The sequence below is a fragment of the Calonectris borealis genome, chromosome 7, assembly GCF_964195595.1.
Source record: "Calonectris borealis chromosome 7, bCalBor7.hap1.2, whole genome shotgun sequence".
In the NCBI taxonomy this organism is placed as follows: domain Eukaryota; kingdom Metazoa; phylum Chordata; class Aves; order Procellariiformes; family Procellariidae; genus Calonectris; species Calonectris borealis.
This window is the reverse complement of record NC_134318.1, coordinates 19,705,585-19,931,089: the sequence shown is the minus strand read 5'-3', so window position 1 is coordinate 19,931,089 and position 225,505 is coordinate 19,705,585. Positions and strand designations below refer to the sequence as shown.

General features: G+C 40.9%; 5 protein-coding genes and 3 long non-coding RNA genes across 25 annotated transcripts; 4 read left to right on the top strand and 4 right to left on the bottom strand.

Annotated features, from left to right (window-relative positions):
- The first annotated feature begins 380 nt into the window (after positions 1–380).
- KAT6B (lysine acetyltransferase 6B) lies at positions 381–119,623 on the top strand. Of its 12 annotated transcripts, none has more exons than XM_075154427.1 (17): positions 381–443; positions 8,059–8,950; positions 61,573–61,681; positions 67,944–68,059; positions 68,225–68,306; positions 69,316–69,448; positions 73,174–74,105; positions 75,026–75,147; positions 76,731–76,846; positions 78,913–79,054; positions 82,148–82,309; positions 84,749–84,842; positions 107,902–108,133; positions 110,302–110,461; positions 111,076–111,342; positions 112,597–112,906; positions 114,840–119,623. In XM_075154427.1, exons 2-17 carry the CDS (start codon positions 8,330–8,332, stop codon positions 117,323–117,325), a joined length of 6,084 nt encoding a protein of 2,027 aa, XP_075010528.1. In that variant the 5' UTR covers positions 381–443; positions 8,059–8,329; the 3' UTR covers positions 117,326–119,623. The 12 variants fall into 12 exon arrangements, with proteins under 12 accessions (XP_075010528.1, XP_075010533.1, XP_075010531.1 ...); XM_075154432.1 differs by having other exon boundaries at positions 414–602; positions 73,174–73,229; XM_075154430.1 differs by having other exon boundaries at positions 414–602; positions 73,174–73,556.
- Positions 119,624–121,839: 2,216 nt separating this feature from the next.
- LOC142084188 (uncharacterized) lies at positions 121,840–159,896 on the top strand. Of its 7 annotated transcripts, none has more exons than XR_012674282.1 (6): positions 121,840–128,606; positions 129,797–135,613; positions 140,576–140,805; positions 147,384–152,674; positions 154,873–155,097; positions 155,624–159,896. It is a non-coding gene; the product is annotated as an uncharacterized LOC142084188 (long non-coding RNA). The 7 variants fall into 7 exon arrangements; XR_012674278.1 differs by having other exon boundaries at positions 121,840–135,275; positions 135,376–135,613; XR_012674281.1 differs by having other exon boundaries at positions 121,840–135,613; positions 147,384–148,603; positions 152,144–152,674.
- Positions 124,514–140,666, bottom strand: DUSP29 (dual specificity phosphatase 29). Its single transcript, XM_075154436.1, has 3 exons — positions 140,422–140,666; positions 129,809–130,029; positions 124,514–124,761 (listed from the first exon to the last, which is right to left on the bottom strand). The coding sequence occupies exons 1-3, from the start codon at positions 140,604–140,606 to the stop codon at positions 124,514–124,516; spliced, it is 654 nt and encodes a 217-aa protein (XP_075010537.1). The 5' UTR covers positions 140,607–140,666.
- An 8,708-nt stretch (positions 159,897–168,604) lies between the features above and the next one.
- LOC142084187 (dual specificity protein phosphatase 13B-like) lies at positions 168,605–178,029 on the bottom strand. The gene is made up of 3 exons (XM_075154437.1): positions 177,799–178,029; positions 176,874–177,094; positions 168,605–169,028 (listed from the first exon to the last, which is right to left on the bottom strand). Exons 1-3 carry the CDS (start codon positions 177,987–177,989, stop codon positions 168,814–168,816), a joined length of 627 nt encoding a protein of 208 aa, XP_075010538.1. The 5' UTR covers positions 177,990–178,029; the 3' UTR covers positions 168,605–168,813.
- An 823-nt stretch (positions 178,030–178,852) lies between these two features.
- Positions 178,853–195,303, top strand: LOC142084184 (uncharacterized). The gene is made up of 3 exons (XR_012674275.1): positions 178,853–178,866; positions 179,601–179,897; positions 195,252–195,303. It is a non-coding gene; the product is annotated as an uncharacterized LOC142084184 (long non-coding RNA).
- Positions 195,304–195,478: 175 nt separating this feature from the next.
- LOC142084183 (dual specificity protein phosphatase 13B-like) lies at positions 195,479–198,393 on the bottom strand. The gene is made up of 3 exons (XM_075154422.1): positions 198,233–198,393; positions 196,876–197,096; positions 195,479–195,705 (listed from the first exon to the last, which is right to left on the bottom strand). Exons 1-3 carry the CDS (start codon positions 198,391–198,393, stop codon positions 195,479–195,481), a joined length of 609 nt encoding a protein of 202 aa, XP_075010523.1.
- Positions 198,394–210,514: 12,121 nt separating this feature from the next.
- On the top strand, positions 210,515–216,139 carry LOC142084587 (uncharacterized). Its single transcript, XR_012674396.1, has 4 exons — positions 210,515–210,558; positions 212,822–213,028; positions 213,432–213,560; positions 215,907–216,139. It is a non-coding gene; the product is annotated as an uncharacterized LOC142084587 (long non-coding RNA).
- A 4,299-nt stretch (positions 216,140–220,438) lies between these two features.
- Positions 220,439–222,602, bottom strand: DUSP13A (dual specificity phosphatase 13A). The gene is made up of 3 exons (XM_075155434.1): positions 222,442–222,602; positions 221,924–222,141; positions 220,439–220,799 (listed from the first exon to the last, which is right to left on the bottom strand). Exons 1-3 carry the CDS (start codon positions 222,600–222,602, stop codon positions 220,600–220,602), a joined length of 579 nt encoding a protein of 192 aa, XP_075011535.1. The 3' UTR covers positions 220,439–220,599.
- Between the last annotated feature and the right edge of the window lie 2,903 nt (positions 222,603–225,505).

Sequence of the window (225,505 nt, the reverse complement as noted above, 5' to 3'; positions counted from 1 at the left end):
CCACATCGGACGAAAACCCCAACCCAAACCCTGAGGACGGCGTGAGGGCCCCCCGGGAGGTGGCGGTGATCACTTCCCCTCAGGCCGCCTTCCCGCCCAACGCGCCCCGCAAGGGCCACCCGCGCGCCCCGTCCCTCAGCCCCAAACCGCCGCCGCGCTCGCGGCCTGCCGCCACCGCCGCGGGGATGCGCCTCCCCCCAAACTTTATTGCCTTTTTTCCCCTTTTTCTCCCCCCCCCCTTTTTTTTTTTTTTTTTTTTAGGGAAAAAGGTGGGGGGAGCTCAATTTCCCACTTGCCAACAGCAGATAAAAAAGTGGGGAGGGACCTCTTCTGTCACAGCCTATGTAGATTAACCTTTCAATTAGCTGTTATCAGGTCCTGTGTCTTAGCACCAGTCCTCGCAATCTGCGTCCGCTCGGCATCGGGAAGGCTGGAGGTCTGGGGTGGGCTTCTGTTTTAATTTCTAAATTAATGATAATTGTTCGTGTGGTTCCCCTCCCCCGCCGTGAGCTGAACGCTTGTGTCTGATCTGCCCGTCCACCTTTTAGTATTTTGGAGTGAGAAGAGGAGCCCCGCGGAGGAGGAGGAGGAGGGGAGACAAGGTATTCTCTCTGTATTCATCTTCTTTTTTCCCCTCTGCGAAGGGGCTTAGAGAAGGTAACTGGTGCAATCAATCCGCTGGCTGGGGATTCCCTCCACCCCCTCCCCGGCTCGTCTGGCTCTCCTGGCTGGGTCTCTTCAGTGTGTATGTGTTTGGGGAAGGGGGTGGGGGGAGGCTGTGTTGTTGTTGTGTTCCTGGCTCTGGTTGCAGCCAGGAGAGAGAGCGAGCGAGAGAGCGAGCGAGCGAGAGACAGAGAAGGAGAGCGAGCGAGCGAGCGAGAGAGGAGCCGCGATCGCGTTTCAGGGGCAGCACATTCCGCAGGAACCGCTGCTGCAGAAACACACACAGGCAGAGAAAGGAGGTCATTGCAAGCAGAGGGGGGAAACCTGCATCGGAGGTTAGATTCCCAGGAGTTTATGTGGGGGATAATAGGGAGCATGCGATGGGTTTTGTTTTGCATCGGGTGACAGGCAGCAATTTGCCATAATAACCCCCCTTCCCTCCCCTCTCTCAGTGCAGGGGGCTTGTCACTAGGCTGGGTACTTTTTTTTTCTTTTGCATTGGAGGCTGATGCACGTGTTTGCAGACACTTGTGCTTGGTAAATGCATTGCAATGCTCTGCGTTTTGCACGGGAGGGGGAGCAGCAGCAGGAGGTGATGGCTGGGTTGGATGGGGTGGGGAGAGGGGGAATGGAGTGGCGGAGGGAGGCAGGGGATGGCTGAGGTTTTTGTGTTGCATGCTCCCACCCTGTCTTTCTGAGGCGGCAATTGTTCCTTCGCAGACGGGGTGACAGAGAAGTCCCTGTGCTTCGCATGGCGAAACTTGCAGGGACCTGCATGTGGCTGTAGAGCTAGGAGTCATTGTCGCCGTCCCCGTCCCCCCCCCCCCCACCTTCGCGGCGCGGGGCGTGTGTGTGCGCGCGATAAGCGGCTGCCAGCGCCCGGCACCTCGGGAGGGTTGTGCTGGGAGCGTGCTGCTCCATCTCGCCCGCCCGGGCGAGTGGCAGGATCCGAGGCACGCGCGTGACGCTCAATATTTAAGGCTGCCTATTAGTGTGTGTCGCGCGCCCGCCCGCCCTGCCGGGCTGGTTCAGGCGGCCGCCGCCGGTGTCTCTTGCTAGCGATCACCCTCTCGAACAAACTTCAGGAGCGGGTGGGGCGGCAGCGGGTGGGGGAGGGTAGTGAGGCCGGGGGTGGGTGGGGGGACCAGACGGACGGCAGTGGTAGCCAACGGGAGGGCGGGCTTGCGAGAACTCTCGCCTCCGCTTGCGGCGGGTGACCAATCGCTGGCGTTCGAGGCCCAGCAATGAGGCGGGCTGGGCTGTGGCGGGCGGGCGGGCCGTGCGGGTGTGTGGCGGTGGTGGCAGCCAATGGCGGCTTGCAGCCCCGCCCTTTCTCACAGGTAGGTGGGCCTGCGCGTGGAGGGAAGGGGCGTGCCTCGTGATTGACACGCCCTGCCTTCCAATGGGAGAGACAGGCTGGTTGCTGGGCGGGACAGGGCCGGTGTGTGCGGTTGATGGACACGGGCCCGCGGCCTGTGAGCGAGGAGCGGCGTGCGCAGGACGGCCCAATGGCGGGCGCCGGTGGGCGGGGCGTGGGGTAGGTAAGGTTTTAATGAGACTCCATTGGGCTGTAATCAGTGTCATGTCGGATTCACGTTAAGTACAACAGGGCGAAACAAAATGGCGGCGTAGGTGAGGCGAGGCGAGGCGAGCCGCGGCGGTAGGGGGAGTCGCGGCGGCCGCCGGCAGGGGGGCAGCGCAGCAGCGGGGGCAGCCGCCTCGGCGCAGTCTGGCAGCGGGAGCAGGGGAAGAGTCGGCAGCAGGGGGAGCCGCTGCGGCGCCTGGAGGAGGCTCCTCCCCCCGCGGCCCCGGTCCCGCGGAGGTGAGTGGTACCAGGGAGGGGGGGCCCTCTCAACCTGCCACCCGCGGGCGCAGCGGGGGGCCCGCGCGGCCGCCGCCCTCGGCACCACCCGCCTGCCGCCCCCGTGGGGTGGGTGCAGGTGCATGGCGTCGCCGTCCTCTCGCGGCTGCCCTGTCCTGCGGGGTCGCCGTGCCCCGGGGAGCAGAGCCTGCGGGCTTGGGGTTTCTGCCTTTGAAATGAAAAATCCCGGAGCAAGGCTTGGAGGGTTCAAAAGCCAGCCCTGGCTCGGCCCCTGTCAAATGCAACAATGCCTTGGCGCTAGGCACTAGGCGTTGCAAATCATGGCTTGGGTACACTGCAAAAATTTTAAGTAAGTTGGGGAGGGGAATAGTCAAGCCTCTAAAGCCACATTTCGGAAGTGATGTTCACACGGTATTTTCTTTGCCCAGACCTCACCTTTAGCATTCTGTCACTGAGCATTGAAAATAACCTGCTCTGCAAAAAGCAAACGGATATCCCTTCTGTTGAAAATCAGTATCCCAAGAAGAAATGTTTTCAGTGAAACCCTCTTCACAGGTTAACAGTTGGCAGTGACTATTGCCTTCCCATGCTCCCTGATGTTCTCTAGTACCATATTTTAAAGTGTTCAGAACTTCCATGTAAGAGGATGGGAAGGGTGAATTTGGGTGATTTTGCTGGTGTCATGTTGTGCTGATGCTGTTTCCTCTGGTAGTGCTTGCTGCTGTCATGTTGTGAACTGCTTTTTAGCATATGATCTTAAACTAGCTTGTGGGGCATCGCAGAGTGCAAACACTTCATCAGTTTGATTCACGTGTACCACTCTTACTCCCCACACCCCTAAGTCTTTTGGTGTAGTTTTGAAGTTACTATAATGTCTCCTCATGTGTCTGTTCAAAGCATGTGCAAGTGTCATTGCCCTTCCTTGTTACAATTGAAAACTGTATGTTGTATAAAGAATAATACAATAGCTGGCTTCATGATCTGAGTAATTTTAAGAGTGTCATGTGTGCTGGGAGTCCTTGCCAGGGTCTGCTTTCTCTCTGTCTCTTTGTAGGTACATGTATTTTGCAATGGGGAGGCAAGTATCTTGCCTCTTTTGCATCATTAATTGAGATGAGGGTGGAATACAGAGTTGAATAACTGCAGAATTCTAAGTAATGGCTTGGAGGAAAGAAAAATGGCAAGAAGCTTACTGAATGCAATGGCAGACTTTTCTTCCTCCTCCTCCTCCTCTGCTGCAATCCTTACCTGACCCTGATGCTGCAGCAGAGAGCTGGCCTGCTGCTGCTTCTCCTGAGTGTGTGCAGAGCAGGTAGGAGGGAGCAGAATGAAATTGTGCTTCACAGGTCACCGGCAGGTTGCACAAGTTGCTGTGATCTCTCTTCCCCACCCCACTCCCTTTTCTGTTTATTTTTTTGCTAGCTGTGTTAACCTCAGTTTTTAAAAGTTTAACTGCATTTACATTTAAGACAGCCAAGGCAAATTTTTTTATGAATTTCTTCAAAAGAAGACTTTAGATTGTCTTTTGTGAAATGGTTTTGGATACTTGTGTAATAACTTTTAGTTTTGTTTCTTCAGCGGGGCGGGGAAGCATAGCTAAATTTTTTTTCTTTTTTTTTTAATTTAGTCTTTCTGACTACACAGCTTGTTTTCACAATCTGGATCACTGGGAAATAATTCCAGATACTAGTTCAGTCTAAAAAAGACCTTATTACAGGATTATAGGATTACTGATGACACCTGAGATTGACATGTTCAGTCAGTGCATTCTTTAATTAGAATCAGCTGTACAATAGGTGTGTGCTTTATAAAGGACATATTTGCATTCATTCTAAATCCCAAGCTGCAATTTTGCAACTTCTTTGTATTTATCTGATAATTTATGACTTAGGTGAAGGGACAGGCCTTGACTAGAGATGGCTTTTCATGTTTCAAAGGTAATGTATTGTACTTAACTCTCCGAATGCTTACGCTCTGCAGCACTTCAGTAGCAGATTTGTTAACAGACTTGGTCAGTAATACAGTGCAATAAAACTTTCTCAAATGTTCTTATTTTCAAAATAAGATATCATAGAGCTTAGAAGCTGAAATGTGACATATGACATAGAAAGAGCTTAATGACTGTTGCCATAAAACTTGGAAGTGGTCTTGTGCATTTAACGGTCTGGAAAATCTAATCTGTGATTGGATGGGTACTGCTGAGGGTTTCATTAAAAGTTATTTGATGCCAAGGGGAGGAAAATTAATAAACAGACATGAGTGCCTGCCGCTAATTTATAATCACTCTTAAAAATTGTTATTTCCTCAAAATCTGTTTGGGTAAGCATCACACTTTTTATATTAAATGATATATGACCACCTTTTTGTGGTTTTGGTGAAATTACGTTCTAAACTTAGAAACCTGAATGTCATTTTGAACTTCTGTGTGTCCTCTTATGTTTAATCTAGAAAGTTTGTTTCTAAAGCAGCTTGTTTTGTCTTTATCCAGTCGCTCAGCATGTATATGTATATATCTCTGTATTGCCAGTCTTGGATCAACTTGATTTATGTGTGTCAACTTGATTTATGAAAGACCGCTTTAACTTACAGCTCCAGGATCACTGAGCTGAATTATATTACTGGTAAAGATGTTTGTTATTAAGAGGTTATTCTGAATCTGACGTATGGTAGACCTTGTCATATCAGTTGTGGAGGTCAGGGTGCTACACTTCAAGCACGTATGCAGTCAAAGTGGCAGAATAACAGAAAATCTAGGTTGTGGTAAAACAGTTCCAAAATTGGATCGGATGAGCTTTGCATGGTTTCCTAAAGCAGAATGAACTTAGATTCTGTTGGAAGGTGTGAATTTAAGATGTCTTGATTTTCTTCTTGAAATATTCTGCCCTGTGTGTTGGAAACTCTATGCTCCTGCTGATACACTCAACTAGTGTTGATTTAGTAGGCGCTAGTATGCAGGAGGTTGTATTACACGTAGGGAGTTTTAAATAAATAAGTAAAAACGTAGTTCTGAATTGATATTGCTGTGAAATTCCTGTACCAAGCAGCAGACTTTACATGAAGATACAGGTTTATGCTCACCTTTTGCCACAGTCACAGGCCAGTAAAAATTCCTGTAACCCACAAGTGAGAGCATTTATTCTGAAATGTTCATTGGTGTCCAGGTGCTTAGAACAGACCCTGCACTGTGTGTTCTGGAATTTAATGGAAGTGATGTGGTTGCTTGTATGAAATTTAATGCAACATACTGCAGTAGGTTTAAAAATGAGGCAAGTACGTCTGACTCAGCAAATGCAGTGTTCAGCATTTAATTAAGTACTGACTATCTTCCTGAAGACTCATAGTAGAACAGCCTAAGTAAGTAACTTTTAAACTTAAAAGCAGCTTTCTAGGAATCTGGGTCTTTATATGTGGCTATAGAGAACTTCAAATCTATAGGCAAAACGTATAAAATAGTCTCAATGTGAGTGACCCTCCACTATATATAGAGTTCTGCTTTGTTGTATTATTGTATTTTTAGTGTCAGAATTGTGAGAGAATTTGTAGGATTCATAATACCATGGAAACTTTTTTCCTTCCCTGTATTTGTCTGCATTTTGCAGCTACAGTGTTATTTTGGAATTATCTGAAAACAGTGAATATAAACAATGCTGTTAGGGAAAGAATGGCTTTTGCTAGCTGGATTAAATTAAAATGTCTGTTTACAGTACAAGTTATTGTTTTATTACAAATACTTGAAATAAACAGAACTGTTATCAAACATAATTTGCATGAGTACAGACTGGAAGCAAGAAACAGGATCCAGTCTATGTAGATCAATAGGGTTCAGTATGAGAGCCAATTAAACATTCAGGCCCTGCATTTATATCAGGAATGTGTCTTTTCATTCTGGCAGTTAGTTCAACTTTCATATTTATAAATCTGAAAATGCTTAAGCTTCAATCAAACCTAAAGAATGACAAATTCATGAAATGAACTGATTAATATTTCTACTATTTGGGTATAGAAGAATTTTATATTCACCAATAACCAGCTGATCTTTTGTTACTAATCCTGTTGTGTAGGTGTAATAATATGTGAAACATGATCTGGAGTTTATATTTAAAGAGATTTTTGAGGGGGTAGAAGGAGGACAAGATATGGGACCAAAAGTGTTTTTGTACTCATTCTCTTCACAGTTGCAGAGGAATCTTTTTAAACAAGTTGAAAATAATTTAGATTACTGCATCAATTCAGGTTTTTTTCCTATTTATAATTCACTCAAGTTTTAAACATTATTGAAATGCAGGATGACTTGAATAAATGAATAAAAATGAGGTCCAAGACTTGTGTAATCATAGATATTACTGTTAGTTATAAGCTGCTTGACATAGCTTTGTACATGTAGTTTCAGATTAACTCAGTTTTAGATTTTGCTGTGAAACTGGTAGAACTTTACAAGACAACCCATTTATTTGAGAATGAAGATTTTCTTCTTCTGTTTTTTATTTATTTATTCTCCTTTGACTTGAAGTAATTATACAATTCTGTTAATGTCTTCAAAAGTTCTCCCTCACATTTCATGTCAGAAAAAACTAATACCTCAAATATATTAATTTATTCATTAGGTGACTATGGTCTCAATTTAATTTGTGTGGCTTTTTTCTTTTTTTTTTTTTTTTGTTTCATATATTGTCCTGCAGAATTAATAAACTCATGACCAAGATGTTCTTTCAGGTTTCTTATATAAGCTTTTGTAGCCACTTAATTATCTATTGGACTGATATATTCCATAATAAGTAAAGAAAATTGTTTGTTAAACTGTGAGTCACTGAAACATATTTTGTCAGTGCGACCTCTTTATATGTCTTCATGCTGACAGCATATTTATGTGAAAATGCCTCCTGTTACTTCATTTTCGTTTTTATTTCTAAGAGTTTGTATCAAAAATGCATGCCTCTCTACTGCACACCTCAGAATGAGAAAGCCTTTGTGATTCCCTTCTGTATTGTAGGGTACCTAGGTATTAATGAATGATGTAATACTAGTAACTAAGTTCTGATATTTTGCTTTTGATTTTTCTGAGTTGTATAATCAACATATGGCATGGCACTGACAGACAGCGTACTATAAGAAATGGCAGTGGTTAATAATTTGACTTTCATTGGTTGAGGATTGTTGTTGGGTTTTGTGTTGGTTGGTTTGTTTTTTTTTTTTTTTAGTGCATGTATAATACATGCAGATGGTAATTCTCTTATACCAGTGGATCTAGAAAGGATTTGTAGGCAGTTTGTTTTAGAGCATATTTTCAGATCTCTGGCTGAATGGAAACTGTCCAACAAGTCAGTAGTAGGTTAAGTGTTGGGGTGATAGAATTTAAGAAAACTAAATCCACTGAGTGTTGAGAAGTGGAAGGATTTTATGATGACTTGTTTGGTGTGGGGTGGGAATTGGCAAACATTTAATATAATCTCGCAAAGATTTTTGCATACTGCAGCATCTACAGTATGAATGCATGTCTGAATGAATTCTGTTTCTTTTTACTACTTCAGCATTAACTGTATTCTCTCTCTGCCTCTTCTTTTTTCTTTTTAAAGGTTGCAACAAACTTTCGTGTAAGGATGTGCCAGTATCATCACGAATTAATTCTTTCTACCTTTCCATAACGGTAAAGTAATTGGAAGTTTCAGTCAGCAGATACTTCCCTTTTCCGACTCCTCAGGATGGATATTTTTGAGATGCATCCAAGCAGTGTGTGGAATCCTTTGAGTTGTGTTTGAGGTGTGAACAACCTCTGAAAGATCTGCTAAAAGGATAAGGAGGAACCTCTATGGGTAACCCTTGGCTGGAAACAATTACTGTTCAACCATGGTAAAACTTGCCAACCCTCTTTATACGGAGTGGATTCTTGAAGCTATACAAAAAGTTAAAAAGCAAAAGCAAAGGCCTTCTGAAGAGAGAATATGTCACGCTGTTTGTGCTTCCCATGGATTAGATAAAAAGACTGTTTCGGAACAGTTGGAACTTAGTGTTCAAGATGGTTCTATTCTTAAAGTTACCAACAAAGGCCTTGCATCTTACAAGGACCCAGATAATCCTGGACGGTTTTCATCTGTTAAACCTGGCACTATTCCTAAATCTGTTAAGGGATCTAGAGGAGCTTGTAATGAGCTTCGTAATGTGGATTGGAATAAACTCTTGAGAAGAGCAATTGAAGGGCTTCAAGAACCAAATGGCTCCTCCCTGAAAAACATAGAGAAGTATTTGAGAAGTCAAAATGACCTAGCAAATATTTTCAACAATCCTGCCTTTCAGCAGAGGTTGCGTCTGGGGGCCAAACGTGCTGTGAACAATGGGAGACTATTGAAGGATGGACCTCAGTATAGAGTGAATTATGGCAGTTTGGAAAGCAAAGGAGCTCCAAAATACTCCAGCACTTTCCCAGCTTCTCTTCCACCTGTCAGCCTTCTACCCCATGAAAAAGACCAGGTAAGTCTGAAAAATGAGAGCAAATGTAGTATGCAGAAATGATTCTTGTTCTTTGTTTGTTTACCTAATGCAAAAGTAATGATTCTTCTTGTTCTTTATTTACCTGTTTAAATGTATATAAGTGAGGATGCATGTCAAAGATCTATGCAGAATCAGTTCTGGTAAAGGAATTTTACTTAGCTCCCTATGTCCTGTCGTTCTGTGTTGGATAGTTTGCTCTTTGGATTTTCAGTAGATAAACAGAGCAGCAGGGAAGAGTACAGCTGTATGCTTTCTTGTAGGTGTGAGATTGTTCTGTCTTGCCTGGCAGACTGGTGTTGCTGAAATCTGCAATGTGATTTGGTTGTGGCCTTTTACTTTCATTTTACTCCAGGATGTACTAATTTTCTTGTCGTTTGAACGCCACCTGAAATACTACCGGTAGAACTCTTGATATTTAAGACTGTTAGAATTATTATCTGTAAAGATACTTGTATGTAGGTACTTAGCTTTAAAACTACAGTTAATAGGAACTGGAGTTAATGTAGATATTCTAGGAATATAAGTGAAGGTGTCAGAGTGACAAATTGAGCTAAACTGCAGAATCCTCCTATTTCAGTTTTGTTGGACTTCCTACGTGGGTTTACTATTTTTTGCTATTACTTGGGCCTTGTTTTCAGGTTAATGATTCACAGGGTTGAAGCCTTGAGGGAGAAGGGGGTGTCAATTAGTGTATTGTTTATGAAAGGATAGTGTGAAAGACATGTCTGTAGGCATTCTTTGATCATTCCCCACTTAGTATGGTGAAGTGTGTTTTAAATTTTCAGTGTTCTTGGGAAAAAAAGCTACCTGTTCTACCTGAATTGGGTTATTTAGGATCTTTGTAAGATGGTGGTTTGGTGGTTTGTTTTTGTTTTGGTTTGGTTTTTTTTCCACTTAGTGGCAAAGTTTGGTGGCAGTTCTTTTTGACATAGAATAACCCAGACAACTTGGCCATTATAGAGGTGCTATTAGTGTCTCCTTCTAGAAACTGCATGATGGTTTGCACTCACCTTTTTTCCTTCAGCTGATTGTAACGTGCTGGAGGGTGCAGAGTAGAAAGTGCTTATGTTAGAAATATTTAGTGAAGTCTACAAGAACAGTTGTTTGTGGAACTGTCAGAGGTGACACTAAAAATGTTGGTAGCTGTAGGTTGATTTATGTAAGCTTCTCTAAATATATGTTAAATATTGTTTTTATATGTGGATATCTATCTATTTCTGTCAAATCGGACTTCTTGGGTATTTGAAGGATGCATGGAGCTTCACGCTCAATAATCAGAATGGAAATTCAGAAGTGTCGCTTACTGTGTGATTACTGCTGTAGCCATACACTATAAAGATTTAATTACTTGTAGTGATAAAGCTGTCTGTTTAAGTACTTTCAGAGAATCTTCTGTAATTCTGATACTCTAGTGGCATGAAAAAATTGAAGGCTGGAGCACTGAGCAACCAAAATAGGTTAATACTATGATGCTTCACATGAATTCTGTGGAAACAAAAATCTCCCTTGTTAGGCTACCTACTGGGACTGGCATCCATTGCAAGGAATGTTAGTTGGGTCATGGTGCTGAAAAAGCCGTTACTGCCATACTAAAATACTGGTATAATGATAAATCCGTCTTTTAGAAGTTAGCCAAACAAATCTGTTCTCTAGCAAGTGCTTTGGCAAGAAATAAGCTTTCATTTGGGTGCTTCAAAATTAGCAGTGTGATTTGCGTCTTTAAAAACTATTCGGTGTACACTTTTTCCTGACAGAAATAGTTTTGTTGTGAGGTTGGCGAATCAGTAGTTGCATGTCAGTGTAGTGCACTGCTTAGTTGTGCTAGTTGGGGCACAGGTTACTGGGCAAATATATACAGATTTGGTTTAAATGGTCTTCAAGCTGTATGGCTTTGAATACACTTAAAGGACAGTTCTGAAAGTAACTGTAAATAGGTGTCTCTATTATTGGGATGTGACTGGATGTTCATTTGAAATTGATGGTAATTAATGAATACGCAGAACGACACTGCAAGAAAATTGTTAGGCTATTTTTATTGGAAGTATTTAAGTGGCAGTATGGGGCATGTCAAGATTATTTATTGAATTTTATACAATAAAATGTAGCCAACTGGCATGTCTCAGGAATGGTCTTTGAAGAGATTGGTGTATTTTAAAGTTTCTTTGGCTGTTTATATAGCTAGCACAAGTAAGAGCTGCTTTTTTGTTTGGGTGGCTCTTTTTGTTTGTTTGGGGTTTTTTGTTTTTAAATACTAGAGGTGGAGTTCAAGTATCTCTTCTGTTGACTTTTTGAGGAGAAGAAAGAACAGGAGGATGTGCAGAAATCTGTTTAGACGACTGGAAATTTGAGTGATTTTGACTTTTCTAATGCATAATTAACATCTCATCAGGATGAGACAGTTAAAAGATTTAGCGCATTAGAAGTGCATCAGAACGCTCTGTTTGGCAATCTGAACTTTCACACTTATAGTACAAGTGCAGACTCTGAACCTTTCTTCTTGAGTGAGTAAAAGGTGATCAGAAGAGATATAGTACTGCCTCTGTGTGTGTGTGTCGGGGGGGGGGGAGTTTGTGTGTTTCTGTGTTTTGGTGTGGTGGGGTTTTTTTTGGTTTTTTCCTTCTCCACCCTTTACTCTCCCCTCCCCCCACCAAAGGCAACAGGGCATCTAGTGCACTGAGAAGATAGATGCTATTGCAATGCAGTGCCAGTGAAGTTAGTTTTACAGACCTGGAGCCTGGACTATGTTACAGGGGTGTTGAATGTTTTGCATTCGATGAAATACTCAGGTGGAACAGGGAGTGCTAAATTTTCCTCTTGGTTATGGTGATATGGAGCTGCTTTTCTTGTCTTCCTATTAACTGGGTGATCCAATGCAACTAGATATAGTCGTCTTGTTTCATTAGATGTAGACATAGCTGCAGTTAGTTACAGCAATATAGCTTATATTGCCATGTTTCCTCCTGTTATCCATAGGCCTGGAAGGAAGCATTTGTGTAAAAATGGTATGTTTCCTTCAAATCCTGACTCTTCTGGATTTGGGCAAAGGTGTGTCAACTCCGAGTTACAGGAAGAGGAAGTATGCAGTGCAGCTGTTAAAATCTTCTCTTCCTCCACCCCTTCCCATTCCCTGGTGTGTGTGTGTAGGGTTGCTTTATCACTTCTGTATGAAGAGATGCAAGCACAAGGCTCATAGGAAGGACCGATTCCATTGGAAGGTCAGGTAGCTGTCATCAGCTATATGGTGTCTAGGCTGTACATCATATAAAGTGTAATGAGTGGTATAAATTATATTTCAAAAGGACACCCCAGTTGTCCTAAATATTCTGGTGGTTGCATTAAGGTAGATGCTTACTTGATGTGGACAGTAACTTGAATCAGTGGAAAGTCTAGAGACAAGAGGGAAAAGGCAGAGCAAGCAAAGAAATCTCAGCCAACAGTCTCTTGTTACCTACCCACAGGAAGGCAGGTAACTACCTTCAAATGGTGGCTGTTTTAAAGCGTTAAATTGGTGTGTTAAAGGACCAGCCTCCAGCCAGAGGTGGAGCCGCCTTAACAATGAAGGGAACTGAAGACAGTGCTGTCCTTTAGGATGAAGACTTGTAATGTTTTTTCTTTCCTGCAAATAAAAACCAACCCACCCCACCCCCCCAAGCAAGCAGAAAAAGAAGGAAATTTGTTGCTCAGTTTTGATCTTGTGCACTTCACTATATTGCAGTGCATAGTTAGTTTTGATAATTTAACTACTCTTATGTGTTCTTCCTTATGTTCAGAGTATCTCGCATAGATATCTCCTCTCTTGCGCTTCACACCTTCTCTCACCCAGCATCTTCTGAAAAGGGCTGTATGAGTGTGTTAATCAAAACGCAGTGTAAAAACTGGTAATGGAGTAGGAAAGGGTGTGAACAGAGAGGAAAATCAACCTGAACACGTTGAGTGACGCGTAGCTTTTCGATAAGCCTTTGATGCACTAAAACACACTTCTGGAAATGCAGCAGTATTTAAAAGTCATGGTTAGTGTTTAAATGGGTGTTTAATTTAGCTTTAATGGTGTCAGTTGTAGAATGGCAATATCGGTGGTGTTTTCTGTGCACAGGCGTGTGCTATGTTGTTCCTTGTTTTCCTTGTCACTTGGACAAGCACTAGGAAGGTTCTGCAGTTTGGGAACTGAACAAAACTTACTAGGTCTTAGGAGTTAGCCATCTCCTGAACACAAATGCCATGTGACTATAAACCTGAAGAAACAGATGTTTGTAGGCTGTAGACAGCTCTTTATTTCCTTATTTTTAAACATAATTTAAAAGGATAAATCTAGCTTTAAAAGTGAAGAGGCAATGTCCATTTTAACATTTTCAGAGGACTGTGGGAATGTGTAGTATATCTCAGTGGTTACATCTTTGCTGTTCAGAATAATTACTGCTTAAAATATACTTCGAAAGATGCAGTGCAAATGGAGATGACTTGATCCATACAGCATTTTCTTGGTCCTCCTGAACACTCTCTTGAACAGCTCAGCAACTGTATTAATAGTTGTTTCCGTCTGATTCTTGGGATGAAAATTTTTATTAATCCCCCTTTCACTTTCAGTTTGTCTTTCTAAGCTGACTTTTATGCAAAACCAAACTTGTTTTATTAATTTTTCATACTCCGAACTCCTATCTAATTTTGTTTTCACCGGCCTATGTACATTTAGCTTTTCAAAGTGTAACTTGGCATGCGTTGAATTTCAGTTTTCTGGTATGTAGCTTGTGCCAGTGCAGACACTGGGTGTTCCTCCTTATGTCTTTCAGGCAAAGGGCCAATCTATAGAGAAGTGCTTTTTTGGCATCCAGGCTCCTCCCTGCTCAGTTTTTCAGCTTCCTGCCTTCCTGTGGGTAGGTAACAAGAGACTGTTGGCTGAGATTTCTTTGCTTGCTCTGCCTTTTCCCTCTGGCCTCTAGACTTTCCACTGAGCAGAAATAGAAAAGTTAGGCAGAAAGGAAGTGCTACGCAATGTATCTTACCGATTCATACGGGGATATTCATAATACCTAACTTTGGAGCTGGCTTTACGTGGAGTCTGTGCTCCTGAGGGTGAGTCTGAGCACCAAATGCAGTGATAGGTAAGTTTCTGTAAGAGGGTGTCTGCAGTGCTACACTTAAAGAGACTGTAGACAGGTGTATGAAAAAAGAAAAATGAAACCTAGGCTTGAACTTTGTCAATCCATAAAGTACTATTGTCTTTAGAGACAACCTGTGTTTCTGCCCTTGTAACATCTTCATGGTGACAAAAGACTGAGGAATGTTAGCGTTACTGACAAACACTAACTCTCGTGTTTGTGCTTCTCATTATCTCAATTCACAAGGTGCTTTTATTTCTTGGAAGGGTGGCCTGCACCTCAGTGCATGTAGCTTTTGTCCTTGAAGTTCTGGGATGATTGCTAGTGCTGCTGCTCTCTCTCATTTCTCTGCTGTCCCTGTAGCTTCTGAAATGCTAAAAGTACCAACTCAAGCATAAACCAAGTGAACATTTACAAATTGTTCCTATTCACTCTTGAGATACTGGAGCTTACCAGAAATTGAAGAATGGCTTACCCCATCTTCTGAGCATTTAAAACTGAAGTGGAAAAAAACTCTTGTCATCCCATATCGTGAAGAAGCAGCTCATACCACTGTAGATAGGTATATTTGGCTTTTGGGGCTTTTTTGTATTTTACGATTCAGCACATTTGGATCAAACCAAGAAGCATGCTTGGAAAAGTTTTCTTGAATTGTATGGTGGGAGGGAAATTAAAAACTGCTATTTCCTGAGTCAGATTGGTCTGCTCCTTCATAAGGCGGGGCAGGGGACAAGGTTGCGTTCCAGTTTATGATGTCGGTGACTTAGTTTCTGCAAACAGGTCATTGGTCTGCAGTTTTCTGTAGCACCATCAAGGAAGATCCTACTCATCCTTTTTTCCCCAAGCTGGATATTTTGGAACATAGTTCTGCATGATGTGCTCCTTGTTTACTGCAAGGAGTGATTCCAAACTTTATACTGCAAGCTGTTTAATCCTAACGCTTGCTAAAATTTGATTCTCTTAGTAGTTTCTTTTCAAAATTATTTGGTGTGATGTACTGCAGTGAGTCCTGTATTGAAACTGACAGCAATGAGTTAAAGAAATCCTGTGTAGCTCCAGCAGTTCTGTTTGTGTTTGTTCATCTATGCTATTTTCTGTGAACTCTACTGTCTTAACTGGGAGTGACATTTGATTCCTAAACTAGGTTTTAGTCTTTGCATTTTTCCTCCAAGTTTAATTTTTCTTTAACTGCTCAATACACGGATATCTCCTTTGTCAAGAGTCCTTCTAGAATATAGAAATACCAGAAGTCTGCCTTAGATATAAGGAGAACTATCTTGCATGTTTTCCTAGTGCTATATCCTTACCTAAGTGTCTTTCCTCTTCTATGTTCAATAATAGTGATAGTCTTGACTCTTGGGTGTTTTTTCTGTGGCGGTTGAAATGTGATAACAATTCCATGTTGTCTCTTGTTGTTGCAGGAACTTTGTTATAAAACAGGTGATGAAAAACCTTGGTAACTTACAGTTGAGGTTGTCTGCTATTTTTTGACAGATCATTTGTTTCTCAAGAAAGATCCCCAGTTGTAGATCAACTGCAAATAAACCGTAGTTTTCCAATTTGGTGCTTGGAAATGGCAAAAGACTGTCACTTTTGAAAAAATTTCAAGCTAGCATTGAGAAAAGAATTACTCAATTGGTGTAAAAGTTGTCTTTACAACTTTGAATCCATTTATGTCCTATTAGCATAGTCTTTCAAAGGACAACACTATTCTCTATATTCAGGACTATATTTGCCAGGGTATAAGGACAGACTCATAGTTCCTATGATTGTGAGGGCCTGTTTCAAGTCAGGACACTAGGACTTTCTGGAACCAAACGTAGGGAGTTGCCGTTGTGTACTGGAACAACACTATTGGGGCTCAGATTGTGGCTGTAGAATTTTGAGAATGATGCACATCAAATCAAGCACCACTTAGCTGACAGATCCACTGTGGTCCTTTGTGGTTACCTGATAAGAGACAAACCAACTTTTAAACTAGTATGATTTCCTTTTATTGCAAAGTCGCTTGTGTATGTTTGTTGTTGTTGTTTTTCCCTGTCTGCTTATATTCCTCCTCATTGAGGGAAATTATAACTGGTGTCACTTAGATTTTTGGGCTGTTTTTTTTTTTTTTCCCCCCCTCCCCTCGAGGTTCTTGCAGAAGAGCTTAAAGTTTCGAATTTGCAGGCACAGGCAGCTGCCTTACAGTATGAATGGTATGAACTATTAAAGGATGTCTGTGTAGGCAGCTCCAGGGCTGCTGCATTTAGTTCTAGGTTTGTGCAGATTATTGTGACTTCAGGTTGTACTGTAGAGAACACGTTACGTAACGAAAAAGTCCTTGGGGGGAGGGAAACTGCAGACTTGTAAATTGTCAACTCTTGCGTCTTGAGTCTGCAGTAATAGATACACATGTGCAGGAATTTCTCAAGCGTTTTTGCTCTAGGGCGGCAGGGTCCCATTTATCTCCCCTTGTGGTTGTGGTGGTACAGCCCATCGCTTACCAACTAATGCAGTACTAGGTGGAGTAGGCTTGAGACTTCTGTTTTTAATTACAAGCAGGACTCTGGCACAGGAGAAAAGCTGTGTATGATCTCAGCGAAGTTGTCTGGGAGGCATGGCTGATGTTTCCTCATCTAGGAAGAATCCTTAATAGAAGTGGGGGCTAGCATAAGCTGTGATAAATTTGCCACACATTTTCCACGTGCTCTCCAGTGTTTAATTTCATCACCAGTGGTGTTTTGAAGTTGGCTTCAATTTCGCAGCTCTGTTTTTTCCAAAATGGTGAAAATGACTGACTGTAGTTTTAAGAATTAATTTTTATTTAATGTCCATGTATCCATGGCAACATTAACTAGCAGTGTTTGCATTTGGCTCGATAAGAAACAAATGTCAGTGGCACCTGTGTTTCAAACATTGAGTACACATAGTTCTTAACTAACGAATAAATAGATACAAGTAACAGTTGAAAGGAGTATAGTCAAGATAATTTTATCATAGATGTATAGAATTTTTTTGTCTTTGTGTGGGACTATTGTGTTAAAGCACCTCTTTCAGCACTATATTGGATGATTATAGTAAAGATGGAGACTGCTATTTCTTGGGTGGCAAAAGGATGAGAGGTAGCTGACACAAGTTGCAACAAGGGAAATTCCAGATAGATGAAGGAGAAAATCCTTTATAGTGAGGATGGAGAGACATGGAACAGAGGCTCAGAGTGGCTGTGGAATCTCCATGCTCAGAGGTGGTCAGAGCTTGGCTAGGCAAGGTCCTGAGCAACCTGAGGGAACATTTGAGTCTGGTCTTGTTTTGAGTGGTAGGTTGGGGTATATGCTCCAGAGGTCTCTCCCAGCCTAGAGTATTCTATTTCAACTTGAATTGAAAGTTTGTCTGCTTCTTCTAATTGTTGGCTAATAAACCAGAAAGTATAGTTACTTTATGCAAGACTATGATGATAAAGATTTGGAGATAGCTGTGTCAAATAGCCAAAGCGTATGCTAAAGAAGTTTTAAGAGGGATGGAAGCTTTACCTGGGAAAACCATTCACAGTGTGTTTATTTTTGTTTTTTGGTTTTTTTTTTTAATGTTTCTTTCATAAGTACATTTTGTGTGTGTTGCTTTAAGAATAGTGAACATCCTGATTCCTGCTTTCTTGGGACTCCCTGAAATCTGGAAAAACAAGAATTTAGCTTTTAGCTTTATATACCAGACCCAGGAGGCTGGGTCTGAAGCCTGCTAGGCTTCATTTAAGTTCTGCCATTATGTTGTGTGGATACCTTATCTGATGCTGCTTGGAGAATTGTTGTCCTTTATATTGATTTGTAAGAATGTGAGTAATGCCTAACTTGCAAGTACTGCGAAATTCTCTAAAGTGCTTAGAATTAATGGATAGTGAGCAGTAGTTAGCAAAGGAGTTATACAAAAATACAGTTAAGGGGTGATGAAAAAGGCAGTGTTTGAGCCTAAAAAAATTCTCAAGACCAAAGTAATCTCCATTATAATCACTGAACTTAATAGTAATTAGTTAACAATTTGTATGCGTATAAAGGCTGCTGTATCCCTCCCTCCTGTTCCAAATTTAAAAGATACTCAGCTTTCATTTCCTACTTTGTTTTTTCTCTTTTGTTCTCTGAATACTAGTATACCTTCTGTAGGAGTCAGATTAACAAGAATATGTTAGTACTCCTGCAAGTTATCAGTCAGTTTATAAATATACACATGGAGGTTTATGTAATAAACAATGGGGCTATATATAATAATGGTATTTTTTGATCTGAATATTCTTGCTCTGCCTTGAACTGTCCAGCTCTCTTCCCTTCTCTCTTTATCCAGTTGTGAAAAGTGAATGTGACTGAAAACTTGTTAATGCTGTTTTGCAAATATTAATGCTGCTTTAATATTGGAAAATTATATAGTAAACCAATTTCTACTTATTTTGACGTTTGGCATGCATTTTGCTGATTTAGCAAAGCAAGCTTTCATTCAGGTGTTTCAGATGCTACAGATATTTTCTGAAGGTCTAAAAATTATAGATAAATCAGTCAAGAAATGACTAGAGAAAACCACTCACAGGGCAGATTGTCAAGTTAGATAGCAGCACGTGCTATGTGCATACAGAGTGATCCGTTACTGTGCTTGTATATGCATATGTTTACCTACACGAAAAAGTATTGGAGCTCACACTGTCTTAGAAACCAGTGACTTCTTGTTCTGTGGCCATTTTAAAGAATTCCTCTTATTGGGTCACTTGACATGCTTGTCTGCGATACTCTTGAGGAAGGAAATTATTGGTACTTATGTCTTTTAACGGTTCTAAATGTTCTTAAAACAAATTTTAAACTACTACATTTGTAAAGGTGACAGCTTCCATTGTAGTCAAGCAATTCCTCCTCTTTACATCTATGCATTTAACTTTACTCTCTTGTGATTAAAAGTCGAAGATATTTTACCCTGGATAAAACATGGAATGCGGTAGCTGTTTAAAAAAAAAATTAAAAAAAGATCCTGGCTTTAGCTAATCTTTCTGCTTTACATTCTTTGAAAACTATTTAAGAACTAGGAATCTGAAAACATGAGTTCTGTTCTGGGTTTTGCCACTTGGAATTTATGTGGTGATGGGCAGTTGTTTTCACTTTATGCATTTGTGCACTCTGTTTAAAAGCTAGTGAGTAGCTGCTCATCTTGCAGGCATGTTTTCAGCTTTTCAGTGGAGAGTTTCAGAAGTCTTTTCAGATCTGAACATGAGATGGAAGGTAGGAGTCTTTTTGTTTGGAATAATAAACCACTGGAGGAATCTTCCCCTGTGTTCCCAACTTCCTATACCGCTCTGAATTCAAGATGGTGCCTCAATTCTGCCTGTGAATTTGAGGAAATAATTGTGGCTGCTATTTAGCCCAGGATTGACAGATTTTATTTTATGTCTCCTAGAAGATACTAGTGGTGGGAGAGGGATGTACTGGAATTTTGTTTGGTACCTCTCTTTTATCATTGATATCTCTGCCTTCTTAAGTAATATTTTCAACATGTTTATTAGGCACTTTCAGCCTGTTATGGAAAAGGTATTGATAATTTTCAGAGTTAGACTAGAAATAAAACTAATTTATCTGTTTTTATGTTAATAAACCTGCTGGAGTTGACTTTATTTGAGAAGATGACTTTGATAGGTGGCAGCTCTATTCTGCCTAAGAAAACAAACAAAGAAACAAAAAGCTGGATGTTCAGGCTTCATCGTGTGAACTTGCCATATTGAATTTTCTGTATGTAGTTTTAAACAGAACTGCCCATAATCTGCTAACATAAAACTGAATCTTAATGATTTTTATTGTTTCTTTCTCAATATTGTGTTTGGATGTATTTTGAAGAGACCTCTGGAAGATTTGATTTCTAGAGAAGAGCTACTAATATAGCTGAGGACAAGCTTTTTCCCTTTCCTGATCTCTGCCTGGTGGTAAAATTCTAATTTGCTTGATATTTTGCTATTACAAGTGAGTTTTGCTAAAACAAGTGAATTTCAAATTTTCTGAGAAGTTTTATATGGAATTTACTTTTAAAGCTTGATGCCTTAACATTGTATTTTAACTTAATTAATACAGAAATACCTTAGTGTTCTTAATTGGAGAAGAGAACAAAAGTAACTTTCTCACCTCTGCGTAGCAGGGAAGGGAATCCTAAAATAGTTTTAGTAGCTAAAATGGTTTTACCTTGAATGTCTTACTTTGCTTTTCCTCTCAAAAATGTTAAACTTAGTTTTCAGCAGACTTTTGTCTTACCTTTCAATTTCTGACAACAACCTTAAGAGCAAATTTTTCCCTCTCCCCACAACACATGCATTTTGTTTACTTCACTGTTACTGATACCATTGCGAGGCCAGCAGCTTTAAATAAGGTTAGCTTTTGTCTTTTATGTGCACAACTATAATGACTCCCATTGTTACTGCTTTCTTAAGCCATGACAACTTGACTTTTTTTTCCTTTTTTTAAGTATGTATTTAATAGATTTTACCAATTAGAGTAGACATCTGTTTGGAGATCAGTAGCAATCAAAATCACTTACGAAGAAATTGTTGGCTCATGATGCATCTAAAATATTTCTGGAAGTTCAGCTTCTTTTTAGCTGTTGCTAAGAGATAAATTTTCATTGACATGAGGGATGTGAGGACATGTCAGCATGCTACCAGTTGTTTTATAGGCAGTTAGCTCTGCCGCCTTGCAGATGGTTGGAAAAAACTCTTGGTAGTGGGTAAATGTGTGCTGATTATCTCATTGAATTAAGGTAACCTTTTGTTGTTCATTGAATTCTGCAGACCAGGCATTGAGCAGCTGCTCTACTGTTGAATTCTAGATTTAGTGAATACAAAGATTATGCTAAAGGGTATTTAGTCCTGTTCCAGGTACTGAGCATTGGACCACTGTAAGAATTTTTTTGTTTAATACTACCTTCAGTGTGTTAGTAATCAGGGCAATCCAATAAGACAGTATCGGCAACATTTTGACTAAACTGTATTTTCCAACTTTGTCGTCACCACATGCTCATTGATATTTTAAAACTTTGGAAGTACGTCAGAAAGAGAGATTGCAAAGAGCCGTTGTTTTTTCCTCCCTCCTACTTCTCTCCCTCTGCCTTTCTTAAAGTGGTGCAAAGGGAAGTAACTCTTGTTTCTGCCTGCTTTTTGTATTACTAGTTTTGGGTTGCATTTTGTTTTGAAGTGGGTTGTGTGTCGTCCGTCCGTGTGTCGTGCCTCCCCCCCGAAGTTTGATTTGATACTAGCTCATGTGGCAAATACCACTTAAAACTGGTTCATACTTTATTGATGAGACTTGCCTCAAAAACAGTTTAAGCAATCTCATGATTATAAAGTTCATAAATACATCTGTTTGTTTATTTTGGATTACACTTGTGAGTGTGCACCTCATCTACTGGGGAGTGTATTTAAAGGTGATAGTTCACTGTCATGTTAAAACTTGCTTGTAAACTTGTTTCCCCACCATTTTGAAAACAAATTAGTAGGCAGAATTAGGTTTTCAATTGGGTTGCTTTAATAAAGACTGGTTTCAAGTTTTAAATAAAATACTTCATTTCTAGAACAATTTTGGAAAGGGATTGGGGAAGGAATTGGAGCATTTCCCAGGTAAAGCTTAAATTTTTGGATTGCAGGAAGCGAAAACACTTCTGGATTGTTAAACAGTGTTTACAGACTTGCAAAAAACAGTTAAGGTCTTCAGATCAGTGTAGTTTTGTCCAAGAAAATTCTATTTTGTAAGGATCTGAAAGGTGGTTTTTTTTAGAATAATTCTATTGCGTCAGAAATACAATGGATAAAATATAACTAGAATAAGGTATTGTTATAGCAACTACATATAAAGGGGTATACTTGTATACTGTGCTGTATAGGAGGGGGTAATATACTCTCTTCTGTAACATAGTAATGGATTGAGGACTTAAGGGATCTTCTAGAGAGCCACTTTCTCAAGGCATTATGGTCCTCTCAGTGATATTTAGAAATTAGAAGTAACTGTGTTTGGTATTACGGTACCTCTTTTCCAGGGTAAGAGGTAAAGAGAAGAGGGCTAAGAGTTTTAAGGGTCTATGTTTAAGGGCCACTGTCTAATGCACCTTATAGGAGAAGGTGTTTCTGAGATCCAGTTCAGGTTCATCTTCCCTGCCCTGCTTAAGTGTAACTTCGACTTCATTCTTGAAGGTGTTGGGGGGGGAGATATTTTTAATTTTTTATCAAGTATATAATGTTTTAATGGGTTCTTATGTTTCCTCCCAATCTTCAACCCAAATCATATGTACTGATTACACTTATACCAGTAAATAGTTGCCCATCTTCCATGCAGTTTCAAGAAGTATTGTTGGGCTGTTTCTGTTGAAACTACATTGTTCAAAAACCAGAAAGTCTATCTTGATGTCAGGATTATCATGAAAAAGCTGATTAAAAATCAGTATTTGAAGTACAGAATTTAGAAATGAATCTATTTTTAAGTTTGAATGGATTTTAATTGTTGTATAAAACTATAGTAAGACGGGCATATGATATTCTGAAGAAATCTTTCCAGGAAGCCTGGGAGCTGAAATGTTTTCCCTGCTGTAAAAATACCCCAGTCAAATGATACGTCTTTGAAATTCTGGAAAAAAGGAAGCAGCTTCATATTTGTTTGATTACCCCCAATATAGTTTTGCCCTAATAATCAAATTGGTTTCCATTTCTGAATACAGTGTTAACACTTAGGTGGAATACATTCCATCATAAATGTTTGAAATAGCTTCTCAGACTGAAGAAATCACTCTTCTCTTGTACCTAGTGGAATTTTTTTATAGATTTTTTTTTTTTCCCCCTCCCCTTCTAGTTCACTGAAATGCTGACATCTAATTCCAGTACATTTGCAAGAATTCCTCTCCACTTCTGTTAAGTATCTAACAGGTTTCTTTTGTGACCTGGTTCACGTTTTGAAAGTTAATCTTCTTCATAGGGTATAAAAATATGAGAGAATGTCATAGAGAAATAGCTTTAAAAAATGGTCTGCTTAGCATCTGTGCGATTGCCCCAACGTTAAAACTAACTATTGCATAATAGTATATACAAAAATCAAGTCTTTCATCTCTTAGCAACCTTTCATAGAATATATTGGGTGACTTAGGTAAACTGATTATTAATTCTTTCTTCAGGCAAACCAGACCAAAATGTAATAGCTAATGCAGTGGTATCTTTCTGTGTATCTACTTATGTGAGGTACTGTGGTCTCATTGGAGACAAGGATGAAGATAAGCAGGCTGCATGATAACTTCAAAATTACCAGCTTCTAGTATCAGAGTTCAAAATGACAGCTTATGGCACAGCCTTGGTTACAGCACTATGCAAAAATAGCGTAGATAAGTGTTGCGCATACTTGTTACAACTTGAAGTGTGATCTAGCAGTCCCATTCGCCTCAGGTCTTTAAGTTCTGTAGTAAAGGTTCTTGCTTTCGGGTAGCTTTTTAATAAAATACTGGAAAAATGCTGTAGTTGCAGAAAAAAATCCTGACTTCTTAACATCAAATTTAAACAGTTTTCTTGGAAGGAGTTTTACCAGGAGGAGGTACTACAGGGAATATTGTGTATTACCTTATTATATCACTCTTTATTGAAAACAGGCTGTTAGACTATAAAGCCAGTGAGAGAGGGTAGTTAAATTCTTAACTGGGGCTGATATTAGCAGTGGTACAATGACAAATGTTTTGATACAAGCACAACAGCAACAGGGAAGCATGACTTAGAACTTCATTTCAAACTAAGATGGCAGCTATTGCTTGTAAAGAGCTATCTCAACAGCTGTACACTGTTGATATGTTGACTTTTATATAGAAGTAAAAATACCAGTTTTGCTAAGAATTTTTAAAGTAGTACTACAGGAAAGTAATGTTTATATTTTATTTGCAGTTTTAACTCATTTGTATTCACAAAACAGTAAATACTTAGTCTACAAAAATATTTTTCTTAGTAGGTCTATTAAATTGCACCACAGGTCTATTTGATACAGCTTATACTTGCTGTCAGCACCTATTCCCTCTGTGGTTATTACCAGAGAAGACAGGTTTGGTGTTTATGCTGTATGCCTGGCTTTCTGTTTCCTAGGTGTGGGGTTCCAAGTACTTTTCAGGCTTTTCTAAGAGCAGCATAATCTAGAACAGATAACCCACCTGGTGAAAACAATAGCAAAACATGGGGGGTTTTTGTTTGTTTGTTTCTGTTTTTAAAAAATGCTTTTTATGCTGACTTAGTAGAAGTGCATTTTTTGAGATTGATGTTTGTTGTTTAGCCTCATCAGTGTAAAGCTTGAGGGAAAAGCTATAGTAAATACTTGATTAGCAGCTTCCAGGGAGGTACTAAGAAGTGTCCTTTTACGAAGATGGTAGGCAGTAACGTATAAGTTATATAAAACCTGTTCACACTACGTACAATTTAGCTAAATTTTTTGCCCAAATTACCAGTTTGTATTCTGACTCTATACTTCTGAGGTGCTATCAGCATCAGTGAAAACAGTATACTGTGGTTTTTTGTTACTGTTGTAGTCATTTTGAATGCTTCTCCAGAGTGCTAATTAGGAAGTCACTAATACAAATAGCAGAAGTGATAGACGGGGCCCAAATACTGTGTCGAGACGGACAGATTTCATTCTTTCTCTGCTAAATTTGTGGCTACTTCAGAAACTTCAAGCTGAGCAGTGTTCATTTCTTTGTACAGCCATTCCTGAACTTTTCCCATGAGGGCTCCTTAACTGATAAGATCTTAACATGGGTTTTGTGGTTTCAGTGCTCATAATTAGGGGAAGGAAAAAGCAAACTATGGTGTGAATTTACCATTGTGGTATAGGACACAGTATAGTTCATGCTGTTTCCTGTCATATCATAGTCTTTATTAGATTCTTTTGCAAAGTTAAATATTTTAAATATTTAGCTTAAAATAATTTGGGGAAATGGGAAACATATATGGTAAGAGTTGGACTGTTCATCTGCTGAAGGAGGAAAAAAATCTTTCTTTCTTACCTTTCTGTTTCACTGGCACTAGCTTCTCCCACCCACCTCCCTGCCTTCCACCATCAGTTCACACAGCTTAAAAAAATAGCTGGCTTGAGGCCCTGACTACAATGTATGTATTTCTTGACTAGAAAATGCAGGCTTAAGGCAGTGCTTAAGTTTCCAAAGCCTTGGGAAGGGACTGACGAGTCCTGTCTATGGTATGTTGTGCTGCAGGGTCTGCAGTGGTAGTAGCACAGGTGAAGCTTTAGAATAGGGCTATGTCGTGTGTTATCTCAAGAGCTCAAGCTTTTATAGCTGGATTAAAATAATCTTTCTTTGATTGTGAGTTATAACACTGGATTAAATTGTGACTAAATTAAATAGATAATCCATTAGAGTAGAATCAAAAGACCAAATGAATGCATTTTTTGGAGCCTAATGCTTAATTATTCTGACTTGGGAGAAGATTCTGTCTTGAGAGGTGTCATACAGATGTTTTATGAGAGGATGGAAAGGCCTATAATCTCCTAGATTATAGGAGAGCTGTTCTGAAAACAAATAAAAAAAGATGTAATTTTGTTAATACAACATTACTCAGAATTGAGTAGCCTGATCTATCCCTGCAGAAGCACTTCTGTAGTACTGTAGTTTTTTCTGTTTAACGTCTGAAATAATTTACCTGATTTAAGAAGATCCGAACTCTTCTCCAGGATATAACAAGTTATAAAGTAATGTTTCCTTATAGAGGACCAACCTATTATCCTCTATTATCCTCAACTTTATCTGTATATGATCTTAACTCATGTATGCTGGTAACTAACTCGGAATTCATTTGTGGTCACTGATCACAGGAGGTGACTAGCCTCAGTAGCTGCCTTATCCATGTCTAAAGAATACATTTCTCTTAAGGTTGTCTTGTTTAAATTTGTGTCTCAAACACAAATATTCAAATCTTTTTTAATGGAGTGCTAAAAACTTCCTGGTTTTTGCCTTAACGTTTTACCACAAAGGTCAGTTTCTTCCTCAAAAGTTAGAGTATACTGAAATTGTAATGCCATACAATTAAAATACTATTCTTTTGTTGTAAGGCTTTGCTGTGGGTTTGCTTTTGTATTTGGAGTGGATTAACACAAATATGTGTCATCATTGATAAATTGATAAATGATAAAATCATTTATGTTAAATCATAAAACATTGGGCCGGAAGAAAAGGATGCTGTGCTACACAGCTCAGTTATACTGCTATGCCGTTATATCATGTGGAATTGGGTGAAGTGTTTGCCTTGATTTTGAAGACTTCCTGAATTTGGTCAGTACAGATTTTTATGTGCAAGATACATAGTGACCTTAAGTATTGCCATTCTTTTATGGGGTGAAAGCCTGAAGTATCTTTAATGGTGTAAAACAGGAATGCCAAATCAAAACTTAAGTGCAGTGTACAGGTTTTGAGGTGAAATCTGCCCTCCTTCTCTCTTTTCCCTTTTCCCATGGGTTATATAGCTTCATTTGCTATATATATTTAATTTGTTGCTTCAGACAATGCAACATACCAGCAGATGCTCGAGACAACTTTTTAACTGTCACCAGTACTGATGGGCACCTACCTGTGAAAATTTCTGGAGACATTTGGCTAGTGTGTTATCCTTGATAAAATACGTTCTCTCTGGAGGAGAATGTCCTGAGTGCTAGCAGGTTTTTCTGTGCTGGCTGTCAGGGTTGACAAGTGACACATGTTAAAAGTGCAACAACTAAAAGGCAAAGTCTTTTGCCTTCTAACAGGAAGTAGCTTTGTTGCTCTTGTATTTTTTTGTTGTTTTTGTTGTTCCTAGTAGTACAAAATAAAATACTTTAAATTATCTGAAATTCCAAGCCATCATGAATATACCTGATGTGAAAACAGTATTAACAAAACCCTAAAAGTCCATAACAAAAAGCTGTATTATGCAGTTAACAGATGTTTTCCTTTAAATTCCAAGCAAGATGCAAAGAAACCATAAAAGGACTGTTATTTATTTCATGCTATAAAATAAAGAGAAGAAGTGAGGGGGGAAAAATACTACCTTCCTGTGAAAGTTGTCTTCTGTGTGTATGCATGGCAGTATACAAATTGTTAGATTTCGAAAAGCATGCTTTCCTTATTGCTTTTTGCTTTGTAGGAATAAAGGGTACTGTACAGTACAGTTGCAGGCTGTTGAATCCTGTCTTTCTTTTCTACCACTGCTTTCTCCTTTGATTCATTGAAGACTCTTCATGACATCTGTTGAGGGCCAATAAGAAAGGGCTTTATAGGCTTTCAAACCTTTTATGCTAAACAAGATACAGGTATTTTCTCAGATCTTCTTGTTCTTGGAGATAAAGATTTTGCAGGAGTAGATGAAAACATCTTAGGATTTCTCATAGCTATTTGAAACTACATACTTACTGAATTGTCCGTTGTCTTCCATGTCTTCATTACAGGGGGTTGCCATTTCAAGCTCTTTGGGTAGAAAAAATTCTAAGAACATGCATTCGAGGTTTTCCCAGAAGGATTTAGGAGGATTGGTCACTAATTGAGATTTGAGTCAGCTAGGACACTTCCTGCTCTCTTTTAGTCCAGGAGGATATCTGGCATGGCTGGACCTGCAGAACTTCTGTCTGCATGTCTCATTCACTGCTGTAGTCAGAAGTAAACGTATTAATTTCTAGTACTGGAGGTAAATTAATCTTGAACTGCTTTTGAGTCTCTAAGTAATGAGTCTAATCTATTGCAGTAAAAGCTCTACCAGTCAATGAGTGTGGTACTTTTAAGTAATTCTGTGGTTTAAATCTAATTACTATACAGTGCTTTTTAAATCAAACTTTTGCTGGCTGCAGGGCAAAGCATCTTAAGCCTTGTCTAACTTAAACTGTACATTATGTGGAATTATTTTAAGAGTGATAACTATGATCCTGTCTTGTGCAATGTGTTCTGTATTTACAATAGAAGAATTGCAGCTGTTGAAGTTGGTCAATTATATAGGAAATAATGGGATCAACTGTACTGAGATGCCAGAAGATAATTGAGTGTGTAAATGAGAGCCAGACTCATTAGTCTGTGACATCATACAGTGAATGCAAGGTTTTAATGATAAACTAGGTACTAATTATGAAGCTTTTTCTGTGCTACAAATGAGCTAATTTATAAACTGCCAGCACCTGAAGAAGGAAGTCTCTTAGGGCCAAAGGCTTGTGTATTATAACATATTTATTGGTTTGATAAAAGCGGTATTGCATTATCTGTCCAATTTAACCAGGAAGATTTTTCTTATAATTTAACTGTAAATCTCAAGAGGAGAAAACTGTAGGAGTGTGATTTTACATTCTAATGCTGCTTAGCAGTAGCGATTCAGGAATTGACGCAAATAACTGTTTTAAACAGCTTCCAAGGAAGAGATTTTTTTTCTTCTGAGAAGTGATTTCTGTGTGCCTTGGGGTACTCTATTTTTACACATATCATGTATTCATACACAAATGTGTGTGTGTGTGTGTGTATATATATATATAAAAAAGTGTTTTATTTGCATCACCCTCATTTATGCAGAGATATACCAACCTTGTTGTCTTGTGAAGACTGACAGATTTTGATTTTTAAAAACACAAAAATAGGGTGCAAGATTCAGTGAGGATGGAAGCGAAAAACTGAAGACTACAGAGAATGAAAGAAAGGTGAAAGAAGAAAATACTCTGTGTTCTCTTAACTTTGTAATGGTGACGTTTATCATTGAGAGCAGCTTCCTTTCTGCTGGTAGTGGCAGCCATTCAGCAGTGTTGATGTCTTTTCAAGTTAGTTGAGTAACTTGGTGATAGCTGCAGCCAGCTGCAGATGCTTGGGCCAAAGGATGCAGGGTTGCTGTAACAAATGGCATGGCACCATATCCCACTGCAGTAAACCAGGCTTTTATTACTGACGTGTTGTTTGATGGCCTTCTGAAATCACTAGCAAAATTGTCCTGGAACCTGTAGTGTCAGTGTGTTCCTCAACTGTGAGATAATTTTATGAGAAAGTTATGTGAGGGGTGGGAGAAACTCAGTAGGACAGCCATTCAGGTGATTATGCATTCTTCTTTTTGTCATAAGAATTTAAGGAATGGTCTTCGCACTGTCACACTTCCTTAGTGCTTGTTTATGGAATAAGTGGTGGTCACCTGACCGTGACTTAAATAACCCTGCTATGATGTCTTTTTGGAGGTGGGCAAAGATTTCTAGGTACTTGAATCCCAATTCAGAACTCGGAGCCACAAAAGTATACCAGACTAAGCCTTATGGAGGGTTAAAGGGTTATCAGGAAGACAAAGTAGTTATATCCTTCCCTCTTTCTTTTGGTCTAGTATTCATAATTTTTGAAGTTACATGTTTACCTGGACCACCTTAAGTATTCTGCTGGTTAAAGTGATAGAGAATTAGCTGATGCTCTGTGCACGTTCTCTGAGAACTTTCAGAGTTGTCATTGTCTCAGTACCTACTTCTGATGCTTCACTGAAATCTTTAGATAACATGTGAAGATCATAAGTAACCAGCCCTGATCATGAGCTTACCAACTGCTGCTTTTCCTTCAGCTTCAAATTTATTTTTTGCGATAAAGCTTTGCATTTGCTGAATTTTCCCTATTGAAAAATTAAGCCTTGAGATATTTTTATATTCCGTGCAGAGCTGGTCCTTGGTTTTCTGGTCCACCGTAAGGACCTTAAATTCCAAACTTAATCTGCTGCCAGAAGACTTTCTCCTGCCATCGTGCCTTGTTGACAGCTAGCCTTCATCGTGTGTCTTCTGTGTGCCATGTTCATAAGAATCAGAGCTCTACATTCCCCGTAGTTAGTGCTGTTGATGCTGACATGGAGGCATGGAGGAGCCAATGACCTTTTTGTTCTAGTTAGTACTGCAAGAGGGGAGTAAGGCTGGAAGGTGGTGTCTCTGCCTTCAGGCTGTAGAGAAGCAGTTTGCTGTTGTGTAGACTGCTTTTCAAACTGTTCCTGATGAAAACCGTGCTGTAAAGCTGCAAGGATCAGGATGTACTTTTGAGGAAATTCTGCCCACTGGCATGTTTTCTCTGTTACTTGTGGTGTCCTATATTTTCTCATGCAGAGTAGTTTCATTGCCTGCATGTAGTAGTAACTGGGATTGGTTTGAAAGTAGCATGACTAAATAGCTTTAGATGGTAGTAGTTGTTTGTTTTGAAGAATGGGAAAACCTTTTCATAAGGGTGAGTGGGGATTTTCGCTTTTTTTAATTGCTAAGAATACTGTTGTATTTCATGCTAGGTTATCCCCCTCTTCATGTGACTGCTATTTACAACTAAGTTGTGGTGTAGGTATTGTAATTTCAGGCCTCACTATGAGATACAGTATATGCATGTTTCCCTTTCCAAAAGAGAGGACGTGAAGGCATAAACTATGTGTGGTGAAAGCAGGGAGTATGGGACAGGACACAGCATTGTCTTGGGAAGATAAAAACTTAACTTGTGAACTCCACCTCTTGAAATCACATCAAAGATTTATCCTATCTGAAGTAGATGATGTGTGTGCACTTTGAGAAAATATAAATCTTCACTGGATATATTAGTTTACTCATATCATCTAGGATTTTGCTCGAGTACCTACATGAGAGCAAGCAGTCCCTTTGAATAAAGTGTACTGCCTGTCTTGTCTCTTAAACTAAAACAGAGTAGAAACGTAAATGTATGTGGAAGTGATTAACACTATGCTCTTGAGTTACTGCACATGTTTTTAAGCACATTTTTAGTGTAACTATCTCTGTTTTCCAGAGGTTTTCATACGGCATTTTGCAGGCATCAGGGCTCGTGATAACATACAGTGACCATTGTGCCCTGTCCTGGAAGAGATTGGGGTAAAGACTTCAAGCTGGAGTCATGCCCAGACTGCTGAATTGTTCAGTGTGTCCTGACAGCTACATAGGGAGCTGTGATTGCTGCCACCTTTTCCAGAGTTGCTGCTGCTTTTGAATTCATGTAGAGAGGAGTGTTGGTATAGTTCTCTTAGCTGGATCTGTCACTTTTGTGCAGTCAAGTGACTCTGCTCAAGTTTCCCCAGCCCATGGATGTGATGTCTCCCAATCTGGCTTTGCACAAGCCACCTGTTGCTGCTGTTGATTTCCAGGCCAATTAAGTCTGAGTGCCACAATACTAAGCCACATATGTGTTAATAGAATTAAACACAACTCTTAAAACAGGAAGCTGGGAGGTTGTCATAATAGCCCGGGCTTCAAGACACTTTATTTTGGTGGTCTTCCTGCTATTTGTCAATGTGAGTTTCTGTGGTCAGTAAGAAAAGAGTATCTCTGTGCCTCAAGAAAATGTATTGAAAGCAAATAGATCACTAATGTTGGCTTTTGCTCGGATCAAATGTAAATGCCTTTATTGTATTATGTATCAATGGTCTTGGTTGGTTTGGGTTACTTTATAATGCACAATTGTTTTAAAGGAAATGAATCATTTTTGACTTTGTTCAATACACCAAGCTTAATGAAAGGCAATTCGAACTGGATCAGTTTAATGAGGCCTGTTTCTATCAAATTTACTGTGTTAAACCCAACTACAAATAAAGTGAATTAAAGACCAAATTATTTCAGTATAGATGTGCATTGAGCCAGAGTGTTGTAATGATTAATTTCCTCAAGTGTTTAATTCCCAGTAGGTTTTTGTGTCAACAGCCAAAAAGGAATTTATTGACTTTACATTAAGCATAGTTTGGTCTAGTTGATTATATTATTCAAGTGTAAATTAGTGGGTGGTAGAAGACTGTGTTGTATGGGAATTTTATTTTGTCTTAAGCAAATTGTCTCATGCCTTATTAACTACCAGTGCTTAAAATGTATAGTTCTGACTCTTGGAATAGATGCTAGGGCATTCAGAAGTGTTTTTAGTGGGTTTCTTCTATTCATTATGTAAGAACATCTGTATTCAAGCAGTGTTTTCCCCCTCCCCTGCCCTAAGAGAGTGCTTTTAAGACTGCATAGTAAGTTTGAATGTTCTGTGGCAAATTCACTAGTTGTTTTTTTTAATTTATTTTACTTTACAAGTGATAAGATGTTTAGGTTCAATTTCAGTGTATAAAATTTACAGACCACTTTCTCATCTGGGATAAGCGTAGTTTAGACACAAAACACTTCCCATTGCTTCCCTTCCAAGTCCTGTCTTGTACATCTGTTGCTCTGAATAGATGAGTTTCATTTGTCTCTGTGCATTTTATGGATTGCAGTCAGGAAACATGATTTGACTAATGTCTCCTGTCTCATGCAAAGATAATGCTAGAGGAGTATCTATTTTTTTGGTTGTGTTTTAAAGGGCAGCAGATGCTATGTGGAGTAGTTAATACAGTGTATTTATCATGGTCAAAGAAGTTGTATCCTCAAATGCATTCCCTTCTCCCCTACCCTAATATGGCATCAAAGTATCAGTAGAAATGATAGGTGTTGAAATAGATGAACCTGATAGACCTTTTTATGTTTCAATTAAAAATTGTGCTGTGCAGATTTTTTAAAAAAGCAGTTTTTTTAACATGACAGCCCTCCAGTTTGAAAAATAATTACTGTTGGATCAAACTTTCTGTTCCATGTCTGCTATCAAGTTATCTATCAAAGAAAATGAGATGAGTGATTAAAAGGTTCAGATCAAAGGCAACTGATTTAGCTTCACTGGAGGCTCCTATCTTTTAACTTAAAATGTACCTGTGTCTAACTGATTACCTCTCACATTTATAAAGAAATATTGACATCCTGCTAAAGTATGCAATGACCTCACTTCTAGCTGAGTTGTGTAGGTTTCACTGCAGGCACTCTGAAAGCATTGATATTCCTGTAACCTTTTGAGGCAAGATATGTGTTTAGTGTATTAATGAGCTGGTTGAAGTGATGTACAGTAATTTCATCCTTGGGTAAAAACAGATGTGAAAGATTCCGTTTTAATATTTAATCAAGCTCAAAGCCTCTGTTGGCTTGTTTAAGTTGACCTGACAGCATTATACCTGGAAACACTTTGAATTAAACCCTGAGTGCTTGACCTTGTTCAAACAGTTGTAATTTAATAAGGCTGCTGTCTTTGTGGAGATAGCGTGGCTAATGGGCAAATCCTTTCTTGGCCAGGATTGCTTTTTATTGCAGTGGAAAAACTTCCTATCTGCTCTTAAAAAGATTTTAATCAGATGAAGTAATAAAAATGAAATAAATAGCAAAAGAAGTTTTGTATGATAGTTGCTTGTCCTACATTATAGTTAAAGAAGGGATTCCAGAAGATACCTACTGTCTTCAAATGTCTTCCAGCATTCTGTCATGACAGGTCCCTAGCAATTGCTATACTGTAGCTCTTCTTTTGCCGGAACTTTTCTTAAGGTTAGGAAGCTATTTCTCAAGTGGTATATGTTGATTTGGCCTTAGTGAAGTCAGTAGAGCTTGTATCAATTTAAGGCAAATGGAATGCTTAATTGTTTTTCCTGCTTGTGCCTGCAAAAATATTTCTAAACTTTAGCATGTTTCTCAAAACAATGGGACCCAGAAACAAGTGCTTAAATGTTTGTGAACAAGTGTCACTATATTAGCTAAGTTTTTGTGAAAAGAGGTGGCAATGGAGTAGAAGAAAGATAACCAGTGAGCATCAAGGTAGGTTTCGTCATGGGATCTGGGGTCTAAATGAAACAGTCTGAAGCAGTCTGTGTAATATTGAGAGAGACGTCATGAGACAGAAGAGTTGTTCTCACTCATTAAATTTAGTCACCAAGCTGGGAATGAAATGAGAGGTAGAAAATTTGTCCATCTTATTCTGCTAAATATGATTTGCATATACTAAAAACTTGGTCGTTTTTTCTGGTCTCAATTTTCCAAAGGAATTGGACCTATATGTCAGTTCAAATTCTACAGCAACATTTAGGTCAAACATGAAGTACTCCGCAGTGTGCATGTACGTGGATTTTTGCCTGCCCCTATTTTCTGCTTTGCTTACACTTCCACAGAGTTTTGCTTGTTTATTTTTAAGGTATACCTAATAATGTTCTCAAATCACGTTTTAAAAAAAAAAAAAATCTGTCTATGGGCAGTCTGAGTAAAACTGGAGAGAGATCATAGGTATAGGTTGAGTATTACCTAGAGAAGACTTAAGGTTTGGATAGAGAAGAAAGGAGACAAATGACAAGGAACGGCCAGTTAACAAGAAAAATGAAAGTAGTACAGAAATTTAGATGGTTACATCATCAGGATCCATATCTCTCTAATACTGTGTGTATATTCAAAGGCTTAATAAAATTGTCAGACACTTAAAGATTGACTGGGCAGAACTGTGCTGCTGTTAAAATTTGCAATCAGATCTGCTGTTTGACAGTTTATTTGACTGTCTTGCTTCCCTAGATGAAGCATGTGTTTTAGTAATTCCAGAGGCTATGTTGTTTAAATAACAATAGTAAAATCAGCATTAATTTGAAATCATTTTCATTCTGAAATATAGCAACACTTAATTATGCTACAGTGTTGTTATAAAACATCATATGGTTGTTGCTAAAGAGTATTAATACAGTTTGAAAGTACATACTGGCAAAGACTGCATATACTCACAGAAAGCTACCACATGTTGTAACAAACATGCCTCACAATGCCAAACAAAATAGTCATTCATTAAAACTCCTTTTTCGCACTCTAGCAAAATGTGACTTTTATTCTCAAGTTCAGTAGGATAATTCAAGTTTTAATGTAATGGAATTTACATTGATGTAGGACATTACATTACAGCTTTCTTCGTATTCCTAGGATGCAGTTGATAAACATGATACATATGGATGCATGCATTCAACACTTTGGTTCTAGAATCAAGCAATGGATCAGGGTAAGCTTGACCATTGTAAAGAATTACGCTAATACTGACTGCCCCAGAGTGGATCCAGCACATTGTGATTTCTTCAATCATCAGCTTTTTTCAAAGGCATTAAAAGGAAATAGCTGTTCAGAGTTCTGCTAAACCTCACTGAAGCATAGCTAGTTGTGGGTGGTCTTTGACTTATGTGGGTGAAGAAAGGAAAACAAATTCTAAACTAAGTGTTCTTTCATCTAATAGTTAGTTACTTTATTCACACCTTGTGTTTAGGGATTTTAACTGCTTCTGTGGTTTGAGAGCTTGATAATGATTAGTCAGTCTTGAGTTGGCTTCTCTGATCTGTTGTCACTGTTGTTTTGTGCAGTAGCCTGCTTCTAAAGCTTGCATTTCTACTAAAACTCTAGCATCAGTGTAAGGACATCAGTGATAGGAAGAGGCTGTCAACTCTGCGTTAGTATTGGGAACCTTTTGCAAGACTTCAGCTTCCGTTTCAGTCTGTGTTTTTGTGGATCTTCTGCAGATTCTGCTTTGGCTGTTGAAATGTTAGCCGACAGCATTTTGGCAGTTTATTGTTGTTTGGTTTTACCCCAGAAGGCTGATGACATAATGCTTTTCATCTCCAGTTCAGGCCCTTTATTATGGGAGGTTATCTTGGCTACTTGCAGGCTTATGTAAATGACAGGGAGTCTCCGTCCAGTTCTTCATGAACAGGTGTCCATTTTGGACTTAATCAGGGTAATTTCGTGGTCTTGCAAGTTTTAGCAGAGAGTCTGGGCTATTGATTTCCTGTAGCATAGGAAATATGTGAAGTTGTTGCCCTTTAACACAGTCATCGCTGTTTTGATTTCTTAGAATGTGTCTGAAGCCATCTGATAAACACATTTGAGGAAACTTCATGTGCTGTACTTGTTTTACATGCTAAAAATATGTAGTCCTTTTCCCAGGGTTGTTACAGTGTGATACCATAGCAAGCTGGCAGGTTTCTTCTGTTGTCTCATTTTCTTGGTAGGACCTGGGGCCTTGCAGGTGGCTGCCTGTTAATTGCTGCTTGACTCATGGGGACAGGTGTGGCTGCTTCTTAGACCCAAGATGTAGAGGTAGGATGTGCTTTTGGCAGAGGTATTCTGTAGCAATTCATTTTGCTAATAGAAGGAGAGAGGCTTGAATTTAGGCTTACTTGATTTTGCATGTGATTGAATCACTACCCCACTTTGCCCAATCCCAAACCAGAACAGGCTAGTCTGAAGATCTAATTTATCTTTTTTAAATGAATGTCCTATGAGTTTTCAGACTACTTGTTACTAGTTATTTTTTTGAATATAACAAAAGGGGGAACACAGGCTTCATTCTCTCAAAACAGTTCATGAAGATGTGACACTGTTCAAGGTATTAAATGTTTCCTTGGAAGTTAAGTGTGTGGGCAGATTGGGTTCCTATGAAATTCCAAGAAGCTTCCAGGCCACATCTTTACATGCCTTTGTAGTATATGAATGCTGCTATTAGCAAGAATGTTCACTATATACTTCCTTTATCCTGTGGTTATTAAAAGCTAGATAAACTACATTTAAAAATTGACAGCTTGCTAATTCTGTGTGTAGCTGGGCCTGAGGAGAAAGTGTCCAAGTTTTGACTTGTGAAAGGTTGTTTTAATATGCAGCCCAGAAAAACTAGGCGGGGGGGGGGGAGAAAAGCGCAATTGCAGTGTTGTAGCAGATAGACAGGTTTTGTCTGGATGGGAAGTCTCTAGTTTCTATGCATCTTTCAACAGTGCTAGTTTCTTCTGAAATATGTCCATCTTGGTTATATACTGCTGGAACCAGTAGAGATGCTTAAGGTGAGGCTGGCCCTACATACAGAAGAAGAAAAAGTATCAGAGCTAAACTTTCTGTGAAAGGAAAAATGGTACATTTGGCAAGGTTACCTGCTTGCTGGCTTACTTTCTGCTTTCCTACATTTAAAAAAAAAAAAAAAAAAAGGTTGCAGTTGCAACTGCAGTCAATGTCAGTCAGATGTACTTTGCCCATCTTCCCTCAGTAAAGTTTAACTTAATGGCCAATTTCAAACAATTAGCTTGTACTCAACCAAAAATGACAAGTAGGTTTTATGGAAATTGAGTGGCAAGGAGAGATCCCTTTGGAAGCATTATTGCTGAAGGAAGAGGAGGGACAGCTCTATCTACATCTTTGTTAGTATTTCGGGTAATAGCAGAAGTGGTAGTCAGCTAAACAATTCATATATGATACTGGATTAGATGTGGCATATGTTTCTTCTCAGTAAGCTGGAGGCCCAAGGTAGATAGAGAGGAGGAGGAGGAATATTGTGGATGTGAGTGTGAGCATGAGGCGTATAGTTTGAGAATTTGGAGATGAGGAGGTAGTGAAGGAAATACAAGATAGGTAATCCAGTCAGAAGCCAGATTTCACTAGATGTGGTGTTCTGGGAAGTGAGCTGTTCATAAAGATCCAAGACTCTACGTTAAGCTAACTTTGTTATTATGAAACTAAATACTTTCAAAATCTCATGGGTTTAAGGGATATTTCATAGCCTAAAATAAAATGGGAAATCTGTGAGCGTTGTTTTTCTTCATTTATAGCAAGAGATGCAGATTTCGTCATCTTGTTTAAACAAAGGAGCTGCATATTCTGTCCCTTAGCATAGGCTGTGCAATTAGCCTGCTAGGATAGTCACACATAGTAAGGAAAAATACTTTAATTTCTTTGGTGTGATGTCTCTGCCATTTCTGTCCTCTTCTTTCCCATCTTGTTCCCATTACACAAAATTGGTTTCAAGAAACACACTTTTCCGTTTGTGTACCTTAATGGAAGATGCAATAAAGTTAGGAATTGCTTCATTGTATTTAATAAGATGATCCAGGAGTCAAATGTAAGCTCTTCTTTTTTTTTTTTTTTTTTTTTTGTGCTACAGACAGACTGAATACGAAATAGACAGCCCAGTGAGTGGATTTTGCTTTGGCACTTATTCTTAAGAGATTACCCCTGGTATCTCTTGTATATACAACTCCCCCCCCATCCTCTTAGAACTTGTGTAATATAAGTACAAAACATGATTCTTGTCTGAAAAGTATCAGTGATATTTTTGATTTGCAGAGCTCTCCAGAAGTTGGAGAGTTGTAAAAAGAGCGGTATGCTTTCCAGTGGTTGGGATTAAAAATTTGAAAACTTACTTATGTAGTACTGATTAGAGAAATGCATTTGCATTATTTTGTTGTAAATGTCTCCATTTGCTTTGCCTTCCTGAAAAATAAATACATGCATATGTAATTAAACCAGGAATCAGACTAGGTTAGTTTCCTCAGTAGGAGGGGCAAATAATTTTTACAACTTGTTTGTCATGACTACAGCTTTATTTTCTGAAGGTGCAAACAATTAACAGTGTTGATTTAGTTGTATACTTGGTATCAATACCCTGCCCTGTGCCTACAGAGTGATCAGTGTCACATTGAGTGCTGCATGGTAGGATCTATCTAACGTGGTTCTGTAACACCAAGCCCAAGGGGGACTAGCAGCGTGAGCAGCAGTTTGCTTTTGACAGCAAAATGTCCTTGTTGCTATTGATTGGGTTGTTCAGTGAAGTGAAAAAACATTGATCCAGCTTTAAACTGGTAGTTATATGATAATCCTGGAGATGAATGAGTATCAAGTGAAGTATTGCTGGGGGGAGGTGGCATGGGGGGAATCCGATACTGGTTTTTTGTGCATCAAAGGCTAATAATGCTTTAAAAATCATGTTTTATTATATAGATCTGCACTAAATTAATGCAACTAATAAATATGAAACAGATCTTTCTGTACAACAGATGTAAATAGTGGTAAAAGGACATATGTCTTATCCCTCTAATTCCCAAAATAGTTGTTCCCTTGTCTCTTTAGTGTGGGGCACTGTAAGTAATGCTGGTATCTTCACTGGTGATGGAGGGTGGGGGGTTACTCTGCCAGTATTTTCGTGTCTGATTGGTGGTTATGTTTGGTACTGAGCTGCTAGCTGCTCTGAAACAACATATATTTATATACGTTTTGCAGCCACTGTCAGTTAATTAACGTTTAATTCCCATCTCTCTGTCCCCATCTCATCCCCCTGTTACATCTAAAGCTATCTGAATCATATTACTTTTTCTTTGTAAAGCTAACTTTTTTTTTCTTGAAATTAAGACTCTTGTGATATTGGGAGGTGGAATATTAATGTTGAGCTGACTCTTCCAACACTTGATCTCCTGATTCTCAGGTATTACCAGGCTGAAACAGATGAATGAGATAGCATTGCTGGTGTTGATGTTTCTGGGGTTTGAGTCTGCTTTGACTTTTGCACTCTGATCTTTTTCTTTGGGGTGGATGCTTCTTACACAGCTACTTAAGGAATGGGACAGGCATCTTGAATATGGGATGGGAGGACCCTCTTCCCCAGTCAGTATTTGATAAATGTCAGTTAAGGCGAGGACTAAATGCCACTGTTTTATTGCTTAGCCTATGTTTTGGCAGCAGTAGTGGTGAATGGCTGCACCTCTACGTTCCTGGCTACCTGAGTGTTGCTGGTGCTAGTTCAACCTGGGATCCAACATGATTTAGCTTTATGAGGGGTGACAGCATCTCAAAAGGTTGTGCTTGCAACACTATGCTCTTGATTCCTTGTTACCACTACACTTCACCAGTTTATACGGTTGTGGTACTAGGGGTAGGATTAAGGGGCTTTCTTTTTCTTGCACTGTGTACTTATTTCTACCTCCGTAAAGCTACAGTCGCACGCACTTCTATAAAGACAGCATGGAGAGACCCTATGTGGAGATCTTAATTTCTTTGTTCAATGTGGTCCACAGAGCCTTCTCCAAATAAATGCACCAACTGTAATTTACACTAATAAATCATATTGGCAGAACAGACTGCAGGTCAGACTTTCAGAAGAAATGCTGAAATCCATCCTCCTTCCCTGTCTACTTTTGCCTTTCCCATCCCCCTAAAAGATTCGTCTCTGAAGTGCTTGAAGTGTCTATGTGCATGAGCTTTAGAGATAGTGAAGTAATTTTGAAGAAAACTTATTTATAATCTGCTGGTTTAAAAAAAAAGAAAAAAAAAACACAAACAAAAAAACCCCACCTCACACAGTATATTCTTCAAACAAATAAGTCAGTCAGTGGTGGGATATTTTTTGTTGTTGTTGATTTGGGGATGGGGATTGCTTCAAGATATAACAAGTCTGAACTCTCTCCTATAAGAATGTTGCAGTTTTGGATTTTCAGCACTGTAACTTACTTTGGGCAGGTCATGTTAGTTAGAGATAAATCTACACAACTGCTGAAGAATCCTTTATCCTAACTTGTATCTGGTTTCTTCAAAAATTCAAATAGCTATCAGGAGATCTGATAGCTATTACAGTGCAACTGAAGAAAAGCTATCACAGTGCTCAATGCACAAGCTAAAAGTTGAGGAAGAGGTTATTGATCTGAGCAGTTGAAAGTGGTTTGATTATGGTCTACATTTTATTTCAATGGCTTATTTGGAAAGCAGATGATTTTGACAATATATGCAGGAGCACATATTACAGAAAGCAGTTACTCTTCTCTGATAAATCTGGCAAAACTGGGGAAAAACTGGAGTCGCACTAGATTTTAATGTAGTAAAACTGAGTGGAAACCGAAACCTACCAGGCTCCTCTTACGGATAGAAAGGGGGGGGATGGAGGAAGAGGGGAGACCACAAACTGCAGCGTGCAAAATTGTAGTCCAGTAGGCTAGTGAAGCAGATGCTGGTCATACCTGTTTCTGTTGTCAGCTGGAGAAGGGGATTTGAATTTCATCAGCTGGACCATGCCAGGAACTGCATCAACTTCATCGCTTTCCAGAATTTAGCAGTAGCAGACAGGAGCACTGACCTGATTAGTTGCATAAGATGATTGTGTTCTGTATCTGCATATCATTGCTCTTTTTACCCTACTGAACATAGCTACCAGTAGGGATGAACAGACCAAAGAAATTGCTCAGCTATCTATTGCATTTCCTAATAGGATTATAATTTCAATGCTTTAATTTAAACTTTTAAAAATTCTCATTTACAAAAGAGAGGAACTTGGTTTTGACAGTGAAGTAAAATTGGGGGGAGAAATAGGTCTAGAAAAGAGCTGATTGAAAGTAGTATTGTCTAATATACTGTGCATTTATTGGGGTTCTTAGAGCATTTTTTCATGAAAAGCTGCTTTACAGTTACTCTTGCATTCGATTTTAGACACTTGATTATAAGTATGAAAGGTCATAGGTTTTACTGCAGTACGTATTAACTTAGTCCCATATTTTCACATTGGATATTATCTGTTTCTTTGTGTCATACAAAGATTATTTATCTGTTTACAAAAATATCCCCTCCCAATAGTCATATGATTTTATATTAAAAACATACTTTTACTATTAGTCTTGCATTGCTTCCTGACCAATAGGCCTTTTAGGTATAATAAGTAATAAAGAAACAAAAGGCAATGATAGCTAATTAGTGATAACACCCATTTTACTTCTTTAAATATGTTTACCTCTTCCAGGAAGGCACTGTCATAACTACAGGTAAGACCTTTTCCAAATAGGGATGTTCTTTATAAGCCTAAGCATTGAACGTGGCTCATACTATCACTTCTGCTTTTTGTGTGTGTGTGTGCTTGTAAGTGAGGGGATCACATGTTATTTTAAGAGTTTCTTCACTTTAAACTGTTACTTAAAGATGCATCCAAGAGACACATCTTGTCGTTTTATTAGTGGCTTGTTTTGAGAGAGTTGTGTTTGTGTTAAGCTTAATCCTCCGTACTTTTGGAATACGCTTTAGTAGCTTCGTACAGAAACTAATGGTACTCAGCTTTGAAGAGATGAAAGTGATTTCCTGTTCTGTATTATTCCTGTTCTACAGTACATTCTCTCACGGTTTCCTCTTGGTGTGTTTCTCTACTGCTCCTCTGACTTAACTCAGATCTAGCAGTCTGCCAGGAAAGTTAATGTTGACAGTGAAACTACCCCCTGTCCTGATTTTGGCGGGGGAGTGAGCGAGCGGCTGTGTGGTGTTTGGCTGCCTGCTGGGTTAAACCACAAGACTCCCCGCTCCTCCCCCCAACATTCATTATCCTCGAATTTACTACTAAAACATCATCGTTTGCTGATCTTGTCTTATATTTACCCTTCAGTCTTGCTTTATACACTTCTTGGGATCAGATTATTATGTACTTAATTGAGAAGCTAGAAGTGGCAAATCAGTTTAAGTGCTTGGCTGTAGTTGTTGTTCTCAGTACCAAAATTGTGATTATATTGGAACAGAACATGGTTGCATCAGTTGCCTCCTTATTTGTCTTACATGCAGAATTTAAGTGTATGCACCTGTGTACACATTTCCCCTCTCCCCCCTGCCTCCCTGCTAATCTGGATATAAACCAGTTCTGTTGCCCATGTTGTGTATTTTCTTGCTCCAACACAATTTATTGTATGTAGTTGGGGAACTTAATTACATTAGATCAATTTGGTGTAAGTTAAGCCTGCACATTCACAGAACTTGTTCAACTGTTCTATTTCTAGCATCGTTAAGTATTGTAACTTTTGATTTGTGATTAGATTACTAGTGCTTAGACAGCAGTGATAAGTTTGCAGCTCTGGCATGCTGTTCCTTTTGCAGAGCTACAAGGAGGAACTATTGAGAAAGATGTAGGCTTAAAAAGTGTTCAGGAGGCAAAACAATATACAAAAGACTTCAGTTCTCTCCTTTAAACTCCTTTTTATGGTTTTCCTTCTTAGAGGGGAGATGGGTAGAGCATTTAGAAGGAAATACTGATGCACTTAAAACATAATGTAAATGTATAGACAAAACCTTTTTTATAATCTGAATTTTGGAGGAGGCCCTTTCATGCAATGGGGAGGTCTATGTTAGAGCTGCATGCTGTTTTAAAAAACAGTTTCAGTGGCAAGTGTATTTTCAAAAACATGTCTAATGGGCTTAAGACTATTGTACATGTTTTTTTTGCTATGCAGAAATGCTCTTTCTAGCGTTAGTTACTTCACTTGCTGAAGTAGCATAAGCTAAACTTGAGTACTCCTGTCCATATAAACTATGTATGCTGAGGTGATGTGTCACTGTAGGTGACAAATGCTGGATGATTTTTGGGCCCAGGAACCTATTTTGGGGACACTGAGAAATTCCTTTCCCCCCCGCCACAGTCAAAACTGAAATTTGGGGGTTCTGGTGTCCTCCCACCCTGCAATCTCATGACCAAATATTCTTATTGATTTTTCTTTATGGACTACACAGTCCATATAATTTCTATGTTTACCTAATAGGCACCTATTCTTACAAATAAGTGAAAGGTTTAGGTTGTCAGATGATCACTCTTCAAGTTGAAATAAAATGAAGTCATCTCCCTTAATTCTTCCTGGTATATCTGAATGAGTGGAAGGGTCAGTTTAAGAAAGGTGTTACATTTTTTTTGCTGTAAAACAAGGTGGGATAGTCTAAAACTATGAATAACTTATTAGTTTGTGGGTATGTTGTCTTAAGAATAGAATTGCTTTAGAATTGCTTTAAAATACTACACAGATGTCTAGGGCAAATAGTGAAGTTTCTTCAGAGAAATTATGCTTGCTTTGATCTCTGAGCAGATCGAATACAGATGAATGCATGTTCACTAACTCTGCTAAATTAGAGCATTGAATGAAGACTGACAATCACTTCTAAACTGTTCTATATTGCAAGTGTCCCAGAAACTCTTCACTTTAACAGTTATTGCACAGTTTCCTCACTTTTGTCTCCTGTGTACTTGGGGGTTTGGGGTGGAGAGGAGGTTCCCTCTGTCGCTAAACTTATAACCCTGAAGCTGAAAAGTTCTGGGTATAACCTCTGCTGAGAATGAATGAATATTAATTTTTTATGTTACTTTCCCAGGCCTGACACCTTTTAACAAAATCTGTGCTGTAGGCTTCTCTCCCTCTGTTTCTCATATATCATTTGGGGGATGCGCGTCTCTGCCAACCATGACGCATTGACTATCTGTGCCTGCAGAACTATAGTCCAACTGCATATTCATTCCCAGTCCAAGGGATAGGGGTCAGAGCTCCTAGGTGCTGGATTCTCTCTGGTGGTATTTAAGTATTGCTAGAAGAGAAAAGAACAGTCCTTAAGTTCTATAAGCAGTGCTCTCTTCTAGTCTTTTTTTTTTAAAAAAAAAAAACAGTGATACTATAATGAGCTATCCAAAGACAGTGTGAAGGGAGTCAAATTACAGGTCCAAACCAGAAGCTGAATCTCTTAATTGAATTAGTATTCTAGCAGCTGTTTCTAGCTTAATTCAGATGCTTTCAATAAAATGGGACTCTGAGAAAGCTGTAAAAATGCCCTAGTACATTGTTTGGTATTGTAGTGGAAATACAGTTAAGTTGGGGAATGGGGGATTAACTAGTGCAGTAATAAATTTATGCCCCTGTATAAACAAAAGTTGCAAGTATGGCTGTGACATCTGACATGCAACTCTGTCAGGTGGTACCATTGTGATCTGTGTGCTGGTAGGTTGTATATGATTCTTATTTTTTGTTTAAATTCAGAGATTTCAAGCTTTTAGAAAACGTAATTGTGATAGTAGAAGGGTTTACTCCTGAAAAGGTCAGGACGCTGCCGAGAGAGATTGTTGAACCTCCATTCTTGGCAGGACTCCATGGTATTGGTTTGCCGTGTTTCCCTGTTGTCTGTCTGGACATCAATTTATTTTTTACTATGAATTTGTCTCCTTCTCTGGACATGCCATAGAAGTTCTTTGTACTTCCTTACAGAGATGATTCAATAGAGACATTTGGGGAAAAGACAGTGAACTTAAGAGATAATGGTTTCAGGAGGCTGTATAGATTTGTACGGGGAATACCTTTTGCGTAAGCTGATGGCGTCAGTATTCTGTTCTACTTCAACTCCACCTTTCCCCTCCAAGCAGATGTTGTAGAGGACCCTATGTCAGCAGATTCTGCAAATTCTGATGAGGAGGGCAGACGTCTTAAGTGAAGGTCTTGATTCTTTCTAGAAAGCAGTGCTAGAGTAGTGATTATACTGTGTGATTTGCTATGATTATGGGCAGGAGAACAGCATTTTTCTCCCAGGAAACAGAAGTCTTAGAATGTAGAAGACGACTCTTGCAATATGCCAGCAATATCTCTTGCAATATCTCCAGCAATGTGCGCTCACAGCCCAGAAGGCCAACCGTATCCTGGGCCTCATCAAAGGAAGCGTGGCCAGCAGGTCGAGGGAGGTGATTCTGCCCCTCTGCTCTGGTGAGACCCCACCTGGAGTGCTGCGTCCAGCTCTGGAGCCCTCAGTACAGGAAAGACATGGACCTGTTAGAGTGGGTCCAGAGGGGGGCCACGAAAATTATCAGAGGGACGGAACGCCTCTCCTATGAAGAAAGGCTGAGAGAGCTGGGGTTATTCAGGCTGGAGAAGAGAAGGCTTCGGGGAGACCTTATTGCAGCCTATCAGTACTTAAAGGGGGCTTATAAGAAAGATGGGGACAAACTTGTTAGCAGGGCCTGTTGCGGTAGGACAAGGGGGAATGGTTTTAAACTACAAGGGGGTAGATTTAGACTAGATATAAGGAAGAAATTTTTTACAATGAGGGTGGTGAAACACTGGCAGAGGTTGCCCAGAGAGGTGGTGGATGCCCCATCCCTGGAAACATTCAAGGTCAGGTTGGATGGGGCTCTGAGCAACCTGATCTAGTTGAAGATGTCCCTGCTCTTTGTAGGGGGATTGGACTAGATGACCTTTAAAGGTCCCTTCCAACCCAAACTATTCTATCATTCTATGAGTATCTTTCTTCTCCTGCAGTTGTAATGGAGAACATGACAAGATGCAAAAAAAGTAACAAATATGAATTTGCCAGATGTACCAACTTTTCTACTTCCTTTTGTACCTGTGGGTATTATCTGTAGTTGTTGTGAAGGAGTAGATGGTGTTTTCTTTCTGTGATGTGTGGTTTTTTTGTTTTGGTTTCGTTTTGTTTGTTGTTGTTGTTTTTTTTTAATCACTATTTATGTATTTTTATTTTGAAGAGATGTAGATCTTAAAGCAGAAATTTTTGCATTTTTAGTTTAAATTTAAATTTTCCAGACATAAAATATTTTTGCGTTTAAAATTGAGTATTTAGGAAAACATACCTAGTTGTATCCATTCTTCCTTTTCCCTATCATCCCTAAGACAACATTTCATATTGTGAATGCATGAAAGACCTCATAACTAATGTTGATGTTTTGGAGTTGTTACAGTGCAACTTCTTTCCCCTGAGCTTCTGGGAGAGAGAAGATGTTAGGAAACATGGCAAATTTGGCTTACAGCTGCTGTTTTCTCTACTGGTGGCTTCTGGTATGGAGATGTTCTTTGCCTTATTTTTAATGTGGCAAGGGGTATGGGGTATAATATGTAACGAAGTTACTAGTTCTCATCAGTCTTTTCCAGCACCCTTTGAACAATAAACTTTACTTCAGTGGATAACTGTCAAACTTACAATTGTGCTCATATGAATACAAAATCATGAAATTGCAATGATATAATTAAAAGGTATATAAATCTGCAGGTTGTGTGGGCCGTTACTGATACGGGATTTAAAGAGAGACCTTTTGAGAGCCTTTTCTTCTAGCAGTAGAAATTCCAGACTCTTTCAGGGTGAAGTGAGTTTTGTTGGTGTCTGGGGGAATAAGTTTTCTTACTCTGTTATAACTGGGAGGGGGGGACTGTTGTCCCCACTATGAAAGCGGACGCTAGAGATACTGTAGTCATGGTGTTCTTCCTGAGTGCATTTTAACTGTATTTTTATTGACTCATTGATGGACAGGAAGAGGAGGGAAGAGAAGAGAGTTTGTTTAGCAGTCAATAGCAGCAGAACTACAATCCATGAATTTCCCCAGCAGAAGGAAAGGGGTTGCTGCTCTTTTCTTAGCAGAGAAATTGCTAAGAAACCTCCGTTACCATGAGCTCAATAATTTTGCCAAACAGCAGCAGTGATAACTATTACCTTACGGATATCTTACAAGTGCAAATTTTTTTCAGGTATAATGAAACTTTAAAAGCATTTAAGAGGAATAGACTGTGTAAGCCAATGTCAGAAGCCACTCACGACTTGACTTGTCTTTCAAGGAAAATCCCCTTCAGAATGCGTTACTTTGCTCCTTAGTATGCACTTAATGGTCTTTCTAAACAAACTTGGTCTAGATTAACTGAAATCTGTACTGAGTGGCCAGTAACATTTCAAGTGTTCTGTTTGTAAAGAAAATAGTATTTGTTATGATGCAAAAGTACTTGTCCTTTCTGCCTGCTGTCAACTCACTTGTGAACAAATTGTGGAATTCCTGCTACAATGCATCGGAACCTGGCAGATGTTGCGTGCAGCCTTCAAGTCTCCCAGCCAGCACCAAAGAATGGTGCTGTTCTCTCTGTGTAATCGAAGATACTGAATATAAGAGTAGTAAAAATATAACACCTTTACAGATGTCCTAAATGATTGAAAACATGCCCTCTTCCACTACCCCCCTCTTCCCTTTTTAAGGGAAGAAGGCAACTGGTCACTGTATAAATGTATGTATTAATACATAGCTGTTTCTTAGATATACATTGTGGGGGTTTTGCGTGTCATAGAGCAGAGTTGCACGTTTGCATGTCTGTGTTGTCACTTAGGTAATTAGGTAGCTGTTGTAAACCCTTGGAGGAGTTGAAATTAACGCTTCTGGAATATCAGTTTGATTCTTGCCTTCCCCCCCCTACCCCCAATCAACTTTTCTGCCTGCCTTCATAGTCGTTATTTTATCAGTTAGAGTGCCTTGGCCATTTGGGGTTTGAATGCATTATCAGAGGGGCCTACAAGGGGGATTAAAAATATGTTACCAGGAAAAATTGATTTTTGGCTTTCTTTATATCTGGCTTTCTTTGTATATGTTGTTAACATATAATTTGAATTAATCACATACTAATTTATTGGCAGGTTGGACATGTAAATCTGAGACTGTTTTGCTGAAATATAAAAGTGTGCTTGATCTGAGTACTACTAGATCTATCTCAAATGAGAAATAAACCCACTGTTATTAGAAGGAGATTCCTGATCTCAGATAAGTGTCACAGAATAAGTTGCATGATTTAAGTTTGTGTTTCTGAAGTTCTGTCAAACATCATTTCAAGAAATAGTCTGTCATTTTTTAAAAAATGAGGAAGATTAGAGTGAAAAGTTATTTTCCATTGCTGAGTTCACTTGATTCATGTGTTTTGGCTTTTAAGCTTTGCTATGTTTTGAGTAATAAAATTATACAGGGATTTTTGTGCGATATTAGTACTTTCCCCTTCCTTTCCCCCCTCTTTTTCTTTCTCTCGCCATGTTTTGTCACTGTCATCTCTCTTCAAGTGTAGATTTATTTCTCATACAAATTGTTGTTTTCTTTGGAAGGAGCTACAAGCAAGTCTGTGTGAAATTATGTAATGTCTGAAAAGTTATGTTCATGATTAATTAGCCTATCACGAAACTATCTTGCTGTGTGTGGAATAACTAGATCATACTTTTTATTTATTTATTTGGCAGTGGTAGAAGGCACTCTGCTCAGATCAAGTAATTTCAGAGTGCTTTATATTAACTGTTATATACATTACCTGATGACAATTGGAACATGAAATGTATGGTGTTTTTATTGGTCAATTAATGTGAACCTCGCATTTGGGTTCAAATAAACTTTAAAGGAAATTAGCTTGGGCTGCAAGGATGTCTTATTTCCCAAACAGTAAAATTTGTAGTTGTTTACTTAAAGCTGAGCACTCTTTAAATGGCATATTCAAAGAAAATTTTGCAAGAATTTAAAAAGTGGGGGAACGATATGTTATATCTGAACTGCATTGACATCAGTGGCACAGCTCTCAGACAGCAGTGGACTGAAGATCTCAACCAGAATTTTAAGTCTGGAGAGGACTTTCTGTACAATTTATACTGCAGGGTTTTTTTGTTTTGGTTTTTTTTTTGTTTGTTTTCAAGAAATCTATCCAGTACAGTTAAATTATGTTCCAAAAATTCCAAGAGGTAGATGTTGAATCTTTCAGATGTTGACTTGGTTAGCAAGGCTGCTTGTTAGTAATGAAGGCTTTTAGGTTATATGGTAACCATCAAAGGAGAGAGAAAGAGAAAGGGCCTCTTCTGTGGGTTGGGTTATATAGAATTCTTTATAGGCTATTATTGAAGTGATCTGTGTTTAGGCAAGTAGTTTTCAACACCTTTTCTACACTCTTTAAAAATTCTGATTTGCATCACTTTAATATTTCACTAATGCTTGCTTTTTGCAAGACTGAGGGAGATACTGTGCTCACCCTAAATGTAATTACTCATTTAAATTAGCTTTGCTGTTAAAAAACACCACATATAATTTTTTGTTTTCACTAAATTGATGGCATTCTTTCTTATGCTATAAGCATAGATGCTTAGTTGCAAGCATCTTAAATAAATACTGGAGTGTTAAGCCACCAAAGGACAAGAGCTGTAAATAATTCTTCGATTTAGACTGCTAAGAAATAGCAGTATAGCCAATCTCCTTACTCGTGCCTTAGGATCCACTGCCTACTTGCTACTTCTGACTGGTTAAGGGAGATACTTTTCTCACACTAGCCTATAAGGGAGCCTAAAATACGTAGAGTCTGTAGGGATCAGAATTGCAGGCTTCCTTCCAAGAGATCAAGGTCAGAATTTTGTTGTATTTATCTGCTAGTGCTAAGCAGCTGAACAGTGAGTACACAAAGTGAAAAATTGACCTACTTGTTTACTTGTCCCTTGGTCTTACAGGTTCATCCAGTCCTAAAGACTGTTCAGTGAGTTATACAGGGTAGGTCTTGTCATGCTGCTTCTCTGTTTCCATTGGAATATCACATTTTCTCTTGTATGTGAAGGAAGAAGCAAAAATCTCTGCAAAGAAAATTTCTCATGAAGTGGATTCCTGCAGTATGTCTTACATGAGTTTATCAGTCTGTCTTGTCCCAACCATGCTCTGCACTCATTTGGAATTAGATCAAAGAAAGTGTTTTTATGGTTGCACTGCACGAGAAAACTCGCAGTGGAAATAGTTTGAGTATTACAGGTAAGACTTTTGTTTTAATGGGCAGTGGCCCTTAACTGTGGATGATGTTGTAGGTACAGGTTATTTCATTACTTAGTTCTGTTACTGAATGGAAGCGAACAGGAATAGCTTCCTGTTACATTAAATAATCCTGTGAGTGTTGGAGGGAGGTTGATGCTAGAAGACTTCAATTTCAAACTTGGGCATGGTCCAATAGTATTGTTAGATTGATTTGCTAAGTGGTGATTTTTTAATACATTTTTTCCTTCAATTACACCTTTTTGCTGGAGTGGAAGTTTCTTACCATCTTCTGCCTCTTTTTTGAGGCACAGCATAAGCACCTTGAAGCACTGTTTAAAAATCCCTCACAAAATTACAGTAAACAAGCTGCTGGCTGAATGAACTTCGCTATGACCCTTCTCCTATCCTTTTTATCTGTTGTGCAAATTCTGATGCTAGGACTCGTGCACTTTCCCTGAGTAGTATGGCAATTTAATATTATTGGTAGGACAGAGAATGGCCTCTTGGACTTCATGGGTTTTGTTTGATACTACAGATGTTGAAATAATGTAGAAGATAGATTAAAACCAGGGTTTGAGAGCCTGACTAGATTTGTTTCCAGAAGCCATGCAATACAAATTGCTGCAATAATTTCCACACACACACACCCCCCCACACACAGACACCCCGGTTTAAATGTAATAGTTGAAGGCAAATCTCAAGCCCATTTCCTTCAAGAGACTTTCTTTTAACTTTTATTTAATAGGCCTACTTGGAAACCTTTCTAAGAAAAGCTGGTCTTCTGTGAAATATTTACTTGTTTTTGTTCTGAGCTGTTTGAGCTCTGGTTTACATAGCATGGCTAGTTAACAGTGCTTTATTATATGCTAATGGACATAATTTTGCTGTATTTGTAAAATGAACTACAGTGATCTGGGTTTTTAATTATAAAATCACATTGTGATGGGGGGGCAATTTCTTCACAATATGTCAACATTGAACATTACCTATACATATAAAGAAGCAGTGACTAATAGAACAGTCTGTTTCTTTTTTTTTTGAAATGCCAGCCTCTTAGGTAAGCCCTCGGGGTATAGGGCTGCTTTGCCTATTCACCTTTATTATCCCTCTGCCGTGGATTTCAGCACTTGATTAAGTGAAAAACTGCTATTCTCCTAGGTCTCGTGTACAATATGCTGTATGTTCTTTACGGATCTGGCAGATTTTCAGTGGCGTTGTGTCTTGAGTGATGGCTTGTAAAGGTAAATGCCTGCAAGTGATTTCAGTGTCTTGGCTGTTGAATAAACTGCTTTTCTTCTCTCAAAAAGAAAGTTCAGTTCCTGTTGGGGGGGAGGGGGAGGGAGTGGTGGAAAATGAAGCTGTTAGCATTTAATCAGCTATTTGTCCAACTTTTTCCCTTTTCAGAAAGGAGACCAGGAATGACTTTATTTTAAAATAAATAAATAAATGAAAAATAGATTTTTTTTTTTTTTTTTTTTTGGTTAATTGTTATTTGTATTGCTCTGTGGCTCACCTGGTAAAGTAGTATCTTGTGCCAGTGTTTTTACCAAATAAAAACCAGTGACTCAGCAACAGAAAGGTCAATGGCCTAGCTGCTGTCACTTGTTGCCCATAGGAATATAGGTGTTCAGCTATGTTAGTTCTTTACTTTTTGGACTTCAGTAAGAAAAGTGACTGTGTTATTTACAGTGACATTATTTGTATTACATCTGCTCTTAAGATAATTGTTCAAACAGAAAGGATATCAAGTTACATTCATGTGTTAAAACTAAATCCTTTAAAAAAACAAAACAAAACAAAAAAAAAACCCAACCCCCCAAAAAAAACAAACAAAAACCAAAAAAAGACCCCAAAACCAAACCAAAACAAAAAAACCCAAACCAAAGCAACAGAACCAAAACATAGCTCTCTATTTAAAGCTTCCATTTCATAATCACATCAGTGGAAGAAATCTAAAGAAATAGAAGAAATAGTTCTCTTGCAATCCCGTATCAGATTCTCGAATTTGCAGCCTTAATCATTTTGCCTTGGTCCTAATATTTTCCCTGTTAGATATGTGAGGCAACTAGGCAGGATATTTCTTGACTTTGTGTAGAAATTCAGCTGCTTCATCTTGAAGTAGAACGGGGCTCTGCTGCTTTTATTTAAAGTTGCATTTCAAACACTGGTCCAGTGTCATAAAGCCCTACTTCTGTATTTAGTATAGCGCTACTCAAATCTACATAGTGCTGACAGTAAACTTGCCCCAAAGAGTAAACTAAATAAAATGTGCATATGATCAATTTAATATGCAATTAAACATTTTCCCTGAGCAATTAGCATCAAGACAACTAATAATTATCCTGTGCCACACTGCAAACATATTATACACATTTATGTAGGATGACTTTGGTGATAAGTTATGAATAAGAATATGCATATATACAAACATCTGAGTAAACATAGTATTATGGCAATGAAGTGTGTACTTTTCATACTGGAGTTTATTTAATCTGCTTAAAAACAATATTTTTCCCTGAAGAATGTAAAAATTCACAGACCGTGATCCCATGGGCATGTCAATTGCATCACCGCTTACCTGCTTGTGATTACATGTGTCACCTGCTTCATCCTAGTTGCATTGCAGTAACAGCTAGAATTTGGACTTAAGAAATGCAATCCCATTCAAACAACTGTATATACATGTGACAAAAAACAATGGATTCCATGCCAAAAAGTTTGGATATTTCCTAAGCATATGAAGAAACTGAGATCTATGAAGAAAATGTGAAAATAAGAAGCAAGTGATGAGCCGGAGTGTAGAAAGCTAGATACTTATGTAATTAAGTTTACTTCTGAATGAATACCTAAAAGTGTACTTAAAGGTGAGCTGCTTGGAAGGATTACATACTAATGATGTGGAAGATGTGTGGTTTTTTTAACTACATGTTGTCAAACACAACGGACGGCATTGTGGTTGATGGTATAGAAGATGAGGTTGTGATGGGGATGGTAAGGATAGGTAATTGTTTTAAAGCTTAAGTGCATTGTTTTTGTGACAGAGTGCATGGCGAGTAACAGAAATGTATGATGCTCTTAAGACATCTAGATGTATTTAAATGATTGAGTTTTGAGGGAGGTGTAAAGAGTGAAAACTTATTACTTTGGAAAAAGAAGAATTTGAGCTACATAAAAAGCAAAGGTATCACTTGGAAGATAACCTCATACTTCGACTAATGATTGCTATGTAATACAACTTCGGGTATAATCTGGTTGGTTGGATCTGCAGTAGTGATTTTACTTTGGTCTGTGGGAGTCAACAGACTGCTTCAGAGAGGGAATGAAGAAAAGCAAGCCTGTTGTTGGTGGATAGCCTTCTTCATCAGTCAACAAGCATCACTACAGCTGAGGGAACTGAATAGACAAAAAGCTAACCTGCACCTTCATACTAAGGCACACAAAGTGATGTGGGGAGCTGTGTTCAAGTGGGACACAATGTGTCCAGCGAGGTAGATGATATATTTTCCCGTAGTGCTAGTTAAAATACTCTGGGAGAGAAATTTCTAACATACAAGTTTGCATTGTAGGCTTGGCCATATTTTTGAGAGTGGGAAGGAAGAAGAGGCAAGTTTTTTGGTTTTACCTTTCTTGGCTTTAAAAAAAAAAAAAGTCGTTTTAAGGATATCTCGTGGAATTACTAGCTGAAGAACAATGAAAAAGCTAGGATTAACACTATGCTCTGCACACATCATTTCAGTTTAGGTTTGCAAGGGAACCGGTGTGCTCAGGTGAATAGAGTTCTTAAGCCTGTTTAAGGAACCGTAGTTTTCTTATGGGCTGAAGAGGGAGAGTGCTCCCCCTCCTGCTGTTAACTGGAGAAATATGTCAATTTGGACGCACTTTCAGGAGTTTCCCAACTCGTCAGCAGTGCAAGATGAAAACCGGAAATCTCACTTCCAAGATGACAATTCAAGAACATTATATGAGAGACGGTCTTTAGATGTGTGCACTCACAATCTTCACCAGTCATCTGCTGATTGCTCTGTGTGTGCACACAAAGTGGAGGTCATGGACCTGCAAGAATCTGGTATCGCTATTGCAGTTAGATGCTTTTGGGGTGTGTGAATGCAGGAGGACAAGAAGGATTTTAAACTTCTCAGTTTTGGATAATTTACGTACCTCTGACAGCTACGTTGTATATCATAATTCCCATACAGACATACCTTTAGAAAGTACAGGAGGGGGATGTGAGTAGAGAAAGCCACTGTATAGTAAGGAAATCGGCATTTTATAGAGCAAAGGAGAACACGAATCTGTATTCTAGCAGTGAAGACACTCTTCTGCGGGAGGAGGAGAAGCTTCAGACTATAGTTCTTCCTCAACACACACAGTTTATGTAATTTATTGCCTTAAAGGTGTGATTAAAAAAATTTGGCACCCTGAACTGTCCTCTTTTCTTTAAACTGCCCCTGTGCTGGCTTTTGCTTTGTGCTCTCTGAATGTATAGATGGTATGTTAAGGCTTATAGCAGGTCTAATGTTTTCACACTTCTGCAATAATAGCCTGTCAGCATGTTTTTACCATCATTTGAGTTAGTGTGTACTTTTTACCGTGTGATACCTGTGTGGGATTGTAGAGCTGACATGGGATCTGCTGGACAGTTGTCATTAAGAAGTTGTTTTAAAAAATAAAGTTTAGCTTACCTTACAATAACTAGTTCCTGAAACGTGATGGATTTTTTTTCAGATGTGGAAAGTAAACTCAATTTTTTTTACCCACAAAATTGATGCAGTAAGGGGATTGTAGCTGAAAGTACTCATAATACCTTGCCTTGCCTGTGACCAAGAGCAACTGCTTCAGTAGTTGAGACTAGAAATCAGTACCTGTGGCTCATTCAGTTTTTGTTTTTCAATATTAATTTTTAAAAAACAGTTTTTAGAGATGCTTATTGGTGGTATTTCTTGCTCAAAGACTTCTTTGTTTCAAACTGTGATGTGATGGTCAAAAAAAAAAAAAAAAGGGCAGATAGCCCATGAAGGTGCTTTGTGAAAATGTAGGTATTCTGAGAAAAGCAAACTTGCTGCTTTTGTCCTTCCTAAGGCTGTAAATAGTTAAGTAATTGAAGTAGGGTAAAGATTGGGACCAGAACAGTGGATCCCTAATGAAGGTCGTGGTAGTTTCAATTTTCAATAAAATTTGCCTCTCTATCCTGTTAACCCTGAAATTACTTACATGCTGTTTCTATTCATAGGATAATAGAGATCTAGTATTTGTGTATCACACATAAGGAAGGATGTGTCTTCCAGCAGGTTGTCAGATGATGTTGAGGTGTTTCTGAAAAGGCAGTGAGAGACAGTTGCAGATGGGAACAGTTGAGGCTTTTGGTTTACTGTTCAAACTTAAATTTCTTGGGAGTGTGTGTGAAACTTTTCATTTCTTTTAATGTGTGTACAACATTTAATGAGACTGGCACTTAACCATAATTGTGTGTACACAGCTAATGCCTAACCGTTTTCAGACAATCTGTTTAAAGCCTCAGAGTGCTATAGCAATGCAAATAGTAATCTCCTTGCTTTCAGTGGGATTTATAGTTGTGGGTAAAACTTTGCATACTCAAAAATAAGACTTTTCAGGATTTAACAGTGTGACTTTTTGGGGGGTGGGATGCTAGAACATTCTAAATGTTTTAAGAATTTCATGGGAATTGTACATGTAGTCAGATGAGCATGTCAATTCCACAAGTACAGAAACTACAGTAGGAAAAAAATTTGTTATTTTGGGCCAGAGTTTTGAGACAAATTCTGGCATAAGGTAGCAGAAGTGCAGCTGAATTTTTACCAAGGATTCATTTTATGCAGTGGCAAAGCCTGTTAGTTTCTCAGAATAGATAGCTGTGATTCATTAAAACAAGTAAATAAAATCATTTACTGGTTGCATAAATGACTTCTAAGTCTTTGCTTAAATATGGAAACTGCACTAGTTTAACTAAATGCTAACACCATGTTGTTATTTCTAAATTAGTATGATTTTTGTGTGGACCAATCTCAGGATTTGCAATATATGTGAATACTGTGAGAAAGCAGTAAGGATAGTGGGTCCTTAATGTTTCAGAACTTGTAAACTGTGCTAAGTAGTTGAAACTTACGTTTCTTTTTTTTTTTTTTTTTTTTTTTAAATGAATTACAAAACACTTCCTGAAGTCATCAGGACGAGTATTTTTCGTTATTTTTAGTCTTTATCTGTAGCACAAATTTACTAAGCATGTTTTTTCTTGCTGTTTTCTGAAGTGACTGAAATGACAAAGCTATAATAAAATTTAGTGTACACACATTCATATAATTTTTAGTGAAAATGGTCTAAAGTGTTAGGATAATCACAAACAATTATTGTCTAAAATGGGTTTATAAATATTAAGAAATTACATTTTGGGAGTGTGCTTATTCTAAAATAAAAATTGGAGTGTGGGGGAGGAACCTGAACCTTTTAAAATAAGGTTGCTGTAGCATCCAAAGCTCCACTGACATCTTCAGTGCTCTAATTGAGTCCTTGCCAGTCTGTGGACACAGGGCTAGCATCCTTCTTAGGCCTGAAAACCTCACAGTATTCCTTGGGTAGCCCATGTTTTTTTCTAATTACTGCAGTAACCAAATCTGGAAACATGAATCTCTGCTCTTTAATTCCCTGTTCTTTCCAAATGTTAAAGTTCGATGATATTTTAAATTCTTTATGGTGAATGATGTCGCTCATGCATTTTCTCTTTTCCTTTGTTATATGGGTGGTTGCTCTTCCTTCCTTTTTCTACCCTGTATCAAATGCATGCAAGAGGATGAGCTGTGATGCTATCCTTCCTACCTCATCTGCTGCACCAACTTGCAGTCTCCCCTTGTCCCCTCCACCGCCCCTCCCTCCCCGCCCCGATCCCCATGATTTGTTCTGCTATTCATGCATTCCTGCTTTGCATGGTGGAGTAACAGCTCAGAAATCTTCCTTCTCCCATCACTCAAGCTGAGGATATGTAGGCACACTGAGGTGAAATCATTAATGGGTTTGCATTGCCCTCCTGACGAAAGGCAGTCGCTTTCAAACTTGACTATCTGATGGTCTTCAATCTTTCTCTCTAGATACTTAATGGCGGGCACTTGAATATGATACTTGTTCTGATAATTTTGGTTTGTTTGTGGGGTCTTTTATGCAGCACAAAAAAAATCATAGTGTACATGGTATACCAAATTTTTGTTGGGAGTAACTGAGCTGCAGACCTTACTACTTACTTCATCTTTTTAGTGCCCTTTTTAGGAAGGTGGTGCATTTATGAGATCAGAACAAGGGTTTATCTAATGCCTAAAGCAGAGACACTGACTGGGGCCTGCTAAATAGTCTGCGATACTCTTTTTAGTAAGCCAGTCTCTTGAAAACGCACCTGCATAGCTTTTGTGGTTCACACAGCTTTTATGACAGTGTTCTGATCAGCTGAAGCGGTGGTCATTCGTAAGAATAATTTTGCCTCTGCATTTTTGTCTGAAGGGAAGGGGGGAGAATCTTCCTGCTGTGAATGTTAAAAATAATGCCTGGTTTAACGTTTGTACTATATGTGTAGCAGGATTAAATAGGTATCTTCTACCGAACTCTAATAATACATTTGTCAATGTAAAGTAATACAATCTGTTTAAAACTCATGTATGTTTGAGAAATTTATATACTGCATTTTACAACATAATCCTTTCTTTCCTACTTACTGTAGGAAACTAAGAAGGTAAACTTGGGCAGATGATCACGTGTGCATCATGAGGGTTTCTGAGCCAAAATTACTGATGACAGTAAAAATATCGTGGTATGGTACTTGGTTTTAACACTATTTAGAGGATTGATGGTTGCATGTATGGTGTTTTAAAGGATTGATTGACTATGGTAGTTGGATGTATGATGCTTAAATAAGTATTATTCAATTTCTAATTGAAAAGTAAAGTAAAAAACGACCTGTTTACAGGTGCTGAGTCGATGATCTGTTGTTGCTTTATGGTATATAATATATTAAAAAAAAAAAAGAAAAAGAAAAAAAATCCTATTGCTTTGACTGCTTTTTGTGAAGCTTCAGTTTCAAACGCAACTGCATGTTGGCATAACGTATGAATTTTCTGCAAATTTGCCCCTACTGCAATTGGAAATACAGTTTTTTGAACAGGGCAGCCTTTTAAATTTGGGTGTGCAATTTCTAGTGACCTAGAAAACTAACTCCTTTTGAAAGTTGTAGTTTATCTTGTTTCCAAAATTAAAGGAATGAAAAATTCTTCTCGGCCTATTAGCTCTGTTGAAGAAATAATAGTATGTTACTGGAGAGGCGTTATTCAGACCTATCTTCAGTGACAGAGCAGACACCATACTCTTAAAGTTTTTGTAACACAATTATTAATGTGGTTCTTAAATATTAGATGAAAAAGTTTTTTTCCTTTTAAACTGAGGTTGAATAACAAGAAAAATATTACTGGTTCATCTCGTATAAAATATTGCAGTGTTGAATAACTGGCCATACTAGTTCCTGTAGCAGATGAAATGGAATTAACCTTCCTGGTAACTACTCATTGTTTTTCAGAAGGTAATGATACTCGATTGCTGTATTGTAAAAGAGAAACTAGTGATTAAGAAAAGAGATACAGGTAGGAGAGGCATTTCTGTTTGGATTATATTCTGACCCAGTCAAAAAAACAACCCCTCCTCCCCCCTCCCTTCGCCCCCCAAAAAACCAATCCAAAACAAACAAACAAAAAACAAAAACCCCCAAACAAACAAACAAACAAAAACCAACCAAACAAACAAACCATAACCAAAACCCACTTAGTTTATCCTAATTGAGACAGTTGTGAGCCAGAAATAATACTGCCAGTATGAATATAGTTTTGCTTTGACTGTGCAAGCTAAAGCAGTATGAAACTAGGTTTTGTTTACTGTGCTGACAAAATGTGTGTATTTTTAACTTTCACTAGCTCAGAGATCAGACCCAGTAATACAGTTATTAATGTAAACGGCTTCAAAATATATACTGGAGCGTGTAAGTTTCTTGAAAACTTGTGTGTGAAATGATAGGACTTGCAAGCTCTCTATTATTAGGTTTGGTATGGGAACATCAGTCTCTGTAGCCCTGAACTGCCAACAACCTTTGTCCTTTATTTTACCTTCAGTTAAAAACAAAAAAAAAAGAGAGGGGGTGAAATAGGAAAGTAAATGAATGTTGGCTAATGGCCATGTCTTTTCCTAGAGCAAGAAAAAAAATCTTGGCAAGATAAATGAGATTGTGGATGTGGATTTGAATGATATGTGATGTTTTGTAAATTATTTATCAGAGCGAGCCTTTCTGAAATGGCTAAAGTACTGTTATATCAAAGGGAAGGAGAATGGTATGGTGGCCAAGAGGAGATTTTTACTGGATTCCACTAGAAGAATAATCTTTCTTTTAAAATTATCTGTATTAAACTTTAAGTAGCAGTTAAGAAATGTCCACAAGATGCTGCAAGTGAACAGTTGTGTTTGGATAGCTCTGGACTATTTTTCTGCTGCTGATTTATTGGTGTAGTTTATGTGTTTTTTTGTTAATATCATTTTGCTCCAAATACAAGTCTGTTTAAAAGTATAATGATGGGACAGATCTGTTGAATTATGATATCTTACTGACAAGAATAGTAACTAACTCATTTTCTTTTATTTGTATATGCATTGTTTTTAACTTGCAAGTGAAAAATTCTGCAGGTAATTAGTATATCCTTTCCCACCTGTAGAATTACTGATCTCATTCAATGCCATCCTGCCAAAACTGACAAAGAATATCAGTAATTTTTTTTTTTAATTTTTTGAAGCATGACTAAATTGGAAATCTGCCAGTTTTATAACTTCAACAATTATTTTTGTCCAGGTGGCAATTTAATATTTCAGCTATCCATATAATCAATAATGGAGGTCTTAGTAAGACTAAGGACTGCAGACGATGTTTGTTCCTATTAGTTATAAGAAGGTAATAACTGCATTTCCCTTTTGTAGTTTATGGAAGAGAACAGATATCCCCATACTTATGAAAAGTCTTTGGCCGGGGTCATCTTTTATGTATATTCTTTGGGGTATACAAGTATGTCAATATTCTGATAATTGGATTGTGAAGAGATGAACAGTGAACAGGCCTTCTGAGGACTAAGCTTTCAGAAAAAGTACTATGCCTCAGGGTGTGTTTATATGGAAGTTTATGTGGTTGTAGGCTAGGGTAAGGATATGTGTGCTCCTCTGGCTGGGTAGGACAACTTTACCTTGCTGGTATCAGTATTTGGAGTCTGCTGCTTGATTTGGGATGATCATAAAGCTCACTACTATAAACCTACTTTCAGTATTTCTGTATTATGTTGTGTTGAGGTATAAGGGCATATCTACACGGAACTGATGCCTTCTCAAGAATACCCCTGAAAATAAGCATTCCCCACTTCCCAGAACTGTAATGGAATACAGATTCATAGGTCAAGTGAAGATGATCTGTCAGCTTTCGAAGTATTGTGGTACAGAGTGGAAATGTAACAATTGAAGATGAAAACAACAAATAATTACTGTTATATATAAAACTAACAGTATTACTTAGCTAAATCTGGAAACTATGAATTTGCAAAAGAAACTATTTTAATTTTTGAGTTGTTGTGATACTAGCTGCTAGAAGCCAGTCTGGGAAGGTATTCTTGTTTGAGTATCCCACTTGAGAAATAGTTGCACATCATTTTATTTGTTATAGATCTGTTTACAGATACTTCTGTGTAGGCATTAATACATTAATATTTTGGATGATGCAGGTAAGTAGTTTCATTAAAGCTCTAAAATTTACTGCAGAAACTCTTTGGGGGTATTTAATCTCTGATAGTTTGTCACACAGATTAGGAAGATCGGGAAGTAAATTTGTATCAATTCTTAAGACACTATCTGAAAAGGTCTGTGTATTGCTTCCAGACATTGAAAGATTTGCATGTTTTCGTTTTCATTTTATTCCTGTTGTGTATCATAGCTGAGAGGACTCCTCAGACTGGAATGGATAACTGTTGATCTGTTGAATCCAGTGTTTTTACCTGAAAATGGTAGTTTCAGAGGGAGGTGTGAGTTGTATTGGATGGAAGAATAATAAAGTATGTCTTAAATTTGAGAGTTTCTGTAAAAGTTCCTGTTTTTCTTGTGGAAAGGAACTATATTAATCTGTAATAAAGGTCAGTTTGCATCTTAATCTTTTAGCACTATTACATCTGAAGACCAAGGGATTGTGTTCTGGAGTTGAAATTTTATGTTTAAGAATAGAGTCCTAAGTTCTAATTTTTCCTCATTTTTGTTAACACTAGTCTTGTATTGGAGAAGTTTACATGGATTAGTACAAGGTTGTTTATTATGGGCCAACTTAACATTTATGAAGTATGTTAAGATAACAAACTTTATTATTCTGAAGTTAGTAAAATGGACATTTGTATGGACGTGGTATAACAAAATGTCAGGTAAAAGTGAAAGAAAAAAAAGATCACTGAGGCTTTTTGTTTGGTGGGGTTTTTTGGGGGGGTGTGTGTTGGTTTTTTTTGCTAGCTAACTCTGTCTATTTATTTTTAAATCTAGCCACGAGCTGATCCCATCCCGATATGTAGCTTTTGTTTGGGAACGAAAGAATCAAATCGTGAAAAAAAACCAGAAGAGCTATTGTCTTGTGCAGACTGTGGCAGCAGTGGTAAGTTGGCTGAATTTACAAATACTAGAAATGTTTGCTTAAGTCTGTTTTTAAGGTATTAAAAGTATTTCAAACTTCTAAATTCATCCTCTCTTTGGACATAGATTGAGAACCGAAACAAAGCAGGGAATGGAAGAGACTTTTTTTTAAACTAAAATTTTGTCATCTGGATGACTACAAATGCGATGTGTGAAATTCATCTTTATGCCAAAAATATAGCTCTGCTGAGTAAATTAATAGGGAAATCACACTTGTAGAATACAGGAATTTTGTTATTGTTTGGGATCTATGTTTGATCTGAAAACTCAGTTTTGCATTGTGACATCAAATGATGATCAAGAATTTTGCTTACTCAGATTTGCAACATTTCAGAAGCTGAGGAATAATCATAATAATAAAGACTGTGTAGCAGTCTTTGCTGTTGCATGTCTTGTGTATCCAATTCATTTTTTAATAAAATTCTTTCGTTACTCAAGTGGGAATTTGAATAATATTTCAGATAACATACTAAAGCTGTTAGGCACCTGTTACTTGTCAGGCACAAGATAGTGGCTCTCTACTGATCATATGTACCTTGCTCCTGTGTGTTGCAGCAGCTCTTGCAGACTCCATGTAGCTGTTCTGAATGCAGGTGCTTCCCTTAAAGTGAGCAACTAGGTTAACTTTGAAAATTAAATACTGTAGTACACTGCTGCTTTGTGCAGTGCTTGTGCATGGATGATACCAAATGTGTTTTTGACCTAGGTTATTCCTGATTCTCAGAGGGATTTGGCTAAGAAACTTGGGCAAATCTCTTTAACAACACTATGCCATAAAGCTTTTTCTGGTGCCACTGTAGATTTCTGGATGTGAAAATCCTCTGACCAGTTTAGCTATTCTGAAAAAATCCCCTGTGGAAAATAGCTTTGTGCTGGAAGACGAGTTATTTGGCCCGTATAGTTTGTCAGTTGAGTGGACTGCTTCTGTTTAGCTGTGCCAGTAGAAAAACTTTTTGCTCCTATAAGCTTACAGCTGCATTGGGAAGTACTTTTGGTAAAGCTTTGCAATGCAGACCATCCTATCCCAGCTGAAAGACAAAATAACAGTGCTGCTTAAAGTCACAGGCTGCAACATCCAACTGCTTGGAGCTACCCCTTTGTGCTGGCACCTGGTTGCATATAAATTGGATTGAGGAACAAATGTAGTTGAAAGACAAGTTTGATCAGTTCCCCAGTCTAGTTCACTGCAGAGCCATACCAACTTCTGTGCCAGAATGAAGAATAGGGAAGTGCTGGGGAGGGAAATGAGTGGAGAAGTGGTCTGCATAAGCCAGCACTGCTTTTGAGAAGGCTGGAAGTGAAAAATATTGTTTTGGTGTCTTTGAATTCAGAGTCCGTATGTACCATCATTTTGTAGGTGTGCTGAAGACAGTCTATCTTGGGTACTGTGATAGCTACGTAAGTACTTAAGTAAAAACAAAACAGTGTGGATCAAAAACGTGTTTTCAGTTAATCAGGATATGCTTTTGATTATGTGCTTCTGAATCTGTCACCCCAGAGAGATTCTTTGTATTTTAGACAGTGTATTTTTTAGTATATTTAGGCAAATGAATAAACCATGAAGTAAGAAAGTGGCTTTTTCCCCCCGTATGCAAAACCAAACCCCATAAATTTTAAACTGTCTTCCTTTAGTGGTTTACAGGTTTCCTGTGCTTTCAAATCTGTATTCTAATATTTGGAAATTTAATAGGATTTGTGTTTGGTTAGACTCTGGTACGCAGAGTTTACATTAATCAGGTGAGCTTAGATATCAGCTACACTTCTGTTGTGTAATAATCCCCTGGTAGGTCTAAGACGCTTTAGAATTGAAAGTCTTGACTTTCATGGATCAGCTTCCATTTGAATTAACACTGATACATTCTCTCTGCCTCATTAAGACTAAATTATCGTTAATTAGTTCCTCAGATGTGTTAGATATGAAGAATGAAATGGTGAGACTGCCAATCAGATTGCTGGATGGTTAAACTTTAGCTACTGATGCCTAACTAAAATAGAAGCCAATCTCAGTGCATTTTATAAATAACAAAACTTCACTCAAGTGGAGGTTTATTGTAATTGGATTTGTAATTCTGCACATTGCAGTGTATCTCAAAGCTGGTCTTGCTGTCTAACAAACATAAAAGAAATTGCATGTTGCGCACAGCGAGCAAATTGTTCAGTTGATCAGAGATTAAATTGCAGTGCCCACTACTGGCATGTCTGCTTTCCTTTATGTTTTTGTGTCAGTTGCTGGTGTTTCTTCAGGTAATGCTTCTGCATTCTGAAAGCAGAAACTGTCTGGATATCTGCACATTTCATTGATATTACTCTTATTTTGTGGTATTCGGGCAGTGGAAACGAAATGCACTGCTATGTCATTTTGCACAGGGCATTGTCTAAAGGATTAAGATGAGGCATATCAGATGTGAGAAAACAAATCCTATTACAAAAGCAACCATTTCTTCTCTCCCCCCCGCCCCTGCTTTTTTCTCTATCTTTTGATTTTGGAAAATCAATAGACTTGAGAACTGGAATCAACTCTACTTCTGTTTTCCCAATTGAGAGGTGCGGAAGCAATTAAAGAGCTGCTGCTGACAGATTTTAAAAGAAAGAGGAGGAAAAAAATGTTGAGTTACTGGGGAACTATAATAAATATTTTTAAAAAGGGGGCAAAAGTAGCTAAAAGTAGAATGCCTATGGGTACTGTCCTTTCAAACAAATAGTGTGTTAGGCTGAGAAGGCAAGACGGTTACCGATCAAAGATGGGTAGGGTAGGCTGGAGAGCAGAACAACAAAGACATCAGAGTCAGGTCAAGAGGAATAGGAACAAAAAATATTTGGAAAGGACTGTGCAGAGATTGCTTTATAAAGGAGATTTAGGGTACACTTTAAGAATAAGGGAATATGGGAATTGTCTTAATTATTGCCGTCTGTGGGAGGATGTTGGCTAGTTGGATAAGATGAATTGCTAAGAAACCTGCAGGTGGAAAAACCTACTACATGCCCAAGATAGGTGCACTGATCCTCTCTGCTCATAGCTAAAGTCACCCTAAATAATAATGCTTTCTACCTAAAAGGTTATCAAACACAAGGGGTTTTTATGTGAAATATCTTATACATTAGTTCCCAATACTTGTATCAAAGTTAAAAATAACTGGAGATATTAGCGTATCTAATTTAGCACTGTACATAATTGTTGTTACTGATATAATGCTTGGTTTTTGTTTTGTCAAATCCTTTGAAAAATAAACAAGGCCCAAATTTGCAACAAGGAAACAAAAGTGGGCAGGTTAAAGGAGTTGCCTTCAGTCACAAAGGAGTGAGACATTCTGTTTTAACTTCCTGATCTCACCTATTTCTGCCACATCAACGAATCGCAAATCTTAACCTTTTCTAACTGGGAGGGATAAGAACGGATTTTAAAGCATTTAATTATTAATGGCTTTATTTTAAAGTAAGCCTATGTATATTCCTGGTGGAACTTGCCAGCTTTCAAAGGTCTAAATTTCCAGTAATCGGTTAAACTTGTGTGCTACATGAAAATATTGATGCTGCTGAGGTTAAAGAAAGTCAAGTGATTGAACCAAGAGAAATTACCATCTGAAACACTTTAAACTAGAGATTGATCAAGTTTTGAAAACCTCTTGGCAAATGTATCAGCTTCTGGATATGGAGAAGATAGTATGTTCTCGATTTTAGTTTAGATCAGTTAGAGATGAAATACTGTGAATTTTGAAGCCAGAAACATGCTTTCCCTCTTCAACTCCTTCAAATTTAAAGAAACTAGCTGTAAAATCACTGAAGGTCACAGTGACTCCATTTAACTGACTACAGAAATTTGTTAGACTACAAAAAGTAGTTAAACAGAGTCCCTTTTAAAAGTGAAACCTGTGTTGATTACCACTTCGTGTCTGGTAGGCATTACCCTCTACTTGTTATTGTTATATTTGTACTATGTCAATTTGTGTCCAAAATGAAGAGTGTAAGTATTACCAGCTATTAAAGTACAATACCATATGATATTTTGAAATCTGAAAATTTCTGTGCCGTCTCTGCTAGTGCATACCTAGGAAAGACAGTAGAAGAACATGGCAAATGCATAGTGATGATTCCGATTTGTACTCTTCCAGCCTCTAGTTATTTGTGGCTCAAGGACTTGGAGTTGCAGGCAAAATCTTCATATTTAATACCAATGTTTTTTTTTTCTTGAATTTCTGTCTGATAGTAAAATCTAACACTTAAGGATATTAACAAATGTATTAAGCTGTGTAATTGCTTGAATGAGAAATGTTATGTTGGTAGATAACAGAGAAATGAATTAACCCTGTTACACCTAATCTGTGCATAGTTACCAACCGGTGAGAATGGATGTTCCTTATGTTTATACTTCTCAGTTATTTACTTAAGGCAAAGTTAAAATCAACAATTTAAACCACAACTTACTTGCTCCTTGAAGTAAATCACTTCTGTGCATGGTAGATCACTGGAATTAAATGTACTTATATAGAGGTAATTGGTTTATGATTACTCTTTAATGTGTTAATATAGTTGTTAAGTCATAGTTGATGAAATAAGACTTTCTTTGATATTGATTATTAATATCAGCCACTCTAGGGAGCTTTTTTCTTACTTCTTAGCAGATTTTTTTAAATGAAGCATTTGTTAAGGTTTATTGAAGGGAACAGCGTAGCATCGAACTCAACTATGCAGTTACAGAGTATATTTGTGACTTTCAAGAAAAATAGTCACTTTAAGTGCATACTTGGTTTTAACCACAAAAATTTGTTAATGTCTCTTAAACTGTATGCCAAGAATCAAATGGCAATACTTTTTCAATGTCTTTGTTTTTGAAGCTACTCTTTGAATTTATTATTGATTGTTCTTTACTAATAGATTATATTCCTGCATTTTATTTTGAGAATATGCTATATTTACACAATTTAAATTGTCTTTTAAAGTTTAACAAAAAGTGGATTAAGCCTTGGGTGCATACAATAAAAGGAAATAAAATCTGAAATTTGCACTTATTAAAGTGGCTTTTGCATTCCATCAGTCATCTTTGCCATTCATGCCTCAGTCCATTAGAAGATGAAAATAGCAAATGCTTATGGATTAGCCTGTATTCTTGTTTGTGGTGGTTTAGCTCAGTCTTGGACTGAGAAACAGCAGATGGAGAAAGTCTGAATCACCATGACTAGACCATTACCTGGAAGAAAGCACGTATCCCGACTCTGACAGTGAGAAGAAAGCATCCTTCATGTGCATCACATCACTGCAGCCAACTATAAGTGCAGCATGGCATCAGGGATTCTTATCTCTCTGACAACTTGTGGGTTATGTTCTTGATAATCTCTGAATATAATACTGGCAAAAAGTGTTTCCCTGGGAAGGCTTATCCCTTCGTATTTAGCAGTGCTTTTATCCTTCCTGGATTAAGGGTAGGCTCCATTGAGGTTGTTGAAGATATGAAAAATCACTGCCAGTATTGCCTAAAGTGTTGTATGTGTTGAGTTATCTGGTATCTCGTATTAATTGGAAAAGCCATGTAGGCCTTCTAGGCTACCATGAAAAGAGGATGGTCCCACCAGGGAATAAAATACAGTTTCATGGGAGGTGGTAGTTCAGCTGCTCTCCCCCCCGCCCCCCCCTTCCCCCCCGTTTTAAATCTTCCTTTGCAGTAAGCTTTTCTTGTGCCAATTGCCTGCTTCTTTTTTTCCCCCCTTCTTACTGCTGTGAAGTTGTTCTTTGTATATAATTAAGTAATAATTTAGAATGAAAAATGCATATAGTTTGACTATTAAGTTTCCCTGGTAGATACTTAGTATATTTAGAAAAATAACTAATACAGTTTTATGTAAAGATTTCTTCTGTTTATGTTGCACTGCTATAAAAGGGGAGTGGGGTCAGGTTTGTAAAAATATATTTTTCAGAACCAATGGCAGTTTAATATGCTGCGGAAATAACCTAGTGAAAATAAAAATTCAATTTCATTTCCTTGTGTAGACCATTTATAGGTGTCAGTTACAGTATACAGTAGAAGTCAACTTTCTACCTCTCTTCATAAGTGAGTTTTATGGAAGTTATTCTGTATCTTTGTATGAAGGAGATGAGTTAAGTAATGTGTTGCAAAGTTCTGAAAAGCTGGTGCTTGCAGGGTTCTGGTAGTGCTGGCTACATCCTGTTGAACTTAAGAAACAATCTTACCAATTTTAAATCTCAAGCTTTAAATGTTTTGGTTTTTTTAGGACATCCATCATGTTTGAAATTCTGTCCTGAGTTAACAACAAATGTGAAGGCTTTAAGATGGCAGTGTATTGAATGCAAGACATGCAGTGCATGTAGGATCCAAGGCAAAAATGCAGTAAGTTACTGTTGAGTATTATCTGACTTTTCTTTGTTTACTGTAGCTCTATACTTAGCACATGTGCAAATACAAATCACTGATGTACCACTTCAAGCAATGCTGTATTAAGGTTTTTTTTTCCTCTTCCTCTTCCTCCCCTCCCCCCCCACCGCCCCCCTTCAGGATAACATGCTTTTTTGCGACTCCTGTGATAGAGGGTTCCACATGGAGTGCTGCGACCCACCACTTTCCCGAATGCCAAAAGGTGATAATAAAAATCCTTTCAAGGAAAATACTTTCATTCACAGTCTTTTCTCATATTAAGTGACCAAAAGGTCTTGAGCATGCTAAATATTTTTGCATTGGTAAACAGTATGATTTCAATGATGTCAAAGCCAGTACTTTATTTTTCTTTACTTGCGAATTTTTTTTCTCAGGAAAATACTAAAGGTCTGTGGTCAGTTGACCAGATGAATTCACTGTGTATTGAGTTGTTGGCCAATTTATTGAAGTTTTACAAAGGCTGTTAAAATGTTTGGACTATATACACTGACAAAGAAGTCCTTTAGAGCAAGTGAAAGAGCCTGCTTCTTCATGCCTTTTGTAAGAGTAATTTAAAAACACACAAACAAATAAAACACCTGTGTCTTGAGGTTCTCTAATCTCTAGATTTCTGATATATAGCACCTCTCACTTGTGCTCTCACATCTTTATGGGTTTCCCTATTTAACCTTAAAGTCACGCTAAAAACTTTTTCCAGCTTCCCCCAGCCCTCCTCCTCAAATCCCCAGCCGTATCTATAATAAATAAGTGTTCAGACATGGTCATCTAACATTAAAAGAATGCCAAATTGAAGTTGTTGTATATTAAAACAAACATAGCTAGGTGTGATCTGGTATTTTCTTTAGTGCACTCTAGCCTAGATTGCTTTGTAACGCACATGTAATTTTTTCCCCATCTTAATTGTGTCTGAAAAAAGATCTAGGTAGTATAAGGAGGGACAAGCTAGAACAGAAATTCTTCTAAGAACCCATTTGCTCACAATCTTTTCTGTGATCCTTGTTGCCTTTTTTTCCCCTTTTCATGAGCACTTTGCTTTCAAAAATTTCAAAGTATGGGTAGAAGTGGATCACTTTTCTCTGTCCACTTCCCCTTCCCTATGTCCTGTTCATAACATAATTTGTTGACCTTTTGTACTTGGCATGTATCTTGTTAGACACCTGCAGTACAGATTAAATAAACTGTGTACAATTAAAATTTTTTCCTTTATGTAGGGATGTGGATTTGCCAGGTCTGTAGACCAAAGAAGAAAGGGAGAAAGCTACTTCATGAGAAAGCTGCCCAAATAAGGCGACGATATGCAAAACCTATTGGACGACCGAAAAATAAACTAAAGCAACGAATGTTGTAGGTTTCTCTTGAATTTTTTTTTTAATGTTGCTGAGAATGTAGTCAGATAAAAGTTGACGCAGGTTCAATTACAGTTTTTTTTAACTGTATTTCAAGTTGGGGAAAGTAGCTGACGAATATTCTAGTATATGCCTTGCAACCCAATGGCCAATAACGTCTTAATTATAGTGGGTGCTTTTTGTGTCATGTCAGAAGGTGATGAAAAAAAAAAATTCCTGTAACTTACTTTTCTAGAACCTGTAATTTTTTAACAAAACTTGTACCTGTAGCAGATACAAATAGAAGTCTGTGTGATAACATATGCCACAGTTGTCTTTTAAGTGTAACTTCAAATAATTGAAGTACATACAGAATCTATACGAAGTGGATAATAGTTACTTATATCCAACTTCAGGAGACTATTCTGCTCCAACACCTGTTCAAAAGTTGTACAAAGATGACTTTATTAGTTAACATCAGCTCACAAAACCCATTCCAAAAAGCAAACTATGCAAGTACTACGGAAGTTCTGGTTTCAGTGGTACTCTGGAAGAAATTAGTGCTTGAATTCTGCTGTTAAGCTGCCACTGGTTACTAGGGAAAGAGGTTGCAATTCCTCTTGCTTCTCAGGAATGTGTTTATCTAAGACAAGAGAGCGCTGTAATTCTTTTGGCATCTGTCTTTCCAGGGAACACTGTAGTTGGACATCTTGAGGCTTGGTTGGAGGATTGTTTAAGTAGCATTCAAATGCTGAGTTGACATTACACTGAGTGTTAAACAGGAACAGATTCTGTGTTAACTCCAGTAGCATGTTGCCCTCCATCACACGTTCCTATCCACATATGCCTTTCTTCTCCTCCTATTTAACTATCTGTTTGGCCATGTCAACTCAGCAGCTGAAAAGCTTCCCGGCTCTATCTACTACTTTTTCTGTCATGTGGCTGTTACCCAACCATTTTTCTCTATAGTCTAAACACCTGTCTGGTATTCTCCAGAGTTGCACAGTAGCTGCTATAAAACTTTGCATTTTGCAAAATAAGGATTTCCGGAGTCAATGGAGCCAACATAGAAATAGAAGGGGGAAAAAAAAAATATACTCATATTACTCGAGTACAGCACACTAGTCAAGTTGGTATACTTGGTACTGTGCAGCTTGCTATATTCTTTTTCCCCCTCTTTCTCTGCCAAGATCCTTTGTCTTGCCTTTTTGGTCCGTATCCTAAAGTTCAGTGTATGTTGCTCTAGGAAAGTAGTACAGGACAAAGATGAAGTGTGGTGCTACATGAAAGTAAAAGATGTAGTTGTAGTAGCTCATGAGAGCATGCTGTTAAAGGAAGACTGGGTGAAACATTCTTTTACTTCCCCGTTCTCCTCCTAACTAAATAACTTAGGAATTTGAAGGTCATTGAAATAGCCATACAACTTTCAGTGTTTTAACTGAAATTCTTATATATCATTATGTATGCATAATAAAAATATTCCCTCCTTCTCTAGCTACACCTCTGGCTCTAGCTACACCTCTGGTTTTACCCCTTTGAAAACTCCTAAGCCTTCAACTGGAGCTTAGGGTTGTAATATAGTAATGCCATCTTATTTCTCTAAAAACATGTCCCTGATTTGGGTTCCCACAGTGGTTTTGGTAGGAATGTCTCTCTGACACTACCTACACATTTGGTAGGAATGTCCTCTCTTTGGTAGGAATGTCTCTTCTGCTTTTCCTCCTTCCTCATACATGTAAAAGAAAGGCTGGAAAGGTTGGGAGGATTTTACTGTTACATTTTGCTAATGGGATTCTGAGCTACAACTTTTAAAATAAATGTTGTGCTAAAGGATGCAGAAGTTCTCTTAGCATTGGGTGATGATTATGAATATTTTTATAAAGATTTTCTTTTCTGTGTAGCTTGTGAGCCACATGAGCATGTCAGAGTAGTACTTGGCGGGGGTTCTTTGTGTAATAAGTATTTGCAATACTGTGGGCACATTTCTATTACTTCAATGTCTAATATACATAAACCAAAGTAATCTTGTTTTGGAAAAATAGTGGTTAGGAGGTGGGATAAGAGAAAGAGACTATTCCTCATGGAATCGTATTTAAAAGTAATCGTGGGGTACAGAAGGCAACAGTGTCATACATAAAAGTGTGTGGTCACATGAAATACAGGAAGGTTAGCTAATGCCACTTAGTTCTTTTTGTGTAGTACAAAGAAAACCTGTCCAGTAGTACTGGAATAATTTTTTGCCTGTTGACCATCTGTAGGAAGCCCTTCACAGGCAAATTACTGTGTAGGATTAACTAAAACCAGGTGTGTGTTGGCCTCTGGCACTGATGGTAATTACTACATCTGGTAGTGAGAATAGGTCTTGTGATGGACATAAGCTTATAGCACCAAAGGATTCAAAAGACTTAGAAGTTTCTGGTTTTGTTGCCTCTTAGGAGCTAACCAGATTTAAGGATGTGTGAGTGGAAAAGGGGCTAGTTCTTAAACTGGTGGGCCCTTGGAGTTCAGTAAACCAGATGGTAGCCCCAAGCTGTTCAATCTCTAATTAGAAGTAACCTGTTGGAATTAATTACTTCAGCATCTCAATTAAGAAGGCAAAATGTGTGGAAGAAAATTTTCCGCTGCAGAGTAAATAAGCTAACTTCAAAGAGCAGGACGGAAAAGGGAATAGAAGCATTTGATGCAACTATATAGCTTTGTTTGGATTTGCAATTTGATCATGCCTTCTGATACCTATTTCTTTTACTGCAAATATTTTTAAACATTCTTTTTCTATATACTTACAATATACTGCTCTTCAGCGTGTCCTTCAATGTTGTTCCTCTCTTCAGTCATTAGTGTCCGGCTAAACCTGTACTTCTGCTGTCACAAAAGTTGGCTTTCAGCATACTGTCCTGGTTCCATACCCTTTTTCTTCCTAGCATTTAAATAATGTTCACCACTCTTCCTTCTCAACACCTTCCATTTTAGGCCTGATTGGTTTATGGCTTTTCTACAAACACCACTTGGTCTTACAGTTTTGCTCTTTCCTTTCCTTTGCTTTTTTTGTTTTTGCTATTGTTCCAATTTAACAAGAAAACAGAGTCTGTTTCTTTGGTTTTGTTGTAATGCTCTTCGTAAGCTACCTCATTTTGCTTTTAGGTCTTTGGTGGTAATTTTTACTAGTAGTGTTGACATACATAATCCAACAAGAGTGTGGAAAAAATAGCAGTTTCTTGAAAACTGACTGTATTGCTTTAAAGGACTAATAGACTTTCTCTACAGTTTTAAGCAAATGTAGTCTGAAGTTAAGTGTCTTGACATGCAGTAATTTATTAACACTGAACATGTGCCTCTCATTTGTGTGTACAATAAACTCTATGATGATGGAGCAGTTATTGTACTCAGACACAGTGCGCTCATGTTTCTCTCCAACGAAGCATACTTCTGCCATGCCTAAAAGTTGGTGGGGAGGCTGTATACTTGGGAGATCTTGCTATCCCAGCTGCTTCTATTTATATGTACTGTGGACTATCTTTTAAAGAAAGGCCGGGGGCAGGGACACAACAAAAAAGAAAAAAGAAAAAGGGAAAACAGAATAGTTGGATGTTATGTCATAGTGTGAAATGTATTTCCAAACTGTATGTGTCTTTAAATTTCTTGAAATAAGTACAGGGGCATAAGTAACTTGTATAAACTGTAGTACTATTTGGCAGTAGTTACAGATTTTTAATGCTGATTTTTATTTTCCAAATTTTTGCATAGGTCTGTAACCAGTGATGAAGGATCCGTGAATGCATTCACAGGAAGGGGGTCACCTGGTAGGGGTCAAAAGACTAAAGTCTGTACCACACCTTCATCTGGTCATGCTGCATCTGTGAAGGATTCAAGCAGCAGATTGCCTGTTACAGACCCCACTCGGCCTGGTGCCACCACCAAAATCACCACCACCTCCACCTACATATCTGCCTCTACACTTAAAGTTAACAAGAAAACCAAAGGGCTCATTGATGGCCTTACTAAGTTCTTTACACCATCACCTGATGGTCGCAGATCACGAGGTGAAATAATAGACTTTTCAAAGCACTATCGTCCAAGGAAAAAGGTCTCTCAGAAACAGTCATGCACTTCTCTTGTGTTGGCTACAGGTACCACACAAAAGCTAAAATCTCCACCTTCTTCACTTCTACCCCCAACCCCCATCTCTGTTCAGAGCCCCAGTTCACAAAAATCCAGCACTTCCACTTCTTCTAACTCTCCCCAAAGTTCTTCCAGTCAGTCAAGCATACCCTCCTTTAGTAGTCTTCCTAATAACAGTCAGCTAAAGGGACTCTTTGATGGACTCTCTCATATCTATACCACTCAGGGACGGTCTCGAAAAAAGGGACACCCAAGCTATGCACCACCCAAGCGTTTGCGTCGTAAACCAGAGTTATCTTCCACATCAAAATCTAATAGCCATTTCTGTGGAAAGAAAGAGGTTAGGAGTAGGTTTATTTCTCATGCCTGTACCTCTGGATGGGGTGTGTCTAGAGGACATGCTTTTAAAGCAATTGCTCACCTCAAGAGAACAACTTTCCTTAAAAAGCACAGGATTCTAGGCAGATTAAAGTATAAAGTGACCCCTCAGATGGGGACCCCCTCACCAGGGAAGGGGAGCTTGGCAGACGGAAGGATTAAACCTGATCAGGATGATGGTAAGCAAAGGTCAAAGCGCCAACCAAACCTGCGTCCCGTCCAAAACCAAAATTCTTATATTGTCACATAGGTCTTAGCTATTTCTCTTGTTCTTACTTCACTTTCATACAAAAGCAACGAAACTTTGGCCTTTTATCTAATGCTGACTAAATCTCCAAAATGTTTTTTCTGACTAATACCACACCACCTTTTTATTATTTTTTGCATCTGTAGTGACACTAGGAGCCCCAAATGCCTTCATAATGTTGCTTATGGCTTGTAGTACCGCATGAGTAGCCACTTTTCATGCTACTTCCTTGTTCTTCCCCTGCCCTTTCTCTGGCAGTAGTGCTGTCATCATGATTGTGTGCTGTCAGTGCTTATAATGGTGGGCATTTCAATTCATTTCCCTCTGCTCCATTGCTTTTTCATGAACAACTCCATCTTGCTACAGTCTCCACAACACTTGATCTGTACTGCTGTGAACTACCTTTTTTATAATTACTTTTATTTAAGAAAGAATATATTTATAATGTTTGAATGTAGATTTAGCTTAGCATTGGTCTCCAACTTTTAAGGGCAACTTTTTTTCTCTTATTTTTATTTTTACCTTGTAGAGTATACTAGAATTATCAGGTGGCATAGTGCTAGTGATAGAATATACTCCATTTCATGAGGCTCAAAACTAGTTTAGTAGAACTGGACTGTAAAGGCTTATACAGACAGACAACCAAGTACCAAAAATAGCTCATGCAACAGCAAAATACCAAACAAGAGGCGAGGAAAGTTTCATTTCTGTTACTTAGTAATCCCAAATTTAGTTAAAATGGGGAATCATAACAGCCATAGTTGCTACAATCTTATTTAGGAGTATCACTTTGGTAAGGCATGTGTAATCTTCATGTCTGTGAATAAACTTTCTGCTGGTTTTAAATAACAGATACTGAAATCAAACTAAGCATCAAACAAGAAAATACAGATGTATTTCTGGTGGGAAGCAAGGACACTGTTACACAGGAGGATTTGGAAGTATTTAAGCAGGCTCGAGAACTTTCCCTGGAGGTATGAATCATATTGCATAAAATGTAGTTATTTCTGTAAATAAAAACTCAGTTCATTTTCATATGTCTATTCATCTTCATTTTTAATATATTCTTTTTGATCTAATGTGTCATGCTTGCTGTGAATTTAATTTGGGAGACACTGTATATACAGTTACATTCTCCTGGATAGGAGACAAGGCATCACACTGGAATGGGTTAGGTGATAAGTGACACTTGGGATAGATTTTGAAAGATATACTTGAGCATTTTGGACACAGGACTACCACTGATTAAGCATAGAGATTAAGCATAGCTGACATCCTGGTCAGGACTGAGTGGATGTTGGTGAGTAAGAATGTGCCTGATGATTTTCCTCTGTGGATAAAGCAGCCACTGTTAAAAGTTAAGTCTGTCCCAGCAAATACTGTTTGGTAGGAAACTGGGTTTAGTGAGTTCATAACTTCATTTTACCCAATGATTTAACACACTTTGAGTTTAAATATTATAAACTTTTTCTAGCAGTGAAAATATTTGAGGTGAATCTGACTAAAACTGTTTATACCAGCTGGTGTTAATGCTCTTCTTTAAGGTATCTGGTGGTAATCTAAAGCTTGTGGAGACTGAGCTGCTGCCTTTTTTTTTTTTTTTTTTTTTTTGCCAAGGAAGCTGGACATGGCAGCTGAATCTTCCTATAGTAAAACAGACTTTTACTTTTCTGTGCTTTTCTTTTTATAAAATTGCATCATAAATGAGTGTGTCTCATATTTTTTTCAGTAATGGAAGTCACTTTATTTTTTTCAGGTTTAGTGTACAGGAGCTGACATTACCTGCTATGGGTCAATTCGGTGACCTTTTTATAGTCTTAATTCAGAGTGTGTAAACCAATAAACTCAAACCAAGTTTAAAGATTCAACTTCATTATTAGTTTGTACTTCCATTTGCTCGTGGAAATGGTTCCCACCTCCTCCTTTCTCTGTCTTTCATATACAGTCCAAAAATGTTAGGTGGTAAGATTTCTAAAATTCGTGGCATTGAAATTAATTTTTTTTTCTCCACGTTTCTTCCTTTTTTGTATTTTGTCAGCGCTTTAGAGTCTAGCAGTCGTTTTCTGATCAGCTCAACTTCAGTATGATAGCTGAGATTAGTGTGTGTTAGTATACTGTTGACTGTTATGAGGTAAATTCCAAGGACTCTAGAAGGGTTCTGCTGATGCCTTCTCCCTCATTGTTTTGACAAAAGGACAGCTTTGAGTTTGAACCAGAACTGTAGAGAAGTCCTCGCACTCGATGCTGCAGGAGAAAAGAACTGTGGCAGTTGTGCCTCTTATTTGGCTGTGCCATGCACCATCTATTTGTATGCACTTACTTGTAAGCACTACTCGCTTAACTTCCTGTTTAGTTGTTTGGCACCTTGAAAGAAATTTTCACTGTTTATATTTGGCTGTTTGCAAACTCTGTCCTCTGTCCGGGTTGAAAGAACTTAAGCAACTGATTTGAATACTTCAGGTTTCTCACACTTTCACTGGGTGAAACTGATGATATAAAGCTAACTTTCCTTTTACTTTTTCTGTAACTAACATTTTGCTTTTATTGCACCTGACAGAAAATTGGGTGTAAAAACACTGGTGAAACAAGTGGGCGATATCCTTCAGTGATTGAGTTTGGAAAATATGAGATCCAGACCTGGTACTCTTCACCCTACCCACAGGAATATGCAAGGTAGCGAGTTGTCAAGATTGCCAAACATTGTTGGAATTTTTACTAACGTGATAATTGTAATCTATTTTCTTACTCTTTTGTAATTGTTTATAATTTACAACTTTTAAAAGTAAGTGAGAACAAGGATTTGTCTTGTCACTTTTTTTTTTTACTAGTTCTAATCAAAGATGCATTAAAAAGACTGATTTTCCTAGTCCTGAGTAAACATAATCTTGCAGTGTGTATTGGTGTGGTTTTGTTTGCAGGTTTTTGGTTTGGTTTGGTTTTTTGTTTGGTATGTTGTTTTTGGTTTGGTTTTGTTTTCGTTTTTTAAATCGTTGCAACCAAGTACGTCCAACTTCTGGCCATTTAGAACAATTAATCTTGTTTGTCATCCAGAATTTGTTAACCTTCTTTTTCTAGGGACCAGGGAGAAGTCTGAACATGCTAGATAAATAAAGTCAAAGTGACCAAGTTGTGGCAACAGCGTCTCATTTCTGGCCTTCTTTGCCAGGGCGCACTTCAGAGTCAGGCAGAGAGAATGACCTACGATGTGTGCTCAGCAGATATCTGCTGATTTTTGCATGTGCTGAAAACAATGTTTTATGAATCCATTGGATCTGTGGCACACACAGAGATTTTCAGAACTGTATGTTTATCAAGCTCTACTAGTATAGCAAGCAACCAAGTTATGTGTTCTGTTCCAAAATGCCTTTGCATAACGTTATTGTTAACTGTCCTTTCTCTCCATCCCTCTCATTCCTAGATATTGTCATCTTTGCAGGTGGGAATGAGGGATATATCGTGAATTGGTAATACAAAAATCAAGGGCAAAAAAAGTGTAGAGAGCATTTCTGTTTCCTCTTATTACCACTGCTTTTATAGTGTTAGTATTTTATTTCAGTTACTTTTTTATTTCCTCAATTTATATCATATTGTGAAAGAGAGTTACCTGTTCCGTCAAGTAAATTAATCCCACAGAGAGGCATAATGATGGATAATTATTAGTATGGGGCAACAGTGGGATGGCATCTGTAGGACGCGGTGTGGTTCTCGGCTCTCAATGCAGTGGGATTACATCATGGAACAAACAGTTCAAACTACTTTCTTAGTTGTTGATAAACTTTCTTAGAATGCTGGAGTAGTGTAAACCATGGCTATGATCCCAACATGATCCCAGGATGTGCCAGTAGCTTCAGAGCAGATAAAGATTGTCCTCTGCTCTAAAATTTTGTAGACCAATTAATTTCTGCAGCAGTCTTCACTGCTTCAGTAATTTAAAAATGAAGGTAAATATCCATAAAATTTACTGGAAGGAGCAGTTTTTGGTATGTAGAACACTTGTCAGCATTGTCTTACATGGGGCATGTGGGTTACTTGTATGTAGCCTGAACTGAATCCTTCCTGGAGGAGTACAATCATCTGTGTTGCCTGTGTTGTGGAGGTGTGTGGAAGGGAGACTTTTTACTTGTACGCAAACTGTTTGGATGGGCTTCTGTGTTCAAGTAAAGTGGTAGTTTAGGTGGGGGTGAGGGGGTACAATCCTACTACAGTTTGCTGTCTCACCCAAGTATTTCAGACAGTCGAAAGAAAAATAATCTCCTAGCCTTCCCCACATATAAAATAAGGAAAATTAAAGGGAAGGAGATTCTCTGTATTCTGCTGTGTGCCTCCTTTGTCTTTATTGGAAGAAGAGGGGTGAAATTTGAGGTGTGACTCCCACGTGCCTATTTTGATAGAGACCACAGCAAAGCTTACGTGGAATGTGGGAAGGGGGAAGTAACTGGGATCTACCGGAGGCTGGACCACAAAACAGCTGACCAGAGTCCAACTCTATTGAATTAGATTCATTGTGATTGATTGAATCTGATCTTTTCTTACCTTCCTTTTCTAATGGCTTATGTGTATGTTTAATCATTTACTCTGATGTGATTTTTTTTATTTTATTTTTTTATTTTTAAACTTAAGCAGCATTTACTCATGGTACTTTATATTTAAATGTGGAGGGCCTTTCACTTTGTGGTAACTTTTTTTTTACAGAATTTAACAAATTTTTTGCATAAAATATCTTTCTAATTTTCATACAGATTACCAAAGCTTTACCTGTGTGAATTCTGTCTTAAATACATGAAAAGTAAAAACATTTTGTTAAGGCATTCAAAGAAATGTGGGTGGTTTCATCCTCCAGCCAATGAAATCTACAGAAGAAATGACCTTTCAGTATTTGAGGTAGGTATATCACAATCTAAATTTCTGAAAGTAACTGGTCTGTAGACATTATGGGCCAGTTGTAGAACTAGTGAAAACTTTAACATACTTAAATACTTCCTTGGGAATTCTTATATTGCAAAACCAAGTCCATCTTCCCTGTCCTGTTCCACCCTTCCACATTCTTTCACAATTCTTACTTTCTTTACTTGTACTTCATGCATTACCCAGCCTCTTAAGATACTTTTATAGCATGCATCTTAGATGGAGACTGCAATGGAAGCTCTTTGACTGGATTGTCTTTCCCTTGTCAGCAAAAGTACCTCTTGCACCCATTCATTTCTGGCTATTTGAGTATCTTGGGTGTAGGGAGAATATTATCATAATGTAGATGCTTCCAATGTATAACAGCAAGCAAAGCAGTTTCTTGTGTATTGTTCTAAAAATACAAATGTAGCTAGTAAGTGCTTTTGCCTTTGTTTTGGGTGTTTGAGAAGCTTGCCCTGAAACATCCTGGTTGGGTGACGGAGGTTCAGTCCCACTTTGGCCAGAACACACAGCCTTTAATTTAGAAAGTCCAGGTTTGAGCTTGGGGATATGTATTCTTTTATAATCTAAATTATTCTCTTGGGAGATGACGTCTGTTAAAGTTTGGGGTTTTAAGGATGTCCTGGACAATAGAATTCTGTGTTTCAAATAGCGTGCCTGCTGTTACTAAAGCTATTCATTAACCTCCATACTCCTATGTCTCAAAAGTTGTTACCGATTGCATTAACAGAAAAGACTGCTGGGGTTACTAGGATTTCTTTTGAGGCTGTTTATCAACAGCAGTATTTAGATGTGTATATTGATAACTTCTTTTTAATTGCAGGTATCATAGATTCTACTTAAAACTTATGTTTTCATATTGTATAAATGTCTGTCATGCTTGGTCATTGCCATTATCTGTTCAAACAATGGTAGATGCAGTCTTGAAGTCCTTACTTAAATTATAATAAGATCTTAATATTTGGTTCACTTGTTTGTTTTTGGCTGTTAAAAAAAATGGCTATCTGCATCAAGATTGTTTTCTTCCTGACTTGGGCAGTTTTTATAAATATTGTAGATCTGCCAGCAAAAGACTTAAGCTGTAAACAGACTTAACTCTTTTCCTATCAGGAGACAAAATTGTCCCTGTCAGTCCACAATAACTTACATTTTCTCTATTACCAGGTGTTAAGAGCTGTGCAGCATACAATAGGCAAATCCTGCTTTCCAGTTTATTTTCATTATTCACGTGTTGGTGGTAGCTAAAAACTTCTTAAAAAAATAGAGTAAAATACATCTGAGAAGAGGGGTGGGGATGGGTGGGGGATCGACACAAAAAACACATGGAAGACAAGGTGCATGTGAAAGCAACATCCCAACTCTTTCTCCACTGCTTTTATTCCCTTTCTCTATTTTAAGTGCTTCAATAAGCACGTATGTTAAGACTTCTGAAATAGTGGGGTTTTTATTTCAAAGGTTAATGTCAGTTGTTACTCTGATAACTGTAGAAACTTACTCATCAGTTGATGTCCTTCCTCACAGATATTTTCAGGAATTCTGTGCACCCATTTTCTCTTGGACAGAATGAAGGTTTTGTGGGTTCCTTCATGCTTTTTGTTTTTGAGAGAAATAAAATGAGTTTGGCATTTAAGATTTATGTATCTCTGCCCATAGTGTGACTTTGACAGATTTGAGAGAAGACTTTGACATAGTTTAGTACTATGCTGTATGCAAGAAACTTTAGACAGGTGCTTGCATTTGAAGTTGCAGTCCCTCTTTTTTTTTTATTTCCTCGCATTTAAAACTGATGAACAAGCTGTGTTTGCCTGGAATTTAAGGACTTTTTTTACATTTCTGCACAAGTATTCTTGCTGAAAAAGATAGTTTACATAATTTGGTTTTCAGGCTTATGGCTTACCCAGTGATGATTTCTACTTGGTTAATGTTTGCATTTGATTTGCACACTTGCTAATGAGTGTGAAAAGGAATAAAAAGCATCTGGACAAATGGAGTGAGTTGTATGAGAGCTTAATGTGTTTGATAGGTTCTCGAGTGCTGTATGCAAGTTTATTCTGATGCCTTTAGGAGCAGTAGCTGTCCATTAAATGTTTTTTGTTTAATCCAGATAATGCAACTATACTACCAAAGTCACCTTGAAATTCCTAAATATATCCAAAAGGTTGGGTTTTATTCAGATTTGTAATTAGGATTCTTACTAAAACCAAATTAGGGTAGAACATAGCTTCTTTTTCAGCACGGTGTGCATACATTTGGCTGTCTCTGTGAATGAAATACAGCTAGTGATTTTATCAAAGAACATCAGTACAAGCAAACCTTTCCATTAAGAACATTATTTCAAAAATGCTGTTGCCTTTGACTGAGCCGTCCCTTTCAGGTGGTAACTAATTGATCTAGGAAATCTGCATCTGTGTCTGGCTTTTCTGTAGCTGTCTGAGTCACAGCTTGACTCTTTACACTCATAACATACCTGGACTAATTGTAGTACTTAGCCTGAAAATTTACTTCTCTTGCTCAGTAGCATTTTAGTCTAGCATAGAAGTTTTGTCTTGTCTAATTTATCTAAAACATTGCTCTGATTGATATGTAATTGGCAACTCATTCATTGGCCTTACACCTTAAGGATTGAATGCAATACACTTCATTGGGGCTTTTTAGTTTGGTTTTTTGTTTGTTTTTTTTTTTTTTTTTATTGTTGTACACCACTGCCTTGTAGCAAATTTAATGTAGTTTTAACTAGTACGTTTTTGTTGTCTGCCAGTCATTCGTTTTCATTCCAGGAATGAAGTGAAAGAGGTGAGTCTCACTTGAACAATTAAAAGGTGAAGTTACTTCGTTTAATAAATCTGGATCCTCAGAGGATACTTACAAATGCAAAGTAATTAGTACTAACTGGAGAATTCTTATTTAACAAGAAGCTGGGGCATTTCTCTTCTGAACCTTAATGTGTTTTTTTTCTGTAACACCATCTTGTTCATGTTTCCTTCTAGGATATGATTGATTCAAGAAGTTCTTTTGTCCTAACATGTTGATGGCATTGGAAATAACTGCATCTGTCTTGCTTTCTAGGTTGATGGAAATGTGAGCAAAATTTATTGTCAGAATCTTTGTTTGTTAGCTAAGCTCTTTCTGGACCACAAAACCTTGTATTATGATGTTGAACCATTCCTCTTCTATGTCCTTACAAAAAATGATGAGAAAGGCTGCCATTTAGTTGGATATTTCTCTAAGGTAAAAAAAAAAAAGTGGTCTTTTTTTTTTTTTGAACATTTGTAATTTCCCGCTTTCCTTAATGTTTATGCCAACAGCAAAGAAAAAGAATTCAGAAGCTTGAAGTCTTCTCTGTAAATCTCAAATATAATGTGCATTGTCTCAAGTACACTTGTACTTTCTTGTCTCAGAGACTGATGCAAATTGGAAATTGTATGTGCATTCAGCCACATGCATTGGGGTTTTTTTGTTGGTTTGGTTGTGAGGTTTTTTGTTTTATGTTTTGTTTTTTCTAGAATGTGTTGTGGTTTCAGTTAAAAATGAAATCTTTCTTCTCCCCCTACCATTTTCGCAATAGTATACCAAGTCTAACTTCTAAAAGTGCTAGGTATTTGAAACGTTGATGTGTTTTCATGGTTTTACTGCTAACAGTTCAAGCTGGCTATTTAGACATAAATGGCTAGCTGTGTTCATCTCTTGTGTACAGTCTGATCTAATGCAGTTACTCATTGCACTGAGTATAAGAATGCAGTGTCTAACGTTATGGTAGATGCCTTCTTTAGAGTGGATGTCTTTATTGGTTGTGGTTTTTTCTTTGAATTTTAAGGGCTGCTATAGACAAAGATAATAATACTGATGTGGACTGTCTTGACAAAAATAATGGTGAAGTATAATTAGATGTGTCTGCAACAGGAAAAGCTTCCATTAGTCAATTTGTCCATAAGAAATGTGTTGACTTGGTATAATTACTCAGAAATTCAGTACTTCTTGCCCTTAGTATCACCACATCCCTCAGTATATAATTTTCTTTCTTTAAGAAGTGATTTGTATGAAGATATTATTTTAAAGGAGTCTAAAAATCATGTCAGAGTACTTGCATATTATAGCGATCTCTTGGGTGTCTGACCAGTTCTTCCGAGATGCGGGCCTTTCTGGGATTAAAGGAACAGTGAGATGTGTAGGCACAATTTGCACTGTCTCTTATGTCAGTCAGAAGTTCTTGTGGCATACAAACATGTCAACTCTGATATAGGCAAGTATTTTCTAGTAAATTTATATAAGGTACTGCAGGTGTTAAGATGAGTCTCTCTTGACGTTTGTCCCTTCTTTCAGCAAGGCTGCATTTTCTTCCCCCGCTTCACCCCTGTTGCTTTTGGCCAGTCTGTTTGTCACATCTGATGATCACGAATGTTTTAGCTGCCAAAACTTAGGAAAAAAACCTTCATCTCAAATTCCAAATTATTTACTGAATTGCATGTGTGTAATCCCACCCTTCTCCCCCACCCTCTCCCCTTTTTTTTTTTAAAAAAAAAAAAAAAAAGCTCTGACTTTTCTTCCCTGATTACAAATACGTTGCCAGGATGTGAACTTCATACTGCCAAGTGGCAGTCTTGGGAGTTTGGGAAGCCTGTACAGAGAAAATACTTCACCATACCGTAGGAACTAAGAAACCTGGCAAAATATGGCGTGGGTATTTGCTCTCACAGCTGAAGAAGCGTATGGAAACAAACATACTGGCATGGCATCCTGTCAGTGTCGTCAGTGGTCTGGTGTTATCTTATGTGTGGAGGCTGAAGTGATAGGTGGTGTCTTAAACTATCCATGTGCTTGCCACAACTTCTTGTCAGTTATACTGACCTGTATATTATTGGTTGATTTATTTGGTCTCTCTCAAAACTACCTAGTGCTGATTTTGGCGGGGTTTTTTTGTGTGTAATCTTTTAAAGGTAACAAGGCTTCAAAGCTCTTCCTTTTATCAATAAATCTGAAGGAACCTATAACCTTACATTGTTAGAACAGCTTCCTAGTTTAAATTCTTCCTTCTGTTGTCTTAAACAATCAATGTAATATTTGCCTCCATTGACTGTATGTTATATGACTTCATTCTGTCTGAAAGAGCTCTGGCTTCTGAGCATTCTGCCTTAATTTGGATTCAGGTGAGAAGCATTCAGCTTTGAAAAAGCCTTCAAGTAAGACTTCTTAGTTCTATGGGGTTCCTCCTCTCCACCCCAACCCCATATTCATTCAGAGAGAGAAGACAAAATAAAGATAGAAACCAGCAGGCACTTAGTGTAGCAATTGCACAAATTACAACTTCACCATGTGTATGGATATTATTTTCCACTTTTATATCCTTGACAGAATTGTCAGTGAAGCATGAAAATATTTCCCTCTTCCTCCTGTCCTCCTCCTTTACAGCACTTAAACTTCATTATGCTGTTTAGACAATGTATTTAATTTCAAGATGCTGAGTAGTTAACTAATAAAAAAATATTTTGAAGGGTATGTTTGATACTTCCTTCTTATAATTAAATACTAAAGTGGAATTATTTGACTTTGGTACTGACCCCATGCATCTGTTCACCTTATTGGGATATTTTACAAGGACAGTGGCAGGTGCAGGCAATTGCCCACTTCAGCAGTGCTTTGACATACTTGATCTGTTTCTCCTTCCCACAGGAAAAGCTTTGCCAGCAAAAGTACAATGTCTCCTGCATAATGATCATGCCCCAATACCAAAGGCAAGGATTTGGAAGGTTTCTCATTGATTTCAGTAAGTGAAGTGTTTTATTTACACTTGTGATCCAGGGAGCTGATGGCTGTTATAAGAAACTGTAACATACGAAACTTTATTTAACTTGCTTTGTGTTTTTTTATCAATAGATAATGGGATTTCTGTTTATATTTACATAGGATAGAAAAGCTCCCTGAAGTGAAAAACTTACTGCTGCTCTGTTATTGTACTCGAGGAAATTGAGAATGAATCTCTCAGCAGTAATATTAGCTCACAAAGCTATTACCCTGAATGAATTGTCTAAATTGCTTTCCATTTTGCCTTGCTCATTAGTATAAGAAGAGGTAATTATTTGTGATTAAAGCTAAGAAGGTGTTAGTCCAAGGCATTCTCTACATTCTAATATTTCTAACTTACATCTTCTTTTAGCTAAAGAACTGTTTTAGCCGAAGAATTGCTGCATAGAAGGAATGTATTTTGTTTTTTGTCTTAAAGTTCATCACTGCCTTAGTGGAAATTGTTACAAAAAAAAAGCGTAGGTGCTCATGGCTGTATATGTACTTGCTGCTTTATTTTGCTGAGTTGTCTGACCTGTTAGAAAGCTTCAGGCACACTTGTTTAAATATAGATCTGTTATTCCCCAAGTCTTTAAGCTGCAATGAAACTCCAAAGAAAATCATCTAAAGAAACTTCTCGGCTAAGTGTCCTCAATACTACTGAATCCAACTTCTACTGTAATTTAGAGGGAGAATGATAAGGGATTAGTGTATATTGTATGTGGTTAGTTCTCATTATTACTTATGTTTTTTAAAGCACTGTAGAATTACATGACAATAGAGATAGCTAAGATAATAGGATTCATGCCCTGAAGGTGTATGCAAGAACATTAAAATGCAAATAAAAATACATTGCAGTATAACAGCAGGACAAAGACAATAATTTGTAATTGTAGAGTTTTCAAGTTCTGTGTCTTGTAGTGTTCTACCTAGCATGACTAAACTAGAGTTCATAAATACACTTAGTATATCTCATCATTGTATGGCTTGATAAAAAGTCTTCACTATACCCCTGTGAGTTAGGTAAGGATGGTTCTGGACCACTTAATCCACCATTGAAATGTAGCCATCACTGCAGCGGAACACAACAGCTGTTCCATTGTGTGCCTTCTGCAACCTTTTAGGAAAGGCAATGAGAAGTACCGCATATTTCTGGAACTGCAATGTGAACTTTAAGCTTACATAGGTAGAAATTGGCCCTATTTTAGGTTTAGGATCTTTTCTTGCAAAAGGAGTTGGGGAGCTCTTTCTGGGCACAACTGGTAAGTACTTCTAGGCTTTTTCCTTGTTTTTTACTCTGTGGTGTCTTTCAAAAAAGGCACCCTCAACAAACATTACTCTGGTTGAGTTTGCAATAGTTATGTCTACAAAACTGATGGCGCAGCTATGAAACCTGTGGATTCCACAGAAGGTCGGGGTATGACTATGCTGTGTCTCTCTGGATCTGTGCTCTGTCTCTCTGTTACTGTGCCACGTCTACTTAATCTGGAAAAATCTGTAGGGCGTTCTGTCCCTCTTACCCTTCTGGAAAAATCTGGAAGCACATCGGGTTGTTTGAATCATTAGGATTTCTGTGATGACTTGCAACATGACCTAATGGTATCCTTAGCTTGAAGCTTATCTGGTGCTATTCTTATGCCTCTCCTCTTTGCAGACGTGTTCATATCACAGGTACAGGCTGCAGCTGTATACATGCTGGGCGTAGTCCAGAGACTAGCTGTAGCTTCTGCTGTAGCTAACAGACTGCCCACTTTGTGAGCACGCAGTCAGTCCTTCAGTACCTTTCCACAGTGTTTTCCCTTTGTTTTCTGGACAGAGGTTCCTGTAACTAACTGGGAATCAGACTGTCTCAGTTTCCAACAGCATGAAGAACCAAGAGGTAACTGAGAAAGTCTGGCTCTGTAGTGAGAGTGAGGTGCAGACTAAATGAAAGGTAGTAAGAGAACTGCTTGTGGCTACCTTTCCCTAGGCAGGAAAGGAAAGTAAAACGTCGAGGCTTGTTTTCCTAGGTTGTATTTATGTCCTTTTGCAGGATGGAGGCTGACTTGCCATTAAATGGGGCAGTCATAGCCTCATCTGGATTAGTGAGTCCAAAATCTGTCTTCACACAAAAAAACCTCAAAACCAATTATTTACTTTTTTCCTTGGAATTATATTTGTGTTTCTACCTCCTATATTGTAATTGATTGACTACCACCTTCTTTGTACTTTCACCCTTTCTGTTCACTTGTGGTGTCCTGAGAATAACTTGCTCCAGCTGGCCTGAGAAGATGGGATATAGCAAAATCCGAGTTACTATTCTAAATTTGAACAGAGCAAGTTTGTAACAGTTTAAAACATTTTTTTGCCAGTAACATTATCTAGATTGTCATGTTCTCATAAAGTTTATTGGAAGATAAATTTTATGCTCTAAACGCTAAGCCTTCATTTGTCATGCGGGTAACGCATCTAACCTGCTCTATTTTGAATTCTGTGAAGCAGTCACTGGTACTTGTCTTTTTTATAAAAGTAACCAGAACAGTTTTTAGACTAAAATAATAAAAATGTAACTGAGCAAGTAATTTTCAGAAAATGATAGTTACAAACCACAGAAGGGTAGGTCTCAAGAACTGTGTGCAAGCAGTTGACTGCTCATGTTACTTTGTATATATCTCGATACTTGACAGTTAGGCTGGAAAGAATGCAGCCTTAAGCCACTACACAACTTCTGCGTTGTCAGCAGTCTGGTGAAAATGTAGTTTGTGGTACAGAATTTGCTTCTTTTTCGGTAAGTTCAATGCATTTGTTTGTTCAGATTGTGATGCATTCTTTTGTCTTCAACTAATTTAATCTTTACAGATGAGTCTATGTGGTCATCCTATAACTTGCAAGGGAAAATAAATTATTTTATTTTGCTAAAAAAAAAATAGGTATTTGTTGTCTGACCATTGATTTCCCCCCCTCCCCCACCCAACTTAACTTTTTGCTAATTACATTTAAACTTGGCTGTATTTCAAATAGAAACTGATATAATACTGCTATTTCTTACTCTGTAGACACCAGCGTAAAGCTTTGCGTAAGGTCTATCTGCCTATCTCTTCAGGAATCTATAATCTCACATGTGGAAGGAGGATTTTTAGGAAGAGTACTTTAGCTTTTGTGAGAAGAAAGCATGCTGTAAAATGCTTGAGTTCTCTAGCTTGATCGTCTTCAGCAACAAGTAGTGTAGTTTTCTGTATGTCATTGGTCATTTAAATAGAAATGTTGTTTTTAAAAACACAGTATATGCGTCTGTATCTGTTCTGAGTTTTAAAGCCTGGTAAGATTTTTTTTTTGTAGGGAAGTTATGGGTTTTGACTGTGACAGAAACTTGTTGGGCTGTTGGAAATAGAAAAAACTTTAGTTCTAAACATTTATCAAATGATGCAACTGTTGATTTGAAAAATTGTAGACTTGATACTGCTTCATTTTGCTTAATTCACTTTACTGTAAGATAAAAACAGTTTAACCTGGTTTGTTTTCTAGAAGCATGTCATACTGAAGACGAAATGGTTTACATGAAGTCTTCGTTTTTGTTTACACTGAGTATGCTTTATTAAATATTATTTTATAACAGTCTGATTTTTAGGGAACCTAATTTTTACTTGGAGTGTATCTAAATGTACAAAAGCAGTTCCTGAAAATGAATAAGGGTCTTAATTTGCTTGTTATATTTATACCTTCCTGCCTTTTACAGGACTGATAATTCTTGCCAAACTTCTTGGGTTTGGGCTTTTTGTTTTGTTTTCATTTCCTTGTTCTTCTTGTATTCTGTGAGGTTGACTGGATTGTGATTGCAGGATTGTACCTGAGGGAGAATAATTAACTTATGCATGAATCTTTCGTATTTGCTGCAAATTAAATTTCGGGCAAGTAGACTCCAGAAATAAACGAGCGTGCAGGTTTTTATTGTATAAGATCCCATTCTGTATTTGTTTCACTTCATGTCCATATATGAGTCCATTTACGGTGATACACAGCTATCATTCCTGTCACAAGGGTTATATATACTTGCATTTGAGCAAGTCTTTATATGTCCTTTGTCAGTTCAGCCTGCATTGCTGTTGTGGTTTTGACAGTACAAGCACTGTAGCTACAGTGTTGTAGCTGTCCTCTCCGTGCAGTCCAATGTCTTTTTTAAACTTTAGCAGCTTCTCCATACAAGAAGTTTTTTTTTTACTTTCTTGATTTGATCTCTCACAAAACCTAGAATCTTCATATGCTTTCTGTTTCTATTCATTAAGCTGCAATGCCAAAAAATATTAGTATTTCTTTATTTGGCATATCTAACATACAGAGTTCAATATTACTAGAATGGAATACGGCAATATTTCGTATTTATTTTCTGTAAGTTTAAAGCAATCTTTTGATTCACACTTCCTCACAAAGCTCATCTCATCAGAGTCCCATATTTCTACTTACTTGATTGCAAATTCCATGCTGGAGGCCCAGCAGCAATTGGAGGAAAAAAATGCATGTGACAATATAGGATAAACTTTCCAACTGTGCTGGCTAGTATGTTGATGGTTCATTTGCGTCACAGTTACAACTGGGTTCAATGCTGAGGAGCGAAGTCCTTGGTAGCCTTTTGTTGTTTATCTTGAGGGTGTTTCTGGTCCAATTGATTGTAACAGTTTCTTCCTCCCCTTCAGAATTCTTTCTTTTCATTTGGTTATCTGTTCATTGTGAAATGATTATTCTTGCCTGAGAGAGGAAACCTGTTTTAATGATGCTGGGATTCTATTTGGGCTGAACATATGTTCTTTGTTTTGTTTTGGGTGTGTGGGGTTTTTTTTTATTTCACTTGTCTGTATGTTTGGGAAAGTTGGTGCTGACTTTTTGACCTTTTGTATCATTTATTGCAACTTTTAATTGTTTTTTTTTTCCCATTAGCTTGAACTAACCCCTGATTCCCTTCTGGGATGTGTAGCTCAGTTTTTTTTGTGAGGAGACCATGATAGGGAAAGACAATTCAAGCCTGGCAGTGGAAGAAACACACAATTTATATTACTTGAGGAGTTGTATTCTGGTGTAGGAGAAGTGGCTCTGTTAAATGTCCTTGTTTGCTCATTTCCCCAAATCTGATAACTGTTTCTTAGTCAAGTATTTTTCTTCTTGTTCCATTCAAACAGGTGAGTAAATCTTCAAGTCCTGATTTGCAGAAGCAGCAGAGTAGCAGCAGTAGCAGCACTTGTGCAACAGCTAATGTATAACACCAGGGAAGGCAAGTTTCCAAGGGATGAGAGGAACAAAAGATTGGGTCTACAAGTAAAGGGAAAATAAACTGTTAATGAAAAGTTATGTCTTTCCTCCTACATACTTTTAATGAGTAAGCATCAGAGCAATTGGTAAAGGAGGTCAGTACCATTACCGATACTTATAAATTGGTAACTGAGAGAGAGAGATCCACTTTTTTGCACAAAGTCAGTTAGGTTAGTGGCAACATTCAGTAGCCTACATTGCTTCTCAATAGGAAATGAATCAGCAAAGGCCTGTGAACAAGATTTGGTGGGGTCGAGTGTTCATTTGCCATTTACAGCTTTGAAGAGCTTGACTGAAGATCTGGAACTACAGCCTGTTCTTTGATCTCAGTTCTAGTCCTGTCTTCTCCTCCACTGCAAATTCCTACAATCACTTGTCCGCATGCAACCATTTAGGGGCTTTTGTGCACAAAAGCTGAATCAGTGAAATATTCTGGGCTAAAAGTGGATGGGGAGTAACGACAGATGTCCTCGAAAGTGTTTGTTAAACCCAGGTCACGTAATGATCTTGTATGCACTTTCATTGAGAAGTAAGGAATGGTGATGGAGCAATGAATAGGCAAAAGAAGGACGAATATCTTTGTAGAGTGCATTCTTGAATTCTTTCCAGTTTGCACTTGCTTCAGAAGATCTGCGTCTCTCTGTGCAAATGTGGAAGATCTTCATTGCTTAGGGCTCAGCCATGCAGAAGCGGTAAGAATTGTGGATTAAGTCCAGAGAATTACCTTAGGCACAAAAGCTGTCCCACAAGCATCGACACACATGTAATATAAACCTGTATTGACAGTGGGTTTATTTCTTATTGCCAGCAGTTTTGAGACAGTTTTGAAACAAGCTGAAAAAACTGCATTGATGAAACGTAGGATAGTCTTCAGGCACAGTTTAAGGAGATTGTGAAGAGTATGAGATTTCCTTCTGGTCTTCAGTGCAATTTTGTTCTCCCTACAAGCTTGGTAAAGAGGCGGTCTAGCCTGTAAAAGCAGTTTTTCTGTGAAAGGGAAGAGGTTTGGTTTCTCCTAAGCTTGAACAAAAACATGAATATTGTTCAAAAATAAAACTGCTAATTTCTGAATATGCTCAATTCAAACAGCATTTTCTCTTCTAGGATCAACTAGTGATTTCAAACTTCCTCATGGCTCCAATACTTAAAAAACTCTGTCTTCTGATGCAGACAAAAGGTTATTTTTGATTGAAAATAAGACTTTCTTTTAGACAACTTTGGGCCTAGTTTTCTCATGTCCATTTCTATGTCTTGGGTTTTTGCAGTGTCTTCGGAAGGAGTCAGGGTTGAGCTTTCCATGGCTAGTTGCAGTTTGGACAGCGAACTCTTCTCCTAGTTCCATTTTCCATACTGGCTTTGTGGTGCTTGGTATATTAAGAAGGTTTGGAAATTTTGCTGTGCCAAAAGAGTGATTTCATAACACTCTTATCTCTGTTCCTGCTATAGTGTTTCTAGGCTTTCTGCTTTAACAGCAAATTAGGTTACTCCTCTGTGGAAACCTGAAAAGCAATGATTTTTTTGTGAAGCACCAAGTTTGTGCAGTCATCCAAAAAAATCAAGCTGAACAAAACTTGAAACTAGTAATGGACTAACACGTGGCCTGTCATTTAGGGCAACATATGGCTGATGGATGATACTAGCATTTGAGAAAACGTCATCCCTGTTTTGAAGATGAGTAACTTTTTTTTAAATACAATAAATGTGTTGGAATTAAGTGGTGGAATAGAGTAAAAATGCTGCCTGAGGTTTTTACAGTGGCTCTGAGAAAGTTTTATATCAAAAAGGAAGAGCCTTGGAAAAGGTGATAAATTTTCTTTGCTGAAGGGCTTTCATTTTTTGGTAGGAAGCTGGAATGAGGCAAATGAGCAGAGCCATTACAGTATGGAAATGGTGTTGTTTCTTCTTTTAAGATTACTTGAACACAAACAATGACAGTCTATTAACAGAAGCACTAAAAGGGCAAAAGAGGGAAGAAGTAATGAAAAGGCATATAATTTCCTTCTTAACTATGGTGAATTCACGTAATTTCCTTGCTGTGTAGCCTTAACTTGTGTTGTTTTACGTAGCTGCATAAACTTGCCTTGTGGTAACAGGTTGAGGGGGGTAGCTGATTTAAAACTCTGTATTCAGCTGGAAACAAGACACACACCTTGAACTGAGAAAACTTGTGCTCTTTATACTAATTCATAAATTAACTTCTGGAAAACAAAGCAGACTGGAAAAAAAAAAGGTAAAGGTGGATGCTGTAATGGAGCAAATCTGTTAGGAGAGATCGGATGAAGTGTGTTCACATGTATGGCATGTAAGTTCTGGTATGCTTATGGAACTGCTGGGAACCCTTTCTGATACCTGCCTGCTGTTTAGAGCTAGACCCAAGCTGCAGTGGGCTGAAAGTGGTTGGATCTACTTCTTTGGTATCTGTTTATAGAGAATTGATAGTCTAAATCCCTTTAATCTGGTCATGGGAAATAATGCATTGGCCAGAAAGTAATATTTTGGAAAAACTACTTCAAGAAAATCAGAAGGAATGGAGTTTTTTAATGTATAATTACTTTAATCAAATATGGATGTGAAGTAGAAATAACTTTGAAAAAGAGGGTGGCTGTGGAATGATGAACTCTTTCTGTAAACATCCTCATACTGTTCTTTTCCAAAGTCTGGTGTGAAGATGTTTTACAGTTTGCTGTAACAAATACTGAAATATAGCAGAGAGATGATCTAGGAATAAACACACTTTTAAAAAAAGTTGTTTACAGTTATACTTTGCTAAGTAAACAGAATTGAGATGGGGATGAAGTGGGACCACGTATTTTTTTAAGATAAAATTTATTTCAACCAAGAGCATTTCAGCATTCCCTTTCTCACGTTACAATCCCGAAAGAACTGCTTTGTTACTGCTGAGGGTGTGGCGAACAACAGAAGGTGAGAATGAGAGGCTGAGGTGGAGAGGAACAGGATTTTTTTTAATAGGCTTTATTGGAAAAATATATTCTCAAATTATACTTATGAAGTCAACACCGCAGATTTAAGGATCTGGCTAAACCAGGCCTGTGTTATTTATTACCTGTGGTGGCCTGTATTGAATCATTCTGGTTATTTTTTTACTACTGACTGACTTACTTGTGTACCCCAATACAGAACACTGCGTCCATCTTCTAGTCATTTTTGTTGGAATGTTTACGGATGTATTGTGTCCAAATGAAAGGCTGAATTACCTTCCTTTTTTTCTTCTTTTTCTTTAAGAGGGAGTTGAAAGTGTCTGTCTATGGGAGCTGTGAATTTGTGAGGGAACCTGAATGCTGCTGCTTATTTTATGTTCTTTTCTTGATGATTGATTATGTTGCTGACCTGAAGGCATGGGTTTGGCCTCTCCTAAGTAACTAATAAGGAACATTCTGTCAAGCTGAGATTTAGATGAGGGGGGAATAAAGATGGATTTTGAATCAAGCTTTGTTGACTTAAGATTATTCCAAGAAAATCGGCCTCTTGGGATTTCTTGGCATTGCTTTTATATAGCTTCAAGACACTGTGCATTTATCAGAACTGCAAAAGAGATCAGGCATGTCACTTCAGATACAGAAGCTAAGACTTTTAACTGAAGAGCATCTTCATTTCACATAGCATTGAAAACAGCTAAAAGGCAAGGCCAAACATGGTAACAATAAAAACAAATGTTTGTTGGACAAAGCTGGCTTTGTAGGGAATTAGTGAACAGGAGAAGCCATCTGCCAAAGACTGGTTGCTGAAAACAGATTTTAATTAAGTAGTGCACCTTTAATGATCAAGAATTTCTACTTTTGACTGCAGAGTGTAGTTATATTGCAGCAAGTCAGTGGACAAAGTGCGTATTTTGTAGCCTGTCGCCCTGTTGTTGAGGCACAGTGAGACATCTCACCTCAATGAGATCACTTTGTGGCTTTCTTAATGGATATTTTCTTTTCCAGTGCCATCACTTTTATCAGGCAGTTCTGCCTTCTTGTAAAGAAATTCTTTTTTTTTTTTTTTTTTGCTTGTTTACTGCTGTAACAGTAAGTATTTAGCAGATTGCCATGTTTTTTGAAGTGTGCTGTAATAGATGGATTTTTGTGTTCAGTGCTTGGTAGATAATGTAAGCTTTTTTTATCACGCAGTTTCTGTATCTGCTGGCTAACTAGGTATCACCATGAGATTCCCTAATAAGCTCCTTCATCTGTTGGTTCTTCTAAATCTTACTTGGTTAATTCCTTGTTCTACAGCATGCTTTAGTAGAGAAATGGACAGCAATGACGTTTTGCTGCTCATGTAAGTCAAAATGTAGTTTGGATCTTCTGTTGTGTCTTACGAAGTATGTGTGACCACTTACCTGAGCAAATACAGTATTTGCAGTGATTTCCTAGATGTACCTTTTGACTTCTCAGTACTGACTCCCCATTTTGCTTTTGTTCACATTCTTTAGTACTACTAAGCTAGCTTTTGTAGGTATGAATAAACAATGATAGGAAAAGCTCTTGGGGTCTGGAGCTTTGTTATCTACTCTAAAACTGTTAAAACCATCCCTGATACAGTTTTGGTCCAGGGCATCTGTCACTTCCCAAGTGTGATAACAATTTTCCTGAGCCATAAATCTGGGAGAATTATGTTAACAGCCAGGTTAACACTCCAGCTGAGAGTCAGAGCTTAATGGTATGGATGCCATCTGTCTGTGCTGGTTGGCCTCAGTGTCTTGTAAAGGTTCTGGGCATATTCAGTCTACTTGTTATATTAGGCATAGCCACCTAGGTCCATCTTCCTGTCTTGTCAGTTGAGTCTTGTAGGAGTACGTAGAGCCTATAGGAGAGCAAACAGGTGGTGTTTTCTAATGAGCACGTTTGATATATTTTTAACAATGGTATTCATGTGCACTCAGAAGGTAATGGCAGTTCTTAAAGGAAATTCATTCAACAGTTACAGTTCTATAAACAATGTACTGTTTAGTGTCACTTATTTAATAATTCAAAAATGTAAATTTAAATAATAACTTAAAACATTGCTTTTAAAAACGAGATCAATGCAGCCTTGTTAATGATCTTCTGAACTACTTAACCTACTGACAAATTTATTCATCCGATTGGTAGTCAGGACTGATGCCCTCTGTGCACGCCAGTCTTGCTTTTTAAGGGTACTTCAATTCCTTTTCTCTTGCTTATGCTTTCACTCCACTTACAAGTAGTCCACTTTGTACACAGAACCTCCACTCAAGGGGTTTACTGGCAACTGGCACAGGTAAAATAAGTGTTAGCCAATTAATTCACTCAAAGGGTACCTTTTGTTGGTCTGACTGTAATGCAGTCATCTTTACCTTTCTTTCCCTTCATGAAGGGCATTTGTTTAGCCCTAACCTCTTCTGTGAAGCTTTCTATAAAGGAACTAAAGGTTTTGGGCCCCCTGTGTTGAGTTTACTTGAGGATGTGGAGAGGAATGAGAGCTGGCATTATTTCTTGTAACAATAATGAAAGAATCTTTGGCTTACTCTGTTCATCACGAAGAAAGCTTTTCTTTAACCAGACGAAGAAAAGAGAACGTGGCAGGTTGTTCACTGATCTAAGCATCTAAGTTACAGATAGTCTGTCTTTTTTTTTATAGTGTTTGTGTGGATCTTGGCATTGGGGTCCTTTGAAGTTGTCTCAAAAGTGCTTTCAAAGAGGGTACTAACACCTATTTAAAGTCCTCTATCTTTGACCTTCCTCCCGTTGACATAGATAAGAACAGTTCAGAGGCACACAGAATAGTTACGGAAAAAATGGTAACATGAATTACAGTTTTAGGAATCGTAAGTCTTAATAAGCTCACACTTTCACCTTGCCTATTTCTGCCTTCCATTCATGGTGATACCTCAGAACTTGGAATGCTGAGCTGACCTAACTGCATTGAGCTGTGCTGTCTGAATACTCAGCTGTTTTGATTTTTCTGACTACCTTTTTTGAACCTGTGTCTTCACAACTTGTTCATATAATTTCAAAACTATTTGATCTTTTATAAGACAAAAGGAAGTCTCTTAGGATAATTTGAAATGCTGGTTTGAGGGAAATCTTCACTTTAGATACTGGTGTATTATAAAAACAGTTACTAGCACTTGCTATTCTTTCAGATCTCCGGTTTGATACAGAACACTGCATGAAAACTTAATGAGTTCTTCCTTTCCATAGTAAGGGACTTATTTTACTTGGTTATGTTTCAAACAAAATAAGGTTTAATGGAAAAGTGCTTGATTCCATCTGCCCAAGGTAATTCATTTGTTGGGGCTGGCCTTTAAAGAGACTGAGAAGAACTCAGAACATGCAAGGGCAAATAGTTCTCTGGTTGCTTCTTTTGTTCTGGATATATTCTCATGAATACGTTTTCTTCTGACACAAATATTAACAAAATGTATATAGGAGTTGAACATTGCTGATTACATAAGGGCAATCTTTCGAGCACAAACTATTGCTTACAACTTTCAGAAAGGCTCTATTTTATGACTAGGGGCCTCTGAGAAGCAGATCACAAGCTGTTTCCAACTTCTGGCAGTAGTTTGATTTTGTTGCGGCTCTCTTGTCTGCTCAGGGTTTTCAGCAGTGCATTGGCATCTTTAAAGTGTGTATCTGGAAAGCTTTCATAAGTAACTTGATTCTGTCTTCTGTATGAGAGTTACTTCAGTGGTGTTGGTATACCTTTGCTGGTTTTGGAAGCGTATGTGAACGTTTATATGTGTGATTGTGATGTGCATGCATAACTATGAACCTGAGATTGACAAGTTTGTTATACAATGCATGAGGAAAAGCTATTATACTTATAAATCAGACTGAAGTCCAGAATGCTAGCATAGCATTAATTTCTCATTTTGCTGATGTAGTGTGTATGTTTCTAAATGGACTTCTGCTGTGAAGGCTACATTCAGTCTAAAATTGGGGAAAGATCTAAAAGACTAAAATATGCTCTTACGATCCAAGCAACCTGCTCCTATTTGACTCCCATTTTCATGACATCAGTACACTGTTCATATCCCTTTGCTACTCTCCAGCAGCTCTGGTCAGTGGTGATGTTTTTGATCTGACTTCACTGGCAGATAGGCTAGATCAGTGGACTTCCTTGCTGACTGCTTAAGTGCATAACATGGTGAGGTGAATACCCGATATGATCCAAATGCTTAATTGCATGTATTGTTGCTCTAACTTGCAGTGCAGTTAATCTGTACAGCTGGTGCAGAGGTGCACCATGCATTTGAGGTCCAAATGTTCCTGTTTATTATGTAATTGCTCTGAACCAAGCGATTTGTTGAAATACCCGTGACTTTGTCATCTGTTATTTAAACAGCTGCGAGTATATATAGTTTAGAGGACATATTCATACTAGATATAATACTTCCTGATAGGAAAATAGTGTTTAAAATGGGCAGAAATGCATCTACAATGTTAATATAAAAACCACAAAAGTGTTGAAACTTCCCCAACCTTTGTCTGGATACAAGATCATAGAAGCGCTCTCCAAGATGAATCCTAAATAATAGGATAATATATTTGCCTCTTGATGAAGTTTCTTGTAATTGTTTATCTTAACACTTTATGGAGACCCATTCTTGTTTAAAGTATAGAAAAACGTACAAATGCAGTGACCTTTGCAGTAAACTCAGTACACTGTAAGATGTGATAGAGTATTTGTATTAGTTTTGTGTACTGAGCAATATTCAGACTAAATGGTCAGAAATGGAACAAGATACTGCATTTTAGAACTGTGTGATAGTGGCTGAAGAGAAGTAAGTTTGTGTACAATTAATTTGGTCCCCAATTCAGCACGAGCATTTTGGAGCACAGCATAGAAGGAGGGAGCATGTTGATGGATCCTTAGTTCAGAAGGTGATTGAACTATGTTTGGGAACCAAAAGACAGCAGGTGAAGTTGCTTGACAAGTAGGAAGTCTTGAAGTGAGATGGAGTAGGCTTGTGTCGTGGTTTAACCTGGCAGCAGCCAAATACCACGCAGCCGCTCGCTCACCCCCCCGCCGGGTGGGATGGGGAAGAGAATCAGAAGGGTAAAAGTGAGAAAACTCGTGGGTTGAGATAAAGACAGTTTAATAGGGAAAGCAAAAGCCGTGCACACAAGCAAAGCAAAACAAGGAATTCATTCACCACTTCCCATCGGCAGGCAGGTGTTCAGCCATCGCCAGGAAAGCAGGGCTCCATCATGCGTAACGGTTACTTGGGAAGACACACGCCATCACTCTGAACGCCCCCCCTCCTTCTTCTTCACCCAGCCTTATATGCTGAGCATGACGTCGTATGGTATGGAATAGCCCATTGGCCAGCTGGGCCAGCCGCCCTGGCCACGCTCCCTCCCAGCCCCCTGCACACCTGGCAGGGCATGGGAAGATGAAAAGTCCTTGACTAGCATAAACAATACCTAGCAACAACCAAAACATCAGCGTGTCATCAACATTATTCTCACACTACATCCAAAACACAGCACTATACCAGTTAATAGGAAGAAAATCAACTCCATCCCAGCCAAAACCAGGACAGCTTGTGTCCAGCTTCTTATTTAACAAACACGTGGATAGCGCTAATGACCAAGATGTGCAAACCTGGCAGTTTAATGGAACAGTTGGCCCAGAATGGGGTGTTCTGAGGGTCCGGAGAGCTGTTTGGAGTTGACACAACCATGATTGTGATGTGTCACAGGCACAGTTGGAATGACCACACTGGCACATCAGAAACTAACTTGGACAGAACTTCTAGGGGAATAAATAGCCATCCAGATCATGGGCTTCTTGGAGAGTGGGGTTTGCAAAAGACAATGTGATTGGGTTGGGCAGGGGAAGGGGCCCTCTCGCAGTGCATTTGAGATCCCATTATTCCAATTTTTTAAGTCCTGAAAACAAAAAGGAGGAATTGGAAGACATACAGCTCTCTGTCATAGAGCTGTAACCTCATTGGAGTCACAGAGATGCAGTAGGGTAGCTCAGAAGACTGGACTGCTGCAATAGATGGATAACAGTCTCTTCAGGAAGGACAGACAGGGAAGCCAAGGAGGGGAGGTTGTGTTTTATACAAAGGAATGACTTGGAAGCCTGGAGCTCTGCTACGGGATGGGTGATAGGCCTGTGAAGTCCGTATGCCTCAGAATCAGAGGATAGGGCAGCAATTATGAATACTGTGGTAGGCATTTGTTATAGGCAGCCTGATCGAAAAAGGAAGAGGATGTATCTTCCAAGCAACTGGATGACATCTGTTAGTGGAAGGCCTTTGTTCTCAAGAACTACTTGAAACACTCTGCTGGAAGGGCAACACAGCAGGATACAAGCAATCCAGCAGGTTTCTGCAGGGTGTTTGGGACAATATTTTGAAACAGATTTTGGAAGGATCAGCTAGGGCAAATGCTTCTGCTGGATCTGCTGCTCACAAATACAGAGGAATTGATCAGGGAAGTAATAGTCAGTGGCAGCCCAGGCTGTAGTGGATGTGAGATAGTAGGATTTCAAATCCTGAGGGAAGTGAGGAGGGCAACTAGCAGCCTAAGGCCCAGAATTTTAGCTTGTTTAGAGAACTGGTAAGTAAGAGGCTGTAAGAGGCTGCTGTGAAGGGTAAAGGAGCACAGGACGCGTTGATCTCCAGGAACAGTTCCCTCAAACTGCAAAAATGACTCATTCTAATGTTCATGAAAACAGCAGGCATGACAGTAAGTCTGCTAGGCTGCAGGAAGAGCTCCTGACTTGAGCAAAAACGAAGCCTACAAAAGGTACTGGTGTCAATTACATGTGCAGGAATGGAATTAAGCCAAAGCTTGGTTGGAGTTGAAACTGAGGGATGTGGAGAGCAACAGGAGAGCTCTTACAAGTGTATGGACAGCCAAAGGAAGAGTAAGCAGAACATGGCCCTGCTGCTGAATGGAGTAGGCATTGTGTGACAATATGGGGGTGCAGTGGGGATCTCAGAAGGGGTCTGAGGTACTCAGTACTTTCTTTGCCTTGGCTTTCACTGACAGGGCCTGTTCTCAGGTGTGGCAGAATTTAAGGAGCAGAGAAGGATGCCATTCATGGTAGAGGAAGATCAAGTTACAGAGTACTTAAGTGAAATGGATGTATACAGACTCATAGGACCAGGTGAGATTCACCCAAGGGAACTGGCTGGCATGATTGTGAAACCTCTCCCTATCATCTTTGAATAGTCATGGCAATTGGAGAACATCCTCAGTAACTGAAAGGTGGGAAATGTTACGTGCATCTTCAAAAAAGACAAGGAAGAGTGGACAACTACAGCAATGAGTGAAATAAATGGATTTGCATCATCATGATATGACTAAGATGATAGAGCATTTTACTTGGTATAAGTCACATAACAAATGCTAAGGTGCTTCTGGATCTGTATAAATTCTGTCTACAGGTATTTCTACATACGCTGTCTTCTGAAACTTCTGCTGTTAGCATTAGATTAGCTCATGGTAGGAGAACTTACTTTGGAAGTAAACTTTAGGAAGGTTGGAAGTGAAGTGCTGTCAGCAGGCTGTCATTTAAGTGCTGTGTTGCATAGGTGCATTTTGAACTGGACTTGATGATGTACTCAACACTGGCAGCTTTCTTCAAGCCTATTTATAGGATCAGTGATATATTACTATTGTTAGTATAGCTGAACAGGTTCAGAAAGATTAAATGGAGTTTAGTTGTGCATTGACAGCAATTGTGTGTAACTGTTCGAATTAATTTGATTGAGGTGGCCTTAGTGCACAACTGGAGAGCAAGGATGTCCCTTAGAATGGCAGCAGTGCTTCTGTCATTGTTGTCTGTCTTGTCCTTGATTCACAGGCAGTTAAACCATTTACAACTCAACTGCTGAATACCAGTACATACAGATGACGTCTCATAGGCAAACTGAAACTGGTGACAGTTTACCTTATTATGACATGCTGTATGTTGTAGCAGCTCAGTAGCTGTTTCGTGATGCTGTGAGAGCTGACAACCTGACAGTTGTTCTAAGCTATGTCATTCCTGTTTGAGTTGAAGCCTGTTTTTAAAATGGGCTTTCTATGCAGGCAAGGCTTGAGCAAGTTTGGAACCATTTTAAGTTTGCTTTTGTGTTTTACTGTGAGGTGAATTACAGTGGCAAGGTTAATAGATTTGGAATAGCGGAAGCCAAGGTTAATAGATTTGAATTTGGTTGTTCGTTTATTCCCCACCCTGATTCTCAGTCATTATGTATTACAAGAATACCATCTCACTTTCTGGGTTTAAAAATGATTGGAAGATTATTCAGATGAGATAATATAGTGTCGTCTGCTTTGTGGCTATTTTAATACATAAGCAATAAATTAATGCTTTTGCAATGATACTTCTCTTAAATTTTGATCCTTTGTACTTTAAGAGGTGGAGAGACTTTTTCTTCCATGTAAACGAAGTAAAGATTTACAATAGAAATTTTCCTCTTTGAAGCAAGGTACCATGATGATGATCAAGCAATTTTACTAGGAAGCACGGAAGGTGATAGCTTAAAAAGCACGAAAGGAAGCTGTCTTGATGAAACCCTGCTGAACAGAATAAAGATTTCCTATTTGCCTAGTCCACTGCTGTTCAAAGTCCAATAGGTTATAGTGGCAGGGTTACTGCTGAAAGACTCTGAGGAGTTACTCTAATCTAGGGACCTCTGCTATGTTGCATTTTCTGTATACTGTTCTCATGGTCTGTAAGAGTTGCTGCTATTCAAGAGCTTTGTGTGTTATGTTTATTAATAATTCTGTGAATGTGGAGGGATGAAACAGGATGTAAAAACTTCTCTGTAATGAGTGTTTGCAGTGAAGCAAAGCTCTGCTTCTTTTCTTGCATTAAACTACCACCAGTTTACCATGGTTCTGTTTTTGAAAGAAACACTGCATTTGACTGCAGCTTTTCTTTAAGGTAAAGGCCAATCTAATCTGCAGATGATTAAAAAAAAGTGAAGATCTAAGTTTGAATCTGAGTGAAGAGTTGTGTTCTCTGGAACAGCTAGGATGATCTGAGATGAGGACTCTGGAATACTGTGGTAGTACACATCCTAATTTTAAGATGTTTGTCTTTTTGGTTTTTTTTGTAAACTGAGTTCTGCCTCAGTTACAAGAACATAACAGACTATCTTCACTAGTGTTTGTAACTTTTTTATTCAGAGAGATTAATATTATTGATTTCCTAGAAAGTGATATTGAACATGACTTCTTAAATAAGATCAGAACTGTGTTTTATCTCCAGTGCGTTATGTGATTGATACATAAAACTGTTTCCTAGATCAGACTTTCAGATACATTTCTTTTACGTTTTTCAGTGTTTTTCCAGTATTATTTCCAGCTTTTTGTACCAAACAAAAAATCTATCCTAGCTGAAATGTAGGACTCATGAATCCCTACCCTCAGGGTCCACTTTGAAGACTCTGTTTTAATTTTTAACCTGTGTAAGTGAAAAACAAGTACGTGGATTTGTTGCTAGTAGCATAGGAGAAAGGAACTGCGATTTTTAAGTACCTGTCCAGGTACAGAATCAGATTTGGTACTCTATTTGCCACTCAGGCACGTTATTGCTGATTATATCTGTTTCTGCTGAAGACAATGCAATGCATGCAATGCAATGAGGTGAAAGATATTTTCAGAACAATAGTTAAACGTCATACATGATGTCCTCGCAAGAGTGAAGTGACTCTCTTTGTGGCACTGTTCTCAAAGAACCTGCCTACCTGTAAGCAGTGAAGTTCAAGGGGTGGAGGAATTGTGTTAGATCAGCACAGTGTCCATTGCATATGGCACAGTGTCTATTGCGTGTGATGAGGTTGATCTGTCAGATGCTCCGTTAAGGGAGCATGTGGATAGTAGAACACAGGAAATTATATTATAGATACTGGTGGTGGCATCTTCTGGAGTAGATTACGTCGAGACTGCCTTAGGATGCTCTTGGTGGATTGTATTCTGGCTATGCTGAATTTTCAATACAGTGTACAATCGTATTGCCCATTGGAGATTGCGAGAGACGTTGTGACACTTTCTTAAAAAGAGGACTAATATACTTACTTTACAAGCCAAATACAGCCCTCTATTTCACCTTCTTAGAACCTCTGCTACAATTATTTATTTTCCAAAGTGTGGATGCTAACCAACCAACTGTTGCTTATTCTTAAGCTAAACAAAGTAATCTTTGTATTTAATATAAAATACAGCATTTCTAGGATTGTTCCAGGATATAAAGTTTTTTAAAAAAAGAAAAAGTAAATATAATTACATCAAAAATACTTGTTCAAAACCTTCATATTAGCTAAGTTCTCTTGCTTCTCAGATGAATAGGAAACCACTAATGAAGTGTTCATTCAATCCTGTGCAATACACATACTACAGTTTAACCACTTCTGTGTGTAACTGAGCCACAGTGCGGCCATGCTCTCGTGCAGGCACACAAACGTGTAATTCAAACACCTACATCCAGGTCGCAAATGCGCTGGAGGGAAGGGAGGACAAGACTGGGGTTTTCAGTTTTGTGGTTTACTTGAATCAAGTTAAATTACTTAGCTTAATTGAAAACCTAATGGCTTTATGATGATTGTGGTCAGTCTTAAATGCACCCAAAGAAACTGAACTTTTTTAGCTAGATCTCTTTTCTTTGACCATTCATCAGAAATGAAATGATAAATTGATTTGTTGCTGTGGAATATAAAGCATGTATAGAGAGCACACAGATTGCAGGAGAGTCCTTAAAGAGTATCTTCAAACTTCATTTGACTTCCTTCTGTCAATTGTAGTTTGTTCACTTGGTCTTTCTCAGTATACCAGTTCAATTGTTTACTGTCTTTGTTTGCTGCTTCTTCCTATGCCACTGGCCTCTATGTAATCTGCATCTCTGTTGTCTTACACCTTTGAGGGCTAGCCTGCCTTTGCTACCATGTTAAAAGCAAAGGGACAGGTCTGAATTTCTTCAACAGATAATAAAATTCAATTCAGCTGTCTCAAGCTAAATCGTATCTGCCTTATTTAAAACTCCGGAGTGATTTATGCTTAATATTAGAAAGCTAAGGCAGTGAAGTTTGGAAGTGTGTATGACAGGGAAAGAAGGATGTCTTTGGAGGTAAAAGAGACTTAGTAACGCAATAGCTGCTTTTAGCAGTTTGTAACTTGAAATATGCATAAAACTGCTTTCATACCATAGGACTGAAAGGGGACTGGTATGACCCCGATTTTTAGAAGACTTTCAGGAGAGAGGTAGGGAGATACAAGTCAGTTCACCTCACGTCAGTTCCAGGCATATTAGTGGACATGACAGTCAAGACTAGTAGTAGTGAACACATAAAGTAAATGCAGTGCATGGAAGAGGAAGGTGGACTCTGTGCTGCTTGCAAAAGACAGTGATGCTTAACAAATCTTACCAAATTCTTAGAAAATGCCAAAAAGTGTGGGGATGATACACATGTGGCGAGTTCCATTTGTTTGGACAGAGCCAACTAATTCTGTTCGCATGTGAATTTCACAAGATGGTTTTAGTCTGTCCCTTGGATTTTTCTGTTGGCCGTTTTCAGAACAGGGTACTATCAAGCTGGATCTCTGATCTCATGCTGTTTAATTTGTTTTAAGAGACAGAACTGAGCATAACAAAATCAGTAGTTAACTAACTGAAAGTTTCTGGAGACTGACACGGATGTATTAAAGTTATTGTTTTCACATAAGTGCATTGTGGACTCTGCTGTAGCTATTTCAGGAGTGTTACATACTAGGAATGTTGCAGATTGAAATTACAAGATACTGCTCAAGTTAATCTCTTTAAATGTATGTTTTACTGTCTGATTATCTCCTAAATTTGTGTTGAAGGCATAAAATACATGTATCTTATACTAACTTTCCCTTTCTCAGATTGGATTTCTTCTAATTTTTTTAAACCTTGAATAAGATAAAACCTTAGTGGTTCTGGGGAGATTTGCATGACAAAAATCAAAGGCTGTGAATCGCATGTGGCATGTTGCCTCACTATGAAGGCCGGAGATAAGGCAAGAAATAAAAATCATTAATGGTATTTTGGCTGTTTAATTTTGTGATACTATCACTCATATGCCCAGAAGATAAGATGGACAACTCTTCGTTCTTCTAGATCAGGTCTTATATTTCGTTGTGGGTTTTTTTTTTTGTGTAACATACAGTCTGACTTGTTTACTCTTGTGGGGTGGGTGGGGAGCAGCTATATTTTGTCCTCTGAATGTTGCTCTTACTCTCATATCAGGGGTTACAGTTTAAGAAAGTTCTTTCACGTTTCCACTTTAAGGCTATTCATTATTAAGATTAGGTAGCAGAATGACACTGGGAGTATCTGTTTAACAGGGGCATATTGTACTCATTTCAGATGCTTCAGGATAGATACACGAGCTACCAAGATCAGTGTTTTTTATTTACCTGCAACTTAGATCAATTATTTGGCGTCTCTTTGGTAAGTTTAATTTAATAGATGTCATTCAAATCACAGAATCTGTTAAGAGAAACTTTCCATTCAGTGCTCGCTACGTGTAACTGAGACTGTTACTTCTGATTTATATTTTTGATCCTATAGAACGGGAGCATCTTGGATAAGCATAGGTTATATTTTAGAATGGTAGGAGAAGAATACTGACAGATGTTATTGCCATGCAGGTGAAGTTTCACTGCTTTAATGTAGAGTAAAAATATGTGAAAATGGCCACTAAGAGCTAGTCTCAAAGTCCCCAGCCATTGGAAGGATCCGACAAGCAAGGATATAGTAGTAAAACTCTAAAGCTATTTGTGGTTGCCTAACTAATGATTCCAAACTCTTGACAGTGGTTTCTTATTAAGCTTCATAAGATGTTTACCAAGAAAGTATAGTTACAGCCCTGTATGTATGAGGAAAATGGAAGTGGAGGAAGAAAATTCTTGTCAAAGTAACTTTAAAGTATAGGAAAATACAAGACTGAAATCCAGGTCTTGCAAACAGCCTGCGAACACTTTCTGTTAGTGGCCAAGTTTTCTTGAATGTGAAGTTGGTAGGCTAAACTGTGAAGTTACTTGAAACAACTGTAAGTTCTCCTCGTGGATTTATTTTAAAAATCTAGGTTATTCTCCCTCTCTTTTCCTGTGTTGATACTTCTATCACTACTTGTACTGTTGCAGTTTTGCATGTTTTTCTATAGGCAATGACGTCTTAGAATAAAACTTTTCTGTATATGTTGTAAACAAGCTGGTCCAAAATTCTTTCTTGGTACAAGTGAAGCTTTGTCTAAAATTATGCAGAATAGGCTATACGCTATACGTTTCATTTTGTGCAGTTGGAAGTAAAACAACAATTCTTTACCTTCAAACTATTCAGGTGCAGTCTGGTTTTGAATGTGAAGTTTGGCTTTTCTTGTCAACAACAGTTACATGTAGTACTAAGATGTATCATCTAATTATAAAAAAATTTAATATGCTGCAACTTCAAATGTTAAAACACCTTCCTTTTCTTTGGTTTTAAGGTAGTGTTTCTTCTGTAAAACAGAAAAACTTACTTGCTGAGTTTCCAGTGGTACCATGCAGATGCAGGCAGGCTTATGTAGGCGTCTGTGCTACGTAGAAGTAGGCCGATGTGGGATGGTATTCCTCCTGAAGCTCTGGCATTTTATCATAAATCATGCTAATAGATATGAAGGGTACACTACTTATTTCAGTATCTATGTTGTTATTGATCACTTGGAATGTAGTAGGATGTCTGCTTTTCTGTGTAAACATTTTTATGCAAACTAGAGGCTAGAGTATGATGACCAGTGCATATGTATTTTCCAAATTCTGTTGTGGAAGACAAAAGAACCATATATGCTGGTGGATTCCAAATGACTTTGAGTAATGTAATTCTATGAGCATGATGTCCATGCTTATGGTGGAATAAGCATTTTGTAAGCCTGGTGCTTAAGACCCGTGTTTTGGTAGTGTTTGTAAAGGCACAGTGCAGAATATGTATCATGGAGGGATGAATTACCGTGAAAGGATACATTTTATTAATTGTGTTATTTTTTTCTTTCTCCTGAATTAGTTTTAATGGTGGCAAATACCAGACTACTTCTGTTATCTCCAAGCAGGTGTGTTCTACTTTAAATTGTAAAAGCTTCCTAAAGCTGAAGAGAGTTAAAAAGGACTTACAACATACATAGAGTATAAAATGAAGGTGGTGTATTGTATAATAGCTGATCGATTACTGTCTTGAAGACTGCAAACTGGAATTATGTGAATGTTCTTAAATGTGAATTAAGGGAAATTATTTTTTAATTATTTCTCCTAAGTAATTCTCCTAGTAATTCAACTTGTGAATTATATGTCACCTCTGAAATACAACTGTTTAATCAAAAACTTATGGCTTCTTGAAGAAAACTGACTTAACTGATATTACCCATGATGCTTCCTCTTGAGATTCTTCTGAAAATTCTTGGCTTCAGTGATGTAACTCAGGTGTAAGTTTCTCAAAAGGCCAGATAGTAAATAAGATCATGTATGACAAGACCTGTTCTGAAACGTGTTGGCTTTTTCTTTCTTCCTTGCCTTATGATTAGAAGGTGGGGTTTGGTTAATGTTTGATTCTGATAACGTAAGATCTGAGTCTTTTACAAGGATTTAATCTTTTTCTATGTTACTATAATGATGAAAACCAATCTCTGTTGTGGATAGGATTTCTTTAATTGCAAGACTTACCAATAACGTAATCAGTCATGCTGATCTTTCTATTAATACCAACTTTCTTAAGGGGTAGTTAAAATTCTTTAGTTTTGTTATCTCAATAAGATATTCTTTTTCTTTTTCTTCTAGGCTATTTACTTTCTAGAAGAGAGGGCCAAGCAGGATCCCCTGAAAAGCCATTGTCTGATCTGGGTCGTCTCTCATACTTGGCTTATTGGAAAAGTGTCATATTAGAATACCTTAACTGTCACCATGAAAAACAAATCAGCATCAAAGGAATGAGTCGAGCTACTGGAATGTGTCCACATGATATTGCCACAACCCTGCAGCAACATAGCATGATAGATAAAAGAGAAGATAGGTCAGTGAATCTTGTAAAAAATTTTAAAAAATACTGAGACAAAACATTCACTTTCTCTACTTACAAAACAGTTGTTTTGTAAAAATGTCTGTGTAAAAATTTGAAAAATGTCTGTGTAAAAATTCCGACCTTGAAATGAATGATAACCATCTTTTGCTGAAGAAGTCAGTACAGCCGGGTCTTGTTAATGGGGTCTTACATGAAGAATTTTTCTCCCTAAACAAATGGTGGTTATTTGGATCCTCTTTCATGTTAATGGTTATTAGAACAGTGTGGCCAGCTTGAAACATTTTCAGTGAAGAATTTTGTTTCATTCAATATCATCTTCCGTAAGTACAATTCCTGACTCTTGCTTTGCAAATATCTTGCTTTGAATACCAGCGAGGGAAAAATTGGGGTTTGTGAGTGGCAGTCTCTCTCTCCACACCCCCTTTTTCAATCATTATTGAATTCACACAAGCCGTGGGATCAGATCAGATCTACATGAAGTCCTCCTGCCCAAGGTACTGGGAATGCAAATGACTTTTTAAAGTTTCTATTTAATGTTACAATCAATGTTGAAACTTAGTGTACTGAAAAGGTGAGTTCCTGTTTTGTGAATATCTCCTTTCTTAATGATCTTGATTGATATTTTAGATTTTAAGTGGGTTGTTTTTGTTGTTTGGGCTTTTATTTCCATAAAATGCCTTAAATGACTTTCATTGGTATTTGTGTTTCTGAAGAGCTGCTTGTTTCTTTCTGGATATTCCAATCATAGTATCTTTATAATTACGAAAAACTGCCTTACAAACAGTGGGTTGCCAAAAAATAAAATTAAGATCAGGAATAGCTCAGCTGCAGTAACTTCTATGTGCACCAGCAGTAGTATTCAAAACTATTAAGTTTTGAACTAGTAAGAATGCAAGCCTTCAGAAAGGAGATTGGCTTACAGGATGGTGTTCTGAGAGTAGTAAGAGGTGTGCTGTCATTGCATTAAAACCTTAACTTTCTGGCGTGCTTATTTATGGACACCCTGATGGGACAAGTGCATTTTAAGGGAGAATCAAATATGTTTTCATTACTTACATGCAGCTTCTGCCCTGTCACAAATTATTATAGGCCCTGAATACTGACACCCAGTTAGAAAAGAACGTTTTTTCATCTATAGAATTCAAAATATTTTATGAACAAGGTCAGTTAGTCTTTTTTTCATAGGTAGTAAAACTTAGACAGGGACATGAACTGACCTGGCTAAAGGTATCCAGAAGGTCAGTGGCTGAGCCAGGAAAAGAAATCACATCTTTGAAATTCCTGCGAGATACTTACCTTGGGAATTGGGTATGGCTTCTTATGATTTCCTACATTTTGTTAATTTCTCTTACATGTAGTGATGTAGAAGTTTGTCACAATTCTGTGAAAAGGGTTCACCTGCATCCAATTCTTTGTTTTAAAGCATTCTCTCAGTGAAAAGCAATGTTGTCACTTAACCTACCTGATTTTTACAGCATTTGAAATCCTTGCTAAAAAAACCAACGTATCTTTTGTTGTTTAAAATTGTATAGTACTTTGTAACAGGGGACTTTGGTGGGAGTTGTGCTAGTATATTAGCATACTGTGCTGTTATGTTAGTCTTTACCTACTTTTGATATGGTACTTCATTTCATAGTAATTAGAAAGTTGTTTTCTACTGCATTAGCATAGGACTAAGATACATTTTTATGCTTCATTAGAAAACCTATGTTTCTAACTTGCTTTCTTGTCCAGTTAGCTGCCATCTTCAGTTGTAATATTAACGATATTCTCACTCTTTACTTGATGGTGTTTTTTGTTTATGCTTGTATGTCATATTAAAATTGGTAATTGTTCTGGCAGTGACTGAAGTGCCAACACTAAACCTCTTGAATGGATTTAGAGTAGTCAACTATAAAACCTTTACTTTCCTCTCCGTTCGCCCTAGTGATATTTAGTATTAAGCTTTCACTTCATAAACTTGTTTCCTCACTTCCTCTTAGTAAACAGTCAGTAATATAAGCATGTTATCTATGTGTATCAGCTGATATTTTTAGTTTGATGTATCCATTTATTTACCCATCTATTTTCACAAGTTATTGTGCAAAAGGATTTAAACTGTAGGAAGGTTGTTTTAGGTGATCACTTTATAAAATAAATTACTGTTTATTGGATTGTAGATTTGTAATTATTAGAAGGGAAAAGCTGATTTCAAGTCATATGGAGAAACTGAAAGCGAATCCACGCATCAATGAAGTAGATCCTGAAAGCTTGAGATGGACTCCTTTGTTAGTTTCTAATGCTGCAGTTTCTGAAGAAGAGAGAGAAGCTGAAAAGGAGGTAATAGCTGAAACTTTTTATTCTGAATTTCCCTTTCTTTGGATTTCATCACTTGGAATATTCAACATTAGGCTGTCTTAAATAGAGCAGTTCTAACTTTGACCACTGCTTAATGATAGAGGATACTGATGATAATGCACAATTTTTGAAAGCTGTGCAGCAAGACATGGTAACTTTGGGGGGACGAATATGAAAACTTAAAACATGAATCCCTTGTCATGAAACTGTATTTATCACTCTTGAGGTAGTCGAAGAGCATGTAATCAGATCAAATTTGGTGCAGAGCTCAGGGGCTGCAGTGTCAATCGATTCTTTGTGTTACGAACTTGCTCAAAGTGATCCATGTCAGTGGGCATGTAATGTAGTGCTAAAGGACTTAAATCAATTCGCTGCATCATTAATAGTGCTAAATATCCCATGAAATGCAATCTTCTTTGGTTTGTTATCCTAACTGTTGTAAAGGAGCTACTAGATGATTCAGCTGAAATGTTGTTGCTAGGTTAGCTAGCAGTGCTAATCAGGGTTGACTTATTGTAACTCTTTAGCTGAACGTAAAGGATATGGCTAAGTAAATGCTGTTTCAGTGACCCGTTATTTTAACCTCAACCCTTCAGGCTGAGCGTCTGATGGAACAAGCTAGCTGCTGGGAAAAGGAAGAGCAAGAAATATTCTCCACGAGAACTAATAGTAGGCAATCACCTGCAAAAGTACAATCTAAAAATAAATATTTGCGATCTCCAGAAAGTGTGGCAGTGGTGGGGGAGCGAGGGCAATCCACAGAGCAATCTAAGGAAAGCAGCGAGGAGGATGGCGGGGATGAGAATCAGCAAAGTTCGCCTCCCCGGCTGACAAAGCCACAGTCGCTGGCCATAAAAAGAAAGGTGTGTTACTTCAGTGGTTTGGTTTAAAGTCATTCGTCTCTGATTTCAATCTATTCGTTATCATCGAAATAACAAGCTGGTTTTTTATGAACATTTATTAGACTGTTTTAATCCTTTCTATATTGTCTGGACACTGAACGACTCTTGTCTTCTGTTTTTTCCTCTCCATCCAATTTTTTATCTTTTGGATTTTTCACAGAAGTGGAAAATACTAGTGACACAAAAAATCAGAATTTCCTGTTAATTTTTAAACTAGTGATTGCCCTCTGCTGTTTGGCATTGGTATCGGTTCCATATTTTAATGGTTCTTCCTTTTTTTCGTTTTAAGATGGAGTCCAACTTGTGGGGTTTGTCTTTTTATTGTTTTTAATATAGGAACTCCTTAAAGGGGAATACTGTTTTGCAAAAGCAAATGCCATTAAAACAAAAGGGTTTTTTTACCCATACTCTTCTAATTTCCAAGAGATTTAAATGTTAAATTGTGGTTACTGTAGTGTTTACATAATTCTTAATTTTGTTGAAAAATCAACTATTTGAATGGTTTAAATTAGCAAACCAAGCATCCCAAAGTTTTAAAAGCACTCACCTTAGCGTATGTATTTAGGTGTCTCTGGTGAGAATTAGGTAATTGGAGTGTCCCTTTGTTTATACTTTAGATGAGCAAACTTAAAAGTAACTATAGATCTGTAAGAATGCATAATAATAGAAATATAAACGGTTGAACAGTTTTTTCTTCATAGCAGCCAACTGTAGGATTCTTTTAGTGTATTGTTGACACCCACGTGAAGCTTGAGGTGCACTTCCGTTGCTGTTACCTATTTTTCTATATACATACTTATTTCTAAAATAGCAGAAACCAGAAATGTAGAAGAATAAACTTTGATACTTGTGAATGTTGTTGGGGAATTATAAATCTACAGAGGAAAAATATGTAAGTACAACTTATGTAATATTGCTATGAATATTATTTGACAGAAGAAGGTAAAAGTCACTACAATATGAAGAAAATTCTAGTCTTAATTTTCGCCTACAGAAAGGTTTGTGTGCATGTATAGATACATATCTATTTTAACTATGTAGACATTTTACTTTTAGATTCTGTCTACATTTGAATTTGATGCAAAGTAAGGTGTTTTTTTTTTATAATGAGTAAATAGATTATTGTAAACTCACTTTACAAATATTTATTTATGTACAGAGTCAGCTAACAAACAGGAATGTAGGAAGAGTTATATTTGTGGAATTATTTTTCAGAGACCTTTCATACTGAAAAAGAAAAGGGGCCGTAAACGCAGAAGGATTAATAGCAGTGTTACAACAGAGACAATTTCGGAAACAACAGAGGTGTTGAATGAGCCATTTGATAACTCAGATGAAGAGCGTCCCATGCCGCAGCTGGAACCTACCTGTGAGATGGATGGGGAAGATGATGACTTGAAGCCTGTGATTAGAAAAGCTTTTGAGTATCAACCTGGGCAGCAGAAACAGGAGAAGGAGGAGAAGGAAGAGCAGAACAAGGAGGAGAAAGACATTCGTTGTTACAAGAGTGATGACAATTGTACAAGTAAGCTGAAAATGTTCTTACATTTTCACAAAATTAATTTGTCAGGTGGCCTTCAAAGGAAGTGTTTCTTTTTGTGATAAATCTGGAAATCTTTAACAAGATGTATTTAGCCATTTTGGTCTTACAATCTTACGATCTTAATGCTTTCTGCTTAGAGGTGCTACTGGAGCCATTAATCTCACGTAGTTTATTAGAATTCAGTGGTGGCTTCAGATTTTTTTTTGTTTGTTTCTATTGTGTTTACTACTTTTGTTATTCCTGACCCATTAATATTATAATCTGATTTTTGCATTCAGAAAACAAATGTTTTCCAGTCTGAAGCACTGCAGTCCTTGTCATAATGCCAAAAACAACTTTTATGTCCCTGCAACAGGGCATTTCGTACTCAACAGAGCAGGGGTATCACTGGAATATTGTCTATTTTTTTTTTGTATCCTTGGAAAAGGATACAAGCAGAAAGTAAGATTTGATTTACACAAATATCTCTTCTATTCAGCATTGTTAGCAAGTCAGTGAAATGTTTTTTTGTTTCTGGGGCACAGTATGTCCTCAGCACTGCAGTCCCTATTTTTTTTCCCCACAGAAGAGAGGGATAGTTTTAATTGTGTTCTTTCAAAGCTGCTTATCTAGTTTGACTTCAAGGATATTTCCTGGCAGAAAAGCTAATGGATGGATAGCGAAACTGCTAATGAGCTATTCTGAACATACACTCATCCCTTGACCTCGTGGCTCTCAAATTATGCTTATAAGTTTTAATTCCAAAATGAATGCCTAGATTCTCAGGTCTATATATTTTCACTAAGAAGCCAGTGGGTACTATTTTAGTGTTTTCATAATTGCATGGGAAGTTTAATCTTTGCGATCATCAGTAGAGGGATCATGCACGGATTTCTATCTTAAACAGCTTTTCTGCGACTAGAGCAACTATGCTTACGAATGTTGGTGCTGTTACAAACCAGTGTACAGGTACATTAGAATATTAGCGCTTTTCCTGCTTCTCAACAGAAATGAATTAAACTAATAGTAGCAAATTCAGAGTGTTCTAGCTATGTCCCAGTGGTCAGGTTTGCACTGTTTTAACTAGACTGGTATTGTGTATTTGTCCATGGACCATGTCATCACATTAATTGACTATAGGAGTGTTGTAACACTACAGCGAGAGGCAGAACTTGGCGAAGGAGTATCGCTGAAGCCGTTACACTTCCAAGTGCAGCATGTTATATCCTGAGAATTGTCCCTTTTTTTGGTGTATACGTAAGTGGTATCTGGGGAGAGAGAAGAGCAGAGAAGTGAATGTGTTTGGGTAGTTTTTTATAGTCAATGGATTAATTTAGTGTTCTGACACACTCTGTTTCATTTCAGTTTTCTTTTGGCTTTTGTCATTTATTGTGAGCTGTGACATGATATGCTGCCCATGAGAAGATACTAGAATGAACCACCTTTTTTTGGTGGTTGGTACTAAAGCATGATTATATGCTTACTATGGCTTGTCCTCCAGAATAATCAAACAGGAAACTCCAGTTTCTCGTGTTATTACTGTCAAAAAAGATGAATATGCATTAGATCAATGTCTATATAAAGTGATGGCATACCTCTATTCTAAAAGCAAAGGTTGATAATCAAATATTTGGACAATATTTTTGCTTTAGTTTACATGTCTTTACTGTGATTTAAATCTCTGGAATTCTTCTAGTGTATAAATGGTGTTTCTGATGGTCACTGTTAAAAGGCCACCAAACAAAAAGAACTTACATATCTCTGTTTGAGCTGTAGATACTATGTCGTTCTGTTGTGGTTTGAGATCTGTTTATAACTCTTGTTCCAGAGTCTCTTAATACATTTTGAGTTTATAAATTACTTTTGGGATTATGTTTGAAAATAGATTAATTTGTGCAAGCTAAGACTTTTCTTTTGTCTCTGTTGCCTCCCAAAGATAATACAGAGGATGTAGCTGTATTGGAAGAAAGCACTAAAGACAATCTTGAACCTTTAAAGAGTAAGCAGGGTTGGCCCAAAGGAGTTAAGCGCGGTCCATCTAAATGGAGGCAAAGCAAAGAAAGAAAACCTGGCTTTAAGCTTAATTTATACACTCCACCGGAGACTCCTATGGAGCCTGACTATCAGGTGCTGGTGGAAGAACAAAAGGAAGTAGCTGAAGACAAGCCCTGCTCAGTTCCTGCTGTTACGGAGGAAGCGATTAAAGAGCCTGTTGAAGTATTACCACCACCAGATGATGAGGTAAAAGAGGTAGAACCTGAACCTCTGCATCCACCCAGTAAACCCTTTGAAAAACAAGAAAATGATATGATGAAAGCTGGGGAAGAAGAAAGGAATGTAGAAGAAGGTGGAATGGATTCAAAAGATCAAGAAAAAGAGAAAGCAGAAGAGGTGTTTCTGCAAAAAGAGGAGTCCGTGCATTTGGATGATCAGGAGGAGGAGGAGGAGGAGGATGAAGAACCTTCTCACAATGAGGATCATGATGCAGATGATGAAGATGATAGCCACATGGGTTCAACAGAAGTGGAGAAAGAGGAATTGCCTGGTGAAGCTTTCAAAGAAATGCTGGAAACACAGCAATCTTTTTTAGACGTAAATGTTCAAACTGGTAATTCAAATCAAGAGGACTTAATGAATTGTGGTGTTGACCTTGCAGCTGATGAGTGTGAAAGTGACCAGAAAGAACTTGCTACAGATTCAGACCCGGTGCCTGAATCTGATGATGATCATACAGATAATAACCAGGACCAAAAAGCTGGTGCAGAATTACATTCCGATTTCAAGGGAGAGAGTACTGAGACCATGGAGATTGATTCAGAGACGGTTCAAGCAGTACAGTCTCTAACCCAAGAAGCAAGTGAACATGAAGATACGTTTCAGGACTGTGCAGAAACTCAAGAGGCCTGTAGAAGTTTGCAAAACTATGCCCATAATGACCAAAGTCCCCAAATGACCACACTGGATGATTGTCAGCAGTCTGACCACAGTAGCCCGGTTTCGTCTGTGCACTCTCATCCCAGCCAGTCAGTTCGTTCTGTTAATAGTCCAAATGTTGCTCCTTTAGAGAACAGCTATGCCCAGATCAGCCCAGATCAAAGTGCCATTTCTGTGCCGTCTCTACAGAACATGGAGACCAGCCCAATGATGGATGTTCCCTCAGTTTCTGATCATTCGCAGCAAGTTGTGGATAGTGGGTTTAGTGACTTAGGGAGCATTGAGAGCACAACAGAAAACTATGAAAACCCAAGCAGTTACGATTCTACAATGGGTAGTAGTATCTGTGGAAACAACTCTTCGCAAAACAGTTGCTCGTACAGTAGCCTTACATCTAGTAACCTAACACAGAGTAGCTGTGCAGTGACACAGCAGATGTCTAACATTAATGGAAGCTGCAGTATGATGCAACAAACAAACATCAATTCTCCTCCCACTTGTAATGTAAAATCTCCCCAAGGCTGTGTTGTTGAAAGGCCTCCAAGCAGCAACCAACAGTTATCCCAGTGCAGCATGGCTGCTAATTTTACACCACCTATGCAGTTAACTGAAATCCCAGAGACTGGCAATGCCAACATTGGATTATATGAAAGAATGGGGCAGAGTGAATTTGGAGCGGGGCATTACTCACAGCCATCTGCCACCTTCAGCCTTGCCAAACTGCAACAGTTAACTAACACGCTTATGGATCATTCTTTGCCTTACAGCCATTCAGCTGCTGTAACTTCCTATGCAAACAGTGCCTCTTTGTCCACCCCCTTAAGTAATACAGGGCTTGTTCAGCTTTCTCAGTCTCCACATGCTGTTCCTGGAGGACCCCAAGCACAAGCTACAATGACCCCTCCCCCCAACCTTACTCCTCCTCCCATGAATTTGCCACCTCCCCTTTTGCAGCGTAATATGACTTCATCGAATATTGGAATATCCCACACCCAAAGACTGCAGACTCAGATGGCCAGCAAAGGTCACGTTTCTGTAAGAACCAAATCCACTCCTCTGCCACCTGCTGCTGCAGCCCATCAGCCACAAATTTATGGGCGTGCTTCACAGACTGTGGCCATGCAAGGGCCTGCGCGGACCTTAACAATGCAGCGTGGTATGAACATGAGTGTAAATTTGATGCCAGCCCCAGCTTATAATGTCAATTCAGTGAACATGAATATGAATACCCTTAATGCTATGAATGGTTATAGTATGTCCCAGCCGATGATGAATAGTGGATATCACAGTAATCATGGGTATATGAATCAAACACCCCAGTACCCTATGCAGATGCAGATGGGGATGATGGGAACTCAGCCATATGCACAGCAACCAATGCAGACAGCACCCCACAGTAACATGATGTACACTCCTCCAGGGCATCATGGCTACATGAATACAGGCATGTCTAAACAGTCTCTTAATGGATCCTACATGAGAAGGTAGGCCCTTTGCAGAGACAGACTACCAAACTGGCATATTGGATTGATCTGCACAAATATCTTTTGGAGAGTACGATTTCAAAACCAGCAATTGGTGTGAATGCAAAAACATTTGTTGGCACCATTTAAAAGCTGTATGCAGCAGAAAGCCTTATACAAGTTTTTCTTTTTTCTTTATTTCTTGTTTTGTTTTTTGTTCCATTTTGGTTTTTTTAAACTTTGTGGGATTTAACTTTTCTTCTCTTTTCTTTGGGGGGAATTAGATGGTTTTCCATTTTTTGTTTATTTCATTGAGCTTGAAGTTCTCTGGAAAGGAAGAACTCTTTCTATGAACTGCAATTACACAGCAGCTGATGGTTCAGAGCCATTTTATGTGCCTGCTCCCATTTAAAATGTGGATAAATAGACTCCAAAACTATCACAGAGTACTGGATCGTGAGCTTTTTCTCTCCTTTCCCCACATGTAAATGCCTTTTAGCAGTTCTTTTACTGTATTATTTTGTTTCTGAAGGTGACACTTCCGCATGCCGCTAATGTCTTTGTTAGTGACAGTGCATTTTGTAGTACTGTACAAGTGTTGTGCTTAACAGTAAGCCATTTCTTAATTTTTTTGCCTTGATTAGGTTACCCTAGTTTGAGGGGTAAAAAAAAAACAGAACTATATTTTTGTTAATTATAAAACTTGTAAAAAATAATAAAAAAAAAGCTGCAAAAGCTATTCACATTTTGGTTAGTTCAAAGGGTTTTATTGCTGTATGTTTAGTGTAAAGTTGAGACTCTCTTCCATTTTTGTGACCAGTTTCTTTGGGGCTGGGGTAGGAAAAAAGGCAGCTTTCTGTTTTATAAATACTGTTATGTTTTTTTGTTGATTGAAACATCTCAGTGTTTATTTGTCAAGTTTTGAAACATTTTCATATATGTCCAAATACTTGGCAGGATTTAAAAAAAAAAAGTAGTGAATTTGGTGTAAAGTTGCTATTTTATGGAAATGCCTCTAACTTTACATTTTCATTCCATCTGTAGATTTTTCTATCTTTATAAAATATTGGAGTTATTTTTTAAGGGAAAAAATAGAGCAGTAGCGTGTGAATAGCTCAAACTAAGCTTACAGATCGCATGTAAAAAGGCAAAAGTTATTTGTGTCTGTTTATATTGCTTCCTTTTTTGTAGCCTTTGTACCTGTACAGAGTGACTGTAAGGGCCGAACAGAAGAGGCTTGATACATGTAAAAATAGGACCCTGTGACACTCTTGTATTTATCTGTTATCTTTTTAGTCAGTCACTTAAAAAAAAAAAAAAAAAAAAAAAAAACAAAACAAACAAACAAAACAAAAAAACAAAACCCAACAACAAAAAAAATCCACAAAAAAACCACCCAAGAAACAAAAATAAAAACTGCAAAAAAACAACCCCCCCAAGCTGTACATTTTAACATAAAATAAATTATGATGAGCCATTTTTAGCCTCTTGTGTCTTGTCATAGTTTGATGTTGCATGGGAATTACCTCCTGAAACAGTGTTTGTTACAGTGCTCTCACATGCTTGATCTAAAGCCCATTAAAGTTGATGGGGTTTGGATTAGGCTGTTAGAGCCTAAGTGTAGGTTACTCATCATAATTGCATACACCTTGTGAAAATAAAGAGTATCTAAGATTATTTTTTTTAATAATCTTAATAAAATATTGAATAAATATGTATTTAATACATTACAAGTTTGTCAATATTTAATGTATGAAACTTCTTTCCTATAGAAAGTGTTAATATATATGTAAAAGGGTATATGATAGTAACAGACATGATGTTTGGACTGTATCTTAATGATAGAATTGTAATCTCTTCCTTTGTCATTGTTGCTGGGTTACAAGACGATGCAAATCTTGTGTTGAACCTCTGAGTTCTGTGTATATGCATGTATATGTGCGCACACAAACACATACACACATATAAACACTTCTAGCAATAGAAGGTCTGTAAAAATCAAGAAGGCTGTCTCTACATGGAGCTTGTGAGCGGACCAAGTTTAAATTGGGTGCGTGTGAATCTGCACCAGAAGAAAAATCCTTGTAAGAATTTTTCAAAATGCTTCTAATGTGAATGTTACCACTCAATCCCCCTTCTAGCCCACTGACACTGCAGGAGGGTTGCTAGCTAAGGTGAAAGGATCGGTCATCTTGACTGAAAACTCTGTATGTCCCCATTCCAGTATATAAAGCAGCTTTATAGGTGATATTTTATACGCTCAAAAGTCAGAGAAATATGTATTTCTTTAAATAAAACCCTTCAAGTGTGTGGTATAGCCAAATCAAGAAATTGATACTACAGATTTATGCGCATAACCTGTTCAATTTTAATACGATGGGGCAGCAGTCTAAAATAATGGATCTGAATGGGAGCTAAAATTGCTGGTCAAATGGTATTCAGAGTGACTTGTATTTTAGGAGTTCAGAATGCTTGATAAGGAGAGCACAATGCAACAAAGATCTCTGTTCATGCACTTACACTGTCAGATTTGCTTTTTGAAGGCAGAGAGTATTCACAGTATTTAAATTACATGTGTGTTTGTCTTCACGAAGTCACTGTCACCTTTTTTTATGCTTAGGAAAAGGGAAGGTGAACTCAAGACAGTTAAAGTGCAGCCTTCGAGTGTGTATAATTAGGGCCTTGTATCTTTGTTGAATAATTGCATCTCAGAGTAGCACTATGTTTTGTGATTTTTCATTTGTATGTTTTTACGGTGAGTGAAAAAGGCACCTGGGTCTTTATCCACTGCTGTTTAGTTTCAGGTTTCCAAGCCTGTAATACACAGGCAAATCAGACCTTCTTGCCATTTCAGTATGTGCTAACCTGAAACAGAGCATCCTGACTCCAGCATATTGCTAAAATTCTGTATTTGCAATACGTAGATTAAAACTTGGGTGGAAAATTATGTACTGTGTATGCACAATAGGCAAGTTTCCAATATTATTTTTTTATTTCAGGACTGAATTCCTTTCAGGAGGACAAATGGCTATCCTACATTTTTTTCCCATAGTGACTATTCAACTGTGAATTGCATTACTGCACTAAAATTTCCGTTTTATAAGAAAGCTGTCTTTTCCTTGACAGACCTACCTATGTATTGTGTGCCCATTGCAGTGTCAGTTTTGACTGTGCTCTAGCACTATCCCAGCTGAGAATTAGCTCTTTCTTTTAGTATCTCACAGAGTTGCAATAGATGATTCTTGTGAAATGCAGCTGGTTTCCCTGCCCATGCAATCTTAGTCTTTGGTTTGACAAATAGGATACTTCATACCACTAGTGATTTGCAAGAAGGAAATAAACTTGCTTCATTCTGCATGTACATTGCTTGCAGACCTGCCTTGTAGGTGAAGTCAGTGCTGCTAACGCTTGTTATTTAGCTAGTTAGCAATTTGCAAGGATTGCCTACTTTGTGGAAGCTACATGTTCCAGAACTTTTGCTTTTTCTGATTTATTCTAATTGATTCTGGGAGAATGGTAGGGAAAAAAGCTGGGAAGTAAATAAGAAGTACGTTTACTTCAGAATTGCTTAATTAACATAGCTGTACCAGCAGAGTGCTTCAGGCAAGACCTGGTTCTAAGGGAAGATACTTGTCTTTGGAGCAGAACCTACTTCATCTGCAGCTGCCGAATCACAGTACTCCTGAAAGCTGCACTCTAGCCCTTTAGCAAAGACAGGAATGGTAAGTGTTGTTGCACTCTGGCTGCCTGATCTCCTAGCAGTAGACAAAATGTAACCAATTTTTGACTAACTTGGTAAGAAGCTGTGCCGTGCCATACACGCAGAAACAGAGGACTTCTAAACGTACAAAACTTCCATGTTAGATCACTGTCTATGTGGTTTAGTTTTATAAGCTGTTTAATTTGTCCATCAGGCAGGCTAGTTGATGGGAACAAACTCCATTTATATACAGTGTGGTAAATAGAAAGAATGGGCCTGGCAATTATCTGTAGTGCTGAGGGTGATCCTATTGCAGCCTGTTCTGTAGAGACTGACACCTACAGGAGCAAGCAAACTGACCAATGTAGTAAAGAGCTTTGACTGTTTTTCTTCCTCTTCCCTTTACTTTTAATACTTCTCTGTATTAAAACTGTGTCTTTCCAGCATTGTTTATGACGTGTATAGTAATACAGGTCAGCTCTTCCATAGTGAAGCTCTGGGATATGCATTGGTCATAAGTTGTTGTTTTGATCTTTGTGGAGTAGGGAGGGAGTTTGCAAGAAGATATAAGGTAGGATTACAGTTTTGGCTTTATCATAACTTCAGTTGAGTAATTTAAATTCTTGGTAGTTTTTTTCGCCATCTAGTAAATAAGAACAAATAAGCTTCATTAAGCCATGTTTAAGGGCTTCGAGTAGTATGTGTAGAAACATTGGAATATGGGGTTCTGTTGATTTACTTCTTGAGAAATCAGTTTTGTGCTATTTTTCATCTCCATGCAAGAATAGCAGCTCCTAATTTCTGAGTAGCTTGAAATCCTGTCTTTTGGAAGTTGTCAATTTCCTAATCTGCTATGCAGGACAAAATGAATGGGAACTACTTAAGAGTTCTAGTATTTTGCTTTCTGTCAGTAGTTGGGAGGCTGCTGTTTGAAAGTCAGTCTCCACCAAAAGCAGCTGGGCCTCAAGAAATTAAAATTTTTCCTGTGTATTTGCACAAGTCTTAGACTGCAAAAGAAATACCTATCTCCAGGCCCCAGAAAACCATGTTCGAATACAATTCTGCATGTAAATCAGCTACAGATCCTCTTCCAGTTACAGCAGCCATCAAACTATCATGCAGGATACAAGAAAGAAAAGAACCTGTAACTTGACTGAGGGAAATCTTGGTAGATAATTGTTGTATTTTAGTAGATCATTTGGTACAGCATTCCTGTCTGTAAAGTTAATGCTAAGAAACACACTGCTGCCATGGAGGTGAGAAAGTTCAGCTTTCTCCATCAGGGTAAATGAAAGAGCAGGACCATGTGCCCGAAAGGCAGGTTTGTCAGACACAAGGCTGGGAGAGCTGTTGCATGTCTGGGTTGTGAATTAAGTTGCAGTAGACGGTGAGGTGCTCTGAAAAGGTGCATTTGAAGGTCTATGGAAGTAGATGGAAAGAGTTGAGGGACCCCTTCCAAGAATTTTTTGACTCTTTAAACCCCCATTGTGACTGCTCATTTATTTTTGTAGTGTCAAGTGGCTTCCTTTGAGTTTCCTTCTATTTGTTTTTTTCTAATCCAGATGTAGGGATACTTAATTTGCTGTAAGTGCCAGAGTTTGTGTATCTCTATCATGAATATTGTTCACATCATGACATCTAATTTGTTTTTTAACAGTAGTCTAGTTGTGTTTATTGTGTTCTGCTGTGTCTGAGAATTTGAAGATAAGGTCTTTATTATACAGATAAATACGAATGAGAAGTCAAAAGCATTGCATTATGGGTGCCTGCAGCCTTGGCTACAGTTACTGTTTGGAGATGAATGATTTACTGGGTTTTGGGCCCCCAAAAGAAGTGAAGGAATAGGAAAGCCTTCACACTAGAGATGCTAAGCATGTAAAGAACTGTTAACATCTGCAAAAAATGGTTTAAAGTTGTGCTCAACTCTGGTTTGTAGTGTATACTCATAGTTCTCAGTGGCACATTTCTGCCCTGTGTTCTTTTTTTTAAAGTATCCAGGACTTCTGCAGTCCGTACTGCACCAAAGTTACAAAATCTTTGTCAGCTAGTAAAGACCAAAAGAACTCTCCTGTGCTCTCGGGGGCTAGGTCATTCCTCTCAGGCACTGAAGCAGCAAATAGCTCTTACCTGATTAAGTTGAATTAGGCAAAATTCCAGTAGAGATGGTGATGACTTTACCTTTTTGCAGATGAAAAAAGATAAACGTGGCTTAATTGTGATCCTCCTTTACAGTATATTTTAAGACTATCAAATACTGCTGAGGTGGCAAAACTCTCATTGTGTCAAAACACAGTTACTGATAATTTGTATCAAATAGAGTAAATTGAGTAAGTTTAGGCAGAAAAATAGATCCAGTGTCCCCATTTGTGTATTTGGACTGCTTCTGTCAACAAATACAATTATTAGCAACTGTATTGGAGCACAATAATGTATTAAGGTGACTAAAGCTGAGATAGAAGGAAACATTTGGTAGTGGTAAACATAAACAGTGGTGTCTGGAAGTACAGCAGCAACTTTCTACTGGTTAGGTCAGTGTGAGATATTTTTTAAAGGCTTCACCTGTGTCTCTTGCCTTTTTAATCAAAACTAAAATCTCATTAAAACTGGTTATAAGCCATGATTATTTTGGGAGTTACTAGGGCTGCACAAGTTCAGACATCCTATTTTTCTAGCTGTTAGTTTTTCCAAGTGCAGGAAAACAAGTCACAACACATAATTTTTCTCAAGTCTTTTTTTTTGTGGACTAATAAATTGACTTGGATGCTGTATGTGTAGGACTTTTTTAAATTCAGGCAGTTAAAGCATTTAGGAAAAACAAGTTAAAACTGAAACTGCTAAAATGTCATGTGTATGTATGTCCTTGAATTGTTGTTGATTGTATCTGCTTATGCATCGGACCTTCTCAAGGGTCTTGCATTGTTTCTAGTTTGCATAGTCTGCTGCAAAGTCCATTGTGAAGACTGGGTAGTTGATCCTCATCTGGAGGCTCTCTAAACACTGCGCTCCCCTAGATTATTACTGTGAAAGAAGAAAGGAGATGCCAGGAAACAGCAAAAAAAGGCAAACTCCTGTGAAATCCTTCAGAACTCTGGGACTAAACAATTCATCTGTGCTGCTACCGTCTTGGTATTTTTCCTGCAAAATTTCTTCAGGAATGCCTAGCTCCACCCTTTTAAAGGCCATGTGCTTGCGGTAGGATCAGGATTTTGGGGGTACTTGGCTAGAAGAGGGTTTTCTTTAAGTTGTGCCTGCTTTTGTGCTGTAAAAGCTTTTTTACAGAGGATAAAATTTATTTGTTCATGTCACAAAGAATTCTGCTAAGGCCAGAACATTCCAAGAAGATGGGTTTTAAATTTGGCTTCCCTTCTTTCTCATCTTGACAGCATTTGAAATGACTTTGTTTTTCCTTCTAAATAACAAATGCTCCTTGCGATTATGTAATTAACTACACCTTCCCCTCCCCTCTTTTTATGGAGTTTCTTTTCCAGTAGCACAACCCTGCCAGGAACAATACTAGATGGTGGTGCTGTTCTTGTCCTCATGAGATGGTAGGCTGTTTTTGGTGTTCCTCCTCTGCAGTGCCAACGCTATGTCCAGTTCTCTCAGCTGCTTCAAGAAGCCCCGGTTTGGCAAGATGCATCGGTGTCTTGATACTTGCTCAATGGCATCCACCACTGTCATGTTCTTGTAAATCATCAGGTAAGCCAAGACCAATGTGGCTGACCGGCTGCGACCCATAGCACAGTGAACCAGAACCTTGTCTGTGGAAAGAGAGAGAGAGATGATGCAAAGATGACACTGGGTAATTTCTTTTTTTGACAGTGAAGGTGTCTATGGTGCCCCTGCTCTGTACCCTTACCAGCACTTTTGTAAGGCCCATCTTTTTACAGGTGGGGAAACTGAGGCTGTAAATCTTACTGTAGTAGCCGAACGCCATCTACATTTGACATTACCCATTTAATCCTAAATCAGGTATCTCTGAATTTATTTGTGAACAAAGGTTGCAGAGAAGGCCTGGGGGCTGCAGCCTTGCATTGAGTAACATAGCAAGCCCCACTGCAGCCTAATCTTGCATGCCTCACAAGCAGCGTGTATGTAATTCTGTGGGTATAATGACCAAAGCGTAAGGCTATAGGAGGGTTTGGTATACTATCGAACCATCATTCCATGAGGAAAAGTGGGATGCACGGAGGTGCCTTTCTCAGTTTTACCAGCTAGGCACAAAAGCTAACCAAATATGATTATTTTTTGTTGTTCTGACAAAGATGTCCTTCAAGATCTGGAGTGCATCATTTTATGCCTGAATACTTCATTTGTAAAATATAGCTAACAAGACTTTTTTAAGGCTCAGTTTTTGAGGGCAGAGGATTAAGAAGGGGCATAGAAGTTAATAGGCATATAACCAGGGGGATATAACCTCTTAAACTGCAGAAAGGCTTCTTTAGAAATCTCTGGCTAGTCACCCTTACGCTATCATGTTGAATGAAAGTAACATTTGCCCACCACCACCTCCTGTCTGCTTTGTAGGATCATCTCCTACAGGCGGTAGTGGCCTGTCTCGTATACTGTGAGTGCAGATTCCCTGCTAATAGTTTTCATCTCTGAATAAATGTGCCTCAGGATTTAGCTTTGTGACGTTGCTTCGTTTAACTTTGGACTTCCAGAGGCAGAAAGTCCTTGGCTTCAGGTACTAGGAAGGATGTAAGCCAAAGTGGAAATTTCCCTGTTTGCTGTGTCTGGGGGAGGCAGAGGAAGAGAACAGTAAGTGGGTTCAGGTCTGATTGACAGGTTTTGAAACACTTCAAAAGATTTCCAAAAATGATTCAAAGCCCTTGAGGGGGTCTCACAAAGCGTTGAACTGCTGAAGGAAGTAGATTTGGAGCACTCTTTCTAACACCCTGCTAAGCTGAATTGCCACAGGAAAAAAAAAAATCCTGTCAGGGCCAACAATAGTTTATCTCTGTTAGCTATGCCTAGTGAGAAGTGTTGGGTGCAAAACCACGACTCCTGCTGATTAACTCCTTTGCTTCCAGGCACAAGAGGATGTCTTGGCACAAGTAGCATTGCTGTGTAATAGATGCATCAAGAATTGCCAACACTAGAGGATTAATGGTTACAGTCTGCATCCTAATCCCAGCAGATAGTCTTAGAGGCATCTTGGCAAAATTCCAGTCTCTCTGATAACTAGAAGTGCCTCTTCCTCTCCTGGAAAATGATAATCCCTTCTATTATTACTGCAAATATTTGAAATGGATGAAAACTCTCATTTGTTCAGCCCTTCATGCTTCTCTTCAGAGCTTCCCACCTTGTAAATGGGTTGCTGTTGAGGTGATAAAATACATGATAGGACAAGGAAGGCTTTGCTTTGTGTGGGTGGCAAATGCAGGGGGATCTAGGAGAAAATGTACAGTTTTATATTGTGTTAACAAAAGCAAAATATGGCTGTACAATTTTCTGAAATGCCTCCTGGTTGTAGGAAAATGAAGTCTGTCCTTTCCTGTGTGTGAATATTCAAGATCTGACTGCCTGTTACAGCAAAATGCAGGGCCACGTCCCTTCTGTACTATTTTGTAGTCTCTTCAGTTCTGACGTAAGGACCAATCTGAACCCTCTTTCCCCAAGAGGGAGTCTGCTCTTGCAGTCTTTGATTCTGACCACTTATATTCTTCAAGGTGTGGCTGAATATAAAATATCAGTGCACAGAGACAGAGGTCTGCTGAGTGGTGACAGGTTCCTGAAGTATTTTGGTCACTTAACTTGAGTTTGTGTTTCTTGAAAATCTGTCTAGATTCTGCACTCCCTTTCCAGAGTCAGATGAAGTGATGAATGTTGAGGTATCTTTGGTCAAGTGCCTTGGGTCTTTGTCTCATATGTTTCTTCTCACATTGCTTTTATCATCTCAGTCTTTAGTGTGTTTTTTCCCATGACATCTTCACATGAAAAAAAAATGCTATTCCCCTCTACTTTACATTCTAAGGAACTAAGACACCAAGGGAATGAGTACTAGATCTGTAGCACAGAAGGGAACTTAAAAACCTCTTAAAATCATGTCTTCCTTTCAGGTTAATCAGGCCTCGCTGGTATAAAGTTTAAGCTGTCCTATGGTCTGAATTGCATGTTTTGGGAAATCTTTATGCACAGCTGAATGATAGTATGCATAACTGTGAAGAGTTCGAGTTTCCCTCTAAAACTTACTCTTATGACTGACCTGCTTTCACTATTCTTAAGTCCATCTGCCCATGCTTAAAGTCTGCAAATACTGCTCTGATCGGGGAGTTTCTTCACCATCACGATGATTTTGAAGGTTAAGTCAGATTTACTGCATTAGGGCTGTGTTTTGACAGCATCCAAATGGCCAAGCTTTCTGGCCTGTGGCAGAAAGAGAGAGGCTTTTTCATTTGCCCGACAACTTGTTTCAACAACATTGACTATTGAGCAGCTTCCCAGCAAAACGCATTGTATGAAGACATCTCTTCAATGAATTTGATCATTTGGCTGGCTGAAGGTCACACCACAAACAATGTGATACAACCAAAGCAAATTCATTAGTACATACATTCTGGTCGCAGAAGTTGAAACTTCTTTCCTTTTTCCCCTTTTCCCTCTCTTTGCATTTGCAAAGTAGCAAATGAGTGTAATGGTGTTACTGATCAGAAGTATTTAGCACCATGTACTGAAGTCCCATGTTATTACCACTGGAGGTAGGTACTTAATTACTTACTATAAAATCCAGTTTAGGAATCTGGATGCTATTTGTCAGTCAGGAAGATGCACACAAATAGTCCTTTCATTAGGCACTTGAAGTACATAGAACCTTTCTACACTAGATGTGCATTCACAAATAATGCATTTATGTTGTTGGAGGACAGCACTAGTTACTTGCCTCTAGTCTTTTCTCCTGTAAGCATAAGAGACATCAGTCTACTCTTTAGTCTAGCTTCTGGAGTCATTCTGTTGTTCTGTAAATGTGTTTTGGAAAGCTATTGTCATGCATCCAACCTCAGTCTCGTGGGCCATGCATATGTGCCTTTATGCATATCTTTGGCTGGGACAGGAGATATATATTTAGTGTACTTTTCCCTCATGAGAAAGTAAAGAGCTTGCTCTTTTTCTTCATGAGTGTTATAGGAATTCTTTATTTTATTGGTCTCCATCAGGAAAGATCCTGGCTGTCTTATTTAAAAACCATGCGAATGTGGCAGGCAGTGCACGGCTACAGAAATGATGGCAGTTGGTAGCATCTATTTAAGTGCACATTTGTTTTGTTTTGTAGAAGTTCATCCAGTCACTCTTTGATTTGGTCTTGTGTTTCAGTGCTGGACTGGTGCTTGATGCTGTCTCAGAACTTCTTGGACTTTGATGTGGTTTTGAAACACTAAGGTTGATACTCCCTCCCCCCCATCCTTCCCTGCCTCAATATTTGTTGGGATGCAAGTTTTTTTCCTAGCCTTTGCTGCTTCCCTTGTGCTTGTTTCTTTACCTCTGTGCAGCAGACAAAGGTGTTAACAGGAACAGGAGGGTGATGGGAGTGAGGAAGTCTGCATTTCTTACTTCAGCTACTCCAGTCTGATTCTGACCTCTGGCCTCCAGCCATGGGTAGACACAGGTGCGTGGTAGTTATCCGCTCCTTCCCAAAGGCTGTGCTTCAGACATACTTTTTTGAAATACCAGGTACCTTTCTTCACAAGCAAGTAAGCTCCTGAAGCAGTTTCTCCTGCTATTAGGACTTTGATTTTTAAAACTGAACTGCCTTCAAGACTTTCTCCTGAACAAGGGAAGGGACTGTTGCTGTAGACTGTACTTGCTGAAAGGTAAAGTTGTAAAGACCTGGCTGGCTATTGGGGGCAAGCTAGGTGGTAGCTGGCTACAGCTGAGCTAAACAGCCAAGAAGGGAAGCTGACACGAGGCTAGAAACTTGATATGTGACCCTCTGATATTAAGGTCTTTGTAGGTCAGCAGGAAAGTCTTAAGTTTCTCAGCTGGTTTCTAGTAAAATATCCTGTAGAGATTTTTTTTTTAAAAAAAAAAAAAAAAAAACCAAACGTGGGGGAAAGGAGTGGGAGTAATATTGAAAGCCAGTGTGAGGCCTAGGCTGTAGCACTTCACATCAGTGGAAAGCTTTCTGATAGAACACTGCTGGAGGTCAGCAAATAATGAATTGTAGTAATCAAGCTGAGAAATCACAAAGGCTTTAATGAAATGTTTCTAGATCTCTGCCGTCAGAGTTGTTTCGGTCCCCTGCTGCTTGGAAGATGGCAGAGAGATAAATCTGTTACAGCTTGGCCAGGTAGGAAGGTGGTTTTTATATTTGTAGAGTGAATCTAATGCTGCAGAGCATGAAGCTGTGGAGTGACAGCCTGGAATCTCTGCAGGGCACTCATGTTCCACTCCCACCGCTATGCAACCAATATTCATTAAACCTTTCTTAATTGGGACTAATTTGAGGAAAAGACAGCTAATTCATGGAACCTATGCAGTCTCTGACCGTCTCTGGTGTGTTTATGAAGGAGTCAAAACAACAACAAAAAACCTCTGTCAGACAGGAAACCTTAATGCAAGCTGTGATGTGGACTTTGATCAAAGTGCTTGGTAAGGGGCTCTTGGGCTGGTACTAGCTTTGCAGTGAGAAAGGTCCTAGTTACATCACTACCTTCTCTTAAACTAGTTCCCTGCTACTAGTTTTATATTCTCTGTTAAACTATATTGGACTTGTTTCATTCCTACAAGGTGGAATGCTGTGGAACTATGCTTATAATCAGCTGGAGTAAATACTGCACTGTTTTTAACCATTTTCAGCACCCTCCTTACTTCTTTCATCCTGAAGCGCATTATCAATGAATTTAGAAGCTGAATAAAAGAACTGGCTGAGCTTGAAAGTGGGGAGATCATCTGCTTCCACTCCATGGTACTCCACAGTCATGTTGTGATAATATTCTGGTCCTGTGTCCACGTTCCGCTGACCATGGGCCGCATTGAGGATGTGGGTGAAGCCTGCCTTCTCAAGACTGTAGCGATCTAACGCAGTTTTCCTGTTAAAACAAGAGTTGTCGTGTAAGTGAAGAAGCTTCTTACCCAGCAAGCCAGAAAAAAAAAAAAAATCTTTTATTTGGTATGTTCTAAATGTTAATGAAACTGATAATGCTTCAAAAAATGCATCATTTACCATTGTAAAGATCTTAAGATACTGTCATTCAGAGTGAATGATCTTTCTGGAGTTCATAACTATCTCTCCCAGGTCCTTAGAGCACCTTAAAAATGAATTTATTTTCCTGGCACCTTTGTAATGTAGGCAATACTGGCTTCTATCCATCTTGTACAAGAAGAAACTTGAGATAAAGAAAGAAATAGGTCATAAAAGCAAATCAGTGGCAGAACTTGAAATAGGACCCATGAATGCTGCTTTCCCCTTCTGTCCCATCAATTGATATTGCAGAACTAATAAAAGAGTCGGTGATATCAGAGTAGTAAGATCATCTGGGATTCAAAAAGAAGCTCTTCATCCCTAAAAGAAGTTACTGAGTTTTTTCTCCATTTCTATTTTAAAAAATAAAAATAATTTTAAAAATCACCCTTCTGTGGTCACAACTCCCTGTCAGGTTTCCTTTTACTGTCATGTTTGGTTAAACATGAGGTCTAAAGCAAAAAAAAAACCCTAGGTATGGAAATTGGATATTAGCCTTCAGTGAAAGCTGAAAGTCATATATTTAGGCCAATATTCTAATTTATTCTTGTGCTTTCTTCCCTTGGACAAGGCAAGTCAGATAGGAAAGGAAATCCTAGATTTTTGTGTGCCCAATACCCACTCTAAGTGCTTGCCAGCAGCCTGAAATTCCCTAAAAAGTGCAGAGTTTGTGGACAGGCGTGTAAAAACTTTTTTGTTCCATTACAGAAAGCGTTTAATTTTGGAAAGTTTTGTTCTGGAAAAGCTGTCAAGTTTCATTAGTGCCTAGAAAGACTACTGAGCTTTTTACAAAAAATTGCATAGGCTTTATTCTGTTAATATATTTTCACATAACTACTGCTGCCATAAATGAATTAGTGCATGATGTGAAACAGCTTTTTCCAACCAAAAGTACCTCTCTCCATGAATGTTTCCTGAATATTTCAATGTGTAAATGCAGCTGCTGTCACACAGGACATTGTGGTGGGCTACCTGTTGTGCTTCGTAATTCTAGTGGTGACAGCTCAGAATGGCTTGAAGTTGACTCCACCTTCCCAGCCTCTGCGAAAGTCAAAATCCCCCTTTGAGCAGTCAAGAACCTAGTGATTAGAGCATTTAACTGGGATATGGATACTGAAGGTCTTACCTATGCTCTTTCTGATTTAAATTAAGCTCATGATAATTTGCTGTTCTGAGTAGACCTTTCTCCCTGCAGAAATTCCTTTCTGGTCATGAATGATAATGTCTTGACCCTACTGGCATTTTTGCTATGAAATAATATTGTAAGTCCCCTATGCGATGATTTAAAAAATAAATAAAAACTCCAGTTAGTGATGCCTGCCTAAGCTCAGTAGGCTCTGGAGGACAGAGAAGCAGCAGCATCTTGTGCTAGTGTGGTGACTTGCCACCTTCACCTCAGGTTAAATAATGCTCACTCCTTCCCTTTGTATTCTTGTTGCAGTGATTGACCTTGAAAGATATTTCTCTTCCTCCTTTTAGAAGACTTGTGCCTTAGGATTCTCTTCAGGTGGATATGCTCTGTACGCTTTGCCAGCAAAGGCACTTCAGTTCTGGACTATTAAGGATGGCCAGTACTTAAAAAACAGATTAAATGTCCTGGCCTAAGAGTAAAAGTATATAAAAAGAATAATTACTTCTCTTGGTTTTGATGTGTTTGAGGTGAACTATAGATTCAAATTAAGTCTTATTTTGTTTTGCCTCCGTGATGGTGGGATAGAGAAAATAAGTATTCCGTTCACCAGACTTGATCCAAAGCATGTATCCAACAAACCATGAAAGACTGATGGTTTCAGGTCAGAGATCTGTGCTCAGCTAGAACTCCTGCAAGTGGAGACCTACGTGCTGAATAGCAAGTAGGACTACAGTGTAGTTAGGGTCAGTGGAAAAAAAAAGTTTTTGATGGACTGCAGATACTACCAAACTTTGGTTTCTGCAAGCACTGCTCAGGCTAATAAATAGCATGTGAATTAAATGATGAAATTGTTCCTAGCAAGGACAATGTCAAACAATGGGTCGCATGACAATTATTAACATTTGACACTTACATTCATCTGAAATCCAATTTTCCTGTTTTCTTGATTAGGTTCTCAGGAGATTGCCTTTTGACACAGTGGGTGCATCTGATGCATTTGTTTCTGATGGTCGCACTTAGTCTTGTTCTATGTCTTAGGATCTAATTTTTAAGTGTTCAGTGGCCCCAGTGTTTCAGTAGGTATTCAGAAAGAAGGGATACTGTCTTTCACTAACTGTGTAAGCAGTCGGCTCAGTCTGGCCAAGCTCCTGGGGAGTTCTCTCTCCACCTCCCAGTCTTGCTTGTAGCTGCATACTGTGAATTTGGGGCCCAGGATGGAATTAATCCTTCTTTTTATTTAATCAATTAAAGGCAAGGCAGTTAGGTGTTAATTTTGCATCACAATTTGCATTAGCGTTGTCTGGCCCTCAGCTTGTTGGAGTTTGGGAATATGCACATTGTTACTCTGTTAGCTCGCTCTTGTTTCCCATGGCTTGGGCTGGAGAGGGAATAAGAAGCAGCAATGGATCAACCTTGAATGCTGTTGCAATAAGCCCATCGTAAATGCTTAGATGTAACTAAACCATCTTCTGTGAAATCTCTTATTTTTAAAGTAAATTATAAGTGTACCAAGGAAATACTTAGACGGTTATCTACTCCACTGTTTTTGGCACTGAAGAATTTGTACTGTTTTCCTCAATGCTTGGAATAGGCTGATTTTAAAACGTTACCTGCTTTTTAATGACACTTGATATGTAAACTGATTCGGCGATATCCTTTTGGACTGAATGTAACCTTGCCCGATATAGTATTTTTCTTTATAATATGGATGCACACTTTCTTCTTTCTACTGATGTTGCTAATCTAGAAAACTTCCAGAAAATGAATGCTCAGTGTTGAGCACTCAAATCTGTTAAGATCTCCACATTTTCACTGGAATAGATACTCAAACTGTGCTGTGTGTAGGTGTTGTAGAACCTGTTAGTTGAACCAAGACCTAAAACATTTGCCCTGGCTAAGTGGAGCACGATCAACGTAGATCCTGTGGGTATGTGGCTTGTGCATCTGCAGGCTGAGCGTGTGATCTGTAAAGAGGATGTCAGGTACCTTTCTTCCAGCAGATACCCTGGACAATATTATGTATGGAAAACTTTTCCTAAGGTTTCTAATACATAATGTTGTGTAGAGATCTGAGGAAACAGGTATTGTGCAGTACAAAATAGGGTTCAGTGGACTGCAAGAAGTGCCTGCCTTGGGCTTTAGAATCTGCATCTTCTGAAGAAAGCTGAAATGACACTCTTTTTCAAGAGCAAGAGTGCTTGGTTTCAGACTTGATATGGAGATTAGGAAGCACTTATGCTCTTTCTCCTTTCTCTTTATCCCCCCTAGTCTTGCACTTGATAATTATGTTTTCATAAAAGATATCTTTACTGTTCTTTCAAAAATTTTCCTCATTTTTTTTTCTTGCAAAACCTTTCCCCAAAAGCTAGGCAGATAGCCCAGTTGGACCACCACTTGTCATACTGACCCGGGTTTGTCTGCTTTTTCACTCCCATCAGCCGTCTTTTTACTTCACCCATTGATCAGAAATACTATTGGGCAGGGATGGCCTGTGCTGAGACTCTGACACTGCCATAACATAGGCAGTTAAACTTGAGGTCATGCTGGGTCTGCAGCATGTTGATTGCCAGTTAACACAGAGCAAGAAACAGGCTGTTAAGCACTCGTATAGGGGGACCCATATGCTTGTAAATGGAAATGTTACTGCGCCCCTTGGCGTGTTTGCCTGGACTGGCTTTAGCCATCAGTGAACTCTGGCTCTGTGTGAAGGACTGGCTTGCTTTCCAACCTCAGCTGAATCTGTAGAGGTGGAAACATCATTGTGGTGGAAGCGTCCCTCATTATCTGTTTACTCTAATCAGAGCCTAAATTTTTGTGTTTCATCATGCATGATACTCCTGGTTTTGTCCCAAGGGGGAATGCTTTTGGTCTTCCTTGCAGTTTTTACCATGCCTGAGGTATCAGTATTTTAGATGAAAGGAAGGAATAAATCAAGCATAAATATCTGCAAATATCCAATTGGTTGAGGTGACTAATAGCATAGGATCATTCAGGGGTATATGAATCATATATCTTATTGGAGGAGTTATAACTCTTATTTCTAATTCACTTTCAGCTAGAAATGGCACAGATTTTTTTTCCCTTGCAATTGGCTCACTACCAGAGTTTAATAGTCAAGCTAACAATATTCGTCTTTTTCCCTCTTTTCATGTTGCTGTTTCCTAATAAATTGCAATTAATATTTCCATTTTTGTGATTATGGTTGAATTTTAAGTAGCCATTGCAAAGAATAGTTTGCTACAAATACCAGTGTAGGTGAAGCCATAAGCATTTGACTACTCTTGCAATTGTTTTCATTTTTTATATCTCCACCATCTGTGCTATTAGCACTTGATTTCCTTTTACAGGGTGCAGCTGTGGTCTCCAGTGTCTGCCTTGAATGTGTTCCTATGCAGAGAAGGTGAAATGTAGTACTGGGAGATAACAGTGAAAATTTCAGTATAATTCAGCTTAGGAAGAGATGAACTGGGCACATTGGTCCCATGTAAAAATATCATCAGCTCTTCAGTTCAGAGCACATAAACATATGCTAAAAGTTAAGCATACCCCAAAGTCCTTCTCTCTATAGCAAAGCATGTTAAGCAAAAGCTCCGTGCTTTGCTGAATCAGACCCTGCATTTACTGTAGGACAGATGGACTCATAAACGTGTTTTTAAAGTTCTGAGGCAAGGGGGAGTACTTTGATATGGGAATGCCACCTAAATGGTGAAAATTGGAGATAAAATCACTTTCACATAGGGATATATTGATAATAACAGACTATCACCAAGAGGGAGAACTGACCTAAACAAAAATGTCATCCTTTTTTAGATGGTTCCCAAAAGACTGTTTACATCTCTTAGGTTGTGCGAGGGCAAGTAAAGGGCTTGTCCAAGACTTTAACTGTGCCTGCTGTCAGTTTTAAAGCTAAGGATTAAAAGCAAGTGCTGTAGCAAACTCTGCCTTCTTCTGGAAGCAACAATGTAAGTAGTTATAACGTGAAAGAAAATACTTCCTTTCAAGTTGCCGTCTTCAGTGTACCAAATCCCTTCTCTCTCTTTTCAAAAATACCGTCATAACAAGCTTTAGTCCCAGCTGCTTTCATCAGGAAGAGCCCAAACCAATGGAGTTGGAAGAGAGGGGAAAAAAAACTTGCAGGCACTGCAGCCAGCACCTCCACATCAAGTATTAAGTATATTAAAAGCAGCTAACAAAGGGAAGAGAAGGCATCTCATGATGAAAACCCAAGTGCATCTAAAGAAAGGGAAGTAATCCTCCAAAGCGCCTTGTGAGGGTGTGGGCAGAGCAGCTCTCTCCACAGGTAAGTCAACACCTTATAGCTGGTACTGGTCAACCAGACAACTGGTATGCTTATAAGCTCCAAGTAGAGCCAAGTCTCCTAAGCTTCATGTGGGGGTTGAGCAATGCAAACATAGAATCATAGAATCATTAAGGTTGGAAAGACCTCTAAGATCATTGAGTCCAACCATCAACCCAACACCACCATGCCCCCTAAACCACGTCCCTAAGCGCCACATCTACACGTCTTTTAAATACTTCCAGGGATGGTGACTCCACCACTTCCCTGGGCAGCCTGTTCCAAGGCCTGACCACTCTTTCAGTAAAGAAATTTCTCCTAATGTCCAATCTAAACCTCCTTTGGTGCAGCTTGAGGCCATTTCCTCTTGTCCTATCGCTGGTTACTTGGGAGAAGAGACCAACACCCACCTCACTACAACCTCCTTTCAGGTAGTTGTAGAGCGCGATAAGATCTACATGATACACGTTTCAGAATAGACTGTTTCAGTATGTACATGTTTCAGTATAGACTGTATATCACAGATTGACGTGACCCAGATTGACAAAACACAAGGACATCTGAGGCAACATGATACTAGAAGAGGAATCGTCTCTCTCAAACTTTTCCATTTTCTTAAATGCTGAAGGAAAGCTCGATGCAGGATGATAACTTACCAGATGGTCAGTGTCAGAAAGAAGCTTCTTGAATATAGGCAATACTGACACTTTCTTAAGAAAATCTGGCAGTTCTCCCTCCTGAGGAGAGATGTTGAGAATTTCCAATAATACTGACCCAATTTCCTTTGATAACTCCAGCACTGAGGGAATCTAGAGACTGTGTAGCATTGTATCCCCTTTTCCTTCTGAGGGTTTGCTCCATTTCTGTGGATACCTCCTGTTCAGTGTGAATTAGAAGAATTTTTAGGTACCACTGAAAATACTGAACCAGGATCTTCATAATATGTGGTAGAAAAAAATTTAGTAGTCCATTTTCCTCTAGCCCAAAACAGTGGATGTTGTTTTTGTAAGTGATACAACCTAGATATGGGAAATACCTCTCTTAAATACAGCAAAGGCACCGAACACATGTGATGTAGTCAGTCAGTTCCTGTTCTTGACTTCAGTCACTCACCAAGTGTTAGAAATCACCTATAGACAGAGATGTTGTTGTGTGGGGAAGTGTTACTTGTCTTGGAAACGGTTGCTGCTTTAAGAGGTTTATGGTCCAGTGTTACAGATCTGATTTTCTGGATTGTTAAACTGCTGTTACAATTGGCAGATTCTCATACTAACAGAGGTGAAACTATGTCCTCAGGAGTGTTGTTATAATCTAAATCTGCGTACACTCCTATTTTTGTATGATTAATACTGGTGTAGATCCTAGGAGTTCATAACGCTAAACAGTGGGAGGTAACGATTTGCTACCCTGAGTGAGTCCCATCTGTTTTCTTCTAGATTAGTATAAATTGTCTTTCTATGTAGTCACTTGGAAAAAGCCATACTGTATTGTTTTTCTGGAGAAAGGTAAGAGAAGAGAATGAGTTTTAGCTAAGCATATATTTAAAGTTTAGTTATGTATTTTAATTATCATATATTCCAATCTGTAGGTTTGAGTTACTCGTGTGTTTTGTTGAACCTTACCTGTGTAAGTTCTCAAGACCATAAGCCCTGGGGCTCTACTGGGACAAACCCAGACCATAGTTTTCTTGAAGTGCAAGCTCAGTTCAGCGCATATCCAGAAAAATATTTTTCATATTTAACCTGAAAGGAAATAGACTCCAGAAGACTTCTCTTCCTCTGGGAGTAGTTTGAGAACACTGAAAGACCTGAAATTGTGATCAGGCCTTAAATCCTAGTAAGAGCTAGAGGATGGTTAAGAGAAAAACACAATCTTGGGAGGCCTTTGTCGTCAGCTAAAATAAATTCTTTGAAATTCAGAAATGTGGAACCATGAACGCCATCTCAGGTAATAAGGCGATCACTGAAGAGCTGCAAGAAGGAACTACAAGGTACACAACTGGCAGAGGTTTTCCATGTGATTGCGGTGAACCAAGCAGGCTTGGGATTAGCCAGTAGAACTGCCCATGCAAGTAACCTAGTGAAAGAAAGGAGCAAGACAAAGCTTTCTATGCCTTTAGAAGGCTTCTGGATGTAAGGAGGATACATGCAAGCACTAATCCTGGTAGCAGATGAATCAAAATCTTGGCAAAGCATGTTTTATTCCTATCACTGGGCTGTCTCCTACAAGTTCCAGTGTCTGGTCTTTCAAAGTCCTTGGAACTTGCTGGAGGAAAATTTCAATTGGAGCTGAACACAGCATGTTATATTTTGAGGCTTTGATTATTCAGGGCCTGACAGGCTCATGGAGATTTCATTGCCTCTGGGCAACATCTGCAGCGAAGCCTTGTAACAAAAGAATTGAGTGGCCTCACAGGGCTCCTTGATAGCCTGTATTGCATTAGAAGGAAGACGTGGTTACGTAGTCAGGGTAATTAATTAGCATTTCCATAAGCAGTCACAAGTCCTGTTAACCTTGTAAATGCAGGAGGCAGGAATGAAGCACAGATGTGAAGGCTGTGAAGATAAACTCTGCATGTGTGTGTTCACTTGATTTTGTTGATGAGCTCCACTAAATTCTTTCAAGATCAACCTTAATTTAGCATGGCTAAGGATGCAAATACACCCAACATCTGTTCACGTCTCCATGGCAGCTCTTTGGCGACCAGTGCTACAGGAAGATCTTAAAATAAAACAATACAAAAACCCCTGCTACACTGAAGGGGGAAGCTGTTGGTCAGAAGTAAGACATGGAGCTGACTGAGGAAAGATATACAGAGGTCCCTGGACTTTGCCTGCTTCAAATCAAATTTTAATTCTGGTAATGAAAGCTGCATCTTGCCTGCAGACCAGTTCTCTTCTCAGATTTTCTGCTACCAGATGTCAAGTTTGCCCTTATCCGGCTGACAATAGTCATTCTCTCGTAGGGAGCCTCATTTTCTGGTGAAGTTTTACTTCTGTTCACCCCCATTTGCTCCCCACTTCTTTTTCCTTCTCCGTTGGCTTTCTCCTTCTTTTGTCCCGGTCATGTGGGGGACTTGTTTCCCCTTGAAGCACCATCGCTTTTCCTCCCGACTTAAGACCCATCCCCTGCAGAAATAAAAAACTGCCCAGCTTAAGTGGGTGTAGCTCTAAGTACCTCTCAAGAAGCTTCTTTTTCTGTTCCTCTGGTTAGTTTGTACAGAGTGCAGGTGTGTATTGTATTTGGAGTCGTGCCTCCTAGCATTTATTAAATACAAGGTGTAACAAGCCACTGCGATGGGAACGATGACATGAAAGAGTCAGTGGCTGGTGTCCTGGGCTTAGAGACTGACTGTCCAAAGACCTGTTGTCTCGTTAGATTCCTTTGCTCAGAGGGCAGAGCTGTAGCTTCATCACAGAGATAAAAGGGAAATTATTCTAATGGCTTCATTTGGAATAATTCTGCTGGTAATTTTGAACAAGGAAGTAGGGAATAGATGCCAGAAGAGGCTGTTCTTCACACTGAATCTTGAGTTAGAAATATCTAACGAGGGGCAGGGTAGGATGGGGAGAGGACAACTCAGCCCCCTTTTCCTTTGTTCGTGAGTCGTTTGGCCAGGCTCTTCCCAGGGGTTAAAATATGTTCGGGTTTTTCTTCCTGTCTCTAAAAGTGGGAGCCCCAGCTTGGTTAAAGCCCAGAACTCTTGTGTGTCTTTCTGTTGCCTCTGGCGCCACAGAAGTAATTGGTCGATGATATTAGGAGTCTTGTAACTTTCAAGGCTGTATATCTTTCCTCTTTTATAAGCTGGCAACAGATGAATTTTAGGACCTTTTAAAAAAATTATTGCGAACTTTGGAGCCAGTGGGGCTCCTGCTTGTGCCTTACAGTGATGATGTAAAAGAAATGTCATGTTAGCACAGGGTGTAAAGGAAAATGGGAAGGGGACCAATAGCGCTGAAGGGGTAAGAAAAGCTCTCCTGCTCTGCTCAGGGTTTGGGTTGGGGGATTTTCTGATGGCATGTCTCCCTGCTGCAGCAGTCATCTCTGTTTGTCAGAATAGGCTGTTTCTAGCTTAGTCCTGTGCTCAGCAGAGCTAAGTCTGTTTTGTGGGTTTGGTTTTTTTCCAAATCATACTTGGTGTGATCAGTGAGACACATCTCTGCAGCTTTGCCTTCCACAGGGTTCTATTTGTTTTAATCTCTTGAGCAATTCGGAAATGCAGGGTACTCCATGTACACAAGCACAGGCTTGGAAATGCAGAAATACCACTGTGGGTTGAGCTGTCTCTTCAGTCACTTTTCAAGAATTACATTTTAGGCTTAAACCAACCTAAGGCGTGGTCCTACACATCAAGGCCATGCTCTTCTGTCACTGTAACTGTGGCAGGACTTTCACTCAGAGATAAATGACAAATTACTCCTTGAAATGAGACATTTAAAAATAGATCATGACTAGCTTCAAGCTCTGCAGCCTACACTGGTGCCACAACTGCTCCTGTTACTCAGTCTTTAACAGTAGACCCTGCCGCACTTACCCAGCGCTTTCTTGAAGCAGCAGCAACCAACACTGAGTGCCTGTATCTGTAAGGGCCATGGCAGGCTCCGGTTGCTCTATTGAACTCTGGCATCTGTCAGTAGCTCATCAAATCACATCATCACCGCTAAATACTAGCAAATGGGTAGGAGGAGGAAAGAAACACCCTGGTCTGTTGGTGAGCTGTACTTGGTACAGCTTAGTCATCTCCTATGTAGAAGAGATGTACTATGTACACTTACTCATCTGCTACGTAGAGGTACTATGTATACACTTACTCATCTCCTATGTAGAGGTTGGGCCAGACTTCATTGACATGAGTGTACTTCGGGCATCCTTTCCAGAAGAGTCGCTCCAATTCAAATGCATCTGGGGTACGGTAATCCTCATCAGGATCTACTTTGATTGCTGTGTATGCATTTTTCTTCCCAGCATTCAAACCTGCTGATGACATCTTGTTCATGGAGTAGTGCGCTCAGATGTGCAAGAAACTGGAATGCAACCAAAACAGAATGTTAAGCACAAAGCAAGCGAGTTCTGCTCCAGTTGTGGGATGCTGGGAGCAGCACTGAGCAGGTGTGATTGGGCATGGTGCGAGATGGATGGACCTGCTCTGTGGCAGACGCAGATTTGCACCTGGATTTCTGCCTCCCCTGAACTAGGTAAGGAATACTTTGTTGGATGAGCTCACCAGCAACAGGAACAAAAGCCAAAGTTTGTGATCACCGAAGTTTGGTCTCCACTGGAAATTTGTTTCCTAAAAATCCACTGGTAAGAATTTGGTAGGTCTAGCAGCCTGATCCAAGGGATCTAGAGCACCTAGGGGAACTGGATGGGGAAAAATTAAGATAAATTTGTTTCTTTGTCATTAATTGCAAATCTCCTAAAGGCTTCTCCTTTATGTGATTTTCAGCAACTAGGGGAGATTAAATGTGTCCATTCAGGTGAATGCTGGGTGTACCTGTTCTACTCTTCCAAGATCTTAATGCAGCCCTGCACGCTGAACCTCCTAGGCTGTTTCCAGGAATGGGACTTAGAATCATAGAATCATAGAATCATACAGGTTGGAAAAGACCTCTAAGATCATCATGTCCAACCGTCAACCCAACACACCATGTCCACTAAACCATGTCCCTAAGGGCCTCATCTACACGTCTTTTAAATACTTCCAGGGATGGTGACTCTACCACTTCCCTGGGCAGCCTGTTCCAAAGCCTGACCACTCTTTCAGTAAAGAAATTTCTCCTAATGTCCAATCTAAACCTCCCTTGGCACAACTTGAGGCCATTTCCTCTCGTCCTATCGCTAGTTACTTGGGAGAAGAGACCAACACCCACCTCGCTACAACCTCCTTTCAGGTAGTTGTAGAGCGCGATGAGGTCTCCCCTCAGCCTCCTCTTCTCCAGACTAAACAGTCCCAGTTCCCTCAGCCGCTCCTCATAAGTCTTATGCTCCAGGCCCTTCACCAGCTTCGTTGCCCTCCTCTGGACACGCTCCAGCACCTCCATGTCCTTCTTGTAGTGAGGGGCCCAAAAGTGAACACAGTATTCGAGGTGCGGCCTCACCAGTGCCGAGTACAGGGGCACGATCACCTCCCTGCTCCTGCTGGCCACACTGTTTCTGATACAGGCCAGGATGCCGTTGGCCTTCTTGGCCACCTGGGCACACTGCCGGCTCATGTTCAGCTGGCTGTCAACCAGCACCCCCAGGTCCTTTTCCTCCGGGCAGCTTTCCAGCCACTCTTCCCCAAGCCTGTAGCGTTGCCTGGGGTTGCTGTGGCCGAAGTGCAGGACCCGGCACTTGGCCTTGTTGAACCTCATACAGTTGGCCTCAGCCCATCGACCCAGCCTGTCCAGGTCCCTCTGCAGAGCCTTCCTACCCTCCAGCAGATCAACACTCCTGCCCAACTTGGTGTCGTCTGCAAACTTACTGAGGGACTTTGCCTTTTTGCAGCACCACTGGCTGACTGACAAAATATTTTTTTAGCCAGGATGGGCTCAAGGACTTCCTTCTTTTCAGGTTCACTCTTTTTTTTTTTTTTTAACCTATATGCATACATGCCAAGTGGGTAGGAAGAAGCACTGATGAACATATAGTATAGAAGGGAGCAATGTTACCTGTAGCGAAAATCAGAGTATCATTAATGTTGCCAAAAACAACACCCTTTGCCTGGCCATGTTGTCAGACCTGTCGCTCTGAACTGACAACCTTAATGTCCTGTGTGTTTGAGCTATCTGCTAGCATCAAATCCTTTGGTGTTAGCTTTACACATCTCCTGAAGCTCCAGATTCTCTCCTGCTTGCTGTGATTTCCTCAGCTGCTGTCCTGATTTAGACTTTCCCCTGTAACATTTGCCTCCCTCAGCTGTGGAGTCAACATTAGAGCCCAGTTAAGTGGCCTCCCTCCTCCCCCTCTTCCCCACCAAGGCTATGCCTTACCTAGGAGCTGGGCACTGACCTCATGAGCAGCAGGAGCTCAGAGGGCAGCCTAAAGTTTTCACAGAGCTGGTGAGTAAAGTTAAAGGCCAGAGACTAACTTGAGTCTCAACGCCTCCCTCGTCCATTCTTTTATGAAGACACTGCCTTAGGACATAGCGGGTAACTACACGTTTGCAAGAACATTCTTGTCTCTTGGACAGGTGGGTTTTCTGCATCCATTTTTAACTTTCCCAATCCCCTGCAGCTGAAGTATCTCAGGTAAAAGCCCAGTGAAATATGTGTGATACAGAAACCCTTGCACCAGCAGCAACTGTACCAGCTGCTGCAGGTGCAGTACAGCTGCAAGAGTGCAATGCTGTGCTCCTTAGCTCAGGTGTGGCACTGCACTGTCCTGCCAGAGAAGTTAGTTGGTATCCCCATGCATACAGCAGGGTACCTTTAGGTCAAGGGTTTTGCAGATTATTTTTTAATTTTTTGATTACTTGAAGAAAATTTTGCAGGGGGAGAGCTAAGTTACAGTACATCCATGTATTCTCAGTAAAGAAGAAACGAGAGAGTGATTGTCAAGTGATAAAGGTGTACATGAGAGCTTTTAAGTCCAAATTAACAGCACTGGAAACTCTGCACACTACCAGACAAATACTTATGTCATAGATCCAGGCACAATGTCGGATAAAGATTATTGTGGGGGACATGTGTGTTGTAATGTCTCCTTTGGTATTCTTCTGTGGATTTGCACATTTCTGAAGGCAAAGCACATTTTGTTCTGCAAGTTGTGAGCAGGAAGTTAAACTGCTCATGCAGCTGATCTTTATGCTACAGCAAACCTCTAGGAACTAGAATCTGGGGCTGGCCACATGCCTGATCTCCTATTTACCCTGTTGCCAGTTGTCACATGTTCCCCTCTTGTCCTCTGAAAACAGGTTTCCCTTTTTTCCATGTTGCCAGCCTTCTGCTGCAGATTTTGTCTGCTCCATCTCCCTGTGGGTCTGTCTTGTTTCTCCTGTGGGACTGCCTGATGTCTCAGGGCAGTGGTTGCTCCTGTCTCTCATCCCCTTGAAGGGAGAAGTTGAACCTTGCAGTTCTGCAGGAGACTCATAGCAAGAAGGGGTGGAGTTGGGCTTGATCTTATGAAGTGTGCGAGTACAGCCTGCCAAAAATCCACCTTTTTTGCCAGGAACAAACCCTGTAGTGGCTTCCACAAATTTTTTTATGTTGGCCTGGTGACGTTTGTATCCTTTTAATTACAAAAATCTGGCTAGTGGCTTTGTGCAGCTGTTGTAGAGCTCTCCTGCAAGCAGGATGACCATTTTTCACTGACATCCCGTGTACCCATGGGGTTTGTTTCCTCAGTTTGGGCTCTTTTGTGCCTGTCATGTTCTGTTTTTCCACAAAACTTGAAAAAGCGAAATGATTCCTGTTTTCCTGCTCCAAAGCTAGGCAAGATTATGGAGTCGGTTTTTGTTTGGCATGTGTACACCTTTGTTCAAAAATTGGCTTGCTTTCACTGGCAAGGAGATCTATCTTTCAGCCAAGCTCCCTAAAACATGATGATGCTGTTTAGCTAAGTGGTCCTCTGTTGAGGTTTGTAAAGGGCTCTGAGAATTCCAGCTTCTAGCAAATTTACCTTGGGTTTGGTCTTGCATGCCTCTGAGTAGCACCAAGTCCCGTCTCTGTGCCCCCAGTAGCCATTCCCCAGGAGAGCCTTTTTCCTTCCCATGCCCGAATTATGCTAATTCTACATGCAGACTCAACAGCGTAGATAATGTTAGACTGTCAGAGATACATATCTAATACAGTCTGACTTTGGGAGTGAATAGGCTGTTATCTAGAACTTGATAAGAACTGCTATTTGTCTAGTAAGGACAAATCTTAACTGAGAGCCTGTTGCCTTGATGCTGAAGGACTGACTGTGCTTTTATTCACGGCCCCATAAAATGGGAGGGGAGGAAACAGAGAAAGCGGTGTAATCAGTAATCACACTTGGTGGCCACAGCGCATTGATTTGTTACACCAATAGTCCTGCTAGTAGGCTGCAGACCTCAAAACAGGACAATTACATCTGCAAATGATCGTTTGTGGTACTGTAACACCGTCTCAGTTTGAAGCTTGGTTAGCACTCTGAAAGTTAGACCTCTGCTGAGAAATACTCGTTTCTGTCTGTCCTGGGAAGCCATATGCTCCCTGAACTTTCAAGTAAGCTATGTTCTTTTATGCCTTGCCAATGTTATCTGTTGTGGGGATTTTTAAATTGAATGAGAGCACAGGAAAGCATCAGTTGAAATTCCTCTAAAAAAATATGTATTTCAGATTTGTCTCTAGACTAAGTAAGAAGTAACAGAGTTTAACTAAGAGGAGGGGAAGGGGGGAAAAAGGGGCAGGTTTGCTACTGGAGCTCTGGAATTAATTGCCGTGAAGCATTTGGCTGGGGGGAGGAGGAGTGAAAGACTTGTCTCTCCAGGAACAAAAGATGTCTAACCTCATCTCTTACGGACTGTTCTGTGTACACCAAATGGAGCTGAGGGAAGATGAAGACCGTTCCCTAGGCCTGCCCTCTTAGATTAAAAAGTGAAAAGTGGATTGGATTTTTTTTTTTGGTGGTTGTTCTTAATGCTGTTGTGGATATAAGGATGACTATATAAGGATGACTGTCTAGCACAAGCCCAGGCACTGAAAGCTCAGATTTCTTTTGCAGACCTCTGGGGAGGGGAGACCGTCCCTTGCAGGGTGTTCACCCAGTGCAGTCGGATGGCAGACAGATTGCCATCTGTTACCCCTGCACAGACTCGTTGCAGCGGTCTCCCACCCCTTGCCCTGCTTCGTTTGGGCTAAAATGCTTTGCCTTATAGACTAGTTAGTGCAGGCCAAATGATGTACCAGTGCAGCTTTCCTGTAGCAGCTTGGCAGCCACTTCATGGCACCGCACTGTGCTGGGGACACACAGCCTTGGATGTGAAAGCTCTCTGGAGTAGGGACGGTCCTTGTGCCCTTTGCGTAAGGGACTCCGTACCCTGCTTGCTCCTGGAAGTGCTGCTCCAGCACAGGACAGCCTTTCCTATTTCATGGAGGAGGGATGAAGAGGAGAGTCAGCTAGCGGGAACTGCTGTTGTGCCAGAGAGGTTCTTCTCGGCAGAAAGGTTTGAGCCCAACTTTGGGGCATAGTGAGGAACGGAGCCCTGCCTCTGGGGCCAGGAATTCCCTTCCAGCGAGGCAGGGCAATCTGCGGCTCGTCCCACTTTTCCCCCCGTGCCCAAGCCACGGCTCCTCTCTTGCCCTGCGCTGCGCTATGCCGAGGCCAGGCCGTGTGAGCTGCTGAGACCTTCCAGTTCCCCCTCTGCGCCCACCCTGCAGTGGCTGGCCAGCGGCCGAGTGCCGGGTCCTCCTCAGTGGGACCAGGGTCCAATGCTCAAGCCTGTGAAATTTTGTCTGCCAAGCCTGACATCCTGCGGGTTCTGCTTCTCAATCCAGCATGTGACTATAACTCTGAACTGCCAGTGCTCACCAATTATGCTGTCATGGACTTAAGTGTATTATCAGAACAAGGATGATAAAAATTCAGTCATCTGCATTTTTATGCCCTGATCTTTCTCTTCATAAATAAGACCAAAGTGCATGTTATCTAATGAATTTTATTTGTTAATCACTTGGATGGCTGGAATATTTCTCCTCCTTGGGTTATATGTGTATAAATGAAAATATTGTTAGCGATTTCACAAAATGGTAATTCAGAATAATGGAGAGTTAATCCTCTTTTCATTAGCAAGCCACTTCAGGACATACACTGTGGCAAATTACACTGCATTTTAAGTCGTTCTCGAGTGCTGTGCACTAGGAAAAAACATTAAACTATTTTTGCATTGCTAGAAGTAATTGTGTGGCTAATTTGGATAAGCAGCATGCATTAGGCACAGCGAAGGAATCTCTTCTTTATGTTCACTATCCACTCTACAGCTGCCAAATGGAATTTCTTATAGAGCTCTTTAGTTTTTCATTTTGTTTTTAACAAAACAGGGAGGGAGGAAAGAAACCGCGAGGGGAAAAAAAGGAAAATCTGCTATCTGCTGTTTAATTCAGAGAGTGAACACAGTCTAGTCGCTGGAGCAGTGATATCGCAGTGAAAGATTTCCTTTCTGCACCTTGTTCCGAGTCCCTTGAACTACTCCAACTAACCCAAAATTTCCAGGAGACCTCTGGGAAGAACTTAGTGGCCCATTTTCAAATTTGTTCAACTGGAGGGATGTGCCTCCCCCACCCCAAAATTTGTAGGGCGTTAGTTAATGCTTTTGGAAATGTCAGTCATGAGCTCTACAGTTTAGTAATCCCACAGATGTGGGGGAAAAAAATGAGGTTCATATTTAGAGGTGAACGTCAGAGCTTCAGTGGTGGTGTGTACATTTCTAATGCTGGTTTTCCAGATGTGGTGGAAGTTTCTGAGTACTTTGAGACTGAAAGCTATAAGTCATTATCTACATAACAAAATACTATGTTTCTTAATATTTTTGGCTCAACGTGCTGTGCAAGCCTTAGTACTGTGTATAAAGATGCCAAACAATTTGGCAAGATTTATGCCTGGGAGTTAAGATCCAAGTCAGCTGTAGAGATTTAAAAAAAAAAAAAAAAAAGCAGACATGAACAGAAAAGGATTGCATTTGCCTTTGTCCTTGCAAGGACCTATGTACCCTCTCCCATTCTTTTCTGCACCCCTCCCTGACCCAGGAGGGTTCCTCCACCGCTGCGGTTGCCCCAAGCGTATGTACTCTGGCTGCTGATTTGTAGCTGTGTTTGTGTGCCTGAAGTTATAGATCCCCAATAAGGTCAGAGCCCAGTGGTGTTGGTGTGCTCTACAAACATGCAACGAGAGAAGCTAAGCAAACAAGAGGTGGGAAGAAAAATGGAGACAGAAGGCAATTGTCCTCGCTCTTTCCTTCAGAAGGAACAACGGTAATCCTGTTAGCTGTTCTGTCCTGCCTGACACCGTGCACAGGGCTTCCTTGCCTTAATGCCCGCTTCAGTCCATATTTATGTAGCAGAATAGTTTAAATTCTTTACCACCCATATTTCCTGCTCTTGGGAGTTCTCCCAGCCCATATGACATCGATCACCAGTGCTCGTGGGGCTTTTTGATGCTGGATTTATTAAATTTAATTTGGTGTACACAAGTGTACCGGCCTTGGTTTTGTACTCAGAGAGTTGTCTAAAAGCTACTTCTTCCTGAAAATACCAACCAATTGCAAATTCTTCTGGTTTAGCTGGGAATGAAAGGTTTTCAGCATCCAGCAAACACCTAAATATATAACCTATTTGTAAATGTGGAGGCAGATTTTGATCTTATTCCTGTTTTGATGCTTTCAGATTTTGCTTCCTACCTCATTCCTCATGACAGCTCTGAAAAAGGAGTGAAGCTGTGATATCTTAAGGTTTTTTGTTTTTTTGTTTTTTTTTCAAGATGCCGAGGGAGGGAAAGAAAATAACCAAAACAGACTATCTATCTGTCAGCTCTGGGCCTTTCATAAGCAGGCTACAGAAGTAATGACATTTCCAGTGGACCTTATGCCCACACCAATGCAGTAGGAGATAAACACGGTGCCCTTGAAATTAGTCAGTGGTTTGGCCCTCAAGTCTGGGGACTGAATTTATCTACTGCCATGAACACTGAATTTGAAAGAACAACAATAAAATGGAAAAAAACCTCTGTAATTATGATTAAGAAATCATTTTTGTGCATGAAGTGCTTGTTACTGAGAAATTATTCCCGTTTTCTTTTCTGATGTTGTATGGAGAGCTGACTTACTTGAATGTTTTTATTTATCAGGTGGAATTCAACGCAACTGAAATCAGAGGACATCTGTCTTCCAGGGGGTCCAAACCTGAGACCTTCTTGGCTTCCAGACAACTGCAAAAATAATGCTTTTATTTTTATTTACTTATTTCTTTCAGTTTAATAGCTACCTTAGATAAAACCTTCATGGAGAGACGGCGTCTGTAACAAGTGTATACATGAGAGGGAAGTACCTGAGAGAAGGTGAGAATGGAGAATACCAGTTCTCCTACACTTTCAAAAAAATGTGCAAAAGGCTTGAATCCAGTTTAGTTACCTGTCTCCGGGTAAGCACTCTCTTGGTGCTGAAGGCAGACAAAAATCAGATCTAATGACTGAGGGTCTTCAGAAATAGTGAGGGAGGATCTATTGAGCAAGTTCCTGAATTCTTAAGAAATGTTTTGTTCTTCCATTTCCATCCAGCATGCCAGGTACATACCTCCCTTCAGGGTGAAAAAGTACTTACCCTTTTTGAGTATGACTAAGCAGAGGGATGTTTTATAAACTGGAAAGTTCTCCCTGCAGAAGCCAAGGCACATGCTGTCTGGAGCACAGTGTTTGCACTTGGGAGGAGAGTAAACAGTGCTTTGGTTTCTAAGCTTTTTATGACTCGGAGTACATCAGTTGAGCTGAGAGCTGGTTAGCTGCAGTAACAAAAGCTTGCTTTGTTGGATGATTTAACTAAATGAATTTAAAATGGTGCTCCCTGATATGCCATCCCCATGACATTTTGCTCAGTCTCCAAATGCTGGCAATAACCATGAAGAGCTATGTGCTTTCCTGTGTAACCTGGCGCGTGCTGCGCCCCAGGGTACTGCAATGAAGTACAGTGCTGCAAAGGTTCCTCAGGTGGTTTGTTTCCCTAACGCTAGACCAAAAAAACTAATTTTGTACAAATATTTCTTGGGAGGGAGGCAGACTGAGTCCTTCAAAAAATCTTTTTCTAAAAGACACCTAAAAGAATTAAGCAAAGTGTTGTACATCCAAAACTGGAAATCTCCGGGGTATCTGCAGTATACTTAAGTGAATAATAACACAATCCTGTGTTCCCTATTCCTGTCATACTCTTCACCAAAAACTGTCGTTTACTTTAGTTCCTTTATTTTACCCCTCCATTCTTATGCTTGAAGCGTTCAGGGACTGTCATCCAATGCATTCATCTTTAAACAGTTTAAAACCAGAAGAGTCATAGCCTCTGTACAATTATTTTCCAGACCCTCCTGCTGTGAATATTCAAAACTAACCAGCTATTTCAATGAATTTCTAAGCCACTGATGACTTCTTAAAAACTTATTTTTGCCCTCATTCTTTATTGTTGACCGAACTGGTTAATTTAAAACAGATTAAGATGAGATTTCATTAAATATTATGAGAGTGCCCAAAGAAACTTAAAACACAACATCATCTGAGAGAATTGTAATTCAATTGAAAAAGTTAGATTTGACTGGAGGGTGGAGCAATTATCGAAGAATAAGCAAAGTATTCTGGGATGGATGTTACAAAAGCTTGAAAAGTTGCATTTTTATTCCTAACTTTTAAATTGAAATTATCTCTAAGATAAATACAGTTTTGGCACCTCATTTCCTATTTTATAAAGTCATTTCTGTAACATGACCAATTTGTTTTTTAAAAAACTATAAATTATACTTTCAAAACCTCTTTGACTCTGCAATAGTTTTAAGCTTTTTTTTTCTCTGCAACAAGCTTATGAAGTTATCAGTTACCGTAGAAAGTTCACCAGCTCTCAGTCCTCTCCCTGGTTTACTAAACTACGATGTAAAACGAAGAAAAGGAGCACAAGAAGTACAGCAGAAAATGTATATTGCTTAACCTTACCTGTAAGCTTAGGTGGGTGCTCTAGGTAGCTGGGTCCTGTGAAGTGCAGGAGAACGACAAAAGAAATCTTACCAACTTTGCAACTAGAGTCTATTTTTAGAGGAGGATTTGCTGACTCTGACCTTGAGTGCTACCCACTCCAAAGGACGATCTTTACATCTGCTGGTAAAACTATTCCCTGATGTGACCTGAAACATTAAACCTGGCAATTTAGCTATCTAGCCTCAGTATGACTAAGATAATGCGATGCCTGCGTGTCGACTATAATAAAAAAAAAATCATCTTTTATCTTCTTATCCCCTTGTCAGGCCTGATGCTATGTGGGTTAGGAGCATTGCACTGCTGTTTTCTGTCATGCTGTGCACAAATGATTTGGCACTGGCACAATGCGCAACGGGGAGAGGTGGCATCCTGACAAGATCCTCATCTCTTGCGTGGGCACCACCAGAAATCCACCTTCCCCTACATACTGTCTGGTTTTTCTCCAGCGCTGCCGCTCTCAGTATCCATCTGACTTCTGAAATGCCTTTTTCTGCTGAGAAAGTGTTGTGGTGCTCAGCCCTGCTCAGCTCTGGTGACACGGGCACAGCTTGCCAAAAAGAGGCAAAAGGTTTTCCAACCTTTGAAAAACTCCCTACTTTCCTAAAAAGTTTTCCTGAAAAGCTCCATGCCTTCCTATTGCAGAAAGTCTAAAACTTTCTGTAGTAAGCCACAGCCAGGGTCATCAAAGATCAAATCTGGGTTCCCCGGTGTCAGAGCCACACCTCTTCCACTCCTGCACTTCGTCCGCTGCGAGAGCGGTGACCTTCATGGCCCACAGGGCTGTCTGCTAGAGAGATCAGTGATCATGTGTGAGGAGCTGGTACACAATATCCTCTCCCCAAGCATTTGTTCTGCAGCAAACCGTTCCTCAGTGTTGCCAACTCAGACAACTTCATTAGGAGTAATGAGATTTCAGTGCTGCTGGAGCCGGGGTTGCAATGACATAAGAAACTCCAGCTGTCACGTGAGTATTGATATTTCTCAGGGGAAATTCCTCAGATCCATTGCCTTCTGCCTGGGAGTTGGGGTAAGGAGGCAAAGAGACCAGTCAGCACAAGCACGTGATACTGGGAAGTAGCCCACTGGTCTCTGCACCTGCTTTTTGGGGCCTCCCAGCCCCTTCTGTTGAGATGACCATCTTGGAGGTGATCTCTCTGGGCAGACCTGTATGCGCTGCTTGCCTATCTTTCTGGCTCACAGCGCTCCCTACTCTTACCCCAGTGCATGCAAAAAGCAGCCAGTTGTTGATATATACCCACTGTGGAACTTTTTTCGTCTCTTGCAAGAAGAGAAACAGTCTTCTGTGACTGCAAATGCCTGTGCCTGACTAAAGTTTCAGGTTGCCCAAGTGTTTTTTCCAACGTATCCACGTCCCACGGTAGATGCCATTAATTTGCAATGGACACAAGTTCCTGACTATGTCAGTTATTTTTAATATTACTTCAAATCCTTCCAATCACCTTTGTCATCCCCTGTCTGTTTAAAAGAAATAAGTTCATCCCAGAAGGACCGGGACCAGAGTTGGTCATGGCCCGTGGCTAATACTGCAGTACAGATGTGAAGTAATAACAAACAGTTTCAGTTCAAGTTCTGGGCATTGGATCTGCTGCTGCTTCATGCTAACAGCATCACTCTAGCCAAGTTTCTGTATTAGCAGCCAAGCTCCTCCCTGCCAATTATTCAGATAGTCGCTCTTAAAATGAGAAAGAGCTTAGATGTTAGAAACCTGCTGTGCCTTCTACGTTACCTTGGAAGGTTGTTGTGCAAATTAATTCTATACTGGTAACAGAGAAACTTTGTGGAGGAGGAGATACAGACCCCATATAACAGAAACTAGCAGCGGTTGGTTTATTTTTATCCCTGCAGGCGACCCAGCATGGGGGAATATGGGTAAGACGATACAGCAGACCGGCAGTGCTGGCGAGAGGAGGCTGTGTAAGGTGTGCGATGGAAGGTTTGTGCGCCCCGGGTGGCACGGCGCGGGGATGGGCAGTGGTCTGTTGCTTCTCTTGGGCTGTCGCTCCCCAAGGTTGTCTTTCTGATGTCAGATCGATGGCATGACAATGTTTTGTGGTATTGTTTTTTCAGGCTGGCATTCTGAGTTCCGGGAATATTAAGCTGAAACAGAAGTATTTGTTTGTCTGCCTGGCTGTCAAAACAATACGAGCCCTTGTGCCCCTCTCTCCGTAGGGTCCCAAGAACGTGTAGGGAGGGATTGTTCACCTCCTGGAAAAACGTTCTATTTTTGGGACCAGTTGTGTGTGTTTCCATTAGTTTTGCTTTTGTTAAGTAAAAAATACTAGCTCCTGAGATGTTCGGAGAGTGGCCAATGACTTAGAGTGTTTTGGAGCCTGGACACATGGGAAACACAGCAGGAAGGCTCTTATTTTGGACGAGGTAAGCACCTGCCCTCTGGAAAGTTGAATAGTTGCCTTGGGCTCCTAAAAGCAGATGTTTGCCATGTTATTGGTCATTTCTGAAAATCTTGGCTAAGCTTATGATGGTGCTTTGAACATGCAGATCACTCCCCCTTCCTGGAGCCTTGCATGCATTCAGCCTGCTCTTGTTCAGCCTGCAGGTCCCTGCTGTCGGTGGTTGCCTCTTCCATGTGGTCACCCATGGCCCCACGTGCCTGTCCTAGCAAAGCAACTGCACCAGCCCCAGAACATGAGCCTGGGCAAAATTCATTATCCCTGTATTTTTCATGTGTATTCTGAAAGTGTCAAAGGGCCAACCGAGAACGCCAGGCACTGTTCAGATACATGATAAAAGGCAATTCCTAGCCTTGGGAGCTGGTGTTCCAGATAGAAGAGGTAAAGGCTTAGGTGGGAAGAAGGATGACAGCCAAGCAGAATAGGCAAGATTGTGGCTAAAAAAATGCCACCAACCAGCTTCATAGGTGGGAGTTTCTGCGGCACAGAGCATGGAGCTGTTGGAAGGCTGAGAGCTCAAGTCCCATTCAGGGGGGAGGGGGTGGGAAGTGGAAAAAAATGAAAGTTTTTTTTTTAGGGGGAAAAAAAAAAATTCTTAGAAGGACTGAATTTCTTCCACAAACACTGGGTAAAGAAAAGGAGAAGGGAGAGAAATGATAGATTTCTGGCCAGACCACACTAGAGGTACAGTTGGAAAAATCTGACACACTGTTTTCTAAGGCTTGAAATTTTTATGTTAGTTTAAAATAAAAGCTTTGAGTAAAGTTCTGCTTTAGAAGACTTCCCTCCCCCATTCCAACCTGGTGGACTGGAAGATTTCCTCTTTGCTACAAAATATGGTATTATTTGGAAAAGCTGGGTTTTTAACAATTGCATGGGAAGAATAAGTATATAATTATATAAGATTGTCCTAATGGACATTTGCAGCTGTACTGAGATGCTAACAACATGCAGAAACCATTATGTTTCCAGTTGTTTGGCAAAAGTTAAGAAACCTTATATATATATTTTAAAGTTAACCGTAAAGTAAATCCAGATGGTTCTCTCTTGCATAGACAAGCAGTCTTCAAACTAGACATATAGCTGTAGCCTGGCTAGAACTTGTTTTGATTACTGCAGATAGAGAGAAATGTTTTAAATGACTGTGCACCCTCCTCACAAAATGCTACGTGCCCTTGATTCTTGCTGAAGTCAACTGGCATTTAAGCAGCACTACATAAAACTTGTTTGACAATACCTTGTGTGCATGAGTATCTAGCTGGGTATTACTTATTTAATTTCTCTTTATACTGAAGTTTTGCTTAATGGCCCCCATCAGGGGTTGGGGCTCTGCTGAGGCAGGGTTGCAGACCCATAAAGCAAAAAGGAGAGTTGCTGCCCTATGTAACCTACTGTTTGAGCTTGAGTTTGTTCTTCTCTCTTCATCTCCTAATTAAGGATTACCAGAAAGTATTGGTGGTATGCTTATTTTTGATTGATGTATTCAGAGTTTTATTTGATTCTTTAATAAGCATTGTCTGTTGCGTTCATTACTGTATTTCAGCTAGATGTCAGTTGTGCTAGCTTCTATCAGCAGGGGAATCAGAATTATGTTGACTCGTGAGACCATTCTGCAAATCAAATCAAAGGGGCAGCCTTGCTTCACAGGGCAAGGATTTCAGCGTCTGAATGTTTTAAGTCAACACATTAGGAGCATTTCTGAAATTCTGAAAATAGGGGGAACTGAAAGGTCCATCAGAAATGATAGACTCATGGTACGTTACTTTTTCTGTTGTTTTTTTTAGTCAATAAGCAAGTGTTCTTGGAGATAACAGTTGATGTCGTTTGTCCAAGTAGTATAACAGGTAGAAATGCTGTTTTATGAGCTTCTTAAGCAGTATTGTCAGGAGGGTAACTTGGATTTGACTTGGTAGGAGTCAAATTTACTGGCTGGTGCGTCTCTTGCTGTGTCTCTGACAGGGCTAATAGCCCAGCAGTAGTGGCTGTGTTTATAAGACAGTATTTGAGGCTAGGGACAAAGCAAGCTCCTGGGGGCTAGGAAGGAAGGAAGGACCCCAGTCCTGAGCGAGGTTCCCTGGCCTTCCCTGGGCTTGTGGGGGGAGGCTGGGGCTGGGGCTCTGAAAGGAGTTTTGTTCCCTGTTCTGTTTTTTCTCTTGCTGTCAGCAGAAAAAATGTTCTGGGAGATTTGTGTTCAAGTGGAGTATAGATCCCAAGGCACAGTAATGTGGAAAATACGGGATGAGGGCTTTCTTGTAACCTCCCCTTACCGAAGAATGCTGGGAACAGGAAGGCCTGGGCCCCCCCCTGCTTCTCAGTCGGTGCTAAGAGGAAGCCCTGCGAGAAGAGAACCTACCAGAGAAATCCAATGGACAGAAATCCAATTAACCAGTGAGTACATTGTCCTGTGCTGTGCAGGGCATCCTGACATGCTCCTGAGGTCCAAAAATTGGGCATCTCCAATCGTTCATAGCATTTAAGCTGCCCTACAAGGAAAATGGCATTGCCAAAATTCAAGGTGTTTTTGTCCCTACCATGCCACAGTATCACACACAGGACTGCACTTAAATTCTCTTGATGACAGGTTGGGAAACTGCCACAGTCTATTTCTACTCTTATTGTTCATTGGGATAAGAAGGTTTTTTTTCTTCTCTTTCTCTATATCCTTAATAACATGTTGCTGCAGAGATTCCAGAAACGTGTGGTTCAACCTATTCCCTAAGCATAGCGTGTTTTAAAAAAATAAACAAAAATAATAGACACTTGGTATGTAACTCTGATGAGAAAGTTTTGTCCAGACATGCTGAGAGCAGGTTTCAGGTCAGAGGAATCTCATGGTATACTGAGTGCCAAATCTAGACTTAAATAGGGCTGAGAGCCAGAAATTGGATTGATGTTTGCTGTCCTCTTGGTACAGGCTTCTGGCTTGCTGGCAGTGCAGATGGAGAAACACCAGAGTTGCCGTGCTGGTGCCGTTAGTCCGGTGTCTGTACCGCTGACTGTGGTCAGTAACAAACGCCTTAAAGGAAAGTACATGGAATCCATGCTCCCCATTTATGGCATAAATTTTCTGCCCCACAGAAAATCTGTTTAATCTCCCCACTCCACCTCCTTAATAAAGCTTGGCTGGAAGCCTGAAGCATGAAGTTTTACAGCTTTTCCAAAACTATTTCTTTTCTTCCAATGTAAATTGTCTCTGGTGGTGGTTTTTCTTATTTATGTGACTATCCGATATTCTCTTTAACTCTTCTATGCTCTTTGCCTCCGAGTGTTCTGATAATGAGTTCAACAGACTAAATAATGATAACAACTATAACTTATAACATTAACTGGTTTGAAATATGTCCCCTTTTCATTTTTCCCGAGCCAGCTTGGGGGAAGTTTCCCAACCACTGCTCAGGTGCAGCTGTTCTGCCGCACTCGGAACATCTGGTCCTGTGGTACCATATGGCTATGACCTACCGTCCTCCTAGAAGTAATCAAGTACACTTCATGTCATAAAACCCCACAACAGCAAAACAAAATGCCTCATAATCCACCAGGAATGCTCCACGCCACCTCAGGGCAAGTGCCTTTTAATGGCTTTTTGCTCCGAGTTTGATCAGGTTCCAGACTCTTTTAAGCTGAGAACACCATAAATGTTGGAAATGAGGTACTCCATTTCAGGAAAAATACAAAAGCCAGACTGAGTGGTTCTGTGAAGTCGAAATAGAGATGTTACACTATGAGAGATAGCAAGACTGCCTTAATAGATGGCATTCAAGTGCAGCTGTTTATGGGTCTTAACTGGTGTTGGCCCACGAAACGCATACTTAGAAAGGAAATCAGGGAAAGCTAACACATGCCTGGGGGCTTTGAAGTTGTTATTATCATCCACATGCATAAGAACGGGAGATCCTCTCTAGTCCAGCAAGTACTGAGAAATGAATGAGTTTGGCTGGCGCGTACATCAAAGGTCTTCACTTGTAATTTGCTTAAGAGATTAAAAATGAAATATGAGGGAATTATTGAGGAAGAGCAAGCTGCTGTTTTTCCCCCCTTGCAGCAGGAAAGAAGAACAATTGAGCATCTCTTCTGGCTGAAAGTGATTACTGAAAAGCTTTCTGACAACCTTGAGCAAAACAGCAGTTGCAACTTTGTTTCACTGACATCAAATAAGCATTTGATTTACTGAGACCCAGTTGGACCTGTCCAGTGCCAAGGAGTGTCTTCGAGAAGCAAACAAACTTGATAAAGCTCTTTCTTTACAGAACCACAATCTCTAAAGCAATGGATTGCCAGACCATGAAATGTGCTCTGCATTTTAGCTACCAGAAATGTTTTGCTTCAGAAATAGACTAACAAAACCTGGTGACAAACACTTGAAGCTTGCTACTGTTCCCTTTCCTGCCAAACGTGATTTTCACTGAGGTTCTTCAAGAGACTGAGTAACCACTAGGAAGGAGACAGTGTTGTCAAGCCATTAAGCCATGGTTGGACTGGGAGATCTGAGGGCTTGATAACAACTGTGATCGTCTGGGACAAAACTGACTGTGAATGCTTTTGAAGTGGAAGGAGGAGAGAAGTGGCTTCCTGGAGCAGCTTCCAGTAGGAATGCAATGTGGGAAACCCTTATTTTAGGGTTTTGAGGAAAAATTGTGATGAATTTTTGAAAAGGATCCAGAGATGTTGGCAGAGGTCTAGATCATGTAAGTCTTCCCATCCCATGTCCCTTGTTGTTGCCAGGTCAGAGATTTTGTGGAATGACTTGGAGCTGCTGAATGAAGATCAGATACCTCAAAAAAGAGCCTGGCCTTTTTTGGAGCTGAGACAGGCATTGATGGATGTTAGTCTACAACCCGTATGACCCAAAATGGAAGATGCTGACTGCAGATAATTTCCGTGTTCACTTTGATAGTTTCTTTGATAGCGTAAAATTTGTAATATTTGCTGACTGTATATCCAGCATGTGCTTTATCACCTTTTCTCCCCTTCATCATACAAACTCTTATCGAGAGTTCTTGGTCCACATCATCTCATTTAGGTTGGGATTTTACTTGCCCTATTATATTCCGAAATGGATAGTCCTAAAAAAAATGCTGGCTGTAACTTCATTGTACGTAGAGCAGAAGATCATCAGTCCAGCTCATTTATTGTTTTGTATCACTGAGGCACAAGGCAGTAGAGTGACAAATGAGTACATGCTTCCCAGTCAGAATTAATCAACTGCGTTTATGAGCATTGCTACTCTTAATTTTTATGCAGTGTTAAAATAGTCTCTTTCCCACACCTTTCAACCCCTCCTCAACTAGCACTGAGGATTTTAAGGAAAGCTTTTAGCTTGACCCATTGCTTTTCCATTAAGACTCCAAAGCACCCGTGTTTCTGCAAGAATCCATTCAACACACTTTATTCCAGCTGTTACAGATGCTGATTTCAGTATGAATTATGGATTCAATCCCCTGCATTTTCCTCATTTACAGACGGTGAAGCGACAGCCAATTGTTTTAAAAGAACATTCATCTAGAGGATTTTCATGTGAATGAAAATGAACTCAGAGTCACAACAGACCTGAGAAAGCTGCCCTGTGCCAGGGAGGATGTCAGAGGGGTGTCAGGCGATGCCCTGCCACCAGAAAGAGAGTGGCAGCGGACAGGACTGGCCGTCAGGAGCCCTGGCTTGAGGAGTAGAACCATGGGAAAGGTGGATGGGTGGTCAGTGAGAGGATTTTAAAAAATGTTTCCAGGGAAAGAGGACTAGGGGCTGAGATGCAGAACAGAAGTTTTTGAGAAAATTGAGCTATCAACAGGAGTTGCTGCCTATTGCAATTATAGCTCATTTACTATCAGAAAAGTAATATGTATAAACAGTGCATAAAATTACTGCTAAGCATATTTTTGAAATGTCTTGAATTTTTTATTGATACGAATAAGCCTGGGTTTAGAGAGAGAGAACTATGCTGCATGCCAGAGATAAGTAAGTACAGGTTTTACCTATTGACTTATCTCTTTAAAAAGGGAGGGAGAGAGTGGGGTTGGGGGGGAACGTAAAGGAAGAAAAACTTGAAAGTAGAATACATCAAATATTGTTTCCTTGGAAACAAAAAGGAAGATTACATCACAGGGTTCAAGACTGTAAATAGAAACCTAGCAGTGCAGATGCTGAAGAAACTCTTGCTCTTTAGGGAAAATTTAGAAATGAAGATGACCTCCCTTTAGACGCTGCTGTCACAATGCAGTCAGCACAACCTGATCTTGAGGACTAGCAGTAAATTTAGCTGATGGTATATGACAGTCTTCTCTCAATTAGCTGTAGCATTCAGCTCAGGGAACTGGTTCAGCTGGTGAGAAGAGGTACAATTTCCAGGCTGCTATAAATACCGCCGGTGTCTCCAGAGCCCTGCTATGCTGCTGTGGCAGAAATTACTAAACGTCTTCAGCCTGAACTCTCAATCCTTCGGGCAGCCATGACAGGACAGTGAAAACCTCAAGCCCTTATTAATGTTTGTGAGAAACAACCTCTGCAAAGCATCACCGTGTTCTGGTGGGAGTTCGGGCCTTTGGGCAAGATGAGCTGCGGCTCACTGGGGCGACTCGGGGTGCCTGTTCTCCCGCGGTCCACGCGACGTCCTGCTGCCTTCTCCTCTCTCTCCTTAGCCACCCCGCAGTCATGCAGCTCTTGTGCTCAGGGCCCGAAGCAGCCCTCTGCCCCCGTGGGAGTGAGCTATAGCCTCTGAGGAAGGTCTAAAGGCAAGCACAGAGGGACGGTGGCCTGGCACAGCGCAGGCTGCTGCTACTCAGCCTGCTGCAAGCTCCTGGTCCCAGCTGTGTCCTGGGGCCCGTCTCTTGCATCCCGCTGGTGTGAAGTGTGGATTGGAAGCGTTTTCTTTTCTGAGTTGCGTTTCTTGATGCTATGGAATATTTATACCATTAGTTACTAAACCAAATAGTGATGTTTTCATTGTTACAGATGGGTTCCTTTGGACTACGCAGTTGTTCATCTTATAACCTTTACTTTTTAGTGACGTGTGACTTTCTCCCTGCTTTTACAGCCAAACTCTCATCTGAGTACGTGTATACAACACTGCTAAAGGAAAGCTTCAAAATCGGGCAATTCACGCATCTTATGGGCTAATGTAGCTAAATCTTCCTTCGACAGACTAAAGCCTTGTATAAATTGTGTTATTATATGGTCTTCCTAGATGTTTAAAATAAAAATAAATAAGAAAATTAAAAAATGGATTGGTTATGGCTCCGTTAGTAAGTAGTTCCTTTCAAATTGAGACACAGATTTGTTCCATCAGTTTGTATGTGATAACACAGGGCCTGATCAAATTTCCACTTTCTGGTGGGAATCATCTCGGTTTGAGTAGTGATCTTAGCGTGACTGACTGCTCACAAAGGGCTGTTCCTGCCCAAAGCTGACAGAGCAGGGCTTGGAGCTGCTGGTAAGTGAAGAGATTTGTTAAATGTCCCAATGTCATGGATGTTAATGATGCCATAATATATATGTCTGTATACATCCTTCCCTGGCACTGCTCATTTTAAGGCATAGCCAAGTAAATGAAACAGCATGTGCTCCCAGCTGCTTTAGCCCTAGGACATGGCTGTGATGTACCAGGTGGCAGTACTCTAGCTCTCGTAGCTTTTTCCACGTCTCATAACATGGTACGCACTCCTAAATCTACCAGAGAATCTCAGCTTTCCTTGGCAGGGGAGAGGAGGAGGAATATAAGTTTATTGCCCTTGTCAAAAAAAATCATGAAAACAATGAACCTTAAGACAAATAATAATAAAATACCATGCTTTATAAAGACAGTCTCACAATGGGAAAGTGGGGGGATGTGATACAGGAGTTCTGAACATCTGGGGCTGGCAGAAATGCCGTTCTTGCTTAGGTAGATAAAGGGGTGATTTGTATGTGTGTCTAAGTCTAGCTGTGGTTCTGGATCCAAGGTTGCTATTACCATAATAAACTTTAAGATCTCAGGTCTGTAAGTGTCTAGTGCTAAGGGAAATCTGGATAAGATTTGAACCTTGTAGTTTGTGTCAATCTTCAGTTTAATCTTATGTTTTAATTTGAAAGAATTGTAAGGAATTTGTCATACCACTTTTCATGGGAAAAGTGGCTGGGGTGGGGAGGGGATCCTGATATGATGGTGCTTTCTTTGACTTGCTTGGGTTTGCTGCTGTAATCTCTTATCTCTGTGAGTCATTGTACCTGCACAGTTTGCTTTTTTTTCAAAATGTCTGTTCCACATTGTGAGCTGATATTCCGTGGTGCAATATTCTGCCAGTACAATCACAGCACTCCAGAAGTGCTTTTGCAGTACATTGCATGGGATAACTACTAGAATATACAGAATTTTTAGCCTCCCATAATATTTTTTTTTCCCAAGTAGCCCAAAACTAACTTCTTTATTTTTTAGCAAGCTGGCACCTTTATTGGCAGGCAGGCATTTCTGAGCATTGAGATGACTGTTGTCAACATGACTAGCCTGAAAAAGATATATTAGTATTCATCTCTTGAAATGCTTTTGGATGACTGGCCAGACAGACTGTTATGGCATTGATACTTGACATCTGACCAAAAGGATCTGGGATAGCAGAGACGCAGGTAAGTTGACATACGTCTGTGGTGCGAAGCAGGATGGGTTAGAAACTGTAGGACTTCCTGGAGGGTATAGTGGTCATAAAATCAGGGTGTAACCACATGGAGCCGTAACTGAGTCCAAACTGGTTGGTTTTTTCTTCCATGAAAGATGACAGTAGGAAAAGACATCAGGTGAATTGAAGAACTGTGTGAATTGATGGAAAGCAACTTTGGCTGTAAAAATCTAAATACTCCTTTCTGTTACTGCCTTCTCCCAAGCACTCCCTACCTCCCTAAAAAGCAACAGACAGCTATTCTGCCTGATCAGATGAGCTGTTTAAATTAAAGCCACTCTGTAAGACTAATGTGCGTGCCAGGACTGTTTTCCTTGGTATAGTTTTCATTTCTTGTTATATGATGTCCCCTTTGATTAATTCAAATACGTAGGAAAAAAAAGATGGTCAGTCTGATTTTTAATCAGTTGTGTGTTCCAGTCAGGTATCAGCTAATTACATACAGACAATTAACAGCTGCATCTGAGAAATGTGTTCCTTAGCCTTCAAATGTGCAGAGCGTGCAAGGCTGGGATTTCCCCAGGAGAGCTGAGGAAGAGGAGGAGAGCAGTCTCCCCTGGCTGTGGCAGTATTTGGTCCCACCAGCCAGGAGCTGCGGCACAGCCTCTCCTGGCAGCCGAGCGCTGCCTGGCAGGGGATGGCGTTTCTTCACGAGTGGAGGTTTTCCTTCTGCAAAACTCTTGGCCAAGCAACGTCTTCTGGTTATTATTTCTTGAAATCATCTTGTCACTGGCTATTATAGTCTGAACCCTTTAGAAATGTTCCCTGCGAGGGTGGCCTGGCCAAATCACATGTACTGGTACCTCCAGGCATGGTCATAGCTACAAAAATTGTGCAGCTGATTGATAGTTATACATGCACGGACAGAGGATTAGAAATGCAAGTCAGTGAACAGAACAGAGAGTAAAGAGTAAATTTAATTTTCCAAATATCCTTAGTTTGAATAGTCTCTGATAAAATACTGTTTTCCGCTTGTGAGAATGGCAAAGAAAAGTGTCTTTGAGTCCAGCCCTGGGATCCTGCTGTGTCCCTCTTGTGAATGAGTAATGAAAAGTGGCCATTCATTGCTGAATGATTATTTTTCCCCTTCAATGGAGTGTGGGGGGGAAACCCTCCAAAATCCAAGTCTTCTATGAGTCCAGCAGACTAAAAGCATCAGGAAACCTCTGGAGGGAAGTAAAAAGTTATGAATGGAGAATAAAATATTGGTGCGGAGCAAAAGGGCTGTTGTGTATAAAGAGCAGATGGGAAAATGTTGAGTTTGAAGTTTAAAAGACAAGAATCTGAATCTCATTCAGCTGAGCAGGGGGAAGTGGTTTGGGTTTCCTTTCCTTGGAGGTTGGCTCCATTTGATGAATTGTCGAGATGTGCTATAAATGTTTAAGATTTATAGGAGAGGCTCCAAGTAATACTAATGAGCAGCTAAAAATAGATATGATAGGAAAATATAAACTGACAAACAGATCATCCAGCATAACAAAACTTCATAATCACGCAAGTGTTGCCAACTGAAGATGGGAGACATGGCATGAAAATGAGCTTTTGTTTTCCACATCTGAAAGTTAAAGGAGTCGGAGTGGAAACAGATGTTCTCCAAAACAATGTGTCAGAATAACTCTAGTAACAGCCAATTGTCACCAGAGCTGAGCAAATAATTCCTCGCTTGCTCTTTGCTGGCTGATGGTTTTCCAATGATGGGTGGGGTTTTTGTAAAGAGTGGATTTATTTATTTATTTATTTATTGTAAGCAACCCAAATGTTTTTAGTGGAAAAGTTACCAGTGCCTCACTTCTTACAGTTCTGTGCTTCTCAGGTTTTTGGAATTTTTGTCTAAAACCTCTTAGTCCTCCAAAAGCAATCTTAAGGGCTTCGGCAAATCATTTCGATTGTAAATTTTTGTAAATATCTCATTGCTGATATTTAATATTAGACGAATTGATGAATTATAATTATTATTGAATTAGGAGGAATTAGACGAATCAGATGCTTTGTTTTCACAGAAAGGGGCTTGTGGAGCAGCGACTGTCTTTCCGAAGAGTTTTACACTGGGAATAACTACAAGGATGGATCTTGTCTACTACTAAGCAACAATGGCAGAGTTGTTGAGCTTTCATTTTCAGGGTCTATCTGATGAAAACCTACAGAAGAGAAACATTCGAGTCAATTGGTGATATGTGGACAGCCTGAGGGATCAAAGATCCTTCGTGCCGCTATGAATCTCGGTCTGTGCTGGGCGCCTGCTGAATGCACTCCAGATCTTTGTGGTCATGAGGACTGTTGGCAGCAAGCAGGAAGACCCTATCCCTTGACAAGTGGCATTTTGCGTGAGGTGAGGCTCTGCCCCCATCTTGGGCAACAGGCAGATCAGAAGGGTGAGCTGAGTCTCGGACCTGCTTTTGAATTTTACCTGAAGCTTAGTAACTGATGTTTTTGTCAGCTGGCTGGGTTTTTATTGTGCAGATTTTCTGTTTGTACTACTATGAAAATATTTTTATTTGCAATGGTATTTCCATTGGGAGATGCTTTGTCTCCAGGGTAACTTCCCTGAGAGTGGTTTTAAAAGTCAGTCTGTGGAAAGTAGTGCATCTTGTTTCGCAGTCTTCAAATGCCCCTTTAGACAGTAATAAAAGATGTTGTTATTCTTCTGATACTATTTTTGCCCTGACTTGGCACCTACTTATTGTCTGAAAAGGGGGCAGAGCCGTGGAGATGTACTCAAGGATTTGATAAAGACAATGTGGGCTTCACTGTAACGTAGTGATCAAGTGAGGAAACACTAGATGGGACATGGCGTGGCAACATCATGGAATGCGCTCTGTGACAGGGTGGAGAATGGCTACTGGCAGAGGAGGAAGGAAAAGAACAATTTTTTAGAAGGTGAGACAGGAATAAGGTTGCTTGAACAGCTGAGGTTGTTGAGCATGAAGATGATGGAAGGGTGTTATGGAGGCAGAAGCAGGAGGAGGAGAGGCAGAGCCAGATCCTCAGCTAACATCGCTGGATATTTTTAGGAGTGCTTCCTGAGAGTGCTTTCTGTATATAAACAGACAAGGTTCCAGGAGGCAGCGATGAGGGGGAGCGGTGTAACTCAATGATACTTGTTCTGCAAATAGTACATTGCAAAGAGCAAATTGTTTGACTTTATTAAACTGCAGCCTCCTGCAACAGATCAAGGGTCTAGTTTCTAAGCAAAATAATTGTAGCCTAAAGAAAACTTAACTGTTGAAAGCCTCACAGGCCCTAGATTCCTGTTTGACTTGGCTTTAGGAGTTGCATATACTCTTTGAACCTCAGACTATGAAGTAAATTTGCAAAGCACAAGCTATTTTGAAGCCCCTCTCAAAAGTAACACGTAGCTCAGCCTTGTTATCAGGAAAATACAAGACATGAAAAATAATGGGAGGAGGATAACATCTGGCAAGTGGACTTGACAGTGCTTTGCAGTTCTGGAGGGGCTGGCAGGAGCTGGGCAGATCTGATCCAGACATCAGGGTTATGCAGAAGAAAGTCTCACAGTCTTGGTGGGCAGTGCTGAAGTTAAAGAAGAAGTGGGAGCCACTGGCTGAAGTGGAACAGGCCACTCTAATGCAGAACCAGGGGATCTGCCCGTGAGACGGCCTGGCTCCATCCTCGCCTACAGGCGCTGCGTGTTACTAAGGGCGCCGTACCCAAAGAGCGGTCTTGTGTACGCTGAAGGCCATGAACAAAATGGTTACTCTGGAATGTGGTCAACTTAGGCTTGTCCAGTGGCTTGTTACTCAACCCTGACAAGTTAGTCTTGGTCACACTTAGTTTTTTAGCTTTGTGGCCTATTCTGGTTCCCAGTTCAGATTTTTTTTTTTTTTTTTAAAAAAAAAAGGGCGAAAGCTATGACTTAAGAAGGTCCCATAAGAGGGCCACCCTTGCTGCAGCAACCCCAAAGCTATCTGTGCAAGGAGGCATGAATTAATCCACCTGCAAGAAAAAGACTGAAACTCTTAGCTGTCGCCACTACACAAGGTAGGTACCTGGGCAATATCCTGGCTGGTGTTTCTTTCCATGGGAAACCTGTCCTTGGCAGCATGTCCTTCCGTGCAACTTGTTGAAAATTTCTGTCCTCTCTTCCCTTGGCTCTTCACAGAGCAGATTTATGGTCCCACTTTTCTTTTACAAATAAAACCCTAAGTGCAAATCCAAAGGATAAATAACGCAGTGCAGACATGCCCGCAGCAATATTCTCTGTATTTATCATTGCTGAAAGTCTGGGAGGAAAAGCTGGTGAAGGCAAGATATCTTATGTGAGAAAACTGTTCTCGTGCTTTCGTGCCAACTCTGGAGGCTGGAGAGCAATCCTGTTGTGCTTTTCCCCAAACATCCTGCTGCAGCTCAGGCAAACTCCAGGTGCCTTGTCTGTGAGAAGGGGCTAAGATGCCCACCCTCCCTCGCGGGCTTGCTGTGCGGGAAGTACACCCGCTCCACCACAGTGCTGGAGGTTGCTCCTTCACAAGCACGCAGAATGGATAGGTGTTCATGAATAAACCTCGGCGTTTGCTCTGCACTGGGCAAAAAGTAGGCGTGGAAAACATGGTAGCATCCATGCTGCTCTGTCCGTGAATGTGTCTGACTCTGCTGTTCTGATCACTTCCACCCTGCCTGCAGTCTTGATTGATGCTGCTTTTGGCAGGTAATATTTAGCTAGGGCCCCAGGCAAGTATGATTACAGCGGGTGCTGCAGAGGCAGTACACCTGCGGGGAGTGAGAGTGAGAGGGGCTTCATTCCGCCTGACTCGGCAGCAGCAAAATTGACAGCTGCCCGCCAGGACCAAAGGTCTTGTTGTTAGCAAGGGTGACTGTGGTGGAAAGAAGCTATTCCTTGTTGCTTGGGCTCAGCCAGCAACTCTGGATCTGGAAATCGTAGCACAAGATATACCTGGAACCACCCCCAATCTTGTTTTCATTTCCTTGAGCCCAGCTGTAATTTTAAGAGACTTTTGCTTAACTGAGCACAGGGGCAATAAGCCACCTCAGTGTGCAGCACATGTGGGTCAGAGACTAGGACTGCTTAATTGTCAACAACTACTGAGCCTGCACCTGTACCCCTGCCAGGCCACCTCCATGATGCTGCAGCCCTTGCATAATTGAGGGAAGGTAGTGGTGGGCTCTGAAGGTACTGTCATCTGCTGGAGGGTGGAGAAACTGCAAGGAGATGGGGGGACCTGCCTCCCACTGTCTGAACTTTGCAGCAATGCAAAGTACTGGAACCAGCCCAGGCTCTTCTAGAAAGGGAGTTTTATGTCCTGGGGTTGGGTAGTTACTTTATTGTCTTTGTGGCAGTGTTTTGACCTCTTGTTCTTCATTCTTTGGTTGGGTTGGGTTTTTTTCGGAGAGAAGAGGAAGCCTCCACTATACACCTGTAACAGTGACATCCAGCCAGCAGCCCTGCTTTGCCAGTGCCCTGGCTTTCCTGGCGGGCTGCCGCTCCAGCCGGACTTACCGCTCCCAGCTGCGAGTCATGCATGGCAGGGGAATCTATGGTTGTCCCTGGCCAGTTGAAATAGTCCCGCAATGGCTCACAGGCCTCCGCTGTGAGCTCAGTCACTCAGAGAAGTTGTTCACTTTAAATTCCCTGCAACCACAGATGTTTCCAGATGTGCAACTCGCTGGGAATTATGACCTGTCCTGACAGGCTCAATGCACGGAGATTTTGGACCATTGTGTTTCATACGCCCCTTGTGCTTTAATATAGTGCCATTTGGCTTGGCATAGGCTGAGTTACAGAGACTTGAAGTAAGAAAGGCAACTGAAAAGACTACTCAAAAAACAGCTTCAGCGTGGTCTGCAATAAAAAAGGATCCCCAGACAGACCGAAGTGGAGGAGACCCAAGTGCCAGGAGTGGTTCAGCCACCATGCTCACTGAAATCTAATCTGCTTGCTGTGGCAGCCAGTAAGAGGTCTGTGAAAGCTATAACTTGACTGATTTTTCCATCATTAGCTATGACCTCCCTTCTGGCCGCTTGCTTCAGTCTCAAAGGATGGGACCCTTTCTGGAGGGGAAGACCTATCTCTCTGTTCCCTGAGAGGAAATTAGTCTGTAGCATTGCTTGTGTTTTACTCACTATGTTTATAAAAGTGGGAACACCACCTGAATTTCTCTATAGGCTCTGCAGGGAAATCATGTTTCCATATTGCATTATGAGAAATGCAGTGAAAGTGTGCTATGCTCAGTTAATTTTTTTTTTTTTTTAATGTACGGAGGCAAAAGAAACTTCAGTTCAGAACGAGTATATGCTTCTCTCTTTCTATTCAACATCCATAGTGCTATAAATACAAACTGCAGGGTACTTTCAGAACTGCAAGCCTTTAAGACCTCTCAAGGGAAAACATCACACCAAATTAATCTGCCGTCAAGTGGAAATTCTATATTGTTTGCATTTGCCAATGTTCTGTATGTGGCTGTAATTGCACTGAAGCAAATATCTGCTTCGAGTTCTTCACAAGATTAAATGTGGCCAATTGGGCGTAAAAGAGTAATCGAAATGCAGAGCTGCTGCTTTGGATTTATTAGAGGCATTGCTCATTTTTGCTCTGACACGATGACACTAGGTTCTGGCTTTCTGTTAAAACAGGGAAATTTAGGGAATGTGATTTGGAGCACTGGGTTGCAAGCCAAGAGGAGGACGTTTCTGTCTGGCACTGTTGCCACCCCGCAGTGCGTCAGCGGGCAGTGTGCCCTGAGGGTGCCCCTTGCCTTATGCGTGCAAGGGGACACCTTCCTTCCCCCTGACCAGCAGGGAGGCTGTCGATAGCCGTGCCCAGGGTGCGGCGTCTGGCTGGGACCTCCGGTATCGGCTCCTGAGGATTTCATGGTCTTTTTAAGTTCTGAGTGTTTGCCATAGATTTGAAGCTGAAAGGACTTGTGAAGGTCCCAGCAAGAGCCTCCATGGCTTCTAATAGAGCGCCCAAGGTCTGAGTTGGATCCTGACTAGTGTCACCCTGTCAGACTAAAGGAGCATGTCAGCTTGCAAAACCTGAAGCCTCACCCTATGCCAGCTGGATGTGAAATGTTAAAGATTTGCTTAAAAACCTCATGGTTTCTTTTTCTTTTTACTAGTTTAGCCATTTTCCCTCTTGCCATATAAATGCAATTATAAGCAAGTAAAAAGTCTTTTTTCAAGTTGACTGTGCTGCCTTTTAATTCTGCATGAAAACCCAACTGCTTCCTACGCCCTGCCCAACAGGTAGTTAAATAAACAGGCCCAGGTGGGCAAAACTGCCAGTTTGAATCCTTCTTTATTTCATTTTCTCTCAATTAGTAGGCTTATCCAAAAATACATACTGAACTCCTACCAGCTTGCTTACGCTCAGCAATTTCCCAAGGAGTTTCTCAGTGCGGCTACGGAGCAGTCCTGACAGCATCCTCGCGCTGTCTTCAGTGAGGGCAGCATCTCTTGGTCTGGTGCCAGGAGACATGCCCCCCTCGCACTAGCAGGCCTTTGCTCCTCTGCCTTTCCCTCTTCCTAACTGGAGGTCCAACTCCCGAAGCTGCTTGAGGAAGCCAGAGTTGGGGCAGATCCCTCTGTGTGAGCGTACAGTCTGAATTGCGTCAGCGAGGGACATATCTTCACAGATCATTAAGAAAGCGAGGACAAGAGTTGCAGATCGGCTGATTCCCATTGCACAGTGAACTAGCACTTTGCCTGGAAAAAAGGAGAGAGAGAAATGCAATTATGCCAGGAGGCCAAAGGGCGCGGTTTATCGTGCTGGAGCAGAGATGGAAATGGTGCTGATGCTGGGGCTGAGCAAGCAGGTACGCTCAGCCCTGCAGAGCAGACCTGGTGCAGTGCTGGTTGGGGAGCAACGGGGGGTTTAATGGCTGGGGACAGAAAATTCATAACTGTATTGCAGGATCCATGATTGCGCTTGTTTGGGCTTGGCTGTCAGCCTGATGGCTTAGCCCTCCTGCCCAGCTTGTTGTCCATGGTGTCCCTGCTTGCTCCACGTGGTTTTGGGAGTGATGTACTTGCTGGTGAAGCTTCGAGTCTTCATACTTGAAGGTCGTGCTACGGGAAGCAGCCTTGGTGCGTTGCTTGCTACCAGAGGGCCTGGAACCTGGGGATTTCAAATGTGCAATGCTCAGGAGTGCTCGCTGTTATTACAGGAAGGCTCCTGGTTTTCCACAAGCTCTTTTTTTCTTCTTTGCTTAGGGCAGTAACACTTTCTGAAGGTGCTGACTGCTGCCCAGACCTTGTTGGGAGTGTGTTGGAAAATGGGTGTTACCAGTAAGAACAGCGGCCTGTTTGTACACGCTATTTGCACCAGCTTACTTACGTTTTTTTATTTCTATAGCCTACCTGTACATCTATAGTCACTGTTCTTCCCTGATGCCTTCGTCTGTGTCGGGTGATCACTAGAAAAATGGTTTATGAAATGTTTTGGGTTCCCCAGAGATTTCAATGTGAGGTGTGCATCTTCATTAAGAGTTCATTAAGAGTAATATTGTAATATCCATGTTGCTGTAAGCAAGCCTCAGGGAAGACCTTCCAGGGATCCAGGAGCTTAGCTCCCTCCTTCCTCTGCTCTGCTTTCGGTTTCTCTGCTGTGATCACTAATGGAAGCAGACAGAGAAATGCAATTCTGTATCATGACTGCTTCCCAGGTTTCTAATGAGTGTCTTTGACCCATGCTGGAAGGAGAGAAACATTTTTTTTAAATGGTCTTATGTGAAATTAAAGGAAATTTTGTCAAAAGGCTCACTTTCAGATGAAAAAATTCAGGTTTGTAGTCCTTTCCCTCTGGATGTGAGCAAAGAGCTTATTCTGGAAACTGAAAACCTACATCTTGTAAATATTGTAAAATGTTTCAAGTTTCACAAAAATTGTATGATTTGATGAGAAAATTTTAATTGGAAAAAAAATGCTGTTGTTCTACTCAATTATAGCCATGTCTGAAAATTTTCAAACTCTCTTGTCCTTTGCTGCAGTCAGATCTAGACTTTTCAGAGACCATGGCTCAGCAATTGGGCATTATTGAAGTAACCAGTGATTAGAATCAGATTTGAACTTCTGACCACCTAATGGATAGCTCTGTCTCCCATTAAGGCAGCTAAAAAGATGATGTATTTTCAGCATGAAAATTTCAGAACACTTCTTCACTGGAAATCTTCATAAGTTTGAAATGAAACACTTTCTGCATTTTTTTTTTTAGACTGTCACATTTGTAGTCTCTTGTTTACTAATTGTATAGCTCTACAAAAATGCAATTTAACACAATACAATTTATATCCAGAAAAACATGAAAATCAGTAAAAACAATCCCATGTTGCTTTTTTTCCTTTGGAGATGGAATAAAGTATCTCAGGTGCTGCTTCTTTGTAAAAATGTAAGGAGGGGTAGAAAGAACGGACAGCTTTTCAGGGTTAGTTCCTTGTTTTGTTTGTGCTTACAGCATCTTAATTTCTCTATTACCAGGGAGCGAGACAAAAATATCCTTGTTGGATGATGAGCCTAGATCGAGCCAAAAACCTCAGACTGATTGCCCCCTTCTCCCCGGGTGTTAATTCTGGGTACTTTGCGCACAGCTTTTCATCTTAAATCCCATTTTGTTTGTGACAGAGTATTTATTTAGCAACCGTTCCAGTTCTGACTAATCATGATGGCACAGCCACATGCTCGGAGAGCGCGAGCATGCGTAGTAAAAACCTGCTCTGGCCAGCAGGTTGAGAGAAGTGTTGAATTCCACAATGTATGTGACACAGCCACCTTTCATTATCCTGGCACGAGAAATCTGAGCTCAGCCCTAAAGATAGACATGTCTTCAGTAGAAATAAAGGGACAAATATAGTCTCCAAGGAAGCGGCGAAAACAGCTCTGGTGACAGGAGACTTGGACTGGGCATCGAAACCTTTGGGGTAAGAAAGAGGTTTTTCCAACATAATGTCAGTTTTGCAGAATTAGAAGATCAAGTGATTTCTATTTGTATTTTCCCATTCAGATACAGCTTCACAGAATTTATTAAGATACTGATGCCATTATTCAAGTTAAATTACATCTATCTGTCAATTCCATTAACTCCATGGGGATTCTTTGAAGCGAAGTCCTACTTTTTATGGGAATATGGAGAAATGCTTTGCACCCCTGCTAGAAGATAATGCTAATTTGAATTTTCACTAGACTTATTTTTCAGTGTGCTGCACTATCATTAGCCTTCACACCAACCTTGTGGGATATGTATGCTGTATTACCTTCCCCAGAGGAGGCACTTCAGACCCAAATAACCCAGGTCTGAGATTTTCAGAGGAACGTAAAGGAGTTAGGAGCACAATTTCTCTTTGAGAAATACTGCGAATAGGGCTAATACCAAAAGGTCTCTGGAAAATCCCTACTTAGTTTGCAGTAGGCCTAACTGCAATGTAGTGACAGGGACTGGGGAAATCCAGACACTCAGCCTAATGCACACCCCAGATAAGAGAAGCCCAGGAACAACATGTTCTGAAAAATTTTCTTGGAACCAGAACCACTTTCTTCTTTTTTATTTTTGTCTGAAAACTTCTGAGCTACCAGCACTCTACAACTAAAAGAAAAAGAAATTATATTTATGGTTTGAACTACACCAGGAAGGGGAAAAAACAAACAAAAAACAACCAAAAAGAGATGGCCTTGATGTTGGATTTGATTTTGAATCACTAAATATTTTGAAATTCAATCTAAATTTGGCCAGAAATTGGATGGGGGACAGGAGACCTGCTGTTCTGAACCTGATTTCTGTAAAATTGTTCTTGGGTCCATTTTTTTTCCACCCAGATGGAGCCTTCTGCTTTGGAAAATGCTCAGCCCCACCTGCAGTCTGGAACTGAAGACCAAGCTGAGCACAAGTACGGATGCTGCCATTAAATATTGCCTGATGTGTTTTTGTTGGGGGCACAGAAAGCTGAACAAATTCCAGACTCCTGCTTGTACGGGCTGGCTCTCTACCGGTTTATATCTAACTCTGTGTCTGAGAGGAGAAGGTGGCGAGTAAGAACACACTGAATTTTCTTCCCTGCTTCTCTGGCTTATCTGCACTTCAAAAGAGTCCTTCTAGATCAGCAACTAGCTTTAGAAGGTGTCTCAGCAAAAACCTGGACAAGCCCCAACTGTTGACCTTGGACCTAATCTGCATGGCTCTCTAATACGCTCGTTCCCATGAGGATGCAGGTATGTTATCTCCTTTACATGTGCAATATCTATTCCACATCGTTAGCCTTTGTTTCACCACGCACAGAGGTTATGATAAGTGCTGGTACACTGACAATAAGATGACTTTTTGTTGCAGATAAATCAGTCATGTGAAATGATTTAATTAACGTAAAATTGCTCTAATGAAAGCAGATTTGAATTTACTATGTGATTATTTGTAGCAAACAAACTGAATATCAAACTTCAGTCAGGAAACAAAACCTGTGTTGCTATTTGGTTCTGTTTACAGGCTCAGACCCTTGTCTCTTAGCAGCCGCTGTAAATGGCTTGAGTGACACTCTGAACCCACGGTGATATCCTGCATTTGAGTAGCACCTGCAGCATGTCTGCGCCATCTGGGCTGGCTGCAGCGGTCTCCATAACAGTGCGCTGCGTCGGCCTCTCGCGGGAGGCAGCCGAGACGCACCGTCCCAGCACCGAGGCTCGCATTTCCAGTGGCTGCTGGACCGCGGCCTGGGAAAGCAGCCTTCACAGAGGCAGTCGTGGCGCATGCCCCTGCTGTGGGGTGGGCAAGGAGGCTATAACCAGATCTTCTGTACCACAGAATCCATGCCACAAGCCGACAGCCTCCAAATCTGCCTTCCCCGCCCCCATTTGTTTTAACCTACAGTGCAAAGAGAAGTTGGGCTGATCCCACATTAGAGGGCCATGTTGCAACCTTCTCTCTGAGCATGTAACAGGATCCCTTAGGAATAATGGGATTAACTGAGGAGAAGTGGGGGCACTTAGCTTCTGGCATTATTAAATCTCGCAATCCTTATTTGAAATGTTGCACCGCACATCTCAAGCTACTTTTTGCAGAGGCAGACAATAACTGTCATCTGGCTGGGATTTGCACAGAACAATAACACTTGGTTTTTAACAACGGATTATGGATATTATATCCAGCTCATGCCTGCTGTAACTCTACTGACATCAAAGGGTTTGCACTAGGGATAAAGTTTGCACATTCAACTTTGTTGGCCAAATTCAAGTTGGGAAATTCAATGTTGTTGAACGAATTAGTCATTAAAACACATAATATCTTATTGTCCTTTTGCTACTCATCATTAACTGAGCTAAATGTCCTGAACTAGCCCTTGCTTTCTTGCAGGATGGATTCAATTTGGCTTAAGACCAGGCTCCAGACTGTCACCCGGAGTGAACGCCTCAGCTGCCCTTGCTCCATTGAATCCAGCAGAATTATGCTGCTCACCAGGAGGAGAGCTCAGCTGGGCTGGTGGGCCCCAGGGGCTCTTCCCACTCCACCATGGTTTTCTCATCTCCTGTTACATTTTAGCCACCATCCTGTACCCAGGTGCAGAATCAATTGTCTATTTCTTGATTAATCAATTGTCTGTTTTGTCACAGCTGAAAATAGCAAGAAGCCTACAGAGAGCTTTAAATGGTGGTGTGTCCCTTCTTCCCACGCCTCCTGGAACAGGTCAGGGCTGTCATCTGCTGGAGAGTGGGAGGTGAAACTGATGTATGTAGTGCACCTACGGCAGAGTCAGGAGAGAGGGCCCTTTTCTCCTAAGTTAAACTTCTCTCATAACCGCCACCAACAAGAAGGCGGCAGGAGAGGGAGCCTAGCTTTTCATTTGCTCCAGTGAAGTGGAAGAAGGGAAATGCCTTTCAGAGGGTTTGCCATTTCAAGAAGTCAATGGGTGATTTTAACCTGCCTGTTTTAGACATGTTCAGAGGTCAATAAAAGGAGAAGCTCTCTACTTGGGAGTCTTTCTCTCTGCACGATGTTAGTTTAATAGTTTTCATGGCATGCTTTCATCTGTGCTCTCAAGTTCTCGTTCCCTCCCTCTTCTGCTAGACTTTACCAAACCCTGCTGATTTACGCTTAGGTTTAGCTGCACTCCAGAAAAATGGCTATGCAAAGGGGCAAGACTGATACTCAAGGTGTTGCCCCTGCATGAGCATGAGCATGAGGGAGAAGGCCGGTACTTCCCTGACACCATGTTTTTCCTTGCAGAGAAGGAGGCAGATTGTGCATCTGCTTGCTCTTGGCTAAGCCTTCCCAAACAGCTCTGTTAAGTGGGCAAAGGAACAGCAGCGCTGTGCTGAAGGAAAGGCAGCCAAGGAAGCAGAGTTCATAAAATAATGCGTATATGGCATGGCTGCAATAGTAGCACCTGTGTTTCTTAATCTCTATGACAAAGATGATGAAGGAAGTCATTCAGGGTGTGATGCAGCCATTGACCACTGTGACAGGAATAGCTCCCAATTAGGAGTATGTGAGTGCACGCCCCCCCCGCTTCCTTTTGCTCATGCTCTGGCATTCGCGTTTGAAGAAATTGCCTTAAAAATAAATTCCTTACATCACCAAAGACATATTCTGTTCAGCTAAGGTAGAAATCTGGAATAAATCTGACCATGCTGTTTTCTGGACTTCTGGTGTAAAGGATCAGCATTTTTTCTTCAAGCATGATGGGAGTCACAGTTCTTACTTAATTCTAATGAGTATTTGATTCATAGTTTTAAATATGTTTGTGCCTCATATAGTCTTAACGTTGACTTATCCTCCCAGATGAAAAAGATAATTTAATTCCATTAAAAAAAAAGATGTTGAATTTGCTTGTGATAGTTAAGCAGCAGTCTTAAATGACTTCTCAATCTGTACAGAAGTACCTCGTTACATCCTGAGTTTAATATGAACAGGCCTCTTGTCACCTGGTATAATTTTTTGTTCAGCATCACTGCTTATAATAAATGCCATTTTTTCTCTTTTTCTAAATGATGTGAGTAACAATCCCCTCCCTGTCTCATCCCTGCACAGGTCATGGGTATTTAGCTGCTAAATTTCTGTACCTCAGGAAATTATGCTTCCAGAACATCTTGTTTATATATTTTCTAAACTGTTGCACTTTTCTTAAAATGATGAATGTCAGTAACAGCTGGACTGTATATGATTGAATTTCACCTTGTCTCCATTCCCAGAACCCTGCTTCCATATGGAGTTCAGTAAAGCAATATCTCAAAGCATGGTAGTAGGGGTAAATATGCACCCTAGACACGATGAGTTCATTGTGTTTGCCTTGAGCCTTAACTTGTTCTGCATTCATAACTTTCAGTATTTGGGCATGGATCTTGCACTGGTTTTGTTTGCTTTTGTGGCCACCACGATTCATCTGTTGTTTTCTGTCTTCTGTCTTTTGTTAGTTGATTTGGAACTTTTTTTTTTTTTTTTTTACACACGCATGAAAAGATTTTGGATCTTACCTTTCTCTGGAGCACCACCAATAATGACTTCAATTGCAAATAGCGTATGCTGTAATAGAAATGGGTGCAGATCCAAATTCCCCAAATATGTTAGTGGTTTTGAAATCCAAATGCAGCCCTCAGTTTCACAAAGGCAAGTACTTTCTAACAGGATGGATCAAGCCCTCCAAACAGCAGTAAACGCTGAGGTATCTAGCATGGAGGTGCACTATTTTCAGTTACTGTGTCTCCCTTTCCTAGTTTGTACGGTGTAGATCAGATTTACTAGCTGCATGTGATTAAGATGGGTAGTTAGTATTTTAGGATCCTCATTGATATTAAAGCTGTCCATGATGCAAGCAAAACAGTTTGCTGAGTGTGTAACTGTTCTCTTAATAAATCATTTGCTTTTGAGTGGGTATCTGCACAGTTTTATGGCATAGTGGAGACTTGCTTTTGTGAAGGTTTGTCCTTAAGAGTAATGATCCCCGACTAGCCCCAGGCTTCTGGCATTGTACCTGGCCTGTGTTTAGTGAGTCCAAGGATTTTGCGAGTTATCTTCCTATTTCAAGGTTATACTCCTTCTAGAAACAGCATGGCATTATCTCCCAGCTGGTGGTGTTGCTTAAGTTCTCTTCCACAGAATTGCAAGTTCTTCTCTACCCTGTGTTTGTAGGACTTGCACAGATTGTAGCATTATAGTTGATTCTTCTTACTCAAATATGATGCTTGCCCTTGTCTTTTTACCCTATCCCAGCTTTTATTTTAAACCCCATCAGTAATTTGAGAAGATCAAGTGTATGTGCCTCTTCCCAGGTCAGTGCGTCCCTATAGGTAATGAGGGATACTTGCCAGTTTGTCTTTTGCTAATGAATAGCACCAGGCATAGGGAACACCCCTTTGAAAGCCTGTTCAGTGCATCCTGCCCTGTTCCAGGGGAACAGGGGAACTCCCACTCACTGTGGGAGTTCAGGCGGCAGGCGTGACGCTACTTGGTTTGGGTGTCTCCATTCTTACCCACATCTGCAAGTGGTTGGTTTATGCCAAACAGTATTTGATAACTTGCCCTACTTGGCTCCTAAGCAGAAGGTATGCAACACGCACAGATGGCCTCGTTACCTCTTGGGGAATTCAGTGCTGCTCTTATGTATCCAGCAACTGGGTAGAAGTAAATACTGAGATCAAAGTTTGGGCTGTCCTCTGCTTCTACTCCGTAGTAATCCACAGGCAGGTCTTTGTAGAACTGGGGTCCAGTGTTGATGTGAAATCGCCCGGCAGCGGCATTCACAACATGGGAGATGCCCATTCGGCTCAGCTGCGCTTTGTCACGAGCGACATACCTGGAAGAAGGACAGGGGGTTATAGTCGTCTGCCGCATGACAATGTGGGGTAGAACATGCTGCTGATGGTGCAGTTTGTTAAAACTGCATGAAATTGTAGTGGCTATTTTCTGACAGGTTGATCAGGTACAAAGTGTCCACCAAAATGCTTCGAGACAGAAGTGGCTCATTAAGAAACTGACTTTTACGTTTCCTGCATTTTTTTTCCCTGAACATCTGTTTAGGTGGTTCTTCTCAACTGACAAAAAATAAAAAGGTGGTGGTGGTGATATTTCTGCACAAGCCAAGAGTTTTCTGGTTTGCTTTCTCACCAGGTCACCTGTGCTGGGCATCCATCAGTTCAGGGGACTGATGCCACCTGGCAATGTGGAGAACACGAGGCTGATCCTGTTCTACCTAGCTCTGGCGTGACCGCCTGCAGTACCCATGCCACGGCCCCACCAGGTTGTTGCAGTGCGGGACTCCTGTACCAATGCAGGAGGAGAAATCAGGAGGGGAAATACTCTTTTGGGACACTTTCGGGATGCCTTTTCTCTATGCTACAGCATCCTAAGCACAGCTCAGCCTTGCTCAACACTTAGACTTACTGTGAGGCACCAAATCAGTGCCTAGCTCTCTTGTCAAATAAAGGGTAGATGATTTCAGGTGGTATAGGGCGGGGGTGAGAGTTGCATTAACACCTTCAACCCTTCTCTCGCTCTTACAGGTCTCCCACGTAAAGGTTTGGCCAGACTTCGTCCACGTGCCCCGAGGGGTGTGTGCGTGTCCAGAGCAGGCGCCGCAGCTCCTCCAGGGACGGTGTTTCGGGGCTGCTCTGGCTGCCAGGCGTCCGGCTGGAGGCACTTCTTATCTTGGGGCGCAGTAAGTCCCCGCTGCACAGGGAGTCCCAGGCCATCCTGAAAGGTGGAGGGCAGACATTCACCACCAGCCAGAGACTTTCTGAGGTCGCCCTCTTTTCTTCTCACCCCCCCTTACCCCCTCACAAAGCTTGCCCACAGTTACAGTAGTAAGCTCGTTGGGGCAGAGACTGTCTTTTTCTCATGTGTTTATCACAGCAGAGGCCATGATGGACTTGGGAATACTGTTGCAATCTAAACGATGTCAGTCCAGTGGCTCCCATAGTCCCATGTTGTGGTTCAGACAATGATTTTGAAGCCTGTGCTTCTTAAGTAAAGTTGTATATTATTATGGCAAATTGGAAGCTAAAGCTTTTTCAAACTACTGGGCTCAGCAGGCTTATTTTGACCTGACTACTTAACCCTTCTTTCTAGGTATGTCAAACAGTCGATTAAAACTTCATGATTATATTTTTAAAGGTTTTTTCACAGTAGTATGAATTTTCCCACTTCCTATTTGGAATTCTAGACACTATTACTACCGCAGTGAAACAGACCAGTCCTCGATATTCCAGCACGAGACTTCTGCTTTCGAATGGAAAAAGGTCATGCTACGGAAAATGTCTTGTGTGAATGTAGCTACGCAGTGGGTATAGAAACAAGTTACTAATTTGGTATGCTGAGCTTTTCCTTTAACCACGTAACTAGGACTTGCTTATATATACTTTATCTGATTTGTCTTTTATAATTTGCTCAACAAACTGAGCTGAGCTGAATAGAATTGGTCATGCAAAATCTTATTCACTGGTTAACTCTTAATTGTCAGCTTCAACAGGGGAAACTCTGTAAGGAGTATGTTGGTTCTTTCTGATGGTAGTTGCCAGCCATACTTGTTGTCCGGATGACAAATGTTCATGGTACAAAGAATCTGCATGAGTAAGTTATAGTGATTCCAGCTGCCATTCAGATTAATTATATGTTAATTAATATATATTTTTTAATAGGCTGTTTTATTTGCATTCCTCTCTTCTCTGCCCCCTCCAAGAACTGTCCCATTTCTAATCTTGAAGTAAGAACTTTAATTACAAGGAGAAACAGGTTTCTGTAGGCATCAATTTATCTCTGGAATTACTCTGTTCCCATTTTGAAATACTGGTTCCTTGAGTTAGCTATAGATTTGAACTGTTGGGAGGATTTTTGAAGAGGGGAATAGAAACTCTATTTTTACCAGAGTTATGTTTTAAGAAATTATTAAAAATAGATATATTTTTTCTGTATTTTAAAAATTAGTCAAGTACTTGCTTTACAGAGATATTGGGAACTCTGTCAACTCAGGCAACTTTAGAACAGAAGCATCTATCTGGGACATGGATGAAGTGTAGTTGCTCTGCCACTGACTGCTGAATGTTTTTTGCATAAATGATTAGAGGGGTGGTTTGGGGTAGGACAGTCCAGGACAGAAAACCTGAAACCTTCCATCTTTCTGCTGAACAGCTCTGCCATTTACAAACAGGTTGTATTCATGTTCAAGCACCTCCATTGACAATTTCTTTCTAAACACTAACTGTGGTGGAAGGTTTTCCTAGTTTTCCATCAAGGTACTTTCACTAGCCCGAGTTCACATTTTGGTGTAATTTTGTTTAAAAATATTTGTCTTTGCATGCACAAAGACCGAGAGGGAGTCTGAAGACTAGCCTGCTTTGGGAGCTCATTGCACCTTTATACTAATCCATTGTTTTGCTGAAGGAGAAATGGAGCAACTAAGTCTCTGAAATGTCCACAGAAAAGAAGGAGGGAAGCAGTGACTGTTGTGTCGGTGTAAGGCCACTGAATGTCGACTAGAAGCCACCCTTCTGCCGCGATCTTGGGTGATTTGCCTTGCCACCCAGCTGCCAAGAGGGGCCCTCTCTTCTGTCAGTACACCTTCTTCCGTCACCTTCACAGGCAGCCTTGTCCTCTTGAATGCAGTAAGTTTTCACCAAATAATGATGTTCCCAGGATGGTCTCGTATTGTTTGTATTACAAAGAGCTCCACTCTGGAATGTGCTCCCCTCCCAAATGTGCATATCTCCTCCAGTGTCAGCTTTTACTGTGAAAACAAAAGCAGATGTTCTTGCCCATTTTGGATGGCTTTATGCAAGAGGAGGCATGGAGGAATCCCTGTACTGGAACGGATGTCCCCCATCGATTTTGATAGCTTCTTTGACGCTGGCCACCGCACTGCCCACTGCACCAGGTCTGCCCGGCTCCCGCTGGTGATCTCTCAGACACCAGCGTGACTTCTCGGATCCCACGCAGGAGGTCTGCAGCAGAAATGGGACTTGCATTTCCTGTGTCCTGACCACAGGGCCATCTGCCAGTTCATTAAATACTTTCAAGAATAACAGCCTCCTCCAATCCTTCCCACCTCATAATATCTGCAGCAAATGTTCCCCTTTTTTGATGTATCTCATTCCTTGCAGCGTGGCTAATGACCACTCTAGGGCACTTCTCGCTCCCTATAAAGTTGCTTTCAACTGTTTTGGTTTTTTTTCTTATTTACTACCGCCTGTTACCCCTTCCTCTCGCCCTCTCCACTGTGTAAATACTTTGATTTTCATCTTACCTAGCTTCAGAAGACCGAAGGCTGCTGTCAGCCTTGCTTTCCGAAGCCTCACGGGAATGGAGAATTACAGGGCACTGCCCAAAAGTCCTGGTAACATTGCGGCGTTCAGGCTGGCATTAAGGTGGGGAGGGACAGGCGGCAACTCGCTCACATGGCTCTTCTGGGAGCTGTGCTTTCCAGGTCCATAACTCCATCCCTGTAACAGCTGGGTGGACAACTCTGAAGCATAGCACACCTTAGGAATGGTGCTCCTTCGGAGGTTTCGTGGTTGTTTTTTTTTAAAGTTGTCTTTCTAGAAGGGACCATAACTGCGTAGGCTTGGCAAAAGAAGGTAGCGTGTGCTACGTGGATATTGAAAGTTGTGGAATAACGCTCTTTATAAGATGGGTGTGCTTCTTCAGAATTATCCTAAGATGACTTTCAGCTTGTGCTCACATTGATCTTGTATTATAGCTAAGGAATTTACTCCTTTTGAAACACAGACGTGAACTGCTGACGCTCTGTACGAAACTTATTCCATCTGCATTCTGGTCACATTTGTTCAACTGGAGTACAGCATCCGTTCATGTAAACTCTATGTCCAATAAAAACGAAGGACTGGGGTTCAAATTTCAAATGTGAAATAATTGGGACTAACAGGCTGTGAATGATTCACAAGCAGAGAAGTCTCTGTAGGACTATTCAACTAATATGTTGAATAATGAATACACTGAAAAAAATAATAGCTTTCCATAGAAAATTTACAGACAGGAAAACAAGGCAATTTTTTCCTGAATAAATGACTGCTCAGTTCTAGCGTCAGTCTAACATTTTAACTCGCTAAATTTATACATGCAAGTGTCATTTACTGAAATGCACACATTTAAAGAAAACAATGCTATGATTAAAATTTTGTGTAATGTTTTATATGGAGCATGAATAGATTAAAACAAATTAGTGTGAAAGGAAAATGATTATATGTAATAATGTGGTGGTTCTTCATTTTAAAAATATGTTTTTAATGATTCTCAGCTCAATTCCTCTATATTCATTTTTTGTAGTGGATCTGTTTCTGTGATGTGTGTCGTCTGAATGAGCAATACAATTTTAAAATGCCGGTTTCTGAATGATAGTCATATGAAATGTTCCTGATCTTTGCCCTACTGGAGTTGTATTGCAGTAATTATTCAATCACGTAGGAGAAATTTTACCATTATATTTAGATTAATTTTGAATTGGTTTGTACTACAACTGTAATTCTATCTGAACTGTGTAATAGAATTGCCTTAATTACGACTAGCAGGAGTATTGCAATCAAAGAGGCCTATCGCAGAGCAGAAGGTCATTCTGATCATCTAGAGTGACCTAGCGTATGACACAGGCCATACGTGTCACCACGCCATGCCTGCATCTGTAGCCCCCTTTCTGGGAACCCATTAGTGGCTTTGCTGCAGTTGGGCTACGAGAGTGGCCAGGTCAATGGTGTCCTATATATGGAATATCCCAGGAAGAAAGGAAAGTGGTCCTGTGAGAGCTCACAGAGTATCTCCTTCCCGAATGCTTAGGCTTCCTCTCCTCCCAGCAGTGAATGCCCCTGAGGACAGCAGATACTGTGGATGCCTTGGTGGTTTTCCAGTTAATTCAGTGACTGCAGCTTTGTCCATAACATAATAGTGCTATTCAGTGCCGTGCTGAGGAGAGGGCCTTTAGAGACAGGTACCCCTTGACAGGTGTCTCAGTCCCTGGAAACATGTGCCACCTTTTATCCCATTTCTCCAACACTGTAGCATTTAATTAAATAAGAACAAACTAAAAAGTCAGTGTAATTTGACAGTTTGGTACGAGATCAAGCTGAGAGGGTGGTGTGAAGGCTGAGATGGGACGACATGAAACCCTGCAGCATGATGCTGTGGAAAGTCAGGAGGAAGAACCAACTGTTGTGTCTAGGACATTTAGTAGAAAGCCTTTATATCATCTGCTTTTCCTTGCATTTTCCAATGCCAAGATAAAGGAGGGATTTGAGATGATATAAGGATGTCAATGCTCTCATTTCGATGATGTAATGAATATTTTAATCATCCCAGGCATTGTATCGGCTTTCGTGTATGGGTAGAACATAGCCATTTTCCTCTGGCTTTAGGAAAAATATTTCTGAATTTTTAAATCCTGAGAACAAAGTGCTCTACATCCTGTTTTTTCTCAAGCTGGTACGTGCTGTAACCTTGTCATCTCAGTGAAGATATCAGTCTGACTGCACTTCGAATAGACTGATTTGTGGTGGTAAAAGACCAGGCTGAAGCCCAGGGCTTGGCCAAAGTAGGTCATGTCAAGTTCATGCCTATCGGGTATTCAAAAGTCATAAACGTTTCTCAGAAAGCCTATCCCTTGGAAAGATTCCTCCAAGATAACATATGTTGAGAGAGGGTTTTGTGTTGCTACATCTCCACACAAATGACAAGAATTACTGTCATCATTCTTTCTTCCTTGGTGTTTAACCTGATAGTCTCGCTGGAGCCATAATTTATCAATTGCTAGGAGCGCTACAGGATATAGATGGTATGAATCAAATATAGCGATGACTGAGGTAGGGCTGGCTGGACTTGAAAGCTGAGATAGAGGCGGTTTCCAGGGAGGCACGAGGTATTTGAGTAGCCAACTGTTTGTAAGAAAATCTCTCCAGCAGCTGGAGGATGTAATCTGAACAGCACTTCCAAATTTAGTAGAGGCTTCAGACCCACAATTTAAACCCAGCTATACGTTTAGGGTAAGGCACCCACTTGGTGTGACTTGGCAAAATCCTTTTAGATGGTCTTGCTCTCAACAGACCACGCAGAGCCTATGTTGAGGAGCAGACTAGCTAAATTAATCTCTGTATTGGACAGCCTTGAGCAGCACAAGGAAGAGGAAAACATCTGATTGTTTTTTTTCCCCTCAGCATGGCGTTGGCAGCAGATTTTCTGTCCTAACTGGAGAGGGATCGTGACACTTCTCCTCTGTCCAAGCAGAACTTTCCTCCATGTGACACCCAGGGAAATCAGCAGCGACATTTCTGATGCAAAGCACTATTCAAATGTAAGGAAGAAATTAATCAACCCATCCTGGTTCTCAAATATGCTGTATTTACCACAGCTTCCACTGATGTTATGTGTTGCCAGGCCTCAGAAGCCTCAAAAATGTCTAATTTTTTCATAGCAAGTCTGTGGGCCAGCCAGAAGGGCTCAGACCTGATGGTCTTGACTGTTTCAGGATGTACATCAGCATGCTGGCCCCGAGGCAGGGTGGCCTCATTTTTGTCTGTAACTGTAGTATAAAATATTCTCTTGTCATCAGCTGGTTAGTACACTTGTATTTACCAACCATGTGTGTGGCTCCTGACGGTGGCTAGACAGAAGCAGCCATCCTTTCATGTGCAGCAATGTTGTAGCAAATGTGCAAAACCTGGCCACCTTCTGATTTTGCTAATTTTTCTGGGTCTTGCATGTGTATTTATTTTATTCTTTAGCCATGGGAAATCATCTCTGTAGAGATATTGCCCACACTGCAGCTTTGACTAGATAAAAGAGAAGTGAAAAATATGGGCCGCTAAATGGATTTTCCCTGACCCACCCCTTCCTCATGGAATGCAAAACTAAGGGTTTTCTGGACACAGTTGTGTTTTTGTAACATAAATGGGATCCTAACCACGTTTCTGAGTTAGGACAGAGGCAGGGGCAGAGTCTGCACCAGGCAGGGGTGCGCACATGGAGTCTGCTTTACAGAAACCATGGCTGGTAGGTAGCACCACCAGAAGGGTTGCAGAGATAAGAGGAGATGGCTCATCCACTCCAAGCTATTCTGTGGCTTCTTCACCACTGAGGCTTGGGTATATTTTGTTGCTGAATTGGACCTCTTATTTACTAGTTACAAATTTTACACGCCATTTTAATAGTGTGCATTGTAACTATTTAAAGCTGTGCATTAAACAGGTCCAGACACTGTTAACAATCTGCATGTTACGATACATTTTTTTGCAACTGCTTGTTATAGCATCAGCTATTAAGAATTTATTACTAGTGCATTTTAGGTGGTGCTTTACAGCCGTTTAATTACAGCCATCTACCAATCATTACATAAATATGCATCGAGAGCAAGAACCCCAATGTAAGGTGACCCAAAAGGCTTTTACCTGCCAAGACCAGAGTTCAGGCCCTCAGGTGGCAATGATGTCATCGGCATATGCAGGGAAACACAAACATTTAAAGCTGTGCAGGGAGCTGTGTTCCTCCTGACGCTAGGTGTTCATGAAGTCATCAGCTGGAGTGAGAGCACTGTAGAGCTCTAAGGACCTGATCTTGGCTCTTGGCTTGCAAGCAAAGGAAAGTCGGTTCCCCTCCAGCCCTAGTCCCAGCAAAGGTGCAGGGCTTTTGGCTGTGAGCACAGAAGTTCAGCTGCAAAATTGGGCCCTCTGGAGCTCCTTGGTACTCCTGTGCTCTCAGCTGCCAAGTGCATCCTTATATCCATTAACCCAACCTGATCTGGTAGAGAATCGGACACGCTGCCTATGATCCAAAGGCAGTAGCTCCTCCAAAATGCATCTACCACATCTCCAGGCTATTTGTCACTGCCACAGCACGCCCATATTTGAGAGTCTCTCTAGTTCCCTGCCAGGCTACCACTCCTAGATCAAACATCATTGCTAGTTCTTCTGCAATGGACTTCAGCCATCAGACTTGACCGATGATCAGTTCTGACAGTCTGTAACTCCTTCCTCCATTCAGTACTGACATTTTTCATTCCCTCTTGAGAAAACAAAAATCCCAATCTATACTATTGTAGCACTAAACAGCTCTTGGACGTGCTACGTTCACGAGACGCTCTTGCTCTCCCTATGCTCCCATTTGAAGACAAGCTTGCCTAAAATTCAGTTCTTCCTGTGTAAGGCTGGCTCTTCTCTGCACAAGGGTTGTTCTATTGCTTTATCTCTATTGCCTGCAGCAATGACTTGTGCGAGGTGAAAGCCGGTATACTCTGAATGGGTAAACTGTGTTTTTTCTTCTGGAAGCACCCTTAGAAGATCACTGAAAAACTCAAAGGATGAAACATTTCTTTAAGACAGGCTGGGAAGTTGATGCAGGTTGCTGTAAATCAGAAGTGATGTGTGCCACTTTGATTTCCTCTTGGAGCTGCCAGTAACCAGCTGGGTTGTCTGGCTGACACTGGTGTTTCGGTACAACCACTCCAAAGCCTTCACCCTCCCTGAACAACACAAATCCTAGCTGCTTTTTCATGACTTTTAGTAATGCTCTACCAATATCTGCAGCCTGCGGTTGCAGAGAGCGCATGGTGCTCTCGTTACTGGATGATGTTAGTACAGCATGACCCTGTGGAGAGCTACAAGCTTGGGTTTATTCACAGATTGCCTGAAACGTGCTGAGTCTATTTCTCTGAAGCAGATCCAGTGGACTGGAGGCTCACATTTGCAGCGATGCATTTCAACATCAGCACTGTGGCTGTGTGGAGGGCAGAGCCTGTTAGTGCTGTACACCGCAGGGTACGTTCTCTGCTCCTCTCTGTGGCTCTTTGGGGTGAAACTGCGACTGCCAAGCAGCCTGACTGCTACGCTCTTTTGCATACCATCCACTTTGTAAGGGGTGCCGATCCAGACATCTCGCTTCCAACTGAACACAACACGAGAAAGCTGGGCACACTGCATCTAGCTTGATGAAAGAAAGACCAAGTGTCACTTGGGTGTGGTTTCCAGTCTCTCAGCCATGGTTTTACTCTACAGGCTTATTCCGTATTGCATACTCTTAATCTAGCCTGATCTAATTTTCCCAGGTCACCTCCAAAATGATCTGAGGCAGAAGTCATGTTTGTTTCTTGCTTCAGCAATAACTGTTCAGAGGCCAAGGATGTCCTGCACCGTGCCTTGCACAGAACCCCAGCTGTAATGCAGTCCCTGAGGTCTGTGTCCTGTGTCCCCACCAGAGTTTAGCAGGCCACAGCTGAAGGTGAATGAGGCTGCTTTAACAATAACCAATATAGCAGTGTCCTCCAGCCCAGGGCTGGAAACATCAGGCTTCAGAATTCAAAGAATCCCATTACAAATGAATGGTTTCTGCCCCAAGGATTTAACCAAAAGGATGGCACAATGCAAAGCCCTTCTCCCCTGTGACTAGCTCTGGTATGTTCTTCTATCTTAAAAACAATATATTGCTCTTTTTTGGGTCTGTTCTGTTTGGCGGCATTGACAGCTTCACTGCTCTTTGTTCTTGCCCTGTGGTCTCTGCCAGCACCACGAAGATAGCTCTGTGCCACCCAACTTACAGGAGACGGCAGACACATCCCTACGCTGGCATAGCAGGAGGGCTGAGCAACCTGCTAGGAAGGAAGATGGGAAACAGCAGGAGGTAGGTGGTCGGTTCCCTGGTGTTTCTTGAGCACTGGAATGCATTTTATAGTTGTTATTGCAGTGAACCTGTGAGGAAGACACTGCTGTTCCTACCACACACACAGGTGGAGATAGTAAAGTTAAGTTGAATGATTTTTCTACAGCTCTCCACAAGGCTGAGCTGGAAGGCAACCCAGGGGCAGGGTGCTGCCAAACGCTTGTAGTGATAGCTGAACCAGGGTAGAGTCACCCTCGGGTTTAATTTGGGTCAAAAGCTGCGCCCACCTCTGGTGAGTCCAAGGCAGCTTACATTAAGAAGTGAAAGTCATGGTCAAGTTTGGACTTCCGTGCTGGGGGATGAGGTTTCCTAGGAATGCTTTGGCAGGTTTTGGCTTTGGTGCTCAAAACGGAATTCAGAACATGCAAAACCAAACCAAGGACACAGAAACCCTATATCACCATGCTGTACTCCTGATACCCTTCTTTCCGTGCTTGCAAAGTCCTTCTTTAGAGATACCCTAAAAAAATTAGCATGATCCCTTATTAAATGCAGTGAAATTATGGCTTAAGAACAATTGCATTTTCTTTCTAAGTGTTTCTTCATCTTTCTTTCTCTCACCCCAGCCTTTCTGATCTGAGACTTTCTAGCAATGTGATATCCATGGCAGGACTCAGAGAGGTTTGGAAGGCTAGTTCTAGTAGCCTGTATTTCTCACCAGTATCTTCTGGCAGAAAGATAAACCGCAGAGCTGGTAGCAAGCTCCTGTTGCCCAGGTTTCTGGCTACAGAACTGGGAAGGATAAACACCTCCTTAAGCTCTGTAAGACAGAAACAGAACAAGAGAAATGAATGGAAATCCTCTTATAATGCAATGGCTAAAAGCAATCCAGCTGTTTTGTTTTATTCCCACCATGAGAACTACGGTCAGTCCCAGTGCAAGCTTGGCCACCTGTCAAATCAGGTTTGTGAACTAAAGCTTATTGGAATTTGACACGCTTTTGTCTTAGAGCACACTGGTATGGATCAATACAGACGACTCCTATAGCAGTGACACAACATGTATGCTACCCATGCAGTCCCAGATGCCCCTCATAAATCATTAAAATACTGGCCAGTTCTAATCAGACCCTTTGGGGTATAACATAATATACTATTTGAGAACTAAAAACAATAAATCAAGTTAGTACAGAGGTCAGACTGAGAGTGAACAGAGCTGAGACTTGCTTGCTGATGTGTGTATAGTCTAAGAGATACAATGGAAGGAGATGAAATCCCAAGTCAGCTAAGCAAATTGCTTTCTTCTCATTCTAAAATCTCACTACTAAGTCTGCTGAAGGGAAAAAAAAAATAGGAACCCATCATATTCTGTAGCACAGCTGATTTAAGGTCTAGAATTTCACAGCATTTGTGTTAGCTCTTGGGATTACAGGTATTTCTAATCATTTGTCCTTTAGGTTAACTCTTACCATATTTCTAAAACAAACTAGCAGTTAAAAATATGTGCCCCCAAATGTCATAGATCACCTGGTACAAAAAGAACAGAACTTGTTTTCTTCTAGAGCTGGAAACCAATTAACCACTAGCAAAAAATAATTTGGATCCCATCAGAAGGCAGCTGCCGTGGTTGCACCCTTCAGCCTTGCCTGGGACACGACAGGCAGTGTTGCCTTGCAGTGTCCACGTGCTGGGAACCAGTAACAGCCTGCGTGCTGAGGTGCTGCGGCATAAACCCAAATAATCGATGCCTTCTCTTTGATATAGAAAAGGTTGAGGCCCATCTGTGTTTTTCAAGTGTTGTCTGACTCTGAGGACAACATGGTATGGGGTTACGGTCAATCTCCATGGCCAACACATAGTTTGGCCACCATAAATGTCATCCGGCAAAGAATGATACTGAAGGCTAACCCCCTCATTCATGGTGTGTCTGCATGTACCTTTTGTTTCTTACCTTGTATTCAGAAGAGAAATAGCTAATAATTGTCTTTCATTTTACCTTAAGGCAAGGACATTCTGTGGCAGAAGATCCTGCTCTGCATGTACACTGCAGACGCTAAAGCTATATAACTCCCAGTACTGCTGTTTGATTCCCCTTGCTTTCCCTGCACTTCTTCCTCAAACCTTTCTCCGTTTGGTCTGAATTGGGCAGAGTGTTTTTAAAGTAGCTTGGCACCTGAGTTTTACCTGTGGAGCTGTACTTCTAGTGTGCGGCCTGCGAGGCGGCTCCAGTTGTGGTAGCCTCCCTTCAGTCATGAACATCAGAAAAGGGCTTTGCTCTAATCCTGTGAAAACTGCTATTATACCGGGCACAGGCTTTGCTGTGGGGAGGTGCAAGTTGTATGAACTCTTGGGGTTCATGCTGGTGGCTTTTGAGCTGAAAGGTCTGGAGAGCAGTGCCAGGAACTGATCTCAGACCTTATGTTTGGTAACACAAACCACTAATCCAGAAAATCACCACAAAGCAGTGAACAAAGTCTTTGTGAGACACTGGCAGTAAATAAAAGAGCTCGCGAAAACCAGGGCAGTAAATAATTGGTGGTGAACAGAGTGGAACCTGGCCTGTTTGAACGATGCACCAGCACCTCCAAACTAGGTGCATGCGTGGGGCAATGTGGATTAATATCGTGTTGTATTTCTAATTAGAGCTAGAGCAAGTCTGAATTTCTTTTAAGCCTGGTGGAGAAATAGTTGAAACACTGATGGAGACACAATAATCGGTTTCATCGGAGGTGCAGCACAGCTTGGTGTGGGAACTTAATGAAGATTTGTTGGTCAACAGCAATCTCCCAACCCGCCTAACGTGCTCTCCATGTGATTTGCTCTGCTGTTGTAGTAAGTTTGAAGCCCCCAGGTCAGACTCAGCTTTCGTAGCTCTTGTAGTCTCTGCAGTGTCAGCAGGAAGCACGAACCGAAGACTTGGAGCCTGGACTCGAGCAATGTGTATTTCTCCTAATGAAACCCAAAGCCAGGTGAAATTTTTGGGAGAGAGGAAACAGGATATGGAGTCCCTTTGGGGGGTGGGGGGTGTTCATAACACTCAGAAACTTGGCCCACATTTCTGGTCTCCTCCCTTTCTACTCCACAAAGGGCTTGTAGCATTTTTAGACAAACTTGGATCCATCGTATGTTGTGAGAGAACCTGCTGGGAAATTTGGTGATTCCTGCACTCCAGGGCAGAGGAAACGTGTGTTTCTGCTTTGTGTTTTTAGGAAAGTAGGAAGATGAAATTCAAAATAAAACACAGCAGATGGGAATCTCACAGAGACAGACACTGGGAAATGTTTAGACAAGCTTTGTCCCCAGTCCTTGAGCTCAGGATTTAGCAAGTAAACCATAGAGAGACTTCAGAAAGACAATGAAATGCATTTTGGCTTCAAATACAGTTCCTCCAGAATCCAATGCACGTGAATCTGAAGGCAGAATATAGCCAGCAGTATGGGGAATAGATGTAATGTGAGAAACTCTCATGCTATATTATTATAGTCTGAATTGTTTCCATCATTTTGGGTTAAGTAATTCCCCACTATCCATCTCTAAAGTGCAAACAGTACAGCCTTGATGTGCCCCAGGGAAAGGAAGCAAACCAGCCTTTGAATCTTTACCCAACCTTACTGCTCATATTTTGCTTTCAGTGAATAACTGTTCAAATCCTTTAATATTTCATTCCCATAAAAATATATTTACCAGGGGTTTTTGTGGCAGCAGTGAGGCTGTGTTTATTATTTTAGGAACACCACACGACTGGCTTTAGAGAAAAGACAAGGCAGGAGCACAGAGTGCTGCAAATCTATCAGAGAACAGCATGTTTTCCACCTGTTGAGCCACAATAACAGATGCACATAATAATTACCTGTACCTCAAAGGCAGCACCAAGTCCTGCACCTTCTGCTCCCCACCTAGCAGACAGTTTGATAACAGAAGTACAAAAGAGGAGCACCGAGAGAGTAGAGTAGGTAGTGCTTTGTGAAGAACGAAAGAGCAGCTTTTATTAAAGAGAAACTGGAAGGTGGAAGATGAGAAGAAAAGATCTGAGGCACCGTGATGCTAAAAGAAGAGTGGAGCTAAGGAACTCCAGGAGCCTGCCTTATTTTTAGAGTGGTGGTCAGGTTTTTGCTAATACCTTTTCCAAGGCTGCTCTCATTTGTACTCTTAACATCAGAGATAATTTCTACTGATAAATAGGTGCCCCACACACCTACTGGAGTCCACTCCTTTCCAGAGATGGATGGCCCTTCAGTGGCAAGAGGGGCGCATACCCCTGTAGGGTAAGGGCCTCATCTCAGCAAGTGACACCATGAGTGGCCACGACTGCCAGGACCCCGTTCCTCTTCCCCTCCCTGCTGCCTGGCACTGGGAGCGTGCCGGAGCTACGCTACCCTTTTGTTTGCAAGTGCCCCAGAGCATCTGGTGTAAGGAGAAGGGCTGGGGACAGTACGGGGAGCAGGGATGCAGAGCAGGTGAAACACCTTCGGTCTTTCGTGCTGAAGTGCTGAAGCTTGTGAGGCTCTTTTTCTCCCCTTCCTCTGACTACCACGAGGAAAGAGGTGACATTTGGCTGGGTGAGGACTCCCAGAGCCCAGACCATGTGAGCTCTGAAGCGGTTTGTACTATGGTAGTTCCTTACTTGCAGAAAGGAACAGATCCTTCCTAGCAGGGATTTGCAGGGGAAGGGAATGATCTCAGCCCCGATTTAATCTTGACAGAAGCAGATGATGAGAAGACCGAGTGCTGAGTTGGAGTTTTCCTTTGAATTCCTACAGTGTTGAAGGCAGTGCTATAAATAGACACAGTATCCTTTTTACCCTGGTACAATTCTGTCTCCAGCTCCCCATATAGACAGCAAGTCTGCTGGTAGGTATTTAGCAGGAATTAATTTAACCCAGTCTTCTCTTTCTGTACTCTTTTACTCCAAGCATCCCGATGGCTTCCACAGCCATACAAACATATTTCCTCAATAAAAATGTTCTGAGGAAGGCTGCTGATATTAAAAATCCCATTTCTCTCTGAAAATTCTATTCTAGTTATAAATAATCCATAGAAGCCCCAAACTATAAAGAGTTAGTATTAAAAAAAAAAAAAAAAAAGGAAAAAAAAAATCCCCCCCGACCCCCTCTCAAACTTCTGAATCTTTCATTCTCCCCCCTCCCCGCCCCAGGTTTTGTTTTTGAACTGCACAGCATTTTATTCATAGTCTGTTTCACATTTTCTCCAGTGTAACTGGCTGGCCAGTTTCTCCCTTCCCAGGAATGACTCTTGTGAACATCAGCTGAGAAGAAGGAAACCCAGATACAGTGTTTCATGGCTATTATCTTAAAGATAGATCTGTAAGAAATGTAAATACAAGCCAGATTGGTATTTAAAAAAACAAACCCCTCGAATTTAAGCACCTTTTGCAGTGAGAGATCCTCAGCCTGGGAATCCAGCTGGAAAGCAAACTAGAATTTCACAAATATTGGAGTTTGAGTACAACGGCAGAGACGATAATCTGGCCCAGCCCTGCAGTTGTCTCGCTGCTTGCGGCGCTGGCTGTGCTTAAGTTCATGCTGCTCAGTGCATGTATTGGGTTCACTGGGGCTTGGTCTGTAAACAAGCTTAAAAGTACTTGCCTGGTAGTTGAAGCTCCCGCGCTGCGGTGTCGCGGATTACCTTTGTTTGAATGATACCACTTTGTTTCCTCCTAACATGCCAGTTGCACAACAGACTTCTAGCCTTCTGTGTTCAGCTTATTCAAAGTCTATTTTTAATTGTGTTAATTATAAACCACGATCCCCTACCCTCTTTGGACCTGCAGCCACCAGCCAGAGCGCGGCTAGTGGAGGGCAGCAGCAGCAGCGGGAGGCCGGGTTTTGAAAGAGGCCGGTCGTCAGGTTGCAGATGCGGCCCGGCCAGCCGCGCCGGGGCTGCGCTGGTTCGCACCGGCCGTGCCAGTGCTGGTGGCGGTACCGGGATTCGCACCGAGATGTGAACGGCGGTGGGGGGGCTGGGCTTTACCCCAGATACCCGCGGTTTTGCCGCGTGCGCTTGTTGGCGGGGCAGTTGCGGCTTACCGAGATGTGAGCGATTGGGGGGTGACTGGGCTGACCCCCGGCCCACCCGTGTTGGTGGGCAGTCGGGGTTCATCCGTGCCGCAGGCGTCGGTGGGGTGGCTGGGTCCTACCCCATCCGCGTTGGGGTCACCCCTGGCACGCGTGTAGGGGGTGTCGAGCGTTACCCCGGACGCGTGCCGGTGGGGCCGCTGGGGTCTGACCTGGCGGGGCGAGTGTGGGTGGGCTGTGCCCGAGCGCTCCCAAGCACGGCCCCCCGCGCCGGCGGCTCCCTTTCCCTCGGGGTTTGACCCCGGTTCGGAAGGGAAGGGCCAACGCGGGGCTGAGGCCGGGGGCGGCTGGGCAGCGGCCCCCCGCCCCCCCGCGGGTCCTGCCGGCCGGGGCGCCGCCCGCGCCGGGCCGACGGCGCCACCTGGCGGCGCCAGCCGGTGCGGCGGCTGGCGGGAGGCGGCGGCCGGCGGGGCCGGGCGAGGGGCAGCGCCCGCCCTCAGCCCGGCGGGGGCGGCGGGGACGCGCCGTGCGCCAGGGCTTTTGGGGGGGGAAACCGCGTGTTTTACATCGCCCCGTGAGAAATCACGGTCTGTCTGTGCATAGTGCAGTGTTTACAGTAATTTGTCATCAGAGTAAGACGCAGGTTTTCCGGCTGCACCAACCAGTATTTTAAAAGCGCGTTAGGTTTTTATCGCATGAAACGCGTTTAGTTTGCAGGTACTCTTGTACCCCCAGCGAGTGCATCTTCAGCTGTGCCCTTCGCTCTGCAGCCGAAAATGGCTGGCTGGCCTCAGTCCTGCTGCTGCTAAAGGCAAGGAGAGTTTTCATATAGGTGGGAAGCATAAGGAAACGTGGTTCTTGTGCTTGGGGCTGGGGGCATCTCTACAGCCAGATCCACTGGGTTTTTTTCCCCCGCTGCTTCTGTAAGTTGAAATCAGTTTGTTAGAGTTAATTGGTAACTGAGACATGCATATTAAATTTTTATTTGGGTCTGAAGCATGCTTTTAAGATGACCGTTCCCACTTGCTGTGTTTTTGTTGACCTTGCAGAGCTGCCCTTGAGCTCATGAGCAGGTTTCCTTATGCAGGGAACTAAAGCAGAGAAGCTCTCCAGCACTGCTTTACTGCTGCTCAGGGACGTCCAATCCATAGGGTTAATCCAAAGCAAAACCCCCTGAGATGCCCTCGGTGTGAGGGTCAGGTCCTCAGTGCCAAATGCTCTGCCTTGTGCTCTCGCTCCTATAGCCTGGCCCACATAGTAGATGTAGATATCGCCAAAGAGTATTACAAAAGGTGCTGAGTTGTCTGTCCTGAAGGCAGAAATCTGCCTTGCAGGCAGCACTGGGAATGGCAAGGACTGTTTTCCCTCGTTGCTGTGCTGTTCTTGAGCAGCCAGCTCACACGGTGGGGAGTATTCATGCCTTTGCATTCCTGAGTTTGGTACTAGGAATGCAAACAACTGCCATCCCCATCCCCGAGCTGGCTTTGTGCTGCGAATGTTTGTCTGCTGGGAACCGAGAGCCAGATGTGCTTCACATAGTTTCCAGGCAGCACTGATCCATCAGATGACAGTAGCTATTGAGTGCTCTTATGGTGGCCCAGAGACACAAAGATGAAAGCCTGATGCCTGTCAGCACCTCCCTTGCCATTCCTGTGTCCCTTCAGTTTTCACTTGAGTCCCCTCACAAAAGCAAATGCCACAGAACACGATGTTGCAATGTTAATGACCTTTATTTTTGAGAAAGAAAATCCCAAGTTTTATAATGTTGAACTGTCAGACAAATTTGGGATACATTGAACTTTGTTGTCAAATGCTTTCCTGCACCCGCTCCCACTGCCCAAGCAGCTGTTTGGAGCCTCAGCTGGGAACCCACCTTCCTCTTCAGAAGCATTTTCCACAGCATCTCCTGGATGAACAATATTTGGATGCCTTCTCAAACAAAGGTATTTTCATGGAAGAAAAAAAAAATCTGATGAACAGTTGAAGGGAAAACACTATTCCAGAGACCTGGAATAATTTCTTAAAGACTGGCTTGTGTTGTTTCCCAGCTGCTCTGCCTTTAAACAGCCTCTTACCCCCAACTCAGGGGCTCCACCAATTGTAAAAGCAAGAACTAACCAGTGCCAGATTCAAGTATCAAAATACAAACCACTTTAGATACGGGGAGCAAAGGGGTAGTTCGTAAGAAAACTTCTAAGCATTATTGTAGCATAAATAATATGGCATCTTTCACCTCAAATAGCCTAACACTTCATAAAGTGATATGAGCTTCACTAGTTGCTGAAACACAGCTATTTCTGAAGCGGAACCTGATATCTTTTTTTTTTTTTACCAGCAGAGAGCAATGTTTTAAGGTGGAGAGTGAAGGATGCAATATACAACCAATCGTAAGTACAATATAGGAGAGCTTTGCAAAATGGAAAGATCAAGTAAAATGTACTTGTAGCAATAGCATGCATTCTGGTGTATCATAAACTTGCGTCCTTCGTTTACAAACGCAATTTATTTAAAAGAGACACAGGAAACGTAACATTTTGTCCTTTCTTTTTCAGGAATACTCTCTTACAGCTCTTTGGTAGCAGATGCTCTGGTTCCTTTCCTCTCTTCGTTTAGTTTAATGTCCAAGTCCCGGAGCTGGCTGAGGAACCCTGAATTTGGGCAGATGTCTCTGTGAGCACTCACTGTTTTCAGAGCATCCACGAGTGTCATGTTTTCACGGATCATTAAAAAGGCAAGCACTAAAGACGCAGAGCGGCTCACCCCCATGGCACAATGAACAAACACCTTACCTGCAGAAAAAAGGAGGCACAGCAAGGTGAGCATTTAGGGCTTTAGCATTTCTAAAGTGAGAAAGACACAGGGAGGACAAAAACTACTAGAAACAACTTGGGAAAAAAACGGTGACACTTAGCGGATACACATGTCTTCAGGGAAGGTTAGCATAAGATCATACTATACCTCTCAGGCAAGGTGGTATTTCATACCGACCTCATGCATCTAACTCAGGCCTCAGATTAAAATAGTTGAAATTTTCTGTGGAAGGAGAAGCTTTCTGTGACTAAACTTGTTAGTGTAGTTTTCTGTGGAAAAAAAAAAACCAGTTTTGGCAGCAAATTTTGGCCCAGCCCTGACTGTGATCACTGACGAGTGCTATAAACTCTGTAGGATAGTCTGCCTGTAAAAATGGTCTCATAATTTACTGTATCTCAGCAGCCCAACGTGAGCTATAACTGGGGATTTAATAAAGCACTCCAGTGAAAGCAGCAGATCTCACAGCCAGTCAGAGTCAGAGCAAACTCTGGAACAAATGCAAATTATGATAACTAGGCCATAATCCAAACTCTGCTGACAAAAATTCAGCAGGCTGTGGGTCAGGCTCGTAGTTTTTGACTTAGTTCATTAACTTCCGCTGCTTCTCTAGCTTAATAGACAGGCTGAATAAAGCTCCAATTCTGCGAAGCACTTAAGCATGTGAAGCATTTAATCCAGCGCTGAAGTGCTGCTGCTCTCAGCTGAGCGCATCGGGAGCGGGAGCAGGGCTGCGGTTCGCAGGGCAGGATCGCCGGGCTGGAGCCCGTGCTGGTGTGCGAGGGGTGCGAGGTGGGTGCGGAGGCACACGCATCCTGCCAGTTCCTGCAGGATGGACCTGTGGGGGAGCACCCGCAGTGCCACAACCTCTGCCCTTCCCTCTTGCCCTGCTCCTGGAGTTGGCCTTTCCTTCCACCATGGTGGGCTTGGGGCAGCCGGCCTTCCCAGCTCCCGGGGACCTGGCCACAGCCACCTTCCCTGCAGCGCATGGCATGGGCGCCCTTCTCCCATCCTCCGTGCGGGGGTTCTGCGTGTGCCTTCTCGAACCATATGCTGAATCTGAGCTTTGCTGGCTGCCTGTTACTGCAAGGAGAAGCCATTTGGCTCGTGTTGAAACTTCCTCGCAAAACTTCTCTTTGCCTCCCTCTTACCTCCTGAAGTGTTTAAGGCTTTGCCTATGAAATTGGCAGCATCGTAGAAGAAGATACTTAAATCAAAGGAAGGATCATCAAATGCTTCTACTCCGTAGTACTCTATTTGCAGATCTTCGTAATATTTGGCTCCTGTGTTGATGCTATATGGCCCATCTGCTGCATTAAGGATATGAGTAATGTTGAGGCTTTGAAGAGTAGTTTTGCTCCTAGCAGCCCACCTGTTGAAAGACATGAAGGGCTCATTGGCAACACTCCTAACGTTCTGCTAAAATAGCATGGTTTAAAGTTAGTGCCTGCTCCCGCTAGGGAAGGTTGCAGGAACTGCAGCTTGCGTACAGAGTAGCAAATTTCTAGAAGCCCATAGCGCTTTACACATGAAAAATGTGATATGGTGTTGTGGAGAGCAGCAAGAGCACAGACTTGCCGGTGGGATACTCTTAGTGAACCAAATGCCTCCCAGCAGTTAACCCCTGGGAACACGGCTTATTGTATAAAATGGTCAAGATTTTCCTTTTCAATAGTTGTTTAGCAAGTTCTAGAGCTAATATCTCATTCATAGCGTGCATGGGTCGCAAGGGCAAGAACCCACACAGATGCAGCAGCACCTCGTTCCTGGTTCAGACATGAAGGGGCTGCATCATACTCACCAGCCAGGTTCTCCCCCCTTCCCACCATAAACTGGGACTGAAGTTATTCCACAAAACTGTGATCCTTAACTGATGTATTCATGAGGAGGAGGAGTTGGGAAAAATGAGCTAGTGATCTATGTAATCTGCAGTAATCCAAATAAGAAGGAAATCGCAATAAATAGAAGTGGTCACAAGAATACGGTATTTGCATGAAAATTTCTGTTTGATATTTTCAGTTTTACCATCTTTGAAAGAAAATTTGGATTTGGACTGGCAAAATCCCTATTGTATAACTCATTTGGGTCCTCCTCCATCTGGCTCTTGACCCTGCTACACCTATTTGAGTGTGAGGGCTACTGAGCTCTTGTCTGCTACCTTAGAGCACAGTTTCCAGAGCAGAGAACACATCTCAAGAGTGGACACCAATTTGGGATGGGTTCTTTAAGGACTTTTGTCTAGAATACAAGTAATTCTTATCCTGCCAAATCTGCTGTGGTTCACAGAATATAGAAAACCCATACTATGAGTAAGTCATCATTTTGTACGTCATGTTTTTCATGACGTCCAAACTCCTTATGTTATCAGTTTCGGAAGCCTGTATTGCAAAAACATTCCTGCAGACCTGTCGTGGACAAGACCCAAAGGCTGCTCCCCGGTGTACCACACCCCTTCCTCCTCCTCCCAGCGACCGTTAACAGCTTAATGATAGGATCATATGTTCTTACGCATCTCCCAGGTAAATATTTGGCCAGACTTGGTCCACATGATTATCAGACCCTCCTCTGAACCAAAAGAGCCGCTGGAGGTCTGATAGTGCTGGTGTTTCATAGGAAGCTCTGCTCCCTGCACTGCTAGTCGGAGATGAAGAGTCTCTGGTGTGAGGCATCTTGCTCCTCTCTTGCACGCGCTCGGGCTGTATCAGAGACAGCTTTTCTGAAATGAATTAAGAGGAAATTTTCATACAGAAATAATATTCCCTAGAAAGTAGTCCTGTTCATTACCCTCCAAATAGCATTACATTATTATAACTGGTGTGTGCAGCAGGGCCTGCAGGTGTTGCTAAAAGCATCCAGAGAGCAGGACTGACTCTCTGGTAGGACTCTACAGGCATGTAATTCATCCCTGGAGAAAGCAGCAGCATATGACAATACGATTTAATTTCTTGTCAAATAACACTGTTGAAAAAGAACATCCTGTGCCACCTGAACGCATCAGTGGCTGAACCTCGTAGGCGCAGGTATTATTTCTGTTACTTTAGCGCTGATGAGTGTATGCAGGAAATCTCCAGTACTTTATGTTGGAGAGTTACCGAAGTGTTTGTGCACACTTGATTCTGGTTAGTTAAAACTGGAAGTTTTTGAAAGAATGAATCATTGGACTGACTTATACTTACAGAGCTTCTAGGGTCAAGGTGGAAATCTTAGGATGTGTATGTAAGACATATATTCATATAGTGTATGTGTATACATATATAAAATGTATGTGCATACAATTTTCTTTCATTTATAGGGATCTATTTAAACACATGTATACATATACACATACATACGTGTATACATATGAATGGATTTTCACATGTATATATACATATCTACATATATCTGTATGTATATAAATAGAAATGGAGAGAATTTGAACTAGTTTTTTCTCTCTCTCACGTGAATACCCCTGAACACTCAGCTATACTGGTATACTTGCGTCTGTCTGTCTCAGTCTCTCCTCTGGGAGCTGTTCCACTTTGTATAAATAATGTGATAGCTATTTGCCTCCAGAGAGAGGCTGTTTCTCTCGTCTGAGGGGTAGGGTACCTACCTGGCATGAGAGAAAAAAGAGTATCTGAATTTTGGGAAATTATAGAGCTGAAAGTTCTGGCTTTGTTGCCCTTTGTTTAGAATCCCATCTAGGGCTGTTTTGCTCCCTCACAGGTCATGCAGTGGAATATGGGCATCCCTTCTGCAATGTTGTGTGCTGGTTTAGGCTCAGGAAGCTCAGGCCAGCCTGAAGCAGAGCTCAGTCGAGAGCAAGAGTTCAAAGAATATCCAAGCAGTCCCTTCTCTGAGACTTTAGGAACATTTCTCCTGCCAGGATCTCATTATCCTGAATTGCTGTTCTCGCTCCCAGAGAACATTGATGAGCTTTGTTTGGTTGCTTGTTGGTATTAAAGCCATAATCAATGTGGGAGCCACACTAGAACTCTTCCCAAAGTGCAGTGGCTGGTGTTTATTCTGATGTGGCATCAGCTTTCACTCTAATGCCTGAATGCCTAAATCTAGAGTTTGGGTTTATTTTTTCAGCAGTTCTAGAAAACAAGTGCAGATGGGACCTTTAGAAGTCATCTAGTCTGTCCCCTGCCCCACAGCAGCATCAGCCAGATGGATGTTGCTCCTAAAGCAACAACAACAACTTCGTCCAAACATCCAGGTACATTATTTTTAAGAGTGTAGGCTGCTTTGGGGAATAAGCAGAAAGCAAGGGAGAATATCTTGTTGCTTATGGAAAAAGAAGTAGAGATGATGCAAGGCATATTATTGAACACCATATATATTTCTGTGACCTCAGCCTAAATTTGCTTCCCCTGCCCCTTCTCTCTCCTCCTCCCCACAAATGTTAAGAGCAGTTGTAGCTTTTTCTATGTTCCAATAAAAAGGAAGTCTCCCTAGGGTAACTACTTAATAAGCAAAATATGAAAAGCACAACAAAAATGATGGGAGAGATGGAAAAAAAGCTGACTGGTTTTACTTTTAATCATGAAGGAAAAGAACTGCAGGGAAGTAGAGAGGAATATAGGGATAAAAGCCTACGAATTTTTCAGGACAGATAACGTAACACCAAGAGCTTTGGTAAAGGAGTATATTGTGCAATCCCAGCACAGATTAGCATGAAGAATAGCACAGAAAGAGATATTGTGCATTAGCCCTACAAGTTTTACTGCCTTGCGAAAGTCATGCACTGTGCTCGAGAGCTACTGCCAGCATCGTCATGATGACCTGTTTGTACTTTCACCGACACAGAACGTTAAGCTGAAGCAGTAAAAGGAAATAAAGAAAAAGATAATACAGCTTCTACATCAGGAGATTCATAAGACCACAGGTTCATTTCAAGGAGTGTGGCTGACTTTCAATCGCTGCAGATGTTTAAAGGCTGAAGTTGTGGAGGTAAGCAGATGGATACTAAACTTTCAGTTCTCCTAGCCCCCACTGCTTTCAACTTCTGTTGTAGCCTGTCAGCTAGCTACAGTAATGGAGATGATTAGCAGAGAGAGGGAAAGAAATGATTAGCAGAAAGAATTACATTGTGAGTCCTCTTGTTCAACACCTGACTTTGAGGAGGTTCTCCAAGAATTGAGTCATTTTGGTGCTGGTGAAACTTAGCAGGCGACTCTAGCCTTTGCAGCCAGGGAGGTGCTTTGCAACAGAGCTCCCTTTCATACAGTAATCCTCTTTCGAAAAGTGCATCAACATCGTTGGCTTCACATGACTAATGCCAGACAAGTGAGCTCCTCGTGTCAACACGAAGCATAGCTCCTCCCAAGCACACCGCTCCGTCCTGCGCTGCGCTGGCCTTGAAACCGAATTGCTCTGTGGGGCCTTTGGGGTAAGCTTGGAAATAGCTATACCAGATGATTGGACTAATGAGGAAAGTAATATGAATTTTTTAATTGAAGGCCAGGGACTTTGCTGAGGGTTCCCCCCCCTTCTACTTTAAGATACTGCAAAGCTAGCAAAAGTGCTGCCACTGATGACATTTCTCTAAGCTTCTCCCTCTGGGTGGCTCCCAGAAGCTGCTCTAGTTGGGAACAGGCAGTGACTGCAGGAGGGCAGGAGCCCCTGTAACTGGGGAAAAAAAATTTCTCTTACAAGGTCACTAACGTTTTCTGCAGAGATCTAGACCATGCAAGTTGGATAGGATTACTTTTGTTTTAAACTGTAGCCTGGAAGTACCTAAAGACCATCTCACTAGATTCTTTCTTTCTATCTTTCTTTCTGTCCCTTTTTTTTCTGGTTAAAAACAGAACAACAGCAACAAAAAAAAGCCTCCTACCTATAGGAGACGTTTGATAGAGATTTTTAAGGGCAATCCAGATGTATTAACCTCCTTGCTTCCTTGGGAGAATACAAGGTAGCACAAGCTTTAAAACTGTTTTTTAAGTTTTTAAAACTGTCATTAAGCATCAGTTCCCAGGCACCCAGACCACCGGCGCGCACCCCAAATGGCCAGGGCCTGCGTGGTTCCACGGCTGAACTGTGGAGCCCGAGTCACCTCTCTAGGTGTCATGGAGGCTGGCATTTCCCTGGTGGGCAGGAGAGCCACCCCCGAGGCAGGGGCCGCAGGGGGCTGCGGGGCCGGCATCGCCCAGCGGCAGGGAGCGCCCGGGAAGGGCTGCGGGTGACTCCGCACGCTGTTTGCGTGCAGCTGGGTGCGGCTCCCAAGCGACTTGGTCATTCCAGGACCTCGTCTACAGCAACCTGACTGAGCTTTGTATCTCCCCGATATTATCCAGCCTCTTGAGTACTACAGTCTGCAAGGCTTTTTTTTTTTCCCCTTTTTCTACGCTGGAAACAATTGCCGTTTTCTACTGAAGATTTTTCTGGCAAAGAAAAAAAAAACGCACAACCCCCACTGACTTGAATTGGCTAAAGCATTTAACAGATTTGTGTTGCATTTGCAGATTCCAGACAAAGAAAACTCAGCAAAGTTCTGGAAAAAATGCAGACTCCAATGTTGTACATTTTAAATAGTTCATTTTGTTATTTCCAAAAAAATTACCACTTCCATTTTTCTATTCAAAGTTACTTTGGTTTTGGAATTTTACTTTAGCATTGCATAAAAACTTTTAAAATATTAAAACAAGATGAAGTGGCTTGTTCCTGGTTGAGAAAAACATGTTTTGTTTAACTAAATATGAACACAAACTAACTGCGCAGCCACTTATTCACCTAGCCCTCATTTTCACTCCTGCAACGGGAGGAAAGCCTCTTGCCATTTTGCCATGGTTATTACCTTGTCTCCTAAAGACCGAACTGAGCTGTAGAGAGATTAAATGACTGACTGAAGTTCCCAAGAAGAGTCTGTGGCCCAAGTCATCTTTCCTCTATCCCTTTTGTTAGCACCTTCCTAGCTGGTACAGCTCTGCTTGCGGGTAGGATGGTAGCCCGGATGGGGACAGGTGTCTTTCAATAAGAAGGTCTTACATGAGATTATTGATAGCCTCGGGCACAGCAGGGCACTGATTTTGGATGGACCTGTGCTTACTACAGTAATGCAAACACTAGGTAACAATAACATGATACAGAAAGCTCTTGCACCCAAATATCCTAAATTCCCTGAATCAAACCCTGACAACTAAATGGTTCAAAATACCAAAGCGTAAGATCAAACTATAATTAACGTGGGAAAAAAAAAAAAGCCTCTTGATGCATTTGAAATTGCTCTCTTCTCTGTTTTTTCTTCTCTTTTCTCTCAGCAAGCATCTCTGCGCTCATCTTTTACACTCCTTGCTCTTTTCTTTCAGGTAGTGCTTAACACTATGGCTCTTTGTCCTCCTGATGGAAAAATCCAGATGGAAAGAAGTGTGGTTCACAGGGAAATGATCATGTAAGTGGAATTAATCTTTCAGATACTGTAATGTGAAATCTGATCTTCCTTTTTGTTAAGAAGACCCAATCTGTGTCTCCACATTTTGGCCAGAATCTGACGCTGAGAGAACCCAGGAGGCTCTTGAGGTAGAGCTGAAAGCCTTGTGTGCAGAAACAGGCACATTTAAAAGCAATAGCAAAGTTAAAACAGCCAGATGGGAACCTAGCAGGCAACCGAGAGGGGAACTCTCTGTTTTCCTTGCAAGCCTACAGGGGCTTGTTTGCAGGAATTAGAATCTCTCACCAGCAGTTCACTGCAGCTCTAATACCAAGTGGTATTGAAAATGAGAAGCAGGTTATGGCTGATGGTTTAAATGAGGCACCTATGGGAATTTAGAAATGAGATCCTGGACTCGTCTTGGTGTAGACCGTGCACATGGCAGAGCAATATTGCTTTCCTGGCTGACTGCATCGTATGTTATGGCCTTTTATTTTGCCCACACTCAAACAGCAGGGAACAGTAGAAGTTCATTGCTCCTGCTCGCTGTTTAAACCCTGATCTGCTTCACCAGAGGCAGTGCCCCTGAATAATGGAAAGCAGAATCGGTCCCTCGGCCTCAGTGCGGGTACGTGTTCAACGCAGCACTGTATTAATGCCATTGCCATTATTCCGGAGTGAAGAGAAAAGCAGAATGTACAATTAAAGCTCTGTTTGGTTCGGTTTTTAAGAGAATTTACTACCCGGGAAAGATGCCAGATCGAGGGCTCTGGAAAACACAGCCCTCTCTTTAACCGCAGCGTCGGGAAGGAGCGGGAGCAGCCCTGCGAGCCTCCTCCGCGGCTGCCCCCTCAGCTCAGCTCCGCTCGCAGATGCCCCTCGCCCTATGCCGGCAGCCGCGTTTTACTGGGTGGGAGAAAAACTAAGTCTTCACACCTCTTCACTGCTTGGTCTCTGCCTGACACCTCCCTTCACATCCGGCCTGGCGCATTTATGATGGGGCCCTCTGACTCCTCCAAACCGAGCTGGAAGGCACCAGCTTCTGCTTGCGAGGAGCCTGAGCTGGGCTGGAGAGCAAAAGGCTTCTTCCTCCGTGACCGCTGCCCGTGGGGCTGGCAGGGCTGCTGCAGGGCAGAGACAGCCTGCCGCTACCCCACGGGAGCTGCGAGCACCTGGGGATGGCAGGGACACGTTTCAGGCAGTTTCAGGAGTGGGAGCAGTCAGGGGGCAGGGCGGGTGACGGTAACCAGGGGTTCGGATAGCCAGGAGAGCCCGTGGTGGTGAGGCAGGTCCCAGGTGAAGCGGGAAGTCAAGGGGGTGCCTGGCCAGGCACGGGCAGAGCTGCGAGGCAGCGCAGGTGGAGATGAAGCCTCAGCTCAGGTGGGCTCCTGAGTGAGGTGGGGAGCCCCAGCGAGGCCGCCCACCGCTCGCTCTCACACAGCTCCTTCCAGCAGCCCTGTCCCAGGTCACACAGCCACCGTTGTCCCTGGACAAGGCAAGCCCCCAGGAGGGGCAGAGCTTGCCAAGCCGGGCTCATGGCCCTGCCAGCAGGATTCAGGCTAGTGGAGAGAGCTTCACCTGTGCCCTGCTGGTTTTTGGGGAGAGGATGTTATTGCTAGCTCATGGAAATGCTCCTGGAGAGCATTTCCTTTCTTTTGCAATGTAACCGATCTGCACATATTTTCCCAAGACTGTCTGTCCAAGGGGGGAGAACCTCCGCGCTGCCTCCAGCCCCCCAGCTCCAGCCTGCCTCCCCCAAGCCTCCTGTTTAAGAGCCACGCAGCCGAGGAAGAGGCCCCTGCCCACGCACGGGGCTAACGCTGCAGAAAAGGATGCCCGGAGAACGGGGGCGGCGGGTGGAAAAACGGGGAGTCCTGCTTGCAGTGACAGGCCATGGCTGTGGCAGGACGACAGCTTTTACATCTGCAGCTTTCAGATTCAAAGGAGGAAAAAAAAAGAAGTATTACCTTAGCAGCTGGCATCTCTGAGCTAGTCAGTGCACTATCCCCAGCAAGACAGCGCTGCCCTCCACAGGCTCCTGCCATAATTTCCGACTCGGCTGTGGATATCTGTCAAGCCTAGGGTGATGCTTTCCTCTTTAATTCTCTTCTGGGGCACTCCTGTCCAGGGTACCACTGCTAGGAATTAAACCCCTCCCAAAACTACTGTTTTTCTTGACACATCTCGGCTGCACTCATGCTTCTCCCTGAATTAAAATAGCTGTAGTTTTAAGTCCTGCTGCCAGCAGCCATAACTGTGCTATATGCTATAATCAGGAGAGCACACAGTCACCGTGCAGCTAACTGCTTCTAATAGTAGAAACTTCACTCCAATCTTATATAACACCAGTAATGGAGCAGAGAGGCTGGGGCTTGTGAGGAGCTCAGAGAGAGCCTCCTTGGGCAGCCCGTGCCCTGAGGGCAGAGGAGCTCCAGCAGGAGCAAGAAAAACAAAGTGACCTTGATATTGAGAGCAGTCCAGTGCGTGCTGTCACAGCCAGCGCTGCGCCGAGATTTCATCGGTGTCACAGGCTGTCGATAGGTCTAAGTTATGGGCAGTTCTTCGACAAATGATGTCGAAGAGACCAGACTCTGAAAGAGGGGGGAAAAAATTCCTTGCAAGCTTCAGGAAAGACAAATAAGTATGTTAATATATTGTTATTAAAAGGGGCTCCAAAGCATTTGCCCTTCTGCAGGCAGTATGGATTTGTGTGACTGCGGATTAAAGGGGTTTTTTTTTATTCTCCTTGATTTACTCCTCAAATGATTTTTCTCTGACTGCTGCTGTCAATACAAAATTGACAATGCTGTCAAGCTTGCAAGATTTCAGAATATTTGAAGGCATGAGTAAAGGGGTTTTGAGATTCCTCGGTCGTTTGGCAGTGGTATATTTGAGCTGTCTGTTTCTCCCTGCACTTTTAACATTAGCAGTGAGTGCTCTCCTTGCCTTGCCTTGCTTGAAAGGGTACATATGAGAAAAGCACCTTTTTCTAAGGTTGAAAAAGCTGTACAAACTCTTTGCAGTGGAACGAAGAGCAAAAAGACTTCAAAACTCTACAGTGGAAGATCTATTTTGGCACTTAAGTTTTTTCAGGCAAACCGCAGAGCTTTCAAGGGACACTCTTAGCTTTGTTGGGGCAGAGCAGGGTATTTTTTCTTTAGATTTTTTAATTGCTGACTTTAAAATCATGATTTTTTAAAATTAAGTCACCTTTTAAGTAGGGTGATAGTTTGTATCAAAGGAATTGACCACTGATGAGGTGCATGAGAACAGCTAAGAGGAGATACTAAGACCTAGAACTCGGGTTTACTTTCTCTTGAAAACTTTTGATTATGTGTCTGATGAATATTTGCTCCTAATTTTTTTTCTCGAATTTGAAGAATTAAAACTAGGGGTGGCTTTTCTGTTGCTCCCCCCTGGTATTGGGGTACCAGGTAAAGCAGAGTGCAAGCAACCAGGGAGCTGCCTAGTCAGGGGGTGTGGGTAAAGCGGCGTGTGCAGCCACCCCTCCGGGCTGTGGCGGATGAGGGGCCGAGGGCAGGGGGACGCGCTTGCTGCTCTGTGAGATGTCCAGTCCCAGGGTCACTGGAGAGCTTGTCCTGCCATTTGCTGGCTTGTGGGAAGGAGTTTCTCTGCCAGGCCCTGCCGCCGCGCTGCCTCTGCGAGGAGCCGGCAGTGCGGTGCTGCCCGCCTCCCCAGATACCCTGTTGATGCCACCTGAGTCGTGCAGTTCGTCAGGCAGGGCAGGAGCAAGGGGTGTTATGTGCCAGCAAGTTTTTGAAGGTGTTTTTTTTTCACTTTTATCTTGTCAGGTTTTATGCTGCTGTTTTTCTGATGTTATTTCTTGCTGAGGCTTGGTGTGGACTGTAGACCAATGCCAAAGCCGGCAGGGTGATGGAGGGAGGAAGAGCCTCGAGCAAAGCAGCAGCCTCATGGCTCCCAGGAGGGTGAGGCAAGCACAGGTGGGGTGCAGCCTTGCTGGAGGTTGTGCCTGCTGGAGGCGGTTTATAATAGACAGTTTGGGAACAGGCTGCAAATATAACAGTCCATTTTCCCAAAGCAAACCCCAGTGCCTCCAGCACAGCCCTGGGAAGGCTGTCCTCTGCTTGAGAAAGTTGCTGTGAGCAGGAATACATTAAGGACTGTGAGCTTCTCAGGTACAATGGTAATGGGAGCCATCCGTGAGCTATAAATAGCATTAACATCCTTTCTCTGCAATGCCTGGCATCCCAAGCAGTCATTTTTGCTGGTGCTAGTGAAAATGAACAAAGCTCTGAACAGCTTTTATTTATGTTCTCTTTGCAGGCTGGAATTTTGAGAGTAATTTTTCTCAGTGGCTTTGAATTTTGAGTTTATTTTAAGGAAAAATATTGGCATTTTCTCCTTTTGGATTTTTTCCTTTTTTAATTATCATACATTACTTCCATATTTTTAGCAAAACTATGTGGGAAAAGCTGTTGTGACAGGATAGTGGGGATCACAAGTAGTCATTTACAAAGAACCTCTGCGTGATTGCAGGAAAAGGGGAAAAAAAACCCCAGAAACCATAATTTAAGCTTATCTAAATCTTACATACATTTTTAAACAAATACTGAAAATGTTTTGTTTTAGAATTGAGCAAATAATGCAAGGTGCTTTGGCATGATTTGTACTGTTTACATTGACAGATCAGAAAGAAATAGTTGTTGCAGTGGAAGGAAAATCTTTACACGCCTATTGGACAAGATCTTCCTGTGGTTTCATAGGAAACAAAGATGTCTTTTGTCAAGGACCTGTGAAGAGCCGAGAGCGAAACTGGCAAAAAGGACTCTCTTCAAAATATTTAGGGTACACCCGATGAAGTCCTGTTATAAAACGATAAAGCCTCACGTTACGCAACTCTCCTTTGCTGTTACAGACATTCAAGAAACACAAGGTCTACAAAACAGACATTTTGCCCTGGGATAACCCCCGAGCCATTGCTACTAGATCAACTGGTGGAGCTGGAATAATTAGGCAAGCTTTCAAACAACCGAGAAGGGCTATATTTTTTTCCAGTTATGCCAACTGATCTAATTATACATTGCCTTTACTGACAACCCTTGCCTTAGACCAGAGCAGCAACACTGCTGTTAGTGGAAGGCTGTGATTTTTCATATTGCCAGAAGATGGCAGAAGAAAGCAATCTTCAATGATTTAAAAATCCACAGTAAACTCATGACTGGCTTTTAAAGGGAGCTGATACACGCGAAACTGCACTGGATGGATGGATGGATGAAAAATGTGAAATGTACTGTATGAGTTAAATTGGTATTGACCTGAGTGTATACATCAAATTATCTACAATAATCAGACAGGTCGGGGGCTTTGAGTTAACCGAAGGCTTTGCTCCTCCTCCTCATCCAGAGTGATGCTTCCCTTGTAGCCTTCTAAAAAAGAAAACCGAAGAAAACTTGCAAAGGTTATTGGGCGTCAGCGCGAGTTATCGGGCGCTTATTAGCCGGGAGGAGTTATTTCCGACCGGCAGCACTGCGCAGCGGGGTCCCGGCACTGGGGTCCCGGTCCCGGCGCTGGGGTCCCGGCCCCGGCCCCGGGGTCCCGGCCCCGGCCCCGGCCGCGCGGCCGCTCCCCGCCGGGTGCCCCCGCGCCGCGGCGGCGGCTGCCGCAGCCGGTGGGGAAGGCGAGGCCTGCCGCCGGCCTGCTTTTAGTTCGCGTCAGAACGAGGCATCGAGGAAATTTCTCAGCAGCCCCCGCGGTTCGCCCGAGGGCGGACAAAGGCCCACGGCCGCGGACGCCGTGCTGGAACCCCCGCGGCAGCGGGCCCGGCCCAGAGCCCGCCTCCGGCGCCAGCTTTCCCACCTCCCCGTCACCCGTCCTTTCCTTCTCCCCCCGCAGCCTGAGCTGACCGCCCCGGGGCTGATGGAGGCAAGGCGCTCGCTGGGGGCGGCGGGGGGGAGGCAATTAGGGAGTTTTTTACAAGACCTGTCCAGTCTGCGGTAATTAAAAGCATCATGAGGTTTAGGAAGTAGCTAACCTATTGAAGGCCAAAAGCTGGCAGATGCGCAGGGGAAGAATTACTCTGAAGTTGTCCTGTTTCCTAGGCTGTTTTCCCCTAGACTCTGCTCTGGGCTGATGGAGAATGGAGAATGATTGACTAGCCAGAGCTTCAGGTCTAACCTGCCTTGGCACGTTTTCCACCTGTCTTATGAATGAGATGTCCACAATATCCATTACTAAATATTGAATAAAACATGGATACCAAACATCCAGCATTTGCTTCCCAGGCTGGGAATACATTTGTCACCATGACCCAAGATTCATTTCACAGTGGCAGCAAGGAGGAGGATGACAAGGGGCCTCATCGTGTGGATGAGGCCCTTAGGGACATGGTGTAGTGGGCATGGTGTGTTGGGCTGACGGTTGGACACGATGATCTTAGAGGTCTTTTCCAACCTTGATGATTCTATGATTCTATGACAAGGGATCAGGAGTGAAGAAGCAAAAGAAAAATGTTTAAAGCAACTTTCAACTGTTGTGACAATAAGGAAAACCAACTGATGATATGGACACCCCTCACCTGGGCAGGAACACCCTTGCCCCATGAGATGATGCTAACACAGAGCCCAGTGCCCTCACACCTGCCCTCTCAGGATTCTGATCCTACTTGGCTTTTTAAGGTATTGTTCCTTTTATTGCTCCTTTTGGTAAAATGACTTTGTTCCCAGCTTGGTTCTGCGGTTAGCAGCAGGAATCAGCTTCTATCTTATAAGGAAAGCGAGTGATGGAAGCTCTTCATCGTGGTGACAGCAGACTGTACTAGGGTCTGCTGATCATGCCTGTCCCGTTTACTGCCTTCCTCAGGTCATAAAAAATAGTGATCACCAAATAACTCCATCTTGTCCCCCTGTTAGCTTAAGCATCCTGTTGATGAATCACAAACGGGGTGACAGCAGGCAAGACCTCTATGGTTAAAAATTCAGACTCCCTCTGCTAGCAGAGGTGCTGGCATGGTGGCGAGGCGCTCTTCATGCACACGCAGCCTGCCCTCTGGCCAGTTACATCTCCTCCATGCAGGATGCTGCATCTTGACTTCACAGCTCCTCTGCGTGGCTCCACATGCTTCCACAGCGGGATCTAGAGCACCAGCCAGCCCCCCTTGCAGGATCTGACAGCGTGCCGCCATTTGGCACAGGAATGCAGCCTGCTGCCCCCAGAGGAAATAAGGACAAAATCCTGGCCAAAGAGGGAATCATGAGAACAGAGCTAAGGTTATGACTTTCTAAATGTTTATCTTCAGTCTGTATTTGATGTCTGGATAATGAGGTGACCGGTCTTTTACAGAAACCTAAGGCAGGTTAAACACCACAGAGGAAAACAGTGGTTTTCCTGAGCTGCAGGACAGAGGATGTGCAAGACCTCGCCATTCCCCACTCACAACCTCTGTGGCTGAGGATTTCATGCAGTGTCTCTTCCTAAGCCCTTCAGATCTGAGCTCTAAGTATGGTCGATACAGCTGCACTTCTTTTTTATTTCTAAAAAGAATGGCTTTTCCTTTGTACTGTTTGCATTTTGTCATGCTGCTTGGGTTCACTCACCGTTTTCCTGAGTTTACTAAGGAAGCTGCCTGCGAAAACAGGAACGGAAAAAAAAAATTATCGAAGACTTTTATATACGGGGGAGAGATTTTTCAAAGGCAGAAAGGGGAGTCTATCAGGTTATGCACCTAAGTACTATTTATGCTCTTGAAAATCTTTCGCTTACAGTGCTTAATTGGTCTGTGCAAATCCATTGCCAGAAGAGGTAATAGACCATTTTTATAGAAGGATCAGTAACAAAAACACTCCGGGCTATTGTTCTAGAAATTAAAAAAAAATTAGGAATTATGGAAAGAATATGTTTCAGGGCATCAGCCAGCCTCTCCTGAAACTATGCAAATTCACTTGGTGAAAACAACAGCAGACACAATGAAATGAGTTGTATATGAAGAACTGAGATCTCAAATGTGATATTATGCAGAAGGTAAAGAGCCTGTACTAGATAAGTAACAGCTCAATGTGTTATCAAGGGTGCACTTTGATTTTGATGAATGTTAAAAGAACCTTTAGCCTTGAAAATAAAGAGGATAATTTCTCTCTAGGCAATGGCTGCTCATGAAAGTCATAAAATAAGAGCACTGGAGCCCTAATTTTATAGTGCTTTTTAAATGATTTTCAAATGGTCCAGCTGCTTTGTGCCACAATAACACAAGGCGAAGATATTTACACCGGCGATAACAAGCATGCATCAGCCTGCCCGAGCTGCTCTCCGCAGGCAGCCTGCGTGAGGCGAAACGCACACGGAAAGCTGATACTTGCCAATGCAGATTGATCACAATTACGCCGTGGCTAGAGCGATCCTGGGAAGCCGCTTTTTCCACCAGACAACTTGATTGTTTTTCTTGTCTGTGTCTTGCCTGCGAAGCACGGGGTGTATGCGGCTGGCGATGCTGGTTCTATTTTGACACTTGAGAGCCTGCCAGCCCTGTATGCCTCTCAGGCCATACCGTCCTTGGCAGACTTCTCTGTTTGGAAATAGGAGGGCGAATTCAACCCTGGGCTGCACCGCTGGTTTTTGGTGGGAGTTTCCCCAAGGATTCATTTGGCCCCAATGTTGGTGTTCTGACGTTGCGCTGTGTTATCTTGCACAGAAATGCACGCACGTGGCAAATGAACTCTGGGCAAATGCTACGTAGTTCTGCTGAGATGCCACCAGCATCTTTCCCCAGGTATTTTACTTCTGCGTGTTTAGGACTTAAGTCTAAAACTACAATTTGTTTTCCAGGACTGCTCTAAGATGAGAACTACCCAAGGGCGGTCTAGCTCAGCTTGTCAATTTGGGTAGTCATTTCAAAAGTCTGATTAGTATTTTATCTTTGTAGTCCCCTTGCCTTTGCGAGACATTGGCAGAAGACAGGGTACTGGGAGAAACCTGTCTTCTAAGCAAGCAGGGTAGGGTTGAAAGACCAGTTCCTTTATGAAATATTCCTGTAAAATTAAAGAACTTGGCTCTTTCTGTGTTCACTAGCGCTGGAAACACAGAGAAATTTTGGTGGGAATTTTGGTGGGAATAGGGAATTCTGAGCATGAAAAGAAGGCTAATTTATGGCTGAAAATTTATTACATTTGCTGTAAATCTCAGGTCCATAAAACTAAGACAGAGCTGGGCAGAGGGCATGGTGGGACGAAGGTACCTCTGGAAAGTCCCCGGCCATTGAGCATCTATTGTCACCAGGGTGGGAAAATTCTGTCTCCCATCTGGGTCACTTCTTGTACATGTTGGACAACATTTTTCCCCCTTTTCATTTGCTGATCCCAATGCAGCAAAACAGGTTAGCATCTTTTTATGTCCAGGGATATCCTTCAGAGCTTTAACTTTAGACAGGGGCCTATTTTCTCCTGGAGTTGAGTTTTATGAGTTTTAATGAGCAGAATAGACAACAAACTGGGAATGTATCCTAGAGGAGTATCTAGCACAATTGTTGCCTCCATTTAACCAAATGACTGAAGTGTGACTGGAGTATACGATATTCAGAAACCCTCTACCCCCTAAACAGAGAGGAAAGATAGGTTTGACGCCAAAGCCTTAGGTCATGCTCCTTTCATCTTTATCTCATATTCAGATTATCTGTCTGATGCTTCTCCCTGTCAATCTGATCTTTTTTTATTTCATAAGAGTTTACATCGGTGTATACTGTATCTCAGTTCAATATCTAAATCCTGCAGCTTGATGAAGTTGCTCGCTACTGGATAACTCTTTGGATAGCATCGCCTGGAGGAAAGTGACGGAAGATCATACGGTAAGCCAGCACAAGGGAAGCAGATCTGCTTTTTCGAAGAAGACAGTGAACCAAGATTTTCTCTTCAAAATAAAAATGAATACAAGTAGTGCTGTTCCAGGCTGCTCGGAATAGTGCCATGGTCACAGATTGCGTAAGTTCATATTTCTGCCTCACTCGCATCTCATCTCATCTCTGAGAGATCCAATTTACAGCAGCTGAGATAGAGTAGCCTCCAGGGTATTACATTCATCCCTTTCATAAATCAAGAACCACTTTTTGTTACTAGAGATCTGAGTCCAGAAAGGCAGGAAAACACATGGCATTAGGCTTTGTAAATGGCCAATTGGCATGTCTCTGTGATAGCTCTTTGCAGCTTTTGGCTGTTTCTCAAACCAAAAAGTAACAATTTTTGTGTCGTGTATTCTGATGAATCAATACCGAAAAACTTAAAAAATCAGTAGTTTCTGACTGAGAACTCAGAACTTTCTCCCCATTCACTAAAATACAGCATCAGTCCCTTTTATAATTGCTTTTTTTTTCTTCTCCTGCTACAGAAGATACACTCTGATGATTACCAGTAGACCACGTGTGATCCTTGCCACTGATGTGGACATAGTTTTGTTGGTTACTCCTAATCTTTCAGGATCCTGCTGTCCTCCTACCTGCCAATGGAGACAATGTCTGTAAGTGGATAATTAGCCTTACCCAAGTGGTTGAGTGAGGTTTAGTCAATGCTGCTAAAGTAATTTGTGATCGCTTAATGAAAGTGCTGTGTAAGAGCAGCGGCTTACCACCAGAAGAGGGACTCACCATTTGGTCTTGTGAATGTACTCCAAGGCGGTACAGAAATGTGCACCAAGGTGAACCAGGTCCTCTGCAGATATTCTGTAATAATGCATTTCCTGGCCACGGACAGTTTGGTCTCCTTTGCTTCCCCATGCAAAATGTGCTGCATTCAGTGCATGGGTGACACCAAGCCTCCTCAGGTTTTCCTTGTTACGGGCTATGGAGCTGTGGAGAATCAGGTACAAAAGCTCTTGACAAAAAGCAACTCAAGGTGTCTTGTTGCCTTGTAAGGTGTTCCTGTCTGTAGAGCCCAGTGCCCACCACGCTTTGAGACGTGTTGTGTAAGAAAGAGTAATGTAGTAAAAGAAAGGTAAAAGGTTATGATTTCTGAACATACTCAAAATATATGTGGAAAATGCAGAATCCCAAGTTATTTCACTTCTGCAAAGATAGTTTCCTGCCTATAACTTCCTATAAATTTAGCAAGTGTAACGGGCTCCATATGACTACAAAGGTATTGGGAATTACTGGCCCAAACACCTTATAAAAATGCACTTCATGAGGTAGTTCAGGTCCTCCTGTAATTGGACTTGAAATATGTATGTTGAAAGAACACACTCGGGTTTTAGCATAGCCTGTAACCATTTTGTCTCAGCCTGTAATTGTACGATGTTTCTTTGCTGGAGTGGTATTAGCCTTCCTAATCTGGCTAAACTCCAGCTGATAAGCCTGCCTGCTTAAAATTCAGCATGAAGTTTGATTTCTGCAAGATATTTTACATCTTGTGCCCTCAGTAGCACTTTTAACAATATTTTATCTTTCAACCCAAAGGGTCTTGGCCTTGGCCTGGCGTATCAGCAATGGCTGATAGCCAGGCAAATATTCAATAATCAGTTTGTTGACCACTTCAAAGTCCTCCAGGATGAAAGTCATCACGTGAAGTCAGCCATCCCTACTTTATGTTACTAGAGATATTTAACTTGTTTAAAGAAGCTGATCATCAAATTTCTGATAAAGTCATAAGGAGAAATATTTCTTATAAAAGACAGCATTAATTCTAGATTGATCTTTAATTTCCAAGTAGGTCCTCAGAAACTGCACATAAGTGGTTCCACAGAAACAAGCAGTGACAATTTATGGTACTGCTTTGGGTTGTTTTAGCTATGGCACCAGCCCTGATGCTGGCACGGGTTTGCTCAGTAACAGAAACATCCTCTGTTTATTGACGTCACTGCGTGTTGGGTTGGGCCCTAAATGCAAATCTGCTCTCTATTCCCCATTTCCACCTCAGAAAGAACCCATGAAACCTTATTCTCAGGTGTTGTTCATATTTGTCTTATTGATGGTGGCAGAATAAAGAAAATTCCAACTATAGCACTTGATAAATTTCCAGTTTCACTGATTGCAGCCTGTAACTCTGTACTTAACCTCAATATTAGTGATCAGCTGTTGCATTAGCAAACCAACCTGTTTACATTTTTATTCCTGTTAGCTGGACGTTCTCCAAATTCATCTTTTCCTTACTACATGTACATGCTGTTGTTATCTATACATGTTTTTCCCCAACATTTTTTTTTCAAGAAACAGAATGCAATTGAAAATAAACATGCAAGAGTGATTTGGAGCACATATACCCACAGGTTTTAAAAGGAGGTCTTAAAACTGCCCTTAGAGGAATGTCTAAAAGCAAATGATGGTGTTAAGACAATACAATTTCAGTGATTTTTATAGAGTCTCAAATCTTTGCTTTTACTACCTGTTGGGCTCAATTGTGCAAATCCTTATTTCTCAAATGGTTCTAATAAAGTAAAAAAGTTAATTTCCAAGTATAGTTACGAGGTTTAACTGGAAAGGCAAAGGTTGGTCTCCCAGTCTTGTCACCAAAGCAATTGAGTGAAGTATTGCATGTTGCGCTGGCTTCTGCCTTTCCCTGCCCAGGGCCAGACCAGCACAACCGTGTTTCTGGCTGCCTACCAGTGCCTACCAGTGGGCAGCCACCCTCATCTGCAGGGTGTCACGCTCCTGATTAGAAACGCGGCGCGATTAGGGAGCAGGCTGCAATTTGTAATCTGTCTTTAAAAATCTGGGTTTATTTCCCTGACGTCATCTAGCTCATTTTTAGGCTTTCCTTTTTTGTAGCTAGAAGAATGTCCACTTTTAGCTGTAGTCAATGGGCAATTAGCCAAAGGATTGTTAGTTCCTCCTATCTCTCATTTAGGAATTATCGTAATTGTACTTTCCAGATTTCCAAGTTTGCAACCTGCTGGTGGTGGAAAGAACTTGTTTTGGCATAACATTGGGCACTAGGCATGTTGAGTGCAGACGACTGCGTGCTTTTTCCGTGCTCCAGAGTGAAACAACCATCCGCACAAGTTGGAGAAATAAACAGTGAAGTCTGCTGTCATTCAGAATATCCTTTCTTTTTTTTTGTCAGAAACTTCAACTGCAAATCAAGTTGTCATACAAACAGCAAAAATTAGAATACTTTTTTTTATGTGAACATTTCCATTCTAGTTAAAATTAAACTGAGAAAGGTAAAAACCAATTGCAGTTCAACTTTAAGGCTACTCAGGATCATGAGTCTGTCTTGTGCTTTATTTGGTAAATGTTGCAGCATTTATAAAATCTGTATGTTGAATAATTATAAAATAATGCAAAGCAATAGAGAGAGTCATTCTCTTTTTAATTAATTTTATTCTGTTCTGTAGGTTTTTTCTTTAATGGACAGTCCTTTTGCTTTCTTCTGTGTTAATTTAAGTCTATTTTAAGGCAACGAAGTTTAACAACGCTAACTAAATAAAGTAGTTGGATAACATATGTTAACAAGCACTGTATTCCCCAGCCCTTCAGAATAGCTTAGCCTCAAATAACACTTACATATTGCCTATGTAGAGATTAGGCCACTCTTCACCCACGTGATTTAATTCCACCTTGCAGCTGTCCAAAATATCTGGCAGTTCCTGGGCAGAGGGAGTGCCAGGCTCAGAGCATTCCTGGGCTGAGGGGGTCTGACCGTCTTCAGGCGCTGGCCCCTTTGCTTGGCCACACGTAGATTTAGGCAGGGGAGAGCCGGCTGGATGCCGCTGCTGCAGAATCCACAGGGGAGATTTTTGCTGAAGCGTGCTCTTTGCTGCCGCTTGATGTTCCCAAGCAGGTGGCTGTCTCTGAATGCGGCACGCGCCTTGACGCCTCCCTGGATTCGCTCAGCGCTCCACCCCTGACGGAACAGCCGCAAGACTGAGAAGTCTGCATTAAGCGAATCTTATGCAAAAAACCCGCTACTCCCTCCCCACGTAAGCTATATTGCTGTGCCTGCCAGCACAGAGCTTTCCCCGTGAAAGAAATGTCGGTCAACGCAACCGAGACACAGTCCCAAATGCCTCATGTGACCCAGTTCTAATAATAAGCTACCAGGAAAGAGGGGACAGCTCACATTAGGGGTGAGGTCAAAATAAAGACTGAGAGCAGCTGTCCTGGGCCTCACCAAAGGTCCATCGAGCCCACTATCCTGCATCTGACTGTGGCTGGAAGTGGATGCCTACAGAAAATAAGACCACACAAGCATGAATTATACTGCTTTCTAACACTCTCCCAGCTTCCAGCTGGCTGCAGCTCCTGAGCTTCCAGATCTAGATGGAGTTTCTAAGTATTCGTAACCCTGAATGGATTTCTGTTCCGTAAAGTTTTCCAGTTACCCCTTGAACATTGACCGGCTTTTACCCTCTGCAGCATCCTGTAGCAAGGCGTTACACAGCTCACCTGAACGCCCTCCTCTTGTTTCAGGCCTGGCCTCTACTGACTTCATCTGATGCCCTCAGTTCTTGTACTGGAAAATAAAATTAAGGGAAATTTCCACTGGAACTTTACATGGCTCCCTTGAGGTGACACTGTGGTTCTGTGATTGCTTTAAGCAGATTTAAGTCTGCCGTAGCTGTAGCTGGGACACTCCCTTTCTCTGTGCTCTCTGCTCACAGACACACTTGCAGCCTCCGCTGAGCTGGCACAAGCCGTCATGACCCACTTGGTAAGGTGGCTCAAAATAACCAAAAATTGGTTTTCAGGTCCTCTTCAGAGGAGGTCTAGCTCTTCTTTCTGGCATAGTCCTTTCCCACAGGAGGAGCTCGTTCCTGAACCATATGCACTTTGCTGTGGGCTTTGTCAGATGGATTCTTCAGCTAAACACTAAAAAAAAGCTGAAAAGGGATAAAGGAATTAAGAACAAATTGAGGAGACACCCCAGAATGAGGCAGGCCTCTGCGCCTGTTTGTTTCGGAGGAGCTGGAAGGTAATCGGCTCCTCGTCAGGCTGGCGGTTCCCGGGAGGGTCGGCAGCCGCCGCTGCGGGGGCCCAGGTGCTCCGGCCAGCTCAGCAGGTACCAGCTTACCTTTGGGTACTGAGGTATCTTTCACAATGGGACCCCCCCTCGGCTAGGAGTTAACATTCAGTGCCTTTAGTCTCCCGGGTTGTGTAGACTCTGTTGACAGATGTGCATTTTCTGAACAAAGTGCCACGGGTGAGGCAGTATTTTTCTTTTGTTTTGGCTCCTCAGTCTAACTTGCCAAACCAGGATTTGAACTACAAGTTTTCCTGCTGATAGCGGAAAACAGTGAAGCACTAATGTCACGTCACATCGTGACCTGAACTGTGGATAGTATAAGTGACAGGTGAAAAGTTCTCTTTTCCTCCTAGCACATCACAACAGACAGCGTTTTCTGTTTTATGAAGTTAGGGGACTAATTCTACCACTTTTGCTCATGCTGACTGGAATATTTTTCCCCAAGCAGACCTGGAGCCAAAGTTAAGCTGTATGTAAGGAAGGGAGCAGAGCGGGCAGGCAGGAAATATAGGCAACACTAACTCCACAGATTAAAAACACTTCTGTGGTTTGCCAGTGCCCTTGAAAAAAGTTTCTAACTAATTCATTCCCTCCGCTGGGGTAAGTCAGTCTTGCTGCACAAGATCACTACCATGTCATCGGTGGCATGGATGCCATACTGACTCAGCTTCGCTCTGTACTCTTCTCTTCTCTACCCTGGTGAAAAAATACTCTCCCAGGATGAGCAGCATCTCCGAGAGCAGGTACTAATTTACAACAGGAGCAGCTTTCACAGCTGTGGCTTTGTGGGACAGATGTTCAGGGGCATGCAAAGCATTATCCTGATGGGAGGTTCCATTAATCTTGCTCACATGTGTCTAATTTTGCCCAGCCTAAAGCCATTAAGATGCATTATTTCACTCACATGAATTTCAGATTTTTCAATGCCATGTCTTCAAAAGGTTTCCAGAATAAAATCTACTGTAATGTGAACGAAGTATAAATTATAGTGAAATATTAACTCATATAAATCCCTATTAACTCTAATGGAGAACTTCAAAGCAAACCCAGCTCCTCCTCCACCACTCTGCTGCTTTGTGAGGTATAAAGATTGTCCTAGCACTGCTGGGTTTTAAATGTGATTTTTCTATTTGATCTTTTTTACACTACAATGTGTTCTCTTCCTCTCGTCAGTGGAGCTCTTTGGCAAGATTTAGGAAAATCTGAACAGACAGTCGCATAGACCTCTGAAAGGATCTTAAATATGCTTATTTTGCAAAGCATTTGTGTACAGTGAAATAGGGAGGGATTTCTACATTCCCATAAGTGCTAGGCAGAATCAGCATTCATGTCATAACCTCTCCAAGAATTACGGAGGATAGGGAGTCTGGGAAGGAAGAGGTTCAACTCACAAGTCACCACTATTTAAGTCTTCTAATAACCTTGCAAGTCTCTTCCAGCAGAGAAGAAAATGATCAGAACTGATGCTTCAAATGCCAACAAGCAAGCAGAAATGTATTTACTTAATCTGGCAGGGAAGGTTTATAAGGTCAACCAATCAATAAATCAAACCAGTAGCACAGGGCAAAAATAGATTTGATTATCGCTTCATGGTTCACCACAAGGTAACAAGCTAATTTTCAGGCAGAGTGGTAGCATGAATTTCAAATGCTGTTGCTGTATTAAAAATCACATTGGTTTAAGTACCGATTAATTGGCGATAGGAAAAGTGACATCTTCAAAACAGCTTAAAATTAATTTGTATCAGTTAAGCCTAGCCATTGATGTAAGCTAACTAAGTTCCTACCTGATGTTAAACCAGGGAAGATTCAAAGCCACTTACACAGAACTGACTTGGGATAATTTGGAGGAAGAGTGAACTGATGAGTTCAAGCTTACAAAACACTTTGAAGATCTGACATCTTTTATTTAATGTCCTCAACATACTACATAACATACATTATCTTGCTGAAAACATATTTACACAAGAAAAAGTTTGTGGGTTTGCTGACTCAGAGACTGCAGAGAGCGCTGCACAGAAGTTTATTCTCCCAGTATGGATCTTCAGGCTGTCACAGCTTTCTGTAGCACTGCAATATTGAGCAGACCAGAGAAAGAGGAATGTTTCTATAGCAATGCCTGGGCTCTTAAGAAATTGCCCTCGCCACATCACCAGGCCTGAAACACGAAAAGCTTTTCTTAGGAGAACATGCACATGAGAGCTGTAACCAAACCAAGGAAGCTGGTTATGTTACACGCCCAAGTAAAGGGGACTCAAACGTGTTGTACAGCTAGATGCGATTATTGAACTTGCCTCTGGCATTAGCACAAACCAGGAGCAAACTCAGTCCATCTTAACCACTGCAGTGGAGTCATCTGGTAGCACCATGCTAGGCACGGCAGCTCTGCAGCGCACAGTGCTTACGGTGCTCATGTTGGCTGCGCTGGTCTTGGAGGAACTGAGCTGTCAGAATTAATCCACTTACAGGTCTGTTGACTTTTTTCTTTGAGGCACAATTTTCTTCATTTTTTTCAACATGCATTGATCATAGGGAGCTGTATAGGCACAATGGCTATGAAGGCTGAAACTCAGAAAAGTGAATGTAAATGGGTTTGCCCTGTCAGCAGTCCTTCTTTTGGCGTAGCTGAACATCCAAATTTTGCAGGTGTTTCAGAAAGCCACGATTGGGTGAAATCCATCGATGTTCCTTCACTGTTTTGATGGCTCCAACCAATGGGAGGTGGTGTTTTATCATGAGATCTGCTAGGACTAGGGAAGCTGACCTGCTTACTCCAACTGCACAATGTACCAAAATTTTAGCTGGTTAAAAAAAAAAACAAACCACAAATTATAACCATAGAAGATAAGCAGTACAGTGGATGAAGTTTAATTTAAAGGGAAGGCAAACCCCTTCTGCCTTCTCCAGCTTGGTCAGAGTAACACCGCAAACATGATGTATTTCTTACGCTTCTAATAGATCACATGAACTGCTAACAATTAAGTCTAATTTGCAATTGTTACACTCACTTGTATGAGAAGTGCCATGAGATCCCAACCTGATCTCAGAAACACTGGTAAATCAAAGAAAACCCTGTTGAAGTAATGAAGTAGTTCTGTTGTAAGCAAGAGGAAAATCAGACCCATTGGTTTCAGAGGGGCTTACTTAGGTGAAGAAGAATGCTAAAATCTGGCCTGAAAGGATGGCACTAACGCATTAGCCACCAAGAAAAATGACTGGCCTAGTACCATTGCATAATAAGGCTATTTGCTGCGACTGTAATTCTCTTTTGAAGGCAGAACTTGTGATACAGACTGAGACAGCTCCATTAATGCCAGTTTACTCATGCTAAGAAATGGTCTTTTATGTAATACAGGTTAATTAGTATTTTATTGCACCAGTGCCAAGAAGCTCAGTCTCTTGTGCACACGCTATAAATCTCCTTGGGTAAAGGTAGATCTTCTCCTTGGGGGCACAGCCCTGCAGGCCCTGTTCACGCAAGAAGCTCATCTGCAATATATGAGCCTCTTCATGCAGTTGGTGGCTGTAGAAATCAGGACTTTTGTCTCTTTATTCATTTGTTCTTACAAATATGGTTGCCATAAGAGGGTCTCAAAAGAGGGTGTCTATTTTAAATGTGTATTTTTGCTTCTCCCTTTTTGAACCAGCCTTTCCTTCCAGATATTCTTCTCTCTACTCTGCCTCCTCTCCTCTCTGCCCCAGTCTCTCTCTCCTGCATTGTTCATCCTTTTTCTCACGTCAACTTTTTGGGACCTAGTTAGAGCTACACACACGTACCCAGCGCTCTCTCCTCCCACCACCCACTGTGCAGGTGACCAGCAGTTAGCAGGAGACCATGGATTGCTTGTCCACCACTGAGCTTGTGGAGCAGACCTGTTATGAGAGGCTAACTCACAAAAAAATGCGACCAACGATAATTTCGTACCTCCTGGCGTGTTCAAGGCATTGTGGATAAATTGTGCTGCAGAGAAAAAGAACTGGCTTATATCAAAGCTTGGGAGGTCGTGGGCTGGTACACCATAGTAATTAATGGTCGCTCCGTAAAAGTCCTGGCCTCCGTGGCTGTATGCTGTGCCGTGGGCAGCATTTAAAACATGGGTCACACCCATCTTCCACAAAACAAATCTGTTGTGAGCTGTTACTCTAAGGAAAAGACAAAGACAAACAAATTGGGATGGGTGCAGAGATATTCACGGAGCAGGAGAAGCTCTGCGATTGCATGTCCCAAGCCATTTGCTGGAGCATCAGCCTCTAAGGGCGTTGCTTCTAAGGGCTGACCGAGAAGCAAGTACCAGCTTAGTCATAATTTTATCTTGGAAACCGTGCTGTCTGCAGTGTAAATGACATCAATTAGCAAAACTATGAGCTGTCTAAAGCCACATTTAGGAGGCACACTAACAGACAGAACGTACGGCGAAGATGTGTCTGTAAAGCTGTACTTACAGGTCTCCCAAGAAGAGATTAGGCCATACTTCATCAACGTGGTTGCAAGAGGGCCGCCCGGTGTTCAGGAGCTGCTCAATTTCTTTAAGGGAGGGGACATCCCCTGTGCATGCCCCAGCACCTTCGGGTCCCCGGAGGCCCCGCGCCTCCGCCCCAGACATGCCGAGAGCCAGGGAGAGACCCCACTCCCACCGGCCAGAGGCACGGCGCTGCGCGCTGGGGTGCTGCCAGCCCCCGGGGCGGTCACGGGGGAGGCCGGGAGATGGGCTGGGGCAGGTGCCGGGCAGCAGCTCCTGCCGCCGAGCCACGCCGCCCCCGTGCTGCGGCGTCCCCCGAACGCCTCCCCAGGGCTGGCCACTCGCCTGTGCGTTGCCCTGACAGACACAGCCCGTTGAAACAGATGCATGTACCGAACCAGGCCTTACTGGTTCCTTACCGGTTCCAGTCAGCTCCCCAGGGCTCTGCTGCACAGCAGCCTCGGCGCCAGGGGTGTCAGCCGCATGTGGCAGCAGCCCCCTGCCCGCAGGACACCCACCAAGACACGGCCGTCACCACCCTCAGCAGTGTCCTCGACGCAGCAGCCGCAGTCAGCGAGATCTGGCTGTTCATCACAAGCGCTTAAAGGCCCGATAAAGGAAAAATAGAAACCTGCCCAGTGCAAGAGGAACGGCAACTATCTCCCAGTAACAACTGGCTCCCAGTTACTTTGAGGTGCTTAAAAATACAGCTGTGAGAGGGTCAGAAATGCACCAGCGCGTCCTACTGACGTGGTCACCAGGAGGTTAAACACCAAGTTGATGATGATGTCTTGCCTATCACCAATAATCTAGAGAAATGTACTTTTTGAAGCTGCTGTTTTTTCACCAAGTAAAATTATCTGAGCCTAACTGTACGTTATACATTTAATCTTTTCTATTGCAGTCACTGCTTTCACCAATGTGTTAATACAATACACCTGCCACATATTGTATGCTACCTCCCTCTGTTGAAAAGAGAACAAAGAACGTAAGTATAATGGTTGTCAGGTGAAACTTGTAAGCCACTGAGTTAGTTTATACAGGAAGGTCTGGTGAGCCACATGTTGGAGACCCATCATGTCAAATTGTAATATTAGTGGGTCCTTTCAAGTACAGCAGTGCCTGTGCTTCTGGTCTGCAGGGTGTCTGACTCCTGGCAGGGGGCTGCAAAGCTGTCAGTGACGGAGCTACAGGGCAAAACACAAGAAATGCTGATGCTCTTTGTAAGCTTTGCAGCTCACATGCAGAGCACAGTTCTTCTACCAAAGGAGTCTGGAAGAGAAGGTGACCCAAGAGGAGAAGCTTGCTGCTGATATTATCCTCTGTAGAAAAAGGGTGATGAATGGAAAGAACCCTTGGTCAGGTCTGAACTACCTTTATTCCACATGCACTGATTTACTATGATGGAGAGAGGGTTTGCTTTATCTTATTCTATCAAGAGACATATCATGGAGAGCCATTTGAAACCAAGTATTAAAGTCTGGACTAATTCACTCCTATGCTTAGGAGTACTCGAGGTGAGAGATCACCCTAAAACAAGGCAATAGTTTCCAGTATCAGAGGGCAAAAGCTATGTGCGAGAAAAAAAAAAAGTGACTTTGTTGAAGCAGAGTCTTTCATGAAGCAGAAACTGTTAAAATTCTGTGGGTTTAGAGAAGAAACTGTTTAAAAGCCTCCTGTATACAAAGAGACTGTTAGTTCCCATTGCCATATACGTTCTGCCCTAAAAGGTGAAATAAGAGAAACCGCAAGCAACAGTGCTACCGTGCTTATTTAGAGGGGGCAGTGGGACATGCAGCCAGGCTCTGCTGTGAGTGAGGCAACCAGCTGGCCACATCCAGCAGAGGAGAGAACTGCAAAAATGGTTAAAGTTATACTTCAAGCACTATGTTACCGTGTTTTTCTGTTTTGTTCTTCTTTTTTCCTTCAGTAAACTAGTGCTTTTTAAGCTGATCGATTTGTGCTCATGAATGAGGAAGACTAACTGACTGAGCAGATGAAGTTGTTTAATTTAGTTTACTTTTCTCAGGTTTCTAGGTGGAGGCTCAAACTGAGGCTTTACTAGCAGGTTTTTTTAAATGTAAGCCCAGCCCTTTTGTTGCCAATCAAGTTCTGTCAGAAATGTGACACTCATGTTTAATTTTGGCCCTTTTCAGCTGTAAAACTTTTATTGGCCTCTACCTTAAACGCACTGACTAAGAATTCAGAGTTCATCTGCAGCATGAAAGCTTTGGAGCAGGAAAAAGATGAACTCCAGAAGAATGATGTCCAAGCCCTGTGTGCCGCCAACATTTGTATGGCATACGTCCATTTGCTTCAAAACTCTGGCCTTCCACACCTAGCATCTTCTAAACATTTAATAGTCTGTAAACATGACTTCGGTGAAGCTGTGTTACTGACTTTTTTTGCCAGGAGCTGTCTTTGAAAAAGACCGGGGGCAGAAATCTGGCTTTCACACCAGCTCTGTTACGCATTAAGCCACAGGACGTACCCTCACTAGGGAGAAGACCATCTCTTCCCGCACTGTGTTCTCCCTTGCCTGCCATTCTGCCCACGGCACTGGGCTCAATGTCTCAGAAAACACCTCTCCTTCCACGTGTTTACACAGGATTTAGCCGTTGGGTCTGTGGGTCAATCCAGGACAGTCAGGCTCTCCTCTACTGAGATGTACCTTGACATGAAACTCACGGGAAGCTGGAGATCCGTCTTCGCAGAAGTGAAGCTGAAGGCTTTGTTCTATCATCTCCTTGCTCCTGGAGCACCTTATTTTGTCCTTGTGTTAACATTCAGGGAAAGGCCATGATTCTCTGACTTTGTAAAGAATTGTTGTCTTTTAGTTTGTCTAGAAATAGTCTGAAGGCAAATGCTAAAAAAATATGGAAAGCATGAACTTAGCTTTGTCCTCAAATTTGGCAGGACATTCCTTCCAGGTGTAACCTTTTGTCCGGATGGGTTTGGCTCTCCACAGCTTTGAATCATAGAATCATACAGGTTGGAAAAGACCTCTAAGATCATTGTGTCCAAAACGTGCTTCTTTCCTGGCCCTT

What these genes read in the sequence shown, in the direction of transcription:
- KAT6B (XM_075154427.1), top strand. Translation starts at nt 8,330, where the DNA reads ATGGTAAAACTTGCCAACCCTCTTTATACGGAGTGGATTCTTGAAGCT. An exon ending in TAAACCTGATCAGGATGATG is followed by an intron (nt 74,106 to 75,025) that starts GTAAGCAAAGGT and finishes TTTAAATAACAG; the next exon opens with ATACTGAAATCAAACTAAGC. An exon ending in CGCTGGCCATAAAAAGAAAG is followed by an intron (nt 111,343 to 112,596) that starts GTGTGTTACTTC and finishes ATTATTTTTCAG; the next exon opens with AGACCTTTCATACTGAAAAA.
- DUSP29 (XM_075154436.1), bottom strand. Translation starts at nt 140,606, where the DNA reads ATGAACAAGATGTCATCAGCAGGTTTGAATGCTGGGAAGAAAAATGCA. An exon ending in AACCTCTACATAGGAGATGA is followed by an intron (nt 130,030 to 140,421) that starts GTAAGTGTATAC and finishes TTGTTTTAACAG; the next exon opens with GAAAACTGCGTTAGATCGCT. An exon ending in TGCGCTTCAGGATGAAAGAA is followed by an intron (nt 124,762 to 129,808) that starts GTAAGGAGGGTG and finishes CTCTTTCCACAG; the next exon opens with ACAAGGTTCTGGTTCACTGT.
- LOC142084187 (XM_075154437.1), bottom strand. Translation starts at nt 177,989, where the DNA reads ATGGCCTGGGACTCCCTGTGCAGCGGGGACTTACTGCGCCCCAAGATA. An exon ending in AACCTTTACGTGGGAGACCT is followed by an intron (nt 177,095 to 177,798) that starts GTAAGAGCGAGA and finishes TCCTTCTTCCAG; the next exon opens with GTATGTCGCTCGTGACAAAG. An exon ending in AGCACTGAATTCCCCAAGAG is followed by an intron (nt 169,029 to 176,873) that starts GTAACGAGGCCA and finishes CCTTTTTTCCAG; the next exon opens with GCAAAGTGCTAGTTCACTGT.
- LOC142084183 (XM_075154422.1), bottom strand. Translation starts at nt 198,393, where the DNA reads ATGCCTCACACCAGAGACTCTTCATCTCCGACTAGCAGTGCAGGGAGC. An exon ending in AATATTTACCTGGGAGATGC is followed by an intron (nt 197,097 to 198,232) that starts GTAAGAACATAT and finishes GTCTTTCAACAG; the next exon opens with GTGGGCTGCTAGGAGCAAAA. An exon ending in AGCCTTAAACACTTCAGGAG is followed by an intron (nt 195,706 to 196,875) that starts GTAAGAGGGAGG and finishes TTTTTTCTGCAG; the next exon opens with GTAAGGTGTTTGTTCATTGT.
- DUSP13A (XM_075155434.1), bottom strand. Translation starts at nt 222,602, where the DNA reads ATGTCTGGGGCGGAGGCGCGGGGCCTCCGGGGACCCGAAGGTGCTGGG. An exon ending in AATCTCTTCTTGGGAGACCT is followed by an intron (nt 222,142 to 222,441) that starts GTAAGTACAGCT and finishes TCTTTTCCTTAG; the next exon opens with AGTAACAGCTCACAACAGAT. An exon ending in TGCCTTGAACACGCCAGGAG is followed by an intron (nt 220,800 to 221,923) that starts GTACGAAATTAT and finishes TTTTTTAACCAG; the next exon opens with CTAAAATTTTGGTACATTGT.